Source organism: Mesoplodon bidens (genome assembly GCF_964165515.1).
Source record: "Mesoplodon bidens genome assembly, chromosome: 20".
NCBI lineage: Eukaryota > Metazoa > Chordata > Mammalia > Artiodactyla > Ziphiidae > Mesoplodon > Mesoplodon bidens.
The window spans coordinates 27,157,000-27,436,598 of record NC_138181.1 but is presented as its reverse complement, the minus strand read 5'-3'; the positions used below and the strand labels follow the sequence as shown (position 1 = coordinate 27,436,598).

Here is a 279,599-nt window from a genome sequence, read left to right as displayed (position 1 = left end):
CACGAAATGGTCTACATTAACAAACCTTACTGAGCAGCCTTATCTTCCATTACTTTCCACATATATATCCCGACCCACAATTTGCTGTCCCTAGAAACTTGAAGTCCTTTTCCTCTGTCTTGTTGATCTCGAGTGGCCTCAGCCTGCAGTGGCTTGAAGCAGGATCTCAGTTGCCAGCCAGAGACTGACGTCAGGCTGCGGCAGTGAAAGCACTGACTGGTGGCCGGTGACAAGGCCCCTGGCCCATCAGCTTTGTAGAAATGAATTCCCACAAAGCAACGGAAAGTAGTGAAACAAGTAAAGTGTTTATTAGGAGGAAAAAGAGTACTTGTGAATAGGCACGCACGGGCGAACTCAGAGAGAGAGTCGCACCCTCATAGTAGTTTGACTCACTTATATGGGGCATTTCTTCCGGGTTTCCTTTGGCCAGTCATCTTGCTTTGCCTGGTTCTGAGTCTGTATTTGGTTTAACTCAGGGTCCTCCCATGTGTGTGTGCATCTCTTAGCCAAGATGGATTCTAGCCAAGAGGCCTATGGGTAGGTTGACATCACTCCCTTTTTGACCTCCAAGGAGCCTTTCTGCACATGTATAGTCAGGAAGCTCTCCTTGACCTTGAGAATCAGAAATATGTGGTCTCTATCTTTTATCTGGGCAGGTCTCGCCTCTCCTATTATCCTCCTGCTATGATCTTCATCTTGGATTATCTGTCCACAGAGGACAAACTCCAGCTGCTCAGCCGGGGGGGCCCATCTATCTACGGCCTCATTGTCACTTCTCTTTCAACTTATTTTTCTTTTGTTAAGATGTTCTATAAGCCCAATTTCTAACCACCCTTTTGAGCTACTCATCACTGAGTTCTCCTGTGTGTATGTGAAAGAATCTTAAATTGGGCACACCCCCTGCCATGTCTGTTCCTTCAACTGAGTGCTGCACACCAAGGGCTCTATCTGTGAGAGAAATCCCGGTGCTTGGTGTCCTCATGACATGGAGTTTTGCATGCAGATCGATTTAAAATGTACCTCTTGTTTACATAATTTGCATGATTTAAAAACATAATGTTGCCAAACTTTGGAAATGTTAATGTTCAAACTGAAAATCTCCACTACCTATAACTTTCCCTCTGGATCAGTATGTGGTTTATAATCCCAGCCAGTGGTTTGATCTGTTCCAGTGTAATTTCCATGAGCTTTGCTTCAACTGGAGAATTAGTATTTGTGAATGTTTTGTACATAAGTGTCTGTTACAAATATTTTAGCAAACACTTTCTATTTCTCTGGCTTGTGCATATCTTGGCTGGCATTACAGAAAAATAGTGCAAACATTATTCCCTTACTGGGAAACTTTTTAATTTTTCTCTCGTTAATCTACCTTTTGTCAGTCTTATTCAGGGCGCAGCCAATGAACCTAAGGTGGGTAGAGGGAAAAAATAATTTTCTTCCTCTCCTACAATTGCAAAGTTTTTTTTAGAACTCTTAACCAGTTCTTCAGTTATGAAGTTTTCCTCTCTGTCCCTCTTTTGGAGCTTCTTAGTTTGTGAAATGTTTTTCATGAAGAGTCGAGGATTTTTACTCTTTTTTCTCCCCAGCAATTACCTTGCTTCTGTGAATTTTTTCAGATTTCAATTTACTGGACTGACACGTATTGTGGAACACCAGTTCTTGTGCCCGATGCAGAGTAAGGCCAAACAATCTGCAACATTGGAGTTTGGAGCAGAGGAAGGTTTACTGCAAGGTCAAGCAAGGAGAACAGGTGGCTCATGCTCAAAAAACCCGAACTCCCCAATGGTTTTCAGGAAAAAGTTTTTATAGGCAAAATTTAGGGTGAGGGCTGCAGGGTGTGCAACTTTCTTCTGATTGGTTGGTGGTGAGATAACAGGGAGGTGTTCCAAGACTCAGCCAGAAGTTACCATCCTCCACGTGGATGGGGGCCTTAGTTCCTACAGAAGAACTCAAAGATATTGTTATGTGTATCCCTTGAGGGGGAGCCAGGACCCTGCTTTAATTGCTGCACTATTGTTTCTTGATTGTTCCTCCTTTGTTTCTGCATTCCCTCATTTCCCCCATTAGTAACTGTTTGAATCAGCCTTTTGGAACCCAGGGAGGGTCTAGGAGGCTGAAGAAACCTTTTCCTACAAACAAGAAACAGGGGACATGGAAGGATTTGTACCCAGGAGGACCCCACAGGGTCCTGTTCTGTTTCATAAGTCTTGCACACCAGCTATTATGTGCTAAAACTGATGCTTTATTCTGAATCAAACTCTCAAGCACAAGGCTGCTGTGTACCTCCAAGTTCTCTTTAAGCACAACCTTGGACGTGCAGACCCTTGAAGTGGACAGAGATCTGCTGATGAGACCTAATGCCATTGAGCTCAGCAGCCCTACTGCACGCACAGATTTCCTGTGCTTGGCTGGAGGGCGGCGCAACCCAGGAAGGGTCAGGGCACAGCTTCAGGTGGCTGCTGCCTGAGTCCTGGGCTTCATTTGTGCTGTGATAAAGAGCATCCTTTCAATGTAACCTGGTGTCACATGTGATGAAAACTAACATCTACTCAGAGCTTACCCTGTGCTGGGCTCTGGTCCAGTTCCCAAGCATGTATCAATTAATGTAACTATCAAAGTCCCATTATTTGAGATAGGAACCATTATCACCCCTGGATTACAGGTGAGGAAACTAAGGAACACAGAGAGACTTGGTTGTTGGCCAGTAGCAGAGATAATATGAACCTAGGAAGTCCAGCTCCAGAGGCTCCCATACCGTACCATCTTCGTCAAGGTAATTAGTAAATATTTGTTGAATCAGCAAATACCTCTCCTTGTCCAGAAGTTTAGTGTTTTATTTTAAGAATAAAATTTGATAGTACTTTTCTTTATAGAATATTGGCCTTGGTGTCGTGCTAAGTGAGACAATTTAAATCCCTAAACAGATTAATTCCTCAGGTTATTTGTTTTAACTTTCAGGTTTTCAAAACATAACATTTCTTCATAGCAACATGGCCATCACTTCCTAATACTTTCTCAGTGATGTAGCCAAGCATTATTATACACATCAGAAAACCAGTTCATTAAATTGTTAACTGACCGATGTAAGCATAAGAGTTTTATCACATAAAACATGGCTGTGATATTTCTAATAAAGTCCGTCTAAAATCAACAAAGTTAGAAACAATGATTTACTGCATTTACTTTCACTTCCTTACTCTGAGCCAGACCATCGTGGTACATCACCTGGGGCTCATGTTTTGAGAATGGCATGCTACAGGTAATTAACAGAAAAGCCTGGTAGCATCTAACATCTGTCTGAAAGCCTGTTGATGGATGAACAATGGGTATAAAAGACCTAGCTTCTTGTGAAGAATTGGTTATCATGTTTGCAATTATGGGTCATTTTCAAAGGACCCTCAAACAAAAGGATCAATCATTCATCCATTGTGCATTCTTCATGAAGCTGGCTGGCCAGAAGTTTACATCCACTGTTTAACCCACAATGATATTTTTCCCCGTCCTTTTTATATTTTCTGTCATCCTCCCTATAGATTTTTTTTTTCTGTCACACAGCGCGGCATGTGAGATCTTAGTTCTCCAACCAGGGATCGAACCCTTACCCCCTTCAGTGGAAGCACGGAGTCTTTTTTTTTTTTTTTAAACATCTTTATTGGAGTATAATTGCTTTACAATGGTGTGTTAGTTGCTGCTGTATAGCAAAGTGAATCAGCTATACTTATACATATATCCCCATTTCCCCTCCCTCTTGCGTCTCCCTCCCACCCTCCCTATCCCACCCCTCTAGGTGGTCACAAAGCACCGAGTTGATCTCCCTGTGCTATGCAGCTGCTTCCCACTAGCTATCTGTTTTACATTTGGTAGTGTATATATGTCCATGCCACTCTCTCACTTGGTCACAGCTTACCCTTCCCCGTCCCCGTGTCCTCAAGTCCATTCTCTGCATCTGCGTCTTTATTCCTGTACTGCCCCTAGGCTCTTCATAACCACTTTTTTTTTTCTCTTAGATTCCATATATATGTGTTAGCATACGGTATTTGTTTTCCTCTTTCTGACTTACTTCACTCTGTATGACAGACTCTAGGTCCATCCACCTCACTACAAATAACTCAATTTCGTTTCCTTTTATGGCTGAGTAATATTCCATTGTATATATGTGCCACATCTTCTTTATCCATTCATCTGTTGATGGACATTTAGGTTGTTTCCATGTCCTGGCTATTGCAAATAGAGCTGCAATGAATATTGTGGTACCTGACTCTTTTTGAATGATGGTTTTCTCAGGGTATATGCCCAGTAGTGGGATTGCTGGGTCATATGGTAGTTCTATTTTTATTTTTTTAAGGAACCTCCATACTGTTCTCCATAGTGGCTGTATCAGTTTACATTCCCACCAACAGTTCAAGAGGGTTCCCTTTTCTCCACACCCTCTCCAGCATTTATTGTTTGTAGATTTTTTGATATGGCCATTCTGACCGGTGGAAGCATGGAGTCTTAACCCCTGGACAGCCCAGGGAGGTCCCCTCCCTGTAGGTATTTTTAGAGAATTATGATAATTATTTTAATTTGTAGCCAGCTTTTTAGAGCCAAATATACCCACTGAAGACTTTCGTAGAGGTACCAGGAAGATTCTATGATCATGAAGCACCCCAAATATTAATTACTACCCCAATAGTGTATTCATTTTCTATAACAAACTGTCACAAACTGGGTGGCTTAAAACAACAGAAATGTATTCTGTCATATTTCTGGAAACTAGAAGTCTGATATCAGATGCCCGCAGAGCCACGCTCCCTCTGAAACCTGTAGGGAAGGCTCTTCCTTACCTCTTCCTAACTTTGGGCGGTGGCCTTCAAAGCTTGACATGCCTTGGCTTACAGCTGCATCACTCCAACCTCTGCCTCTGTCATTACGTGGTGTTCTCCCTGTGTGTTTGCATTCAAATTTCTCTCTTCTTAAGGGTATTGGATTAGGGCCCACGCTCATGACCCTGTCTTATGTTGATTTTACCTGTAAAGATCCTATTTCCAAATAAGGTTACATACACACAGACTGGGAGTTAGGATTTCATCATATCTTTATGGGGAACACAATTCAGCCCATAACAGATAGGATACATGCAAACACACCTCAGAGACAGACTGCTTTCAAGGCTGGGATTTGCAAGAGGAGGAGCTTTTCTGTAGCCTTACTGACAGTACCTGCATACTTAAAGAAAATCATGTGCGTAGAGGGAAGTGGTTAGTAATGAAAGCATAGAAATGTCTAAAGTTAGAGAGCTGAAGACAGGTGGGTGAATCCCGCCCTGTTCATGTCGGGTTGCTCTTCCAAGGTGGAGGAGGGTGATTTGCTCCTATGGTTACGGCCCTCTGTATATGAAATATATATCATATATATGACTCACTCCCCTTGATTCTGTGCTTCCCTAACAATCTTCCAACTTAATTTGACCTCAACAGGAATTCCTCCCCTAGGGAAAGAGCAGAGGACAGCACTGCAGTTATTAGTTAACACATTTGAGTTGGGGCTTATGCATCAGTAGTTTTTTTTTTAAGTTTTTCTTTTTTTAAAAATTTATTTATTTTATTTATGGCTGTGTTGGGTCTTCGTTTCTGTGCGAGGGCTTTCTCTAGTTGTGGCAAGCGGGGGCCACTCTTCATCGCCGTGTGCGGGCCTCTCACTATCGCGGCCTCTCTTGTTGCGGAGCACAGGCTCCAGACGCGCAGGCTCAGTAATTGTGGCCCACGGGCCCAGTTGCTCCGCGGCATGTGGGATCTTCCCAGACCAGGGCTCGAACCCGTGTCCCCTGCATTGGCAGGCGGATTCTCAACCACTGGGCCACCGGGGAAGCCCTGCATCAGTATTTTTGAGTCATGTTAGTGGGGCTCCATCCTAAGAGGCTGGTCAGCTATGAAGGTCCTGGGCCTGTAAAATCAGGAACCCTGAGGCATGGCAGCAGACAAGGGCTGCTCCCAAGGAACCGGGTGAGTTGAACCAAGCTTCACTCAGCAATGACCTTTTTTGCTGCCTGTCCCTTCAAGTTAAATTACATATGTTCAGAATCAATCAGATGATTAGCAGCTTAAACCTGAAAGCTCCAGAAATGATCTGAATACATGTTTTTATTAACCTTCGCTCCTATCAGAGAGCTGGCCATGGTTCCTTTGGTCTTGTCAGATTGGGTAAGTCCCAGATCTTTTGGAATCAGGGTTATCGTTCCCAGGTTTATGGTCAAATTCCTCACCATCAGCCCAGAGTTCTGCGAATCTGGTGAAGCTCTAAGGGTGATGGAGAAATTGGAGAGTGTTCCTTTAAGGCACGGATCAAGGAGGGGAGCCAGGTGTCGGTTGTAGACGCAGCCCCAGGCTGCAGTCTGGGGCCCAATTAGCAGCAGTGCACTAAGCAGGTTTTTTGTTTAGCTTAGCAACCGCCTGCGCGGGCCCGGGGGCCCGTCGGGGTATCTGCGGCGGGCGGAGGCCCGGACTTCTATCCTCAGCTCGCGGTGGCGCTGGCAGCTGCAGAAGTCGCCTCCGTGGGCTCCCAGACCCCTGACCTCGGGGTCTCGCAGCCCTAGGGCAGAGAAGGGACTACTCCCCGCGTCGGGGAAGGTCCAGCCAAGCGGGGCCGAGCGCCCGGTGGGGATCCTCCGCGTGGAGAGAGCACCAGAGTCTCCCGGGGTGCGCGGCTTGAGGGGACCCCACGACCCCCGTCCCCACCCCGGGCCGCCTCGTCCCGATCGCTGCGGGCGGCGGTGGATGGAGCCCCGCAGTCCGGCTCCCCGCGGACTTGAGGTTCGGGCAGCAGCCAGGACAGCATTTCCAAGGCCAGGACATGAAGGTCGCTGTGTTGGACCTTGGGTCTCTCTTTGCCAAAATCTTCAAGACCTCGACGGCGCCCGCGGCCGTTCCCTCGCCGGTCGCCTCCTCCTCCTCCAGCCACTCGCGAGGCGCAGCCACCGCAGGGCCGGCGGGCATTGGGGCGGGCACCTGGCTTGGCACGGCCCCGACCTTGGCCCTCTTTCCAGCCCTGGCGCGCGACTCCCGCTCCGGTTCGCGGGGGGCGCCAGCCCTGCAGCAGCCGACACCCGCCCCGCTCCGTCCTCTGCTCGCCGCCTCCCACCCCCGGGTCTCGGTCGCGAGCCGCACGGCAGGAGCGGGAGGGACCCCCCTCTGGCTGCCCGGTAGCCCGAGAGCAGCCAAAGTCCGGTCCTCGTCCCCGCCCCTGCCCGCGGCCCCCTCCAGCGGCTTCTGCGGCGCAGCCGGCTCCCCAGCCCCCCTGGTGGCCGTGGCGCGGCCGCCCCCGGGCCCTGGCGGGGTCTGGGCGGCGCTGCCGTCCATCGGGGGCTCCGCGGGCAGCAGCAGTGTGACCGCGAGCGCACGGAACCCTCGACCGCCCGGCCCCGGGGAGCGAGAGCCCGGCGCTCGGGTGCCCCCCGGGCCTGGCCCCAAGACCCTGTTCTTCACCCTGCCCGACGTCGGCGAGGGGTGGGCCTCGGACAGCGACTCGGAGGACGGCCGAGAAGCGTGAGTAGCGGCTGGGGCCAGGCAGGTCCTTCTTGGGTTGGGACCCCTGCGCCTCCACCTGTCACACCCACCTTGCCAGGCGCCCGTTACAAAACTGCACTATTTGCAGTAACTTGCACTAAGTGCCCTGGGTACGTCCCTGCACTTTTCTTGGATCCTTATTCCTCGGCTTGCTTTTCTTTTCAAACACAGTCTGTGACAGGCTTTTGATCGACTTTCTCGGAGGTAATCCTCTGCTGTTCGCTAGCGGAGAGGGAGGGAAGAGGAAGCGGGACTTGAAGGACAGGAGGACACAATTCTGTTTCTTTTCTAGCCGAAGCTTTGACTCAGCTCATTTGATAGTCAGGTTTCCTTAAGGACTTTGAAAGGAGCCTTTCTCTAATGCAGGATACGGCGGACGTGCAGGGTACCCGATACCCACACTGGCCGCTATAATTTTAAGAAATGGTGAGACACACGGCGCCTCCCTCCTTTTCAAGGTTCAGCCCCAATTCTCATCCTAAGTGGGATTTTTTGTGTGTGAGACATCGAGTTGATTTACATATGTATAACATCATCTGACACAAATGGATTTGTATCATATAGCCTAGAGCTCCTGTGTTACTGCCCTGGGGCCCTGAGGTACTCCGGAAACGCTGACTGACTTTGTGGGAGCCATCTCAATGGGAATTAGGGGACACATCCCTCAACACACAGACACACACACACACACACACACACACTCACACACTACCCTTTCACCACCAGGAGCAGTGATGAAAACATTCCTCTTGTAAAATGTGGATTTTAGAACAAAGGCAAATTTTATTTTTTTAATGAGAAGATATAGCTCCTCTTAAGTGGGTATAAAAATGTTCAGCCTTCTTGAATTTCACAAAAGGATAGTGAAATGTTCAAAGGCAAACCAGAAAGTCCCGTTCACGGATGGAGATTTCTGTATTGTAATCTAGCAAAGGAAGAATGGTCAGGGCTGTTAGCAGAGAAGCTCTCTTCTCCCCCCAAAAATGGACAGGAAAACTTTTGCATTAAGACTGATTCTAACTCAATCAAAATTTAAATAACTATTTTCACAAAACTGCGTGACGTTCATCTCAGTGCTAAAGTAAGTTACAGAGTAAGTTGTTCCTTTTCATTTAAAATATTTTATTATGAAATAGATGAATCAACTGATTTTTTCCCCCTAAGGAAAATCAGTTGCATTCGGATAAGTGGCTAGAATACATATGTCTAAGGAATTAGGCCTTTGTTATTGGCTACTGGTCCTTAACATTTATGCCATTAATGTTTTATGAGCAAATAGATATACACACTGACCTTAAACTCTAGTCTTAGTGTTTTTTTCCAACAGGCACTGAAACATTCAGCATGGCCAGTGGAAAGCACTGGTGTTGGTTTCCGGTCTTGAACATCTTAAACCATGTTTGCATTGTCCAAAAATGCTTAATGGATACTTTTTGAATAACACTGTATTTGGCACTATTTACAGTATGCTAATCTACATTAGCAAAGACATCCAATTGTACTGAAAGGGCAGACATTGAATTTTACACAATTGCTTTGAGGAATAATAGGTACAGATATGTGTGTTCAAGGATCTGCCTAATTATGTGCCTTTGTTCTCTCCATGGGACATCCAACAGCCCTTCAAGTACATTAGTTTTTTTTTTTTACATATGCAAATAGTCATGTTCCCTTCCTTCCATACCTCATTTCTTTTTTTAATCATGAAGTTTACAAACGGATAAGGGAAAAGAAGAAAGAAAGGAATTTTTCCTTCAGTCTTACAGACCTTTTGCATCTTGAAGTATATTTTTTTCACTTCTGGGGTGGCTATTTACAACACTGAATAAACAAACATGCTTCAGCACTGGATTGAAATTTTACAACTACTACCTTATCTGTCAGTTTACAGTTAGCTGCTGCTAGTTATTAGCCTGCCTGATTAATAACAAAATCGTGTACTTGGTTTTCTCAAGCCCAGGGATGCAGAGAGTGGAAGATGGTTAAAGTAAGAATAAGGGAGGGGGCGGGGAAGCACAGCTAGAGAGAAAGTGGATACATGTAAAACAAGTAAAAGCAAATCTTGAGAAACATGAATCTAATTTGAAGACCACCACACTCATTTACAAAGAAAAGTCCTCATTCACAGTTTATATTTTTTGGAAGAAAACCCATGTGTTTTACCTTTGACCTGATTCTGTCCTTGGCCTTCGTTAAAACTAAAAATAGTGAAATTAACTTGAGTGGGGACATATGCAAACTTTCAGTTCAGAGCCTTTTCATTTTTCACTAAGGTGCTATGTAATAGCATGAGTTTTGATCTCTGATTCATGGATTAAATAAATGACTGGCCCACGGAAGAGGGGTTCACCCTTTTCAGTCCACAAGACATACTGGTGGCCACATTTGAACCAGAGGCAGAGATACTGAGTGGCCTTATTTACCTCACTCTCCTGCACCCCCAGATGTGTGATTCAGCACTTTCGTCCTCACCTTCACCTCCCTGTGTCTTTCACATATAACGTTGTCCCTCATTCACACTGGTTTCTGGTCTCCCCAGCCCTCTTTCCTACCTCGTTTTGCATTTCCGGTTTGAACTACACAGTTATCACCTTGTAAAAGGACTTTTCGTTTGTTCTGCAAATAGAAGAATTTCTAACAGTACATAAGGTAGATAGATGGAGAATTGCTGTGTATGAAGGTTGGTAGAGTTAAACTTCACGTGGTCAGGAAGTATTTCTATCTTTTAAAAATTATCGCTGATACCAGAGAGTCATTGCTCTTTTGAGTGATTTGAGTTTTCTTGTTAAAGTCACGTAAGTGTGGAAATATCATAGTTGGTGCCTGCAGGACTTGTTAACTTGACTGCCAGTAAAATGAATGCAGGGACTTCTCTGAGGCAGCCCAGAGTTGGAGTGATGCTTAAGAACCCAGGCAGGAATCCAATGAGTTGGATTCCAATCTCAAACCATTTGCTAGCTGCGTAATTCTGACTGCTTTGATAATGGAGAATGTTGGAAATGACAGTATGTCTGCTCAGGGCCAGCCTTCAACAGAGCTGACAGTTTCTGCCCTGGTTTCTTGGAACCTTGAGCTGCCACATAGGAATTCTGACCCCCCCACCACCACCACGGGAGCGACTGCTTGGGGGCAGTCTTGAGACTACACGGGAGAAGGGCCCAGCTGCGCCCAGCCTTCCAGCCATCCCCATGCCCCAAAGTGCTAGTATGAGGGTGAAGCCCTCTTGGACCCTCCAGCCCAGCCCAGTGGCCAGTTGAATAGCACTGAATAACCCAGGTCAGTGCCACATGGGGCAGAAGAATCACCCAGCCAAGTTCTCCTGGCATCTCTGAAATCTGTGGCTTGTGAGCATAACCACAGGACTGTTGTTTCACCCACTAAGTTTGGGGCGGTTTGTTAAGCAGTAATAGATAGCTGGGACATACACGCAGGCCACATCCTAGGTGAGTGACCTCGAGCATGTCATTATAAGGTGTCTGCCTTCAGTACTTTTTTTTTTTTTTTTGCGGTATGCGGGCCTCTCACTGTTGTGGCCTCCCCCGTTGCGGAGCACAGGCTCCGGATGCGCAGGCTCAGCGGCCATGGCTCACGGGCCCAGCCGCTCCGCGGCATATGGGATCCTCCCGGACCGGGGCACGAACCCGTATCCCCTGCATCGGCAGGCGGACTCTCAACCACTGCGCCACCAGGGAGGCCCCTGCCTTCAGTACTTTCATCAGTAAAATTGGATAATAGTATCTACTTACCATGGGTGTTAAAAAATTAAACAAAATTAAACAAATTAAACAACAATAAAAAAATTTTTAATTAAAAAATTAAATAAAAAATTTTTTAATTTTAAAAATTAAACAAATTAAACAAAAATAACGTATAAAGCAGCTAGCATATGTTTGGATCATAATATTATTCTTTACTTTTTTTTTCCTGTCATGTCTCCTTTCATATAAATAGTATTAGCAGATATGTGTTTATTTTAGGTACCATCAGTTTTCCTGATCCACACACAAACACACACACCCTACATGTATATACATATGTATGTATCATTAATTTCAGAATTTATAACCACTTACCACTTTAAAGCTAATGATTTGTAAACATGGTGAGGACCTTAGTATCCTTAGTTCAAGAAATGGATCATTGTTTTGCTGTTGGTAGCTGGTTTCTCAGATTCAAAATAAAATCTCAGATTCAAAATAAATAAACTGGATTTTTCACTATTAAATGTAATAGGCATGGTTTACCTCTGTAAATGCTGAGCTGGAGGAATAGGTGGGTTTCTTTGTACCTATTCAGATTTAGAAGGCCTTAGATCTCAAAGGAGAACGGATGGCCACCGCAGGCTGGACTGTGTTCCAGTGTCCCCTTTATTCACTGTAATTATTAAGAATTTCTTACTGGGAAAAGGCACGTGACAGGTGGTGTCTGCCCTTGGACATGTTACTTTGAAAATGTGTATTACTTCAGCCAACTCACCCGTATTTCTCTCAGTTTATGAAAATGGTGGCCTGGCCATTTTGCTATCTCACGGCATAGAATCTGGTGACTCTAGTCCTGGTATTATTGTATGACTTCAAGATTGAAACAAGCACATATTAATAAACCAAAACACTGTAATCTCCAGTTTGTAGAAAAGTTATTGGACTGTATGAGATAAAGCATCTATTTGAAGATGGGAGAGACAGGACGATAATCTTCGGTGCCTAAGTAGACCTAGAGTTCTTGTTAATCAGATTAGCATCTTGCATTTACCAGGCTGAGACTTGAATTTTTTTTAAGCCTCCCTCTACCTCCCTGCCCTCCCCCCACCACGCCCAACTAGGAATCCTTCGATGGGAGGAGGGGTGTCGGTGAAATTGTCTGTATTTCTCCGGTTCATTCAAATTCTATTTAAAAGGATTAAGGACAGAAAACACCTGTCTGGGCAGCCCCGGGGAACGGGTGGGAAGGCGTGGGAAGGCGTGGGAAGGCCAGACCGGTGCGCACTGGAGGCCCAGAGAGGGCAGTGGGGCCGGCGGGTGCCCGGAGGCCTAGGGGCCCGTGGTCAAAGCTCAGGACACTGGGTTATAAAATGTGGCCCCTGGCAGCGGGAAAGGGGCACGGCGTGCCTTTCCGGAGGTCGGGATCCGCGGAGAGCGGGACGCGGACCGAGGGCAGAGGGCGGCGGGTGGGAGTGGGGAGCGCCGCCAGGCTCCAGAAGAGGGGACGCCGCGGGGAACCGCCGACTGGCCCAGCCCGACCCCGGCGAGGGGCGCGGCGGCCAGCGGAGGAGGAGGAGGGAGGGGCGGGGGCGGGGGTGGGGGCCGGGAGGCGTCGTCGCGCCGCGCCGCGCCGGAATTTGGCGCTTTCGGCGCCGAGGGAGCCGGGGCGGGGGAAGCAGCGCCGGGCGAGCGGAGAACACCGCGCCCATGGACCGCGCAGCCCGGGCCGGGATCGCCCCTGGCCGCGCCGCTCGAGACTCGCGGTTCCCAGCGGTGCCGCGGCCGCACGTGCAGGGCTAGCGGGCGGGGGCGCAGGGCTGGGCGGCCGGGGAGCCCGGGCCCCGGGGGCGCGGGGACGCCGCCTGCAGGGGGCCGGCGCGCGGTGGCAACGCCGGGCGGCGCCCAGGCCTCGGGGCTCTGGGCCTGGCCCGCGGGACGCGAGCCCAGACCTGGGGCTGATGGTGATTGGGTGAGTCCTGATCTGGGAAGGGCAGGGAGGGAGGATGAGCTTGCCTTCGTGTCACCTTTTTGTGCCACGCGCGTGATTTTTTCCTGCTTGCAGAGTCAGAGTCCATCTGGTCTGTTTCCCAGCATCCATTCCTGAAATCTCGTGCTGACGCCATCAGGCCCTCCGGAGCCAAGATGCTCACTTGGTCTGACAAGCGTTCGTGGCGTCTGAGATGACTTCTCTTCAGTCCCAAGAGCCGGGAGCCTCGGTTGCTTCTAGAATGAACTTGTATAAGTCAGGGCTTACCATCCTGCGTTCCAACCCATTCAGAATGCAGTACTCATTTCAGACAATCTTTTTAAGCAGAAATATAAAATTTTAAAGCTGCCATCACTGTTTAATAATTGAATTTCATTTTTTGAAAAAATTTATTTATTTTTGGATGCATTGGGTCTTCATTGCTGCACAGGCTTTCTCTAGTTGCTTCGGGGCTGTGCAGTGTGCGAGCTTCTCATTGCGGTGGCTTCTCTTGTTATGGAGCGCAGGCTCTAGGCACGTGGGCTTCAGTAGTTGTGGCATGCGGGCTCAGTAGTTGTGGCGCACGGGCTTAGTTGTTCCGCGGCGTGTGGGCTATTCTCAGACCAGGGCTTGAACCCATGTCCCCTGTACTGGCAGGTGGATTCTTAACCACTGTGCCACCAGGGAAGTCCCTAATAATTGAATTTCTATAGGGCAAAGTGGCAGAGGTTTGTGAGCTATCAAGAGGCAACTTTTAAAAAGTAGAAGTAGATAATCTAGTAATTTCTTTGACAACTGGAATGGAGTGACTCGGGGAGATTGGGACTGAGCTTTAATTTAACTTTGATGCACCAACAAATTAGTACAATATAGTTTGGTGGTTGCACTTCAGTCTACCCTAAAACCCAGATCCTGTCCTGAAATGAACAGCCTTTAACCTACCGACTAGCAGCATTTTATCGTCTCTAAAATGTAAGCTGTATGGACAGGAACTAGTGTAAAACTGTTATGTCTACGTATTATGTAATAAAAGCTTATTAGACATCCCAGCACTTTCAAGTTTTAAGGTATTTATAAGACACATACTGTAAATTGTGTATACTTTCCTAGACTCTATAGATTACATGAGTTGATAGTTACAGGGAATTAAAGATGTTCAATATTATGCCTGAAATAACTCTACAATGCATGGTTAGAGGACAGAGAAACCACAAGATTCAACACAAAACGTAAAAAGAAAAAAGGCAAGTTCTATACATTCTGTTCTTCATTCACAATGTCAGTGATGTGGTTCCCGGAGAGACATGGAGATCAGAGGGCCTGGGTCCTGGAACGAGCTGCAGCCCTATCTGCTTTGTGACCTTAGAGAGTCATTGAGTTTACTGGGCTCAAATTCCTCTTCAGAATTCCTCTGAACTTTGTGGTCAAACGTATATGTTATTAAGCTGAGCTCTGACGTTTAAGACATTCCACAGAAGCATAGGGACTTCGAAGGAGAGGAGGCAGGGAAGAGCCGAGGAGAAAAGAGCTGGAGAAACGGTGTGGAGGCAGCTAGTGTTTTCAGGCATCTGTTTTATGGTAATCCGCCCCCTACCCAGCATCCCTGAGTCTTGAAGACCTCCTGTCCTCAGCTACACTTTGAAGTGCGTAGGAATGCTGATTTGCGCAAGGATATGATACAATGTCAAGAGAGGAATTTCTTCTTCCATTTTGTAAACAGCTTTCTTCTTAGTTTGAAAAGTCACCCCTTTTCCCCCCTTAGAAAAGGGCGAATTTTCTGAAGGAAGAAATTATTGTTCATTGAAAAAACAAACTGGCATGAGTCTGATGAGTGAATTTAGCTTTCAAGTTGCACAAAAGGCAGAGGAGAAGCTCAAAGAAAGAAAGGTGGATGTGAGTGGATTAGACACTCCATAAAAAGTCATTTTGGGAGATATCTGCTTCGCTAGGAGCTGTGGATCTTCTTTCTTCATAAAGGATGAAAAATTCTCCGGCAATATCTTGGATGTGGAGGATATTTTCATGTCCAGTCACAATGTCATCTTTTGTATTAAGCACGAACATTCTGAGTAATTAGAGGGCCAAAGCACGCTCTTTGTTTGAGGTACTAACTTAATCTTTGCCTAGTGATTCTTCCAATAAACGGAGAGCATCTCTAGGTGTCAGGCAGTATTTTAAGTGCTACAGATAGAAGATATTAATAAAGTATCAGGAACATCCCAATAAAAAGCTAAAGTCCCAAGAGAGATGTATATAATAGGAAATGCCAGGAGAGGTGAAAAAAAACCAAGAAAATGGTGTTTTCATCGTGTGACGTATGCCAGCAATAATAGCAGTGAAAGCAACCTGATTTACCTGGCTTGATTATGTAGACACTTTGCAGACTTCATCTCATTTAAGTCTCACAACAACTGGAGAAGTGACTTGCTCAAGCACACAGCCTGTCAGTGGCTGAGCAAGATCCTAATCCATGTTATTATTCTGTGGATATTACAGAAGAACAATACTTTGTCTAAGTCACCACTCTGAGGCTTAAAATTCTTCCTCAATAACAAGCAAATTAACTCATATACCAGTATATATTTTGTAACATTCAAAGCAGATCTATTTGATGTAATTTTTTGTTGATTGCCTCTTTTGTAAAAGCATTTTTATGTTTATCTAGAGTTATAGAGTCACATGGAAATGACTGAATAGGGCTGGAGGTAAAGCAGTTTATTAGCATAAAAGCTTGTCCTGTATTCTTTTCTCTGCTACCCTTTCTTTAACAGCTTTATTCTCAGGATTGCTTGGTGTACTTACAACTGTTGAGCAATAAAGAGAGGAAAAAAATCCTATAATTCTGTTATTCTCTCTTGTAAAGACATCTATATGATCGCTCACCTCTGTTTATAGTAATTAATTTGTCTTAAAAATTCTCTTTTTTGTGGAGTACTGTAGGTATACAGCTAAGGACAGAACTGATTCTCTGATTAATATTTTTTTAAACTCTATTTACATACAGAAATATAAATGATGAAAATTAGGTACCATTTAATTGAAAGCAAAAGCAAACGTTTTAAATGAGTGGTGTCCCTGTTAGAAATATTGAAAGTTGACTTTTTTTCCCCAAATGACTATCATATCTTAAGTTAATATAAAATATAAGTGATTTGTATGGGAAAATATTCTTTCTATAAAAGAACAGAAGTTGTTTACTGTTAAACGTTAGGAAGGTATTTGACTAGAGGGAAGTAAATGTTTTAAGAGGTTCAATGAAAGGACATTTTAATGATTAACACTAACTGGGCTGTACCAGCCAGGTTTAATGCCTTGTTTAAAATTGAGAGATTTCATCTGTTTTAGTTTTCCATTACTCTTAATATTTTAAAACTCTCTACAAATCAGGCTACAAGCCAAGCTAGAATGCCAAACTAAAGTGAGTTATTGTTTGTGTGTTTCAGTCATTTATTTCTTTATGTGTTTAGTGATTCAAACGGAGTTGATATATTTCGGAATTAATAAGGAATTATCGAGTTTTTTTCGTGCAAGGCTGGTTGGCTTTTGCAAGCTCCAGGGCACCTGGTCAAGGGATACGAGGTACCTGAACTCTAGCTCATGTTTCCATTGCCAAGTTTTGGAGTGAGGCTGTATCCACCTAGGTTTGGAGCCACTTTTACCAGTCTGGCTGAGTCACGAGAAGTTGTTTTTTCCCCCAGTTTACATAACAGTTCATGTAGATTAACAACAACCTTGATTCTAAGAAAAATAAAAATGGTAGGGAACTAAGCTCAGTGTCTTGAGGTGTGTGGGGTGTGTGTGTGTGCACACATGTGTGTTTAGGGGGACATGGTAGGAGGAGAGGGGCAACTTCCTACAAAAGGAAATTTTAAATGTCTTAATGAATACACTTATTACAGATACTTTTCATATTTTATTTTATTTTTTCAGAAGAGGACTGCCAGAAGGATCTGGAAAGCAGACTTTTGCTGTGAAAAGCAAAGATCCTTTACCTACACATTTTACAAGAAATGTACAGAAAGCCATTGATAAATATACCCGGTAAGAATTAGTCTGTTAAATGTGTCTGATTGCAGAATGAAAATGTGCCCATAGTGAATATGGGAAACAAAGTCACTGATGGGCCATGAATTTCCACAAGTAAAAGAAGCAGTTTTATTTTTAGCCAACTGAAATGTTGCACTGTATAAATCTTTTAAAGTCAGTGTACTGTGAAAATGAACCAATATATTTAAATAAAGAAAGAGGAGGTAGGCACAAGGTCAAGCCACTTCCCAGTATGACCTCTTCTCAGTAAATGTTATTTATGTTACATTTCTTCCTACAGTAAATCCGTGTCATCATTTTCATCAAGTGGAAGCCCCATGCCCACAGAAGCTCCCAACTCCTGGTCTGGGTCTGGGACACAGAGTTCAACCACAGGCTTATCAACCGAGAAGAGCTCCATTTACTCTTGGAGAGATGACGTATGTCCCACAAAATTTTGGATAATCCCATGGTTACAACTTATAATGATGACTTGCTTTCTTATTTAAAAAAAAATCTTTTTACCAATTTTAAAAGCATTACCTAGTCCACATATACATAAATATAAAAGCACTTACATGTCACATGAAAACTGAAAATACAGAAACTCTAAGGAAAAATAAAAATTGCCCATAATCGCATAATCTAGAGTCTTAGATGTTGTTAGTTTTGGTTTTTCCACCTCCCAACCCTCCCCCTCAGGTTGTTATATATGATTTCTTGTAGAATACCTATGGCTGGAGATTCAGGAGAGACTGACAATTACGAACTTGAGTAAGAGAAAAATTGGGGGAAAGTAAAAGCTGTAAAGAAGAAGAATCACCACGATTAGGGAATTTCCCCTGAATATTCTAGAATATTCTAAGCCAGATATTTTACTTCCAACGCTAGCTGGAAGATGTTAACCGTAGCCCTTTAGGGCGACTCCGCTGGGTGGGCCTTGAAGTCTGCAGCCCAGGCTCACGTTCAGATCTCTGCGATTGCGCGGTGGCCGACCTCTTATCCCCTCAAGAGTCCGTGAGAATTCGCGGACACAGGCTTTGGTGAGGCCCCTGTGGCTGTGGAAGAGTCCCCAGGGTAGCTCCTTGGATGTTCTAAGTCCTGCTCCTTTCTTGTTTGTGTTCTGGTTTTCACTGCCTTCTTTAAAGGCCGCTCTCGCCCGCACGGCGCGCGGGGGTCTGCTCCCAGGGATGGTTTTGTGGCAGCGATTGTGCAAGGGGCCAGAGGGAGAGGGCCGTGCTTGGGGGGGAAAGACTGAAGGGGAGCCAGCTGTGAGTCAGGCCCTTTCAGACAGGATGGGACTCTGTCACTTGAATGAACAGCCCGCACCCTCACGCCCGCGCCCTGCGGCCCTGGCTCTTTGGTCAAAAGTGTGCCGCCGGGAAGACGGCTGAGGACCATTGCTTTATGAAGCAATACGGTCCAAATTCTGGGATTCCTTTGGTACAAATTTTCAGGTAATTATCCATGGAGAGTCTTATGCCTTCCATGTATAGAATTTACTCCAGCCCCTAGACAGTAAATTTTTTTTTAAATTTTTTGCTTTATAACAAATTTAATCAGTTATACATATACATATGTTTCCATATCCCCTCCCTTTTGCGTCTCCCTCCCACCCTCCCTATCCCACCCCTCCAGGCGGTCACAAAGCACCGAGCTGATCTCCCTGTGCTATGCGGCTGCTTCCCACTAGCTATCTACCTTACGTTTGGTAGTGTATATATGTCCATGACGCTCTTTCACTTTGTCACAGCTTACCCTTCCCCCTCCCCATATCCTCAAGTCCATTCTCTAGTAGGTCTGTGTCTTTATTCCTAGACAGTAAATTTTGCTTTGAATCTAAAAACATTCATTTACTTTTTGATAGGGTAATATTTGCAAAAGCAACAAAATACAAAAGATCAAAAAATGAAAATAAGCCCTCTTCCACGCTCCAGCCACCCAGTCTCCTCGTAGGGGGCAAATATGCTTCTGAGTTTTCTCCTTATTTTCATTTTGAAAGGGGTAATTCAACTCCCCTGCAGTCTGGGAATCTAGTTTGTTATCAGTTGGGGGGAAGAAGTAACATGGAAAATATTGAATTTTCGCTGAGAAAATCTATGAAAAGTCTGTGAAAATCAACCTAAATTGACCATTTTGCATCAGGTATGTCAGGCCGAATACGCACTTGGTCGCTCTGAGTTGTGGGTTAGATTTCAGGTTCACCTGCCACCCCCCAACCCCCGGGGAGAACACTGAACAGGGCTCTCGCCCTGCGGCCCCCGGTGCAGTGTTGGCTCTTGCAATTGTAGTTATGTTCATTTTTTCCTCACTGGCTGTGGAGGCAATAGGTCTGTTACTTCTCCATCATGGAGAATATACGGAAAGGCTGGAGGGTTTTCTCACTGACCGTTCACTGTGGCCATAGCCCAAGAACCTCTTAAGGCCACACAAGAAAAATGAATGCACTGGCCCCGCCCTAATAACCACATCTCTTACGATACCTAAGGTGGGTTTCTTTTTCTGTTTCCTTGATTAAAAGAAAGTGCATGGCCCTTTCTATGAAATGATTTTCCTTTTCATTAGAAAAAAAATAGTTTGTAATTTGCAGATGTACTTAGGTGTCTCATGCCCAGCTACATGAGGGACACATGTCTGTGTACGTATATGTGTGCACGTGTAAGTGCTTAGATATATGGTGTGTGTGTCTGTCCTTATCAATGTCTGTGTCAATATGTATGTTCATACCTGAAACTACGTCTATGTACAATCTTGAATAGGTCTCATAACTCCAGTTATGAGAATTTCTAGTAGTAGAAATTATCTCCATTTAACAGTTAAGGAAACTGAGTCTCAAAGTGGGATGTAATTTTTCGAAGAGTAAAAATTGGAGCCCTGGTATGTCTGGGAGGGCTCCCTCCTATATACATTTGTAAGTATCATTGATTCTGAAGCCTGTATTTACAACTTCTGGCCTTGTAACTAAATGTGCATTTCTATTTTAGGAGTTTGACAAAGCCAGCGCACAGAAGGTACAGCAGTTATTCTGGGAGGTCGAGGAAATGTTATTTGAAGGGAAAGTAAGCCCTCAGACCCAGAATCTACAGGCTGAATGCAGTGAGTGGGCAAGAAGGTCCCTCCATCTGAGGTAAGGAGGCCGTTCCTAGTAATTCTCCAGAATGGGTTTGGGAACCGCTTACCCTTGACCTGTTCAATTAATTGGGTATATTTTGAGTAAAAAGCACTTGTCAAAATATGTATCTGGAACACACATCCTTTACTGAGAAATCACATCCTTTGCAATGGTGTCTGAGGAAATCTGGAGACATTCCAATACTCAAGTGCATTTTAATTTGTGAGAAGCAAATGTAGCTCATCCCCAGAAAGGCACTGCATGCATCACAGATGCGAGAATGGAAGGAGGGCAGGAGTTATCCTTTACCTTCACACTCACTAGTCTGTGGGCAACGTGTATCTGCCCTTGAGAGCAGTGCACAGGGCGGGGTTGGGCAGGGGAGGTGAACAGAGTGATGGTTTGCTGAGTGATTGGATAGATGAATCTGGCCATCTCACCAAGGTTCCTTATGTAGGAGAGATCATCTGTTTTTTTTATATCAAAGATGAAAGATGTAGATTGAGTAAAAAGGGAAGATCTTCTTCCTTCAGTTACTCATCCAGACCTACTTAGAGGGAAAAACATAATCCATGTCAGTTATCTGAAGTTCCTGTATATTATATCCGGGGAGAATAAATTAGAACACTCATACAAATGTTAATAGGTCTTCTGGTTACCTCAACTAAGTAACTTTTTAAAAATCTTGACTAAACAGGTTTTTATTTTTCCTCTCCAGTCCTTTGTAAGCCCCTGCCTTAGTGTGCACTAGTTATTAATGATGGATGCGGACTTTTCTAGGCATCATGATGCATTTGCCTAAAATCCAGGAGCTCAGATCTGTTTCCTTCAGTGTTGTCTTACATACTAAGATAAAAATGAAGGAGGAGAGGGTAGAAAAAAGAAAAGATGACAAGGACTGTAAGCCTAGGGTATATATTTACATGTTTTTCTGCATTATGTATATATCAGCTAACATTTATAGAGAGCTTCTGTGTGCCCAGCAGCACCCTACTTGTCTGAATCTGGTTACATTATCTATCAGCCACTCGTTAGTCCTACAAGGGCACTATTATTCTACTTTGCATACAACATCGAACTGATGAAATCAGTGGCTCGGGGAGCCTGGAAACTTTGCCTCAAGTCCCTTCATCAATGGCAAGAGCTGTCTGTCCTCTTCCCTCAAAGCCTGTGGTTTTCCTGTGATCCCGTTACACTGCTCGTGTACTAATATCTACCTTATCACTTCATACACGCTCCTTCAAAATACCATAGGGAAGTCCATCACCCACCTTTTAAAATTGCAAAACATCTTTCCCTTTCCAGTCAAAAATATTAGTTTCCCTTTTCTTCACTTGCAGAGTATTAGGAAGACAGCTCATCCTGCCCACTGATGACGGGGTCCAGCATTTCCAGGGCAGCAAACCTGCTTCTGCCGTCCACAGACCCGTCTCTGACGACTGTGAACCCAGCAGCAACACCAGAGAGTATGTTGCTAGAAGTTACTTTTGAAAAGTATTTTAAATTGCATTTTAGTTATACTTCTTCGTGTCTGTCTGAGTCATGAGCCTTGGCTCCAACAATTTGGAGGTTTAGATTTCAATGAAGGGCAGGTACAGAGCATTTCTTTTTACCCAAGATGCTTCTGATGTGCAGTTGATGATGGTATGTGTGTGTGTGTGTGTGTGTGTGTGTAATACAAATATCAAGGGAGTTAACTTTTAAACTGTTTCAAAGACTCTGAAAGGCAGCCTAGATGCAAGATCAAAAACTGCTTTATTGTGATGGATCCTAAGCCACAGGGCAGTAGCAGAATAAATAAAGCTCTATTCCATTTTCTTTTGCTCACTAACATTTTGGTAAATCCCTCTATGCCATTCACACATATTCGGGACTATGCCGTGATATCCCTTCATTACAGCAAAGAGGATACAAACTTGTAGAATAATTTATAAATTTATTTATTTATTTATTTTTGGCTGTGTTGAGTCTTCACTTCTGTGCGGGGCTTTCTCCAGTTGCGGTGAGCGGGGTCCACTCTTCATCGCGGTGCGCGGGCCTCTCACTGTCGTGGCCTCTCCCGTTGTGGAGCACAGGCTCCAGACGCGCAGGCTCAGTAGTTGTGACTCATGGGCCTAGCCGCTCCGTGGCATGTGGGATCTTCCCGGACCGGGACACGAACCCGTGTCCCCTGCACTGGCAGGCGGATTCTTAACCACTGTGCCACCAGGGAAGCCCCTAGAATAATTTAGACTTTTAAGAAGCCCTTAAAAATCTGAATGATGTCTGAGCCAAAATGTTGCTTTTAAGTGTATGACTTTTGTCAAATGTAATATTTAGTGATTTTTAAAATTTGGGACTCTGTGGCTTTATGGATAATTTAAAGACCCACCATGATCATGTAGACATTGTATTGTTGACGTTCTGCAAACCCTCACGGAGAATCTGATTTTCCCCATAGGCTGTGCATCTCCGGCTCTCAAATAGTCCCAGCCGCACTCTCAGCCCTCACCCTGCCAGGTCCTGTTGGCACAGGGGTTGCGGACCTCACGGCATGTTCATCCCTGGAAGAAGAGGTTTATGATGTGGATGGAAAGATTGAAGAGTATTTCGCTTTTGACAGAAAAGAAGAGTAAATAGAATTTTATTTGATATTGACTTAGTACAATAATATTTATTGGGCATGTATTTTGATTATATGCTTGCTCATTTAGTGTTTTGTGCATTTTTCACTTATCCAAAAGATTTTCCATCCTTTTGAGAGTAACATGCTCCCCAAAGCTTTTAGATTCCTGGCAGGATGTGGATATGCTAGAGTAGCGTTTCCCTTTCTTACTGACAACATGGCTCAGACAGAAAACAAGAATTGTGTTCAGCATGTTGTCGAAAGTGGAAAGGCAACTAGCGGCCTTTGTCCCCCGGGGCTCCAGGTGCACTATACCTGGCCACCCAGGGGGGCAAAGGGGAAAGTCCAGTGTTTACACCAAATGCTTATTTGGTTCTTAGACAAAAGCTATCAGTATTGCATAATAAACATTTGCCTCCTGATTGAAAGCTATTAAAAAATAGCAAAGTGCTGTTTAAAAAAGAATGTTGGGTTTATTTATATATGTACGATGTATATATATGCGTGCATGTTGGATAGATAGATAGGTGGCATTATTTGAACTTCAACCTTTGATACTTTAGTAATGAGAATGGGTTTTGTCCTTAGTGACGAGGACTGTCTTGAACAAAACCCAGCTCATCACCACAGGACGTGGCATAAGCATGGACTTCCTCCCGTATCCCCGCATGACTGTGTCAGAGACGCGGTGGCTGCAGAAGTGTTTGATCACGTCTGGACAACTGTGGTGGAAATACTGGAAAAGCTGATTAGAAAAAACTGGGAAGTTACATTCACAGGTACTTAATTTGTAGAAGTTGACCTAATGAAAAGAAAAAATAACTCCTGTTCCAAAGCTTTCTGCCCCACCAGTTTGGCCAAATCTAGGACCTGACTGGGGTGAGAAGGGAAGTTGGGCTTTCTGCCTTTATTCACAAGTGAGCTTTAATCACTTCAAAAAGGACATTCTCGTTTTTTGAGCTACAAAAATAAGGTAGAGGCATTCCTGAAAAAAACACAGAAATACACAAGAAAAGCTACAAGTCACTTTTTAAATTCTGGCTTAAAAAATTACCTAACCTCTAATAATGGGATATTGTTTTTTATTTATAGATGACATTATTTATAAAATAAAATGTAAACAAAGCTAATTTATTAATCACTTCATCTACCTGTATAAAATGTTCTCTGAACTACTTGAAACTGAGCAGAAACAAATTATGGAAATGTCAGTGGTGGACAGTAGTGACTAGTATTAACCAGTTTGTATAATAGGGAAATAATCATTAAATATTAATAATTAAATTTTACTTAATTGTTACTTTTTCCAATCAAAGGGATTAATTGGGATATTATAAAATACTAAGAATCCTTCTTGCCCCAGTGTATAATCCCAAGTTTTCTATGTACCACTGAAATGATAGTCATTTCATTAGATGCTCTTGGAAAAGTGTCAGCCCATTGCTCTGTGGGGTCTGTCCTCTCTATAGTAAGGTTCAGCAGCCACAGCAGACTCATGCTATCTCAAGAACAAATATTCTCTTTGAAAAGGGGATTTTAAGTACATGTATTTGATAGTATTTTTCTTAATAATATTGATTTTTCTTTGGCACAGAAGGAAAAAAACAGAAAGAAAAATCGAAAGTAGCTGAGAATAAATCTCCACCTATGGTCATTTCCTGTATTAATGCTGATGTGTCCAGTGTTCCTCCATCCAGAAGTTCTGAAACTCGAAGTGTATCCCTGGCTTCTCATCTTAACCCACCTCAGGTAGATGCTTTTCCACTCTCTCTCTCTTTCCTTCAGTCTTTATATCTCTGGCCTCAGTTTGTCAAGAGTGCCATTCTATTAAATTCTATTAAGATATTTGGGTCTGTTGGCCAATAAGACTAAAATTTAAAAATAATTATTTCATGGAGTTGAATAGAATTGCCAGATTCTTTGATAGAGTAGGGACACTGAGATTTGAGACTTTCCACCTGCTTTGAACTGTAGAGCTGTTTCCATATTTTTGAAGAAAAAACATGCTTTCCCCCAATAGTTCTAGCCAATTTGAAGGTTACAGATGTTCTCCTGTCCTCCCACCAAAGTGATAAAAGACTCAATCCATGAGTATACGTTGGGTTCATTCAACATTAATTGAGTTTGTATTAAGTGAACTGTATTAGGTGTTTTAAGGAGATGTAGAGAGGAACACAGCATATTCCCTGACCTAGTAAAGTGAAGAATATGATACAGGTCAGATGCAAAGTCTTCTGTGAGCGTTGTACAAAAAAGAGTTGTAGAAGCAGGGAGAAAATTATTTATTCTGCCTGGAGTGAAGCTTTATCTTTTTTGGTTGGAGGTAAAATTTGAACAGAAACATGAAGAAATGAGTAGGCTTTCCTGGATAGGAATTCTAAGTGGGTCAATTCAGACCCACATGGAGGAGTGAGGGAGGGGAACAGTGATTGGACTGAGGCTTAGAGGATGGGATACTGGGACAGGCAGAGTCACTGTGGCAAGACCAGGGCGTTTGGAATCAAGAGACCTATGAGGGGAATTATCTTGGACATGTTGTTTAACTTCTCTAAACTTCAGTTTCTTTTTCTATAGAACGAGGGTAATAATATGTTGTGCAACGGATTGTTGTGAGGATAAAGTCATATAAATATGTGAGAGCTCCTAACACAGGTATATACTGGGAACTCAATAAATTTTTCTTGAATTGTGTCCCCATTCAAAGATCTAGTGGAGGGGCTTCCCTGGTGGCACAGTGGTTAAGAATCCGCCTGCCAATGCAGGGGACACAGGTTCGAGCCCTGGTCCGGGAGGATCCCACACACCATGGAGCAACTAAGCCCGTGTGCCACAACTACTGAGCCTGTGCTCTAGAGCTCGTGAGCCACAACTACTGAGCCTGCGAGCCACAACTACTGAAGCCCATGCTCCTAGAGCCTGTGCTCCACAAAAAGAGAAGCCACCACAATGAGAAGCCCATGCACCACAACAAAGAATAGCCCCCCTTGCTGCAACTAGAGAAAGCCCATGCGCAGCAACGAATACCCAACTCAGGCAAACATAAAATAAATAAATAAAATAATTAAAAAGAAAAAAAATGATCTAGTGGAAGGTGAGGCTGGAAAGGATGAGCTTGCTTATGGGAGACCTTCAGGAGTGCTAAGGAGTTTGGACTGTATGTTTGCACAACCCGTCTGCTGCGGGGAAGCAGAAAAAAGACAGGATTCCTGGTCCGTACAAGTTAGTTGGAGGGAGTCAAGCCATACCAAATCATCCTCCTCCTCCTCCCCCTCCTCCCCCTCCCCCTCCCCTCCTCCCCCTCCCCCTCCTCCCCCTCCTCCTCCCCCCCCCCCCCACACAGAGGCAACCTAGAAGATACGTTTAGAGTGGATGAGAGTTTGAGCTCTGGATATAGACTACAACTCTGGAGTCCAGTGTCACAAGCTATTGACTCTGTGATCTTGAATCTGCCCCTTTCTTTCAAAGCCTGTTCCATTATCTACGGGATCTATGAAATAGGAAGCCATGCGAATTAAAGGAGATAAGACATTTAGTACCGTGTGTGGCATAGAGCAGACTAAGTGTTAGCTTTGATTATTATAATCAGATGCTAATTATAAATCATATTTTATTATATTATATATTGTAATTAGATGTCTTTTAGCTCATTAATGCTGTGGAGCTCAGAGGGAAAATAGCATACCCTCACAAAGTAGAGTAATACATGAACTAAATCCTAAATGACAGGCAAGATTTATTCAGCTGAAAAAGAAAAGGGAGGATGACAAGGCAGAGGCAACAATATGCACCCAGCATAGGAGCAATAGGGCCCGAGGTTCACGGAGCAGTGGATTAAAACAGAAATATCTAATCGGATTGTTTTACCCTCTAGTTTAAGGGCTTTACAATTAGTCTTTGTTTGTGCTGTTCAAAAGAAACTTTTGGAATTGCTGCCAGTTTAATGAACTTTTTGGTCTCTTTAAACTGCTCTGACAGGCTCAACAGTATTGTCCACTTTTCATATTAAAATGTGAAGTATGAATCGCATATAAAGGAACGGTTGATGACAACCTAGAAGAGAACATTTAACTATCAGGCAATATAAATACACTTGAGAAATACGGAGATTTTAAAATCTAAGGATTTATTTTAACAGATATTTTGTTGTGTTTACAGTTTTTTATGGTTTTTTAAAATGCTTTTTACGGTTATTTTGTTGTTTGCATTTGGATAAAAGTTAAAAGAAAGTGAATGGGCAACAAAGTTTAAAGTAAAAGTAAAATACTAGTAGAGTTTATTTTGAAATAAAGCATTTTAGTGATAATCACAATAGGTCTTAATTTATTCCTCTAACATTTACTTTTATATATTCAATATGAGGAAAATGTGATTAGGGGTGCCACATTTTTCTCGAACTGTAATTCTAGTTTCAGAAATCCTGTTTGCCTGAAGCTATATATTATTTTAAATCCTAGTTGGTCATATTATGGGATGGAATGTGAAATTAATAATTATTTAGCCCTTACTTCATGCTTTCACCAAGGTTGTCGAATTGAATTCTCCTATGAAGTAGGAATCATTATCCCCAGAGTAAAGACTAGGAAGTTAAAAATCTTTCCAAGATGACCAAGCAGGGGGCATTGAGAACTGGGATTCAAATGCAAGCCTTTCAGACTCTGGTCTCGGGTTTTCCCAGGCTCTGGAGCTGGTCCGGGAAGCTCACTGGGGTGAGCTGTGAAGGGCTGGGTCGGAGGAGAGGTGCCAGGCAAGCTGACCCGTGGGAGCTGGGACACCTTTTCTTTGCTTCTCCAGACTCTCTGTCTACCCTCTTCACCCTGGTGAAGGTGAATACACAGCTTTTGGGAGCTCAGAGCATGGAGGAGAATGAGGCCTGGCTTGTTTCCTCCTGGCCGTTCTACCGGGTCACAGTGGGTTGGTGGCATTTCTCCATCAGCTACCCTGTCCAGATTCCAGAAACCTCTCCCTCACTTCTTGCTGCTCTGAGCCTAGGTGTGGTAATGTGTCCCTACTGTTAACAAGCCTTGGGGAATTGGTCATTCCTTATTCATTTCTCTTCACATGTCTTTAAAAAGTATAGTCCCTTTATTAAATGCACCTCAAATTAGCCAGTTTGAGGCTGCCCTGTGTTTCCTGCGGGTTCCTGACAGGCATCCGTAATTGCAATGGCTCTGGATGCTTTTTAATTTTTATTGTTTTCACTTTCCTCAGATTCATCGCTTCTCCAATAATTTTTATAGTGACTTGAATGGTGTGATGACAATTCAAGCAAAACCACTTCAGCAGAGACCCACCTATTTTGCAGATAGAACACAGTACGTATAAAAAATAATCACCCAGCCTCTTCCCTGCGCTGGACACACTCGACCACTAAAGACCACAGAGGACGAGATGATAAGAATTGCATTTAATCCCATGCTCCAGGTGTGTCTGAGCACATACAACCAATGTGTAAGAGTGAAAACAGCCTGTTCTAATGACAACCACAAAACAATTCCTGTTAGGTTAGGGCCGATAAGGAAACGGGACTGTAGCTGTGAATTCTTAACCTTGTGGGCTACACGGTTTGATTACAAACAATGAGAGACTTAAAACAGTGAGATCCTTCCCCCCCGTCGATGATCCTTCACTGAAATTAAAATGGAACTGGAAATGCTGGTTTGTCCATTCATTCAACAAATAGGACTAAGTTCTATGTGCCAGGCTGTGTTCTAGACAAAGTCTAGTGATGAGCAAATGCGTAGAGCTTACATCTGAGTAATGAACTTGACTTCCCTCCCCCAGGAGTGAGCAAGAGGACAAATCACTGGGTGTAGGGGCCGGTGCCCTTTCCTCGGCCCAGCACTGTCTGGCACGGATCTTGGATGCTCGCGGACTACAGACTTCTGCAAAGAAAACACCGGCATACAGGAGGCTGCCTTCTCTTACCTCAGAATCACAGAGAATAAAAATCCCCAGTGTGTACAGCGATGAAGTTCTTAGGGGAACAAAACTGTAAGTCTTGTTTCTCTGGTGGTAAAACAAAGGTCACGGAGGACAGAGATGCTTGTCAATTAGGGTTTATGGTTTATTCTGGACAAAGCATCCCCTGTCAAATCTTATGTGGACAGTTTTCTAAGTAGCTCATTATTTGGATATTTAACAGGAATTTGTTCCAGTAGTATACTTAGCTAGATACTAGAATATGAAGTCAGGCCATGTACCTACAGCACAGGCAGCTAAGCGCAATGAAACTCTTGACGGAGAGGGTCTTAGATGGGTTTCAATGGCTGAGTCTGTAAAACTAATCATTAGCTAATGCTTTTATATATACATAATTAATACTTTCATTGTGAGGTATAGAAACTGATGTACATAAGATGCTGTTAAAATAAAAGGGACATATACCCATTAGTTTTTATTTATCTTGAAGGGCGAGTTTCATTCTGTGTAGGGAATTTCAGAAAAGCTTTTGACCTTAGGCATCAACATCAAATCATTGCCTTATTAGAAAGGAATTTCTCTTCCTTTATTGTAGAATTACGAAGGAGCTTTCCAGTTTTCTCACTCACTCAAGTATGAGGCAATACTTATGTTAACAACAGCCAGTGTTTGTTGACTGCTTTCATGTTCCCAGCACTAGCTAAATGGATCACAGTTATTATCTTCTTTGTGACCTACCACAAACCTTTGAGTTGGTACTCCCATTATCCCAAGTCTAAGATGAGGAAACAGAGGCTGAAAGAAGTTGAGTAAGTGGCCAAAGGTCATCCCACGAGGGAGAGGCAGAGCTGGGACTCCCCACAGGGCTGCCTGGCCTTGGAGACCAGCTCCTGGACCGCTGGGCCACCAGGCTTCCTGCAGCACGGGAGGCAGTTATTACAGGGACCGCATCTAGGTCCCCCTGAGGCGGGGGGGATGCGTAAGCAGCTGCCAGTGCTTAAGGAGTGGCTGGACTCTTTAGAGATGCATTCCACAGCACCCTTTACAGCTTGATAAGTCAGCGTTTCTTTCACTAGTTGGAAGTGCTCTTTCCAGCTTTATTTGAGTCTGCTCTGTTAATTCTTTCAAGATCTCACTCCCTCCTCCATGTCACTTTGGCCACCTGGGACCCTCTTCGTCATCCTCTGCCGTGTCAATAGCACATTACTGGCTCTCTCCTCTTCCTCCCAGCCCACCCGGGCTCCACTGTCAGGCTTTCATCAAAAACATTTTCTATTTTTTATTGAAATAAATTCAGACACCTCCAACTGTACATTCCCTTCCTGTCTTGTTCTGGCCTCTCCCCATTTGTAGATCCATGTCTTTCAACGTTTTTAAAATTATTGCCATGCTAAGAAGCCCTTTTAGAGTATCTTTCCTAATTCCTCCCCCACCTGTGAAAGCTTAATATAGTGTAGAGTTTTGTACGATTTTTTTTTTTTTTTGCGGTACGCGGGCCTCTCACTGCTGTGGCCTCTCCCGTTGTGGAGCACAGGCTCTGGACGCACAGGCTCAGCGACCATGGCTCACGGGCCCAGCCACTCCGTGGCATGTGGGATCTTCCCGGACCGGGGCACGAACCTGCGTCCCCTGCATCGGCAGGCGGACTCTCAACCACTGCGCCACCAGGGAAGCCCTGTACTATTTTTAATATCTTTTTTATACATAAAAAGTAAGATTTTTGCTGTCCCACCAAGAGCCAGCATTTGCCCTTTGGGGGCAACATCACATCTTTGATTATGGCACCTGCTTTCCGTTACTTCTCATCACTCACCTTGCTTCTGGTCAGCATTATCTCCTCTCTGACCCACAAACATACCAGCTATGCATAGTCTTACTTCTGTGATTTTATTCATGCTCTGTCTTTCCTTTTGATTAACATACCATTTTTTTCTAATTATCAAAGTACTACAAGTTCACTGTGGACCAGTAGGACAGTACCAAAAATATAAGTAGAAATCAAAGATCCCCTGTATGCTCAACACATAGAAATATAAAAATGACAACTGTTGGTAAATTTACTACTAGTTTTGTCTATGATTAAATTTCTTCTTTCCTTTCCATTATCGTTTTTCTAATGCTAACATTATCTTACTATTTTATAATGTAGCTCTTTTTCATATACTTTTCACTTAACATTATTCATATTTTCCATGTTATCAGACATTTTTGAAAGCATGATTTTAATGACTAAAATATAATTATGTGGGTATATAATAATTTACTGTGTTGCCCTACTACTGAAAATTTTCATTTCTTCTATATTTTCACTATTATATTGTACAGTGAACATTATCTTACATAAATTTTAGTAAGGATGTCTTTAAACTGTTTCCTGGTGGTGAGTCCTAGAAGTAAAGCTATGGGGTCAAAGGTTATGGATATTTTTAAGGCTCTTGAAATATTTTTCCAAAGTTCTTCTAAGAATGGTTCTACCACTTTATAGACCCACTAGCAATCCACAAGACTCTTTCCTTGCAGCCTGTAAACTTTAGTTAGTATGTATATTTTAAAACTTGATGAGTCAAAAATTGTCATATTTTAATTTTCATGAATTTATTATATATAAATAAATGAATTAGAATCTGTTTCTAGAATATCCATCTCTATTCTTGTGCACAAATTAGACAATTTAATTTTTCAGCGTCAATATGTGGTAGGGAAGGTCTTTATCATCATTACTCTTCCTTTGTTGAAATTACTCACCCATGTTGACAAATAAATTTTACAATCTGGTTGTCAAATTTTAAAAAAAGTATCACATTGGACCTCATAGCATTACATCTATTAAAAATGTAGGAATAATCGACATTTTCACAAAACTTAGTTTTCCCATCAGAGAACATATTTTGCCCTTTATGACCTTACATAGATTTTTGTGGTTTTCCTCGTCTAGGCCCTGCACATCGAGAATTAATTTTATCCTTCATTGATTGCTCTATTCCCTAAATTTCTACAGTGCTTGTATTCAGAACCAGACACCGTAGCACTATATCAACTGCATTGCATTGTAATCTAATTACTTGATTTGTTTTCAGTACTTTGTAATCTTCTTAAGGAGAGGAACTAGATCTTCAAAACCTTCCGTGTTCTGCGCAGGGGATGGCATAGCTGAGCACTCAGTGAATACAGGCTCACAGTCCTCACTAAACACAGAGGTGACTGGGGCTGGGACGCAGCCCCCCACCCATCTTCCAGAAACTCAGCTCATCCTACTTGGCGTGTCCTTTGGGAGGCAGGTTGTGATTAATAGCTTCGCGGTAAGGTCTGTCCGTCTCTGTACCTGGGTGCTCAGGTCATGTTGTTGTGTTTACAGGCAAACTGGCATGGACCGCACGGCCTCACCACCAGTTCAGACCTCAAGGAGCAGGTTGCCACCAATAGGCTCAGAGACTGGGGAGCAGAATATGGCAGTTCCCGGATCGCGTCCTGTTTCTGTAAGACAGATTTCTTAATATTTAAGTGCACCATTTACATTGTTTGTTGGAAAACAAACAAACATAATTTGGACACTTCCACATGAACACGGTAGCATAAAATGTCTCCATGATCTGTTTCTTGAAAGTAACTGGCTTAGTGAGAATTTATAGGAGGTGGGAGGATTAATTCAATAATTTGTGAAATAAAAACACGGCCCGAACTAAATCAGAAATTCCAGGTGTCAAGGCAATATCTGATGGTCAGGATGGTGTAGTGAAGAAAATAGCATGAAGGTTACGTCAGGGGACAGGCAGCTCTGTGCTTGAATCCTGCCACACAAACTCTTTATATGATTTGCTTCCAATTAACTTCCCTGAGCCTTGATTTTCTCACTTTTAAAAGGGCAATAATGATTCCTACCTCAAAGAATTGTTATAAGGATTTAAATGAATTTATAGATGTTACATAATGCCTGGCATAGATTAAGAACACAGTAACATACCCTGCCATTTTTCCTAGCTCTCATTTTTACAGTTAATCTTTGCCATGTTCACTGGAATGTAGGCGCAATGTCTTCTTCACGCAAGCTCAACTCAGCCAAGCAACCACAGAAAGTCTGGGGAAGGTATGCTGCTGGTAGAAAGCCTAACCAGATCTCCCCCAGATTTATAATGACTGCTCACTTCACTCCAATACAAGTAACTTGTGTCTATTTTATAAAACACAGAAGACCCCCAAGTGTGAGAACATAAAGCCTAGAGAGAGAAGAACCAGCGGAGGCAAGGCTTTCTCTCGCACTCCTGCCTCCTTGAAGATAACAGTAAAACTCATTCTCAGAAGGCAAGAGTTGCAGAGCTTTAATATTTAACTTTAGGATATTGTGGCTTAGAGTGGAATCCTAAAAGCAGTCAAATATCACATTAAAAAAAGTCAGATGCTTCACAAATGCAGAATAACATTTCTATCATAGTTTAATGTTAAGAACTTTATGCGGTTAAGGTTTTTAATCCATATTTACGTATTAAGGCCCTATCACTTTACCGGGTTAAAAACTACAGTTACATAATTAAATTAATAGGTGTGTTTAGTGGACCTTATACTTAGCAATATCTAAATAAAAGTTTTCAAATAAGCAAGAGAATGAATGATAAACGAGCGGCTGATTGAAGCATATATAGATTTTCTTTTGTCTTTTTAAGGATTGCATTTATTTTAAACAAGAGCATATCATCCTTCATTTAGTTCAGAGGAAGGCATCCACAAAACCATGTGCTGAGCACAGTACTTGTCCGTGTAGAAAGATCACCCCTTCAAGAAAGATCTCTGGCGGCGGAACAGTTTTCAAGCCCAGCACAACCCAGACATTTCGGGTCGGTTCTCTGTTAACCATAACTTTCATTTTTAAAAGTATTTGAAACAATAAAACAATAAAACTCATCCCTCATTTTATCTTTCTTCTAACAGTCAGATACGCCTCGAAAAGGTTCACTGACACTGAGGGAATTTGCTGGTCACACATGGACAGGTCAAGGTTTTTTGACAGGTCAGTGTTCTCCATATACAAATAAAATGATGTAATACGTGAAGTTTCAAGTTTTGGGAAGGGAAATTGGAGGACAGTTGAGAGGACAGTTTTGACTAAGAGTTTGTCATCTATGGCTATATCTCAGGAATCTCCATAAAGAGCAAAACTGCAAAGACAAGCACTTCTCTGCTGTTGGTTAAAAAACAAAAAGTAACTGAGTAAATCTGAAGATCGAAGTGGTTTTGGTCAACGATTCATGAATCAATTGGGCAGCATCTCATGTGGCAAACAGAGAGATATTCTGAGGAGTTGCAGGGCATGGAAGGCTTTTATAAAAGGAAGGCAGGATAAGGAAAGGAGATCATCAGCAAGGAAAAAAGGAAAGTTCATTGGAGGAAAGTAAAAGTTCAAGCGATGATAGCTTGTCTTTGGCTGAGCTGCCGGGTCTTCCATTGGCTGGGCTTGTTGCTGGGCAAGAAGGAAGTCTTCCTTCCTCCTGCTGGGGCAGGAATGTAGCTGCGCTTCCTGTTTGGGAGAGCAAGCTAGTCTCTTCCTGTTGGGGTCAGTCAGTTACTGATGTCTTCCTGGTGGGGTAATTAAAGGTGAGTGGTGGGCAGGGCATGAGAGCTCCCACTACTGGCCTTCCGACCCCAACTTCGGCTGAGGTTTCCTTTTATTAATTTGCACAATCTTAAAGGAGAAAATGCCCAAAGTTTCCTCATAATTTAGAGCCTCACCCTCATAAAAAAGAAAATGCTGTCTTGAGTCTTATGAGAAATCAATGTCTCTCTCTGCTGTAGAGTTTCCATGCTTTTCTTCTGAATGAAACTGTTTTTAGATTCTCTTTGAAGATCTCATTATAAAAATGCTTCACAAAATTAATACAAATCTTCTAGTTATTTTATGATGTAGAGTTTTACAGATAACTACTTATTCTCAGGTAGTATGCCATTTAAAGAATGAAGTTTCTAGACTGAATTCAGGCCTATGATGTTTTAATTTTCAAAACCGTTACCAACATTTTTGTTCAAGGAGGCAATGTAGCATCGTCATGAGGTGTGCCACTCTGGAATCAAATGCCTTGTTTCCATCCTGACTCGAGCACCTACTAGCTGAGCACTTTAGGAGAGCCTCAACTGCTCCGGGCCTCAGTTCTTTTATAACAGACTAGATGGAGAAAACAATTATTGGAAAAATGTATGGAAAGGACCTAGCTAGATGCCAAGCATACGCTGTTTGCTCAAAAAATATGAATCATGTGTATTATAGATAATCTCAAATGTAGAGGATAGTTTGTTGTTTTAAGGGAAATAATATAACTTTAAAATAAATCTAGTATAATTCAAGCACTGGGACAACTCAGGTTTATCACTGTTTATGTCAGCCCTTCTATAGTTCTATAGCATAGTGATGTCAAAATTTCTTTATTCTTTTGAGATTTTTCTCCTATGTTCATAGCTCTAAGCTGCTGTGTCTTTTTGTTGCCTTTTGCCTTGTGCATTCCCCAGGAGTATTCTCTGTCATTTTCAATGACAATAGTTCTTTCTCTAAAAGGCAGCCATGGTATGTGAGAGAACAGTGATGGTTGATAAATATGATTCTGCGGATGGCCAGTAGACAGTGGCTAAGGAGTTTCGGATATGTTGACTGCAGCGTGCTAAGTGGAGATGCCGAATAGTTTGTTGGGCGCACAGTAGTAGAAGTTAGGAGAGGAAACTGGGCTCTGAATTTGTTTAAAATCTGCACTCTTAATTTTTCACCAAATACTAAGTCACTGTATTCTCTTATCAATAACTTTGTGAGAACTATCATTATTGCTGGTTGGAGGCCTTTTTCATGTCTATAGAAGCAATTGAGGGTACATAAGAGAGATGTTCCTGTATTTCTAAAGATTTATTTTCTTCTTCTCTGACAAGCAGGCTTGCGGTCTCTTGCTTACCTTTGCTTCCAGGTCCAAAAGTGCAGGGGCTATTAACTTATCAACATTATTTCTGTAGCAGAAAAAAAAAAGAAAAGAAAAAAGAAAGGAGAAGCTGAGGGACCAACAGTAGGAAGGACTTCTTACGGTAGCTGACAGAGTTCTCTGGGGGAACTCATGGCCAGGACCAAGGCCAGTGGAGGGGAAGCACCCCTCTTTCTTCTCAGCACCCAGAATGGCAGTTTTTCCAGATGACTATTTCCTGATTTGTGTACAAGGGACATTGTTTTTTTTTTTCATTTTAAAAAATATCATCTGCATGGAACATATAACACGATCCTTTTGGGACCTGGGATTTGTAACATTTTAATGAGAATTTTGCTTGGTGTTTCAGGTTCACAATTTCCACCTAAATCTTTTCAGAGGACAACTTTGACTTTCAGAAAGAGATTCCAGGTGGCGTCTTGATGTGACTTCACCAGGACTACACACCTGCTGGAGCATTCAAAGCCTCAGTACACCATTTATCACTTGAAAAATAGAAGAAGTATTGTTATTTATCTGTCTGACAGTCTAAGATGTTAGACTACTTGAGAGAAGTGCAAACAAATAAACAACTTAATTTTGAACACTTTGTGCTGTAAAGAGAATACAAGTCAAACTCACCAACCTTCTTCATTATCGGAAGCATTCCAGTAAAGGTTCTTTTCTTTAGGCTTTGCTCAGAAGAATCTAATATGTGTTTATAATTCATCCTTTTATTAATTATACACAGACACACACTTGCTTATACTTTCATATATTAAGTAGTGTGTATTCACACACTACTTAATATATGCAAGTATATTATCTAGGAATATGCCATCTTATCTAGGAGTATGTAACTTTATGTCTTGACATTTTTTGTCTCATTCTATTATTAATTCCATCAAAGTCCTAGTCACTAATAGATATTACTCCCTCCTTTAGAGCATAGCAAAGTCATCATTGGTACAATATGACAGGTTGACTAATTAATGTTCAGATTGTTCTAGTCATTGTGCTGACTTTCTTATACCTTTTTTAAAAAGCACTTTAGTCATGAACCTCTTTGAGGAATGTCAGTGGCTGTCTTAAGCCAATTTTGTTGTACTAGTTTTCATGCTCAAATTCAGGCAGTCTATTTAAAATATAATAAAATAAAATATAAATGAATATAAATGTAGTTACAATATATTGCATATGTGCTCGTCCACTGGAGGGAAGGCTTTGCAGCAGCATCTTCCTTATTTCATTATAATCTGATCTCTGCTCAAATGTCACCTCTGCAAAAAAACCTTCCCCCCAGATCCCTCTGTTTAAACAGCATCTCTCCCCTCCCCCTGTCCTCTAGCCCTGCCTTATTTTCCTTCAGAGCATGTGTCCTGACCTGACATTAATACAGAAAGTGGAACAGAGAAACCACAGGAGCAATGATCAGTTGAAGGCAACCCTCTAGGGTCCTTTATCTTGTGCTGCTCTTTCCCCCTTACCTACCGTTGTTTTCCTTTATAGTGATCGAAACCCTTAGACTCAGTTTGATTATTCTCAGATCTCAAATGACCACAATTTCCTCTTTTCTATCAGATAATTATATTCTGTGAAGCTAACTTTCATTAATCCAAAATGAGACTTTATATATATATTTAACCATATAAATGTATGATAAATCATTTTCAGACATAATTCTGGTTGTAAGAAGAGAAGATTATTGCCAACTAATAGATGTCTGGAAATTAAAAAGTACGTTGGGGCTGGAATTCGTGTTGTCCTTTATCACAGAGTGGACAAAACAAAAATGAGCCGAGAACCTTGCCTCTGAGAGATAACTTCTCCTTTTCATCCTTTGCTCCATTTTCCATGGTAGTGGAACCAGTTAGGGAGCGGACATGAGGATGGTCACTGTATCTCTATCCCTTCTGCATGGCCGCAGGTCCGTAACTCCAGGTAATATCCCTAGCGCTTAGTTACCTTCACTAAGCAGACCAAATCACTTTGAGAATTTTCTAAACTATCCCCAAACATTAGCTATAGAAACTTTCAAGAGAAAATATCAGTTTGAATTTCATTGTTGGCAAACATGAGGGATTTCTAGACATGTGAGCAGCCTGGGGCCCCTGTTCCTAAGGGTCTCTCGTCAGGTGCGATCTGGTCCATAATTACTGCTAAGTGTGCCCTTTCTATCCACCCTCCTCTTTCAGAACCATTCAGGCTATTTTATATCAATTTCCAGGAACCATCCAACTCCTTCCCTAATCAGCCCAGACTTCTTAGAAGGGAACCTGACTGATATACATCTTAAACTAACATTAAGGTAGACTAGCCAAGACTGTTTTTTCATAGAAAACAACTGAATAGATTCCATGGTAGCTTTACTTTATCGGGCTTCAGAGTTTTGCAAATAAGAATCTATTATTATATATATTGACAAAAATACTTTAAAAAACAGAAGTACAGTGGTCTAGACTCATAAACATTTTCTATTGGAAAATAAAGTACTATTTTAGAGATAAAGTCTTGGCTCTACCACTCACTTAAAAAAAGAACAACCTGCTCATGCATATATTTTAACACCTGTATTAAAGATAATACAGATAATAATTTAGAGTTTATTAAATAACGCTTAAATCAAGGATGGCGCAGGGCAGTGTTTTCATAATCATCTACATTGATAAGTGAGTCTCATCTTAGAATTCCCCTAACAAAGTTTGAAAAAGGCAAATCAAATTACTCCTGAGATCAATTTTTAAACTAAGGTTAGTGACTATATTAATTAAAATGTCAGTTTATCCAAAACCAAAGAAGAAATGAAGGAATTTAAAAATAATATAAAAACATGTAAAATACCATAGAAAACTACTAGATTGTATGAATTTAATACTAAAGGAAGTATCCATAGAGTTGTTATTCTGAACTAGAATGGGATTTCTATACCAATTAAGAGATACATTTTTATATCATAAGTCATTTGCATATTATATTTTTATTGTCATTGTTTTCTTATGACTACAGATCATGGTTAGGATGTTTAATTCTTTAATTTTTAATAAAAAGTGTTGAGTTTTCAAAAATTCATTACATTTATAAAATCTTTAGATTCCCAATTTTCAATATAATTTGTGTAAATATCTCTCTATTCTGCTGTGTCTAATACACAGGTTACTCATTCACTTATTTCCAACTCCATAGCAAACTTTTCCCTGTGAATTCAAAATATATATCCATATATGTTTGTGAGGGTCTTACCTCATTTATGAGTACACCAATTTAATCTTCATTTCAGAAAATGGCATTCCTGTGCGGCAATCATACTTGACGTTTATCAAGCACCTCCTTTGTATAAGATTCTGTTCTAAGCGTTGGGCTGAACAAGACAAAGTTTTGCCCTAAGAGAACTTATATTCTAGTGGAGCGCACAGACTGTAAACAAATCAATAGAAACATCAGGTGAGATAACAATCAGTGCTATGAAGAAATATAAAATAAGGCCATGTGACAGCGGAAAGAGTTGCAACTTTAGATAGAACAGTCAGGGGAGGTTTTATTGCAGAGGTAGTCTTTGAGCCAAGACTCAAAGCAAATAAGAAAAGAAGCTACGTAGAAATGAAAAAAAGAATTCTAGACAGAAGAAAAAACACAGCCCCCAAACAGGAGCATACCTGGAGGTTTGAAGAGCAGCAAAGAAGCCAGTGGGACATGGGATGGAATTAGCAAGGGGGTAAATAATAAAGAATGAGATCAGCAAAGTAACAGGAGCTGAGGGTTTAAGATCCTTTTTGGCCTTGGAAGTTGTAAGAAATGGGGAGCCACTGGAGAGCTTTGAGGACCCAGTGATGTCATCTCACACGAGATGATGTTTCAGGTCAGATGATAGAGGTGCAGCTGGGGAGGAGTCAGGGGCTTCAGGTGTGTCCTCAAATTTGAGCCAATGGGATTTGCCATTGGATTGGATGAGGAGGGTAATAAAAAAAGAATCCACATTGACTCCAAAGCTCTGGCTTAACACTTGGAAAGATAGTGTTGGCCTTTACCGAAATCAGAAAAAATTCAAGAGGAGCAGATTTGGAAGCATGTTGAGACATGTTTGTTTGAGATGCCTTAAGTGGAGATGTTGAGGCGTTTGGATATCTGTCCCTGGGGTTTAGAGAGGAGGTATAGACTGTGTGTGTGTGTGTGGGGTGTGTGTGTGTGTGTGTGTGTGTGTGTGTGTGTGTGGGTGTGTGTGTGTGTGTGTGGGTGTGTGTGTGTGTACATGGTATTTAAGTACTGAAATGGATGAGATAACCAAGAGAGTGAGAATTTAGAAGCAGGGAAAAAAGAGTTTTGAGCCCCGGGCATTTTAACATCTGGAGGTATGGGATGTGAAGAGAAACTAGCAAAGCAGACAGAAAGAATGACTGGTAAGGGAGAAAAAAATCAAGATAATATGTTGTTATAAAGCAGAAACTAACACACCACTGTAAAGCAATTATACTCCAATAAGGATGTAAAAAAAAAAAGATAATATGGACTCATCAAAGTCAAATGGGGGCGGTGGGGTTCAAGGAAGTGATAAGGACTCAAGTATGTTGAATGCTGTTGATAAGTCGATTTAGATAAGGTCTGAGAAATGACTTAAAGATTTAGCTACATGGGAGATACTGGTGATCTTGACAAGATATGTGCTAGAAGAATGGACAACACAAAAGTCTGAAGAGGCTTCAGGAGAGAATAAGAGGAGGAATTGAAGACAGTAGGAATTTACACTGATCGTTTGATGTGTGTGAGTATATAGATAACATAGTTCTATATCCAGTGAGAATTTTTTTTTAATCTAAATTAGATATCTTTTTCATACTGGGAAGTGAGATAAAATTTAAGGAAATCAGTGTTAACATTTACAAAGCCCTTCTGTAGTTTATAACACATTCTGGCCCATGAGTTTAACTTTCAGAAGCACTTATTTCAAGCTGGGGAGAGTAGCAAACAAAGACCTTCCAAGTGGGAAGGGATTCGTCCTTTACTGTCAAATGAATCTTCAGGAGAGAAAGTAAGTTCACACGTTCCTACTCAGTTGGATTAGTTCCATGAAGCTGACAATGAATGTGGTTACAAAGGCAGGCAGACTTTTACCTTGGCACAGCACTGTTTCCTACACGGAGCATCCTTACCTTTTATGGTGGACCTTCTAAGATGCAGCCCTGTATGCTTTGCTACCAGGAGAGAAGGATGGTGCTGTGCATTTCTTGCAGGCCTGGCCATCTGACTGGTTTCCTCTGAAATGTAAATATTCCAAGGCAGTATGAGAAGGGTCCCATCTGGTAACAAGAAAACCACAGGAAAGATGAAAGGGAACAAAGGGATAAGGCTTTTATTTTGTTGACCCTTAAAAAAAATCTTCAGTGTCCTCTTCCTCATCCACAAATTGCCTTCAAAATACAACTAAACCGTGTACGCCTGGCAGTCAAGGTTTATTTCAGCTCGCTCCATGCCACCCATCAACATACTCTTGCTCTAGGCACTCTGAGCTACCTTGTGCTCCAAGCAGGGGCCCCTACACTGTGTCCTGAACCCCTCATACCCTTCCCTGAGCTGGAGCACTTCTTCTCTCACGCTGCCTGGAGCACTCACTCCCCGCCCCCCGCCCCACCCCATCCCTCCCTCTTTCTCGACTTCCTGAGGTCTGCAGTTGTACGTTATATCCTTGTTTTGTCCACAGGGATTAGCAGAGAGTCAGATATAGACAAATCTTGTACTTTTATAGCCTTAATTGGCCTTGTGGCTCAGCCTCAGTCCTTTAGAGAGAAGGAAATGAGACCCCAGAAGACATACTGAAAGATATTACACAGATATATTTTTTTAAAGTCTTAAAGTAATTCAACAATATGGAAGTGAATAACATAAAAACTGTAAGTTCTTCTTCATTCCCATGCAGTCGAGTTGATCATTATTTTTCTTTCCAGGTATTAGTCTAGCTGCAGAGAAAAAAATTATCCCAAAGAGGGCATTACATTATATACTTTGTTCTGCAACTTGTTTATTATTTTTTTCCACTTAATATTTCATGAACATCTTTCTGTGTCGGTACATATAGATGACTTGAAGAAATTCAGTTGGAGAGAAGTCTTAGGTATGTTTTCCTCTACATCAAAGAGGCTCTGCAGGTGGCTGCGAGTAAAACTAATCCAATTAAGCAAAATAAAAATGCAGGGTATTCTCAATATTCCATCTTCCTTGGCACTTTTCCTATAGCTTAGGGACGTGCTGCTGGGAGAGGGACCCTCCATCCCAGCTCCTTTGTGAAGAAGGATCAAGTGTAGACAAGGGAACCAGAGTCAGGATTGGGTACCTGGAGAAAAGAGAGAATTTGGTAGTCAGGGAAACCAGCCCCTGGGCGGAAGTGGAGCATCCTTCTCACTGTCCTTACCGTTTCCTTCTGCAGGCTCAGAGGTCTGTCGCCTTTCCCCTTTGAGAGCACTCCATAGCTACTGTCTCCTTATCGAAACCTCCCCTCCCAGCATCACTTACCCCCACTGCTTTCAGAGAACGAGACCTCCATCCTCTCCCGCCCGCCCTTGCCTTGTTCTCTTGGGGTGCTAGCTTTTCTTGTTCCCAAAAATATTTTGAAAAACATTTGGATCACAACAACCTTACTCAACTCCCCTGTGTCGCAATCAGCCATCCGAGGCAGACTTTTAACTGGTGCCCCTAAGGTCGCGTCCCTAAGGCTACTCTGGATCAGAGTAGGTAGCTGCCCGAATGACCCCGATGCGGATGCCAGGATGCAACCCACCTCCGGAGTGGACCACTGTCGGATGTGCAAGAAAATGAGCTTAGGTACCCAGCCGGAAAAAAACGAGCTCCAGAGGCTGAGTTTCAAACCAGACACTTCTTTATTTCCATTTTAAAACATCCTGCGCACTCTAGCCTGAGTCGTCCCGTTCCCAGCAGAGGGGGGCCTATAAGCCAAAGCTCAGCCCCCTCTGGCCCCGGGGCGCCTCTCCGTCACTAAGCTGCCTTCCATTTCACCTTCAGTGTCCTCCCCGCTCCACCCACGAACGTGCCACCATTTACATCAGCGCAGCCCACAGAGCAGCCCACTGAGCGCTCGTTTCCCGGACTTTCGTTTTCGGCTCGAAGCAAACAAAGAGGCCGGTTACGTCGGCTTGGGCCCCCGCGGTGCCTGGTCGAGGAGCCTCGGAGCCTCCAACCTTGTCCCGAGAAGCAGGGCTGCCCCCGCTTCAGGGCGGCCAGGCCTGTGCCCACCTCCGGCCCGACGGGGAAGTGAGCGGGGCCGCGACGCCCCCTTCTGCTCCCGGAGCCCCGCACCCTGCGAGGCGCCGCCCGACTTTCCGGAGGCCAGGAACTCCGCCCGGGGCTGGCGCCCTTGACCTCCCGGGGCTGCACCGCGCCCGCCGCCCCGGGCATCCCGCCCCACGGTCCCCGCAGCCTCAGTCCAGGTGCAGAGCGGCCCGCAGGCGCGATGCTGGCGCTGTGGCTGCTGAGCTTCGGGCAGAAGCTGCTGCTCTGGGGCGGGTTGTGCGCGGCCTCCCTGGCGGGCGCCATCCTCACCCTGAACCTCCTGCGGATGGTGGCGAGCTACGCGTGGACATGGCAGCAGATGCGTGCGGTCCCAACCTTGGAGGGCGCCTACCCCTTCCTGGGACACGCGCTGATGTTAAAGCCGGACGCAAGAGGTAAGGGCCCGCGCCCAGGCCGGCCATGTCCCCGTCCCAGGGATGCGGGCTCCCGACCTGCGCCGCGCCGCCGGCCTCCTTACAGCCTGGACACCAGGGCTGGAGGTGCTGACGCTGGGAGAGAGAAGGATTTGTCACCCGCTGGAGGATGGAGTCCCAGTTCTATCCAGTTTCCCTATGACACCTGGCAAAATTGCTAGTGCCCTCCGTTCCCAACGAACTTTTTCTTTGTGTACAGCGTAGGTTGCAGTGTCTCTAAGCTTTTGTCCTGCATTTTTGCTTCTTCTCTTCCCACCTCCTACCTGCTCCTGCCTCAGAGCACTGCAGTCTTTGCTTCTGTCTTGGCTGTTAAATCCTTAAAGGCAGAAACTTCCCTGGAACAAGGCAAATCCTTAGAACTTAGAAATCTCTCTCTCTCTCTCCCTCTCTCTCTCCCTCTCTCTCTCTCTCTCTCCCTCTGTCTCCCTCTCTCTCTCTCTGTCTCTCCCTCTCTCTCTCTCTCTCCCCCCTCCCTCTCTCTCTCTCTCTCTCTCTCTCTCTCTCTCCCCCCACCTCTCTCTCCCCCTCTCACATTTATTTATATGAAAACCACATTTGTAAAATCATCTTGGATGATACTAAAAGCAGAGCTAACCTCCCCTTCTATCCTAAGGCTTTATAGTATTAAAAAATAATTATGTAGACATATCAACCCTCCCATCCCCCCAAAAGAAACAATATACTTGAGGAGTCTCATCATATTCTTTTTGGGAATTTTTCTAAGAATTGAAATCTCTATTGAATAAGACCTGTTTCAAAACACACTGTGAGTTGATTGGAATATTTAACATAATTCTCTTTGGAATTACTTTCTGAGTGAAGAGAATGACAGTGTACTCTCTTTTATAAAGGGACTTTTTAATCCGTCATACAAGTACTGGATTTTGGCAACAGGTAACCTTTTGCTCAATTTCCAGCTTTGCAACCAAGTTGTTAGATTTGGGGAAGTTGTTTGAAACTCTCTAAGTTAGAGGGGTTTTGTTTGTTTGTTTACCATTTACTTGTAAATGTAACCGTATTACAGAGTAATTTTAAGGATGAAATTTAATGCATGTGGTTTCTAGATCACTGTCTAGAACTTGGTTAGACTAAGTTAGTTAAAGTTGTCAGTCAGCCATTTATTGAGCCCTGCTTTGTGCCCAGCATTGAGCTCAGCAAAATTGGGGATATCAGAATATTCTGAGAAATACTCCCTGTTCTCAGCACCTTTGTCTCTTATACAGGAGGCTGTGCCTTTCATTTTGTGGCTACTGTCCAAATTCTGCCCTCAGTAACTCCACCTGGAGTATTGCAGTTGCTTTCCCATGAGCCCTTTGAACTCTAATCTCTTGCTTTTGCATCTATGTCAGCACCCGTCTTCCTCAGCTGCTACCTGCTATTGGACCTGATATCTTCAAACCACAGATTCAGACTTCCCTGTCTCCTCTGTCAGATGAGACCAAGGCAGGCAGTATATTAGCACGAAGCCAGATATTTTGATACTGTTGACCTGACCCAGCTCTTTTCATGGCAATATTACCAACTGTCATGACCAGAAGACATTTTGAAGAAGTGTGGTAATATGGTTAAGGTGGTGCATTCTGGGGTCTGACTGCCTTGGGTACAAAGCCAGATTCCACCATTTAGCAGCTCGGTGATATATTGGGCAAGTTGCTTAACTGTGCACAACTTCCTCAATTGTTTAATGACAGTAATAACAGCGTCCCTCCCCATATAACTGTGGTGAGGCACAAAAGACATAATACACCTGAAACCCTGAGCACTAGATCTGACATATAATAACCTGCCATAGCAAGTAAATATGACATAATGAATGTTATTTTAAGATTATTATTATTAGGTTTGGTGTGCAAAACGTGCAAACACTTTAAAAACTCACGACTATTGATTTAATTTTATATGCAGTGGACATCCCCAGCCTTAGCCCTTCTCCAACTTTGAACAACTTGCCCTGAAGCTCAGGGGTGGGTGAAGCTTAAGGATGGAAGAGGACCAGGGATGGACTGAGCACGGGCACATTTTTTGACATGGAAAAAGAGCTGAAGAGCTTAATTGTTCTGTTTTTTATGCCATACCAGTTTTTCCCCTTGCCCAAATTCCCACGTAAAAAAAAAAAAAAAAACCCTGTCAAAATCTCAAGCATCATATTAGTAGCCTCACAATGAGTTTAGGATGAATCCCACTGTTGTCAATTAGGCATTCCCATTGCCCAGGAGAAGCCCTGGATACCCATATATATGCCTCCCAACTAGCCTTCCCCTCCACAAAATTGGAAAGGAAGAAGTAAAACTGTTACTATTTGCAGATAACATGATATTATAGAAAACCCTCAAGACTCCAGCAAAAAAAATTATTAGAATAAACTACTTCAGTAAAGTTGCAGCATACAAAAATCAATATATAAAAATCAGTTGTGTTTCTATACACTAATAATGAACTATCAGAAAGAGGAATTAAGAAAACAATCCCATTTACAGTTGCGTCAAAAAGAATAAAATACCTAGGAATAAATTTAACCAAGGAATTAAAACAGGTGTACACTGAAAACTATGAGACACTGCTGAAATAAATTGAATAAGACACAAATAAATGGAAAGATATTCCATGTTCATGGATTGGAAGAATTAATATTGTTAAAATTTCCATACTATCCAGAGCAATTCTCAGATTCAATGCAATCCTTATCAAGCTTTCAATGACATTTGCCACAGAAATAGAATAGTACCAAATTTTGTGTGGAATACAAATGACCTCAAATAGCTAAAGCACTTTTGAGAAAGAAGAACAAAACTGAAGGCATCACGCTTCCTGATTTCAAGATATATTACAAAGCCATAGTAATCAAAACAGTATGGTATCGGTGTAAATGCAGACATATATATCAATGGAACAGAATAGAAACCCAGAAATAAACAGATGGTGGTCAATTAATTTACCACAAAGGATCCAAGAATACATAATGGGGAAAGGACAGACTCTCAATAAATGGTGTTGGGAAAACTGGACAGACACTTGCAAAAGAATAAAACTGGACCACTATCTTACACCACGCATGATAATAACTCAAAATTGATTAAAGACTTAAGTGTAAGACCTGAAGCCGTATACCTCATAGAAGAAAACATAAGTGGTAAGCTCCTTGATTTTTTGGATTTGACACCAAAAGCAAAGGCAACAAAAGCAAAAATAAACAACTGAGACTACATCAAATTAAAAAGCTTCTGCACAGCAAATAAAACCATTAAGAAAATGAAAAGGAAACCTACAAAATGGGATATATGATTTGCAAATCATATATCTAATAAGGGGTTAATATCCAAAATATATAAGGAACTCATACAAGTCAATAGCAAAAAACCCTGAACAATCTCATTTAAAAATGGGCAGAGGGTCTGAATAGACATTTTCCCAAAGAAGGCATACAGATGACCAACAGATACGTGAAAATGTGCTCAACATCACTACTCGTCAGGGAAATGCAAATAAAAACCACAATGGGACTTCACCTCACACTTTTTAGAATGGCTATAATCAAAAAGACAAGAAGTAACAAATTTTGGCAAGAGAGAAGGGAACTCTTGAGCACTGCTGGTGAAAATGTAAATTGCTGCAGCCACTGTGGAAAACAGTATGGGGATTCCTCAAAACATTAAAACATTAAAAATTGAACTACCATATGATCCATCAGTTTCACTTCTGGGTATATATACCAAGAAAATGAAAACCTTAACTTGAAAACATATATGCACGCCATGTACACTGCAATATTATTTACAGTAGCGAAGACATGGAAGCAACCTAAGTGTCTGTCACTGGACGAATGGATAAAGAAAATGTGGTACACACACACACAGGAATATTATTCAGTCATAAAAAAGAAGGAAATAGTGCCATTTGTGAAAACATGGATGAACCTTGAGGGCATAATGCTCAATGAAATAAGTCAGACAAAGCAAGGCAAGTATTGTGTGATCTCACTTCTGTGTGGAATCTAAAACAACAACAACAGCAAATATCTCTCTGGGAGATATTAAGTGACTTGTCCAAAGTAAAACAAAAACAAGAACCCCAAGGAATCAAAAGACACAATAAGGAACTTATTACAAAATTTTTGTCTCTTTAAAAATTATAATTGGAGTATAGTTGATTTACAATGTTGTGTTAATTTCATGTGTACAGCAAAGTGAGTCAGTTACACATATACATATACCCACTCTTTTTTAGATTCTTTTCCCATATAGGCCATTGCAGAGCACTAAGTAGAGTTCCCTGTGCTGTATCCTTATTAGACAAAATTCTTGTCTTGATTGAATTTAAGATTAAATATTTTCTCCCAGATTTTTTTCAGCAGATGATTCAGTACTCTGAAGAACACCGACACCTGCCACTGCTGAAACTCTGGCTCGGGCCCGTACCTCTGGTGTTCCTTTATAACGCAGAAAATGTGGAGGTGAGTATGTGGCAGATGTGATCAATATTCCACTATCTGTCTGATGGTGTGGGAATCTCATTAGATGTGGTCATCCTCTGGATTCACCTGCCTCTCCCCTCTCCCCTCAAGAAATGACTCTGCTTGGTTCCTAGTTTGTGGCAGGATCCAGGAATCATCTTGGACATTTTCCTTCAACTCCATTTAGTCCTCAAGACTGAGTGACAATTATACATTCAAAACTCTAATTGCATTTCTTTGAGGCACAGGAATGAAAATGAATCACAGAGAAATAACAATTATGAAATCTTGCTTTAAAAAGTAGTTGTGTTCTAGCCAGGTGTTCTTATAGCTGAAATTGTTTTGATGTCTATATCTCTCATTTTTTTTTTCTCTTTTGAAGGTAATTTTAACTAGTTCAAAGCACATTGACAAATCCTATATGTACAAGTTCCTAGAACCGTGGCTTGGCCTAGGACTTCTTACAAGGTACCTCAGTGGAAATTTGTAAAGCTGTCTTGTAGAAACAGTTACTTCTATGGGTAACTTGTTATTTCAGGAACTGACACAAGGTATTCTTCCAATAGCAAGATTGAAGTATTGGGAATTATGGGAGAAGCTGGAAGGAAAGGTCCAGCTAACAATGGGCCTTTGATAGATAGGGTGTATGGTAATCTCCAGCCACTCTATTCAATAATGATAATCACTAGTGTTCCAAGAAAAATGAGGAGGTACTGATGTATGAATGGAGTAAAGCCAAGGATAGTTTGGAGAAGGGAAATATTGAAAATATAATGAAAAAGGCAGTCACCCTCAGAGAAGTGTATCGAACACAGTACCCTCACTTCTTGAGTTGGCACCCAGAAACAGGACTCCATCCTCTGAGAGAGGGCCTAGCAAGAGAAAGGCAGGACCCTGGTGGGGACTTTGGAGAATTCAAAGATAGTAGAGATTAAAGAAAATCATGGAGCAGTGGATCATCTGAGGACTAAGATGTTGATAGAGGGGAGAAAAATTCTAATTCTTAGAAACTCAGAGCTTAGAAATTTAGAAAAATTCTTAAATGTTTCCATTTTTAATGAATACTCTTCTAAACATTAGTAATATAGAACAGTATCCAAAATATTCACATTCTGTAACTATACATGAGTCTTTGTCATTCTGACCAAAGCATTTGAGAATCTGTAGATTAAGCTGTTTCAGGAGAACTTGATGATGACTGTATTTATACTTTATTTGTTTCAGGTGTTGCTTCTTTTTTCTTTGTAACCGTGTATTTTATTTCTAGTACTGGAAACAAGTGGCGCTCTAGGAGAAAAATGTTGACACCCACTTTCCATTTTACAATTCTGGAAGATTTCTTAGATGTCATGAATGAACAAGCAAACATATTGGTTAATAAGCTTGAAAAATATGTCAACCAAGAAGCATTTAACTGCTTTTCTTACATCACTCTTTGTGCCTTAGATATAATCTGTGGTAAGTCTCACTGATTTATTTTTAAAGTTAGGATGTAATGATAAAATGGCACAAATAGAAAATAACAGTCCATAGGGTGGGGCGGGGTGGGGGAGAAAGGACATTGGGTTCTTCTGGAAGGTCCTATTGCTAAATTAGCCACCTGAGAAGCAGCAGCCATTCATAGGACTTTGGACAAGTGGTCACTGAGCCAACAAGACCAGAAGGCCCGAGGGAAGGAGGGGCAGGAACTGGGAGTAGGAGAGGCAGAAGATACAAGAGAAGAGGGGAAAGAACAATTCTACAATATATATGAACAGAATAGGACATAACGTCTTTGTTCAAGTGTCTGCCACTGGAAAAGGTACCCAAGATATGTGCATGAATTGAATGGTTGCTTCTCACTATATTTTGCAGAAACAGCTATGGGGAAGAACATTGGTGCTCAAAGCAACGATGATTCCGAGTATGTTCAAGCAGTTTATAGGTAAATGAAGTCCTAATTATTTCTAAAATTGTTATTGGGAATTCCCTGACAGTCCAGTGGTTAGGACTCCGTGCTTTCACTGTCGAGGGCCCAGGTTCTATCCCTGGCCAGGGAACTAAGGTCCCTCAAGCTGTGTGGTGTGGCCCCAAAAAATAAAATAAAATTGTTATTGATCAGGGCTTTAAAAAATTCTTGCTAATAATTTCTGTCTGTACTGTAGCTTTTTCATAATTTCAAAGTGAAACATTATACTAAAAATTAACCTAATCATTTAAGCATATGTTTCAACAGTACAGGAATGGTTATGGCACATCCAGATTATGCAGTAATTTTAAATGACTATTTTATAATATATCGAGAGATTACATTATGATGCTAAGTGATAAAAGAAAGACATAAATTTTTTTGTAGTTTGATAACCACTAGGTATAAAAAAAGTATTCATAGAAAAAGCTAGGAGATACTATACCAAAATGTTAGCTGCAGTTATTATTATTTTGTGTGTGTGCTCTCTTTCTTATTGTGGTTTTGTTGTGATTCATTCTCCTTTCCTATATTTTCTGCACTGAGTATGTATTACTTTTTAATTGAAATAATCAACTTTACTTTTAAAATTGCTTGTGATTCTTCAGCTATTAAGGGGCAGGGCCAGGATTTGACTCAATGCATCCTGTCTTTAAGTCCACGGCTCATTTCACTTCATCTTAACAACTACTTGTTGAGCATCTATCATCTGCCATTCACTTGCACAAGGTACTGACTAGTTTTACATGGGCACATGAAACAGAACAGCAGGGGAGACAGGCATTGAAGCAAATGAATATAAACTTTTAAATTATAATAATTGCTTAGAAAGAAAAGATCAAGTTGATATGAGAGAGGAAAACAGGGATGTGTTTTACAGAAACAGGAAAGGTCAGGAAAGGTCTTCTCTGAGAAATTGGCATCTAAGCTGGTCATGAAGGAGGAGGTCGTGTAGAGGTCTTTCTGCTTCTCACTGGGAATAATGAGGGTGGTGCTCGCTATGTGACAGATGGGTATTTAATGAGCACTTTTCTGTGGAAGAGGGCAACCCGTTGTTTACTGGCGCTACGGAGGAGTGAGAAAGCAAATGAGTGGACATTATAAAGAGGAAGATTTCATATCAGCTTGTGCTACAAGAGCCACAGGCAGCCTGAGGTGGTCAAGAACTCTCCCTGGAGAAAAAGCAGCAGAGATCAGATGACCGTTTAGTAAGGATGTTTTATAACAGATTCTTCATTCCTCTAAAGAACCCATCAAATGCTTAAGCTTCACTGGATGTGTAATACCCCATGCCTTCATTGTTGAGTGTAAAGCCTGGATCTTAGTAGCCTCTAAGACGAATCATTATCATCCCTACATATTACCCTCATTGAGAGCGGGCATCAATTAGGTGCTCAAGAAATACACATTTTCAGTGTATCAGCTGATGTGTTTTTATCCTATTTATAGGATGAGTGATTCAATACATCAAAGAATGAAGATGCCCTGGCTCTGGCTTGACATTTTGTTCTTTATACTTAAAGATGGATGGGAACACAAAAGGAGCCTGAAAATTCTACATAATTTTACCAAAAATGTAAGCCCTTGTTTTTTTAAATTGTGATAAAATAAGCACAACATAAAATTTACCATTAACTGCACTCCCAGTGTTCTGAAACCATCACCACTCTCCATTTCTAGATCTTTTATATGTCCAAGATTTTTATGCTGTGTTAACATACCCTGGAGCCTGTGTCTCATAAAATAAAAATTGAATAATAATGTAAAGAAGGAGACAGTGTGATTACATTTTAATTATGTACTCACCAAATATTAATTAAACACTTGTTAGGTGCCAAACACTGTACCAAGTGTTAAAAACATAAATAAGTAAGATATGTATGTCCCCTAAAAGAGGTTAGTCTAGTAGAGGAGGTTGTCTATTAAAAAAATTACAAACTGTGATATGAAGTATAAATATTTATTAATAACCAGGGTGCTATATTGAATGAATAAAGAGGGGATCCATGTTATGAGAGTCTTATGGAAAATGTTTGGATTAGGCAGTAGCTTTCAAAGGCAAAGGGCATTTATAGCAGTATCTCAAGTTGGAAGGGATTAAAATTAAGTAGATGTCACTATTTTACTTCCAATTAAAAAATAACAAGGAGACAGTGGTATTGTTTCAGATATAAGATGTCGGTCTTGTGTTAAACATGTGCTTTTGACAAAGCAATATTTAATTGAAAATATACATCAAATTATGATGTAAATGTACTGATAAAAGTACCAATTTAAATATACCCTCTCTTTGCTGTCAGTTTCGGTTTAAACTATATTGGCATTGCTTCCTTACAGTGAGGTACAGCCTGTCACCAACAGATCATGTGGTTCCCAGTCAGGCAACGTCGGATGAATGAGGTGTTGGGTTGAGGTGGCCACAGTGGAGGACAGAGTTACCTCCATTACTGGGCAGTAGGCGAACGACCAAATGTTTCTTCAAATTACATGCATTACTATCAATATCAATAATTAATGGAGTCCACGTTGGATGGACAATATTATTTATTTAATAAATATTGAAAATTGCATACTGAGTGCCAGGCCTTAGGGGGTTCCCCCAAGAATGAAAGGAGATACGGTGTTTTGTCCTCAAAGCACTTAGGATCTATTCATTCAAATCACTTAGTAGCAGGTTTGGTCAACTGCCTGATAGGAGAAGAAAGCTGAAATGTATAGCCAAATTAAGTTTATGGGCTTTAATTCTTTTATTCATTCAGAAAAGATCTAAGGAACGTCCTTAAAATGCCAGGCAGTGTTCTAAGGGTTGGAATTATATCAATGAACAAAGGACAAATTTGCTGCCACATGGATGGTACATTCATGCATTATATTATATAGCAAGTATACTATAATGTCAGGTGGTAAGTGAAATGGAAAAAAAATAAAGTAAGGTTAGGAAGATAGTGAGTGCTAGGGACCAGGTTAGCAGTGATCTGGGAAGGTCTTTCTGATGGTGTGAGAAGGGGCCAAGACCTTAAAAGGAGGGAGGGAGTCAGCCACACTGGCATCTGAAGAAAGAGAAATCTAGGCAGCAGGAACAGCAAGCACATAGGGTGAACTGACTGATCTTTTCTCCAATGCAACTTGTAATGAGAGCAATCCATAATTAGTCTGTTATATAATGATTGCATTCTCTCCACCACCTAAACTTTTTCTCATTAGCTCATCCAAATCTCTAAGGCACCACTTAGGGGACTACTAACTCTATTCCGTGTTAGAAAGATGGCAGAAATAGCACTTGAATATACTGAATTTGTCTAACATTAAATTTGTTTTTAAAAGTCTTATCAAATAATGCCCTAAAATGTTAACAGGAAGCTTCACTATATTTTCCACAAGAGCCTAAGTTATTGTTGAGTTAGAACAGGAAAGGTTTCATGGGAAAAATCCATGAAAGAAGCTAGTATATTTTCATAAGAAAATATATTATGAGACTACATCAAATTCCAAACAAGAGCATATGATTGTTTAAATGACACAGGTCATCACTGAACGGGCCAATGAAATGAAGAGACGTGAAGAAGGCAGAAGTAATGACAAGGACTTTCCTCCAATCAATAATAAACGCAGGGGTTTTCTTGACTTGCTTTTAAATGTGACTGATGACCAAGGGAACAAGCTGAGTTACGAAGAGATTCGAGAAGAAGTTGACACCTTTATGTTTGAGGTATTTTATCTCATCACGTTATTTTCAGGTATCATTAAACAAAATGCAGTTCTTTTCTAGAATCTTTAGCATTATTTTTTAAAGTTTATTCAAGTTTTAAAGTAGCTTCATATAACTGAGGATGAGTCGCTACATTATAATTAGAAATTACAAAATGTAAGAACCTGATTAAGTACCAGACCAGCTTTCTTCTTCAGAAAAAGCCTTTGACTCGTGGTGAGTATAGCACTAGACACAGTGTTTTCTCAGGAAAACCTAAAACCCATTGGATTTTTCCAAGTAGAAAAGAAGTCAGAAATTGCTCTCATTCCCTATATTGCTTCATGCTTTTTAAAAATCTCTGAAACCCACAAGTCTGTCTTTTCACTACCTCCCTTTTGAAGTTCTAGCAAATGAGTGCTTAGCTCTTGCTTTGAGCTGCCCAAACTAGAGAAGATAGCAAGAGCCCTCCGACAGAGAATTTAACTAGTTTGTGATTCTAAAGGGATTTCTGACCTTCAAATAATGAAAAGAGGGCTTCCCTGGTGGCGCAGTGGTTGAGAGTCCGCCTGCCGATGCAGGGGACACGGGTTCGTGCCCCCGTCTGGGAAGATCCCACATGCCGCGGAGTGGCTGGGTCCGTGAGCCATGGCCGCTGAGCCTGCGCGTCTGGAGCCTGTGCTCCGCAACGGGAGAGGCCACAACAGTGAGAGGGCCGCGTACCGCAAAAAAAAAAAAAAAAAAAAAAAAAAAAAATAATAATAATAATAATAATAATGAAAAGAAAGATGCAGTTTTTACAAAAGGTAATTCTAGCATTATTAAATACTACAAAGAGTGAATCTCTCAGTGTGTGGATTGCCAAATAAAGATGAAGAAATGGTTTTAAAAAGCTCCCTGTGGTAATATGCTGGAAGTGGAGGAAAGTGGAGGGCATGGGTGGTTTTGGATGGCTCAGTACACGCCAGCCATGGATGGCGTGAGCAGCCCTGCTTGCAGGCACCTGGGTACAGCGTACCTCTGGGTACAGTGTACCTCTGGGTATACTGCCAGATTGCACATTCTCCCGGGGGCACAGTATAGGAAAGCAAGCTGTGTCAAGGGTCCCTAGACCTGAGTTCTCATTCTGGCTCCATGCTGCCTAGCCTTATGAGATGGTGCCAATCATCTCAGATCTCTGTCACAGCTTCCCTGTGTATAAAATAGAGAGATGGATTAGATCAGTGGTTTTAAACTTCTTTTTTAAGCAGACCGCTTCATTGAAAAGAAATTTTATGCAGAAAATGGACATCTAAATTATCTAAAAAGTGGAGCAGTGTTGGGGCTTCCCTGGTGGCAGAGTGGTTGAGAATCCACCTGTCAAGGCAGAGGACACGGGTTCGAGCCCTGGTCCGGGAAGATCCCACATGCCGCGGAGCAACTAAGCCCGTGCGCCACAACTACTGAGCCTACGCTCTAGAGCCCACAAGCCACAACTACTGAAGCCCGTAAGCCTAGAGCTGTGCCAGCAACAAGAGAAGCCACCGCAATGAGAAGCCTGTGCACCACAACGAAGAGTAGCCCGTTTGCTGCAACTAGAGAAAACCCGTGGGCAGCAACAAAGACCCAATGTAGCCAAAATAAATAAATAAATAAATTCATTTTTTTTTTAAAAAGTGGAGCAGCGTTAAGCTGGGGTCTCTGGGGCCAAATCCCACCTCTAACCTGCACTAGAGGTGGGACCTCGGGTAACTCATGGAGCCTTTCTGGGCTTTGGTATCCTCAGTTATAGCACGGGCCTCGCAGGATAATTTTAAGGATTAGATGAGTGATTTTTTAAAGCGCACGAAGAATCTTGCCTGGCACATGGGAAGGGTGTGGTGGATATTGGCTATTATCATTTGATGTTAAAGTGGAGAGACCGTCTCACATCTCCGCCCTGCATACACACGTACACACACATGCCCACATACATACACTCTCATGCACACATGCACACACACATCCTTCTCCTACCAAAAACCTCTCACTTTCATGAAAACAACCAGAATAATGATCTGTTTCTTCCAGCTCTAACACTGTTTGAAATTCTGCGTTTTTTCTTCTTTGCATCAAATAGGAGACACACCTCGTATGATTATAATACTGTGACCTCCTCCATAAAGAGGTTGCAGGTTATTACGACCACACCTTTCCTGCCCCACGTGCCGACCACTGGATACTAAGGTTTCTGCCCCTGCCCTGTCCCACCAGCCTGCTTCTATAAACTGTGTGCTTTGTGCTTTGCTTAGTCCTGCTTTCTTCGGGTAGCAGACACGTGGAAGTAGGAAGTTCAGCAGACGTCTCTTACACATTTGGATCAGGCTTCCACTTATAAATTCAAGAGAAGTTATTAAGAATTATTTAGCAGGAGCACTTCCTCCTGTGACTTTGCTAAACAACTGAGTGAAATGGGCCAGATCTGGTCCGGAGCTCAGGGTAGTTTCTGTGAAGGAACAGCAAGCCTGAGAAGAGGCAATGACACCAATATCAGAGACTTGGAAAATATATATTTTATAAAATTGCAGAATAAACCTCAAAAAATTCAAGTTAGAAGCTGTTTTATGAAGCAAGTGCTTTGGAGATTTCTGCCCAGAGAAAGAAAAGTTATAACCATCACTTGTGTTGCATAGGGAAAATGGAAAAGTGAGAAGTTCCACAGAGGAAACAATTTGTTTTCTGTTTAGTTCTCCTAAAAGTCTTATTCATAGAGTTATAATATTATTATTGATTTTCCAAACTTTTTTTTTCTGCAGAACTCATGTAAAAAAATTCTCAGTCTGTTTTTAATCTCTAAAATGTAAATATCTGTATCAAGTATTTCACAGAGTTTTTCTGAAGGATAATTGAATTAGTTTCTGCAAAGTACTTAGTATTTTGCCTAAAGCTCAGCAAGTATCACGGGAGGCTATTTATCAACTTCTTGACCTGCAGGATTTACTCAGAACCACACATAGACACCCTGGCGTCCAGGGTTGACAGGTAAAGCCTACGTTACAAATGCTAGGAGGTGGAGGAGTACAGATCTGGTAAACTGGCTCATGAAAGTCAGACTTTTTCCCCTTAAAACCAGTCTAGAGCTCCTAGTTCCCTTGGAAGGCCCCCTTATTAGCACAGCCTAGCCATTTCTCACCACGTATGCAACTCTGTGTAGTGCTGAAACATCTATCTGAGCATTAGCGTTCCCTTTGAAGGGACTGTTTCATTTGTCTGTTTCTCACCAAGGTGAAATGCTGTACCACGTTAATTCATTCTGTTTGGAGTCACGGTGCAGCTGTCAAATCCAGAGACAATTCAAAATAGAGCGCTCTCTTCTCATCTTTGCAATACTACTCTGCTAAGTTATGTTTTCCTTACACTTGTAGGGTCACGATACGACCGCAGCTGCAATAAACTTGTCCTTATATCTACTGGGTTCGTATCCAGAAGTCCAGCAGAAAGTGGACAATGAACTGGAGGAAGTGTTTGGTATGTTTTGTCCCTTCACTAGTTACACGGTGGGTACCATGTCCATGAAAGCAAGTATGTGCTTGCTCATGAAGGATAAACAGCAGGGCCCGTTCTAAACATACAGCAACAAGCAGGAAGGCTCCCCTATGGGATCCCTGCCAGTCCCCGTCTTCTTAGCAAAGCCTTATTAATCGCTTACAGAATACAGGCATTTGCTAATTGCATGGCATGTGACTGCACTGGGCTAGATGCTGGGGATGCACAGATAAATGTTACTGTCCTCAAGCACCTCACTGCTTAATAGATGAAGCAGACATATCTACACAAAGCATTGAGTCATGGGGTCAAGGAAAACTGTTTCCTACAGCATTGCATCTGGCCACGAATAAGAGAAAAGATGCATTAATCCGGTAGGACAAACTTTTCTATTACACAACCAGCAGTCCGCAGGTAAGCTGTCCTAGGCTGATGCCAGCAGTGATGTCACTGGAGTCCCAGCACCCCAAAAGCAAACTCTGTCCCATTAATCAGCCACTCTCCTCTCTTCCCCCAGCCCCTGGCAACTGCTACGTTACTGTCGGTCTCTATGGATTTACACCTGTTCTGAATACTTCCTATAAATGGAATCCCACAACATGTGACTGTTGGTGTCTGGTTTCTTTTACTGAACAGATCTCATTTTATTTTGATTATGGGTAATACCAGAAACTCTACTTTAGCTGTAGGTATTTAACATGTTTTGATGCATGTATTCTTCTTCAATGTCCCATCCCTCAAGCTCAAATAATCCTTTCCTTGTTATCTCATGTATTTACTTAAAACCAGGGAGATCGGATCGTCCTCCTACCTTAGATGACCTGAAGAAACTTAAGTATCTGGAATGTGTTGTTAAAGAGAGCCTTCGCCTTTTCCCTTCTGTTCCTTTCTTTGCCCGTCACCTTAATGAAGACTGTGAAGTTGGTAAGAGTTCTATGATTTGAATAGGAGGGAGAGTGGATTAGTTTAATGTCTGTCTTGCTCCATCCTCATGGCCTGTCGACTACTTCTTGACAGCAGGTTACAAAATCGTGAAAGGCTCCCAAGTAATCATCATGCCCTATGCACTGCACAGAGACCCAAGGTACTTCCCCAATCCTGAGGAGTTCAAGCCAGAACGGTTCTTTCCCGAGAATTCGAAAGGACGTCATTCATACGCATATGTGCCCTTCTCTGCTGGACCCCGAAACTGTATAGGTTTGTATCTGTCAGAACTTGTTTGACCTTTCAGGCCTGCAGAGTAGGGGGTTTCACACAAAAATTTCTTGAGATGTAGCAGCCCATAGGCAACTGTCTTAAAAAAAACTGGCTTCCTCTTCCCTCCACTTTACTATACATTATTGTTTTAAAATATGACTGTCATAAAGTGTATTAGTTTGCTAGGGCAGCCATAACAAGGTACCCACACACTGGGTGGCTTAAACCACAGGAATTTATTTTCTCCCAATTCTGAAGCTAGAAGTCCAAGATCGAGGTATCAGCAGGATTGGTAATAAATACCTGCTTAGCTTGTAAGTGATCTTCTTCCCCCTATGTCCCTACATGGTCTTTCCTCTGCGTGTGTCTGTGTCCTAATCTCTTCTTTTTATAGGGACCACCAGTCAGATTGGATTAGGGTCCACCCATCTGATTATTTTATTTTTGACCATTTTAATTTAATTACTTCTTTAAAGTTCCCATCTCCAAATAGTCATATTTTGAGATACTGAGGTTTAGGACTTCAACCTATGAATTTGGGGGGACACAATTTAGCCCATAACATAAAGCATAAATAGTTTCATGGTAGAGTTTGAAAATGTTGTAGCTTTTAGATTAAAATAGAACATACTTTATATGGTACAAAACTTATTCATAACAGTTAGTTATATTTAGCTTAATTTCTGTGTTTGTTGATTTTAAGAACTGCATTTTGAAAAACCAAAACACAAAATGCTTACCACAAGGCCAGATGAAGTGCTTAAGCAAAGTGAATGCACATCACCATGCATTATAAACACTTTCAGCTTCAGAATCTCTAGCATTTTATCATTTATGTAAATGCAGACATTCGTAAATTAAGGCCAGATTTAAATGGATGAATCTGACGCTTATTTAGTACCTCTCGAGTAAATTAAATTTAAGTTAAAGGCCCAAATAAGAAATCAGTCGAGAGTAGTGATTCTCATGCTTAAACGAGCCCAGGATTCATCTCAGGTTTTGCTAAAATACAAATACCTGGCCCAATTCAGCTGTTCAGATGCACTGGGTGGGAACAGGATGGGCACTCAAGAATCTTCATGTTTTACAAGCAACCCAAGTGATTCTGATTCTCCCAGGGCCCACTGCAAAAATATAAAATTGCTTGCTTCCTCTAACTGGACTTGTGATTTCTCACATTTGAGATATACCTATCATTAAAGTGTTGCTATTTACATTCATTTGAAGGTCAAAAGTTTGCCATGATGGAAGAAAAGACCATTCTTTCCTGCATCCTGAGGCATTTTTGGGTAGAATCCAACCAAAAAAGAGAAGAACTTGGTCTGGCAGGAGAACTGATTCTTCGTCCAAGTAATGGCATCTGGATCAAGTTGAAGAGGAGAAACACAAATGAATCCTAACTATACTATTGGGCTGCTCTCTTACCACAAAAAGGTCTTTCTTTAAAGGAAGCTTTGCATTTACAATTCGTAGATCATGAACTCAATATTCTTAATCCCTAAGCCTAATTTTTTTCTTGTCCCCACTTACCTTGGGGTCAAGTCTACCAAAGCGAGAGTTTTCATATCTCCATCACCATCATAGCTCTGACCCCTGGTCTTGATCCCAAAAGTAAACTGATGACTGTACCCAAATAAACACATAAAAGCTTCTCAACAGAGGGATCCACAGGCCAATCCAATTTCAATCAATGGACCCAAAGGATATAATTTAATTGAAGTTCCAGAATATTTTTAAGGCATTCTTGTAGACTCAGGAACATATACATTCATGTATATATATACATTTGTTTGAAAAGGGTGAGTAATTAAGTACTTAGACATAAGGAGCTTACGTTTCAAGAATTATATCAGTGGCATCAATTATGAGAAGAATAACCATTATGATACTTTTCAGATTTAATCATCTACAGCACATCATTTATAAGTTGACTCAGAGGTTCTGTTCCTATTTCCCTTTGGACGGTGTACTTATAGCCTTCCTTTCATTCCTCAGAGCATCACAATTACCTTTTTATATCATGTATTATTGGAAAAGATTCCTCTTGGTAATCTCGCATCCCTCACAGTGATTCAGGGAGTTGATTTATGGCTTTTGGAGCTTGAAGGACCTTAGAGTTTATCAAGTTATGCCATGGGCTCTCCCTATCCACGAATTCTGAATCCATGGATTCAACGAATGGCTGATCGAAAATATTTGAAAAAGAATTCCAGAAAGTTCCAAAAAGCAAAGCTATTTACATAGCATTTACATTGTATTAGGTATCATAAGTAATCTAGAGATGATTTAAAGTATACAGTTGGAGGTTCAAGAGGGTGGAGTAGGAGGACGTGCACTCACTCTCTCTTGTGAGGGCACCGGAATCACAACTAACTGCTGAACAGTCATCGACAGGAAGACACTGGAACTCACCAAAAAAGATACCCCACATCCAAAGACAAAGGAGAAGCCCCAGTGAGAGGGTAGGAGGGGCACAATCACAATAAAATCAAATCCCATAACCGCTGGGTGGGTGACTCAGAAACTGGAGAACAGTTATATCACAGAAGTCCACCCACTGGAGTGAAGGTTCTGAGACCCACGCCAGGCTTCCCAACCTGGGGGTACAGTAATGGAAGGAGAAATTCCCAGATAATCAGACTTTGAAGGCTAGTGGGATTTGATTGCAGGACTTCGACAGGAATGGGGGAAACAGAGACTCCACTCTTGGAGGGCACACACAAAGTAGTGTGCGCATCAGGACCCAGGGGAAGGAGCAGTGACCCCATAGGAGACTGAACCAGACCTATCTGCTAGTGTTAGAGGGTGTCCTGCAGAGGTGGGGGTGGTGGCTGTGGCTTACCGTAGGGACAAGGACACTGGCAGCAGAAGTTCTGGGAAGTGCTCCTTGGCATGAGCCCCCCAGAGTCCACCATTAGCCCCACCAAAGGGCCTGCAGGCTCCAGTGCTGGGTCACCTCAGGCCAAACAAGCAACAGGGAGAGAACTCAGCCCCACCCAACAGCAGACAAGCAGATTAAAGTTTTACTGAGCTCCGCCCACCAGAGCAGCACCCAGCTCTACCCACCACCAGTCCCTCCCACCAGGAAGCTTGCACAAGCCTCTTAGATAGCCTCAGCCACCAGAGGGCAGACAGCAGAAGCAAGAAGAACTACAATCCTGCAGGCTGTGGAATGAAAACCACATTCACAGAAAGACAGACAAAATGAAAAGGCAGAGGGCTATGTACCAGATGAAGGAACAAGATAAAGCCCCAGAAAAACAATTAAATGAAGTGGAGATAGGGAACCTTCCAGAAAAAGAATTCAGAATAATGATAGTCCAGGAAGCACAGAGAGTCCCAGGCAGGATTAACCCAAGGAGAAACATGATGAGACACATAGTGATCAAACTGATAAGAATTAAAGACAAAGAAAAATTATTAAAAGCAACAAGAGAAAAATGACAAATAAAATACAAGGGAACTCCCATAAGGTTAACAGCTGATTTCTCAGCAGAAACCTTACAAGCCAGAAGGGAGTGGCATGATATATTTAAAGTGACATACAATGGAGAAAAGACAGTCTCTTCAATAAGCGTTGCTGGGAAAACTGGACAGCTACATGTAAAAGAATGAAATTAGAATGCTCTGTAACACCATACACAAAAATAAATTCAAAATGGATTAAAGACCTAAATGTAAGACCGGACACTATAAAACTCCTAGAGGAGGGCTTCCCTGGTGGCGCAGTGGTTGAGAGTCCGCCTGCCGATGCAGCAGACACGGGTTCGTGCCCCGGTCTGGGAGGATCCCACATGCTGCGGAGCGGCTGGGCCCGTGAGCCATGGCTGTTGAGCCTGCGCGTCCGGAGCCTGTGCTCCGCAACGGGAGAGGCCACAACAGTGAGAGGCCCGCATACCGCAAAAAAAAAAAAAAAAAAAAAAAAAAAACTCCTAGAGGAAAACATAGGAAGAACACTCTCTGACATAAATCACAGCAAATCTTTTTTGACCCACCTCCTAGAGTAATAGAAATAAAAACAAAAATAAACAAGTAGGGAGCTTCCCTGGTGGCACAGTGGTTAAGAATCTGCCTGCCAATGCAGGGGACACAGGTTCGAGCCCTGGTCTGGGAAGACCCCACATGCTGCGGAGCAACTAAGCCCATGTGCCACAACTACCGAGCCCGCATGCCATAACTACTGAAGCCCGTGCACCTAGAGCCCATGCTCCTCAACAAGAGAAGCCACTGCAATGAGAAGCCCGTGCACCACAATGAAGAGTAAGCCCCGCTCGCCGCAACTAGAGAAAGCCCACGCACAGCAACACCCAACGCAGCCAAAAATAAATAAATTAAATAAATAAATTTATTAAAAACAAACAAGAAAACCAGATGGGACCTAATGAAACAAAAGCTTTTGCACAGCAAAGGAAACTATAAACAAGATGAAAAGACAATCCTCAGAATGGAAGAAAATACTTGCAAATGAATCAACGGACAATGGATTAATCTCCAGAATATATAGACACTTCATGCAGCTCAATATTAAAAAAACTAACAACCCGGGCTTCCCTGGTGGCGCAGTGGTTGAGAGTCCGCCTGCCAATGCAGGGGACACAGGTTCGTGCCCCGGTCCGGGAGGATCCCACATGCTGCGGGGCGGCTGGGCCCGTGAGCCATGGCTGCTGAGCCTGTGCGTCCGGAGCCTGTGCTCCGCAACGGGAGAGGCCACAACAGTGAGAGGCCCGTGTATCGCAAAAAACAAAAATAAAAACAACAACAACAAAAAACAAAAAAACAAACTTTCATTAAACCGTGAGCCACTTTCATTCACATCACATATAAACGGGCATTCAGTAAACGTCCAATGAATGAGTACATCTTTATTCTCAAGATGAAGCAATGGCAGCTCAAAGAAGTAGAGAGATTGGTTCAAGGTCACTGGCAAGGCCAGAGCCAGGACTAAGCTTGCACTCATATCCCAGGTTATGTCTTCTAGGTTGGTATCATGTTGTCTCATGTTATGAGGAAGATAAAATATGACAGGAGCATGTATAACAATTATTCGTTATTTTCACTGTTATCTAAAGCAGTGGTTTTTCAATGGGAGACACTCCCACCCAGGGGACATTTGGTAACATCTGGAGACATTTTTGGTTGCCACACCTGGGCAATGGGGTGCTAGTGGGTAGAAGCCAGGGATGTTGCTAAACATCCTACAATGCACAGGACAGCCCCTTACATCATAGAATTATCTGGCCCAAATATCAGTAATGGCAGGGTTGAAACCCTGATCTAAGGTCAGCATTGAAACTTTGTCATGAAAAGGGGATATTTCAGGGACAGCAAGAAAGAGGGTGCAGGACATGGGAGTCTGTGTGTTTTTCCAAAGCAAGTCTTGACAAGAAAGAAGGAACTCCAAGAGAAGGCTGACCGTGGCTGTGACTGAGAAGGGGTCACCAGTACACGTGTGTGGCTTTCCCTGTCCCAGACAGAGGAGTTTAGGTTACCAATGATCCCAGCTTCTGACTTGTTCTTGGGTCCAGTAATTCCCCATTTTCATGAAGGTTCAAAAGCATTTTATTTCACTGGGAAGAATAAAGCTTTTTTGAATAGTTTTAAATGAATGAATTAATTATTTTTTTGGCTGCGTTGGGTCTTTGTTGCTGCACGTGGGCTTCCTCTAGTTGCGGCGAGTGGGGGCTACTCTTCTTTGAGGTGCGCGGGCTTCTCACTGTGGTGGCTTCTCTTGTTGCGGAGCACAGGATCTAGGCATGTGGGCTTCAGTAGTTGTGGCTCGTGGGCTCTAGAGCGCAGGCTCAGTAGCTGTGGCACACGGGCTTAGTTGCTCTGCGGCATGTGGGATCTTCCTGGACCAGGGCTTGAACCCGTGCCCCCTGAATTGGCAGGAGGATTCTTAACCACTGTGCCACCAGGGAAGTCAATAAAAGCTTTAAGATAAAAGTAGTCAACATTAGAGTTCTAAACTGCAATGCATTAGTTGAAAATAATTTTTAGAATACTTGGTATCAGTGTGAAAAGATGGTCCATTTGATCTCAAAGAGTTTCTATGTAGTTAAGACTCTTATTCTACTTTTATTTGACTGGACAAAAATATTTTGGAATCCTTATATTATTTCAAAGGCTTTAGAGATTTCACTAACTAGCTATACCAAATTTAGGAAAATATTATTTGGTTTCCCACTGAAGTATATCTCTCATTAGAGTCTTTCTGTTTCTCTCAATAGAGTTGGAGGGTTATCATTATAATCTTTGTAATGAGGCTTTAGGATAGAGATGGGGTTTCATGGAGTAAACAATACAGGGATATAAGGACCTTACATAATCTCACATATCAGTTTTCCATGAAAAGCTTTCTTGGCATTAATTTTCTATTTTATGTTCGAGCTTCATAAAAAAACAGTGCATTATAGATACGTGCTTTTTGTGTAGCAGGAATGTACTTTCATTTTTATTTTGTTTATTTATTTTTGGCTGTGCTGCATTGGATCGTAGTTCCCCAACCAGGGATCAAACCCATGCCCCCTGCATTGGAAGCGCGGAGTCTTAACCGCTGGACCACCAGGGAATTCCCTGGAATGTACTTCTAAATGGGAAACTCAAGAAAGCAACTAAGGACTCTTTATGTCAAGATAGGCCAGAAAGCACTGGTAGCAGATCAAATAAAAGTATCTGAATAACTGCCTTCCAGATAGAATGTTACAATAGTTCCTTAGCATTTTGCATAAAGACGACTTCTAAGTTCAAATCCCCCTTAACTTTCTACCCCAGGGAACAAAAATGCTGGCTTCTCTCTTCTCAAAAAGTCTCCAACTAGTCTATATGGGGCTAAGCTTCAAATTTACCTTTTCCTTACTGTCTCCTTCAGTAAGTTCTATTTCCCCCATACATCCCTTCCTGTAAGAGCTTTGAAAGGACCTTCCAGTGTTCCTGATCTGGGGTCATCTTTCTACACAGGCATTTGGCCACCAGGCACTGGCTATTCCACACCTTCAGAAACCGTTCAGATAACAGCAACGTTGTTATGATAGACATAAAATGAGATTGTCTCTCTCTGTCTCCAAATATTGAAATAAGCCAAGTAAACTGGCAACACTTTCTAGATTTGGAAGATCACACTCATATCAGCAATACTGTCCCTGAACAAAACACAATATTTCCTCTGGTACCTATAACTTCAGCAAGATCTGAAATGGGGACTGACTTGTCGTTTTATTCTTCTCTTTGTCTTCAGAATATTTTTTTAAAATCATGACTCCATTTATAAACCTAAGATCTTGTTTTGCTTTTCTCTGGAAAACATGAAGTCTTCTCTGAACCGTAACATCTTTCTCTAAAATTTACTTAACTCAAACGTATTTTAAAAGGTTTTACATTTTTTATTTCTTTTAGGTTTTCAGGGGACCACATAGAGATCCTTAGAGCTAGTTAGTGTTTAATGTTCTAAGTGAGGACCTGAAGTTTGGAGAGAGAAAGCAGCTTGGTCAGGGAAGCACAGGTAGATAGTGTAGGTGCAAGAGTCTGGTTTCTGCTTAAGTTACATGACCAATAAACTAATGAAAGATCTGGGTAACAGAGGACATGCACCATCTTGATTTCCATAGAGCTTCTAGCCCCTCTTTAAGGTCCATGGGAAGGCTCTGGACAGAAACATAATCAAGTGAAACCCCACAAAGTATTTCACAAGCTTTCCTCTCTATGAACTGCAACAAGTCCTACCACTAGGAGGTGCCCTTATGGACAAAGGGAACTGACCTGCTGTTTTTGGATTGCTTGTCACTCAACACCTAGACAGTCACTTCTTAGCTCTCCATTGGTGTCTTAGTGCACTGAGATCTAAAGAAAGTTATGTGGACTTCCCTGGTGGCACAGTGTTTAAGAATCTGCCTGCCAGGGCTTCCCTGGTGGCGCAGTGGTTGAGAGTCCGCCTGCCGATGCAGGGGACGTGGGTTCGTGCCCCGGTCCAGGAAGATCCCACATGCCGCGGAGCAACTAAGCCCGTGTGCCACAACTACTGAGCCCACAGGCCGCAACTACTGAAGCCCACACACTCTAGGGCCCGCATGCGGCAACTACTGAGTCCATGTGCTACAGCTACTGAAGCCCACACGCCTAGAGCTCGTGGTCTGCAACAAGAGAAGCCACCACAATGAGAAGCACACGCACCACAACAAAGAGTAGCCCCCGCTCACCGTAACTAGAGAAGCCCATGTGAAGAACCAACGCACACAAAAATAAAAAATAAAAAAAAGAAAGCTATGAAAGTCACATATTTTTCCATTTTTCAAAAGAATTTCAAAGTCTAAAGGCATTCAGTATTTGCAAGTGGGATAAAAAAGAGCTGGGCTCATTAGAACGAATCCTACCTTCCTAGGCCTCTGAGGAGGTAACACTATATAAATGGCAACTGTGATTGCAGAAAAGCAGGGCATCTACAATCGGCTCCCTACTTTCTACCCACTCTGTAACCCCCGAACAGCTGAGTTTCACTTCTCTGCTATTCTGAGCATCAGCAAGTCCATCAAACTTCCCTTGTTTTCTTTTTAAATGGTGAGACTCAAGTTAGCCTGGAATTAATGATTAACAGTTGCTATTTGAAAGTGTGGTTAAGTGCAGCTTTGGCCAGCAGGCATCCTAACTGTGAGTTTGACCAACTGCTAAGGCACGTGGGCAAATTCAAGTTCTCTAAGCTTCTCTGTATGTCACTTGTTTGAATGCATAGTAAAATGAGAGAGAAAAAAATTAATGTATTGAAAAAACAAGCATCTCTACCAAGGTATGTGTTTGATATGCAAAGATTTTAAGGACTTTCACAGGCATGCTGTACAAAGAGACAATGTTACATCACACTGGGAACCAGTAAAAGTAAATATTAAAGTTAAGTGAACATTGCCTGCAAAATCTCATTTAGAGGACGATGAAAACCATTTTGGAAAAAGAAAGACATTCTTATTAAGAATTGCAGTGAACAAGGAGTTTCAGGTATGACTTCAAAAATTATTATTTAAGATTGCCCTCAAGCAATTATTCCTTGAAGTGCCTTTTTCTATTGTACCATGGGGTTTTAAAATTTTATTACAATAGACAATGATGGATTTTTTAAATGTGTCTGATTTAACATTTTGGAGGTTTTTAGTTAATAACCATAAGCAATGTGGGAGGAGATGCAGAACGGAAGAAGAGTAATAGTTTGTACTCAGTAGCAAGTATTTTACAAATTAAAACGATTTTCAAGAGCAATATGAACAGATCAGAAGCCGTGATTTGTCTCATAGCAGGTTTCCTAGAGCTATATCAGCTCAGGGCTTCGTGGGGATAAGTACATGTATGAGTGACCAAGACAACCTAGGAATAGATTTGTCACTTAAGTTTTAAATTAGAAAACTTGGTTAGTAAAAACTCATTTACAGCTTCTTTGATAGATTTGGAAAAGAAACTTCAAAGATGGAAAGAAAGGAAATGAATCGAAAGAGAAGAAAGAAATGGAAAAATTGGGACGGGGAGAGGGTCAGATGATGGCATTGAGAAATGTCTGATTAATAGTGAGCTGGGGCTTCCCTGGTGGCGCAGTGGTTGAGAGTCCGCCTGCCGATGCAGGGGACACAGGGTCGTGCCCCGGTCCGGGAAGATCCCACATGCCACGGAGCGGCTGGGCCCGTGAGCCATGGCCGCTGAGCCTGCGCGTCCGGAGCCTGTGCTCCGCAATGGGAGAGGCCACAGCAGTGAGAGGCCCGCGTACCGCAAAAAAAAAAAAGTGAGCTGGAGGTGGAGGAGAGGGAGGGAAGGGAGGAAAGTGAGAGGACCCTTCCCTTTTAGACCTTGGTCCTTCCCAACCATGAACGTGTTGACCACTGCACATACGACCATGCTGAGGAACGCTCTAGGGTTGGGGTAAGATAAAATTCAGTTTACGATAGGAGCTCTGTGAACACTACTGAATTAACTACTCCTCTCCTTCCATATTTCTTGTAAACTCTGATATCAGTAAATTAATTATAAATTCACATTTTGTATTCTAAACACATGTACATTTTTCTTTTTGTAGGATGACTTTATTATATCAAATGGTACATTTCATTTTATTTGCCTCAGTTTCTGGTGGTAAGTAGAGTTTTATCTTTAGTATGGACTGGGAATAGCTTGGTTCCCTGACTTGTGGATGAGAAAACAGAAGGGTATAAGCCCAGAGAGGAAAATCACACTACTGTCCCCATAGATGTGGGAGAATTCCATGCCATCTACTCCAGGGAAGGAAATAAAGTCTTTTTATTTATTTTCTGCTTAAGCCTTCAGGGTTTTTCAAAGCAGGGAAGGAAACTGAGGTAAAGGAATTGTTCATAATACTAAGAATCTATGTCTCTATCTATATCTATATCCATATCTATACTATGTTTATGTCTAAATCTATATCACACATTTAAATGATATTTAAGACCAATATTAAAAAGCAGAAATCTTGACTTGCCTCACTGATTAGTCAATTTTCCATAAAGCAGTCAGTTCAATGCAACACACACACACACACACACACACACACACAGAAGCAATTTTGGACTGAAAAATGTCCCCCAAAATGTCCAAAAATGCAAATATTCCTACATAGTTTATGTATTTCAATAATTTAATCACTGCTGTGAATTCTCCACTCTACATCATGTCCACTAAATTTGTTTATGAATTACTTAACCAATATTCAGAAGGACATATCAGTTCAAGTATTTTTAGCCCTTATATTTATTCTTAATTTAAAATGAAAGTTTAAGCATTCCTTTTAAAAAAACCTTACATATATTACATTTAATTTCTGCTACTGTTGCTAGTATTTAATGCACAGTAAACTTTTTTTCTGGCATATATGGAAAATGGTAAATCTAGGTAAAGAGATTTAAAATAAAACAAATTTCACTACAGTTCATAATTTCATTTTTCTTTGGGACAAGATTCTTATCCAGGTTATTATATTCCTTCATTGTCATCATTATGAAATAGCATTGTTATTTAATTGATAGGTCAGTAGTAACTCAATGGGCATATTTTGAACACTGGACCCAACAACTGCATCTCTACATATATACATTCTTTACAAATGCATATGGAACATTTACAAAAACTGACCACATAAAAGGCCCTAAAGCAAGTCTCAACAAATTTTAAAGGATTAAAACTCTACAGAGCATGTTATCCAATCACAATAGAATTGAGATAAAATGCAAGAAAAGACAACTGGAAAATCACAAATGTTTCAAAATTAAATAATACCCTTTTAAATAAATATCGGTCAAAGAAGAGATCACAGTGGGAATTAGAAAATGTATTGAATTGAATAATAATGAAAATATGGCTTATCAAAACTTTGGGACATAGCTAAATTGGTGCTGAAATCAAGTGTGTACACTTACATGCAAATATTAGAATAGGGAAACTGTAAAAATTAATGATGTAAGAATCCAGTTTAAGATGATGGAAAGAGAATAGCAAACTAAATGCAAAAAAACTAGAAAGAAGAAAAAAATAAAATAGCAGAAATTAATTAATTGAAAAACAAACATATATTAGGGAAGCTTAACTTAGTCACAGTCTCCAAAGCATTTTGTAAGGCCAGTGTGATCTTGATGCCAAAACATGACAAGGACATTGAGACAGGGATATTATGACATTTTGACAAATCATAGGCCTTTTTTCCTTGTGAATGTAGATGCAATTATCAGAAACAAAAAAAATTACCAAACGTCACCCAGCAGTATGTTAAAAGAAACCCAAAAGGGATGATTACATTGTGACAAGTTTGGGTTTATTCCAGGAATGAAAAATTAGTTTAGTGTTCAAAAATCAATGGATGAACCACTTCTGGTTATACACCCAAAAGAAATGAAAGCAGAGTCTCAAAAAGATATATTCGTAGCAGCATTATTCACAATAGCCAAACAGTGGAAGCAACCCAAGTATCCATCAACAAATGAATAAACAAAATGTGGTATGCACACATTAATAATGAAATATTATTCAGCCTTAAAAAGGAAGGAGGGCTTCCCTGGTGGCGCAGTGGTTGAGAGTCTGCCTGCCGATGCATGGGACACGGGTTCGTGCCCCGGTCCAGGAGGATCCCACATGCCGTGGAGCAGCTGGGCCCATGAGCCATGGCCACTGAGCCTGCACGTCCGGAGCCTGTGCTCCGCAACGGGAGAGGCCACAACGGTGAGAGGCCCGCGTACAGCAAAAAAAAAAAAAAAAAAAAAGAAAAAGGAAGGAAATTCTGACACATATCACAAAATGGATGAACTTTGAGGATATTATGCTAAATGAAATAAGCCAGTCACAAAACAACAAATACTGTATGATTCTACTTATGTAAGTTATATAGAGTAGTCAATTTCATAGAGAGAGAAAGTAGAATGGTGGTTGCCAGGGTTTGAGGGGAGGAGGGATGGGCAGTGTTTAATGGATACAGACTTTCAGTTGGGGAAGATGAAAAAGTTCTGGAGACATATATGTTACTACAATAAAAAATAATAATTTAAAATACATGCAGAAAAAATATATGATAAAATTCCACTTATGATAAAAATTCTTAGCAAACTGGAAGTAAAAGGGAACTTTCCTCTTCTGTTAAAGGATATCTTTAAAGAAACAAATAGACAAAAGTCTAAACCAAAAATCTTCACGAAAGCTAATAAGAGTGAAATACTGAAAGTTTTTCCTAGGAATTGATAATAAGACAAGAATACTCGCCATTACTTACATTAAACATTATACTGGCCTAGTCACTGCAATAAGAAAAGAAAAGAAGTAAAAGGTAAAGGACGAGAAAGAAACTCTCATTGTTCATGGATGATATGATTGTGTCCCTCAAAAAATCCAAAATAACCAACACATAAATTAGTTGAGCCAATAAATTATATGAGCAAGAATTCTGGAATACAATGTCAATATACAAAAACAGGCATTTTGTAGTTCACTAAAAACAGATTAGCCAGTTTTTACTGGCACTAAGAAGCTGTGTTTGGATTTTGAAAATCAATCTGCCTTGTAAATTTAAATGATCCAATTAGTAGGTGGTATATTTTAAGAAATACAGCACCTATATTAAACATGTAAAATCTGTTTAATTTACCAAATAAGTAATAAGCTTCTTAAAAGTAACATTTTAATATAGCATGCTTGCTTTGCACTAGGCAGCGGGATTTCCTTGGTCAATGGGACTATTTCGAGGTGCGAATAGACCCTCCATTAATGGAGGCTGCCATACAGCTTCCTTAGAAGCAACACAGAGCCTGGGGAGAGGAGGAAGATTCTGTTCACCCACAGGTCATTCTCAGGGAGCTGCCAATTTTGGAGAAAATCATGTTATATACAGAGGTTATAGGTGGGTAATATAGAAGGCATATGGGGTGGATTTTTGAGGAGAGCTGTGGCAGGGTCCTTGACTCTCTTCTCCCATGTATCCCTTGGCAGTTTAGTGAACTGGACTCTATCCTCAGAATAATGTTTTAAAGAAATAGTGAAAATACATAGGATTACCAAACAAATAAACTATATTTAAATATAGTTAGTTAAACTATAAAAAAAATTTATATAGAAATAGATGTGCTTCTTATTAATACTTTATGTAGTAAGATTTAGTGGTGGGTCTAAAACTGCGTAGTAATTAACATCAAACTAGGAATGAGTGATAATGGTATTTTGAGATATCTGCAACTATAGTGTTTTTAAATCTGTGATTTTTATTATGACAAAGGCACAGATACTGTGAACCCTAATACAGTTTTTTCTTACATTAATAATGGAAAGATATGCCATATTTTAGTTAGAAGCTAGGGAAAATAAAGATGAAATTTGCCCCCATTTAAGTCCATGGACTGTATAATCCTATAAGCCTTAGTGATAATCTCTACTGTTTTTTACCTATATACTTTCCCACATATTTATTGGTATGTTGGTTATTACTACAATAGAAATTAGTTATTTTTAATTTTATTTATTTTATTTTTGCTACAATAAATTTGAGTGATATTTTACTCTGTCCAAATATTTTATTTTTGTTATATATATTTATATATTTGTTTTTATATTAAGAAAACTAAGGGTTATATTGTAGTATTTGTCAATAAAAATATACCAAAATTAAAAACTACAACACTTTTATTCAGTGACTAAGTAATAATGACCTAAAACTCCACAATCTGGAATATTCAATATCTCTTTCTAGAAACAGAAGAAAATTTTAATTTTATGCAATTTAGCTTTGTTTGTATTTTTAACTTACTTATGGTTTCAGTGGAAGGGGATTCAATAATTTTTCCAAGAGTCTAAAGTTCCCGTTCCTGCCTATTTATTTATTTGTTTGGTTTTCATTTTTCTTCCAGTTTTATTAAGGTATAGTAGACATACAGCACTGTATAAGTTTAAGGTGTACAGCATGATGATTTGACTTACATACATTGTGAAATGATGACCACAATAAGTTTAGTGAACGTCCATCATCTCATAGAGATACATTAAAGAAACTGAAAAAAAATGTTTTCTTATGATGCAAACTCTTAGGATTTCCTCTCTTAACAACTTTCATATGTAATGTACAGCAGTGGTAATTATACTTATGTTGTACATTATGTCCCTAGTACTTATTTATCTTATAACTTGAAGTTTGTACCTTTTGACTTTCTTTATCCAATTCCCCTCTTCTCCAATGTTTGCCTCTGGTAACCACAAATCTGATCTCTTTCTAAATGAATTTGTTTGTTTGTTTTTGAAGTATAATTGACCCACAAGACCATATTAGTTCTTAAAAAACAAAACAAATGAACAAACATAACGAAACAGAAACAGTCATAGAAAAACAGAATAAACAGGTGGTTGCCGGAGGGGAGGGGGATGGGGGGAGGAGAGAAACAGGTGAGGGAGATTAAGAGATGCAAACTTCCAGTTGCAAAATAAATGAGTCACAGGTATGAAATGTACAGTGTGGGGAATATAGTCAATAACTATGTAATATCTTTGTATGGTGACAGATGGTAACTAGACTTGTCATGATGATTACTTTGAAATGTACAGAAATATCCAATCATTATGTTGTGCGACAGGAACTAACATAGTGTTGTAGGTCAATTAAACTGGTCCATTTAGGAAATAAAAACAAAAATAAACAAATGGGGCCTAATGAAACTTAAAAGATTTTGCAAGCAAAGGAAACCATAAACAAGACAAAAAGACAACCCTCAGAATGGGAGAAAATATTTGCAAATGAAGCAACTGACAAAGGATTAATCTCCAAAATTTACAGGCAGCTCATGCAGCTCAATATCAAAAAAACAAACAACCCAATCCAAAAATGGGCAGAAGACCTAAATAGACATTTCTCCAAAGAAGATATACAGAGTGCCAACAAACACATGAAAGGATGCTCAACATCACTAATCATTAGAGAAATGCAAATCAAAACTACAATGAGGTATCCCCTCACACCAGTCAGAATGGCCATCATCAAAAAATCTACAACAATAAACGCTGGAGAGCGTGTGGAGAAAAGGGAACCCTCTTGCACTGTTGGTGGGAATGTAAATTGATACAGCCACTATGGAGAACAGTATGGAGGTTCCTTAAAAAACTAAAAATAGAACTACCATACGACCCAGAAATCCCACTACTGGGCATATACCCTGAGAAAACCATAATTCAAAAAGAGTCATGTACCACAATGTTCACTGCAGCACTGTTTACAATAGCCAGGACATGGAAGTAACCTAAGTGTCCACTGACAGATGAATGGATAAAGAAGATGTGGCACATATATGCAATGGAATATTACTCAGCCGTAAAAAGAAATGAAATTGAGTTATTCGTAGTGAGGTGGGTGGACCTAGAGCCTGTCATACAGAGTGAAGTAAGTCAGAAAGAGAAAAACAAATAGCGTATGCTAACACATATATATGGAATCTAAAAAAAAAAAAGGTTATGAAGAACCTAGGGGCAGGACAGGAATAAAGACGCAGACCTACTAGAGAATGGACTTGAGGACACGGGGAGGGGGATGGGTAAGCTGGGACGAAATGAGAGAGTGGCATGGACATATATACACTACCAAAGGTAAAACCGATAGCTAGTGGGAAGCAGCCGCATAGCACAGGGAGATCAGCTCAGTGCTTTGTGACCACCTAGAAGGGTGGGATAGGGAGGGTGGGAGGGAGGGAGACGCAAGAGGGAGGAGATATGGGGATATATGTATATGTATAGCTGACTCACTTTGTTATAAAGCAGAAACTAACACACAAAAACAACAACAACAAGAACAAAACGCACACACAAAAAACAAACCAAAAAAACTGGTCCATTTAATATAGTGAGGTGATGTAGTACGTTATCACATCCAGGGCCATCAGATGATACCCGAAGATGATGAGTGTGGAGCCTTTGTTTCATATAAACATGGAGTTTAGACACGGAGCAGCGCTGGGGAAAGGGAAAAGCAGAGGTCATTCTAGACCTGTGAGCATTTTTGCCAGTGAAGATCTGAGAAACGAATCAATTGCTCACAAAGCACCGACGTCTCCAAGACAATCATTCAGAAGCACCATTCCATTGAGGCACACGTGCCATTTAGTGATTTTCTTTTCTATCTGGGGCTGCTTATCCAATAAACTAAAAGCTTTTATTGCCCTGATTTCCACGTTCAGGCATATTTCCTGTTAAGTAGCCCTACTTCACTTGCTTTTGTGAGATTATTACCTGATTGGGTATGTGCTCACTAAAATCCCAAATAACACGTGTCATGTATTATAACACAGAGTGTGTGACCAAGCTGTTCCAAGATGCCTACTTTAAAGGAGGAGACATTACTGTTGTTTTCACACCAAATGCCAAGCACTGCCAAAGAGTCTGCACCCACCATCCAAGGTGTTTGCTCTTCACTTTTATGGCTGAATCATCATCTGAAGATCCTACCAAGTGGTAAATGTTTGCTTTTCTACATAGAGGAAATAGATTTTATACAACAGACGGACAGACAGACAATTACCAACAATAAACTGCCGTCCACCATTTTATAAAATTTAATGTTAACAATGGGAAAATGTATTTTCCTTCCATTGAAATATTAAATATTACAGAAAAAAGGGTAGTGTTTAGGCAGGTCAGGAGGAACAGACACGCCCCTCAGTGTGGTTTCTTGTGGTGTCATTATTAACGATACTTCCTCTCTGATTTGTTTCTACTTTAATGCCAATTAATCATTTTGTTCTTTGGTTTTCAATTGATTATTTATATTTGCTATGATTTAAACTGGTACTTTTCCCTCAATTATTTTATTAGAAAAAAATGTATTATTTATAAAGGTAATTTGAAAGAATAGTACAATGATTTCCTATCGCCCCCAAGACTTTTTGCCATTTTTGTCTTCCCTATTATGTATGTGTAGATGTCGAACCATTTGAAATAATTTGAAACCATCATAACACTTCACCCCTAAATATTTCAACATACATTATCTTACACAAAAAACATTAAAAATTAATAAGAATCCCTTTATATCATCTCAATTGTCCCCCAAGTGTAATTTATAGCAATTAACCAGAATCTTATTAAGATTTGCAAATAGCATCTGGTGGTTTTGTCTCTATAGTCATATTCTTAAAAATTTTAGGACATTCCATCCACCAGTTTTGTTTCCATATTGAGCTTGAAAATTTAATGATAAAGCTTTACTGCAGAATGAAGTTATTAACATCTTTGTGCATTATTACTGCATTCATAGTATTTACATAGTGCCCTGAACTTATAAAATTTACTATTCTAGAAGCTACAACAGAGATTGGCAAACTTCTTCTTAACAGGCAGAGTAAATATTTCAGGCTTTGTGGGTCCAGAGGCAAAATCAAGGATATTATATAAATACTTACACAATGATTTAAAATGTAATCATTAAAAAGCATAGAAACCCTTCTTAGCTCATTAACTGTACAGAAACAGGCAGAGAGCTGCATTTCACCAACAGGCCACAGTTCACCCACTCCTGTTTCCAGTTAGGAAGGGGCATTACATGTGATCTCTTCAATGTCGGGATGTTGGAATGGAAAACAAACTCACAGTATTGCTAAGAATATATTTGTTTTGGCATGAGATAGAGAAGTTTGTTTCCTTCTCTTTGACCCTCTGTGTGCTGACTTTTAAGACCCATTATTTTAAAACATAGATTTTCACCCAGTACTGTTATTTTTTTTAAAAACAGGTTTACTTGCATCCTGAAAGACAGTGTTGCAGAAACACTGCCAATGGTCAATATGACGGGAGCAATTTCTGGATATTCTTCCAAGCAATGCTCAGACCAACTAAGTGGTAAGATGTCTTGCTAGAATTGATATATACTAGTTATTGTGATGTGTACGTGCAGTTACATCAGGTATGGTTTTGTGGCTATGAAATAAAACCCTGCTATATGGAAACGAGGTCTCCTAATGAAGTTCTTTCCTCATAGAGTAAAAACTAGCATACCTGCATGTCCCCCCTACCCCATTATAGTTCATTAAAATTTATCTCATAGGACGTATCTAACTACACCAGTTCATCATTCATTTATTTTCTTTCTCCTTCCCAGTTTAAAGTTTTATATGAAAGTCCTTATTAAATATATTAATTCAAATCAAAGGAAGCAACCATAAAGGTTAAGATGACCCTTGTCTTAATGGTGAGATATTCCAGATACTTGAATAGGTTAATTAGTGAATCAGTCCATCAGTGGAGTTAAGGAGACAAGAGACGCCAGTTCATAAAGCTGAAGCAGAAATATACAAGTCTAATATTGCTGCAGTGTAAAAAGGACACTGACATTCTCTTACTGTTTCCATGTGAGGGTAGGAGTTGAGCAGATTAAAATAAAACTAGAGGCCTTCTGAGGAAAAGTCAGGGAAAGAATTGAAAGAGCAACTCTGGAGGGACGGTTGCTAAGACAGAATTATCAGATGCCCCCAGAGACTGGAAGGTAACCATATTTTCTGATTTTATTTCCAGCTTGCAACAAAGATATTTATGTGGACCTACATATGAAGGGCCTGAACCATAACAGCTCCATTACCAAGAGTGCTCAGGAATGCCAAGAGAGGTGTACGAATGACATGCACTGTCACTTTTTTACATTTGCCACAGAGCACTTTCCAAGTGTAAAGTATCGGTGAGTGAGCTGTGGATTGAGCCCAAGGACCTTAGATTATCCGATAGAAAACAAAATGGGATCCTTTTTTTTTTCTCCTTCAATTGTAGGCGTTAAAAATTTATTTTTGACCACTACAAGACAATTCTATAATAAGTACTCCCAGTTTTCTTGATGGAAAATGCATTTAAAGTCCAACTTGGATGCATTTCATTTTGTAGTACAGAAGCTGTCTTTCAATGACGCTTTTAAAAAATGTTTAATATATCTCCTAGCTAATTTGAAGAGCGCTACATTTTTAAAGTGGCAATTTTGCAACAATTACAGTGGTCTGACAGTTCCATTCTCAGCCTAAAGGATGCTACAGTATGAATCTATAGAATCAAAATGAAAAAGCTACTCAGATGTCCTTCCAAATAACAGTTCCCCACCCGAGACAAAGTAACTGAAACCAATGTGAAGTATTTTAAAACTTGCCCCCTACTGGATTTAGAAATATTCCAGGTATAAACCTCCTGTGTAAAAATATAAAAGGATCTGATCTGTAATTGATTAATCTCTTTTCTCTTAAAAAATATTTTTAGGGAAAAATATCATTAACTTTTTTATTTAGAAATATTTGAGATGTTCTGGATTCGTATAGGAAACTACACTTATCTGAAATCCAACAATGAAAGGAAAGTTCAAATGACTGGTATTTGGATTTTAACATTCTGCTCTACACGTTCACAAAAAGGAGATGAGTGGATATAAAGCATCAAAGATTTGTTTGAAGAAAAGCAATGATAACACAGAATGAAACCCTCAAATTAATAATTAAGTTTTCATGGCTTTTCTTTAGCTCAGCTCAAACTACACCTTTTTACATATTTTACGTCTAAGATTCAATGCAGCATGAATAGCAAGCCAGGAAACTGTGAGTTGCTACGTATTATAAAAAAGTTAAAATGCTAAAATTGAGAAGAGCTTCAGAAGTCATCAATTCCTACACCTCTACTCTTCATGTCACCACCCATCTAAAGCTGTCATTTTACTGATGAAATAATAAAGTTGACAAAACTCACAGGACCACCAGCTCTTGGCAGAGTTGGGACTCAAAACCAGCTGTGCAGTCTCTCAAACCAATACCTTTCAGAGCAATTCTTTAGCTATCATGCCCAGGCCGTCTCTAAATGTGAGTTTCTTATTATCTTATGTTTTTCCTTATTTGCATTTGGAGGGATAAAATATTTGTCCATTTTGGTCTTTATTTAGTAACATCTGTCTGTTGAAGTACACCCGAACGGGGATGCCAACCAACATAACAAAGCTCAGTGAAGTGGTGTCTGGATTTTCACTGAAGCCCTGTGCGCTTTCTAATCTGGGTAACTATTATTTTCTTAATGAGGTAGTTTAGCCATTAAATAGTAGGTGCTGATTATGTGTATAATGGGCATAACTTAGGATACCAATTTGTGCTTACTGATGAAATGGACCCAATGATCTTTCATCTTCTTCATGAGAAACAATTCATTATGTTCTATATGATTAAAGCTTATATTTGAATTTAAGGCAATCACTTCAGTTATCCTAATTTTAAAAAATGTAAAAGATCTTGGGATAAACTAACTTTTAAAAATTACTAAGACCTTGTTTCTTTAGTGCAGTTTTAGGTTCGCAGCAAAATGGAGGGGAAGGGATATAGAGTTCCCATATACCCCCTGCCCAGACACACGCACAGCGTCCCCTATTACCAACGACCCTCGCCGGATGGTACATTGGTTACAACCGACGAACCTACACTGACACACGTATAGTCACCCAAAGTCCACAGTTTACATTACAATTCACTCTTGGAGTTGTACGTTGTATGGGTTCGAACAAATATGTAATGGCATGTTTCCATCATTATAGTATCATTCAGAGCATTTTTCACTGCCTTAAAGTTCCTGTGTTCTGCCTACTCATCCCTCCCTCATCCCCCAACAAACTTTTTATGTGGAATTTACAAATACCATGAGTGGGATTTTACCTTTACCGACGCTACTGGCGAACTGACTTTCTAAATGTGGTTTCTTCTGTTGTACAGCTTGTATTAGGGACATTTTCCCTAGAACAATGTTTGCGGACAGTAACATTGACAGTGTCATGGCTCCAGACGCTTTTGTCTGTCGCAGCATTTGTACTCACCATCCCAGTTGTTTGTTCTTTACCTTCTTTCCTCAAGAATGGCCAACAATACCTGAAAGGTAAGGAGTTAAGATTGTGTCACGTGGTATCTTTTCAAACAGCTGAGCAAAAGCCACCATTAAAAACTCTGAGCAACTATAAATTTTATCTAAATGTCTGTCAAGGATACATAAAAGTTGCAAAGAAGAATTCCTAGTTCCTCTTTCTTTCCATTCCCCACCTATTGACTGCAAATCTGGTGTTACCCAGGACTCTTGCTTTTCTTTATGTTAGGGAGGTCTCTGCCTTCAGAGAGTTGTTAGTTCTGAAAGGAATGAAGAAAATAAGGATGGTCATTAGGAGGCATCTTAGTTCGGTGCCTGGTTAAAATAACTGAACCTGGAGCAGAAACAACTGGAAATATCTGTGACTTGTCATATCCAAAGTGGAGAGGGGTGGAACAATGGCCTTCATCAACAGAAGCGTGGGTAATGGTGGAGGGAGATTTGAGAATTTAGACCCTGCTTCCCTACTGATGGGTGTTAACATTGGAAACCACAATAAAGCACAGGAAATTGCTATGATCATCAAAGGGATGTTTGCTGGGGTTGCTGCTCCTCATTTACAAAATTCACTAAAAAAAAGAAGAAATCTTAAGATAATTGGCTTAAAAATCTAGATTGTATGGATTATCTTAACCTGAATTCTCAGAGCCCTTGTTATTTGCTTGACATTGCTGTTCATTGTTGGGGAGAGTGTCCCCCAGAGCCATCCAGCCACAGTAAGCCCCTGAGTTCCTGTTTATCAAGCAAGACTGGTTTTTTATCAAGTGAGGATATAATTCCGAAAGTATAATGCTAGGTTTGTCACATGAGAATATATCTGTTACTTTCATTTTCTCAACATGGTTCTAAATGTGGGGATACCATTGGTCAACTCAGTAGATTAAAAACCCTGCACTACTTGGACCAGAGTGGAAGTAAAAGAGAAGTGATTAGATTGGGATATATTGTCAATGCAGAGCCACTAAGATTTGCTGACGGACTGAACACCAGCTGTGAAGTAAAGAGTCAATGATAGCTCCAAGATTTTTGGCCCAAGAAAATTGCGAGGATGGCAATGCCAATGAAGAGATGGGGGAAGATTTCTTACAGAGATGATTTCAAGAGGCAAGAGGTGCCTGGTAGCCATCCAGAGAGAAATACTGAATTGGTGGTTAGAAAGGGAAGTCTGGGATTTAACAAGGGAGGTTTATGCCCTAGATCTGTGTTAGGTGTCACCAGGATACAGCTGGCAATTAATGCCATTGAAACTGGTGAGATCACCAAAAAATTGAATGCAGTCAGAGAAAGAGAGGAGGTCAAAGATTGAGCCTTGAGGCATTATAAACTTCAGAACTCAGAAAGATGCCTTTGTAATGTGTTATTTTGTCTTAATCACTGCTCTTTTTCTTTTTTATCCCTTTTATAAAATTCCCAATCAATACCTATAAGAGGAGCAACACATTTAATCCTCATTACAAGGTGAGAGAGGAACATGGGTGCTACAAGCCAAGACTTGGCTTCTTAAATTTACGTTAATGAATATTAAATAAAACTAAATATCCATTTCCTCAGCTGTATTAGCCACATTTCAAGGACGCAGCATATGGCTGGCTAGTGGCTATTGTATTGGCTGGCATAGACGTGGAATATTTACATCATTGCAGAAAATTCTGTTGGACAGCACAGCTCCAGACTGTGATTTTGTGCTAATTAGGAAAAGCTACTTCCTCCCAGAAAGATGCTGCCTGGGTGTGGAATCTGTAGTGGATTTTGCTTATCCCTGTCTATGCCTACAGCAACTCTGGGTAGCAGATTTGTAGGTAGCATGAAAATTCTTGAATCGTTGAGATAGTCTAGGAGAGTTGAGAGAAAGGAAATAAAAGAGGAAGGTACTAGGAACAGTGATGTTGAAGCTTAGAAAATTTAGAGGCAGTTTGGTAAGTTTGTCTACAACCTATGGATCATGAAGTCTGAGTCAGTGATTTATGAATAGTACTTTCAAAATGGGAACAACTTCCCTATTAAATGCCAACAGCAGCTGACTTCTATATGTGCTGTGAAAATGTCTTCTTCTTTGATATGTTTTACATGATATCTCTATATTTCCCCTTTTTTACTGTTAGAAATCTGTGTCTACTTAAAACGTCTACAAGTGGGCTGCCAAGCGCACGCATTAGAAAGAACAAAGCTCTTTCTGGTTTTAGTCTACAAAACTGCCGGCACAGTGTCCCAGGTAAACGATGAAAGCTCTTCCTTCTGACTGAGAATCAACAAACGTGTGCTAGGGTTTCACCTCTCATGTCTGATACATGCTTTGCTGTCTAGTGTTCTGCCATTCTTCGTTCTACCGTGACACTGATTTCTTGGGAGAAGAACTGGACATTGTTGACGTGGACGGGCACGAAGCCTGCCAGAAAACATGCACCAACAGCATCCGCTGTCAATTTTTTACCTATTCTCCATCTCAAGAATCTTGCAACGGAGGGAAGTAAGACGTATGATGAGTTCCACAGATGCTCCTGCCCCATCTAGCTGAAGGGAGGAATTATGTTTATACCATTTTGTTTCCAACCTGCAGGGGTAAATGCTACTTAAAACTTTCTGCAAATGGATCTCCAACTAAAATACTTCATGGGAGAGGAAACATCTCTGGATATACGTTAAGGTTATGTAAAATGGATAATGGTGAGTTTAATGTCACTTGAAAAAATACATCCCCTGTATACTGATTTATGTCATGACTAAGAGAGTCAGTAGCAGCTACAGAGGGGAGAAAATTAGTAAAGTAATGAACTTAGATGCAATTTTCTGTTATTTTCACTGCTATCACTCAGGCTGACCTGTTTTAAAGGTAAATATTGGGCTTTGACTAAACTCTGTGTTGCCTTGCATTAACTGAATATGTGTTATAATTTGATACATTTATATAACCAGTATTTCCTGGTGAGACTCAGGCTCAGCCAAAATTTTTATGTCTGATTGTTGTTATCAAGGTCAATAATCTTTCTTAGTACCCTTTACAATAGAAATATCAACCAGCATCTTGGTTAATCAGATTAGTCATTTTCTTTCTATTGGCTATTACTTGATCTTTAATTCAAATATAGTCATCATATGTTTGGAAAATTATGTATCTGTGCAGGAAATACTCAAGTGGCTCCTTCTCCAGGGCCTTTAGATTTCCTGCAAGTGTTCTGCATATTTATGAATATTAGCAAAAGTTACAATACAACCTTATTAATTTGTAACAATGAGTATAGTAGGGCGGAAATAAAAAGATTGTCTATATTAAACAAGACCTATAATAACATAAAAATTATAATACACATCAGATCAGCAGTGCTTCCATTCCAGTGGCCAATTTCTGAGCATAGAAACAAAAGGTGGTTTGTAGGCAAACAACACTGTGTAAGGGATGAAACAGGAAAGAGCCTAATACACACATTCCTCTCTAAATTATTGTAATAACCTATTATGACTTTAATGTTCATTGACTTACATACACTACAGGTTTTTAGACTTTTATTGCTTACCGCCCAATATTATAATGCAGTATAAATTAAATTGCAACTGAGATTTAATGAGTGAAATGGAAGTGATAATTATGCTTTGTCGTAGATTTCAAAGTATGAAAATCTTCCGTGTCAGAAATATTGGCTCTACTGAGAGGTGAATAAATCCTTAACTTCTGAGAACTTGTTTTGTATAATAGAACATACAATATTACTGTATACTGTGTCCAATACTAGCGTCCTAGCTGGGAAACTCTGCCTTTCTAGGGCTTAGAGGGGCTCTGATGGGAATCTGGATGGCTCTAGCTTCTTTAAAAAGACAGTAAATTGAGTTGTATCTCATACATTCTCTGTTTTTCTTACAATAAACTTACCTAAGAAGGAGTATTTACAATCATTCTGTTGTCTTGGTTCTACCAAGCAATAGAAAGGATGCAGCAAATTTTGCTGTTAGTGATGTTGACATAGTTTAAAAAATGGGAACCAGCACTTATACCTTTAATTGAAGAATTCATTCTCTACCCTCCTTCCTGCTCTTTTCTAATGAATCTAGGGACTCTGGTCTCTAGAGGTTACAGAATAAATCAGGTGTAGATTGATAGCTAAAGCAGAAAATATAAGATAAAGGAAAATAAAATCTTATGTCTTTTTAGTGCATCTTCTGAAATAAGTGAAACTAGATAAGTAGGTTTTGCTGCATTATATTAGATGAAATAATACCCTAATATGAGAGGGAATATCTAACTGAGATGTTTATCATATCTTGTACTGTCATTTGTCTACACTGTAACTTAACTTTGTGAAGATACAGAGCAATTGCCATTCAAAGAAACATCTCTTAACACAAAATGTAAGGCTAAAAACAAATATTTAAAGCATTTTTTTGAACTGAGAAACCAAATAGAACGAACACCAAGACCTATAACTCATCTTAATAAGGTCTTTATTTAGTTGTTCTTAATATATTTTAGTTACTGATCTATTCGTTTTCTAAGACAAGAAAGAAAACAGAAGGGTGAGTTTGAATCAAAGTCCTTGGAAACATCAAAGGTGGAGCAGAAAACCCCAGTCTGTCAACAAGACCAAAGGGCAGATGCAGCTCACAAACAGAAGAGCAGCCAGGTTTGGGTGTGGGTAGGGCAGGAGGGCAGAAAGGGCAGCTGGAATGGAAGGGGATGGGGAGGAACTGGACAAAGGCCACAAACGGAGTGGAAGGTGCTGAACTTTTCTTTGTAACAGTAGTTCTTGCACGTTAGTGAGGCTGATTAAAACTCAGATGACTGGGGTCCACTGTCAGAGTTTCTGATTCACTAGGTCTGAGGTGGCGCTCACGAATTTGCATTTCTAACAAATTCTCAGGTGATGCCATTGGTCGGGGGCCACACCTGACAACCACTGCTTTAAGAGAACCATTGAGGTTAGCATTTGATGGAGGGTAAGACTGCCTTGCTGCCCCAGATGAGGCATTACTTGGGGGCATGCGATTACAAGGTGACTCATCATTCAGTTTTTACGTGTATGTTGTGCTTTGCCAACTTGATTCTAGACTGTCTTCAAGTCAAGGTCATGGTAAATTATTGAATCCAGGGAAGGTTTTTTTTCCCTGTGTGCCTGAAGGAACATAACCACTGTTGGAAAATGAAGATGTTAGGAACCAACTCACTGCAAGTCCTTCTGTTGTAGCGTGTACAACGAAAATCAAGCCCAGAATTGTTGGAGGAACCAAGTCTGTTCTTGGAGAGTGGCCGTGGCAGATAACTCTGCACGTCACGTCACCCACCCAGAGACACCTGTGTGGAGGCTCCATCATCGGAAACCAGTGGATATTAACAGCTGCTCATTGTTTCAGAGAGTCAGTACCACTGCTGTTTTTACTCGTTCACCATACTCACACATATATTAAATCTATCCCTAGTATTTTAGTACAATTTTAAAGATGTAAATTATCCTATTTGCTAAATTAAGTTTCTGTCTTTAGTGATTAAAAGCAAAAAGGAAGAGCCACTCATGATCTACCAGCATCAGAACAGGTGCAGGAATGTGGCCGTTTGACTTCATAATATTCCACTTTTCCAGTTAAATGTATACACATCCCCAGGGGAGTTCTGGTTATTTCCTATTAAGAGCGTATCATCTTCTGTGCACTGTCTGGGCATTGGGTCCAGAACTAAACTCGAAGACAGTTTCCTGCTCCCTGAATCTAATTTCCCATTTATTCCCCCTCTGCTTCTCCCTCTCCCTCCTCCCCCCCATCTTCTCCTCCTCCCTTGTCCTCCTCCTCCCTTGTCCTCCTCCTCCCCCTTCCTTCTTCTTCTTCTCCTTCTCCTTCTCCTCTTCCTCTTCTTCCTCTGCTTCTTTCTCTCTCTCTCCTCTCTCATTCTCCCTCCATCTCTCTCTTTCTCTCCCACTGTGCTTCTAGACCCATAAGGAAGAGTTTATTGTACATCATCAAATTGGATTCCCTACTTAAGTCAATTTTAATACTGGTAAACTTAACAGCTCCATCGGGAGAGCATTCAGAGTATATGTAACCCAGGGAATTTTAGCTGGCCAAACTTCCTCTTTGCACCTCAGTATCTTCTGGGTTGTTTCCAGACACAGTTTTGTGTTTTTGTTAGTAGGTTTATTTTATCAGTATGCAACTTACTCATATTATTACTCAAAGATTCATTTGAGGTCAATAGTCTCTTTTACCCTTTACGTATGGGAAAATGGAATACCAGAAAGTCCAAGAGAATTTCTCAGGGTCACAGCCAACGACCCCAGCAATGAAACTAAAACCCAGAACTTTTTTTCTTTTGTGTGTGTGTGTGTGTGTGTGTGTGTGTGTTGAAAGGCAGAAAAAGTATTCATTGATTTTTGTGTGTTTAATATAAGGCAAATGATAGCCCAGGACATTCCATATAGGAGGACTATGTGACTGAAAAATCTTAGCATAAAATCACTTCTTTCCACTTAAAAGCCCACTGTTGGCAGAAAATATTACCTAGTTAGTAACAGTCAGTTAAATAGCACTGTACCTCAAATGCTTGGGAATTATTCGGTAAAGGAATTTTCTTTTCCTCGATTGCTTACTCCTTAGGGTAGAGTCACCTAAAGCTTTGCGTGTCTATAGTGGCATTTTAAACCAAGCAGAAATAAAAGAGGATACATCTTTCTTTGGGGTTCAAGAAATAATAATTCATGATCAATATGAAATGGCAGAAAGTGGATATGATATTGCCTTGTTGAAACTGGAAATGACAATGAATTACACAGGTATGGAGAATTTTAAACAGAAAGTTGTCTACAGTGATTACATGGAGACGACGTTTCACACTCCCAGATTCAAGGCCAGACCCTGGCAATCTCTCCATGTGTTATTATCATGAAAGGGGGAGGGGGATGACAAGCTAGTCTTAAGACTGATGTGCTTTCCTGACGACTGCATCTTATTTTGGGGTGTGGGTGAAATGGTAAGTTGTCCCAGGCTTCTTCAGATGCACAGAATGACATAACTTTATAATATACTGGAATATTAAAGATGATTTTTGTCTGCTTTTTAAGGAAGAAAGGATTGTGGGTCAGAATAATGAAGCAATTTCTACAGGGTCACAGACCTCGCGGGAGTGACGGAGTTAGTGGAGAGGGCTGTGGCTTGTCTCCCTCGTTTCCTCATCCTGGGATGTGTGACAGATAACGCTGAACACGAGGGACGAAAATGTATGACAAGGAGGCAAAAAAATGAATATAATAAATAGGGGACACACTACATAATAGAACGAAGGAAGTTTTTCCTGGGAAAGAAGATATATTTTGTTTCTGATAATTAAACTGTGATTTTTAAAATTTAGATTCTCAACGACCCATCTGCCTACCTTCCAAAGGAGATAGAAATGTGACGTATACTGAGTGCTGGGTGACTGGATGGGGGTACCAAAAATTAAGAGGTAAGAAATGATGTTTCTCTCTGTGCTCCAGCTCAAGATACAGAACACAATTTAGTCATAAGCTTTTCTGCTACATCAATTCATACAGCTAAAATGAGAGTAAAATAAAAACATTATTCAATTGCAGAAAGCACATTAATAAAGATGGAAAGACAAAAATCACTCAAGTGAAGATGACACCTCGTCTGCTTGACTGGAAATTTTAAATATGATAATCTCTTTAAAGACATTATTTTTAATGCAGTTTAATTCGAAACCTAGCACTTTTCAGTAAATGTCTTAGCCTGTTATCTGATTATTTTCTCTGGGAAGTAATTCCAGTTAGAGCCGTAATTAATTTTGGACTTAATTAACATTAACAAAACGGTACTCACAAGAGTGAGAGTAACATCTTCTCTGTACTCTGTAATTATAAAAGGTCTATGAAGTAAACCTAATATTTTTGTCCTTCTAGATTTTTACATAGGTATGGTTTTGATTTTAAATACATATACTTATATTTAAATTTCTCTATATATTATATATATGTGGTTGTTCCATTAACAAACTAAAAATTTTTTTCAGACAAAATACTAAATACTCTCCAGAAAGCCCAGGTACCCTTGGTGACAAATGAAGAATGCCAGGCAGGATACAGAGGGCATAAAATAACTAATAAGATGGTCTGTGCAGGCTACAAAGAAGGAGGGAAGGATGCCTGCAAGGTAACAGTGTTCTCAGCCAATTGAATATACTCACATTAGAATGTTTAATGCATTTTTAAAGCAGTCTTCTGCCAATGAGCGGGGAACACAGTGGATTTGTTTTCCTTACCCTGAAATCTGATAGACTGAGGGAAAAACCAGAAATCCGGTTCTTTGAAGTTTATTAAAGGGCCAAGACAGAATTTTAGGTGAAATCACTCTGATGAAAACGTATTTAAGATGAGAAGTGTCTGAACTGATCTGCATGCCTTTTCTTTTCTCCCTTTGTCATAGGGAGATTCGGGGGGCCCCCTGTGTTGTAAGCACAACGAGGTCTGGCATTTGGTAGGCATCACGAGCTGGGGCGAGGGCTGTGGCCAAAGGGAGCGGCCGGGTGTTTACACCAACGTGGTCGAGTACGTGGACTGGATTCTGGAGAAAACGCAAGCAGCTTGAAAGAGTCCCCAGATGCCATTTGACTCCCTGAAGGGTAAGCCAGATTATTTCCTGGAAGAGGGTTTGGATTTCACCGAAGAAGACACTGCACCATCATTTTCCTCCATAGGCTACAATTCTGAGACCGTAACAGACTGAAGGGGCGTGGTATTGGTAAGAACACACCAGAACTGTCATTCTCAGAACTCCCAGTCCCGCCATCATCAGAGGGTGATCAGCATCCAGTCTCTTGCTTGTTGGTTACACCTTTCCTGAGCCAAACGAATACTATAAGATTAAGATGTTTGAAGATGAAAACATACCCAGATAGACCAGAAAAGAATCAAGTAGTGGCACCAAAGGATCGGGTAGGACTGCTCAAAGGAACCACTGTAAAAAGATTTGTTAAATGAAAAATGGGAACTGGAGACAACAGAAACAAGGGCAGCCACCATCACATCGCGAGACTCTGGGCCCTGCGCACATGCACACAGCTCTTTTGTAAAGAAAGAACTTGACTGAATTTGATGGCAGGTTTTCAGAATAATCAAGAATTCTTGTCATGTCATTTTTTAATATTTTTTAAATGAGTTTGGGTAGAGACAAGCTATGAGTGAGTGTGAACATGGGTTCCAGAATTTCTGTATGGGAAAGGATTAAAAGCAGCAATTCACCTGGAAGTGGGACCTTAGGGGACGAATCTTAAAGGTGTCCTTGCCTAGAAAACAATTTGTGCGTGGATTTCATATTTATTTGCATAGTTTTGGGTAGGGGAGGGCTGATGAAGATGAGGGGGTAAGCTAAAGACCTCCTAAGATAAGCTGCCTCTGTGAGTGTGGGTTTACAAATCTACGTTTATAGATGATAAATGTACTGACAGAAATCAAAATAAAATACATCCATACTACGGGGAAAACGATTTGGGAATAAATGGATGGTTACAGTAACGTCTTCGGCATCTTGAAAGTGGCTCCCTGTATTCTCAGTACTGGGGTGTTCCCTGTACATATTTACCTGGTTATATAGTGCAAATATTCACCTGGTTATTGTTGCTGATATAGTTTAATAATCTAGAATTTTCGCTGTCTCCACCAGTTTTCAATCCGTGTCAACAACTTATGTCAATATTCAATCTAATATGTGCAGTATTTCTTGAACAGACTGAGCTGGTGGGATACCGTAGTGAGCCAATAAATAGATCCCTACCTTCTTGAAGCTTCTGGTCTAGCTAGCAGGAGCCACAAAAATAAAGTAATTACACATGTATAAAATACATCATATAATTTTAAATGGAAATGAGAGGGAGGCACAGGGTTCTATGAGAAGTTAAGGAAGAAGAGAGTTTAGGGAAGGTTCAAAGACTGGGATAAAAAGGAATTTGTCTGAGGAAGAAACAATAAAAACAAAAGCAAGCAAACAAACAAAACCCCCAAAATCAAAAAATTGGAATGGCATTAAGGCCTTAGCTACTGTCCTACCTCACCAAAGACTCAGGGAAACTTTGATCCATTCTGATGAAGAGGCATGTCCCCAACTGGTCCTGTTCAGACCCACTTCTCCCTTTACCTTGTGGGTCCTGCCTTGTCCTCTAACATTCCTTTCGTATGGGCTTTTCCCACATCCTCCATCAACCTGAGTCAGAATGGGCCTTTCCCTGTCCTTGTGCGGGAGAATTTTCTACATTCTGGTTAATGTCTTTAAAATTCACATTTAGAGAATTTACCTACTGCCCTGAGGCTCCAGCAGCAGTGAATGGTGGTCCTGTGCTGAGGCAATGGTTTCCTTTCTTAGCCTGCCTCTCCATGAGACGTTCTGAGGCCGCCAGGTACCCTGAGGAAGGCTTCTCTGGGGGCCTCTCCCTACATCCAACCCATTTCCCTCACGGGGTATGTACACGGTGCTCATTCATCAGAGCGGGGCAAGCTTCTATCTTTCCTTCTCTCCTTCCCAAAGCCATCGACAAACTGAAACTAACTCTTCTGAGCAATTTTTCAGTTAGGAATGTGCCCGTGTGTGTGTGTGTCTGTCTGTCTGTCTGCCTGTCTGTCTGTCTGTCGGGGGCTGGGGGGAGAAGAGTTGGGGAGAGAGACGGAGAGAATGAAAAGGAATATTTCCAGTAACCACAATACTTAACACGCACTCAGCCTCACGGCCTCTCCTGATGATCCCTCATCTTCAGATATAGTTTTAATTTCCTAGGGTTTCAGTAACAAGTTGCCACTAACTGAATGCTTTACAACAACAGAAATTCTTTCTTTCTCAGCTCTGAAGGCTAGAAGCCTGAAATCCAGGTGCCCCTCTGAGGCCCTCAGGGGAGGCTGCTTCCTGGCCTCTTCCTTCCTTGGCTCCTGACAGCACCACTCCCATCTCTGCCTCTGTCTTTACGTGACCTTGTCTCCCGTGTCCCTCCGCCTCTTCTCATAAGGGCACCAGTCATATTGGATTAAGTGCTCACCCAACTGTGTAAAAGTATGTGCTGCATGAAGTATAGAAACTATTGTCATTATCCATTTAGTTCAGACTTTCCGAGAAGAGACTATATTCAAAATACCCCCTGCAGCAACTGGCACAAAACAGATAGTCAATAAACACTTGTCTCTCTTTTGCCCTTGACCATCAGACAATTTTATTATAAACATAGTGGTATGTTGTGGGATTCCCAGGTGGAGACTGTGATTGTACACATGTGTACTTGTTTTACTTGCTCTTTCTAAAGAGGTGTCAACATTTATCTTTTATCTACTGAGGCAGCTTCCCCACTGCACCCAATACCCCCGGGGAACGTGTGCACACTTTGTAACTCCAAGAAACTTTCAAAGGACACTGTGCTGTACCCAGGCAGAAATTTCCATATCCTGTGAGGATCTGTGTTAATGCTCGGACATCGTGAAATGAACAGTCAAGTGGCACTCATGACCTTGGTTGGGGAGGTACCTTAAAAAAGAATACAGGGGGACCTTCAAGATGGCGGAGGAGTAAGACGCGGAGATCACTGTGGAATCTGAATGAGAACCAAACCTACTCTTGGTTGTAGGTTTTTCCCTTTCATCACTTTAAATATGTCCTGCCACTCCCTTCTGGCTTGCAGAGTTTCTGCCGAAGCAAGGATCTCATTCAGATTCCACGGAGAAATTAAAACCTTTACAGACAAGCAAAAGCTAAGAGAATTCAGCACCATCAAACCAGCTTTACAACAAATGCTAAAGGAACTTCTCTAGGCAGGAAACACAGAGAAGGAAAAGACCTACAAAAAAAACCCCCAAACAATTAAGAAAATGGTAATAAGAACATACATATCGATAACTACCTTAAATGTAAATGGATTAAATGCTCCAACCAAAAGACACAGACTGGCTGAATGGAGACAAAAACAAGACCCACATATATGCTGTCTACAAGAGACTCACTTCAGAACTAGGGACACATACAGACTGAAAGTGAGGGGATGGAAAAAGATATTCCATGCAAATGGAAATCAAAAGAAAGCTGGAGTAGCAATTCTCATATCAGACAAAATCAACTTTAAAATAAAGACTATTACAAGAGACAAAGAAGGACACTACATAATGATCAAGGGATCAATCCAAGAAGAAGATATAACAATTGTAAATATATATGCACCCAACATAGGAGCACCTCAATACATAAGGCAAGTGCTAACAGCCATAAATCGGGAAATCGACAATAACACAATCATAGTAGGGGACTTTAACACCCCACTTTCACCAATGGACAGATCATCCAAAATGAAAATAAATAAGGAAACACAAGCTTTAAATGATACATTAAACAAGATGGACTTAATTGATATTTATGGGACATTCCATCCAAAAACAACAGAATACATTTTCTTCTCAAGTGCTCATGGAACATTCTCCAGGATAGATCATATCTTGGGTCACAAATCAAGCCTTGGTAATTTTTTTTTTTTTTTTTTTTTTTCTGTATGTGGGCCTCTCACTGCTGTGGCCTCTCCCGTTGCGGAGCACAGGCTCCGGACGCACAGGCTCAGCGGCCATGGCTCACGGGCCCAGCCGCTCCGCGGCATGTGGGATCTTCCTGGACCGGGGCACGAACCTGTGTCCCCTGCATCGGCAGGCGGACTCTCAACCACTATGCCACCAGGGAAGCCCACCTTGGTAAATTTAAGAAACTTGAAATCATATCAAATATCTTTTCCGACCACAACACTATGAGACTAGATATCAATTACAGGGAAAAAAACTGTAAAAAGTACATACACATGGAGGCTAAACAATACACTACTGAATAACCAAGAGATCACTGAAGAAGTCAAAGAGGAAATCAAAATAAAAAAAGTGAAAAGCTTGTTATGTGGATATCCTAGGCTTAAAATTCAGTGGGCCCAGCAATTAGTATTGTTAATAAATATAGTAACACCATTTTGACTAACAAGAATAAGAAAAGAATGCAAATAAGAATATTACAATATGGGACTTCCTTGGTGGCGCAGTGGTTAAGAATCTGCCTGTCAATGCAGGGGACACGGGTTCCAGCCCTGGTCCGGGAAGATCCCACATGCCGCAGAGCAACTAAGCCCGTGTGCCACAACTACTGAGCCCGCATGCCACAACTACTGAAGCCCGCGTGCCTAGAGCCTGTGCTCCGCAACAAGAGAAACCACCACGAGAAGCCTGCGCACTGCAACAAAGAGTAGCCCCCGCTTGCAGCAACTAGAGAAAGCCCGCGCACAGCAACAAAGACCCAATGCAGCCAAAAATAACTAAATAAATAATTTTTAAAAAATTACAATATGTCCCTCTCGTGGAGTGCCTGCTGTGTGTTTTACTCCTTGTATCACCATGCAAGATAAGGTATTATTATTACCATTATAACATAATATCATGTTGTTGCTTTTACAAGGGGAAAAAAAAAGAAAGAAAAGACAAAAAGTTTTGCAAATATTTTCTGCTCAATTCTCCACTTTCCCTCTAGATGGCACTTTGATACCTCCTTTTGCCACATTTTAAACCATAGCATCTGGACAGAATGCATTTAATTTATAAGTAAACAAATTCTATGTATATATAGTAGCTGGAAACATTAGGTCAAATCAACTGCTTCAATTCAAATTCGCTTGACTTTTCAAATATAATTGTTGTAAATATCGAGTCCCTAGACAGTAGTTTGTCCTTTAAACCACGTGCTCCAGCCCCCACCGCCACAGCCCCACCCCCACCCCAACCCCGCTTTAGGGACTTCACTTCCCCTTAGTGACTAACTACAGGAATCCTCATCAGTGGGTGACACTGGGTCCTGGGTACCAAGGTGTGCTCCCAAAGACCTCTAGGACTGCAGAGGGAGTGCTCACCTGTCTTCCACCAAGCCATCCCCCTTGTCACTTGTCACCTTGCTGAGTCACAAGGCTCAGGATTTCTTGCGATCTCTCTGTGGCTTCCCTTCAGCTGTTGCAGCGCTTTCTACCACCCCGCAACCGTCTGGTCATTTCCAGTCCCTTCCCCACCCTTGCTTTGCTCCACATGTGAACGGAATCCCCTCCCTTAATTACTCAGAGTATTGTAAAGATCACGTTGCAATATTTAAAACCAACAAGCAAAAACCTTTGAGTTCTGAGGGCTTGGTGATAGGAAAAAAAAAAAAAAGAAAAATACACCTCACCTCCACACACACACACGCGCGCGCGCACACACACACACACACACACATTCCACGTTTGGAAGTGGATAGAGATACAACCACTCCAAGACTCCGTGAGTCAAGTTCCTCCTCAAGGTTTCCCTTCCAGCTGTGTGTTTCCCTGGCCCCCCAGCTTGCAGAGACCAGCTGGCTTGGGGCTGAAGCTTATACTATTTCTTGACTTTGACAAAGAAACCCTCTTAGGGACAGAATGTCCATCAGTATTTGGGTTTGTCCACTATGTGTGGACAGAGAAAAGGCCTGGGCTACAAACCTGCCCTGACTTGTGGATAGTGTCTAGTAAGTCGGCCAGCTGGCTAGTGACTTCAAAAAAATTTTAAAAACTGGTGGGAAGAAAATCTAGGGAAGAGCGATGTAGGTGCAAGTCGTGGAAAGGGCACAATGTGAAATCGTCAGAGCTTCCACGTGTGCCCACCAGAGGGCGCAGCAGTTAGTCTGTGAACGGAAGACTAATTCTAGACTCTAGAGTCTAGAATTGAGAAATTTCTTGAAGCCTTAAATGTCATTCCCCTCGCAGTCCTACCTTAGCGTGTCTTCAATTTGTAGCCCTCGAGCTTTCAAAAATTACTGGAGTCTAATGTTAGTTCGAGCACCCTATAAAAAATTGTTATTCCTACTAACCAGAGATACTTAAGTATTGTCAAGGGCAAGTTGTGCAGAGCCCATGAAAAGTGACAGGTACTACCTACCCGTCTTTATCTGCCTCCCACGAAGCTCTTTAGAAACTTCTACCCACAAGCTGTGCCTGGACATCGCAGGGATGGGCTCGAAACGCCTCCCCAGTTCGGCCACTACACCATTAAAGTAGAATCACCATCTGTGGAAGAAAAAAGATAGGTCCCTTCGTAAAGTGAGTCCAGATGGTGGCCCTCTGCTAAGAGGTGCCTGTTGGGCAGATATTTGAGTGCCACATACTTCGGGGGGAAATGAGGCCTTAGGAAGTCATATTTTATTCCAACATAGCCATTAAACTGTTTATCTAAGGAAGAGAGTATAGTCTCAGAGTACACAGCAAACTTTTACATAAAAGTATTATTTCAGAGTGAATTTCAGCTCAAGATCTGCCTTCTAAAGTTACCCCAGGCAACAGTAGCCACAAAGCAGAGGACTCAAAGATGCAAATGCCAAAAATATTCGACTCTTAGCGACAAACTAACAAAATAAACTGTGTTGCCAACTAGCCAGTTCAGCCAAGAATAATCATTACAGTGGATTTTGAGGCCTATAACTGTCATATTTTATTCCTGAGTGTAAGAGATTGGGAAAGAAACTTTTAAAACGCAGTTGTTAATTATATGAATGGGACATGTTAAATGATGTTTCATTGGGAGAACTTATTAAAATGATATTATAGTTCAGATATTTTAATTTTTTTCTTTCAAAAACAATGAGTGAATCTAAAATATAACTAATTAATGAATTTTAAAATAATGCCAACTTTTTTTAAACATCTTTATTGAAGTATAATTGCTTTACAATGTTGTGTTAGTTTCTGCTGTATAACAAAGTGACTCAGCCATATGCGTATCCATGTCCCCATATCCCCTCCCTCTTGCACCTCCCTCCCACCCTCCCTAACCCACCCCTCTAGGTGGTCACAAAGCACTGAGCTGATCTCCCTGCGCTATGCAGCAGCTTCCCACTAGCTATCTATTTTACATTTGGTAGTGTATATATGTCCATGCCACTCTCTCATTTCGTCCCAGCTTACTCTTCCCCGTCCCCGTCTCCTCAAGTCTCTAGAGAAAGCCCACACGCAGCAACGAAGACCCAATGCAGCCAAAAATAAAAAATAAATGAATAAATAAATAAATATTTTTAAAATGAGATGAATATGGAATTGATAAGCTGGGACAGGAGCTCCAGCACCACCCGTGTCCCTGGAACAGAGACTGAGAAACCCCTGGGGCACTTTGGAAATAAGTTTCAAACCAAGAATAATCAATACTTGTAAGAAAAACAAATCCAGAAAGCTTCCAGGGTCAGCTGATGGTCCCTCCACTGCACCCAAGGCTCCAGCACTGCAGTGAGATGTCCTGCCATTATATATATAATGTATAAATACATATAATGGAATATTATTTAGCCATAAAAAAGAAAATCCTATAATTTGTGGAAACTTGGATGAACCTTGAAAGTATTACCGTAAGTGAAATAAGTCAAAGAAGCACAATTACTGAATGATCTCAATTACATGTGTAATCAAAAAGCCAAACTGACAGACACAGAGAGCAGAATGGTGGTTGCCAGCAAGTGGGGGAAATGAGGAGTTTTTGGTCAAAGGATACAAACTTCCAGTTACAAGATGAGTAAGTTCTGGGGACCTAATTCACAGCATGGCGATTATTGTTAAGAACACTGTATTGTATCCTTGAAAGTTGCTAAGAGAGTAGTTAGGGAAAACATCAACGCTCATACATCAACTACATTTTACAGATGCAGAATATGAGGCTCAAGAGATTAAGTGATTTCCCCATAATCACAAAGCTAATTAGTGATAAATCTGAGTTTAAACAATGGGTCTAAACTTCAGTTTGGAGCTCATTTTATTATACATGCTGCCATCGTGATCGCCAGTTATGGTAAGATTTTCAAAATCCTAAAGACCACACACTTAACATTAGAACAAAGAGAACTTTGTTCTTTCTTTTGGAGCGTCTCCTCTAAGCTCCAGAATCATCACCTTTTTATGGGAGAGCATTTCTAGCTGTTACTCTGTGCAGACGTTGCTCACGTTTGCTGTTCCTTCTATGTTACAGTAAATACTTAATAAAAACACTTGCTTCAGTGTCTTTGTTTAGCTGAAGAAATAATGTCTTAATACTAACTCTTCAAAGATATTGGATAATGTTTGCTGAAGACAAAAACTATATGTTACCTACAATGAAGCATAATAACAAAAGGAACACCTGTGAACTCCTCTCGTCCCCCAAATACCTTCAGTCAACCTGTGTGAATTTTCTTCATTTTATTACTTCCTCTTCCCCCAAGACAATGCTTAGCATTACCTCTTTAAAAAACTTTTTTTAACATTTAGTCACAAAATGGAAAAAATTATATTTAATTTTGTTTTTAAGTTACATAAAATATTTTTCCTAGACTGTATGCAGTTTTCAGAAAATTGCCATTTCATTCAATATTATATTTCCAAGATTTTTTCAAGTTATTTCATGTAACAGGAGCTAACTGATTTTCTGCCAAATCATGTTCTACCAGGCAAAATACATTTATTCATTTTTTTATCAGTGGATATCAGGTTATTGACAATTTCTATTGTGAACAATGATATCATGACACTTTTATGCTAGTCTACTAGGCAAGTATTCAAATTTATGAGATACTGCCATATTGGTTGTTATAATAATTTATTATATAAGTTGCTATAACAATTTGAATAATCAGATCTTTATTTTTCCAAACTAATGTTTATAAAATTGTGCTTCATTGAGATCTCAAGATGTATTTCCTGAAAAGTTAGTGAGGGTAAATATTTTGTAGTTATTTGTAATTTGGCTTCCTTCTCTTTGAAATAACTCTTCATGTCTTTTGCCTGTTATTCTACTTGTTTGGGGGTTTTTCTTTTTGATAGGTAGCAGTCTTAAATATGATTCTTTTCTCAGTTATATGTATTGCACGTACCTTCTCCCAGCTTATGAGTTGTCCTTTTTTATTTTATTTAATTTTTTGGCCATATTGTGCAGCTTGCAGGATCTCAGTTCCCCAACCAGGGACCGAACCTGTGCCACTCGCTTTCATGGCAGTGAAAGCGAGTCCTAACCACTGGACTGCCAGGGAATTCCCAATGGGTTGTCCTTTTAATGTTCTTTATAAAGTCTTCTGATGTACTTTAAGAATTTGATATAATTATAGTTATCAGTCTTTTATTATTAGTAGTTTTAGGTCTTATTGAAAGCCCTTCCTCACTATTAAGTTTATAAAATGATTTTCCTAATTTTCTTCTAAAAGATCTGAAGTATTTTTGTATTGCATTTAAGTCTTTCATCCATCAGGAACTTATTTTGGGATATGGTATGTAGAAGGGGGTCAATCTTCCCCACATGGGTAACCAACTGTCCCAGGGCTATTTTGAAAACTTGATCCTTTTTTCAGTTATCTGCAATGCCACCACTGCTTTCTTATTTCGGTTTTTCATATATGTGTTAGTCTAGTTCTCAGATCTTTATTGTGTTCCTCTTCTCAGTTTGATTTTAGTGTCAGCACCACATTTTCTTAATTGACCATTGCTTTGCAATATGTCTTCCTCTGTGATAGAAAATGATTTCTCAAATTCTCTTTCTTCAGCATCTTGTCTATTCTTATGTGTTTGCTGCTCCATGTTAATTTTAGAACCGTATTGTCAAGTTTCTCAAAAAAAAAAAAAAAAAGAAGAGAAAGAAAAAACAGAAACTATAGGGGTTTGACTGGAATTGGGTTGAATCTAGATTAATTTGGAGAGTGAATATTATTGAGTATACTGCTTGGAGCTTTATGATATTGAGTTTTCCTACCCAGGAACATAGAATTTCTTCGTTGCTTTTGTCTTTATTATTGTCTTTCAGCACAGTTTTTTAGTGTTCTCCATACTATTTTTAAACATTTCTCGCCAGATGTATTTCTGAGCATCTGGCTTTTGTGGAAGATTTTACTTGTAAAGCCATCTGGGCCTGTAATTTCTCTGTGCAAAAATTTTGATTACAGATTCAATCATTTTAATGCAAAAATATTTGGTTTAATTTAATACTTGAAAAGCCTGAGTGGTTGCAATGTTTTTCTTTAGAGAGGAAATGCGTTTTCTTTTGCCAAGAGCCAGGGAGCACTTCTGACTTAGAACCACTTGAGCTTCATGGAGGCAGGGGTGGGAGGGGAGGGTAGTCCTGGGGTACCACTCACCTTTCTGGTCCTAATTGCTGTACCTTAGAGGGACTTTGCTTTTATGTGAATAAAACTTAGTACTTACAGCTCTGAAAGATGTTTAATGCAGGACGCAGGTGTTTTCCAGTGAAAGGGCCCCTCAGAATATCTAGTCTGACATTCTGCCAAAAGCAAACATCTCAAGGTTGACTCTCAGGAGGCCACTTAGCATCATTCATGGCTCCCAATTGCTACAAAAAATAATTTAGGAATGTTGATCCTGATGGAAGGTGGCTGAAGGGCCTTCTTTTCTACGTAGAGGGTATGCTTATTTGAGGTAGGCATTGATGAAGGCATCCCTTGACACTGCGGCTACCCTCTCTGGTTTTCCACACATCTACGAATTGGGGAGTGGTGAAATGAGGCTATTTCAACCCGACCGCGATGCTTGTGGGAGTGCTTAATGCATTTAGGCACCATATAAAGTCACGTGATTCCTAGTTTTTCTTATCAATGTACTCACTTTTGCTGAAAGAATAACCTTGTAAATGGTTACTGAACTCCAGTGAGGTCTGCATGTCACAGCCTTGACCTTGGAATGAGCAGCGATGCTATTATTTGTCATTAGGCTCCAATCTTTCCTCTGCTCTCCTTCGTTTATGTGGACCTGCACTTGAGCATTGCTCTCCAACATTTTTTCTGAGAGTTCCTGTCACCCACCAATAAGGCATGAACAACTATGCCTTATTCATCTCTATGTCAACCACTTAGGCTGGCAAATGTTTGGTGTACTGAACTCTTCAAAGAGTGGGGGAGTGAAGAGTACAACTTGTCCCCTTTCTACATAGTCTTGGTTATACATACTGTTTAAAATCAGATGTAACATGATCCTACCTACTCATTTGTAACTTGGTTTATATATAACCTTTTATTGAGTACAACAAATAAGCCGAAGCACAAATATCTTTGGGAGCATCACCCACAGGAATATACAAACTTGGTAAGTAGATGAGTTGCAGCTCATTCTAAATGTGAGAAACCTATTGGAAATTACTCATCAGCCTCATCTGAGAGGCGAGCTCCACCTACACAACGCAGCCTAATTAGCAGTCATGCTTGTGTTCTCTCTGATTTTACACTACATGCATATACAGTCTGGATTCTATCTTATCTAATTCGTGAAATAGTTTTCACCATTTCTTCTTTCAAATAACAAACATATAGTGATTTTACTAAGTGTACACTATGCTGGATATTAGGAATACAATAAAATGAAAGAGACCAGGTACTTAACCCTACGGGATCTCAGAGTCTCCAGGAAGAGACAGATAGACAGTTGTAGGAGCATAAAAAGTACTTTGAAAGAGGTACATACACAATACCCAGGACAATCACTGAGAGTAATGAATTCTGCCTGACAGTCAAGAAAGGCTCAACAGAAGAAATTATATTTGAGTCAGATGGCAAAAAACTACGCAGAAATTTTCTGGGATGAGCACAAGAGGAACATCTCGGGTGGAGGGACAATTATGATGTGGTGGCTGTGAGGACAGTGGACTGGGAAGAGAAAAGCACGAACTCACATTCTGGCCCATTGCTCCTTGCGCTTTCATTGAAAACCATTTTCCTCTGAGAGAATAACTTCTTCTTTGCAAATTAGGCATAATTACCTATCACACAAGGCTGTTGTAGGCTTGATTGAGCTAAATTTAAAAGTGCTTAGCATAGTACACTGGCTCATAAAAATCAGTCAAAAAGTGGTAGCTTTAACTCGCAAAGACAAAGTCATGACAAATCATTGTCAAGAAATGAATTGCAGGTCAATCATTGTTTTTAATATTTTCCAATGAAGTCCAAAGTGTTCAGAGACCCATCTCTCATTGCTAATTTACCACTGCTTTTTAATCTGATTCTAAAAAGATTCTAAAAAGGAGGAGACAAGAGAGTTTTTTCTTCCCCCACACTTAAATTTATCTTAGTTTTGATTCACTGTGATATCAAGCAATGGTGATTTTTTTTTTTTTTTTTTTTTTTTTTTTTGCGGTACGCGGGCCTCTCACTGTTGTGGCCTCTCCTGTTGTGGAGCACAGGCTCCGGATGCGCAGGCTCAGCGGCCATGGCTCACGGGCCCAGCCGCTCTGCGGCATGTGGATCTTCCCGGACCAGGGCATGAACTTGTGTCCCCTGCATCGGCAGGCGGACTCCCAACCACTGCGCCACCAGGGAAGCCTAAGCAATGGTGATTTTAATACTCTGCAGCATTCAGGTTAAAACAGACTGGAACATAAATGGTTGACACTTGATAGCACTTGATGTTCTGACAATAACTGCTGGCTGCTTTGTATTTCAAACGTCTTTGAACTTCCAGCTCACTTCTCCTCATTCTTAGGAAGGAAAGGGTTATTAGCAGGTCTGTAAACAATTTCTCCCTATTAATGAACACCAGAAGCAAACCTGGCCATGAGCAGAACCCTGTGCAAAGGTGAACTGTTAAATCGGGGTCTCTCAGGGTTGCCATACACGGATTACTCATCCAGTAATGCTTTTAGCAAGATATGCCGTGGCTGTCTAGAATAGATCACATACTGTCAATAAACTTGCAATGTGTGGGCTGCAGCTGTGCTGAAGAATAAACACTGGAACCAGAAAAAGCTACATGATATGGAAGATAAATAAGCTGAGAGACCCCTAAACGCAGCTTTGTGTTACCTATTCCCCACAGATTTCTCTCTCAGACACCAAACCTCATCCTGGCAGAAATGGGGACTCGGGAAGCTCTATGTCATGGGTTTGGGCCCTCCTGGGTACCAATGATGCACATACTATTACTTTTATTATATATTTTACTAATCATCAATAACAGTCTGTGCTGGGTACGAAATGTATTTTGTGTGAGTCTGATTGACAGGTAAGGGCTTCGTGTTCATTTGATTTAAAAATCATAGAGAAATTCAACCTGAAATTGTCTTCACACAAAGGAATGACTCTAACCACACCTCAGACTGAAAAAAATGTAACATTAGGTTAATATACTCTTACTGTTGTTTGGACCCAGAAGTTCTGGAGCTGCGTCTCTGCTCTGCTGTTACCTGCTTCTTCTGTAGTGTTATTAAGCGTATAAGAAGTTCTACTGGAACAAATACTTTACATTTACCAGTAAAAATAGCTGCTCAGGCTCAACTTTTCTGATAACAGTAATGATCTCATCAGTTATTTTAATAGTTTAAACAGTGCCTTGGAGAGTAAGAAGATCTGCCATTAAGAGAAGAAAAGGCACAGCTGAGTTGTCTCAATGAGTTGAGATGCTCATTAGCTAATCTTCTCCAAAGTCTCTAATGATGTCCTGTTTAATGGCCACTAGAAATACAGAAGCATTTTAGTAGAGGATTCTCAGTCTAAAACCTTTTTAGCTGTAACATCAATTACTTTGTACATAATAATAGTAACACACATAAGAGCAGCCAACTTTTACTGAGAGCTTACTATATGCCAGATACACATGGGAAGAGAGAATCCCGGAAAAGACATACTACATTAGTTCATTTGGCTAGCCACTGGATGTCTAACTCAAGTTATATGTACATTTATTAAGTTGGGTCAATTGACATAATTGGCCAACTGTTCAAAATTGTGCAGATGGCAAGTACAGGCAGGTCCCAGAAGATCATGATTTATGAGAAGATACATATCACATCCTGCCTCGATAGAGAAGAAAACTGCTTTCTCCCAAGCAGCATAAGTCTTCATCCTGGGGTAGTAAAGGAGAAGGTTTTGTTGTTGCTCTTATCATTTTTATCCTTCATCTTCCTCACTTGGATTTCAAACAATCCAAAATGAACAATGAATATTCACTGACTGAGGGTAATGCTCTAGAGTTGGGTGGGATGGAAAACAGAGAGTTCCAGAGTCCTTCAGTAAAATCCCCAACAACCCCAGCAGGTGATTCGGATCATCTAATTCTCGTCAAATTCTAAGCAGGACAGAGGTGGTCTGAGGATTCAACCGCTAGTGGAACCTGGGAGCACGGGTGTGGACAGCCAGGAAGAAAGCCTGCGCTCCAATCCCAGCTCTGCTGGTGTGACTTCACCCAACTTATCAAATCTTTCAATGTTTCACTTTCCTCATCTCTAAGAGCAGAGACACGTAACTACCACATTGGGTTGTTGTAAAAACTGAATCCAAATGAGATGATATACATAATGTGCCGGGACACACCAACCGTCCACTACGTGGCAGCTGTTATTATTTTTATGGTTATTGTTAGCAACAGGAGGACCACTTGGGCCAGTTCATCGCAGTGACATTAGGCCTAAGACTTCAGTACCCTTCCTGCCGACTCTGACTTGAACCCCGCCCCAAATCTCTATTCATCTGCCTTAAGCTCCCGTAGCCGACCCTGCTTCCTTTATACCTGTCCTACCAGTACCATATCTCCTCCCTCCCCCATGGGCTGTATTTCTGCCAAGGAGTAAACAGTCAAAATGATGCCAGTGCTCGCTTGGTTTTTTAGTATGAGCTGACATAGTAAGTTTCTTCTCTATTGCTACCTTCCTTAACAGCTGGACATCCTTAGATCTCAGAAACAGCCTCCACCAGGGCTAAGCTTGCCTTTTGTACAATTAGTTACTTGGGGGCTATACTTGCTACAGTTGGGGGCATGAATTGGATTAGGTTGTGCTTCCCAGGCTCCTTGCTTAGCTTCGGTCTCCTCCCTGTCTGCTTAGATCCTGGCATGCGACACATGTGAACATTTTATATATAAGGACACGCAAAGGAAAAAAATCACGGCAACTTCAGCAAAGAAACTTACAATTTACTTTTCAACATAATCTTATCATTTACTCCAAAAATACTTGAGTAACTGACACAAAACCTATTATTATTTTACTACTATTTCTGTATAGGTAGAATTCTATTAATAAATACCAGCACAGCATCCCATGCAAACCTGTGCTTTATCCTACCTTATACTGCTGTGTTAGTGTGGATACATGGAGTGCAGTTAAGTCAAAAATAGAGGTGTATCTCAAAATCTTTATCCATTTCTCTCAGTGTATAGGAAAAGTATAGCAAAAACTGCATTTTAATACCACTATAACGTGTCATTAATAATATTCAGCATTATTTTAGCAGAAGGAGTTCTGGGTTTTTTTCTGAGATAAAAAATGTGCTTCTAAGTAGAAATCATCATGTTTCCCCCCCAACCAACTCATCCTCTAGATTCTTCGTTTCTCAATAGGTTTTATTTTTGTCCTAGTCATGTAAGCTTATAGCCTTGGAGGCATTCGAATATTGTTTTAGCAGAAGATACAAATATACAACTGGCTGTGTCTTTTAGATAGCATTGTATTGAAACTAGCCAAACATGATAGCTCATATAAACATCTTCTTTGTGTGTTATTCCTCATAAAAAACTTTTTAAAATATTTATTTATTTATTTTGGTTGTGCTAGATCTTAGTTGCGGCTCGAGGGCTCCTTAGTTGTGGCGTGCAAACTCTTAACTGTGGCATGCATGTGGGATCTAGTTCCCTGACCAGGGATCAAACCCCGGCCCCCTGCATTGGGAGTGCGGAGTCTTATCCACTGCGCCACCAGGGGAGTCCCTAAAAACTTCTTTTGAGACAATTTTCAGAGCAATTTTAGGTTCACTGCAAAACTGAGGAGAAGATGCAGTGATTTCCTGTGTACCCACCTGCCCCCACATATGCACCGCCTCCCCCATTGTCAACATCCCCCCACCAAAGTGGTACCTGTGTTTTAATGGATGAACCTGCACTGATGCATCATAATCACCCAGAGTCCACAGTTTACGTTAGGGTTCACTCTTGGTGTTGTACGTTCTTTAGGTTTGGACAAGTGTATAATGACGTGTATCCACCATTGTGGTATCATACAGGGTGTTTTCACTGTCCTAAAAATCCTCTGTGCTCCGCCTATTCATCCCTCCCTCCACCTCCTACCCTCCGCAACCACTGAACTGTTTACTGACTCCACAGTTTTGCCTTTTCCAGAATGTCACATTGTTGGAATCGTACAGTACATCGCCAGTTCAGATTGGCTTTCTTTACTTAGTAACATGCCTTTTAGTTTCCTGCACGTCTTTTCATGGTTTCGTAGCTCATTTCTTTTTGGTGCTGAATAATATTCCATTGTCTGCATGTACTACAGTTTATCCATTCTTCTCCTGAAGGACTTCTTGGTTGCACAAAGGCTTTATGGACTGTATTTAGTGTTAGACAAATGATATTCCATAATCAAAGCAGTATCCCCACTTCTCCATACACTGTAACAATTAGTTTTCCTTTTATTGAGGCTTAGATTTACTCTAATAATGTCAATATGTTGTATTGGGACAGACACAGGCGTGAATTAGGCAATGTTTTACTGTACAAACTCCATGAGAGTAGTGTGTGGTTTTTTTACACTTCTGAAATATCCTACATAAAACCACTCATGCTTGTAAAAGGCCTCTATGAAAATGGAATTCCCCCCACCCCGAGTGGGTATAATTTTGACCACTGCAGGATGAGGGAACTTTCTGAAGCAATTGTTGACATGGAAATAAACAAAAAGGCTTTGTGCACCGGTGACCAAAAAGAAAAATCCAAACAACTTTAGGAAGAGACGCGATGGCTTCCCAGTTGCAGGCACAATGAATACACATTCTACCAACTATTGGCATGTTTTGTTTTTCTGTAACAAAAAGCTTCTTTATATAATATAGGTAATTAGTCATACTCAGTTGGGGGTTCAGCTCAGCTTCTGTCTCAGTAAACAGAACCAGGGAGGGATTAGCTCTGGTGCAGGATGCCTGCCAAGTGCTAATCCCTACTGGACAGATGAAAATAAAACATTATTAAAAAGTCTTGTTCTGGCCTTAAACACTTCCCTACGTTTTCGCTGTACTGACGCAGCTAACACACGTGGTTCCTCAAACTGCGTCATCCTAGGGGGCGCTGTTCTCCTGGGACAAACTTGTTTCCCACAGTGTATTTGTATGTGGGAAACCTTTCGGTTGCTAAGTGTGTTTAGTCATTCCAGAATGGTCTTTTCATAAAGAAAACCTGAATATGTAATCACCTGGCTTAAGACACTTTAACTGGTCCTCAGTGCTTTTAGGATAAAGATCCCAGTCCCTCCTGTGGCCTCTGGAGCCTATCATCTGGCCTCTGATGATCCCTTCAGCCTCCTCTCATATCACGTGCCCCGGTCCCTTGCCTTCTGTTCTCAGCATCCACCACCTTCTGTCACCTCTCTCCACAGCCCTTTACCATCTCTCCCAGGAACCTGTTCTTCTTTCTAGTTGTAGCTCAACTGTTTCTTCCCCAGGAAGCCTGTTCTGACTATTCAGAGTACATGATAATCCCTGGTGTATGCTTTCTTTGGGATGTACCACTTCTCTGCACCTCTTTTCATCACATTTCGTATGTACATGTGTCACACAGAGATATATGTCACACATAGATATCTGGCATAGAAGGCAGTGACTAGGGTGGAGTCTGACTTTTTTCCTAGATATTTCTCTGAAAACTGCAAGGGCTATTGGTGAGAGCAGATTTGCGGTGGTGCCCGTTGGCCTCTGCTCTACAGAGAGTTTGTAACTCCTTGGAAAGAAGAGAATCATCCTCCCTTTCAGTAGCTAGAAATTTAGAGTAGTTGAAATATGTGGGAATGAACCTCTGAGGGCCGAAAATGCGACATATTTGGGAACAATTCTTAAACTGTTTACCTACATAGAATATAGTTTTGTGAACTCACTGCACTGATGCTGTAAAAACTAGACGTTGTGGTCTGTCTGTCTCTAAATAAGTGTTGTTTTCTCCCCTTCAATATTGCTGTAAACAGTGGCACCCATGTAGTATATGTTTGATTTTTTTAATGTTTCATATAAAAACTACAAACTACCTTCCTGCAAATAAGCTTACCTTCCTATCCAGACATTTTTGTTGTATACGTGTTCTACCAATTAAATACTTTTGCAGGTTTAATCCTGTATTATTTCTTCTATTTTGTTTTGAGTAAAAGGGGGAAAAATTAAAAAGCTGGAATTCCCCTCCAAAAATGTGATGTTAAAAAGACATATATAGGTTACGCACACCTGTATGGTTAATATTTGTCTCATGTCCCAAACTCCAAGCTTCACAAAGCAGGAGACTATGTGGATTTTGCTCTTCATGGCGTTTCCAGGGCAAGCCTAGTTCCTGGGATGTAGCTGGCGCCCCACTCACACATTTCACTGAGGACAGGGAAGGATTAGAAATTAATCAGCCTTTTCTATAAAGAGAGCATGGTCATTCCAGTCAGCACCTCCCAGGTCAGGTTCTAGCGCGCTAGTTCTACAACTTTCTGCAGCTGTGCCCTGCTGTTGGCTACTCACTCTTGGTACCCTCATTTCTCCTGCCAATTTTGCTTGCATCTGTCTCACTTCTATTTATTATCTTGCCTGGTAACCTGCAAATCATTGACCCCTCATGCAGCCAGGCTCTAGTCCAGGTCACCTTCTGTATGTGCTGAGCTTGACACTTCATATTTCATATCGTTACCAGGAAGCGCTGATGAAGCCATGCACAAACCCAGGTGATGGCAGAGGCGAGGTCGATTGTCCTATGAAGGCCTCCGGCACCTCAGCTCTTTCAAGGCAGGGAGCGCTATGCTTTCAGGTTTTTGCCTCGGGCAGTGATTCACGTCTTTCAGGGCATTACCTGTACCAACTATTCTGACACTCTTTCTTTACACACTTGCATTAATTAAAAAGGACTCTTAGGGCTTCCCTGGTGGCGCAGTGGTTGAGAGTCCGCCTGCCGATGCAGGGGACACGGGTTCGTGCCCCGATCCGGGAGGATCCCACGTGCCGCGGAGTGGCTGGGCCCGTGAGCCATGGCCGCTGAGCCTGCGCGTCCGGAGCCTGTGCTCCGCAACGGGAGAGGCCACAACAGTGAGAGGCCCGCGTACCGCAAAAAAAAAAAAAAAAAAAAAAGGACTCAGGTTTGTCGAGAAAAAGAAATCCATAAACTTCAGAGGTATTTGGATTGCTCAGAGATGTAAACTGCTTCCTCAAAGCTTTGACAGGCAAAAACACGATAGTATTTACATGTAGACAGATTCTTTGGGAAGGTCAAGGGTACATAATTTCAAACTAAGTGTTCTAAGATGTTAACTGCCTTCTTTTTTTTTTTAACCCTTGGTATCGTAGGGTTCACCAGTGAGGCCCCAAACAGTATCTGTTTATAGAGATGTATTGATAGTCCTGGTTTACTAAAGTGCAACTCAAATACAGTCTGAACTTGACCTAAATTCTAAGTGAATTCTGTACCCTCTGCATAACAATCCATTGGCCTTTGGGAGTGAGGGGAATGGGCAGTCCTAAGTCACTTCTTGATTGTTATGAAAGTCACTCACAGCCAAGTCAACAAGCTGGTCAAGTTGCCATCATTACGACTACATCAGAAGAAAGCTAGGAAAAGACTTCGTTGTTTTTGAGATTCAACCCAATCAAAATCTGAACCTTAAAATTTAAGTAATAATTCAAAATAAATGTTCCTGAAGTAAAAACAAGACCAAAATCTATGAAGTTGAACCACATTAAGTTGCCAATATTCAAGAATAATTTACCTTTACCAATGGCCATTTCATCTTACCGAATACTCATTTAAAGAGCCTACTAGGATCTGGGCAAAAAAGGACCCATAATTCTCAACCTTAAAACATATGCCAGTAAAATTACTAATGTTTATAGATCAAGAAAAACATATTTCTGTGCCTCTAAAAAACAAACACAAAAACAAAGCCATTTACAACGGAAAGAAATCTTGATTCACATCAGATTTCTCCGTGGCATAAACAAAGCAAAAGAACACTGAAATAACATTTTCAAGAAACTCAAGGAAAGAAAGTATGACTCAATTACTTTCTATCCAGCGAAGTTTTTTTTTTTTTTTTTTTCCAACTTCCAAGGCTTTGGAAAATAGTTTAAAACATACATATGCATCTGGAATATTGCAACCATAATTTTTTTCTGAGGAATCAACTACAAGACAAGCTTCATCAGAACATGTGGTTATAGGCAGAACTTTGAACAAAGTACTGAGCATTAAGTATCTTTACATGTAAATCTAAGATTAAAACAGGATTAGGATAAAGATGGAAGAATAGTGTGCAGATGTTAAACGCTCCAAGAAAGTGAAAACGATTCCACTTTAAAATGAGAGAAGGAGGGAGAAAACAGACTAAACCCATTGCTGCATGGAGAACAGATAATAGAAGCTAGTGAACCAAACAGTAAACTCCTAAGTCAGGAAAAAGGAAACTAAGGGGTTTATAAGAGATATTAATGTGAAAGTTACCACCAGGAAAAAAAAAAGCAAACCTTTCTAGAATCCCATAGAAATACAAAACCCAAGTATAATTTTATTTTTTTAAAAATATGAGCAAAGGAGTGGTTGCCAGAGGTTATGGATGAGGTGAGAATTTACATATAAAGGGTTAGCAGAGGGAGTGTTTGGGGCGGATGGAACTGTTATGCATCTTGACTGTGGTGGGTGTTATACAAATCAATGCATGTTACGGAACTGTCCACCAAGAGAAACTGTCTATGTTACTGTTTGATTGATTCATTTTTTATTTAAAAAGTATTATTTAAAAATATAACAAAAGCATGTTTGTCAACTTACTGGATAAATAAATGAATAGCCACCTTTCCCACTATCCCCCCAAAACGAGCCAAGAAAATAGACGGGGGACTTCCCCGGTGGCGCAGTGGTTAAGAATCCGCCGGCTAATGCAGGGGACGCGGGTTCGTGCCCCGGTCCGGGAAGATCCCACATGCCGTGGAGCGGCTGGGCCCGTGAGCCATGCCGCTGAGCCTGAGCGTCCGGAGCCTGTGCTGCGCAACGGGAGAGGCCACAACAGTGAGAGGCCTGCGTACCACAATAAATAAATAAATAAATTAGTAAATTAAAATAAAAAGTAAACAATAAAGGGAGCACACCTTTCACGTCACAGTGCCTGAATGAAGATAATTAAGGCATAGATGAACACGCACCGTAGGTCCCACAAGGCAGTGAACCTGCACCTGTCTATGTGAATATTTTGTCCAAACCCTGCTAGTAAAAATGTCTCCCATCTATTTAGCATTCTTTGGCTTAACAATTCTCCGTGAACTATTCCATGTTTATGAGATTAAAGTTCTGCCTGTTGACTGTATTCTGTGAATTACACTTCAGTCAGTGGCAGTGAGAAGAAACAAAGCACTTCCATTTATACTAGTGATCATTTGCCTTGGAAAATAACATGTCTAGTTCTTCCAAGTGAAGTGAACATTTTAATCTTGCGCTTGAGATGTTTTATTACTTTCACACACGCCCTGCATTGCCTCACTGCCCCAGAAGGATTTAATCCCCCAAATATTCTTGTACTGTTTAAATTTTATGCAGACTTGCAGTGGTGAATAATATTAGATATGGCAAATAAACAGATTCCTTTTGGTGTTTCAACTTCCCATACAGTTGAAGGTAGAGGATCCAGTCTCATCTTTTACTTGTATGGTCTCTTAATAGTGTCTATTGTACAGTAAATAAAGTGTCACAGATTACTTTTATCGCAAAGGAAGTCACATGACTAGACCACAATTCAAGGAGGTGGTATGGCATGAAAGGGTAGTATTTCCATATGCCTGAGGGTAGAACTGGAAATATTTGGTAGATGACACTAATATGCTCTTGTATCTACTGAGCTTGAACTTTGGGACCAGACTCTATTACAGGTGCTAAGGATACAGGGGTGAATACAATAGACAAAGTATCTGTCTTCAGGAAGATTCCATTCTCACTGGGGAGAGACAGTAAGTAGCATTTTAGCCAAGAAGGATACACAGTTCCAGAATAAACTGTAACCCTAGAACACTGTCTTCTATCAGAAATCTCCTTGGACAAAACCACGTCCCACCAGGAAACGATTTAATCTTCCCTCTAGAACTGACAGGAAAATTGAACAGTAAAGCTAAAATTGAAGTGACTTTGTGATGATTTTATAGTCCAACTTGGTGGCAGAACTGATTGAAAGAAAAACACAGAGCAGTTCTTTTTTTGGATTTAGAATTCTTATACAGGGAACATACAGTGGCTGAAATACTCCCCCACTGCTTAGAACATGAAGTTTGTGGTATGAATCAGCACTTACGAGTCAGTCACACTGTGCAGGCTTCTGATCTGAGTTCTCTGAGAAGGTAATAGATCCACAGCACTACAGATATATGTGGGAGTTTCACTTGAGCACATCTCATTTGATTCAGAGGTAAAACAGCAAAAACCGTGATATCCTTATTCACTTGCATTACCTTCAACCCTAATCAATCAACGTGTGTAGGATTCTGTAATAACACAAGCATGCCAAGTTCAATTCCCATGTGCTCTCCTAATATTTTCATTTATATTCGAGTCCAAGCATCATCATTCTGCATTGCTAGATTTCATTACAAGATACGTGGGAGGGAGTTTTTGAAAAAAGATACTGCATGTGTTGTAAATGAAAAGATATAACTCTTATCAAGTCTATTCTCTTTTACCGTTAACAATCGAATGACCTGGGCTTTATACTAAACTATACAAGCTAACAACTTACATTCCCTTTCAGATAAGCAGACACATAACAGCTTGGTGCCAACTACCACTGTTTCTGTTAAAGAACAGAGTGAAACCATAATAAATAGAAGGCTTCTTGTATTAGAGTTAAACTGGACTCAGAGAAAGAGTTGCGGATTATCGCCTCCTCCTCTATTTTCTGAAAGTTTTTTTCAATGACTTGTTAATTTTTCTTTAGATATTTGATTTAAAAAAAAACTCACTTATGAAGCCACCTGGAACATTGCCTGCCACTGATGGAAAGGAAATCTTTCCATTTTTTCAAGTTGCATTTTCAAAGGAAGATTATGGACTCCTTATTCCCAAGTGGCCAGTTTGTGTGGCTCCTTCACAGCTGGCATGGTTCCATAGACTTCCTCTGCCACCTCAACCTGTGGAAACTCCAAATTCCTCTAGTCTTCGTTTGAAAAATATATATTTGTTGCACGTGTTTACCATTTTTGTTTTCATTTCCTTATAATTTATTTTACTACTTCTTAAATTTTATTAATACCCCCCCAAGTATATAAGTATCCCCTAGACGGCCGTAGGAGGTGCCTTATAAGCTGCTGTGACCTCACAGCACAGTTCCACGTACACAGGGCATCTCAAATGATGACGATGAAGTTGAGGATGATGGTGACTCTAACTAGCGCAACCCACATTACTAGTTTATGGTATAAATGTGGATGAGGTTCTTATTTTTTCTGGTCACCAACTTTTTTTTTTTTTTTGCAGTACGCGGGCCTCTCACTGTTGTGGCCTCTCCCATTGCGGAGCACAGGCTCCAGACACGCAGGCTCAGCGGCCATGGCTCACGGGCCCAGCATGTGGGATCTTCCCGGACCGGGGCACGAACCCGCGTCCCCTGCATCAGCAGGCGGACTCTCAACCACTGCACCACCAGGGAAGCCCTGGTCACCAACTTTAATTCCCAAATGGCTTATATAAAAAAGCACACTTTCTTCCTCTCTGAGGCCATGCTCCTAATCCCACAAATTAAAGCCCTGGCTGGGAGTGTCATTAGGGCTAAAGGGTCAGCTCTGAATTCCAACGCCACAGAGCGAGAACAAGAAGGAAGCCTGATTTATCTAATTGCACAGTAGTTGTGGTAGTTTTACTTGTTCAAGAGCAGTACCATATGGTCCAGTGAGCACATCTCCACTTGCCTGGTGGTCCTTGATGACTTGGCCCCCATCCACACTACAGTTATGCCCTGTGCTGGGCTTCGCAGCGAGGGCTCCCAGGCTCAGCCTTTGTTCCTGATCTGTCACATGTGTTTATTACAGGGTCTCGGAGCGCTTCCGGTGGGAACATGGGCTGTGCTGGAACTGGGTCTCCACGGGATCCTAACCCTTTCCGCCAAGTCCAGCACTCTCTTCCCACTGTGTGCCTCCCCTTTTTGATTTTACTGAGCCTGATGTTCTTTTCTCTCAGCAGGTCTTGGTGAGTGCCTCTCTGACGCCTATGGATTTTTCACTTTCACTCTCACTTTTTAAATTGCAGGACTTTATGTAAAACTATAAGTATGATTACTGTTTACTAACTATTCCTATCATCCTTGTGTTGTAAATTAATGCATGAATTTCATTGGGATTGATGAAAGACAAACATTTAACATCTTTAGTGTAGTTTACGAGAATTCTGGCCCCAGCCTATCTCTAAGCTTGATTTTCACCCTTTCTCCTTGCTATAGATAGGAAAGTCAAGCTGCACTTCATTCAGCTTCGTGAGCACTCCACAGTTTCCCTGAACTCCCAGCCTTTGCTCACCATCTTTCCTCTGCCCAGAATGTTCTCATCCATCCTCATCTTCACCTGGCAAAGTCTTGTCCCTTCTCTAAGACTTAGTGTCACATTAATCAGTGTGACTTAAATGTCACATTATCAAAAGCCTCTCACCTCCCCCAACCTCCCCACTCAGCCACTGCAACCATATTAAGTCACCCCCTTACACGCTCAGAGCATGTAACTTGATCAATGTCATGTGCCCGGCATTAAACACAGTCTCTGGAACATGTTAGGTGCTCAAGTAAGCATTTCTGTCACATAATATCAATATGGTTCCTTAGGCTAAAAGTGGAAAACATATTTATTACACAATTTCGATTATATAGGACAAATAATCTTTGATCCCAAATGCCTTTGTCAGTCAAAAACCATCACGGGCATCTTGTGCTCCGCAACAAGAGAGGCCGCGATAGTGAGAGGCCCGCGCAATGCGATGAAGAGTGGCCCCTGCTCGCCACAACTAGAGAAAGCCCTCGCGCAGAAACGAAGACCCAACACAGCAAAAATAAATAAATTAATTAATAAACTCCTACCCCCAACATCTTCCAAAACAACAAAAAAGCATATATATATATATATATATATAAAATACAGGGCAGGCCAAATAAAACACATGGATGGGGGAAATCTGGTGCTCAGGCCTGCAGTTTGTGACCTTGTCCTTAAAGGTAGCTATTTACGGAAGAGGGAGGTGGCCCAGAACAGGGGAGGACGGGATACTCGACACAGCAGGCCTAGGAGCCCAGGGAGAAAGCAGCTAACAGCTCACTGCCATGCCTGGTGTGCCCCGGGGGACCCTGTGTGAGAAACAGGGAGGCAAGACACGTTGGCATGGGGCCCTTTGGGGAAGGGAGTGCAGGGGACCCTTGAGGGGGTGTGCAAGCGTTTTCAGAGAGTCTAGCACACCCCCGGCAGAAATGCTACTACCAGGATAGCATTGCCTCCACGACAATGCACGGGAAAAGAAAAGCAGTTTAAGACAACGCCCAGTCGCCCGCTGACCTGTTTCTCCTCTGGCATTCTGGTTTTCATTCACTGTGGCGAGCACGCACCCACACCCCAAACACTGGGTGTCCTAGACGCATCGTCCTCACCCCCTCCAATCAGGACCCACGTCCACCACCCCTGGCTCCTGAAGAATCCTCGAATCCAGCTCCTTCCCTCCAGCCTTACCACCACTGCTCCGGTTCAGGCTCCCTTTTCTCCCCCCCGGATTACGGCAGTGATCCCTTCTCCAGCCTCTCTGTCTCCAATCTTTCCACCTTGACTCCTTGCAATCTGTTCCAGAATATTCTTACAGGCAACTCCAACTGGAAAGATCTTTCCAAAAGGAAATCTGAACCACAGTATATGCCTGCTTATAACCTTTCAGTGACCCAAAGAATAAAGCCCAAGGTTCTCAGCAGAGCATATAAAACCCCCAGGGCTGGGACCCACTTGCCCCTGTAGCCTTCTCGGTCTCCTTTGCCACACACTTGACGTTCTGGAAACACTGAGCTGGGTAAAGCTCTCCTGCTCACCCCACGCTCGTTCACGCCTGTGTGTTTCTGCTCCAGTTGTTCTCTGCTTGGAATTCCCTTCCCACGTTCCTCCAGCCTTACTCATCCTTCAAAACGTCATCTTTATGGAAAAGTGAGTACCCCGTCTCTCAGCTCCCCTAAGCCTCTGCACGCCTCTCTATCTTATAGTGATTTAAGATCTTTCTTCTGTTTAAAATACAGGCATTTACTATGTGTTTCCCTCTAAACGTTAGATACGTCCTATAAATTTTGGTATCTTGCATTTTTTTTTCATTTTCTAATTTCCCTTGTGATTACTTCTTTGATCCACTGGTTTTTTTAGGAGTATGTTGTTTAATTTCCACGTGTTTGTGAATTTCCCAAATTTCCTTCTGTTACTGATTTCTAATTTCGTTCCATCATGGTTATAAAACATACTTTGTATGACTTTAGTCTTTTTAAATCTACTGAGCCCTGTATTACAGCCTAACACAGGAGCTATTCTGGAATGTTTCTACTACACTTAAGAAGGATGCACATCCTGTTTTACTGGGTGGCGTGTTCTCTAGATCTCTAGGTCTAGTTGGTTTATAGTGTTGTTCAAGCCTCCTCTTGCCTTGTTGATATTCGGTATAGTTGTTCTTTCCATACTGAAAGTGGGTATGTATTAAAGTCACTAACTATTATTGTTGAATTGTCTATTTTCCCTTCAATTCTGTCAGTTTTTGCTTCATGTATCTTGTGGCACCATTATTAGGTGCATATGTGTTTATAATAGTTATGTCTTCTGGATGGATCCTGACCCTTTATAGTTATAAAATGTCCTTCTTTGGGACTTCTCTGGTGGTCCAGTGGTTAAGACTCCGCATTTCCATCGCAGGGAGCGTGGGTTCGATCCCTGGTCGGGGAACTAAGATCCCACATGCTGCACGGTGCAGCCAAATTAAAAAAAAATTTTTTTAAATAAAATGTCCTTCGATCAAGTCAGAGAATAAAAGAATATAGTTTGAAAGAAGGAATGAACATAGTATACTCACTTGCCATTGTCCTCATTATTTGGAAACAGAACATTTGATTAAACAAATAATAAAGTGTCAGTTCATCTTTAACAAACTACGGTTCCATTTAAATATGACGTCAGTCTAAAGAAACAAATGAATGTCTAATGTGCTTCTGCTTATGACATTTTTATGTTATGTGATTCTTTTTTTTTTTTTTTATGTTATGTGATTCTTGATCACTTCAAGAACACTGCAGTCTGTAGACTTTGTTTAATGGCCCCGAAATGTGTGGTTGGCTATTCTAATTTTAAAAGCCAAAAACTACTGGAGCAAGAACAGGAGTTCTTTCTACGAGGGTGTCTTCATAGGAGGAATTCAGGGTTTTTTTTTGTTTTTTTTTTTTAACTGTTAGTGAATTGAGATAAATATTTCTATATGAAAAAAATGGAGTTAGTGGGAAACAAGGTAGATGGGAAACGACTTCATTGAAGTAAAAAAAAAAAAGTTTGTGAAAAATGATCGAATCCCTATTTGGCAGGTCTTGAAGGGCTGGACACCGGCCATGCTTCTGACCAGTTCTTCTGAAGGGCTGCGGCTGGCCCTGCCCGTCCCTGCTCCTCTCTTCAGCTCTCCCCCCACAAAGTGCTCTCTCCTCTCAGCCAATGCCTTAGTCAGCGTCCTCCAGAGAAACAGAACCAATACGTGCCTGGCATACACTGGGTGATCAATAAACATGCAAATGAATGACACACATTTCTTTTATGCATCTATTCCCCACGTGGGTGTTTTGTATCGTTCACTTCATTCTAGCTTTATTTTTTTCCAATTTTTATTTCCCTCAGTCAAACTTCTCACACTTTACCAAGATATTATCTATACAGAAAACTGTCCTTATGACTATTATGTAATGATTCAACACTGCACATGTATAAACATTGCTAAAAACCACAGTCTCCTTAAGAGCTGTTTCCTATAGCTGATTTGATCTATAAGACTCAAGACTACGCTTTCACTTACTTAAACGGAGTGGTTATCCCAGACAGATGGTCTTTACCAATAACAGGAACCAAGTTATTATAAACAACATCTAATTGCAAAAACAATTTTTGCTCTTCCACTACATTTTCTTTTACATCTTTTAGTTATCCATTTTTCATAACTATAGTGGAAAATCATATGGTTCAAGTACCTTATTTTACGTGCCCAAGTTATTTAAGGTGAGAAAGAAGATATTTTTTGATTCCCATTTTGAGTATGTACTAGTTATTGGAAACACAGCTGTACAATAGGTACAAGGTGTACTTTAGGAAAGTACAAGATGAAGCTGGAACATCTAGTACCAGAAGATGAAGAAGTGCTCAAACATGATGGGACATATCAAAAAAAAAAAAACCAAACCAAACCAAAAGAAACAGAGAAGACAACTTTGATGGGCTCCTATTTGCCAGACTGGGGGCAAGTGGGGCATTAAAATAAATAACAGCAGTAACAAACTCTATCCATTGAACTAAACAGGAAAACATGAGTTCATCCAAATATAAATAAATGAATATTTTGAAAATTTGGTGAGGAATGGGTATTTATATAATCTCAAAGTACTTCTTCACAGAAATACTAATTATAAAGAGTAATTCATCAAGTGTTCAAACGGACATCATTAGTCTTGGGACAAAGTGAAATCCTGTGACACCTAATAGGACGAAACGAAATAGGATTATCATGTCCAGGATAATCCTGCCAGAAAGCATGACCTGAACCTAGTCAGGAAGAGACCACGGAAACCCCCCAAATGAGGGACACAACAAAATAACTGAAATCTTCAAAAGTGCTTAAGTTAATGAAGTCAAGGAAAGACTGGAGTATTATCCCAAACTTAAAGACTGACGAGACATGAAGCATAATTCTGAACTGGATCATCTGGCTAAAAAAGAGAGGAATAGATGAGAGTAATGTTTCAGAGTCAACTTCCCACTTGTCATGGTCCTATTCCTAACAGGAGAATATCCTTGTTTGTAGGAAATACAGACTGAAGTACTCAGGGGCATTAGGTCAGCAATTTCCTCCCAAATTATTCATGAAAAAATTTTCTTGTACTGTATTCACAACCACAGTTTAGTTATCCATTCGCCTACTTAAAGGCATCTTTGTTGCTTACAAGTTTTGGCAACTGTGAATAAAACTGCCCAGTTGTCACACAAGAACTGTACGTGTGCTTTTAGCAGTAAACTTAAAGCCAGCAGTGATACACATCATAATTAAGGCAGCAGTGATACACATCACAAGTAATCATACTCTGTGATAACTTCCCTAGACAATTTTTTCCATCCTGAACATTGGGGGCAAAAATAGTTTGAAAACAAAAAATAGCTTTCCACTAGAATTCTTTAAATTTCTTACCCAATTCAGCAGTATGATCTGAAAGTTATCAAATGTTTTCCATATGATTTGTCCCTTCCCCAGAAGCAACCAACCCTAGAACAAAATTACTATCATCATTTTTCCTCAGCAAAAATATTTCCATTCTTTATACCTTCTCTTGCTGACAACACATATCCTACTTGCTTTGCACACTGAAATGCTTCCCTTATCATTTTTAGTAGCTTTAATTACATGTTATAATTTTTAACCCTTAAAAGCCTTAACCAAACCAAGAAACAAGTAATTGAACTGTTATACCAGCATTTACTTATTGGCAAACTTAAGCACATATTCCATAACCTCTAAAACCTTACATTTTTCTCATAGCATAATTTCTCTTTAATGTGGTTGGTACAAGATGCGTATTTAATAAACCCAAACATCTTTTGAAGTTCTACTAATAAACCCAAGACCAAAGTCTAAGGCAAAGTGGGCTGTGTTTGTATTTTAAGGACATGATAAGAGTTAACTTCAAGCTTTCTCTTAGGCATATTTTTGTCCTCTTCGGGTCAGAATTTTGAAAACAGTATTTTATCAAGCTAGCTCTCTTTAACTGCATATGCAAAAAGAACCAGTTTTGGAATTTCAAAAGAGTTTAATCTTAACCATTTTTTCCAGAGTCTAAAGACTACTGTCGTCATATATTGTTAAAAAAAAAAATCTTTCATTTTCTTTAGTCATAATCTCACAGCTAAAATTTTTCTAATGAAGTTAACCTGAATTTCCCGTTTTACAAAAAACAACAAAGACACCAATCACACAAATGGAATATACACTCACCCACCAGAAGACAGAACTGCCACAAATCTCAGGAAGAGGAAGAGGAAGACCCATACGGAGTCCCAAACAAATACCTCCCAGACACAAACGGTCCTCGACATCAGACACACATCAGAACCAACTGGCACAATGCCCAAAGGTGCTTCGTGCTCAGAAGAGAAGTTAGCCTGGGTACACACCGGTGGACTTACTCGCTCTTGGAGCTCATCAGCTTGTCCAGACGCATGTCTCCGTTCCATCAAGGAAAAGCGTACATTGGCAGCCAGCGCCCAGCAGGGGAGAAACAGGGAGGATCCCCCGAAACAAATGTTTTTGGCAGCTGCTAGGAACGTCCCCCCAAATCCCCTTCTCAGGGCCAGCGAGCCACGGGTAGCCGGCTCCTTGCAGCCGTCGTGGCGTGTTGTCATGGCCTCTGCGGCTCTGCTGGGGCTGGGGGTTGGGAATCCCGGGAGCCAGATGTCGCGAGAGTTCAGCCCCACGGTGGGTGCCAAACACTGTGACCGCAAGTGGGGTCTGGCTGCCCACTGCGCAAAAGCAATAGAGAGACAAGGCTGATGGGAAGGTTAAGTCCGCTTTATCTCAGAGGCCAGCAACCCGGGGCGGGGAGGAGGGCAAACTCGCGTCCAAAGGCCAGCTCCCCCTACTGGCAATCAGCGGGCAAGAGTTTATCTAGACGGAGGGAGGGGCTACGTGCAGGAACAGCAGAGCCGGCTCTCACAGTCATCTTGAAACTGGTCCTTGGTGGTCTGACCAGCGCCATCTTGTCTTAAGTATAGTTTTTAGCCTTCAGTTCCAGTTCAGTCCCAGGGTCGGTTTGTTCTCATTTCTCTGAGGCTAGCTCTCGGAATTGTGGCAGCTTACGTCATGGCTACAGCCTGGTCATCATGGAGTTAACTCCTTCTGCCTGGTGGGCGTTTCAGTATCTCCAAAACAGCTCAAAGAATAAAGCTCCTGGGCTTCCGTGGTGGCGCAGTGGTTGAGGGTTCGCCTGCCGATGCAGCGAACGCGGGTTTGTGCCCCGGTCCGACAGGATCCCACATGCCGCGAAGCGGCTGGGCCCCTGAGCCATGGCCGCTGAGCCTGCGCGTTCGGAGCCTGTGCTCCACAACGCGAGAGGCCACAACAGTGAGAGGCCCGCGTACGGCAAAAAAAAAAGAATAGAGTTTCTTGAGGAGGAACTAAAGGTCCTTGACTTTGCTTCATGTCTAAACTATTATTATTTTGTCTTGTTGGACTGTTTTCCTTTGTTTCTGCATTTTGTCACTGAAATCTGATTAAACTTATTCTTTGGCTAAAGTTTTTTGTTTTGTTTTGTTTGTTTTTTGTTTTTTTGCGGTACGCAGGCCTCTCACTGTTGTGGCCTCTCCCGTTGCGGAGCACAGGCTCCAGACGCACAGGCTCAGCAGCCATGGCTCACGGGCCCAGCCGCTCCGCGGCATGTGGGATCTTCCTGGACCGGGGCACGAACCGGTGTCCCCTGCATCAGCAGGCGGACTCTCAACCACTGCGCCACCAGGGAAGCCCTTTGGCTAAAGTTTTTCCATGGACGAAAGGTAGGCTGAGGACCTGGGGAGGGGGGCGAGGGCTGAAGGACCGACCATCGGGTCCTGCTCTGTTTCAACATCAATTTGAATATCTCCTAATGTACTTGAATACAGTGACAAAGTGGAGAGCAAACACGTGCACACACACACATACACGCACACACACAAAAATCCCCATGGCCCATAGTCATCAAGAATTTTCCTACAGCTTAAAGCAACAGACATTTGTCAAGAATTCAGTCAGCTTGGTCTTCCTCATTGTAGTATTGAATACAAGCCAATACAAGCCCTGAGTTCTGCTCTAGCAAGGCTAAGACCTCATCTTAAACCCCTACTTAGAGATTTCAGTCCATTTGATCCAAATAGGAATCATGTTTCTCCAGGGGGGGCTCCACCAGCTTGTATTGGGCCCCGGGCCTACATTCCAAGAGTAATTTTATGGTAATATTTACCAAGCACTTCTGAAAAATTTCATTAACTCAGAAACTTAACAACTCATTAAGTCAGAACCTTAACAACTCAGGAAGTACGTTTGTGTAAATAAGAGGTTTTACCACACACAGAGATATGAAACAGCAGTGTGTGCATGTGTGTGTGTGTGTGCGCGTGTGTGTGTGTTCTGGGGAAGGACACTCATTAAATGGGGCTCACCACATGCAAATGCTATAACAGATTACAATGCTTTCACATTGACACAGGCAGAGTTCCCTAAGTAAACCATTTCCCTTCCCACCTCTTTGGCTGTGTTAATGTTCCAAGCCAGGGGTGCATCAGCCTTGTCCCCATTATACATGTTGACAGCGGATAAGTGGTTTCACTCTGTGTTCATATCTCCTTTTGTGAAGGAATCAGAGCATCTGAAACCCACGAGGGGAGAAGTTGTGTTTGCAATTACATCTAATTGCAAATTACTTACAAATAATCCCCGTGCCCCATCATGGTTACTGCCGAGGTCCTCCAGATACACAGGACTGAATCAGAATTGCGCTGCTTGAATTTCAAGTTAACATATAGGAAACTCGTAAGTCACGAGGAGACGGTTCTGATTTTGATCTACTCTCTGTTACTCCAAGCATATAACTATTATTTCAGCATTAACATATACTAGAGCTTTTTAGGAGTGGGGAGAAAAGAGCGCTAAAGCATCACAGTTCAGTTTTTATTAAATATGTTACTTCATAGCATGCAACCCTGGACCACCCTGAAATATTTGTTTCTCGGTCAAAGGCCATGACTACTCATAAGCAAGCTTTGTTCACTTTTATGTGCAAAGGGTAGAGATTAAATTAATATATGTTAATGAAACCCACAAGATAAATTGAGCTGAGTGAATCAAAGAATGAATGGATGTATGAATAAAAGAATGAATGAATAAACCAGACAAGGGGCAGAGAGAGAAGGGGCACCTGAGCTTCGGGAGCACCAGTACTTGGGCCAAGATTAAATGGAGAGTATTATTTTTATTTTGTTAAATGAAGCAGGTGGGAGAATGAGAGGGCACAGGATAGGAGGTTGTGAACTTGACCCTGAACATTCTCATCTTATTCTTCCTGAAGAGGAGGGACTTGATCGTGTTCATTCTTCACCAAGTGGCAAACATAATGCTTCTGGCATTCACTGACTGGAGTAGATACTCAGAAATAACTTTTGGCTAATGAACAGCAAAAGTGGCATCTTGAGACTTCATTGCACCCACATCCTATAGAATCTCCAGGGTTCAAGGCACTGAGTTGGTGGAAAACAACAAGGATTCAAATGACCAAAGCTCTTCTGCGTTAGTCAATCAGTCCAATGATCTAAACTAGTGGTTCAGGAAACTTCTTTGAATTATAGCGCATCCCGTAAAGGCATGTTTAAAAATGTAAGAGATATGTTTTAAAAATAATAAACTATTAAAATGCATATTTGAAAATTGGGATGGGAGTGAGGGAGGAAACAGTAACAACCATAATAAATCATCTATTGAGCATCTATTTTGTGCCAAAGCTGCTGGCATGAGGGGCTTTGCCCTTCTGCTGTTGGATTCACTTCCGGAGATGCTGTTCAGAAAGGTGGTCTGTGGGAAGAAGATTTGAGGCCAGAGTACGGGCTTTGACCTTTAGCCTTAACACTGACCTCTGGAAAGTTACCTTGTCTGTGTCTTGGTTTCCTGAAATGAGGATAATAAGGAGGGTCACAGGATGGGTTCAGAGAGTTACTAAGTGCAGAAGGCTTGGAATGTGAGAAGTTCTCTCTCAGACTGTTTGTATGGATTCCACACCATACCTGTGGGGTATTAGCCACCCCTCCTTCTCAGCTGAGGAAACTAAGTTAAGTAAAAGTTAAGGAGTTGGTTCAACATCATATAGCACCAGTGACAGGGCATGATTTTGAACTCAGGTCTGTGGCTCAAAGCCACTGATGCCTTGAAAATGTGGGTGTTTGAGAGTGTGCCCCGAGGGTCCTTGGTTTAAAAAGTAGCCCTCCTTTAAAAAGCAGAGTGAGAAGGACTGAAGTTTGAGCTATGAAATTAACTGATCCTGAAGGTTGCACAGCTACCCAGGCAAGGGTGTGGACGACTGTCCAATCCAGTCATGGAACATCCCACCTGAGAGAAGAGGGCTTCTGCCAGGTGCAGCAGGAGGTCTTGGTAAGGAGGATGGGCTCCCAAGGTTGAAGGGGGCATTCCCACGTGCCAGCTTTGTCATCATGGACAAATGTCTCAGCTTTTCTTATATAAAAGGGGGATGGATGATAATAGATACTCCCCATACCAGAGTTGTAAGGCTTATTATATCGCTACGCTCATAGAAGAAAGCCTGGTGCATAGACTCAGCACGGTTTGTTGTTGTTATTATTCTGGTAAAGAACAAACCTAGTCTTGTCGTTCAGTGTGAGGGGGTCTCCTGAAGCATGGATCATTCAAAACCACAGCACAGGCATTATATGGGAGAACCATGACCTGGGGGTCTTTTTAAATTTTGTGAAGTTCCCCCTTAGAAGTAAAAATGCAGCATTTTTATTTTTAAAATAAAAGCTCAGAATTTATTATGAATAAAAACTATCTCAGTTTTTAAGTGCTTTTGGTTGGAAAACCTTTTTGCATTTTGAACATTCAATTTAATTAAAGGAATTCACGTTTTTAATAAGATTTACAAATAAAGCTTTATTTTGTCTGTCCTAACTTAAAACATCTATTTGAAAGTATGCTTATTTTTGAAAGAAGGGGAAAATACTCATTTAAGGTAAAAATTTAAATCACAAGAACATCATTTTAAAATGTCTGTTTGTAATCCTAATTTGCAGGTGGGTTAACGTTTCAAACTTGGCAAAGAAATGGAGCCGTGCTTCTAAGTCTTGACAGACATGAGGGGGTTGACATGTCCTCCGGGTAGATAATTCGTTCCTTTTCTTATATTCTCCCCTCATCCTAAAACTGTTAGGTAATTTCCATAAGCATCAAAATGAATGGAAGCAATAGTTATGAGACATTTTAAGAATTTCGTTTTACCCTTGAAGATAATTGGATAATGGCTCTGGTTTAGAATCACTGAGTTCATACTTCTCATCTCTTCCTTGTAGACCCTGCACAAGGTCTTAGCTCTGTCCAAGTTATATTCGGTCCCATGACATTTTCAAATGTTATGCATTTTCTTTCTCCTCTATGTCCAGCCTCCTCTGAAAATGGAGGCCCTTCTATGGTCACGCTTTCCAACAGCACAGTGACAAGTGCATTAATTTCCTAAGTGTTCACAGAAGCAGAGGTTTTTCTTGCGGAAAAAAAATTACTGTCATTCTTTTCAAGTGTCTCATTCTGTTTGCAGTAGAGGCAGTAAACCGCTGGTGAGGAAATTAAATCCTGACAAACAACTGTCTCTCATCTGGTGCACTAACTGAAATTGAACCTCATGCCTTAGATGAAGAGCAATCAGAAAGTTCACAGAATGAATGCGAGTCTGCAAAAGAGAAAGAACAGCCCACACTGACCTTCAAAAAGTTGCTGACCAGACTCAGGAGGGTGGTGAAAGTAGGGAATGACAGATAAAGGGGAACCCATGAACTGAAAAAAGGCCGGGGGCGCTGGGTAGGGGGTTAGGATATTTTTCCAGATCTGATAGCTTATAAACCTAAATGTTACATTTATATGGAGTCCCTGAAAACTGAATGGAAATCAAGGCTAATTCTATGAAGATGAGTGGTTCTCATCTAGACTTTTTCATAGAAATAAATTCACAGGAAGAGAAAAAAGAGCAGGATTATCCAGAATTCCCTAGATCAGGGCTTTCTTGTACCAAGATGCTGACCCTCCAGCTCTCTGGACAATTGGGAGGAGCCCGGGGCATCATAATACACAGCTGGGACTCCTGGTTTAGAGCAGCTTAGTCCCTCACGCCACTGAGCCATAAAAACATCATCTTCTACATGTGCCATGACATGGAAGAGGCAGGGGAAAAGCACTGTCATAGGAATATCACAGCAGAGCATTAGATTGATTGTTAAGGAAATGTAAGAATGCCCGTAGAAGTTCTACCATTTTTGTTGTCTTAGGTCTAGAATTTTGTTATATGCAATACTTTGAAAATAAGTAATCCACATATCTAAAAATCTGTCCTGAAGAGGAACAAAAATGAATATACAAAGACATTAATGTTGGATAAAAAAAGACATTAGTGTTGGGATTGCTGTGAAAAAATCATAAACGTCTTAAAAGTAGCAAAATAGATAGGTTATAAATCCATACTATGAAACATTATGCATCTCTTTAGAAAGGCATTTTCTAAAAAGGATCATTTACACTGCAAAGTGGGAAAAGCAGGGGGCAAAACTGGATACAAAGTACCAAGTTTGTAAATCAATCTTAGGCAGCACACTCAGAAAATAAAATCAGACTATACACACAAAATGATAATGGATTTGTTTCTGCAAGATAGGATTTGTTTCTGAGAGATAGGAATCTAGTAGTAGATTCCTATGTGCTTTTTTCAAAAACTTTTTACTTTTTTAAACCAAAAAATATAAATAAATAAATAAGATTCATAGAATGGCAGATTTTAAATGTTGGATTGATTGCATTCCAGAAATATTAAGAAAATGTGTCTGGAGTGATCATTGCATTTCTACTCTATGTGCCTATGAACTACACGATTGGGATAGAGATGTTTTTAATGTTTTTTTTAAATTAAAAGATATAAAACATTTCAAAATACTCTTTTTATGCAGGCGAAAGACAAAATGAAGAGATCAACAGCCCCGTCCAATGTCGTCTGGTGATGATTTGAACAGAAATAAACTGTGCATAACCAGAGTGTCCCCATGACAAGACCTAGAAAGGGCACTGTGTTGAAATTCTGTGCTTGTTAGGATGGCCCACTAGTAGAGGAGAGCTGGTTCTGCATCATCTCCCAAAGCAGAAATGCTAAAAGGCAGCAGAGGAGGGAAGCAGGTGTTTTCCCTAGTCTTGGAGTTTATTAATCAAGTGCAATAAGCACGTTTCAATCTCCTATAATGCTTATATTTAAATGTTTTAAAACATTAAAATTTTTGAACTATTCTGCTTAGTAAGAAATCATCCCAGAATCTTTAGAGGAAACCAAGAAAACAGACACCAGGGAGTATCTTTAGAGCCTGGCAGCGTCTGGCAGGAGGCAAAAGTTCAGTGACTATTAGATGGCAGCGTGGATGAACACACCCAGAAACCCTCGGTTTACATACAGATAGGTTCCATGAGAGGAACTCTCTTTCAGCAACGTTCTTCAAGGAAGAGAATTGAAAGAGTCAAAGCTTCTAATCCCTGCTGATAACCTGGCTACTAATTTGTTTTAATTATCAATAAATAACATTAGGCAAAATTCTATAACAGGTCATTTTGGCAACTCAAAGCACTGATTTCCTACAGCTTAATCTAGTATTTTCATCAGAAAGAGTAAACAACAGCTTTTCAATTCATATCACTCATTAACAATGAGGGTGTCCTGGGTGTACCTTTCCTTCTTCCATCACCATGTTTTTAGAGTTAATCCCCCACTTCCTAGGTACGTGAGAACTTAGGCAGCCAGTTTTTTGCTATCGCAAATTAAAAGCAATCCAAAAAGCTTAACGTAGCTTCTGGAAAGGCACTGGATGTCTCTCAGCACCTGGAAAGCATCTCTCTCACTTTGCAGCAGATTAGTATGACAGCTCCACACACTCTATGATAAAAACGAATGTGGGGCTTCCCTGGTGGCGCAGTGGTTGAGAGTCCGCCTGCCCATGCAGGGGACACAGGTTCGTGCCCCGGTCCGGGAGGATCCCACATGCCATGGAGCGGCTGGGCCCGTGAGCTATGGCTGCTGAGCCTGTGCGTCCAGAGCCTGTGCTCCTCAACAGGACAGGCCACAACAGTGAGAGGCCCGAGTACCAAAAAAACCCCCCAAAACCGAATGTGACCAGCACAATTACCTGAAGTAAATTTACTCTACCTGCCACACATACACACACACAAATCTAAATTTTAGAGATAGGATTGAACAAAATAAGTCCGAAATCAAAATTTAAAAGTTCAAATGTTTTTAACTAGCATTTTTTTTCTAATGGATATTTAGCCTGTAAATCTCTTTCCTTTTAAACTAAACCAGTTTCCAAGGGTAGCAGGTAAAGAATGTGACAAATAACAAGTGGCCTTCAAATAGAAATATACTACCAAAAAATATATAAAAGACGGAATCCAGGTGAAAAGGACATTTAGCAGTGTCCAGAAATGCTGAAAAAGCGGTGGAATTTTCTAAGGCATCTGAATTTTGCAAGGGAATTTAAAATGAGTAACAAGCAAACAGTCAAAATGAAGTCTAGTTGGGGAAAGTGACAGACCCTGACTTCTACCTATCAAGATTTAAGGAAGTAAAGGGTCTTTAGGGAAAAAAAATGGACAAGCATATGCTAGTTCTATGTGGCTGCTTGGATTCTTCTGTAACAAAAGTGTTCAATTCATATAGTGTGTGTTATGTTAAAGTAATCATTTTCATTTGAGACCTCGGGTCAGTTGTTTATTCATTTCCAATTAGCCCAAGATGATGCCTTTTCTTAAAAAAAATAAAATGCATATAGTCTTCAGTTTAAAATATGGTCTGTATAATATTTTAGGTCAAAGTATTGTAAAAAAAAAAACAACAAAGAGTGCCAATGGTGGCCAGCAGACTTCCAAGATGGTGCACAAGAACTCCACCCTGGGGAGTACATGGTATAATTCCCGACTTGAGTGTGGACATGAATACAGTGGGAATTCCCATGATTAGGGTACTCATCAGTTGACTTTTAATTAATCAAATGGCAGATTATCCTGGGTGGGCCTGACCCAATTAGAAGAGGGATTGGGCCCCTCCTGAGGTCCATTGGCTTTGAAGATGTAAGCTACTATGTTATCAGAGGGTCACAGAGCTAGAACCTGAGTCAGACGCTGCCAATAAAGTGGGCACTGTCAGTGAGAAAGCAGGAAACTCGGCTGTACAGCAAGAAAGAAAATGGGGACCTCAGTTCGATGACCCCAAGGAACTGGATTCTGCCCATACCATGTGAACCTAGATGAGGGCTCCAGGCCTCATAAGAGATCCCAGCCCAGCTGAAAACTTGGTTTCAGCCTAGCAAGATCTGAGCGGAGAACGTGGCCATGCCATGCTGGGCTTCTGACCTGCAGAACTGGGGCTAACAAACGGGAGTTATTTTAAGCCACCATATTTCTGGTAATTTGTGGCGCAATAGGAAACTAACATACTAATGTTCTCGACACTGGGAATCAGTGGTTAAGAGCGTATTCCAGACTTCCAGTTTAAGGTGGCGGAGCATTCTATTTCTTCTCTTGAAAATCCAAAACAGGGAAAGGGGGAAAAAGTTAAAAAGCAGCCCCATTTTCAATGCAAGTAAAGAGGTATTAACTATAAACCACACTATAGTGTATGAAGATGGATGGTGCGGGGAGTGATAAATCATGCCTTAGCAGAGGAGGAATCAGACCTCACAGCCTGGAGAGCTTGTGCAGCCTACAATGATTTCTCACTGGAAAGTCGGTGACAACGGGGTGAGTACCAGGGGTGCTGGCTGTTTCAATTGTACACAGACCCGTCTTTCAGCTCCGTCCTGAGCAGACTCGGTGACAAGAGGCAAAGAGGAGGGAGAAGGAATGTTCCCAGAAATGATAGCTGGGGGACTATGTGCATGATAAAACCGCCAGTCCTCCTATCCAGCCAACTTTAAAATAAGAGCAACAGTATTTCTCAAGCTGGAAGTGCAAAGTCTCTCCTCTGGAGAAATAGATTCTTCAAGTAAAAGACCTATAGGGCTTCCCTGGTGGCGCAGTGGTTGAGAGTCCGCCTGCCGATGCAGGGGACACGGGTTCGTGCCCCGGTCTGGGAAGATCCCACATGCCGCAGAGCGGCTAGGCCCGTGAGCCATGGCTGCTGAGCCTGCGCATCCGGAGCCTGTGCTCTGCAAGGGGAGAGGCCACAACAGTGAGAGGCCCGCCTACCGCAAAAAAAAAAAAAAAAAAAAAAAAGACCTATAGATATCAGCAATGGTCATCTACTAGTTTTGACCACGTCCTAAGAGGCACTTTATAAATCCATGAGAGGCCACGCTTGTTGCCCGTCTTTTCTTCGACCTTCTTAACCTTGAGGCCTTTATACTAGCTCTTCTGCCAGGAATGCTGGTGCACCAGGTGGCCCCGTGGCCTCATTCTCCCTTATCAACTTCAGGTGTTTATTCAAATGCCAGCTTGCCATTGAGGTCTTCAGCTTTCACCTCCCATCCCCCACCCACCCCATCACTTTCCTTCCCCAATAGCAATTTTTCTCCTCAGCACTCATCACTCCATACTCTGCTATGAAATATCTTATTGATTCACCATCTCCCCCTGCCACCTACCCTCCCCCCATGTAAAATCCAAGGAGACAGAGAAATTTTGTCCATACAGAACAATACTCAGTAAGTGACCAAAAAGATTTTTTTGAATAAATAAAATAGTCACAAATTCTAAAAAATAAGTAAAAGAAAAATTAAGGCAATTAAGAAAATGAGAACGTTGCAACGTAAATGGAAATAAACATCACATATTACTTAGCTCTGTGGTGAATGTTTACATCATCAAAACAATGAAAACACTATGTGTGAACTAAACCAAAAAGGAAGGTGTAACTAAGGCGAGGATAACAAGAGCAATGGAGGTTTACAGGTTACATGATCTGCAATTCCTAAAATTAGTGACTCAAGAAGTGACAATACATACACTTAAAAATTTGAAAGGAAAAATGAGAAAACAGCTTAAAGGGTTGTATGTGGTTATAGCAGAGTGCCTGAGTTTGCTGGTTTGGGTTATAGGTATTTTAGCTCTCTTTGATGTTTAAACTCTGTATATATATCATTTAATAAAATAACGAAGGCATTTTACCTAAAGGGAAACTGTGTCTTTGCAAAGTTCTAAGAACGCTTGATTCTGTGTAATTCGTATCACAGTGGCTGGCACATGGTCTGTACTGAACAAATATTTGTGGGATGGAGAGATGATTTTGACTATAAATACACATGGGAGATGGCTTCTGAGTTTCACGTTAAATCCTATAGAAGTATGATGTGTTCTTTGACAACAGAAAGATAAAATACTTCATAAAATGCTTTGTTTTTGATACAAATCATAGGATAAAACCATAGATGCGTTGCAATTATGGCCAAGAAATAGCAATAAAATAAAAAATGCATAAGAAAAGTTTTCTTGACGTTTTAGTTAGAAAATACTTATTACATAAAAGAGTGCTATTTTGGGCTTCCCTGGTGGCGCAGTGGTTGAGGGTCCGCCTCCCGATGCGCGGGGCGCGGGTTCGTGCCCCGGTCCGGGGGGATCCCGCATGCCGCGGAGCGGCTGGGCCCGTGGGCCATGGCCGCTGAGCCTGCGCTCCGCATTGGGAGAGGCCACAGCAGTGAGAGGCCCGCGTACCGGAAAAAAAAGAGTGCTGTTTGCCTCTACACCTATAGTTTTGAGCAGTAGCACGTAGCTATATATTGCCACCTAGTGGCAACATCTGTAAGCACAGCCTGGTTTTGGCAACTGCGAAGAAACTCTTCGTATTTAAGTCAAAAAAAGCTATATCCATCCGTCCATCCAACCCTTCTTTCTCAATTCATTAACTGAATCCTGAACAGGAGTATAAATACGGAGGAAGAACAGGCAGTAAAGCTAAAGTATTTTATTAATAATTTATTGTCAGTAAGAAAGACTGGCTAATGGTAGTTTTCAGTAAAAACCTTTACAAGACCATTGCATCACAAATATACAGACACTATAAAAACTGTGTCATGGTGGTTTTGGTTCTAAACAGTCTGCAGAAGGTCCCCATTACACTTTCCAATAATGAAAAATCTTTGTAATTCTAAAATACAGCAACCCATTTAAGACATGTCCATGTATGGGATCTGTCCTCATTCTATGTACAGATAGAAATGAATGACTAAACTGAAATGGATTAACGAAACGTCATACTTCAGTTGAAAAGGACACAGAGTGAAACCCTGGTTATATTAAAACATCAGGGTGCTAGGTGATGACACTAACACCACCAAAATTCGGTCAAAAACAAATGCACAAAGTATCTTGAAATTCTAGTTAAAACTATGAAAAAATCAAATCTGTACATAAAATTTACAAAAAAAAGACAGGAAAATTAAAATAATCAAATCTATATAAATACATGAATCATGCTAACAAGATAGTAGGACTGATTTTCGTTTTATTATTTTAACACAGACAAATGTAAATACAAAAAGATGCTCAGAAATGGCACAGCCGACGTAAACCTCACCCAAAGACAGAAGGTTAGGACGCTGGAAATGGCTAACAGGTCACAAGGCGCGGGATTCAGTGCAGCATGCCCGTTTCAGCTCACCGAAAAAAGCGCTTAAGCACTGCTGCAAAGAACAATGCAGGAGATCACTGACAGAATCTCTAGGTTCATTACGGTTCAGGCACTTTGCGGGGAGTCTGAGTGTCAGACCTCCGTATGCTGTTGAGAATCGAGCGGAGGGATGGTCACCTCTTCGAAGTGGCCGTCATCTCCACTCTCGTAGTCACTCATCATGACCTCAGACTCGGCTTCACAGCACGCGGACACGTCAGAGCAGGAAGCTGTGGAGGCGTACACGGACACGGGCATGTTCTCTACAGTGGAGGCTTCAAAGCTCCTTTGATACCCTGGAGGGTAAGGGGCGTAGGGTGCTCTGCGAGCACTGTTCTCACCAGGGCCTGCTTTCTGAGGTTCAGACATATCGGCAGGATAGAAATTGGGCAGATATTGATTCAAGTTGAACCTCTGCCGGCTTCTCGATGAAGAGCCCAGGCTCCCTGCAGCGGGCATGTCTCTGGGAGGGTGTATGGATTCAAACTGGTCACTGAATTCTGGAGGTAAGGGTGGCAGCTCGTCAGGCACGGGGAAGTCCTCTGGCGGGGGTGGAAAGTCACTCTCGATGTCGTAGCCTCCAGGGTAATAGTCTGTATCGATGGCGTTCGGATCTGCTGAGTACAGGGGCGTCTGCTCATCAATCACCTCATAATTGGGGAACTCTTGTATATCTGGCAGAGGAACACTAGGCATCCAATCTGATGTATCCCAGTGATACCCTTGGTAGAAAAGAAAACAGATTTCAACGTGTTTTCCTCCCAAGAGTGTGTACCACGGAAAAAGGGCTCAGTGTATGCAACACACACAGGTGCAAAGGCATTCCCACGCACAGAGGATCAACATTCTGGAAACGCTTGGTCTCTGCTTTGAAGATATCCTCCCATCCCGAACCACTTTTGAGAACCTCTATGAATTAGGTTCTGCTCCTAAAATGTGGACTTACAGTTTTATGTAAGCACCTAACACTCAAGTGTTAGGTGCTTACATAAAGAAATGGAAGTTTTAACAGAAGCAGCATGCTGGCATCCAGATACATGCACTTTTCTTCAAATGATTCCAATCATCCTTTCAGCGTTCCTCTTGTAATTTAGAACCCACTGCTCTTTAGAAAGAAGAGTATTAGTTCAGTCTTAGGACATTGGTAAAGAAATTTTGTCCTTTCAGAAAGAAGTCTCTATTTAGTAAAATATTAAATGTCACTTGATCTGCACAACTTGTCGTTGAAAAAAAAAACTAATTAATGTGAGCCTTTAAATAAAAGCAATCTTCAGCATGCTAAAATTAAAAAAAAATTTCCTTTATAATAACATTTTAAGTTTAATATTAAAAATTGTACTGTTTTTCATTAGCCCTAAGAAAAACAATGAACTATATTAATACAGTGACATATCAAAGCATGCCTCCAAATCAAAAATGCAATTAAACATTGAAAAATGTAACACAATTTTTGATAAACTACCATTTTTACTTATTTATTTTATTATTATTTTCTTTTTTTGCGGTATGCGGGCCTCTCACTGTTGTGGCCTCCCCCGTTGCGGAGCACAGGCTCCGGACGCGCAGGCTCAGCGGCCATGGCTCACGGGCCCAGCTGCTCTGCGGCATGTGGGATCCTCCCGGACCGGGGCACGAACCCGTGTCCCCTGCATCGGCAGGCGGACTCTCAACCACTGCGCCACCAGGGAAGCCCTACAATTTTTGTTACTTTAAAAAGGACTAAGGATCATTTTCAACTATATATTATAAAAGTATAATTATTTTTAAAAACCCTCCCCCCACCCCGGGATTTTTGAAATCCTTTGGCAGACGGGCGAAGGTGAGGCAGTCGCGTTTAGAATGCAGGGCACAAACAACTATGCACTAGTTACTGCGCAAACACATGAAGCAAGTCAGCACTGGGTCGAACCTCCGCCAATTTGTTTTAGTGAATTATCAGTGAACAACTGGCATGCATAAGTCACCTCTTGATTTGCTGAGGTCAGGAGCAGCAAAAGGCTCTTTTGGTTGCAGAGTAGAGAGAAAAGAAAACATTTGTAATTAAAAGAGAAGGACGGCTGAAAAGGCAATAAAGATAAGTACATAACACAATATAAACTGTTTATAAAGGCCCAGTCAGCCATGTACCATGCCTCTAAGCCATTATCTATGAAAATTCCAAATGGTGAGAAGTTTGTGTAGCACAAATAAAATGGGACGTGGGAGTGAAGGGAAAAGATGAGTGATGATGAAGTAGGGACTGTGCCTGGAAACTCAGGAGTTTACTTTCTTTCCCTGGTTTCTGGCAAGCTAATCCTGAAAACACAAAATTTTGTTAGGAGTAACTGAAAGTCTATAGGCTCTAATAAAATGTAAACTGGTAAGGAATTTAAATGATACCCTCATGTTACTGAGAAATATTATGAAAGGCTCGGTCACATCAGGTCCCTTAGGTGATAACCCAAATACAGCAGCCACAGTGACACAAGAGACACATACTTTCCAGCACAGCAAGGCCTTCACATGGCCATTAAATTCAGAGAAACCATGAATGCACTTAGACACTTATGAACAGCCAAGAGAAAATCTCTCCAAACCTTGCCCAGTTTGAATACGATTTTATACCTACGTTGTCCACCTTTCCTTAGAGACACCATTTAGCTGCCTGTAACCCTGAGGCCCACCCATCCACTTGCTCTTTCAGGGTCCTCGTTTTGCACGTGCAACTCCAGCATGGGGCAGAGAGAGTCAGTGTGAATCACATGACCCTGGGCAGGTTGCTTACCCTGGCTAAGCTTCAGGCTCGTATCTTTGAAACTAAATCCCTTAGTTATTTGGAGGATTAAATCAGATAATGTAGGTCAAGCACTAACCGCTGGCGATCATCACGATTCTTATTATTGTGGAAGTAAGAATCATGGTGATTAGTGACTTTCTAAACAAGGCCAAGGCCTTCTGTGCATTCAATGATGTTCTTGAAAATCCTTGTGATAAAATAATTTGGAACAAAGAAGATTTGACGGTTCTCTTCTAGGAATTTAAATCAAAAACTGAAAAAACTGTGGTGATTCTAAAACATGAATAAGCCAGTATTTAGCTAACATGTATCTATAGAATTATTCTAAAAGGCCTGCTAAAAATGTGGTAGTTTCTTTTTAAAAAGAGGATTAACAATTTTTGTTACTAAGCAGGCACTCAATAATTCTTAAATTTAAACTAGCTTTCAATTTTAAACTCAATTAATATTTAATATGCCAAAAATATTTTTCAATGAAAGAGACTGCAATGAAAGAACCATTCAAATTTTGCTTCTTTAAATTCTGTCAATATTTAAAATATTAGAATTTCATCACGGGAAAACTAAGATTCAGTAGACAAAATATAGATCACCTTCTGACTCACCAAGCAAAGACGTGGTACTTCTTAGGAAAATAAGTGTAAGGCTCATCAGTAACTGTAATTAGTAAAGACGGAAACCTCACCCCTGCCCCATCCCAACAAACTTGGCTTGAAACCATCCTTCTCTCACCTACATCTTGGTGACACATATGTCCTAGCAAAAAGGATCCCCTAAGCTTTATGTACTCCTGGTGGTCTATGCCAGTAGTTCTCAAAGTGCGATCCTTAGACCAGTAACACCAGAATTAACTGGGGGCTGGTTGGAAATGCAAATTCTCAGGGCCCCATCCAGACCTCCTCAATCAGAAACCTTGGTACTGGGGCCTAACAATTAGGGTGTTCACAAGCTCTACGGTGATCTGACTTATAGTTTGAAAATGCCTGTGCAGTTTGCATGTGATTATTTGAATTTCAGTGTATAATAAAGGGCTAATTTAAGATAATTTAAGGCAGGTATTTCCTATAATTTTGACCAGATAAAGCTTCCTATTCAATGATTTTCACTCAACCAAATATAAAAATATACCTTCTTATCATGTTCTATAATTTTCCTTGACCATACCTCAGGGAAAAATCCAAAAAGGAAGAGTCAGTTACAGTTAATTATAAAAGCTGTGTGTTACTTAGTTTTACTCCTATTCATATGAAGATAATTTTTTATATTAAATTTTTTTTTAGGTAGAATTACTTCTAACTTCTTAATATTGTGCCATGTAAAGGCAGCTGTCAAGACCCTACAGGTGACTTCTGGCATCTGTGTAAATTCACTGTGAACGGCAAAAAGTAACAAAGACTACAGACACACATATATAACAATATTTTGCAAGGTATCTGGATTATTCATGTACACACCTGCACAAAGTAAAAGTATTCAACCTCCTCAGAACCATAACATAAGGACTTTGTACAACACTACATTAGGCAAAAGCACACAACTCCAGGGACAGTCACTGTGAACACAAACACAGAGCACACGCACGACTATACCTTCTTTAGTCACCGTGTCAACTACAGCATTGACAAGGTGTATTACAGTCACTATGGAAGCTTGTGAAAAGGTACAAAAGCAGTAAATTAGGAAAATCTTCAGTTAGTCAGGAGACAGTGCATTAAACAGCATTTCTTTATATAATTTCTACCTCATAGTTTTAAAAATGTGACTACTTTAACATAGCTATATAATTATGTATGACCCTTGCACTCTGTTCCTGATATGTCTCAGAGATTTTTCTAATCAAGCTATATATTTGTTATTATTAATCAAAGGGAACAGAGTAACCATATGATACTGTAATTTGGGAAAAAAATTTTTAACCATAAATTTGTGTCACAATTACAATTATGAATCAAGTCATGACAAAACAATCCTTATTTCAACATCCCATGGGCAAAAGATTTCATATTCAAAGAGTCAAATACTTGCTAAGCCAATTTTCTGGGTCCATTTAAAAAACTCATATTCTTCCCAGGAAAAAAAATTAAGAGCTATATAATAAGGTAAAATATGCAACATAAAAATAAAAATGGCTTCGTCTCTGTTCTATGTACTCCCACCCCAATTTTCTTGTCTTTTTGCAGATGAGTTAACAGCTGGTGAGCTAACATACAGCAGAGAAATGCAGACTGTCTGCCTGGCTGTTTCCTGTGTAAATTCCCTTTCATCTGTTTTCCCTTTCAATTGTTTTAAAGCATCTATGCCGAAATAAATAAGTATGCATGTAATAGGCAGAAGGATGGCCCTCAAAGATGTACACATCCTAATCCTGGGAACCTGTGAATATGTTACTATCCTTGGCAAAAGGGACTTTGCTAATATGATTAAGTTAAAGATCCTGAGATGAAGGGATTTTCCGCTATTATCTGTGCAGGCCCAATGTAATCACAAGGGTTCTTAAATGGGGAGCAACTTTCCCAGATGTGGCTGGAGGGAGCTGTGACTAGAGCAGAACGCCAGGAGGTGCACTGTTGCTGTCTTTGAGGGATGGAAGAGTAAGCCATGAGCCAGGGAACGGGGGCAGCCTCTAGAAGCTGGAAAAGGTGCAGGAAAGGGATTCTCCCCTGGAGTCTCCAGAAAGGAGACAAGCCTACTGACATCTTAAATTTAGCCTATAGACATAAGCATCAGATTTCTAAACTACAGAACTGTCACAAATTTATCTTGTCTTAAGCCACTATGTAATCTATTACAACAGCCTTAGAAAACTAAAAATGTAATTTAAATACACTCTTAATACAGACTTTATGATAATGATTAAAATTATGATAAAGATTAAAATACAGACACTCCTGGAAAATGTATTTTTTCTCACATTATATTATCTGGCAATTAATTTTCATAACTAATTTGACCATAGCTTATTAAAGCTATTTAAGAGAATTAAGAATGATGTTTCAGTGAAAAATACTAGGAAAAGAAAGAAAATGCTGACAAAATTCTGAGGTTTACAAAGAGCATTTAAGGACAAAGATATAAATTGTTACATAAATCAGCAACTCTAATGTTTTAGAATTAAACCTAATGAAAGAAAGAATTCTACTTTGTTGCTGGTTTAATAAGCAGAGTTCTGTCCATATACTTCATCACTAGATAATAAACGCAGGTGTACCTTGATATCATACATAACATGCTTAAGGTGATTCAGGAATGAATGGAACGTACTTGTGGCCATCCTTAGTTTAGAAAGGTCTCTTCAGTTATTATGGGCTATTTACTCTGGATTCACAAACAATTCAGTTTACACATGGCATTTTTACACAAAAAAATTACTAATTCTGACGTTCAAAAATTTCCACTAAAGACTCACTTTTTTGTATTTCTGAACATTGACAGTTTTCTCTACTGGTATGTGCTAATATGGTAAAGCTGGTTATCAATGCGATTTACCCTCAGATAAACAAAACTGGCATCAATGATCCCACCGTCCAACCTTCTTCATTAGAAATATAATCAAACTTACTAGCAGTCTCTTAAACTGTGCTCTCAGTCAGTATGCTCTGATCCAAATGGGAGCTGAGGCCGCAGGGGAGTTGGGGGAAGAGACAAATAAAACCTTGTAATACCGCAGGTGCCGCTGAGGTTGCATGTTTCAGACTATGGCTTCTCCTCTTAGGGCTGTGAGGGTGTAAGTGTGTGTGCGTGGGGTATGCTCAAGGAAGCTGTTACAAGGGTTTTTAAAAAATCCACATAACTTCTATAATATTCACTGTTGTGGAAAAAGGTCAAAGTGAAATTAACCAATCAGACAGACATTACCTTTCAATTAATTACATTTTCTTCCTTATTACGGACCAGTTGTTACAGTTCCAATACCTAAGCACTAAGAACATTTTAAACATTCTCCCTAGTTGGAAGTTCATGCAAGGCTGTCCAAGGTATTGTCTAACTGCGGTCCGAAGTGAAATGTGAAGACCATATGAAACCAAACTGGGGGCATCGGGCGCGTCTACCTGACTGCGCTGCATCAGGTGAGCAGGGCTGTGGACAGCAAGCGGGGGACCAGGGCATTTCAGATGTGTGTTTACTCACCATTGTCGTCACACGGCTCTGACTGGAAGGAGCTCAGGGACTGCACTTCACACAGGCTCTCCCGGGCACTGTACGGCTGAGAAGGCTTCTCCTCCAGTGGCTTTTTGGAGAGACAAGGATCAAGATCCACTACTTTAGCTAGAAGGAGGAGATGACAGACAAACCAGTTACACTCCATGAAGGCAGAGACTTTGTTTTCTTCCCTGCTGTACCCTGACGCAAAGCAAGTGTGACCCACAGACTGCCTGGGATTTGTTTAGTGAAAGAACATCAAAAGAAAAAACCAGAAACATCTGAAGAACAAAACCCAAAACCTACAAATAGAGCTTGCAGACTCACACAGAATAGAAATTCACAATAAACCTGCCTGTGGACACCATTTGACAACCTGGGGAATTAAAATTTTATTTGAAAATGGTACCTATAGCTTTTTTCAAAGCATCAAATATATGTCAGGCCACTTAAATACCGTCACTTTCTCTGGCCACGTTAGGAAAAAAATCCTATTACGCAAATGCCCTCCCAATTTTTTTTTTGAGAACCCACATCAATTACAAAGATAAAATGATCTTTCCAGATTAACTGGAACATGACTAGATTCAATTCCTAAATTAAAATAACATCGCAGCCACAGGGCTGGGGCATCAGGAAAAGCTTTCCAGTCATCCCAGAGCTCTACAGAATCTGAGCACATTCACCACTAACAAAGACTCTGCAGTTTGATCTGAACCACCAGAAGCTCTGGCAGAACTTGTAATCTCACTGTCCATTGCTCAGCGACATTTTATCAAGATTTAGAAAGTTGTTCTTACTATCATAGTCGAAGTCCCAGTTCGGCTTCTGGATTGAGTCACTGTCAGAAGGAGAGTTTGAAGGAGGCGGCGGAGGCAGGTTTGGGGCCACGCTGCAGACGGCCACGGCCTTCCGGTGTCCGTGCACAGACTCGGGGTTAAAGGTGCTGAATTCGGGGTGCTCGGGTATAGCCGATCCTTCGAAGGAGTTTCGGTCAAGGTTGTTTCTAGAGTCGCTTGGAATGCTTGGAGTGTAGGAGATAGGGCGGACAGGCACCTGGGGTGGTACGTCGGAGTACATGTTCTTATTTAGCTTTGAGTCAAAATACGGTCTTTGCAAGAAAGCCGCGCTGGGTCCCAAGTGTTTGTCCTCAGGTTTGGGCTCGTGTTTCTTCTTTCGACTAATCATCTTGCGGCAGAAGATAAACACCAGCACCAGTAGAAAGATGCCCGTTATGAAAACCACGATGCCGATCCCCTCAGCCAGGCCGATGTCCCAGGGGGTCGACACGTATTGGTTCGGGGTGACGTCCTCACAGTGTCTTCCTCTGTACTCGCGGCTGCAGTTACAGTGGTAGGAGCCGTGTGTGTTCTCGCAAAGGGCCCCATTTCGGCAGGGGTTGCCAGCACATTCGTCAATGTCACTCTGACACCTGCCAAGACAGCCCAGATTGAGGAGAGGTCTTTGCAACATGAGCCAGAACGTGCCAGGCCTATGAGTCTTAGAGACTAACGGCTAATTCCTCCTGAATAAGATCCACCCAAAACAGGACCAAATGTATGACACCCAAAAATACACTACTGACAACAATAACTACACAAAAAACCTTTCGTGGAGTAATGAATCATTGGATTCCATACTCTGTACATTTTGGAGATAAACATTATGCCAAGTCAATCTTTAACTGCCAGTTTTCTAAGGACTCAACAGATTACTAAATCAAACTCATAGGCTAAACCTCAGTTTGTCTTGATTTCTGATCCAGAAATTTAGAATGTGCATGATAAATGTATTTCAAGAGACTAGGTTAAACTTCTCAGAAAATGTTCCTGTTTGGAAAAATGACAGTTCCATAAAGCATGTAAAAAGGCTAGAAAACTCTGTCTTCCGTTTTTATATGCTTCTCCCTGTTGAAAATCTCCCTCAGACCCTCGCGTTTATGGACTCGTCCACATGCGATCCCCTCACCCCCGCCGCCCAGCCTCCTGCCTTCCCAAATGGGCATATTTTGCACCTGTGCAGATCCACCGGCCACTTGGAACCCTTCCTCCTCTAACAAAATGTATCTGCTTAACATCCCCTATACTCACCTAGCATTACAATTTTGATTACTGAGACATTTTTGTTAAATATATTGAGTACTGTCTAGAATTAAAGTAGACTCACAAATGAAAACCATGTGACTGATGGCAAAGTTCAAGACCACAACCACTACCAGAGCAAAACCTTATGTGAATCTCTGCAGGCAGGTCGTGCTTCAAGCCTTCTAACAAGACTGATATGATGGTGAAGGCTTTTCTAGATGTACAGCACTAGGCACTTACAAGTAACAAGCACTGAGTAAGACTTCACCAATCTGGTTTAAAAAACTAAGGTGAAATGGCATCTGGAACTAAAAGCCACTTCTTTTAAGGTCGACAACAGGCACCTTAGTGCCTCATTTTCTTCACCTGGAAAATAATGATCACCTCTCAGGATTATGGAAGGCTCACAGAAGATACTGAGAGAATGGAAAAAGATTTTAGATGCTACATAAATGATGAAAAAATGTCATCACTCTCATAGATAGGTAACAACTCCATGGGTGTCTGCTTTAAGAAACACAATCTTACTCATTCCTCAAACAGTTACTTCCTGCAAGCACCCATACATTCTTTGTTCATCAATAATGTTTTTAAAGTATAGAAGCATTATATATTTAAAGCATATAATATTTCAAGCATTATAATATTATATTTATTTGGCTCAGTATTTTTTTATTTTAAAGAATGAAAAGATAAATTATACAAGGAGCCATCATGAGCTCTGAATTCAAATCCTGAAGCAACACAGTCCAAATTAATGAAGTTTTGTTGCATCTGCTGATCACTGTGAAACTATAGAGAGGTGCAAATACAAATCTTGAAAGAAGCCAGTTACCTTTCTCCCCTAAAACCTGAGTCACACTGACAGACAGCACCATCCAAACTGTCAAAACATGTTCCACCATTTTTACAGGGCTCATCTTTGCAGTAGGGACTAAGCTGGCACCTAAAGAACAGGGAAAAAATAAACATAAACCTAATACTTCTACTGTAAACAAATACAGCAAAACGGTAACAAGTGAATGTGTTTTGCACACATGATGACATTAGAAACGCTAATGTTAAAATTAACTATGAAAGCTAAGAAAACTCTACATACCTCTGACCACTATATAATCCTCTACATTGACAAAGGAAGTCTCCATTGTCCACAAGGCAGGTGCCCCCATACAGGCAGGGGTTGGAGGAACACGGATTGACGCCCACCTCACAATAGGTCCCTATGTACAAGGCACTACATTTGCAGTAATAACCTATATCAGCAAAAGGGAACAAAAAGTCCTATCATTCAGCAGCTCAAAAAATAAGTCTCAGTATATTCGTTTTTACTTTTAAGTTTAGGTGAAGATTTAGCTCTCCAAGACCTGTAAAACCTAGTAAAATTCCCATTCCCTCTGGGTAAAAAATTGTCTACTGCTGGTATCACCAAAACACAAAGAACTGAAGAGAGAACTCATAACCAGCTCTAGTTCACCGTAATTTACGAGGGGTCCAAGGCCTTCTGGAAAACCACTTCTACTCCCACCTAGAGCGAGCAAGGCTAGCAGTCCCCTTGCTGGGCCACTGGATAAAAGGAGGCCTCAAGAAGAACTACGTGGAACCAATTCTAACCCCCAGGTCAGTGTCCGTGTGGCCGGAGAGGAGTTCAGGGTCAGCTGTGGTTTCCTTTGGCTACTGGTGCAGAATGAGACATGTTTGGAAACACGAAGCAGCGTGGCCGCAGCTCAGCGGGAGAGAAACTGTCCCCTCCAGCCACTGCAGGGATGCATTCAAAATCTCGCTCCGCTAGAGCATCATGCATGCTACTCAGATCCCATGCTGGCCGCAGGATCTGACAAAACTGATTGAATAAAAAGAGGAAGAGCAGAAATACGGGGCGGGGGAACTTCCCCTCATGCGCATATGCGTGTAACATTTAAAGAAGGCTCACTTGTGAAGCTTACCTCCAGTGGGTGAGGGGTGGCAGGCGCCTCCGTTCTGGCACGGGCTGCTCGAGCAGTCTTCCGTAGCTGTTAACAAGCACCCAGGAGACACGTCCACCGATTCTTCAATGTGTGCGTAGCTCCTTGGTTTGTTATTTAGAGGGAGTTCCTGCCCATTCAGATAAATGGAGTCCATACAACCCCTGAAACCACTGCCAATCTGGGGGCTTCTTCCATGCCGTGAGCCCTGCTGACGGATGTGGCCACCAAAAAACACATGGCTGTCCAGGTTGAGGGTTTTCAGCGTCCCCGGGGCTGTGCCTGATGCGGTGTGGACTTGGTCTAGAACCAACCTGGCGTAGTTTCCATTCACTTCAAGAGACACCCCGTGCCACAGCCCATCGTTGACCTGGATGCTCTGGACAGAGACGATGCCTGGGCCGCTTCCACAGTCAAATTTGTACTGCAGCCTTCCGTTGTGGATCTACAACAGAAACAATCACTGTTCACGTTACTCTCATGGAGTCTTCATGCACAGTCTCAGACCATGTTTGGTGACTGAAGGAAGAAAGTAAGCCCTTGCATTTAACTACTACAGAACACACGCTCTCATTCACTGTACAGATAATAAAAATGGACCTTTCAAGGATATCAAATTTCAACTGCGTATCCTAAAGGTTTCGTGTGACTAATAATTAACTGTACCGAACAACAACCAAAAACAGCATCAGGTTTTTATCAGAAGTCAAAAATGAATCATGCTAAAAAAAAAAAAAAAAGTAGGCAAGCTAATTATCACTTCAAGCATATGTACGACCTTTCTATAAACTCCCTATAATATCACTAAGGTGTAATATCACTTAGAGTTTGAATGTAACAGTCACAGGTACCTAAAAATGTTTGTAAAAAACAGAAGTAAATGTCTATGTCACCGCAGAGCAAAAAGAGCTTTTCATTCTACAAAACTTATGTCTAAGTATCAATGAACCATTTAAATGAATAACTTAACCATTTCATTTTGTTTATTTTATTCTTTTAAAAAATGGACAATCTGAACATAAAATGGGGTTTATATTTTTAAAGTCTCCCACAATCTGAGGTACAAATATGCAAAAACACTCACCTCCAAGATGCTGTAGTCAGTCCCGCGAGCATACATGACAACCGCATGGGTGGAGTATGTTCGCAGCCTCATGGTCAGTTTCATCTCTAACTTGTTTTCATTTTCCATTAGACGGTATTTCACAAAGCTGTTTCCAGTAAATGTTACGGATGAACTCCCTGTGAATCACAAAGAGGAAAAAATAAATCAGAATCAAGTTTAAATATTTTTATAAGTGTGTCCCCACAGTCCCGCCCTGACTAATTAAAGTTTTGGATCTATGATTATAACATTATAAAATGCAATTCAATGGGAAATGTCTACTTGTTTAATAAACAGCACAGCATAACTGGATCTCCATTCGGAGAGAATAAGTTAGACTACTGTATCACAGAGAAATGAATTCTAAGATAATAGAAGACCTAAATATGAAATATCCATTATAAAATTATTAGAAAGCAGTTTAGGAAAATACATAGCCTGAAGGTGGTTTGGGAAACCTTCTCAAGCAAGACATAAAACAATTCCCATTCTACAAAAATGATGAAAATAATATCAATCCAGAGATGAAAATTGTTTTGTAAAATTATGCAGAAGTGACAAAATAAAAATTAAACAAATCAAAAGATCAATAACATACAGACAGCGTTATGCAGATGTTACTGATCAAAATACACAGAGCTTCAGAGCTCCAGACATTGAAGATAAGAAACAGACAAATAATCCAGATAATCAAGCAAATAACAGGAACGGGCTCGTCACAGAAGAGGAAGTGCTAATAGGCAATGAACAAATGAAAAGACTGCTTTCACAAGTAGCCAGAGAAATGGCAATTAAAATAATTAGATATCATTTCATGCTTATTAGATGGGGGGATTTGTTTTTTAATTGAAAACCTTCAATACTAGCAAAAGCATGGGGAATGAGACCTTCACACGTGACTGGAAGAAATAGGCACTGGCACAACTTTCGGGAAACTAACATAACGGTATATCTAAAAATTAAAAGTGCAGTTCACCTTTGACACAGGTAAGTCCCAGTTTTACAATCTGCTGTACAGAAACGAAAGCACCAATATGTAAGGATACACGTTTAAGGATTCTTCTTGTAACACAGGAGAACATAAACTGAATCTCTACACGTAAGCACCATGTTGAAAAAATGATGGTACAGCCACGCTACAAAATGCTGTACAACTATTAACAAGCATTAGGACTTGGCAAGAGGCTCATAAAGAGGAAAAGAGGACTGTGTTAGATGTAATCACTCCTTAGTTTCTTTAAAAAAAAAGAAGATGTGAAAGGAAAAGGACAATAAATCTGTACATATGGGACTGAATGTTTATATGAGCTCTGATGAGAGAGGAGGAGCATCAAGCTATTACCACAGGAGGAGTTCAAGAGGAAGGAAAAGCTACTACTTTATTTGCCTCTATGTCTGACTTGTGATAATAAACATACTTTACAATACTTTTCAACTCCAACAAAGAAGAAGATAAGAAACTCTGAAAGTTACTTTTTTAAATACAAGTACTCTTAATTATTGAACCTCTCACCTGGGCACTGGCCAAACTTGCCACCTGGACAGACGCAGCTGTATGTCTCCCCTCTGGGATCAGTGACACATTCAGATCCTTCAGGGCACAGACTGTCTTCACATCCATGATGGACAAGCGGGCATTTCCCCCCTTTGTTTAAAAAAAAAAAGGGGGGGGCAGGGGGGAAAGCTAATTAATAGGAATTTCAAGGGAACGATCTTTAACGTATAGCCTTCAAAGGTCGTACATGAAATGACCTGCACTGCCTACTTCCACATGCGTATGTGTGTTACCTGTGCAGAGACACACAGCTGTCCTACGGTGGCGCGGGGTCACAAAGCTCAGTCTGGCCGTGCTATGCGTTGACATCGCACTTTCATCCACAGACACCTTTTCGTCACAGAATCTCCAGGGGCAATCCAGCCCTGCACAGAGCTTCTGGAACACATCCAATATCCTCACACCACTGATCTCCTCAATATCCGCCACAGAAGAATTAATCTTGTGCAGAAGTTGTTTAGTTGAGACCTGGGCGCTACCTGATTTCTCTACAAAGAGCAAGATGTCCAGATGCGGATGAGGTTCGGAGGGCTGCAAGCTAACGATCTGAATGTCGCTCCTCCTCACGCCCAGGATGTTCCGCAAAGCTCGCTGGAAGTTGCGCCAATAGTCACCAACGAACTCTTCCGGGGTGAGGTTGGCAAAGCGGACGGCCATGGTCTGGTTCAACATCTCCTGCGTCACTTGTCTGATGTGCACCGTGACATCAGCCGTGGTGGTAAATTTCCCGTCCGTTACACTGATGTTGAGGAGGTACTGCCCTATGTCCAGCTTCTTGTGGGCTATCAGCTTGCCCCCCGTGCTGGAGACAGAGAAGAGGCTGCCCATTTGGGGATCGAGGCTGTAGGTTAACGTGTCATACACGTCTTGGTCTGTCGCGTGGATCTTCCCAATGACACCACCTGAGTACTCCTCTCCAAAAGCAGTAATGAAAATCTCTAGTGGCAAAATTGCAGGAGGATAGATGCTCTCTTCAATGACTCTGATGTCAATGTATGTCAAAGATGACAACTGAGGCTTTCCGTTATCTGCCACCTACGAGAAAAGGGAAAAAAAAAATCACCTTCGTCTATGTCGTCGTTTACAACTTCTTAATAAAGATATATTTACATTGTTCAAGTTCTAAAATATTACCAATTGTTAGATATTAGTTCTCCACATGAGAAGTATTATCAAGGGACAGGATAACTACTTCTTTCTAGCCCTTTCACTAATTTACGTTGAAACTTAGCTCTACCAACGTCTATGACAAAGTAACCAAATGAATAAATAAGCCCCCACGAAGTGCCATGGGATAAAAACGAAGGTCTGACCAAAAAACCAGAAAAAGACTATAATTCTAATTCGGTTTTGTCTTCTCATGCAACATAAGCTGTTTACACAGGACAAGATAGCCACCAAAGCAGCTCTTCTCCCTGAGTCCACAACAAAGCCATAAAGAAAGACTTCAATACCTTAATGTGCAGTAAGTAATGATCTTTCACTTTCCTATTTATGGCAGCTGCCGTCAGGAGGGCTCCCTGCTGGTTGACTTCAAATGCCCCCTCCTTGTTTCCACTGACAATGCTGAAGAAGAAGGGAGGGCCATTGTGGGAGGAGTCCCTGTCCGTCACTGCCAGCTGCAGCACGCTGAACCCCACGGGCTTATTTTCCTGCAAGAGTAAGAGAACCACACAACTTTCAGCAAAACCCCGTCTCATATGCAAGTGTTCTATAATATGAAATTTACAGAAAAGAGAGACACTGCCGCTCCATTTGGAAGGAGGAGAGAGGAGGGGCGGTGGTGATGGGGAGGAGGGGGCTGGAGGGGAGGGGGCATGTGAGAAGAAAGGCGTGGGGGCACTGAGGGAGGGGTGAGGAAGGGGAGGCGTTTGGAGGAGGAGTGGCGGGGAGGAGGGAGGGTAAGGGGCAAGGAGGAAACGCAAGGTTAGAAGGTAAGGTTAACAGCCAAGCTAGCGAGACGATCTTAACAATGCTCCTCGTCTAGTGGGTGGAGGCCCTACAATGTCACTGTTCCCATTTTCCTCAAAAGTAGCCTTTGGAAAAGAAAGATACTTCAAACGAACCACTGAGGCCAACAGAAGAGCTTATGTCAACGGGGGTGCGTTCAGTGAGGCTTGGGCCCAGGATCACCTGGATGATCAGGCTGTAGTTTCCCCTGGAGAAGATGGGAGCGTTGTCGTTGACATCAGACACGTCTATGTTCACCGTGGTCGTGGTGACTCTGGGTGGACTGCCGTTGTCCGAGGCCTGCACGGTGAGCGTGTAGCCCGAAATCTTTCCGGGGAAAAGAGAAAGAGAATCATGTCCACTTCCACAAGGCCCAAGCGCAGGGTTCAGCCTGAAGCGTACTTCTGATTACTGGAGGGGCGGATCCGAGGGCCTGCCGTTCCCCGTGTCCTGCAGGCGGGCAATTCCCTAGCTTACAAACAACTGATCTGCAAAATGGAACGTATCTGCTCAACAGAAAAAGTTACTAACAGGGATGAGAATCTCCAACGCTTCTCAGAAACGCACTTGTTCCGTTAAACTGTTCTAACTTTGAAAACCTGAAGATCTATTAACAGAAATTAAGACAGAAAAGTAATACAAATGATGAGGGAAAACATCACATATGTCGAAGGCTGCTGCTTTACTAGTGGCGGGGAAGGCAACTTTCCCTCCGGCCCCAGTGTGACTCTGAGCCAGAAGCAGACAGACAGCAAGCCGCGTCCCGCCCTCAAGGGCTCACTCATTCTCAGCACTCCGCTCCCCCTCCCCAACCATGTCACTCTTGGATTGTAGTCAACTGTCTAAATCTCCCAAGATCCTCTCTTTGGGACTTCCTACAAAAGAAGGTGAATTAAGTGAGGTGGCCTCTCTTCCAGGACAGTTTCTTTAAAGCTCTCTCTTCCAGAATGAGCAGTGAAGAGGCCAGGAAGCTGGCTAACCCCCAGAGGACGTGCTGCAGAATGTCAGTCCTGAAAGACGCTCCAACAAAAAGAGGGCGACGTAGCTTGGGAGACTCTCTTTTGCTATCTCATAATGGACATGAGTATACTAAAGGATCTGAGAAGTGTTTCAGTCAAAAATACTAAGTTCTGTTCTGCCCAGCAGTACAGCAATCCTAAGCGTAACAGTCACGCTTCCTAAACTCTTGGAAAGTCGCCGCTCAAAAATAACAGCTCAGAAAAGGAATTAAAGAATGGACTTTGGGGCTTCCCTGGTGGCGCAGTGGTTGAGAGTCCACCTGCCAATGCAGGGGACACGGGTTCGTGCCCTGGTCTGGGAAGATCCCACGTGCCGCGGAGCGGCTGGGCCCGTGAGCCATGGCCGCTGAGCCTGCGCGTCCGGAGCCTGTGCTCCGCAACGGGAGAGGCCACAACAGTGAGAGGCCCGCGTACCGCAAAAAAAAAAAAAAGAATGGACTTTGATGAAATATCTCAGCACTATCTCCCCAAATTCCTCTAATCTTGGATTTACCCACGACTCTTCTGAAATTATAGTCTTTATTATCATCGATGCCCTTCCAATTCCCCAAACCAAGGCTCTTTCACTTCTCCTTCACTTCATTACCTCTGAGGCAGCTCCCCTCCTGTCTGTGAGAGCAGGTGACTAAGTGGGTGGATGGATGGATGGATGGATGGATGGATGGATGGATGAATGGATGGATGGATAAAGGGAGGGCGGGCTTGCCTCTCTCCTTATTCACTCACTTTTATCTCAATACCTCAGATCACTTCCATAATCATCTTCAGAGGCATGTGCCATATCTGTATTTCCAGCTTTCAAGTCTCTTAAGTTTGACTAAAATCTCTAAATACTGGCTGAATAATTTTACTTGAATACGCCACTTTCCTCTACAAATCAGCATATTGAAAACCACATTCAAGCACCTCTCCCAGTGCTGAGTTTACGCCCTGTGACCTCCTACTCGTCTTCAATGGCACTACCCAGTCACAGCAAGACTGAAACGCATCGAGTCATCTGCCACCTCTGCGGAGGGCCATAGCTGAGCTCTGTGGACCCTAATCCTTCCTCTCCAAAGTTTCCGCATTTGTCTTGTCATTCACTCGTCGTTGCTACTTTCCCGGTTTGGGCTCTTGTTGTTTCATAACTGATTAACTGTCACTGTCCCTCCCACCTCTGGGTAGCACTTAGACCTGCTGTAGGACTGGTCTTCAGCAACCACCTCCTGTGCTCTTACACCTGGGCTCACAGCATTGGTAACCACCTAATGCCTGCAGTGCCAGCCTGAACCTACCATCCTGGTTTTGTCTGTGGCCTGTCATCTGTTCCTAAAACTCTTCATCTATCTCTCCTCCCTCACCTCTTTGTACGATCACTCTACTCCAACACAACTGAACAGAATCACCTAAAGACACCCCACGTCTCTTCCTTCCTCCATCCTTGTTCCCCCGGTTCCTCACAGGGAATTCCCTCCTCTCAACACTAGGGTTTCCTGAATCTCTGCTATTATTTAAAACCCAGCTTCTAGCTCCATGAAGCGTCTCAAAACACTGGTGCCACCAGTAACTTGGTCCTGAATACAAACTCTTATTATCCAAACTTCACATTACTATGAAACACATCACATATTCTGGAGATCTTCATACTACAACTGCTTTTCAAGTATTTATATCTTGCTTGTCACTTACTGAGAACAAGGCTGGTTCTACCCTTTTAACACTTCCCAAAATGTCAGCAGAGGTGAATACAAGGCACTTCCATCTACTGATCTGATAATCTGTAAACAACGTACGTCAGATTTTTCCACTTACTGTTTCCCGGTCTAGAAGTTTGGTCACTTTCACTTCTCCCCTGGCAGGGTCGATTGCAAATGGACTTCCCTGATTGCCGTCTATAATTGAATAGTGGATGTGGCTGTTTGAAGGTCCATCGGCATCATCTGCCATAACCTAGAAAATATCACACTCTGGTTTAGGAGACAGATGAGGGAGGCACAGAAGTCTACTAAACAAATTTCTGATATCAACAGCTAGTTGTGTTAAGGCAATCATTTAAATAGAGTCAGTAACTAAACAGGCTAGCAAAAGACATTTCCCTATCTTCAAATTATCAATATTTTCAAGTAAGGCCACTACAAAAACTGGATCAATCTCACTAAAAATTCTTGCAAAGACCCAGAAGAAGACTGTAGGGGAAAAGATACACACCGTAATGACAGACTGTTCAAGAACAGCATCTTCACTGATCACTGCCGTGTAGGTGTCTTGGCTGAACACTGGGGTATTGTCATTGATGTCTGTTACATTGATGTTCACAGTTGCAACATCACTCAATGAAGGTGTGCCCCCATCAGTGGCTTCTACAGTCAGGTAATACTCATGAGAGCTTTCATAGTCCAGATTCTCAATGATAAATATGGCCCCTGAACGGAAAATCAAAATTACTTCCAGTGCTTTAAAATGCCACCACATTCTCCTCCTATGACTAAAATTTTCAGTTCAATAGTTTACTTACCATTTACGTATGGTTTCTAATTTCTTAATTCAACAATTAAAACATGAATTTGCCCATCCTTGGAACCTTATTTATTTCTCTTAATTACTTTCCTGATACTCTTCGTGATATTGCTTTCCTAGTCAATACTCCTTACGTCCCCCTGCTATAAAAATGATAACATTTCTTATCTGTTTTTAATGATAGTTTACTACAGACTTTAATGAAATAGAAAACACAAAAATTCTGTTCTTTGGCTTTTCGTTTCCTTTTTCTTCTCATACTTTTTCTTTTACAGAAATGTACATCCTTTTTAAAAAATCTCCAGAATAACTATTTATATCCTGTCATTTTTTTAAAATCCCTTTTTGATTTAATAATTCCTTTAATGTCTTTCCTTTTAATTTCCTTATAGTCTATCCTACATAAAGAGCCCTAAAAATAACAATTTCATGATATGTGCTAAAAATACATTTTAAAACAGCATCATCACACACCTACCCTTCATCTGAAAGCCACATACAATTAAATACAGTTGGAATGGAGCAATTTTTTACAGAGCAATTTACTTACAGCTATTTTAGATGACAGATTAACAAGACTACAGAAAGTATTTATGCAGCCAGAGTCAACAGCGCCGATGACTTCTGACCCTGTTGGCAGTCACTCACTAAGTGACTCAGTCCAAGTACTTCGACGGTTGTCTATAACTAGTGTAATGAAGAGAGCAATTTAATGAATTATCAGATGTCCCCTACTGAAACTAAGATCAAGGAGGTCGAAACTGCTGTTTCACCTGGGAAGCTACTTCACGTGAGATCCACGTGGGCCATAAAAAGGAGCCATTCTGCAAAATCTTCTACCATCTTCAATTCTTTACCTTTACTGATTTATGACATCTTATATCTTTACTAAATTACTAGAGTATGATGCTTTAATTTTCTATTTAAAGTTAATTTGCTTATAGTTATAGTGGATAAGACAGAAATGTATTTTATTATGTAGAACTATAGTTTAAAGTCTTTTAAACCACTCTGAATCCCACTAATGATAACAACACAAAGAAAACTTGAGTCTTCTCTTTTAGAGTATCTATTGACAATGTATGACCTGTTTTTTTTTTTTTTTTTTTTTTTTTTGCGTTACGCGGGCCTCTCACTGTTGTGGCCTCTCCCGTTGCGGAGCACAGGCTCCAGACGCGCAGGCCCAGCGGCCATGGCTCACGAGCCCAGCCGCTCCGCATCATGTGGGATCTTCCCAGACTGGGGCACGTCCCCTGCTTCGGCAGGCGGACTCTCAACCACTGTGCCACCAGGGAAGCCCATATGACCTGTTTTTGTACCAGGTAAAGTGCTGGGCAATCTAGCCTTTTTTGGCAGAATAAAGGGCTGGCTCCCTCCTGTTTGCATGGTAGGTTACCTGTTTTAGAATCTATGCTGAATTTCCCATGTTCGTTTCCACTTATTATCGAGTAGGTGATTTCTGCATTTGCTTCAATGTCCCTACTTGCTGCATACACTTGAAGAACTTCTGTTCCAATGAGAACATCCTCAGACACTGTGGCACCATATTCACGGTATTCAAACACGGGTGGGTTGTCATTTATATCCAAAACAGATACAACAACAGTGCCGGTAGCTGTCAACCTTCTTGGCAAACCATGATCTACAGCTTTCAAAGTTAGAGTGTATACTGCCTGTAGTTCTCTATCCAAAGGCTTTTCTAACTGAATGATTCCAGATAATTCATTAATGGAGAACTGTCCATCAGCAGAGTTAATCAGTGAGTAGGATATCTTCCGATTCAGTCCTGTCAAGACATGACATCACGTCAGAATGTTTTATTTCAAGAAACATAAACAATTTTTTAAAAATCCAGCATATGAAAAAGGGAAAATGCCAATATACATTATTTAAAAATTTTTATGACTGTGACCTTAAAAATGTAAACTTTAAAATGAGCAATTTGCTGAGTTAAAACAAATATAATTTCATAGTCATCTGGCTTTTTTCAGACTATGTTATATAGGAACTTACGCTCTAACAGCCAGCAGATCTTTAAAAATAAAGCCTATTTGTTATTTAGCTTCAGTAACAAAGATTTGTAAAGTAACATTTTTGGTATTCTCCTGATTCTTCAGTGTTAGAATGACTGAAGAAGTTATTTTTACTCTCTGCTATCAAAATGCTATGAATATATATCTTAGAGTCTTTTCTCTATAAAAAATTGGAAAGGTCTGTAAAACTGTAACAATATATCGTTTGCTTCTGTTATGTTCCTAAGATACTAAATCTCTTTGTCACTAATGCTTTATTCACAAAAAATAACACTTCACTAATTAATTCAATAGGACATAAAGATCAGTTTATCTCATCACTAAGCAGAATTTTAGGGGTACCACAGATACTTTACAACAGTAAGTTCACTGGGCACAATTTTGAGACTTCAAATATTCATTAAAAATGAGTTCATTATTCTGAAATTTCATTCCATTTTTAATGCTAACACGATTTTTAACGGTAGCATGACAATGGTGAGTTATTCAACATGCATGAGGTAGGGGCCATCAAAGGGGCTGAATGTGGAACAGTGCTCTAAAATAGGCTCCTCCTCAGGTCACAGTGCATAGTTTGAAGGCAAAAGCATCATTTGGGCGATACCTGCATCCACATCCGTGGCCTGTACCCTTGTCAGGAGCGTGCCAGGCTCTGTGTTTTCAAACACGGTGATGGTGTAAGGGTCAGCAGAGAATTCGGGGGCGTTATCATTCACATCCTCTAACGTGAGCACAACATCAGCTTGACAGAATCTTCCCCCTCCATCCGTGGCCTTGACCAGAAGATTGTATGTTGCCTGGTCCTCGCGATCAAGGGGGGCTAATGTTTTCAGTTCACCTAAAAACAAAAATAAATGGGCTCACTTGAAATTTAAGATGTGACTGCAAGAGCACATCTTTCTTCCTCTTTTCTCTTACATTTATAAAATCTGAATAACAGCCTTCCTTTGGAGAATAATTTTATTAGTGACAGAGTCAGCAGCTGCGGGAGCCCTCAGAGCTGGAGGTTTTCAAACCCTGCCAGGTGCTAGCTCTAAGCCATAAAGATCTCCAGGTCAGGACCTCTCGCATTATATACAATGCCAAAAAGCAAAATAGCTGCCAATTTACCAAATTGAAAATATTTTTAAATTGACTCAAAAATTAGATTCACATGTTTATAATTAATGTGGGGGGAGCTTAATAGAAAACTGTTACTTGACCCCCAATTTTAACAAAATACAAATTGAAAGAGAAAATCCTAGAGGTTTAAAGTAAAATACCACTCATCATTTTAATGAATACACTAAATTATAAATTTATGGTCACAAGTTCAAGAAAACAAACTATATGTAAAATGGATAAAGCAGAAAGTTTGAGATATACTTTAACTTCTGAGTTTTTTTTTTTTTAAAGGTGATATAAAAAACATAAATTTTAAATCCTCGGTACAAGTAGGTGATTGTTGCTGTTAATTTTTTTATCTCACTCCAAATTTTACACATTGAATTGCTGTTTGCATTTCTAAAAGTTGCCATTTTTGTAGCAGGAGAGTAAATTTTACAAGAACAAACTGTCATTTCAAATTTTCCGTGTGATCCAAAACCACCCACGTGTGACTCTGCTGGAACACAATTAGTTTTGCCCCAAACTCTACCTTTACCTGTGTCTGGATTTAGTTTGAATTTTTCTGCACCTGGACCAAATAATGTGTAAGTAATTTCGGCATTGGAACGGATATCTGCATCTGTAGCAGAGACCTGCATGATCAGTTTCCCAGGAAAGGCATCTTCTGGAATCGTGTCGGAATATAAAGTCTACAAAGATTTTAAACAATACTGTTAACATAAAACATTAAAAGGTAATATGACTGCCAAGGGAGTAACAGAAAAGAAATCATTTAACTTTGGTCACAGAACACATGGGAAATGACTAAAACTAAAGTCCAAGGAGCTTTCAAAACTATTTTTCTTACAAAACATTTAAAACAGAGAGGATTCATACAACAGTTAACAACCCCATACGCTGAAAGAGTCTGACCTGACATTTAACCTACAGAATTCTGAATACTTTGTCTTTGATTTGGTTTCATATTTAATTTAATTTAAATTCTTATGAGAAAATACACATAACACTCCATTTTTACCTAAAAATTAGAGAGAATACAAGCCCGATACATTACGTCTAATTTCCAATACAGGAATTTATTGTTTGCAATCACTCTTAAAACACCACCAAGTAACTGCATCTGGGAGAGAAGTGAGCCTCATGTCACGGGAGAAAACAAAGGTTATCCAAGGCCACCGGGGAGGGGGGCAAGTGATGCTCAGGCCAGGGCTCTCTTCTGCCCTGCTCCACCCCGTCTCTCTTCAAATCTGACCTGATTCTCAAACACAGCGAACGGTTGTTTCCAGTTCCAACTATTTAGAAATCCATGCCGTAAACCAAAACATAAGACAAACAGATAAGACGTTGTTAAATTTATTTTCTTAATATGAGCTCAATTTTAGATGAACTATGACACATGAAACAGGATATTCTGCAATACTGATGATTTCGAATGATCTAGTGTCCTAATTTTATTAATACCAAAGGTGATAGGAAAAGTGTTGAAAAACAGCAAAACACACACATTTAGTTTCTGTAAGATACATACACACGCACGCACACACATAGTCCTCCTTCCATAAACCACTGTCACCCAAACCATGGATTGGAATGAATGAACTCATCCCTCAGAAGTCCCGCTCTCCCCCCAGCTGAATTATTCGTATCCACTTCCCCGAAAACAGCTCTGCCCCTCTGCCCGCCCAGCTACACACATCCCATGCCCACTGCGGGGCTCTCCACCTCCCCGCCCCTCTTCCAAGTCACCTGCTCCCCCACCCAGCCCTCCCTTCACCTACCACACTCTTCTTCCTTCTTTTTACTCCCAACTTTCATCACTGGCCAAATCTATCTCCTTGTTAACACACACCCTTTAATCTCCTGAAAGCAGGCGTCCACCCGCGTCACCGCACTGAGACCGCCGTCTCCACGCCAGTCACAGAACCCAACGGTCTGTTTCGCTCAGTCCAGTCACATCTCTGCTCGCCATCCCACCTCCTGAAAGTTCTCCCCTCCTTTTGCTCTCAACTACACTGTGCTGGTACCTGCGCTCTCCTCCTTCCGCCTTCTTTCTCTCTAGGGGGATACCTGTCTCTACTCCTTCCCTCCTTGCTACTGCCCTCTCAAACGAATGCAGTTATCAGTTATCCACAGAAGCTGCCAAGTTCACATACCCATCTTCCATCTCGCTAACTCTAAACGACTATAAAAACACATTCAACTGAACGTCCCGTGATCTTAAACTGAACAAATCTGAAACGGAATTCAGCATGCTTCCTCTAAAACCATTCCCGCTCCAGGCTCATCTTTGGTCTTTCTCCCAATCACTCCTGTAGGAAACCTAAAGTCAATCTTGACTTAACTAACATGCTTGTTGCGACGTCACGGCCAGGCAGGACCAAGTGCCGTCAGTTTTCCCATCACAGCATCTTTCGTCCTTCCGTTCCCTGTGCCTCAGTCCACTCCCTGTTAGCCCCACTTTCACACTTCCTGAGCTAAATGGAAACAATGCTAACAGGCTCAGCTTCTCTCAGGAACTCCTGGAGTACGTCATCTCCACCTTTCACATAAGGAAGGATTCGTGGAGTCCCAGCTCCCTGGAACGCCCGCCATAGCCCCTCTCACCCAGTTTACCCTCCGGCTCCAATGCCCTTCCATTTCTACTCTTGGTGATCTCATCATCACCTCCCAAAGGCTGAGCTTTTCCTCATCCTCCAGTTACGGGGACAACTCCCGCCCTCACCGAGCAACCTCAGGTGGTGCAGCTCTTCCCTGGTGCACATTTTGTCCTCATGTTAAACGGTGGGCTCCACGTGGGCAGAAGCCACACGCTTCACCTCTGGGCTCCTCTAGCGTGTACAAGGGCAAGGGCCCCAAATATGGTCTCTTTGTGCAGAACAGAGCCACCTCACCCCCAAATGAAGGGAATCCTTTCATGAAAACGTAACAGAGCAATGCTTACACACAACTGTAATCCTGTCCGTAATTCACAGTATTTTGAACTAGGTTTTTAAGCTATTTAGCATCCCCCAAAAGTAGTTCTGAAGCTAATCCAACTCTTGCCCCATTTAACCCTCACCTCGACTTAAACATTAAGAGATTACGACATGAAACACACTTGAATTACTCTATAGCACCACGTGACAGTCCTTCTGAAAGGTTTAAGAAAGAAATCTGAATTCATAATATATAGACCTAAAGAGTATCCTACCTTTTCACAAATGGGACTGTTGTCATTTGCATCAAGGACTTTGACTTCAACTATAGCTTTTGATGAGAAGGTCCCGTCAGTTGCTGTGGTAGTCAGAAGATAATTGTCCCTTTTTTCCCTATCTAGAGGTTTCTTCACATAGACCTTCCATTCATTCTGTATATTTTCAATAGCAAACTGCCCCAAAGGATCCCCTCCTATTAAATCAGTGGAAGGAGATGACAAATTTGTTGAAATAAAAAAAGGAATAACAGGAGAAATAAATTGTACAAAAGATATATAATATTATGATCCAAAAGAATTAAGTTTTAAAGAAAGTAATTAAACTTAAATTTATTTTATTAGCTTTCCCATTCACTAACCCCCCCACCCAAAACCCTCAAAAAAACCCAAAAAACAAAGAAAGCAGCACTAAAATGTGTATTTAAACACAGCATTAAGCCAAATAAAATTTCAAGACTATCAGTAACACTTTAGCCTATACTGAAACTATAGATTTTTAAAATATCTTTTTTATACACTATGTATAAAGATCAACAGAATGAATCATAAAAATCAAAATCAGCCTAAGGAAACAACTACTGGCTTTGCTCAGGCAAAGAACTTGAAACATAGCTTAATAGATGTTATTTCTGCTTATTTTAGATATACTAAAATCGTCCCTTTAACCCTCAATTTCCGTAAAATACGTATCTCAGAATTTATACTTCTAATACAACTTAATTTTAAATTAAACCATTCACTTTAAACATGTTACCTGTTATGTAATATGTAACTTGTCTGTTGATCTCTTCAGAATCAGCATCCGTGGTACTTAGGATGGCAATTACGCCCCCTGCTGGATCATCTTCACTCACAGTCCCTTTATAAATCTCTGCCGTGAACCGTGGGGGACTATCGTTGACATCGGTGACAGTAACATCCACAATGGCTGTGGAGGAGAGCTGAACCTTTTCACCATGATCTGATGCAACCACCTTAATCTGATAGCTGTCTCTCTCTTCGTGGTCAAGTTCCTTTAGGGTTGTAATCCATCCTGTTTCCATGTTAATGGTGAAAGATTCGATGACTTCTACACTTTGTGACTGATCTAGACTATACATAACTTGGCCGTTGGTTCCTGAATCTAGATCAGACGCCCTGATCTGGATGACTCTGCTTCCCGCTGGCAGGTTTTCAACAGTAAATGCCTCATATGGACTAGACTCCAAGACAGGGCTGTTATCATTTGCATCTTTCACTTGGATACTAACATCTACAGAAGCCACCACCTCATAGTCATCATGAGTGCACCTGGCAAGTACAGAAAACTGGTACCACTTAGTTGTCTCATGGTCCAGACCCTTCTCCAGTTTCAGTCTCCCACTCTGTCTGTCGATCACAAAGAACTCATCTCTATTGCTCTCAGGAGTATTCCCTTTGACTAGGCTGTAAAGGACAGTCTCGCTATGCTCTGCTCGAATGAGATCTATTTCTGTTCCAATAGGCACGTCTTCCGAAACTGTATAGGTGTAAAATGGTTCTGAAAATCTTGGAAGCCGCATTTCTGGTGGAAGTACTTTAACATAGACGGGGACAACAGATTCTTTGGGTGGAGACCCATTATCCACAGCTCTGACAAAGAAAGTGAAGACCTCATTTTCTAAGCCAATTAAGCTTTCTTTTGTAGTTATTATGCCAGACAGTCTGTTAATTTCCAAATTCTCTTTAACGCTTTCAGAATCTGCTTCAATGGCATAGGTGACATCGGCATTGGAGCCCTCATCAGCGTCACTGGCAAGGACTTTGATGACCGATGTCCCTTTGGGAGCATTGGATCCAATATTCACCTCAAACTTGGTTGCTCGAAACTGTGGTGCATTATCATTGTCATCTGTAAGGATGACGTTAATGGTACAGAAAGCAACTTTTCCGCCAGTGTCCTTGGCCATGAAACGAACTGGGATTACTTTTTCCACTGGGGTTTCTCGATCAAGTTTTTCTAAAGTAAAGATCTGTCCTCTCTCATTTGTGTAAAACCTGTCTTTGGCAAAGTCATTTACAATGTGGTAGGTAACGTGACCGTAAATACCCGAATCCCCATCAGTTGCTTTAACCTCAGTCACCAGGGTGTGCAAGGGAGCATTTTCAGCGAGCTCCACTTCATATTCATTCTGAAGAAACACGGGACTGTGCAAATTGCCTCCAATCACACTCACATGAACCTGAGCTGAACTCCTAAAAACTCCATCAGACACAGAAACCTGAAGGGTGTACGATGGCTTCAGGGCATGCCGGCGCAGGTTTGAGAGCGTGATGATCCCCGTCCTGCTGTCAATGACAAAATTCTTATGATCATTGCCAGACAGAATGGAATATTCCAACTTGTCTATATCTGAACTGTCCGCATCATAGGCTTTTACACAGGTCACAAAATGCCCATGGGCAGCATGCTCGCTAATTCTGGCTTCATAAATCTGTTGGTCAAATAGTGGTGGGTGATCGTTGAGGTCGGTGACGTCTACTGTGACCACCACCTCGCTGCTCAGAGGAGGCATGCCGCCATCAACAGCCCTTACAAAAATCTTGTGCTGCTGGAACTGCTCATAATCCAAAGTCCTAACCAGTGAAATGAGGCCAGTGCTGCTGTCTATGTGAAAATGATCATGACTCTTGCTATGATTCCCAAACATATGGTATGAAATCCCTCTGTTTGGTTCTGAGTCAGAATCTGTTGCTCTGACTTGAACCACGGATGTTCCAATTACAGATGCCTCGGACAGGGTGGTGGCATAGGACTGCTGGGCAAACACGGGAGGGTTGTCATTGATGTCTTCCACGATTACGTCCACAAAGACCTCGCCGTGCGCACCGGTCAAAGAGTCCGTCGCCCGGATGCTCAGTTTGTATGCTGGGTGGGACTCAAAGTCCAGAGGCGCTATGACATTGATAACTCCGGTGTTGAAGTTAATAGTAAACTGGCTGAAAGGATCGCCGTCTGTGATGCTGTAGAACACTTTCAAGCCCTCTGGACTGTTGGCTTGTACGTGGACAACGGGGCTGTGCATCTGGACATTCTCTGGAATCTCAGCGCTGTAGAAAGGCTTTTCAAACACAGGCATGGCTTTGTTCATAACGGTGATGGGAACTATGACTTCAGCCGAAAAAGCTGGGTTTCCTCCATCTTTTGCAACCACTGTGACCAGATATTCTTTATTTAAGGTGTCAGGTTCAAATTGTTTTTTCAGTGAAATTTCCCCAGAGGCTCCAATCTGGAAGTGCTCGTGGTGTTCCTTGAGGTAGTAGTGCACGTCCCCGTTCCTGCCGCCGTCTCTGTCGATGGCCGTCACGTAGCGAATAACGTGGCCCACGGCGGTATCCACTTTAACAACGGCGTAGTAAGGCAGGTTGACAAACACCGGTGCGTTATCATTCTGGTCTTCGACGATGACCTTTACAATGACACGGGCCACCGCTGAAGGCTTGCGTTCTTGTGTCACTTCCACTACCACATCAAAGGTCTCCTGCTGTTCACGATCAAACGGTATGCCAGTGGTGGACAGGACTCCGGACGTGCGGCTGATTTTGAATCTGCGATCTGGGTTGAGGATGTGGTAGAACAGGGGCTCGTTGATTGGATTCCCGATAGCAGTTACGACAGCTAATCTTCTGGCTTCAGTAGAATTCTCTTTCACTACCGCAGAGTAGAAATCTTGGGTAAACTTCAGCTGACTTTCTTTGCTTTCTTTCACGTTAATTTTCACAGAGGTTAAGCTTGCAAATCTGCCATCAGAAGCCCTGACAGTTAACTCATAGCGGCTCCTCAAATGAGTTGTGTTTTGTACAGTTATAGTACCAGTCTTGTGGTCCATTAAGAACTTCTCCCCGATGTTGCCTTCGGTGATGGAGTACATTAACTGTGAGAAAGCGCTTGAATCAGCATCTGTTGCATTTACTGTAATGATCTTGACTCCTTTGTATGTTGGCAACAAAAGAGATGCTTCATACGATGATGTGGAGAACACAGGAGGGCAGTCATTAATGTCAATAACGTGGATAGTCACGTTGGCTGCATATTCAGCAAATAAACATGGTGTTCCCATGTCATGAACTTGTACAGTGAAGTGAAAACTACTTGTTTGTTCATAGTCCAAACTTAGTACTGTATGAATAGCACCAGTGCTGGAATCAACAGTAAAATATTTGTGTATAGCTGGTTCAACAATGTGATAAACAAGCAAAGCATTTGATTCTTTATCAGCATCAGTGGCTCGAATCACTAATGGGACATTCCTGTCTGTTAGGACCACACTGTGAATTGAAGCTGATTCGCTAATGAGCCCCGTATATTCTGCCTGCGTAAAAACGGGCAAGTTGTCATTTTCATCCTGCAGATGCACTAGAACAGTTGTATTCGTAGACAAGCCAGCCATGTTAGTTCCTTGTATTGTCAATGTATAAATGGGCAAAGTTTCAAAATCCAAAGCTTTCTGAGTGATGATACTTCCAGAATGTGGATTAATACCAAAGGCATCAGCTATATTTCCATCTTTTATTTCATACACCACTGATGACTGACTATGGGCTGTAACCATTCCAACGAAACTCCCAATGCCGATAGTTTCACTAATTTCAACAGAATACTCTTTTGATGTAAACTTGGGAGAGGCGTTGTCAGCAATGGTGACAAAGATACACACAGAAGTGATTTCACTCATTGGTGGGTTGCCTTTATCTATAGCTTTTACCATTAAGTCATATTCCACTTGGTTACTTCGATCTAATTCTTTGGCAGTTTTTATAGAGCCCAAGATGGGATCAATTGTAAAAGAATTTCCAATGTTTCCTGGGAGGAGAGAAAAAAGCAGGTTAGAGAAAAATACAAGGACCTATCAACATTCGAATGGAACTTGTTTTATTCAGTTTGTCTCATTTTTTCAATTTGTTTCATTTTTATCTACTCGAAGGGCAAACTTTTCTGAGTTTTGTCTATAAATTATGAAAAGAAACAGAAGCAATATCACTCTGTACCTAAAGCCCAAAGTCACTCTCTCTGGTTGAATCAGGAACGTGTTGTGGAAGGATGTGGTTATCCTTCCATAAAGGAGTTTAGTTAATCATCTCCAAGAGTCCCTCAAAACCCCTTTGGAATGTATTTATTTATCACTTGCAAACTCTCAAGAATCTTACCCGCTATGAAAAGGGAAGACTTCAATTAAATGTAACAAACTTAAATAGAGTTGGCCCTTATTCTATGCATTCGGGGAAGTGATGAATAAGCCTGTGTGTACTCTGCCCCACGTTATAGGCTTTCAAGATTTCAGTAATATCCCCTGAATTTTTTCAGGTCAATTTAATTTCTAGGTGAGTGGTTCTCAACTGGAGGTGCTTTCACCCAGAGGGACATTCAACCATGTCTGGACCCCTTTTTGGTGACCACTCCTTGTGGGGAGAGGGTGCTCCTAACCTCTAGTGAGTAGAGGCCAGGGATGCTGCTAAACATACTACAGCGCACAGGACAGCCCCACAGCAAAGAACTTTCTGGTGCAAAATGTCAATATTGCTGAGGCTGAAAACTCTTAAGATGGCTTTACTTGCTTTTCTTTAGACCTTTCCCAGCTACGTTATGTACATGTATTTAGCTGCAAATGCAACTCCACAATATTCCCTAGTTTTGTGCCACTTGAGCTCTTCCTGAGGAAACCAGGAGTTTACTACAGTTCTGCAGTTTACTCTCTTTCTGGGTAGATCAAGGCAGTGTAAGGGTTCTCAGATTCAATCCAACCACAAACCCTTCATCCCTTTTCTGTTTTATAAACAAAGAGTCCAGAATCATTTATTCTAGTCATAGAACTGAACTGATCTAGTCTGAGGAGCTGCCCCAGAACTTGCTGAGGCAGAAGATCATGAAGCTCCCCATGCCTGAGTCTTTAAAAGCTTACTTGACATATTTTAGGGAAAAACAACTTCGAACAAGAAGAAAGAATGCCTACTGATAATTCCTTTAGTCTTGAAAATGTAGCATTTGTTAGGAGTTAAAAGAGAATTCTTTCTTTCATCAGAGTGAATTTATACTGGAAAAACATATAGCTTGTTTCTGTCATAGTAATAAAAATGATGTATTCAGTGATTAAAAAGAATCCCTTTTATAAAATATACTTTTCTTTAAATCTTGGAAAAATTGAACTATTACACTTTACCCAAAATAAAGTTCACTTGCCACTTAACTGCCGTCTCAAATTCTGTGTTCCTCGAGGTCTGCAGTCGAGCACGGCCCTTCACAGACCAGAATTACTTGCTGTGACTTGCAAACCAGGGGCTCAGCCAAGCACTCCTTCCTCCACATCATTACTAGTAAATGCTTCCTCTACAGCTTTCATTTCCTTCCTTTAATACATTTTCCAAAAATCCATGATAGTTCTTTCTGAGGCCAGACCCAGTCTGGTTTTCATTAAGTCTGCCTGGCTCTGCGTCCAGGCCCCAAGGCCGTGCCTCAACCTGCAACAGGACAGAGGTCCAGAATGTCTCCAGGCCACGAAGCTCTGAGCCGAACCCTGGCCCACGAACAGGGTCATGCTGCCTCTGCCAGGCCTCGCAGACACTAATTTCCGGCCTGTCTGTGCTTATGAGCGCCAGTGACCCCAGTTCTCCCCCACTGTGTTTTAGCTGGCTATTGGGATTCCAAGGTCCTTTCTCAGCTACCTTTGCATCATCCCCACTTCCAAAGCTGTGACTGGTTGACTGCTTGGGGGGCTGTGAAAACCTCTGGACAACTGTCTTCATCCCCACTCTTTACTATCCTGTGTCTGTACTAATAAAGCAGCTGACCTACCATATTTTATATTCAGTCATCTATATGCATGTCTCTTTTACTTTGTACAATGAAAATCTTAAAGCTTCAAATACACAAGGCGTCACATGGAGGAATAAATGGATTTTATCTGCAATGAGCAGGCTCCTCAATCACGTGAGCACATCCTCATCTCGGAACCACTGGGTTTGGTGGGTCCCCTCCCGGCACAGTCTTCCGCCAGCTATTCTCACTGCCTCTCCATGCACACGTTCATTCATTCAGGTTGTGCCCAAATGCCTCCTTCTTAGAGAATGTGGTGGTGAGGCCTTCCTTGACCTCCCCATTCAGCATGGCTGTTTCTGTCCCATTACCCTGTTTTTTCTTTACAGCACATACTGTCACTTTGTTCTTATCTGTTCTCCCACTAGGATGTAAGCTCCACTTAAGCATGGCTTGTTTGATTCATTATTCTATCATCTCTGCCTAGAAAAATGCCTGACACATAGGAGACACTCAGCAAATGTTTGTTGAATGAAACAACTTGTACACATGTATGGAAAGAAAACAAATTAAATACCAAACAGGTTGATCAGCAGTTTGAAAAAAATTAATATTCATTAAAGTACTATATTTATATTTCTACTTGGTTTTGTTTTCCTGCATTTATGCTATAATTCAATCACTACCAACAACCATTTGTTAGCTGCGGCACTTCATTTAAAAGTATTAGCAAAAGGAACATGTCATAACTAATTGGAAATCTCTGATAAAAAATTTTTATTAGCAATGTGACATTCACAACATTCTTTATTACTTGCAGTATCTCGACTTTGATAAAGACAGCTCTGAGCTTGTCAACAATAACAAGAAGGTTAAACAGGAACACAGCTAGTTAATCAGGATATGGATCCTACCTGTAGCAATACATATACTACGGCAGAAACCATCAGATTTGCAGATGGAAAGCAACATCATATTTATGTGGCAACACTGAGGGTTGCTGAGTGGCTTGAATGTGTCCTTGTCTGATCTAGTAATAGCCACATTCACCAAATATTGAAATATACAGATGGCATTTGTGAACAAACTAATAGGGCAGTGACAGAAGTCTGTCCTAGGTTGGGGCCTTAGTCATTCACTGTAGGAGAGATACTGGTTATTTCTAAATAGTTTTAAATTGTTCTTTCCATATGAACAAGGCAGTTTTCTGGACAAACATGCAAATGTGTGCTCGTCAGCTATGACTGTATTACACGTGTACACCCCAAAGGGCACGTCAGAAAGCTGTGCACAGGACCTGCCTCTTCCCACGGTGGACATGCCATGGACGCTGACTGCCCCACAGAATGGCAACCTCTGTAAAGCTTCAACTGCAATTACATTTTACCTAAGTTTGGGGAAGAAAACCAATTCGAATCAATAAGTATATTTACTGAGTGTCTTCTATTTCCAGAGGTTATAACAGTTTTGAAATAACAATCATCTACTTTAAAAAAAAAAAAAAAACCACTATAGCCCAGAGTATGGCACCGATGTGTCTCTAAACACCTAACTCAATTATTACTGAAAATATTCTTTAATTACTTCCTTCTTTCCCTAAAGACTCCTCATCAGACCAAACCTTTTGCTCAATAAACTGCTGCTAATTAATCATGCAGTTATAGCCTGAATTTGTAACTACTCTTTTGAACTTTATTAAATGCAATCTGATACAAGTCAGAAGCAAGTGAATATGAATACACTGTTGAATGAAGGCTGTGTGACCATTTTATAGTTCCTACTATTCAACAGATTTACACACATACAATTCTACTGCATTTTAATGGTAGTTGTTTCCTATAAAGTAACTTGTATAGCATGATTTTTACATTACCAAATCTATCCAATTATCTTCTTTGAAGTCCAAAGTTTATATCAGAATAGGCCCTTGGTATTATCTATTCTGTGAGTGGAGATACAGTTCCATTCTTGGAATACCGAATTACTAATCCCATCAGTCATGATAAGCATTTAAGGAATGTGCATGCCTTCAATCAGGCACCAACAATCATATTTTAAACGCCCAATTGCTGAAAACTATGTGAAAGCTAAGGGAAAGTTTAACATTTTCTCCTACACAAACCCAGTAAGTTTGTCTCAGGGGGGAAAACTATTTTACTGAAGTGCTCAGGCACGTACAAATGGAATGCGCTTTTTTAATGGTTAAATTTCTGAACCAGTGGAAAAATCATTTTTATTCAAGGCACTAACTACACTATAACACATTTTAACACCACAACCTCGGGCAGTATATGAGGTCTTATTTGTGAGGGACGGCTGAAGCTTGGTCATTTTCAGGGAAATAAATGAAACTTCAAATATATTAAGATGAAAATAGTTTAACTACATAAAACACATCGATAAAGCAAAGAAGTACTCTCCATTTGCTCAGCTTTGGATTATATGATCTTCAGTTAATTGTACCTCTATCAATTCTAATGCCTAGAAAAGATACATAATTTCTAAATATGCAGAGGTATGGACTTACAAAAAAAAGTTAAGTGGATGGTCTCAATATTCTAAAATCATTATAGAGAAAGAATGAAAGAGTATAACCTTTGTACTAACAATGGCACTGAGAGAGATGGAGAAATGGAAGCTGCCTTCTCGATATTTAATCACTTACTCATAGTATTTGGCACGAGTCGGGCAAGTTCCAAAGCTAGATGATGTCTGACTGAATAGATCACATGCTCTAAAGCAGATCCCTGTTTCAATCAGGGGCAGAATTCTTTTGCAAGCACATACATTTGTGGACCGATGGTAAGCCCTACTTATCAAGCACAAGTACAAATGCTCCTAGCAGGGCACCTGGCATATAAAATGAGTCCGTGGAATAAAGAAATGAATGAGTGAATAGCAGCATCAAACAGAACAGAACAACTTTGCCACCACCGTTTCCTGGTGATACTCCTTCTTGGAATCACCAGCAAGGCTCTGGACCTCTTGCCCTATCACACCCAGAGCTGTCCAGGCCCACAGTTCCAGCTAGTCTCCCTGCTTTGCTGTCTCTTGCCCAACTCCAGCAAGCCCCTTAGCCTTTTCAACATTTCTTCAAGCCCTTGTCCCAACCCTGGGACCTACTGCACCAACCCAATTCCATGAACGAAATGCAACTGTGAAAGATGCATGGGGGTGAAAGTGGCAGAAAAGCAAAGCCTGGAAGGGGTAGGAGAGGCATGGACACTCTTTGTGAGATGTGACCCAATTAGAACTGGATGAGTTGGCACTCTGTCATGGAGTTTCCTGCTCTGCCCAAGAGAAGATATGCTCTGACTAAAAGAAAAATGTTAAATCACTAGGCCAACCTTATCCTAAGAGTACTTCATAGTGTACGGAGGAAAACGACTGTGTGGTTAAAACCATTTTGGAAATCTTGAATTGGTCAAATAAAGTTTTCTTTACTGCAGGACTTCTCAGAGCCTTGAATTATGCTAATATTATGAATCTCCAAGAACATTACCCAAACACAGTTAGGACTCTCTAGCTTTGCTTTCCAATGAATTAAAAGTTAAATTTTTTTTTCTTTCTCCTAACATGTAAAATGGTAGCTATCAATTTAAGCAGTTTTGATACACAGAAATGTTTCAACATCTAGAACTAACTTTAGAAAAGAAAAGACATACTTTCTAACAAGTGCAAAGTTATAAACCTATAAAAAAAAAAGCAGTTATTAAAAAAAAGCAGTTATAAAAGCAGTGCTCCAAAACTACCTGATTCGATAGAGTACAGCACTTCAGCATTTTTCCCTTTGTCCTTGTCCAGAGCCGTAACCTGCAATACAACTGAGCCGACAGCTGCTGATTCATAAACCCGCCCTTTGTAGGAGGAGCTCGTGAACCAGGGGGCGTGGTCATTGGTGTCGCTGACATTAACAACAATCCTTGCGAAGTTGCGCTTTACAGGGACATCTTGATCTCGTACCTAAAAGAATCAGCATATTATTGATCCTGTTAAAGCTTTCCTTAAAATTGATTAAAGATCACTCTCCATCACATGGAACCCTGCAGGAACCAAACAATGGCAGAAGAACAAGCAGAAAGCCCTACCATGACTGTGAGAACATGCTGCTGAATGGCTTCATGATCAAGTTTTTCTGCTGTATAGAGAGAGCCGGTTGCAGGATCAAGGCGAAATTTCTTGAGACTCAATGGATCGATACTGCTCTGCAGAGTGTAGATTAGTTTGTTTTTTTCATCCTTATCCACAGCACTGATTTGCAAAATTTCTGTTTCTGGCACTGTGTCTTCAGGAATAACAACTTCATACTTTGATGTAGAAAACTGAGGACGATGGTCATTTGTGTCTATTACTTTGATGAATACCTGTGATGACAAAATTACTCACATAACAATAATATTCCTAATCATGATGTTTTCGTATTTAAAGAATCAGGGAAAAAAATCAAATGCACACTGAAAAAAAAAAAACCCTAGTTTTTGAGCAAAATGAAATTCAAACACGAGAAATAAAAGCAACCAAAATCCAGAATAAAAAACATCTTTCAAATTTTTCATTGACATATTACCTATATAAATATGAGTAAGATAATGAAAACGTTTCTAAATTCTTGAGACTAATTTTTGAGAGAAAAATGTAACGCACACACAAATGTAACACACATTTCTTTCTGAAATGCAGGCTTAATTTCTCTTAGGTCTCCACAGAAATTTCTAGATTGCTCATGTAAAGATAAAGAATTTACTTTACCAGGATTCATAGAAGACTGATTTCCTATATCAGATTTGCACCTGTAACTACCAAGCTACTGAGGTGAGTGTGCTACTTAATGATCACAGTATCTGAAGCTCTTGTTCTAATCTTTGAGATTCCAAATCCCTACTGATATTATGAATAAAAAGGAAAATTAGAAATGTGCTTTAAAATCCTTATATTTTTGTGATCACAAAACTACACATAGATAGTAAATACATTTATTTCTTAAAAGCAATTTAAATACACTCGAGAGAGAATTCTCTTAAGTAGGTCATAAAATAAATATTAAATAAAAACCTTAAAGGAAAAAAAAAGGTGTTTAAAAACTCAGTCCCAAGCTAAATTAAAAGAAGAAATTTACCTTGACAGTAAGAAGATTAATTTTCAGATTGAAAAGACACATGTAGATAAGGCATAGCGGAAATCACTACGATTGTAAAAGATGGTCACAGTTATAAACAAGAAACATGAGCTTCACTAGCTCACATGGAACAAACCTCACTAGTCCGAATGGCACAGGAGGCCAAAGTCCTAGTACTGCATGGGGGAGGGCAGGGTGTTAACCACACGGGGGCAAGAACACGGACTAGAGGCCTTTCCATGAAGACAATACCACCGTTCTCCTAGAACACTGAGACCTCAGCGGTGGAGCTGTATATGAACACTAAATGCATCCACCAAACCACAGAAAGGGTTTATGTGAAAGTTATGTAAACATTTAAAACTACAGATGCCTCACTTTGAAAGGTCAATGATGATCCAGAAGCAAAGGCTATAAAGATAATTTCTAAAATTAAATCACTACATATTCATTTCCACTACACAATTTTTTTTTAAATTTTTGGCTGCATTGGGTCTCCATTGCAGTGCACAGGCTTCTCATTGCAGCGGTCTCCCCTGCTGCAGAGCATGGGCTCTAGGCGTGTGGGCTTCAGTAGCTGTGGTACGTGGGCTTAGCAGCTGTGGTGCACAGGCTCAGTTGCTCCACAGCGTGTGGGATCTTCCCAGACCAGGGCTCGAACACACATCCCCTGCGTTGGCAGGCGGACTCCCAACCACTGCACCACCAGGAAAGTCCCTCCACTACACATTTAAGATTTATTTTCTCATGGAAGGAGTGCTGGGCAAACACAGTTTAATCCTGCTCCAAGATCAACTGATTCCACCTAAATATGAACAGCTGAAGTAAGAACAACCCTCTTTGATAAAGCAGTTCAACTGACACATATCTCCCGGGCACGTTCATGCTCGGCACTTGCTGTATTTAAGGAGGAAAGGAAAGGAAATATGGAGCCCCCCTGCCCCCTGAAGCTTTCAACCTCACTGGGCAATGCCTTGCACACACAGGTTTCCTATGTTATCAAGGAAGTTTTCAGAAGTCCAGAGATGGTGTAGGCCATTCAGGAAGCTTTCGAGGAGGAGACAAGCTCTGCTCGCACAGGTTTTAGGTTGGCAGATGAACGTATACTGGGGTAGGAGGAAAAGCTCAGTCAAAGATGTGAAGGCGAGGGTGGAATGGAACATCCTGTCTCTTAGACACCTCAGAGGAGGACCCTGAACCAGGGGTGACAAAGAAAAGGAAGAGGGAGAAGGTGGGGTCTGAGAGCAGAGCCTGGCTCCCGAGCAGAGGCTGAGAACTGTGTGGCCTGTGTGCTCTGAACCATGTGATGGGAGCAAATCACCTTCCGTCCTCCTCCCAGTCAGGAAGACCGTGCTGGTGGCAGGCAGCGCAGGAGGAATCGCAGACACAGAGAATGGAGACGGGAAGGTGACTCAGTGCCAAGCAGGGGGACAGGAGCCCAAACCAGTGCTGATGTGCAACAGGGAACACACAGGGAGTGTTCACTGGGGACAGGCCTGAGGGCTTGAGGGGCCAGCACCCAAGTGTCGTCTCACTTTGTCCTATGAGGGCAAAGTCGCTGTGCCCATTTTCCAGAGGAGAAATGGAAGCAGAGGGTCACAGCCACCTGCCCATGCATAGGAGTAAGAGGCACAGCCCCGATTCAAACCAAAATGGCCTGCTCCAGAGTACGCAATGCTGATGTTCCAGAGAAATTGAAAGAAAACAGGAAAGCAAAGCTGTTTCAAAGAAAGGGAAAAAATGTGAACTGGATTTGGTAAGTTACCTTGAGATAACAGATGAAGCAAAGTGATGTGACTTAATACTGGTCAACATCCTCAGCGGAAACAGCAGGACAGAAAAGCAAGGAAAGCTGCTTCAACAGAGCAGTGGCAGTTTACATCACGATCCTCCTCTGCAAGGATGCACTCTGGCTTAACGGAAGACACTCTCCAAACCTCAGATCGGACACCTGCTGCTACTGACCTTGATGCGGCAAAACCTGTTCTGTTGGTTCCTGAGTTTCACCTACAAACAGGCATCTACCTGCTGTGTTCCAGGGCCTTGTCAGCTGGGTTCTGATCTCTGTGTCCCTCTTCAGCTGGTATTTGCTGCTCTCCTCCCACTCAGATTCCTATCTCCCTGTTCTCAGCCCCAGACTGGGAATCAAAACCTAATTACTGGTCGTTGTTCCCTAACGGCCCACACCTGGACAGGTCAGCCTGGGATCTGGACCGCTCTCTGATGCTCTACCTCTCCCTGCCAGCAATTCACTAGGATATAATCAAGACCCTCTGAAAATGACTCAAAATAAGTTACAGAAGTATACCTGAAGCACTGAAATTGAAGAAATTCTGTGTCCCTGAGAGAATATATTTACTGGGTTTTATGGGAATTTTAGTCACCGTATTTCATACTAAGCTCTTAACTATACTAGTGAAAACTACAATTATTGTGAGTTATGTAGTAAGTGATAAATGCTACAGGTAGATATATCATCTTTAATAATGAGAAGGCTTGGCACAGACAGTCATTTCTACTGGTTATTAAGTTTCTTTTGCTAGACTTCTGGTCAGTCAATTACTTGAACTGATCTACATACAGTTACACTCTTTAACCTTTCAGAATTACCCTGTTAAATTTATTACAATTCTTGATGCTTTTCTTCTCATTTTCATGCTCTAAAGTCTAGATTCTACAATGAGAACGGTTACTGACAAGATTGAAATTTTAATACTGTGCTGGCACTTTTACATGACAACCTCAAAATAACCCCAAAGCATGATTCATATTATCAATTTTAAATACATTAAAAATCACAAGCATTTGGACAAAGAAATAAGGTCATTTCACAACTGACTTTAAATTATCTATTCATTTATTATTTGAAAAGACATCACAGACTAATTTTTATTCTTCAATGCAACTAAATAATTTAGCAGATGACCTGTGTTAAGATTTAAAATAGTAAAATCTAAAGATAGGAAATTGGAATTCAGAAGCGTTTTATCCTCTAACATTTAATTTCTTCCTTTTACTTTCACACACAGCACCTTAAACACAAGGCTTTAGCTTTTCATTGTAATGTAAACTCCAAGAAGGCAGGATTTTGTTTCCTACTACTCAGCTTCTAGAACAATACCTGGCACACAGCAAGTATTTAACAAGTTCTCAACAGCCCCCACTGTAAATCAAAGAGAAACTGATAAGAAAGAACAGAACTTAAATGTAATTTTTTTTTTTTTTTTTTTTGCGGTATGAGGGCCTCTCACTGTTGTGGCCTCTCCCGTTGCGGAGCACAGGCTCCGGACGCGCAGGCTCAGCGGCCATGGCTCACGGGCCCAGCCGCTCCGCGGCATGTGGGATCTTCCCAGACCGGGGTACGAACCCATGTCCCCTGCATCGGCAGGTGGACTCTCAACCACTGCGCCACTAGGGAAGCCCCTTAAATGTAATTTATAGGGTTCTGACATTTCAATTTGAAATGCCAGTAATCGGACCATGTCTTAATCATCAGATAGGAATAAAGATGTTTAAAGGAATAAAACAGTTTTATCAGTTATTTTACACAGCCTAAGGTAGTCAAGGGGGAAAAAAAAACAAAAAAGTGTTTTAAAAGATAATTAATCACTTTAACCAGTTTTAATGCAAATGACTTGGACAAGTCATCCTTGACAGTGATATACTTTATACCAGTACAATTCAAAATGAGTGTAAAAATAAAATATTTTGATGGCATAACATGTTTTTTTTTAAAGTCTTCTTTCAAAGTTTTCAAAACTGGTTAATTACATTCAAAACCTAAACCAGGATTTGCAGTGATATTTCATTCCCTAAATAAAAATCCTTGCTGTGTACATGTGCATAAACTATATCAAAATAGTAACTTCTGATTTGAGAACCTCAGAGGGCAGAATCAATTGTTCATATTGCCTGTGGACCCTTAGATCAGAACACTGTATCGTCAGCATTTTGCCTACCTGAGTCAGTATAGTGGTGGTTCCATCTGTAGCCTCGACTGTGAGATTGTAGTTTGATTTCTGTTCTGCATCAAGAGGTTTGGCAATGATGATGGTTCCAGTGCCCTTGTCCACATCAAAGTGACTATCATAGTTGCCACCTAGTTTAAGTTAGGACAAACATTAAAGTAAAAACAGGTCACGGGATGAAAATCTGTCATTTATTTTGTGACTTTCTAATTTTTAATGGCAGTTTAAAAAAAAAGGAAGAAAAAAAGAAAAATTTCTGATATATTGGTCAAAGTGATTCCAAAGAGCTTTCATTTTGAAAGACCAGAAAAGAAGGACCAACTGGAAAGACAATGCTGGCTTACTAAAAAAAAAAAAGCTGAGCCATAACTGCCGAGGAAGCTACTAAATGAGAGGAAACAAGAAAGCAACTCTGAAAACTACAACAACAAAAACATTTCTAATACTACCAATGAATTACTTTCAGTTTGTTTTTTCAAGGGTTCCGAATACCTCTTTAACTTATATTTCAGTAGCTACATTTCACATCATTTAGTAACCAAAAAGTTGGCCATTTAAAAATTTACTAAAAAAAAAAATGTTGTGACAATTTGAGCATATTGCTCTAATGAAATAACTATTAAAAACAAATGTTAACTCTGAAAAAAAAAAACTGTGGTAGTTATCATCGGTTAGTCCGGACTCTTACTATTTGAGAATTTTCACTATTTGAAAATTTTTCCCGTTGCTGTCGTACACAAAGCTTAACGAAGCAAAGGTTTCTGTGCTACTAACGTTATCCAAATGCATTCCCCATCATATTCCAGATAAACTCTCTTCAAAGCCACTGAACTTGAGATACTTATATCAATGAAATGGAATGGAATGAAAATAAAGTCTAAACGTCATGATGAAGTTCTATTACTAAATCCAAAAAGCAAAACAGCACACACACAAAACAGTCTTCAGTTAAATCTAAAAATAAGGATCTAGGGATGTATGGAAAGTCAGAATGTTTGCAATTGGAACAGGCGACCATGGGCCCACTATGAAAAGAAAAAGCAATGAAAGATGGTCACTGGAAAGAAAAAAGTTTGAAAAATGGATGCTTTTCTTTAGATCTCATAATCTGAGGCAAATTATGTGATCTCAGCAGATACCTTCTGCTGTACAGTTCAGGTCACAAGTCATCTGAAAGATGTAAAACACTTCTCTAGCAAATGGGTCTCCTGGCACAGCCAAAAAGAAGCAAGCATGGAAGGCAAGCACAGAACAAGGAGAGCAATCAATCAAAGTGGTTCCAAAGGCAGTCAGTTTACACGTGAGGTTAGATGCTGCGCAGCCGCAGTCTGCCCATCTGGAAATGCGATAGGAGTTAATGGACAGCAAGCAAACTATTCTGACTGCACTTAACTATGAAAAGAATCTTTTTTGTTCATTTAAAACTAAACTGTAATGGTTTCATAGGTGTTGATAACATAAACAATTTCATACAAAGACCAAAGTAGGGAAAACAGCCCAGCTGTCTAGAAAGTTCAAGGGGTAGAGCCTGAACCCCTGAGCCCTGTGGTCCCTGCGGCTTCAACCCGCTGAGACGGCAATTGGGGCAGGAGGGCTCCGGGGTGAAGAGGGAAAAGGGATATTGGGTTCCAACCAAAGATAACCTGAACACATACTTTTGATTTTAAATATCCTTGTAATTAAAATACTGTGAAGAAGTAAGAATTAAAAAACTAAGACGCCAAAGTCTAATGTGCAAGTGTTTTAAGTATGTTGTATTACATTCTATGTCTAGCTAAATTCAATGACAGAAAAAAAAGAATTGGCTTAGGCATATAATTTTTTTTTTTTTTTTTTTTTTCAGTATGTGGGCCTCTCACTGCCGTGGCCTCTCCCATTGCGGAGCACAGGCTCCGGACGCGCAGGCTCAGCGGCCATGGCTCACGGGCCCAGCCGCTCCGCAGCATGTGGGATCTTCCCAGACCGGGGCATGAACCCGCGTCCCCTGCATCGGCAGGCGGACTCTCAACCACTGCGCCACCAGGGAAGCCCTAGGCATATAATTTTTATCAGGGTGATTTAATCTAGTGAAGCCTGCTTCCTACTGAAAATGAGGTAAATCAAACTTAAAAAGCCACAGTTGACACTATCCTTTATAACTTATAAATTAAAAATTTTAAGCATATGCCCTATAAAATACTGACATGTGACAATCACATAGGCATAGTTATTTTAAACATTCAAATCATAATCACTAAAAATAGTTACATGCTATATGTTATGTATCAAGAGGAAAAATTAGGAAGCTGTGCTTTTGGACCAAACATTCAGATTTCTCTGTATCTCTTTGGCGCACTTTTAAAAACCTTATTTTTATATTAATAAGGTACATACAGAGTATGTATGTTTAATATACATTGGATATAGTAAAAAATTTTGCAAGCAAAATACTGCAGTTTAAAACAAATTCTCCACTTATAGGTCTTACTCCCAATTTTAAATTCTGAGATGTGCCCCAAAATCAGAAAAACAGAGGGGGGTTCCCCTTAGTGTGATCTATACAAGGATGATGCAAACTGTCATGAAGCTTACCAATGATGTCAAACCAAAGAGGTATGCCTGGAGGCTCAACAGATATTACTCCAATCATGTGAGCAACTGGATCGCTTTCCATTACAGTAAAGGTAAAAAATGATTCTTCAAATGAAATTGGCTCCGGGGACGGTTTGGGTTTGGAGATCCATTCAATATGCAGTCGAGTGGTTGATGACTTTTGGGGGCGACCATTATCAACTGCCTTAATCTATAAAATATGGGCAGAGGGGATAAAAACAGCAAGTGAAAAGTTGCATCCCATAACTGAAGCATTGATTGGTTTGGTCTGAAACCGAACCAATTTCAAACATTTAATATCTGTGCTGTATATTCCATGTGTTTAATGCCTGATAAAAAGAGCAACCTTTTTATGCCATATTCAACATAGATAACCAGAATGACAACTAAAAAAGGGACAAGCAAACCCATACTTCCCATTGTTAGGTACAGCACTGAGGCCATTTTACTGAATAGAGAGAAAGGTATGAGAGAAGAGACATAAGACTAGATTAACAGTCAAATTATGTAAGAAATTCAAAGACTAGAAATTCACTCACTGAAAGAATATCATATTCTCCAGCTCCAGAAAACTTCTTGGATAAAACCACTCCAGTTTTTGGCTCAATAAAAAATTTGCCATGTTCATTTCCCTCTTCGATGCTATAGGAGATTTCTGCATTGGGACCTTCATCTTTGTCTGTAGCTATAACACGATATAAAGGCTCACGCTTGGTGTTTCTTTCTCGTTCTGGTTTTTCCCGCTCTGGGAGTCTGATTTTGTAGAACTTCTGCAGGAACTGAGGCTTGTTGTCATTTTCATCAAGGATCTTCACAATTACTCTTGCAATGGTTGACTTGGGGGGACTACCATTGTCTGTCACTGTAACCTGTTTTTTTTTTTTAAGATAACATCAAGAAATGTTTTTAAAATAGACTGTACAAAAAGTGAATGTCTCCTTCCTAATGACAATCACCTTTTCTATAAACCTCTGCAATTCACACAGCACTATGGACACATACTGATTCCTCACTCCGACCACAGCCCTGTGAGGGGGCAGGGCAACCTCTCCGTTTTCACAAAGGGACTGGGGGCGGGGGTGGGGGGAGGCCGGGGGCTAGGAAAGCACCGGCTCTGAGCCCTCGCTCTCTCCTTACCCGTCACCCCTCTTCCTCACACGCCGTAACTGTAAGTGTTAAGCTCTCAAAAACTCAGTATTTTTAAGCGAAGGAAGAGATACATGAAGATTTTGCTTTTAAATATTTAGAGTCCTCTTGTACATGCTTAAAAATAAAATCTTCACATACTGCATTTAAAAACTGTCATTTTTAAGCTTTGTCAATAAAATAAGTTAAATCATCCTATTAAAATACATGCTAAGTAGCAGGCCTTTTAATACTAGCAATCATCATTTTATTTTGCCTGGCTCTCTCTTTTCTACAGAAGTTTTCCATGTTTGGTAGGGTGAACATAAACATTTAAATTTAAGACCAACTTATTAAATGAGATTTTTCAGTAAAAGAAATGTAAAGTAACTTTTATTCTAAGTAGATTATTCATGTATTCATTTTAGGAATGAAGATCTGAGATTCTTGAGGGTTACGCTGGTGAATGCTTCTGAATGCATAAGAAACCATTTCACCCTCAGATCCATTTTCAGTTCAGTGTGCACATTAAAAGGGATGACCGTAGTTACTCCCCTCACCACGTCATCCCAAGTGAATTAATGAAATGCTAAAAACATTAAAGTAGACTGAAGTTTTCTGTGGAACTATGTTCTTTTCGAAGCTTGGCAGGTGCAAATTCTGTTGTTTATAAAAGTGGGAATGAATGTATCTTCATGGTACTTGTCAAGAGTACTTAAGTAAAGTAGCTGCTTTAATTAAAGCACATGATTTGCCTTCCCAAACTCTCAAAATGAAACAAAATTATAATTACTATTTTAATTTTATCCTCTCAAAACATTTCCTTTTGATCAGTTTGCATGTGATCTTTAGGAAAAAAGAAAAATTAAAGAGAAATACAACCAAGTACTATGCTTTGTAGCATTCATCAAATTGTTCCTAAGTTTGGGTTCCATAACTAGCAGCCCAGTGACACAGCTTTTAACATGTTACTAAAAAAAACTCTCTTCTTTAAGACAGTCAAATCAATGCCAACATTGGCCCTCAAATAAATTACCACAAACGGACTACAGAAAAACATACACGATATGTAAACTAATCTTATTTCCCATCAGTATCTTAATATCATCTTCCAAGTCCTAAGTATCTTATACCTGCTCCCATCCAGGCTTTGATATTCATTGAGAAGAGAGGGCTCCGGAGTGAAGCAGACAATTAACAGGTGTGTAGTGCGGTTCTAATCAGGGTGAGGGGACCGTAGTGGGATGCCACTGTTCGTAACCTGCTGCTCTGGATATTTTGGCATCTGTTTATCTTCTGGGGATTGACAGGGGTGTAAAGTAGACCTGAACTATATTCACAATATTTTCTTTATTTTCTTTTTTATTAATGACCATAAGGTGATATAACAAAATAGCAGCAGCTCTGAATTACTAGATAATATGAGTAAGATTGCTCTTTCCCATATTTATGATTACAATATTTTTAAAATTATTAAAAATAAAGAAATGCTTACTTCTAATATGTGTTCATCTTGCTGCTCGCGGTCTAGTTTCCTTGATGTAGTTGTGATGAGACCTATAAAATGATAACAGTTCATGAATCCTCACAAAATAAAGGTAATTACAAAATACTGTAATTGAAACCACACACTGAGTGTAGAAGTTTAAGCAAATGCCTAACTTATTCTGAGGAGGAAAAAATTATTAATCCAGGTACGGTTAATTATTTTATTTACAAACAACATAGTTTATACCTTCTCATTTTAATGATTCTTAAAAACATTAGATAAATGACAGAAGTATTAAGAAAGTGGAAAAACTCAAATCAGTTACATTTTAAAAATTTGTTTAGTAGTTTCAACATACATTTTGTCAGAAAAGATTTTTTAAAAGTGGGATGAAGTTATCCAAGATTTCAACCTCATCCGCATCTGCTGTGACTGCTGCAGAGATGATTAAGAATTTTCAGAAAAAACTTCTGTAACTGTATTAAAAAGGATCACTGGAAAATATAATGTTGACTATGATTTATTACCTTTAGGTCGTCTACCCTTAAAAATAAAAAACTGTTATAAAAAGTATTGTGATTTTCCAGGTAATGCTGCTCAAATAACAATCATTTAATTCCCCCAAAAAAGAAGAAATGATCCTCAAGAAACCCCATATTCTTTATTTCTTTGATTTTTCTATCAAACTAGAATAGCTATAGCTATTTTTCTATCAAACTAGAATAGCTATAGTTTAAATCTCTCTCTAGAGCTTCAACAACCGCTAAACTGCCAACATATGTTGGAACCTAGAAGGCCATTAAAACTGATGAAATATATTCTTGTACTTCACAGAAATTAAAAACAAAATTCCCTCAACCTCTGCAACCCGTGTTGATAATGGACAGGTGCAAACTGAGTGGTTCTGAGGCCTTTATGTGGCAAATCACCGCTAGGACTAATCCTTCTCCTGCCCGGCTTTCTGTGGTTTTCCACAGAGAAATACCTCAAATAACTCATATTTAAGAACAGATTTTATCATTCTAATTGATTCTCTATTAGCCTAAATAATTTCATAAAACTACCAATTAAAGGCTATTCAAAATGTTTCCCTAAATTTGGACATGAAAGACTTATGTTTTCATTTAATTCAAAGTTTTTCTTTTCTTAAATAGTCACCAAGAGTTTACATCAACATCATCTTCCCCACAATTCACTGAAGCAACACTCTCTTTGTAATAGGGACAACAGAAGACTATATCGTAAGCTAGAATCTGGGGTTTTTCCGAAACCATACTTATAGATTAAAAGAGCTTCAAGGAAAATGCTTCACAACACTTAATGGTGTGAAAATGTGGCTTACTGTGGCACAAGCTTGATTTTCATTAGTCGAAAACCTTTTAAAGTTAATCCCTTTTTTTTTCTGTCAAAAGTTTACCACCATTTCTGATTGTCGTTTTAAGCAGTTCAAGAATGACAGGAAATTGCTGTGATTAGTCCCATCTAATTATCCTCATGTACCCATCAAAAACTTGCTGTTAATGGTAACAGCACAAAAGGCCACAGCTTGGCATGTTCACAGCAAGATAGGGTTCTGTTCTGTAGAACATAATAATTCACGGCAGGGATACCTGTTAGCAAATAAGTATCTGTAGCAAATAAATACCGTTAGCAAATGCAATTCCTCACTTTACAGTTTCCTTATAGCACACCAGACTGCTAAAAAGGATGGACTTACATCTGTATTATCAATTCAATATAAAGCCAAAAAGCAAACCTGACCATCTCCTAGGTTTGGAGTTATTTGCATGCTCTCTATACTTAAAATTAATTCTCTCTTAACTCAAATGGAATATTAATTCCATTCAAATGCAATGAATCCTAATGTTCCTTTTTATCCATTTTGTTTGTGTGCGCCCAGCTACTCCTACCCACTCCTCCACCTCTCAGCTTAAACATCACTTCTGAGGGCTCCCATGACAGGCCTAGACTGGGGTTCTGCTGCTGGGCCTCCCAAGCTCTTTCATTTGCTCTATCATAACATCACCCCACGGCACTCCTTTAAGTCTTTTTTTGTATCCTTCAAAGTCCATGAGACTCTGCCTTACCTGTATATCTTGGTTATATTGTTATATCTCTGTTACCCTAAAGAAACACTTAAATGTGTGAACGTATGAATTTCTTAAAACCATAAAAGAATAGAATTTTAAATATGCATTGGAGGAGGAGAGGCACGTGAACTACACTGAACTTGGAAATGATACAAATTTATAGCTTATATAGGAGCTAACAGAAAACCATTTAACATATATTTACAGGTAAGATGTGTCAAACATTGTGACAGATGGTCCAGAGGATGGTGACGTCCAACAGACATTTACAGGCACAGGTGTGAAGTGCAGGCAAGTCACCAGAGGCAGAGACAGCCTTAGTTACACCCCAAATACAGAAGAGAGTATGAAGAATGGTGAATGGTGGACCTACCAAAAAAAAAGGGTGGGCCAATCTTATTAAAGTAGGGGCCATGAGTGTTCAGAAAGCCATGAGGAAGCCTAAGAAGCAAAGGCTGGAAGAGAAGCAGGTGTCCCAGAGGGCACAGGCAGAGAAATTTAAGGAGGAAGTCTCTCCTCCAAGTACTTCAGAGAAGCTTGGAAGAGAAGATCAAGTGAGAGCCAGGGAGGCAGGAAGCAGAGCAGGAAAGGAATTTCTTTTACGAGGAGGAGACCATTCCACAGGCTAACAGGGTGTATGTAATGAGTGACTACACCCACGAGGGAAGATAAAGATCCAGATGTGAACTAACCAGTACAGTAGCCACGAGCCTCATGTGGCTACTGCAATTTAAATTACAGGTAAGAGCTCATGAACATGAAAGATATTTCAGACTGAAAAAAAAAAAAGACCTTTCTTCCTAGATTCGCACACTTGTACCAAAAGGAATCCTGTCACAAGTGTCAGTTTTCTGGCCCCTAACACCATCACCAGGGAGGGGCAGTGCATGGATGTCCTATGGGGATAGCGTGAGGTGGTATAGCCCCTAAGAGAAGGGGAAAACAAGCGCTTCCTGTGGAATGTCCATACAAAATGAACCCCAACGAGAAAACAAAATGTCCTAATGAAGCAGGCACATACTAGGAAAACCGTGGATGCGCTCTGGAGGTACAGTCAACTACACCGGGAGGGGAACACAGGGGAAATGCTACCCAAGTACCGCACGCTCCAGCCACACCAACCTAGCTTTAGAATTCATGATGCATTTCACAGCCACTCTCACCTGTAATTTCTGCACATCTCCATCCTGCTACTCCTTCCACCGTGCCTGTCTGACAAACACCTATTTTCAGAAATGAATCCAAAGGGTACCTTTTCTATATACATGTTATTAACCCTGTAGGTAATGAATATCTAATTAGTGTATCCACTTCTTTCATTTTAAACACTGGTGCTCATCTGTAATGTTTATTACTAAGTTCCAGAAGGAGCTATACTTAATTGAAACAGCACATACTTCAGAAATGGAGAGAAACCTTTAAGATGATCAAACTCAGCTACCTGAGCCAAAGAGAAATTAACTTGTTCCAATTCACCAGTAAGTCACTATCCGAGCCAGGATTCGAATTTAGTTTTCCTGAGGCCCAGATGAGAGGACTGGGGGATTCTTCCCCACTCCCCATCACACCACACTGCATAATTTACTGCATTATGGTATTTCAACTCTCCAAAAACTCTCAACTGTGACTCACATGAAGTTTAAGAAAAAAGAAAGCTGGCAATAGTTAATCATTAGTCATTTAATAGGTCCAAAAAAGCAAGTTAGAGAATAAAATAGAGTGGGTGAAGGCAGAAAAAAGCATATGCAAGTGCTGCCTCTTGTAACAACTTTGTTTTATCTTTCTTTTCTCCTGAGCTCCGTTAAATTAAAAATAGAAATGAAGACAAAAAACTTCCTTGCTCTAAAAAAACAATCCTTTCTGTAGACCAAAACCATTATAAATGTAAGTGGACTGAGTGAGCAAATACGGCTTCTTCTCACCAATTCACAATTACAAGTTTGCCCCATACATGTATGTAGAACTAAGAAACCAAACTTTCCTGTTTTTATGAACATCATTAAAAAACTATTTACAGCTTTTCAATGCCACTACAGCACTTAGAGAAGACTCCATTTAAGACAAAATGTTAGATTAACTATAATGCTTTAATGTAAGATTTTAATAGTCAGCATTTCTTATAAATCAGTACCAAAAACCACCTCCTAACGTCCCAAGGTTCAAGAGACCAAATGGACTTCACGAAGTAGGCGGCACGTAAAGGTTAACTTACGGGATGAGTAGGTGAAGATAACGAAATAGTCCACATTTGGCAAAACTGTATTTACGTATTCATTCAACTATTTGGTGTTATCCACTCAGAATGCAGAGATGATTAAGACAGACTATTGTTGTCAAGAAACAAGGTCCAGAAGGCAAAGACTACTTTCGAGAAACAGTAAGATAGACGAGAATGTAGGGTACATCTAGAAAAAAGCACAGGTCCTTGCTGAGGGCTCTGGATTCCAAGCAAGGTTGAACTTGCTTGGATGATGTCTGGTCATCTCTGTTGTTCCAAGAGACAACCAACCCACCAGCCAATAGGGGAGTGGGGCCACCCAGGACCAGCCAACCTCAAGCCAACCAGCCAAGTGAGACCAGCACTACATGAAAAAGCAGCCAAGCCCGGGCAAGACCAGAACGGCCCAGCAGAATCTTCAACTAAATTATGGTGGTTGCTTTAAGCCGCTGAGTTTTAGGATGGTTTGCTCTAAAGCAAAAGTCAACTGATGCATCGAATGAGCTCATCTCTAATTGTTATTTGGCTTACTAAATGCTCAGGTATTGTGCTATGAGATTTAAATGTATTATCTCATTCAATCCATATGTATATATATGGTAATATCTGTACCATAATAAATTAATATTTTTACAGGCTCAGAGATTAAGTTGCTTACTCAATGTCATCGAGCAAAGGGGTGAGATGGGAGTTCAGTAAACACAGAGCACTGGAATCTGAAAGCCACATTAAGAACGAGAGAAGCCAAGGAGGGACGGAAGGCTTTGGTTCTGGAAGAAAGGGTTTGAAACATCAGCACTATGAATGAAACTAGATGGCAGCTGGAGAAGAGAAAAAAAAAAAGGATTTCTGAGTAGGATTAAGGTCCAACTGCACTGAGAGAGAAAATAACTTGCAATCTGCAGTTTTTGAAGAACCAAAACTGTGAAAGAAAAGGTCCTGGCTCTAAAAAGAAAAAGGCTGCGCGGTCATGTGTTCACCTTGCTTGGCAGGAAATTTACTCTGAATCATTTTCCAACTATTCTACTTGAAAATAAGCAGAGGAAGGGGAAAGATCAAGGAAGAAAACAAAAGTTTGCTCACCTAATTAACATTTCCCATTACTCTGATTATTTTCGTCTAACCCCTGCAACTACTTCGGCCTTCTTATCCTTTTGCTTATTTTATAGTAATGCATGAACTACAGCATCATATGTGCCAGAGAAGCCCCATCCCACAGAACTTTCTGCGATGATGGACAAGTTCTACAATTTGCACTGTCTGATATGGTAGCCCCCAGCATACGTGGCCACCGAGCACTGGAAATGTAGCTAGTGTGTCTGAAAGGCTGAACTTTTAAATTAATTTAAATAATTTAAATTGTCACAAATCATCTCTACTCCTTTGGAGAGTCTCCAATTTCAAATTATATATGTCAAAACCCCAAACTTTAACAACTACAATAGTCAGAATCTTTTTCTGTGGTTAAACTTTGAAGCAGTATTTCAATAGCAAATATATTTGTTACCAAAATCCAAATTTTGTAAGCATCTAACAAAGAAAAAAGCAAAAATTTCCAAGATTTGGGCATGCTGATACTGCTCCGATGAAGCCCCCTTCCTCCTGCTCCCTCCCTCTTACTAGTCTCCCCACTGGGCTCAGCTGGTGATGAGGAAGCCTGGTTTGCTGTTATCAGTTTACAGATTCATCTGAACACCTAATAATCAAGTGTCTCTGTGTTTAACAATGACTTTTCGAGAATCATTATTTTACCAATGTATATTTTTGCTTTTGGTGAACTCTTGCTAAAACCAAAAATTAATGAAATGTATGTTTATAAGCAATAATGATGTCATAAAGTTCGCTAGCTCAAAATCACCCACTTGTTCAGTCTGTACTATGCTATTCAACTTATTTTATAGAATGTCTTCCCCAAATATGTCCTTCTGAGACACATATATAAAAGCCAAGACAAGGCCCTTGTCCTCAAAAGCATACAATTTCCTTAAGGAAACAGGCCTTGTACCTCTCTATCTTTTTCACAATGTTTTATTAATCACAGCCCTATTCTGACTTAGCCTTGACCGTAAGCATGCACTTCAGGTGTATTATTTTCAACTGTTTTCCCCACTGATTTTTCTGAAACACTTGAATCTATTCTATTCTTCACTAAGTTTAAGAACTTTCATGGTGGCACAGTTGGTGGTAAAGGAAGTATTTAAAGTCTTAGGTGTCTTCAGTGTGGACAGTGTAATTTCTTCAGTAGTTGTTACTACCGTGATCTGGAAATTCCATTTCCATCTTTCTACGTTCAAGCCTTACTTTAGCAGGGCTTGCCCCGAGGACATTCAGAGTGCTTTAGTAATCAGCAACACCAAAGACCATTACAATAAAACACCTGTAACACCCCAGTGAGGACACTGTGAAACGTATTGCTCAAGCAACTTTTAGACAAGTACTATAAAACCCCCAAAGACTATACATACATATATATATGATATGTAATATGAGTACACACCTTCATAAAAGGTTAAACCCCAAATTATTACCTGTAGTTACTCCTGGGAACAGGTGGGCCAAAGAAGAAAGGTAAAGAGGAGGGTACCTTCACTTTTTATGTCATACACTTCTATATTAACAAGTATATTATTTAAAGAAATTTAAACATTAAAATATTTTAAAGGTCAGCGTGAAAGGATACAGAAATGTTTACTGGTTGGACACTAATCTCAAGCTGGAAAGTCTCAAATGATTTTTTAAAAACTCTGAAACATCTGGCCATGTATATAAAGAAAATAAAACTTCTTAGAAATATTACAGTGGCATATCTTTTATAATTTTTTCTAAAATGTTTTTGAAACTAAATTTAGAATGTATGGTACATTTCATGAAAAGTGTCCTCTTACTGTAAAAACTAAGTTTGCTAGAGCCAGAAGGTCTTTTAAAATCTTCTAGCCCAAATCCTGAACTTTAAAAAACAAGGGGGACTTCCTTGGTGGCACAGTGGTTAAGAATCCACCTGCCAATGCAGGGGACGCAGGTTCAATTGGTCTGGGAAGATCCCACATGCCACGAAGCAACTAAGCCCGTGCACCACAACTACTGAGCCTGCGCTCTAGAGCCCACGAGCCACAACTACTGAGCCCACGTGCCACAACTACTGAAGCCCGCATGCCTAGAGCCTGTGTTCCGCAACAAGAGAAGCCCGCACACCGCAACAAAGAGTAGCCCCCTCTCGCCACAACTAGAGAAAGCCCGCGTGCAGCAACGAAGACCCAGCGCGGCCATACATACATACATACGTAAATAAATAAATATTAAAAAAAACCAAGGAAATATGGTCCAGGAATGTTAACTTAATTCCTGAAGGTCAGAGTCAGCAGCACAACTGGAACTAGAGTTGAATTCTTACCAAAGAAAGTGTTCAGAAGTCTCTGTGGCTGCAGCCATTTACAACCAGAAGTGAGCACCAGAATCACGAGGAATGATGGCTAAACCCACGTTCCCACCCCCACAGCAGAGCCACTGCATCAGGACCTCCGTCCGTGAGGACCCAGCTCACACAATTTCAGAGGTTTCCAGGTGATGTGGCAATCCATCCCACGCCAACCACCTTGGGCCAAGGGCTTACAAAAATAGAAAAAACAAAAAAATCCATGCCCAATTAATCAATTAAATTTTAATTTAACTTAAACTACTAAATATTTTAATAATTTCCTAAACACAGAATTGCTTTTAGTCACTGTAATTATCACCACTGGCCACATTCTGGAACAAAGTATATTATCCATTTCTCAAAAACACCACTTGAGATACAGAAAAACGTTAACAAGGCTAGGGATTTAGGAGAGAGAAACAGTACTTAAGAACCATAATTAACGTTGCAGAAATGCTACTTCAAAGAAATGGCCATGAGAGTCCACGTGAAGATTCCAACTGCTCTGAAGTTACTTATTAAGCCTAAAACATCTCCCAGAATTTTCCTGACAAATCTGCAACTACTGACCCAAATCATTAAATCCTCCTAGAATGTAAGTGAAATGTAGCCTTTCCAACGTAAAAGAAAATGATCTAAATGGCAGTTTCCATTTAACAGCATATTTCCCTTCTTTTTAGAAATGCCTTTTGTAGTATGTTGAATGGTGGCCTCTCCCCAAAAGATACGTCCAAACTGAAACCTGTTACTAGGACCTTATTTGGAAAAATAGCCTCTCAAGATGAGATCACCCTAAATTTATGATGGGCCCTAAAATCAATAAGTATCCTTTTAAGAGAAAAACACAGAGAGAGGTTTGAAATACCCAGAAGTAGGGAAGGTGGAGGCAGAGACTGGAGCAATGCTGCCACAAGCCAAGAAGTGCCAGGAGGCACCAGAAGGATTCTTCGTTAGAGACTCTAAAGGGATTGTGGCCCTGCTGACACTTTGATTTTGAAGGTATGGCCTCTAGAACAGTGAGAGAATAAATTTCTTTTCTTTTTTTTTTTAAGCCACCCAATGGGTGGAAATTTGTTACAGTAGCCTTAGAAAATTAATACACCTTTTTATCTGAATAGCAAACAAAAGTACTGAAAAAAATACCAAAAAGAGAATTAGGTAAGAATGGCAAAAAATTCCATAATCTAAAGATAACCACTCATCTTATTTTCTATGTTTTATTACTGTCTTCATTTGAAATGTCTTATGACTTTATATAGGGTATCATTCTATATACAAGACAAATTAAAAGGCAGAGGATTAAAAAAATGTCTGCCCAAAGATAATTTGGGGTAGGAAAGTGCCAAATGCTCCAGATAATCCAAGTTAATTATATGCTTTTCTTCAAAAGGAAGGAGAAACAGGCTGTCTCAGCTCTGGGAGGACCTCCTGAACATCTCTGGCTGAGAACCACAAATGAACTAAATCTTATTTTTATATAATACATAAAATATGCCATAAATTGTACCTCAGTTGTATTTTTAAATATATTATCTCTCATATGCTTTCTTCTTCCATAATAGAATGAAGAAAAAATATTTTTTAGTAATCTGATGAACAGTAAGTATAAATACTAGTTTAATGCTTATAAAATACAAAGTCACAATTAGTCACAAGTTGTTTCAACTAATGACCAAGATAGAAAAGACCCTTCTATTCTGAATAAACCTAAACAATTTCTCTCTGTTCTTTTAAGAGTTTATTCAACAAGCAACATGGGCCTCAGGGTACAATAACAATAATTTAAAAAATAGTTTTCAAGAAATAATTTACTCAATAAAATATTCTCTTTATTCAGAATAATTTCCCTGTGTCCACCCTACACTGGCCAAAACAATCCTTTCTATTTTAGCCATGATGACCTCTCATTCCTCTTACATACAAGCTTAAAACAAAAAACAAACCAAAAAAAAGCAAAATGCTTACTATCAAAAATTAACATAAGCTATATAAAATAAATATAGAAGCTATAAGAGGTCAGAAGTTAAAAATGTTTTAGGGGCCTCCCTGGTGGCGCAGTGGTTGAGAGTCCGCCTGCCGATGCAGGGGATACGGGTTCGTGCCCCGGTCTGGGAGGATCCCATATGCCGCGGAGCGGCTGGGCCCGTGAGCCATGGCCGCTGGGCCTGCGCATCCGGAGCCTGTGCTCCGCAACGGGAGAGGCCACAACAGTGAGAGGCCCGCATACCGCAAAAAGAAAAAAAAAAAAAAAAAAAATGTTTTAGAAATTTATGGGATATGTATTCTAAACTTCAGACTCTTGAATAATTTTTTTTTTAATTTCCATGATGCACTATTGAAATACGGCCTGCTTTGAGTCGGTGAAGCTATCACAGAACTACAGAGACTCATCAAATGTATGGAAAATAAAGGAGGCAATATATTACTAATTATTAGTAATAACTGTTAATTATTCTAATTTTTAAAATAAAGTATTAAAGCAAGCAAAAGACAGTGAGACAGGAAAGCAGGAGACATTAACTGTAGAATTCCATGTAGCACATGACAAATACTTTTTCATGGGACATTCTATTCTACAGATCTGTACCCAACCAGCTTTAATAAAGTGAAAATGTTCTCAGAACAAGCCTGTTTACTGTAATTTACAAAGAGCGCAGCTGAAGTCCTGAGGTCTGGACAGTGGGTAGATAGAGGATACCACAGGAGGAGGAGGGACAGAAACTAGACCAAGGACATTGTTTTCCTGTTCAAACTTCTAAGACTCCTCTTCCAACAGGTGAAACGGAAATCATATGAATTTCCCTAATTTTAAAAATCAGTCAACTGGAGAATACATATTAAGCAGTAATCACATACTCCGTATCATGCTTGGTTCTATCCTGACCCTCCAGGACCTGAGCCAGGACTGAATGTCCACAGAACAGGCAAGACGAGCGCTGCAGTGAAAAGGCAGAGCAGACCTGGAAAGACAGGCAGGGAGGTGGGCCCTGCTACCCACTGGCTCGCATCTAAAAATACAGATTGCCTTGTAGGTCAAGAGCGAACTTCCAGTTTTTCCTATGGTTATCACTCAACAGCCATCCCTTTGGAGCTTTAGACCATGAGGTCAGCAATCCTCTGCAGTCCTGCGCTGTCTTTATTTAGGTGGTGTTCCAAGACTGCATTTAACTACAAGCCTGTCTGGAGTTCTCTGGGCAGCTGCCGCCATTTGAACAGCTATTGTTCGTCACTGCAGTCCTGGTGCCGGCAGGATTAGGCTTGGAGCCAAAAATGGAATTCTATTCATACACTGTCAAGGCTGGACGGGTGCTCAGAACTCATTTAGTTCAAACTTTCAGAGTCCCATGGAAAACCCTAAAAGAATGAATCAAATGACCAGTCTAAAGTCACACAAGCAGTGGCTGAGTAAGAATCTGCACCCTGAAATCTTCAGACTTCTCTTCTGGTTTTAATTCTATCTTAACTAGCTGTTTCTCATTGAAAATGGATGGCGTTGAAACATAAGATTAACATAAGATCAAAAGCCAAATGCAATTTACCAGGAGTTGCCTTCAACATTCCTATAAATGTCAGATATAGCAGAGATAGGGAGGGGAAGAAACCCAACCCATTTTATAAAGTTAACATCATGTTGACAAAAAAGGCTAATCTCACTTAGGCACTTAAATGCAAAATCTTAAAATACTGGTACTTAAAATAATTTTAGCAAATGATATTCAGCAACATTAAAAAAAAAACAGAATACCCCTTGAAAGAATTTAACCTAAGGATTCAAGGTTAACAGATTTTCGGAGAAAAAGCATATCATCTATTTTAACGTGTGCAGAAAAAGCAGTGCATAAAACTTGACTTCTTTTAGACTTTAAGGATAACATACTTCACGGTAAAATAAAAAATAAGCAGGAGGAACAGGTAGAAAGATCTATAGAGTCTTCCTTAATATTTGCATATATTTGGGAAAAGACTACAAATGAGTAAACTTTTTTTTTTTTTAATGAATTCCTGCCATTGTAAAGTGACTGGCCCTTCATTTCCTTCCTGTGCAGCTATCAAATGTTACCGGAAACCCTTGGAAGTTGTTTGCAGCTATAGCTATTTCCTATTGCACTTTGTTCAGCCTCCGTTCCAGCCACAATAAAATGCCATTTACTTTGATTGAGAAAAAAGTAGTTGTAATGTGATAGTGGACTAGAAGATGGATGGTTACCCAGTATACCTATTAGCTATTACAGCATTTTATGACTTTCCCATGCTTTAGGGATTACTACATATATATGTATATGTATGTATGTATATATTTTATATATATATACATGTATATCACTCTATCTGCAATTAAAGAACATTTCTTATGCTGAACATAAAATATTCCTACATTACTCTATCCTACATGTAAACAAATGAATGAAAAACAGACCACTGTATACAGTTATCCTTTACAAAGCATACAAAGCTGTAACCTTACTTCATTTGAGCATGAACATCTCAAGCCAGAATCAGGGATGAAAAAAAATGGAGAAAATGGTAACGATTTGATAAATATGCATATAACCAACCAACTCTGAAATATTTTTAACAGGATATAACAGCACAAAGAAGTGTGAAAATCTCAAAACTTGGAACTATTTTATCTTCTAATGAGAAATAGTTATTTCTCAAAGTAGAAGAGATCTGAATAATAGTCTATCATCAACTTGCTAAATCTTTTCTGATATTTCAACCTTGGTAACTAATGTTCTACTACTATTCTTTAAAGAATAATTTTAATAACCTGGAGAAGCAAAACACAGCTCTCATCTTTTTTAAGTATTCACTGCTTAGAGCAATGGGAAATAAATTTAATTTTTACTTCAGGAATATTAAATAGTCTACCCCCTCATAAATAAATCAACAATTCAACCAGCCCAACTAGTAAATATATCACTATATCAGGAGTGAGAAAACTACTGCCAACCTGATTTTGTATGGCTTACAAGCTAAGAACGGCTTTTATATTCTTAAATGACCAGAAAAAAAACAAAAGAATATATTGTGACACAAGAAAAGTATATGAAATTCAAATTACAATGTCCATAAATAAAGTTTTATTGGCACACAGCCATACTCATTCATTTCCATGTTGTCTAGGGCTGCTTTCGCTCTACAGTGACAGAGCTGAGTGGCTGTGACAAAGGCTGTATGGCCTGCAAAGGCTAAAATATTTCATACCTGGCCCTACACAGAAAACGTTTAACGATCCTTGCAGTACACGGTTAATAAGACTAAGTTTAAACACTTAGTGTTACTTAGAAGCTTCGTGCTTTTTGGTCTGAAAATATCACTAGAAGTAAGATTAGCCTAAAAAGCAACCATCATATAATTCAGAAATTCCTTAACACAAAAAACAGAGAAGGTAAGAAAAACCGGATCCCAGACCACATTTACATCACAAACCCAAAAGCAAATCAAGTGAATGTGGGATCCTGCACCCAGAAGTAGCAGTTATGAAACCCGCATCCTTCTGGCTCTGACCTCAGGTGGCCTTCACCTCTCTCTGAAGTCATATAATTACCTGAAAAATGGGGAAGACAGCAGACTCTTGGCATTTGTAATCTCTACTCGTCTCACAGGATTTCTTGTAAAGATTAAGTATGTGAGGTTGCTTTAACACATAAAGTGCAATGTGCATAATAAGCTACACGTGTCACTGCCCTTCTGGCTCCGAGAGAAAGTTTTATTCCGACCTGATCTAAAAGTGAGGTCAAGAGTGGAAGAGTGGTAAAAGAAAGACCAGAAAAGAGCGCAGAAGAGTAGCAAAAGAGGGAAAGCCAAGGTTTGCTGGTTCCTCTTTGGTTGTCTCCTTCAAGCTCAACTCTCAAAGGTGACAGGCATGAGACAGCCTTTGGAAATCAGCCCAAAGAGAGAGAACCAGTGTGGCTTACAAGATTCCAACAGTGCAACATGCTCCAGATCCGATAATAAGAAGAGATTTAGAGTAAAGATCAGCCTCCAAAATATATGAAATTTTAACTCTACAGAATTGATAAAGGAAAAGCTAAGAAAACAGTAAGCTGAAACAGCCTCAATAAAGTTTTTAAACCTTTTAAAATTTCAAGTAGATGGAAACAGATTCAATAGATGTCAAAAGAGCCTAAACCCTTTGAAGATGCTCACACAGACACACGGAAATCCCATCCACAAACAAACTCATATATTCAAAAAGGATGCCTCTACTTAATACACATTTCTGATGAATTTATTTTTATCCATAAAAATTTCTCAGTGTATTTGTTCCCACACAGGAAGATCTACCTCAATGAATGAGAAGATAAAAAAAAAATATTTACTAGACAGTATAAAATCAGTGGATCGGTGAAATGGGTGGTGAAAGGTACATGGGTATGTACCTATATTCTTACAATAATGTGGTAATTTTTCTAAGGCACAGCCTCCAATACTAATAATACTGTTAAGGGAAAAACCCAAGATGTTTATCACTGTATACAGTATGCTACTACCCATGTAAAAAGACAAGAAAAAAATAATGTATTCTTGCTTGTATATGAGTAAAAGAAATGACAAATAGTAGTTTCCTCAAAGTGTTTTAAAATGTAGGTTTTATTATTATTCAAGAATGGTGAGGCCACCAGATCAGGAGACCACTGTCACTGAAAAGATAGTTTCTTATTCACAACACCCGAGAGAAGAGGGCGTGCCACGCACACCGCACAGGGCCACACGAGCCTGCACTGGGGTCGGTCAGGAGGCGGAAGGAGCAAGGAGAAAGCATGCACCAGAGCCTTTCCTGTGGTTTCCACAGAAAGGACAAGCTGACGCAGCACAAGCAGGTTTAAAATTGGCTGGTATGAATTATTTCAATGGGCTCTGGTACTCACTACGTGCATGAATCTCAAAGTAAATATGCTGAGTGTAAGAATCTTTACCAAAAAAAAAAAAAATAGTATACACTCTGTGAGTCTAATTGTAGAAAATTTTAGGGAGCGCAAACTATTACACAGTGACCGAAAGCAGATGAGTGGCTGCCTGGGGGTGGGAGCAGAGAGCAGTAGCGGGGAGGGGATGCAGAGAGGCATGGCGTAACTTTGGGAGCAACGGGTAGGTTCACTGCTTGACTGCGGTGATGGTTTTAGTGTTGGATAGCTACGTGAAAACTCATTAAATTGCAGGCTTTAACTATGTGCAATTAATTATATGTCAATTACACTTCAATAAAACTTTTAAAATAAAGAGCAATACTTGCTTCGTGTCCAAAACTTGGAAAATACCAACACAGAGATAAGGGAATAAAACTGTGGTCTTTTCTAAAGCACGTACAAGCCCCAAGTGAACACTTGAAAATTATATGCCAGTTTTAAGTTACATATCAGGCCTCAAAAGTTCAAATTGATAACAATGACTAAAAAGACACTTTGCTGAGGTTGCTCCACTTTGCTGAGGTTACTCGTGGAGAATGAAGCCTGTGAGTGCACACTGGTCCCCATTGTTTGGGGCCCTCCTTCTTCTCTGTCCTTGACACTCTGCAAAGGAAGCTGCGATGTATGTGTCTGCAGGAGCTGGGCAGTCAGGGCTCAGACAGCCCAACACTCTAGGCTCTTGTCTCTCTCCCACCTCGAGCAACCGCATAATTTTTGTTAAAAGAAGCAAATTTATACTTCAAATTGATACTGAACATAATCAAACAAAAGATGTTATAAGAATTTCTGGGTCAACAAAAGTGTGTGTGTCAGGAAAGGAAAATGAATCAAGTCTCTTTTGCTTGTACCCTCTGTAAAAGGAAACACCCTGCCACCCACCACCCCTTAGAAACAACACAGGAGGAACCATCTGAGATGCAGACAGAAAGGCAGTTCCAGGCACAAAAACTTTGACTAGAACACAAAATACATTTTAAAATGTTCATCCAAACTTGTCATTGAGAATCCCCCATTCAGATTATCAAACCCAGTCCTAGCAAGGTTTTCTGTTCTGTTTTTTAAATTATGCATCATACTATGACAAAAGGAGAGAAAGGTCGGGAGGGATGTTTCCTCCTCTCCAAAAGGACTTAGTGAGGTCATCTGATTTAAGTTTATACAAAACATTCCACAGGATTGTATGCAGACTCTCCAAAATAGGTCATTATTTATAAAAAATAGCATAAATATTATCCTTTAACCCTTCTTCTGGTATTTACGCTTTTCCACCAAGCATAGCCATTCTCTCACACACTCATCTAACTCGATCTCTTGGCCTCACAACTCCTTCAAACTGTCCCAACCTGAAGAACATCCCCTACCTCTTGTCCATCCATCCACTTTACTACTTTCAGAATCAGCACACTAACTTTTCCAAGGGGCCTCATCCTCCTAACTACACCACCACATGAGTCATCATCAGTTCCGCAGTTCCTCTAGAGGCACTGATTAGCACCTAGGCACACATCTCACACCCACCTGTCTCTCTTTGCTATTTCACTTATGTAGACTACATACTCTCAAAGCATCTCTTAACATGCTGGATACACAGCAGAAGCTCAATAAACGCTTGATGTGTAAACAAACAATTTGAGTAGCAATGAATTCAGGCTTTCTCCAGTCTGCTGGATGCTGTGATAATCACCAGGGTCCTAAATTTCTCTTTACCACTAAGGGGCAAGCAGACGCATTTTACCTTGTCAAATTTGTTCATCCAAAGGAGAGGCACAGATTTATCCATCTACTAAGACCTTGGTTACCTCATGTAGAGTTAACAGAGCAAAGGTAACTAACACCTGCAAGCGGGAGAGGCCGTGGCATCTTCCCTGGAAGTGACGCTGAGCACTCTGCACGCATGCATGCACTCGCCTTAACAGGCCTGCAAAAATGTTCAGCGCTGATCACAAAATGTGAGGACCTGGAAGCCAGTTTTCTCCAAGATCCCAGAGGTAAAGCCTCACTACTGTCCACATCTCTTGATTTCCAGCCCAGTGATTTTCTCGCTCTGCCATTAATAATCAAGTCACATGGTTTAGGGCCCGCAGGTGGTCTGATGGGTCAGCACATCACAGGAACTTTCTTCCACCAGACTGTCTTTCACCAGCTTTCATAGTCTGGCCCCCAATAATACTGAGGCTGTATTTTCTATATTCTTTTATAATGCCCATGCTAAAATATGATTAGTTCTCAGTCTTTAGAGACTTTAGGTGACTTGTGGAATGTTTGTTTGTCTTTGTTTTTTTGCAGTACGCGGGCCTCTCACTGTTGTGGCCTCCCCCGTTGCGGAGCACAGGTTCCGGACGCGCAGGCTCAGTGGCCATGGCTCACGGGCCCAGCTGCTCCGCGGCATGTGGGATCCTCCCGGACCGGGGCACCAACCCGCGTCCCCTGCATCGGCAGGCGGACTCTCAACCACTGCGCCACCAGGGAAGCCCTGACTTGTGGAATGATCAAATTTCTCTATTAAACACACTTTATTACAATACTTCACAACAAATATTCCTGAGTGCTAACTATGGTTATTTTCCACTACTATCTGCCTTCAACTCATAAAAAAATAAAACCTCTCTGTAGTCTCATGGCTTTTCCCCTGCTATCCTATCAGCAGGATGCATATGCTACCCACCCAGGAGTCTGGGAGCTAGCTATGGACTCCTGAAAGGGATTTCTACTCCCTGAAGATAAGGAAGAGCTTAGAAGTCTCGGCAGACATCTCTTTTTAAGAGTTGTCAGAATAGGGATTCCCTGGTGGCGCAGTGGTTGGGGGTCCGCCTGCCGATGCAGGGGACACGGACTCGTGCCCCGGTCCGGGAAGATCCCACATGCTGCGGAGCGGCTGGGCCCGTGAGCCATGGCCGCTGAGCCTGCACATCCGGAGCCTGTGCTCCGCAACGGGAGAGGCCACAACAGTGAGAGGCCCGTGTACCGCAAAAAAAAAAAAAAAAAAAAAAAGAGTTGTCAGAATAAAGAGACGTAAAGGGAGTAGCAATGCCACATTAATCCCATTTCTACAAGACATAACACAACAGCAGTGTCATCATTTCAGAGGCCTGAGATGACCAAGGTTTCAAGGCTCCCCACAGTAGCTCTAACTTATATAATTATAATGGCATAATTATCTCAAAGCAAAAGTAAATCCTAATACAGTCAAAATAAATCTTGTTGACTTGTAGCAATCAAGAAAGACAGTCTATATGATAGGTTGGAATATGGTGATAAGAGGTTTAAAAACTAACGTTTTAATGTACTTTTTAAGACACAAAATATTACATACGCACATGTTCCCTTATCAGGTTATCTTTCTACAGGCATTTTGGTACACAGATATTGAACTCAAGCTTCCTTCCACCTCAAGAACTGCTTCCTTTTAAGTTCAACAAAGGAAATTATGAAATAAGAATTGTACCCCCCCCCCCAAAAAAACAAACAAACTGGCAAGGAAGCTGAGAATGCCTCCTTAACTTTGGTTTTTGTATATTATTTCTTTGACATATCAAAAAGACAACCCAGTAACTGAACAGGCCAGCTCCCTCAGAACAAGACATAATGAGCAAAGACATGATAGAGGCATGTAAGTAATAAATCTACCACTTTAGAATCCATAACTAGATCCTATGAAAAAGTACTGAATCACCGAAAATCTGGGTTCAAAGGCCAGTGATCTATTTCATGAGAAGTTTTATGTTCCTACAAATAAATTGTCCTCTCAGTGTCATGCGGTGGTTCTTGTTTTAACTCTGATCAAGAAATCAGAGTGCAACCCTCCACTTGTAAAGTTTTCATGTATAAATGATAGCTAACTTTTCACTACACAAATGATAGCTATGTTGAACCTGTGTGTGTGTGTGTGTGTGTGTGTGAAATAGTAAAAAAGAGAACCAAGACTTCAGAAAAAAGCTGATGAACTATCAAATGTAAAAGAATAAATACTTGAAGTTTATAAGGATTTTGGAAGAGGATTTTGGAGTCAAGGAGCTACCTACTTAGAAAAAGGGTGTCAGACATTCAGAGGAGAAAACAGTTAGAAGGAAAACTTGAGGTATGAGTTCAAGAAAGTAACTGCTCCCAAACTGAAAATTATTTAATCCTGATCCTCTACTGCCTAAAGAGACATAGCACTGCTCTAAGGAAAAATTAAAACAACATTAAAAAAAAAAAAAAAAACTACCGTGAATTGTGAAATAAACTCTTGATATTTTTCATAAAAAGTAGAGTTTGGAAAATTTAGCAGCAGTAGAATTTGCGGTTAAGTTTAAAATGTATCACTAATTTAGGAACTATTAATGAAACTACAATATTTGCTTTTTAACCTGAAAGTGAAACTCTACTAATGAGCAAAATAGTTTTATAAAAGCAAATTCAAAGGAAAAAAAAATTGGGGATAAAATTTTCATTAGGGAATAAAGGCTTGTCTTCAGTAACTCAAAAGGGAAACGATTTATCAAAAACTAAATAAAAGTGGCAAATTAAAAAATTTAATTCTTAAATTTCCCCATATCAAGAGCATATAAGCATGAATATTTCATACATAATAATATTAACACATACCTGTCTTAGGATTTATTGAAAAAAATCCTTGTGGATTTCCGCTTGTAATTTTGTATGCCAGCTTGTCATCAGAGCTAGAATCTGGATCAAATGCCTCAATCTGGATCACAGACACATCTTTGGGAGAGTTTTCCATTATTTCCGGATAATAAACAGGCTCTGAAGTCTGCGGTGCATTGTCATTCACATCCTCCACCTCTATATAGACCTCCACAAAGGAGGAAAGGGGCACGACGCCCTGATCAGATGCGTAGACCGTCAGCCAGTAATGGGAGGTGGACTCGCGGTCCAGTCGACCTGAAGTCTCTATAACACCTAGAGGAGGAAGAAGAGAAGCATGAAGTAGCCTGTCAACCATCACCGCCAACTGTCACTCTGAGAAAGCCTCAGCCTAAATGAGAACTCTTATGCCTTAAGCCTTACGGGAAGGCTTCTGTGTCGCTTACAGCGGTGCGATCTTAAGCAAATTGTCTAACCTCTCTGTGCCTCGGTTTCCTTTCCTATAAAATGGAGTAATACGAGTAGTGTGTTCCTAGGTTGATAAAATGAACTAACACATATAATGATTAGAATATAGCACTTGGCACATAATATTGGTTATAAAAATATTTGTCATTATTAGTATCAGGTGCCAGGCACTGTGTGGGGGCACTTTACAACTATTATCTTATATAAGTCTCAAAACAACCCAAAGACATGAAAGGGCAAATATGCTCTCTTGTGTCCTGAAATCCGTCAGTTTCTTTTAATCACCTTAAGCAAATGGCAAGACAACCAGGATGCTAAAAATATAAATTCTCCTACCACATTATAAGCTCCACAGGACAGAGACCACATCCTTCTAAATGCCAGTTCACCCAGCACATTACCCAAAGCCCAATAATTATTTATTAAATGAACAAAAATGAATGGATATATTAACTGGAGTTGATACAGAAAAGTCCTCAAATGGGATCCAAACTAGGACACATTTCTCATTAAGTCAACTAGTAAGAGATGGAATTATAAAATTACAAAGAAAGTTAGAATGTCTGTAATGTTTTGGCCCAGCCACTGAAATCACGTGAAGTCTTACTTAATCTCAAGATTAACCTATCCTCAGGATGATTAACAGTGGAAATATCCATTTCTCTTGGGCAAATCCCACCTTTTTATTCAATGGTGTAAACTTGTCCTTTGGTTTTCTCAAAATACATCACTGGATTTTTTTCTTGTGCAATAATCCTCCTGAATTAACGCTATTTTTAGGGTTCAACATGATCCAGGTTGAACTTTGGAAATCCTACAACTTTAGAATCACTGAAGTTTCCCATTTAACGCAAAATACTATGGGAAAAATAACAAATATCAATTTAATCTGTGCTCAAAAATGAAACAGTATTTATCTCAACTAAATATATACATCTGTATTTCTTATTTCTTGATCATTATGTAAATTTAAATATTTGCTTATTTGAGGTTAATATCAAAAACAAGCCTCATTTATTTTGAATGTTAGATAATTATATCTAACACTCCCCAAAAGGTTTACTACTTACAAACAGCAAACCTAAATATTAAAATGTGAAATAGATTATCATAAAATGAATGTGTATTGCTATTCAGAAGCATTATAACTACTGCTTCACTATTTCTTAGCAAACCCTCAAAATGGATCTCCTCCTAGAAATATGGAACAAAGCCTCAGAATTCTTAAATAAAAAAGGAGCTAGCTGGTCTCTCTATGCAGCAGACAACTCAAACACGTTTTCCTTTTTCTCTGGTCCGAACATAAGTCTATGCATACTCAATCTGTTCACCAAATTAGTAAAATTATATTTGTTTTTAGCCTGAAAGAAGAGTGCCCTTAGTAACCAAGTGAAAATAATCTTTTCCTGTTTTTCTTTGTCTCACTCCCATCAACCGATACAAAGGACGCCAGGGAATAGTTCTGAGAGGATTACATATTAATAAATGAATGTACATATGCTTCTCTTGTTTCTGTCACGTCATTAAAATATTAACATAACTCATTTGGTAGGTGAAGTATTATTAGAAAATTTAAAGACAGGTACATGGTACTTGTATTCACCTCTTCTGAGCTCTAATCCTCCGACAGTGCATGCTGCTATCCACTTTTAAAAACTGTGTGCCTCTCAATGTCATTTGTAGGCATTTAATAACAACAATAATTAGGAAAAATTCTGTCAGTCTTTATGATACGTCAGGCACTATAACTGTCTTACACGCATTATTTTATTCATTCCTTATATCCAACCTGCCCATATATGTGGTGTTATTATCCCCATTTCATGAATGAAAAACTCAGATTAAGAGTGATGAGGAACTTTCCCAGGGTCATAGTAAATGGCAGAGCTGGAGCTCAAACGCTAGGAATCTCTGATTCAGTGCCACCAAAATTCCATCTGTCTTACTGTTAGTATGACGAAAGTTCAGTCAACAAAATTTAACATGAAAACTCTGAAAAGACAAGTCAAACCTCATACTTTGTCCATTTTTTTGCATGTCAGTATTCAGAAGGAGTTTATTACATGAACGTTCACATACAATAGCTTCTTTTAGTGTCAGGATGGAAGGAAAGAAAGAGGTAGAAAATGCAAATACATAATGAGAATGAAATCACAGACAGAAACAGTTATTTATTTTCCATCAAGTTCCACTTGGCGTCTGGTCTGTGTCCTGACTGTAGTGTACAATTATGGGATGGATGCTTCTGCTGGGAAGAGCCCCTCTCCCCCCAATCAACCTAGCAACTGAGGGGGCAGTCACACCTTTCTGTGCATGACCTCTGAGCCACAGTCAGGAGGGAAAGTTTCCAAGTCCCAGGTAATCTCCAGATATTACTAACAGTTCAAAGTGAGACTCCAAAGTAGCTCTACTCAAATATGGAAGAAACTAGAATTGTATTAATTAGTAATTAAATATGCATAAGTGATGTTCATATTTCATGAATTCTTAAACTGTATATTTATATATATATTTCATATAGTGATTGCTAAGATGTTCATGTTTTGATGTACTTTAATTATTACATTCTTATAAAAAGAAAGAACAAAATTACTACAGCTTATAGATAACTAAGAAATAAAGTGAATTTTTAACTGCCAAAGGGAAAGGAGGACATACTGAATAACTTCTTCTAACCAAAATGCTCAAATAGTAATACAAGTAAATTTACTGTATTTATATATAATCATTTAATAATACAAGGACTTACTGTATGTCAAGGACTTCACTAGGTGCTTTACATGCATTAAATCATTTAAAGGACACAGGAATCACACGATTTTCATCGTGGCTTCACAAATGAGGAGACAGAAGCTTAGATAAAGTAAGCAAACGGCCCGAGCCTCAGAGTGATGAAGAAGCACAGCCATGGTCAGTCAACAGTTAAGTGGTGGAATGGAGATTTGAATCAGACAGTCTGACTCCAGAACTCAGGCGCTTCACCATCAGGCTACACTGTCATCATTAGCCACAGAATCATCGTCACACACTCCACAGCAGCAAAGATGCTGGAGACCAAGGAGCGGGGTGGGGGGCTGCCACGATGAGAGGCTACAAGCAGTTTTCCACTACTGAGATAAGGGTCTTCCCCACACTTAAAGGACAATAAAGAAGAGAAGATTCCAGGGCTCTGCTTCACAGTGGTTCAGGGGCTAGTGCCTAAGCACTACTTTAACTGCAGATTCTAATTCTAAGCACTGTTCTAAAAACATAAAGTAGGTGGGAAAAGACCATACTTATGCAAAGGGATTTTGTGTTCTGCCTTTTAATCTGTCTGTTCAGTCACAAGATACATCCCTGCGAGACCCCCAGGCAGAAACTTTTTTTTTTTTTTTGCGGTACGCGGGCCTCTCACTGTTGTGGCCTCTCCTGTTGCGGAGCACAGGCTCCGGACGCGCAGGCTCAGCGGCCATGGCTCACGGGCCCAGCCACTCCCTGGCATGTGGGATCTTCCCGGACCGGGGCACGAACCCGTGTCCCCTGCATCAGCAGGCGGACTCTCAACCACTGAGCCACGAGGGAAGCCCTCTGCTCCTATTTTTTATTTCCTCTTTGACTTTCTGGGAGAGCAACAACAGCATGCAAGCAACTAATCCGTAAGCCCAGGCTGTGAGGGAGAAACAAGTGATAGCCCAGGGCTGCCACAGCTCCCTTCAGCCAGACGAAAAGAGTCTCAATCAATGCTGTACGAGAAAAAGCCAGTGAGATGGCTAAAGCAGAAATGACACCTTTCTTGTCAAGAGGTTATAGCGCACAAGCAGCAGACAAGGTAAGGATGCTGCTATGTGATTCTACACTGTACGTTTTGAACACAGAAGACAAGTTTAGACAAACCTGTTATATATGCACCACCCAGCAATGTTATAAGAGATCACTTCTTGGCTTTAATGAAACATGACGGAAGCAAAAAATGCCTAGCGGGCTTCCCTGGTGGCTCAGTGGTTGAGAGTCCGCCTGCCGACGCAGGGGACACGGGTTCGTGCCCTGGTCCGGGAGGATCCCACGTGCCGCGGAGCGGCTGGGCCGGTGGGCCGTGGCCGTTGGGCCTGCGCGTCCGGAGCCTGTGCTCCACGGCGGGGGAGGCCACGGCAGTAGAGAGGCCCGCGTATCGCAAAGAAAAAAAAAAAAAAAAAAAAAAAATGCCTAGCTTTCCAATCTCAGGAATACAATGAAGACATTTTCAGGAAAAGTTGTTAATAGAGCTGAAAAATTTGAAAGGAGCTAGAAATCTGGAGCTATTAAATAAAAATATTTATCATTCCAAACATACTCTCTAGGATTTCGAAACTACCACCAGATGTCACTATGGAAACTGATTTTAAATGTGCATACAGTGGAAAAACTGGACTGAAAGAAAAAAAATAATGCAATGTAATTGTTAAAAGAGCTTGACCAATGTGGCTGAAAATACAGCTCACAGCAAAATTTCTTTCTAGAAGGATTCATTACTGTCCATATATTTAATTAAACAGGTACTGATGGTGTCTTCCTATACACCCTGATTATTCAAAGGTTGTAGGATACAGTATTAGTTGCTCAAGTAGACGGTCCAAAAGTAAATAAAGGTTTCCAAGAATAACTAATTTCTACTACCTATCCCTGCTCGCTAATGGCGTGTTAACTTGAACACTGGCCTTGGACAGGAACAGCCAGCAGTCCCTCCAACTGCCACTGGTGGGGCAAGATGCTTTCAACAGAGTAACCTTTACGGCAGAAATAGTTATATGTAGCCACTATACTGCCAAAAATAATTTAACTGACTCAAATTTCCATGGTCACAGAACACCTTTCTTCCTGGAATTTTCCTGTTTTCTTTGTTTAACAGGTCTTGGCCCCCTATCAAGTCCTGGTACCAAAGCTTTCAACAAAACCTTGCTCTTTCAGATTCTTCAGCTACTCTAACTCAAAATACTTACAATCAGCAACAATCTGGCAACATAAATTTGCAAACCCTACCCTCCCTTCTGATATACCATGTCACATACACTTTTTACTTTTCTGGAACCAAGCTTAAGGCAGCAACTGTATGAAAAGCTTCTTAGTCAATCATAAGAAAAACTTAAATTTAAAATATAATTTTTGATATTTTCTCTGAAGGCAACAGGGACTGACTGTTCTTTTCTCCATTTCCATAGTCTCATTATAAACAGAAGAACCCTTTTGAAACTAAGTGTTTTCCCAAATATAAAAACAACACTCGCTTAAAAAGAAAAGAGAGATCTTCTATACAACAGAGATACAATATCTATGTTTCTGCAATTAATCTGTAAATAGTTACTCAATTTTTTTCTGCTAATTATGGAAAAATCAGAAGTCCCATAATTGTCATATTAAATAGTAATCTGCTACAAGACATTCTTCCTTAAAATTAAGTTTAAAAAGTAAACTATAAGCTCCCTCCTAAAAACTAAACCCTTTAAGGGCATGGATTTGTTGTCTGTTTGGTTCAGGGCCTGGTAAATGGGTGCTTATTAAGCATGTGTTAAAAAACAAAGTAAGTACAAGAAACAGTCCCAGCCAAGAGGAGCCTAAGGAAACATGAAAACTAAAGGTTACATGGGATCCTGGACCAGAAAAAGCACATTAGGTAAAAACCAAAGAAACTGAGTAAACTATGGGCTTTAGTTAACAAGAACATATCAATATTGGTTCATTAATTATAACAAATAGACAATAAGAGGGGAAACTGGGTGTGGGACAGGGGACTATATGGGAACTCTGTAGTATGTGCTCAGTTTTTCTGTAAATCTACCTAATTGTTTTCAAAGGATGACCATCAGAGTTCATAATATATGATTTGTTTCCTTCTTTTTATTCTTTCTTTTCTTTTTTTTTTGCGGTACGCGGGCCTCTCACTGCTGTGGCCTCTCCCATTGCGGAGCATAGGCTCCGGACACACAGGCTCAGCGGACATGGCTCACGGGCCCAGCCGCTCTGCGGCATGTGGGATCTTCCCAGACCGGGGCACGAACCCAAGTCCCCTGCATCGGCAAGCGGACTCTCAACCACTACGCCACCAGGGAAGCCCGATTTGTTTCCTTCTTTAAGTGATAAAACTTTTTTGTGTTTCTTTTTATCTCATTTTCATTAAATACAAGATTTAGACTGATAATGCTGTTAATATAATACCTTGAGAGATCCTAGTGTGCCCATAAAAAAAACTTTGTATGTTGGGCTAAAGATTTAAACAGCAATCCAACTATATATCTGTTTACAGATATATATATAAATGTGAGAAAGATTTTTTATTACTTTGTTTTGCCTTGATAACATTAATGTGCAAAGTGATAAAATGAGTTTCTTGATATAAAACGTTAGATTTCTGAAAGTTAAACACTCTTTAAAATGACTGCACCAATTTGACATGCAATAGTATCTAATAAATCAAAACCCTTGAGTTCTTTTAGAAACATAAGTACAGTAGATCATAATGTAAATATATAATATATATATTCAATGTTCCTGCCTGCTTCTGCATTAGTTGGCAAAACTGTATAGTTACTGCTGACTAAAATACAGGAACAAATGAGATAAGAGTCTGTTAACTTGAAGGCACTTCAGATACTAAAATGGCTATACAGTTCACTTAGGGAATGACACAAAAAATGCTTTCAGTAGTCAAATAAAAATTTTACACTTCCTTTCACTTCAAGTATACAAGATATTATCATTTATTTTACTGGTATTGGTAATCATAAAACATAAGGAAAATATACAGAGAGTCATGTTTAATAGTTTATTTTGCAGAGAAAAATTCTCTGCAAAAAAATATTCTAATACTTTTAAAAAGAGAATGATACATACATAATTAAATTTTTAAATGCTTGAGACCACACAAATAAGGTTAAAAATCCCATGTTTTTGATAATTTTTAAAAAGGTCAAAATAAAATAAGTCAACTAAGAAGCATCCCCCATGGGCCAAGCAAACCACCAGGCGGCACACTAGCATACTGCACAGTTCAACACGTACCTGTCTGCCCTCTCACGACTAAACACAGAGTAAGTCATGCTGTAAAACTATCCCTCCAGGTTAAAGACATGGCACTGATGTTACCATCATCCATTCTTTCAAAAGCAACAACTTGCCATGAGTGTTATTTTGTGAGAAGCCATTTGTGATTGGGAACACGGCAAACTCAAGTGAAATGGTAATGATGATGGTGACAATATTATAAAACAACAGATACATATATAGAGCTCATGATACACCAGCTGCTATTTTAAATATGTCTCAAATCTTTTAATCTTTACAGAAACCCTAAGAAATGGGTGATATGATTCATCCCTATTTCAGATGAGGAAACAATGCCAACAACCTGCCCAAAGTCACACAGCTAGTTCATTACTGGTGGAACTGGGATTCAATCCCAAAGAGACTGGCTCCAGAGAGTCATGCTGTAACACTTCTGAGTCTCCTGGCTGTGTCCTCTGATTGGAGAGAAGCATGAGAGCAACTGAACACAGCCTGCAGTTTCCAGAGAAAGTCCTGGCTTCAAAAGAATGTAAAAATGGAGTGACCAGATGGGAAAAATTGGTTTTGTTGTTTTCCCAACATTTGAGGATCTGGGTAAAGGATCTGATGATGCAAAAACCTTGCTGTTCTGTGCCATTAAAACATTAAGCACATTCCACAGCATCAGGATAAAAGGGGGACTTGGTTAATTTATAATGGTACATATGACACAGCTTTAAAAAATGATATGTTTATTAATTACAAGGAACAATGTCAACAATATACAAATTGAGCAAAAATATAAATCTTTATAAAAACTGTACAGAGTACAGCTTTGGTTTTCTTTAGTTCTGTTTCAAATTAAGAAGCACACAAACACACCATTACATGCCTGGGGGGGAAAGAAAGGTCTAGAATAAACAAAGGGATGGAGGAACAATAAAGACAATCAACCAACCTTAGTGAACTAAAATATTTTTTAACTGTAGATTTCTATAACCATGAATTTTGTCACATTTAAAATGCATACAGTAAAAAGCCAAATGAAATTTAAGTACCAATAGTCTTTTAAAAGTTTTGCTAGTATAACCTTCTTGCATCATTTTCCCTTTATATCTTAGATACACTTTCATCTGTCTCATTTAATCTGAGTCAATGGATAACAATGGATAGTCTGACAGCTTCAACAATTTAATATTTAAAATTATTTATATATGAAACTACTTACAGTGCCAGACCAAAGTACACCTTTATGAAATAAATTACAATGAGAGCTTAAAAAAAAAAGAATAAAGAAACTACCTACAAAGTTTTAGGTCTAGGAAATTCTATAATTATATTGTATAGAGTTAGGTCATAAGTTAATAATTAAAGGGAAAGCTTCTTATGTAGTAACTGTCAATCTGTTTTTTCATTATTTAGATTGTCTATTTAAATCACTTTAATTAAAATGTGTATCTATCAACTCTTTCAATTAAAATTGTTGCAATGACTTTAAAATCAACTGAGGAAGCTTTTTGACTTGCAAACTTACTAAAACATATTAATTAAGTTCATAATCAGATTTTAAGCATCATGTTTCAAATCCAGGGATTTCTTTAGCTTTGCAAAGAGTCATTCCCACGTCAAGCTCTGCTAAACCATGTTTTTATGCTTTGTGGAGAACGATTCCAAGTTCAGATTTCTAGGTCAGAATCATTAATACTGTTAATGAGGGCTTTCATGGATAAGCTCTCTTAAAAAGGATCATCCTTGGGTATCAAAAGTATCATCTGAACACATATTAACTGGATAAAACTATGTACACCAGACAGCCTGTGGAGGCATTAAAATCCAAAGGATACATTTCACATACCAATGGCAATGCTTCTAGCAGTTTGTTTCATATTTTAAAAGCTATTCAAATTCAATGTAGATTACTTTTCCCACCTTATATTTACTGGATGCAACTCAGCATATGCTTTATGTATGCCATTTTTTTGAATCCTCACAATTATTTTGTAAGCTCTATGGTCTCTCCTCAATTTCCATATGCGGATGTAGAGGTTTAGAGTTGAGAAGTCACTGGTCTAAGGTCATTTATTCATCATCATCATAGGAACAGATTAATCAATGAATTAACTAATAAATTCCCTTACCACGTAGCCATCTAAGCACTTACATTTACTAACCTGTGTAAGCCTCAAAAGTTACGTAAGTTGCCTTAAGTTACCCAACTAGTTGCAGAGAAGCAAGAATCCAAACCTGGCTGACTAGTCCACAGGCAAAACTCATAACCACCAGGGTGTTCTCTTCTGCTTTTCCTGTTTTTATGGGGTGGCAGAGTTGTGATTCAACAGACACATCTAACTCAAGCCCTGGCTCTTTCCTTATAAGCCTGGGTAGGTGATCTTCATAAATCTATCACTATTGATGGGGAAAAAAAAAATCAACACATCAACAAAAGTTTACCAGCACTTGCCCAAGGTGGGAGGGATGACATAAACTCAAGTATAAACCCAACTAAATGTGGGCCAAACAGATCTCTATATAAAGTTCAAGAATCCCATGTGACTAAGTTTAGGATAAAAAAAAAGGAAAAAAGGATATAAAAAAGAAGCCACACTGTTCTATATTCAGGAAGCTAGTATATTTATCCTATTATCTTGTTATGTAAAAATGCAGACTAAGTTTATATTAAATGAAGCATAACAGTTATAAGGCATTATAGAATACTAAATATCACTGTGAGAATATCATAACCGAGTTGTGAACGTGCTTCCCGTTACTAACTTTAAAATACTGAGTGGTAGATCCAGAGTTCTAAGTCTTAAAAATCAGTTGTAAAAGTTTTGTGTCAGATAAAAACTGATGTTTTAAGGAAAACCCCCCTTTGGAAAAGAAATCTTGGTAACTTTAATCTAGTCTCCAATACTTAAATAAAGATAATAAATACAGATTTTAAAAAACTGTACCCTACAGTATCTGCTTCATCAAAAAGGATTTAATGTTGTTTACAGTGGCCTGGATCTTGCTAGAAATTAATCTGAAACCTGGTATTATTGATTTATACACTCTTTCATTCACTCAACAAACACATGGTTCCCACTATTTGCCAGGCCTGGTATGAAGTGCTAAAGAAACCAAGAAAAGTAAAACAACATATTACAGGAAAGACAGTTAAATAAAATAGTAATTTATTCCCTCGAACTGCTTTTTGAGAAGGGCAACATAGTATTTTAATGACTAGTTACGTGAATACTTATTTTCCATTATTTTATCTCTTGCACAGAAGTCAAAGAAATCCTTTTATAGGTTATGAGTCCCTGACTGAATTTTAGGATGCAACATGTAATTATGCGATTTTTAAAAATATTATAACATTAATTCTATTTTGTGAGAAAAGATAGAGGGAAGATGTGTATATACACTAAAAATGGTGGATTATAGGGATAAGTGAATTTTTTCTTCTTTGTGTTCACATTTTCTAATTTTTCTACAAGAAGTACATATGTGTTGCATAAAAATATTTCTTTAAAACCACATGTATAAAGGATTAATCCAAAGTATATCAACAGAACTTGAGAAATTTCAGAAATGTAAAAACAACCTTTAAAAGTTGAGTGCCTTCTAGGTTTCCATAAGCCAAGTAACAACTGCCTGAAACACTTGTATTGCAAAGTGTGTTCCAGCACAGAGAAGACAAGGCACTATTCAAGGATTCAAATGTCAGTTGAAACAAACTATGCCTCAAGCCAAACTCCTTAAAGCACTCCCTTGCTAAAGAAGGAATGGAATGAGATTCCTCTGCTACAGTCAAGTATTACACTGGTCACTGTATAAACACAGCTCCTTCCGAAAGAGACAGTTGTCTCCAGAGTCCTAGAAGGCACCAGGCTGGGAAAAGAGCAAGTTTTCCTTTTTCTAAGGTCTGTTCAAGCTTCCGTAAAACAGATTCTAAACATAGAAAAGTGCAACTATTTATTTTTCTTAAAACCTAAGACCCACATGCAATTCAGCTATGCAGGTTTGTTTTACATGAACTGAACACCAGTTGAAGCAAATAAAAATCCCTGTATAAATTCCCCCCTTTCCTTCTACTCCCAAGCAGCATTTTTCTTTACTTTTGATCAAATGAATGAAGCAAACCTGTTTCTCCATTAAATTCTATTTTAACCATAAAGCAGTTTTTAACTTTAAAAAATTCATATTAGTTTACAAATTGGTATAATTTAGAGGCAATATTCAGCTACTTTTGTTTTGTTTTTGTTTTCTTTTTTTTGTGGTATGCGGGCCTCTCACTGTTGTGGCCTCTCCCGTTGCGGAGCACAGGCTCCGGACGCGCAGGCCCAGCGGCCATGGCTCACGGGCCCAGCCGCCCCGGCATGTGGGATCTTCCCGGACCGGGGCACAAACCCGTGTCCCCTGCATGGACAGGCGGACTCTCAACCACTGCGCCACCAGGGAAGCCCTCAGCTACTTTTAATATCCAATATTCTGCCAAAGCCCAGTCTCTAAAAGAACTCAGTAACTCAGGTGAAGCTAACCTAGTTATGACCTGACTCACTGACACTCATAACTTAGGATAAACTTTGCGTAAACCATGCTTTATGCTAACAAATACTTCAAATTAAATCAAACACCTATAAATAGTGATCTAAATGCACTGCAAGACTTAATTAAACCTTACGAAAATCTTTATTAGGACAAAACATCAACTTGTAAGTACATATAATTCCCTAGCTTCACCTGTTTTCTAAATTCAGATTTTTTTTTTAATGAAGAAAGGTATGAGGGACAGACTTGAATGTACCAGAAGATTCCTAATTTGATATATTTTTAAAAATCACAAAGACAGGGCACACCTGTCTTTACCAGTGGTTTCTAAAACTGGAGGGGAACAACCAAGACTCAACAAATCTAGAATATGCAGTATACGCTCACAAAGGGAACAACTGTGACCAAGATCTCTCAGCGGTAACTGTGAGGCATAGAGGAATTATATAATCTGCACTATGCTAAGCAAACAGGAAGCAAACGTCATGAAGTACTCCGAACACAGAGTGAACGTTAATTCATCATCTTAGAGATGGTGGAGACATAATTCTTACTTGAGACAATAAGAGGCTATATAAGAGTAGATTGGTGGGTCTCAAATAGCTGTCATGTGTCTACATTTAAAAAACTAAAGCAGAGAACTAAATTTGAGAAAAATTAACTGTACAGAATAAATAACCACAGTAGTTCTTATATTAGCCTTATTCTTAATTCCCTCTGAGGTCAAAGTTGTTCTTTAAAAGAGTAATAAACACTTCATTAAAAAGTGAAATATTTTCTTCTCTAATTCTCCTAACCATTAATAAGATGAAGTGATAACAGAAGACATAGACTATGAAAATAAATACAGAGACATCATGAAGCCAGATATTAGAAAAGTGTATATAATCAAAATTAATCATTAGAAGAAATATATTCAAAAGTGCGTAACAGTTAATTACAGCATACCAGTTGTAATTAACTAGTAAAACAGTTACTGAAATGTCTGAGATGATATAAAAATATAAATAAATAAAAATAAAACCTTCTTAATTAAAGGTATAACTGACCGAAAGTACAAAACACTAAAAATGTATCTTCCTTAATAGTTAAGTAAATGGCAATTTAATAAAACGGAAGTACTTCACATTTCGTTTTGGAAATTATCTGTACTTTCCAAAATACTTTTTTCCATAAAGCTAAATACAAAGGAAAAAAAAAAAGCATGAGACTTAAACATTACTGGCATTTCTAAAGAAGCTCAAATATTTCTAGCTCATGACAGGCTATTAGATAGATAAGGTCAAAGGAAAGAGGCCAGATGTTCTCTTATCAACTCTTACTGTTGTTTTAAAAATGATTTTTAAGAAACGATTCAATCCTAAACTCCTGGATAGATCTGCCTCTTCATCCAACCATTTATGAAAGTGATGGTGAAGCAATCATATTTTTTCTAGTTATTTTACTTTTTGGTTGGTTTGCTGTAACAGGCTATTTGTTAAAATCCGGGAAAAAAAGTCATCTAAATGATCACTTTATAATCTGCTAACTTCTCAACCGTAACTTAAAGATCCAGTAAGCTAATCCATTTACTGCTAAATCTACCCATTGATGGAAATAATACATACATATTTCCCATATGATCTCAGTACCAAATCAGGAAAACAAAACAATTATGTTTGTAAATTTAGTCTCAATTTAACCAAATATTGAACGAATTTTAAAGATGTTCACTTTACTAGCATATTTTGAAATAATGCTGGCATAACCATGGCTTTAATTATTGTCTTTAAAAGAGAAATTTAACCCAACAGACTAAACTAATCTGTTCAAAAGAAATTTGCAAGCGGTCAGAAGTAATAAGAGGAAAAGACTGAGATACCTTTAGCAGAACTGATATTTTCTAATAGGGAAAACTAATTCAAAAATTCAAAGAAGAGAATACATAAAATCTGAAATACATGAAATCTGAAAATGACTGGACTTGTATTTGTGATTACTGATACCACCATAAAACACTTAACATGCTTCTATAATGCACTGTCATTTCTGCAATGTTTCTCTCCTTATCCACCACTTCCCCCCCGCCCCGCCCCTCAACCCCCAGCCCTCTGGAAGAAAACATAATGGGGATCCACTCTCCCAAATACCTTTACCAAGACACAGGGAGGCAGCTGACCTCCTCCATAAACAGCATTTTATGAGGTTCCAAACTCAACAGAAGTAAAGCATGAGACTTAGTTATTTTAAATGATGAAACCAAAGAAATAGATAAAATTAAGAATTAAAAGAGTGATAAAAATCATCTAGTCCAGCCTCTAACTTTACAGATGAGGAAACCAAGGTCTAGACAGTAAAGACTTGTCATTAGGCCGCAGAGCTGGAGTCAAAGCCATAAAAGGAACCCCCCCCATCCCCTGAAACCCCAACCTACCTTCAAGTGCAGTACCTGGAAGGAAAGTGAAGAGGCTGCCTTAAACCAAATTCCAGTAGGAGTGAAATATGGTTTCTGATTTGTGGGAGAGATGACTGATACCAGGAACAGCAAGAGTCGGTGATACAACCTCAGAGTTAACCACTTGCCATAAATTGTAAGAAAGCTTAAAAAGTATTCCTGGCCCTACCTTACCTTGCTCTTCATGACTTTGACTTGGCCTTTGGGAATCACACATCCCAATCACTGATGAAGAATATTACTCATTTCAGAATTACAGAGGGAAACAGGATTTCCAGACAATGTAGGTTCTATTCTCCGAATCTGTCACTTTTAAGTACTAGTCTTCAAGCAATAGAATCCATCATTCTTACAGTGTTTTTGTTAACTGTCCCAACTCTACATTTTAATAAATGTGTAACTTCTGGTGATTTATTATTGTCAATGCCTCAGTTTCCTTACGTACAAAATGGGGAGGACAGATGTGTCGTAAGGATTAAGTGATTAGTATTAAAAATAAAGGTAATTACTACTACTAAGTCTATCTTGATGCTTGAGAAGCTAAAGCAAAGCCAAGATCTAGAAAGATTCTTAAAGAGGTATGACACCTTAATCCTTAACCTTGTACTTTACAAGGATGTTACTACTACTCCAAAGAGAAAACCAGCTCACGGAAACCACATTATGATGAAGTAGTGTTTGAAGCAGAATTATTAGAATCACTTAAAGACCAGGTGACTGACTAAACTAGCCTGAGTGCTCTGAATGGAATGCTGCGGAGCAAAAGAAACGTAGACACTTTCCACTGTAGCCACACTTTCCATAGAGGCACATAAATAAGCTGTTTTGACTAACAGTATAAAAAATATGTTAAATGTGAACCGCATGCATCCAGACTGCTGAAGTGGTCACTAAGGTCTGTTATAAACTCTTGCCCCAAACCCCAACAAAGTACAGAGCTATAAAGTCTCATTTCAAATATGACATGATAATCAAAACTAGGGAAAAATCAAATTAGAAATCTCTGGAGCAAAGACAGAAAACATTATGTCCATCTCTGCCCCAGATATTATCTCCTTCTCCATTTATGTGCATCAAATTTTGATCAAGTTTCATCAAATTTCCAAAAGTCATTACAGATTTACAAGTTAAAGCTAACCAAGTTCAATCGAAGTCATTCCTAGAATATACCATGATTACTAAAAAAATTTAAAGATAAAACTGTATACCTGTATTACAGTTAATCCCTTTGTCTCCAAAGGTACAAAATTATCAGTATCATATGGAAATAAGGAACATTAGAGATTTCCTTATCTTAGACCTGGGTACAGGAAAATGAAGCATATACCTCCCAAGATCCCTTTCAAAATATCATTAATTTACCTTCTAAACTGCTAAAAATTGTAACTGTCTCTAATTCAAGACTTTTTATGATGTACAAGTACGAAGAAAAACTTTTTTGAAATAAAAAACTTGCTTCTCGGAGAAAACAACTTACTTTTAATGATTTTTTAAAAGCAGTTAAAACAGTAACCTTATTTCAAGGGTTTATATCTAGAAGAAAGTCTATTACCAAAGAGGAAAATTGGGGTGGCAAACCATCAAAACAGAAAGAAGCATTTTCCTTCTTTTTCTCCTTGTCACCAGTGATGACCTGCTATCACAGAGGTCCCCAAGGAGCCGGGCATAAAGCTTGGACTGGGATAAAAATTCACAGTGGGACTTTTGGGAGAGCAGGGCAGTCAGCAGCACGGAAAAAGGCGCACCTGCACGCAACTGGGAGGGCAGGCAAGCTAGACCTCTCCTTGGGTAAGACAGGGCTACACCCTTCCCTGGGTCTGGCCTGCACCCCTACCAGTCACTTCTGGTCACTGACCACAAGCCTCCAGGTGACCTGGCCCCTGCTCTCTGCCCCCTTCATCGCAGACGTCCAGCCGCAAAGCCTGTTTGTATTTCGGGGCTGCTATTCCCTGTGACCAAAAGCTGCCTTCAAATGGCTGGCTCTCCTTTCCTGTCATTCAAGTCCCCGCTCACATCTTCTCCTCAGAAGTCCTCCCCTGCCCACTCCACCTAAAGAAGACCATCTACACCCTGCAGAAGACCACCGACGCACTGCACTGCTTATTTTCTCTACAGCACTGCTAAGCAGAAAGTATGTTTATCTTCTTCTCGACTTATCAACCGTCTTCTCTCTTCAGAAAGAGAGCTCCAGGAAGACCACAGTGCTGTGTATCTCATACAATGCAGAATCCAGAGCACCAGGAATGGGTTCTGGTAGGTAGGGGGCTGTCAATAAATAGTAATTGGCGAATCAAAGAAGGAAGGAAGGAAGGAACTCTCCATGGAGGCCTTTTTTCATCTTCTGAGTCCTGCCTCAGAGAAATTCTCCCAGAGATTCATCTTCGAAGGACACGGATGATTTCTCCAAAGTCCTCATCCTTCAGGGACCCACGCAGGATTTGAGAGCGCTGAAGTGCTTTCTACCTCCTTCCCCCTCCCCACATTCTCATTTCTCCACAACCTCCTCAAAGGGTTCTTTCTAGGATGGTCCAAGCAACTGGTTCTTCTCCTTAACGTCAAAGATCCATCGAGGATCAGCAGGGCTTACTGTTCGATTTTCGTTCCCTTTACTCATCTTTTGGACTTACCCTTTTAGGGATCAGAGATCCCTCTGAAAATATGAAAATGTTTCAATTCCCACAGGGACTTCCAAAACCTTCACAGAAAATTAAAAAAATAACATCACAAGATATTGCATATAAAATTTAATAAGACTGAGTTTTCCAGTTGTTTTCAAGGGTTACAGCACAGTAAGATTACTACTTCATTAACTCCACTGAGCCAACACATATTATATACTTATGTGACTTATGCAACTAACTGAATATGCAAATTAACAGTTTACATGGAACTTTAATAGATGCTTACCTACTTAAGAAAATAAGTTAGAACTTGTAACGTTTACCATATTTAAGAATGTATTAATCTGTAAGAAATTCTTTATTCCACAGGAGCCTCATCTACCCACTTAATTAGGTCATTATGAATTATGTGTATCTGGCGATAATAAACTTTTCAAAGACTTTTAAGATTACACATTTTTTTTTAAAAAGCTAGACTGAGCCTTCCTTGCAGATGTTCTATATCCGGTCCCAGACTGAGGACCCACCACTGCACAGCACAGTTAGTGCTTCTGTGCTTGACACCATGAAATGAGTGCTTTAGGAAGGCCAGGCCTGTGGCTGTGAGAGGGAGAAAAAGTGCTTTTGTAAATCTCCTGTTGGCTCCCATACAGGACTCAGGAGCTACTTCGAACTGTGCTTCCCACCTAGAAGAATGTGCTTGCCCTCCACACCAGAACATTCTGAGGCACAGAAAGTGGAAATGACGCTTGGCCCACTTTCAACAGAATGAAATCACTAAGAAACTTCTGTAGGAAACTTTAAATAATTACCAAGCGTTTTCCAAAGCAATCAACATTCTTTCACAAGTGAATGACCATATGTTAATCATTAACTTGGGTGGGGGAGGGGTAACTGGAAAAAAAAATCACGGGTCCCTTCACCCCACTAGTATTAATGGCAGCAGAGTGAAACACTTTCAGACAAATAATGTGTACACAGTAATAAAGCTAAACAAAAACTTAACAAATTAAAAAGGGTAACCTTTGGATAGAGTACCATATTTAATAAAAGAGGCGTGGTTTTCATTTACTATTCTGAGTTCGGTTTTGACTAAACTGAAAACGTCAATCTCTTAGTATTTTTGGCAACTTCTTTTATGTCCAAAGTCAAGTCATGAATTTCAGGAATTCAGCGGGCAAGCCCCATTTGTGCGTGAAACACTGTATCTGAGAGGATGAAAGTCAACCAGTGCCCTAATCCCTTGGGCAAGAAAGGTAAGTATAGAGCCGGAGTCTCAAAGCCAGAAATGATGGAGAAATCACCAAGAAGCGCATTCCTGTCTTATCTGGCTTGACTCTGATTCACCTCACCTTACTTTCATCACAGGAAGGGCAGTCCAAGGGCATTACTCTCAGATCAAACACAGCAATCCAAACAGGCAGAGGCAGACACATGAACTCTTCTCACAGGGAAAGGAAGAACAAGCCTGACATTTCATGAATGAATAGGCTGTAATGAAGCATTTCATTCTGTGTCCTTAAATAAATTTCAAAAAGCTGCTAGAATATGGGACTGCAAGAGAGAGCGTTATCCGCTGCAAGAGAGGGAATTAACCACGAAGACAAACATCCGTATTTTTTAGTAAGAACATGAGATACATGAAGGCCTACAATTTCCTATTTCAAAGGAAAAATCTTCATTCAAAGATTTTCTTAAAATCACAGCAGATTTTGCAACCAGCAAAGAGAGGCCTGGGATTGCTTTAGTGCCTTCAGCTATTCCTTAGGTAAGGATTACGCAGTCAACATTTTTTTTTCATTCCGGTTAACTTTTCATTTGAACACAACTCAGGGGTTCCTTTCTTTAACTTTTTGAGGCATTTAGCTAGCAACTTTCAAGCCAGTAACGTTAGCCTGTATAAGGCTTTCTATACACCAGATTCTGCGATTGTAACAGAAATCTGCTTTTCATAAAGCCAACACACATTTGGTTACTTAAAAAGCAGTGAAGACTTCTTTGTTAACTTTTACCACAGACTATTTTATTTCCTTTAAATTAGGTAAGAAGCATTATTCTCTCTAATAAAAAAAAGAAAACACTGGCAGACCCTGAATTCTCTGGTCCATTTGGTACGTTTCTTGATAACTTATCCAAGTTGAGCTTCTGTATTTGTAAATAAGAGTCCATTTCGAAGCACCCAGATTGTGGGAATCTGCTCTAAGGAAATCTACTTCCCCTAGTGAAACAGCCAAATTTTAATGTTAAAAAAAGCTACTATTCTAAATTCTTTGACACTCTGACTCACTTATGACAACCCCTGAAGCTAGAATTCAAATGTGTACGGGAAGTAAGCGTTGGGAAATAAAGTCCCGAAGAGCTGTAATCAACCAACTATTCCATTAAAACAGACAACTACTGTCTGGTTTAGAAAAATAATGGAATTTTTACTTCCAGATGATTAAAGATGCATCCATTCAGTACTGTCGCCTTTAGAATGAGTCCCCCACGGTGCATATGGCAGAAAGTTTGTGTACCTTAATTATTTGTGAATTTTCTTCTCCACCTGAATTCTAAAGAAGCCATGTAGAGATTTTCTTTCTTGCATGCCTCCTCCCATCTTTATCATTTTATTGGTAAATTAGACTTTAAAATGCACTTTTTCAGTTAATGCAATTATAAGTATGCAATAGGAAGCTAACAAAAATTAAAATATTTGTGGATTTCCAAATGAGTGTTCTTTTTCCCAAGGGCTCAATAAAATCACCTCAGCACATTTAAATCAATATTAATCTCTTAACATCTGGGTCTAATCTGTTTAAATGCAGCACGGCACTCTGTCTCAATTACAAATCTAATTTTAATATTTAATTCCTAGACCTACTGCCTAAGTCATTATCTTAAAACTTTGTTTTTTTTTAAAAAAAACTGTTCTTCACGCAATTCTCTTTGAATAGAAACCTATGTCTTTTATCAGCTTCACAGTCTCTTCCAGGTACTTAATTTGAGTTCATAGCTGTGAAGGAATTGCTTATTGCCTGATAACAGATCTTGGATAATCTGTTCTCAAATCATCCCATGAATAAGATAATTCGTTTTAATTCAATCACTATGCTCCTCAGTATATATAAACTATGGATGTGGGACTATGGATGTGGAATAGGGAATTAACTTACAAGGACCACTTAGGGAAGGAAGAGAGAAGAATTTGTATTCTTGGTTTTAACAGTAATATCATACTTTATTTGAAAAGCCTCACAGCAGCTAACCTTAGAAATTCATATTAAACATATGCTTTTTATAGAGTAAACAGTATTTAACCAAGTGAAATAAAAAGTAAACTCCCATTTTAGAGTTATTTTTTTCCCACAGAACCTTTAGCACATAAGAGCTATCATACATAAAAAAAAAAACAACAAAGAAGCATTAAGATGCCATTGGGGACAAAGATTAAAAAAGCTAAGTTAAATCATAGAGTACAGTCTCAAAAAGTTGGTTTACAAAAACTAGAATTTTCAAACACATAACCAGAAGTACAGCCACAAAATTAACAATCACCATTTCAATTATGATAGTTCCCTGACTGAAGTTTTTTCACTAACAATATTGGTACCTTTTTGGGTTTTGTTTTTAAATCCAGATAGCAGCAGCAAGAATGCAGAGAGATGAACTTTCTTAAACTGCTGATGAGGCTTTTATTTACTGGTAAAAATGCGGCAATTTGTTTTGTAGCAAAAAACTTTAAAAATTTTTATTTCCTCTGACCTAGCAATTCTACTTCCTGGAATTTATGCTAGGGCAACAGAGAAACAGTACATGTACAAGAAAATAATTTAAGTGTTCAAAAACTAGGTATTGTTATACATATTACAATTAATCTCTGTGATGGCATACTATACTACCAAGAATCATGTTCTCTAAGAATAAATTTAAAAATCACAAAAGGTCCTGGATGTGTATATTGAAAGGAAGTCAACAAAGCAATATGCAGTGTTAAGTTCACTTTTTAAAAAATCCAGCACTTGGAGCTGTATGGGTGTGTGTGTGTGTGTGTGTGTGTGTGTTGTGTGTACACAAGTTAGGAAAAAATTTCAGTGGTGCTCTAGGCAGTAGAACTTTAAGAACTTTGTTTTTTTTTTCTTCTTCTTCATAATAGTCTATATTTTCCCAGAGCTCTACAATGGTTATATACTGTTTTTTTAAATTGAAAAATAAAGTTCATTTTACAAGTACAAGTGGTTCCCTGCCAACTTTGCCCAAATGCTATGGAGAGTCAACTCTTCAAAGAAAAGAATCAATATTATGTAATCATTTTCAAACTCCCCTTTCAAGACCTTAAAAGGGGACTTCTAAGGCTAACAGAAGCCCCAAGCAGGAAATAAATTTGCAACTGAACAGATGCGCTCCCGGAGATGGGTGAGATGCGCCTTCAATGGCTTTGGCAACAATTTCCTTTTATTATTCCTTCGCTTCCAAGTGCTTTTCAACCCAAGAAGCCTGAAAAAGTTAATAGGTCCTTAATAAGGACTCTGCTCCCTGAACTGATTCCTGTTCATAAGGTAATCTGGGACCCCATGTGGCCCTTTCACACCGGCTTTAGCAAATTCCCTGCAGTGAGGTGGCCCCAGGGCAACTCTGTTTTCCGAAGACCAGGCTGTGACCTAATCAATAGGGCTCAGAGCAAGACAATCCCCACATTCTACAGTCCTGAAGGGGGGGCGGGAGGAGAGTTCAAGCTTTATTGAGGAATGCTATTTACCTGTCACCGTGATGGTTCACCCGGCAGGGGTTAAAAAAAAAATCTCCAGCTGCTTTAGCAGACTCCCGGCCAGCAGCCAGCACAAAATAAACATATTTACTTAAGCTTCATTCACAAGTTTTGATGTAAAACTGTTAAAGCCCAAAAGTAGGTACATCTGTGAGATACCAGGGCAGCAGTGGCAGCTTGCATGGTATAGCAGGTTTTAACCGCCTGTCCATTCAAATGCCATGAAGAGTGTCATTAATAGAACATGACAGGACAAAAATCATCCCAGTGTGCACATCCCAAAATTGACACAGAAAAATCCCAAAATATGAAAATATGAACTTTTTAACTCTGAAAAGAATGAAAACTGAAGCAACACAAGAGCAAGTTTACAGAAGGACTACTTTTTTTTTTTTTTTTTTTTTTTTTTTTTTTTTTTTTGGTACGCGGGCCTCTCACTGTTGTGGCCTCTCCCGTTGCAGAGCACAGGCTCTGGATGCGCAGGCTCAGCGGCCATGGCTCACGGGCCCAGCTGCTCCGCGGCATGTGGGATCTTCCCGGACCGGGGCACGAACCCGTGTCCCCTGCATCGGCAGGCGGACTCTCAACCACTGCGCCACCAGGGAAGCCCGAAGGACTACTTTTTATCATTGCTCTTAATCCCAAAGAGAAGTATGAAAAATATAGGTTTGGGGTTACAACGGTTAACAATCTCCCAAGCCCATAGGAACTTGTCTGTTAATTACTACACATTTTCCTTCATTTGGAAATGGAAGACCTGGTCTAATCACATCTTTCGGAAAATCACTAGGTAAAAACTGTCTTAAGACATCATATACATTTACATAAAGAAGATTTAGCCCTCGAAGGTCAAATCAAATTAGAATTATGCTACCAACCCCAAATACGTACCCAAAAGGCAACGTGAATGGGACTAGTTTAATAAGAGATGTTTATCCTGAAAAAAAAAAAGACACTTGATTCACTCAGAATTTTACAAAAGCTATCACTAGACAATTTTTAATTGAAAACAAAGCTCTAATTTGAAATTAACTGTTAGGTTGCTTTCCTACATCCACTAACACAAAGCAAGAGACAGCCCACGTCAAATGACTGCAAAATGAGTCTCCATCCAGCTCTGACACTAGCTTAACATCACAAGAATTGCTTCACTGTAATATTTTTACACACCAGGATCTAAGCCAGCAGCACCTTTGACAAAGAAATTTTCTGCAACAGCACCATAGTGAGTTTTTAACATGCTCACTGAATACCATCCCAGGAAGGTATCTGCTCCTAACAATATTAAACTCATCACGCTGAACTACTTAAGTCTTCCCACCACCCCTTCCCAGCAAGGGTGCACCAACCAATCATGGAGGAACAGACATGGGGCCATCACCTCACTGGGTGACTGAGCCTTGCTTTGAATTGACAAGTATTCCTCAGAGTACTTGAGCTCCACACAATTCTCTCAACCTGCGCTATGCTGGAAGTGGGGCTAGTCCACACAGAGATGTGCTGTAAGTGCAAAATACACATCAATTCAAGACTTCATGTGAACCAAAAACATAAAAGGTCTCATTAACACTCTTTTATGTTGATTACATGCTGAAATGTATGTTAAATAAAATATATTGTCAAAATTAATTTCACTTATTTAATGTGTCTGTGTGTGCGTGTGTCATTTAAAATATTTAAAATTATATACATGGGGCTTCCCTGGTGGCGCAGTGGTTGAGAGTCCGCCTGCCGATGCAAGGGACACGGGTTCGTGCCCCGGTCCAGGAAGATCCCACATGCCGCGGAGAGGCTGGGCCCATGAGCCATGGCCGCTGGGCCTGCGTGTCCGGAGCCTGTGCTCCGCAACGGGAGAGGCCACAACAGTGAGAGGCCCGCGTACCGCAAAAAAAAAAAAAAAAAAATTATATACATGGACGGTCCTACTGAGTAATGCTGCCTTAACCTGTAAACTAACTCTTCTTTGAAGATTTGAAGAATAAAAAGTAAAAGTAAACAGTGGCAGAATTTATACAATTCTGCAAATATAAGTTGTGAATATAGGCTCACTTTTTTCATATGGGCACTTGCATCGGAATAAAATGCTTAAACAGTAAGGTACTTCTAATAAATGGTTTTATAGTCTACTCTGGGACACAAATTGTCTTGTTGTGCTTTGTTTTGGTTACACAGATTGTACTGATTAGGTGTCTATCATAATGCAGATTCACCTCTAATCCCAAAATAGAGAATTTAAGACTGCTATTCTCTTAGATAAAATGATCTTCCATGTACTCTATTCAAGATTCATTATCTATTAAAATATCAAATTTTAGGTCAGCATCTCTAGACTAGGTTTCTAATGAAACCTAAATTAAACTTCTGTTATAGAATCTTAATTTCATCCTATGAAACAATTTTATTAGAAACAAGAACATTCATTTTGATATTTAATGATCACTGTACAGCAATAAACAATGAACAAACATTTATGCTTTACTGAGGTCACTTATTCTTTTCTTCTCTAAGGAGGATTATTTTTCATTGCTTGTTTTTCTAATCTCTGAGGAAAATAATACTAACCAGGGTTTAATTGTATCTTCTTTAAAAAAAAAAAAAGAAAAAGATAGCCACAAGCTTCCTTTTCCACAGATATGTCAATGTGTTCAAAGACATTAACTCCCCAAATTTCCATTAACTCCCCCAAATTACAGAAACATCACAAGGCTTAGTCAGTCAGTACATTTATGAGTTTGTTTCAAATTCTGAGATTTGAAATGTCATAGGGCATTTTCCTATTTATTCTGTTGCATATTTGTCACGTAACTAATACAAGCTAACTTTAATACAATACTAAGTGGCATTAAAATACATCTGTAAATTATTTTTAATATGTTTCCCTTTAAGCCGAAACATGAGCAGAGGTATAAGGAATGTGTACGAAGCCAAGAGATAGCAAAGCACCCTCCTATGTTCCCTCCCTCTTTCAATGTCCCCTAAATTGTCCCTGTACTTCCCATTCCATTTCCCCCAAGTCTTCCTCTAAGAAAAAGCAATAAATGAAATAATTTGTGACAAATTAATTAGCAAGAAAAGTGGTGTAATAAACAACATCCAGAAACCAAAGGCTGTTGTGAAGACCTCCTGGCTACCTTTACCAGACACTCAGTATCTCTGCCTTTGGCATTAAAATGCTGTTCAAAATTTGGGATCCTCAAATTCCCTGGGGACAAGCCACTTCAGAAATATTTGTGATAAAAACTGAGAAGGAGTAAAGACTACAGTTTTGGTGTCTTTACTCTTCATGCATACTCCTGGTATCTTTGATCAAGTTCTAGCTTACACAGAAATATATTTTAAATAACTTGAAGAAGTATTTTAAAACCACGAAATGTTCTAACAGCATTAAAAACCTTATGTATAGCTGAATATGTAAGGTAGAAATTTTTCAAGAAACTATAGATATTTTTTACAGACAATTTTCCAATGCCTTTAAATTCTTATGTACATTTACTATTCAAAAGGAATTTCCTCGAAGGGAAAAAACCAGCTAAAGTAACTGTGGTAGCCTGAAAAATGAACGCAATACTTTGCAACGCCTCCGGAGAGGTGGAGTCTATTTTTCTACCCACTGAGTCACCCTGCTCAGCCAGGAATGTGGGAGAAGTGACAACATATAAGTTCTGAGTACAGGCCTCAAGAAGTCTTGCTGCTTCTGTTCTCTAGCTCTTGGAACCCTGAGACTACTATGTGAACAAATTCAAGCTGGTCTGCTGGATGATGACACATGTAGGGCTGTAGCCCCGGCCCGCAACCAAAATCTAGCCAACTCCCAACAGCTGAGCCATCATGCTGACAGCAAATGACCCAACACATGAGCAAGCCCAGCTGAAACTAGCAAAGGAAAAACCCAGCTGAATCCAGCCCCAACTACCAACCCACAGAATTGTAACCTAAATAAACTTAGGTGGTTGTTTGAAGCCACTAAGTTTAAGGTGGTTTATTTCCCAACAAAAGGCTAAATAACATGGTTCTCTGTGACTTGCTTCACGGTATTTCACATTGGCCCAAAGATAATGGAAGTTTCAATTTGGCTTTGGATTTCTCTGCATTTACTCCACTAAATCTTCTCATCGTTCTCATTAAACCTAACTTAAACTAGACATCATCTCTCCATTTCTCGTAATTCTCAACTGGTTCTCAGGCACCAAAACGTGCCTCCCCCAAACAGATCTCTACCCAAATACACAGAGAATAACTTCCACAAAGGTTTTCTGCCCTTCCTTTCATCACCCTAAAGAGTTAGGTATAAATTAGAAAAACGAAGTGAACTGAATTAGCTACTGCTAACGGTCTATTCATATGTATGAAAGGTTTAGAATTAGATGCCCTAAGTAAGCAAGAAAAGTAGACAAAGAGCAAATAAGAATTTTTTTAAAAATTTAGATGCAGTCACTTAGATGAGGAAAATATTTTTAGTTTTTACATATATTACTCTCCTTAACATAGTCTGCTCATTGAATTTCTCCTTAATTCTACTAAGGCTTTAAAAGAAGGGTTTGCTATAAGTAAATAGCACCCCATTAACAGAAATAACCAAGAGATTTACAATAAACAACAAATGGCTTTTTAAAAGAGTACATCTATATGTGCTCAATTTATTGCAGAAAACTAACAGTTTCAAAAAATACTCTAGGACTCTAGAAACAATTACTTCTTTTAAGCTTTAGGAAATTCATCAATAATGATACTAGCAAATAAAAACAGGCTCTACTAATCTGAAAGTCTTTCAAGAATTAAATGTTTGCAAAATAACATACAATATAAATGGATGTTCATCTTTTAGTACTTAAAACAGAGGAAATATGTTTCCCAGAGAATGACACAGGCTATTCTATAGCCCAAGAAAACAACAATCCCTAAGGCAGGTATACTCACCTAGAAAGCCACAGAATTTAGGATTTCTAATTCTAGGTGTTGGTAACCCAATCTGACAAATGAAGTTGCTTCTCAAGCCGGCAAAGTATAAACAAAAGGAATCAGCAGTGCCACTGAAGTTTTGTTGTGGCTGTTACTCTAATTCTTTTGTTTTGAGCTATTTCAGAAGTATGGGGAAAAGGGCATTTTAAATGGAAGATCAGTTTTAACTGCATTAAAAGAATAGGTGGACCTATAGCACATATGACACCTTTCTACCCCTTTATAATTTTCTCTATATATTCCCAGTAGAACAAACTTAAAAGGTCTTTCCCAATGATGGTTACTTAGATATGTGTTTCCTTTTATTATGTGGTAACAATCTATTTCAAGTTCAAACTGTACCGACCCACCAAGTGTTTGCTGTGTGCCTATTACGTTCCAGGCATAGTCCTAGGCACTAGCAATACAGGCAGGAACAACACAGAGGTCCCTGCCCTCATACAGCTCCTACTGTGAGACGTAAAATGACAAAAGCGGATTTTTTTTAATGTTAAAATAGTTCTTAATATACACTATGCAAAGCATTATTTGAAAAATCATGGGCCTTAAATTATAAACCTTTATATTCTGTAGATGTGATACTCAGTTTGACTTCTTTCTAAAACCAACAACACTGAGCTAATTAAAAACAAACATGGATATTATTCATGTTCATGCTTTCCTAATCAGCTTTCATCTTCTACATGAAGTCATCACGCTGTTAAGGAAAAAAAATACTTTAAAAAATTGTTTTAGATCTATCCTTTAAAAGTAACGGGTTTCCATTCTGATGCCTCAACCAGTGAACTAACTTGGTTTTTACATGGCAAACTCGTCTCTTTTTCATTTAAAAATGTACACACCTTCAGCTGAGGAACAAATCAAAAGAAGAACAGCGTCATGTGACAAACATTTATTGGCTTTATCAAAAGATGACCATCACTGAACAAGTATTTACTGACTACCAGCTGTGTGCCAAGAACTGCAACAAGATAAAGATATTGAGACAGCTTGATGTCAACCAGCTTTAAGACTAAACAGGCAAGTAAAACAGTTAAGTTAGTGATGACAAGCTAAAAGCAGGGAGCTCCCTGGTGGTCTAGTGATTAGGACTCGGTGCTTTCACTGCCCTGCCGTGGCAGGTTCAGTCGCTGGTCCGGGAAACTATGAGGGGTGTGGCCAAGATTTAAAAAACAAACAAACAAACACTAAAAATAAATGGATCTTAGAGAATCTTTTAACTAAGAATTTATGGTTGAACTGTTTTAAAACACTTTAAAAGTTAATTCAAATGTAAAGTCCCTTTCCAAAAAGCTGTTTTAAACTAACAAAATGTCTTCAACTTGTGATAAAGAAAACATATTACTTCATGAAAGAGTACAAAATCACTGTTTACAAAAACTGACATAACATACTGACTGGAAGTGATATGAATATCGATACCTGTAAATCACAGATCAGAAAATGTTGCCACATACAGATTAATTTCATCTTTCACTATAAAGTTATTTAATGCTCCTTTTATAATAAACAGTAGCCTTAAAAATAAGCATTATTCATCCATTTTTTTTGTACTGAATAAGGGACTATTTACAGAACTAAAACAGTATATTAAATCCCAAATGCTCTGATTTTTAAGACCATTTAAATAAAAATCCAGTCTGTCAAGAAAGTTAAGTTCAATATTAGAAGTCTGCGTTATCTCACATTATTTTACCTTAATAAAGGCATACTAGTAGTTTGAGCTATGGAGGATTTCCACGGTAAGCTGGCAATACTAAAGATCAAATCCTGGTCCAGACAGCTGCTTACCTTAAAAACGGATATATTTTTTATTATTTTATTATAATCGTTTGTCCTGTACACCTTAATGGGGAGACAGGGTTATCTGAAGATACAGGTTTGCAAAGAACTATAGGTTATTACTTCACTTGGAAATAGCCTTGGATGACAGATTCTCTTGAATCTGTACATTTTACCCACATGTACAAATATATAGAAAAGTGACTTCTATTTGTCCATTGTAAAGGTTTACCTACTTCATTTATAAAGTAGAAATAAAACCCACTGTATAAGCACATATTAGACTAAGTGCCACATAATGTATGTAGAAATACTTGCAGGCTGTGGAGCACTATAAAAATGCCTGTCATTAACAACTGTCACAATCGTTATCACTGTTCTCCTCACCCCCTGGTCCTCCCTTATGAGAGCTTGGGAGGACTGGCCACCCTGAAACCTCCAGAACAGAGGGACTTAAAAGCAGGGGTCCAAGGACACTGAGGGTCCATGAACAGAGTTAGCATTTCATGAGCCCCTGGTATTGTAACCAAACTGCTGAATCTCTGAAGAGAGAATATACAGCTTTCAACAGATTCTCAAAAGTTTCTGTGGTTCTGAAAACATGAAGAACCACTGTTTTGAAGATCTGGATACAGGTATCCGAGAGGGCAGCAGAAGAAAGGCCTGACACCCCTTTCATGACCACCATTATTATATGTTGCAACCTGTGGAACAAAGGCTATGCAGTGCTATGTCAGCCACTGTGCTTAGGAGCGGGCAGAAAAACAAGCAGGACTGTGCTCTGTCCTTGAGTTCTGGGAGACACACATGAAAAAGACCAATAAACCAAAAGATTCTGAGTCAGACATGTACAGAAAGGGGAACAAAGAGAAGCAGACTAACGACCTGGTCTCAGGAAAGGCTTCTCAGGAGAGGCCACACTGGCTCATTAGGCCAACCTAACAAATATTTACAGAGTGCCTATTACATGAACCCAGTAGTAAAAGATTTAGAATCTACCCACACAAGGAGCTGACAATTGAGAAAAGGACTGTAAATAAACAATTACACTAGAGTGATACTTAAAGTGAAAAAAAAATACATACAAGAAAAGAATTAGCTCCATATGAAGGAGAAAGCTTGTCAAGAAAGATTTATTAAAGCAGAGTTAGAGAAAATAAGAGCCGGTCAAGTGGTCAGTGTGTTACCGAAAGGCAGGGAGATAGGAAATAATGGGGCCCAGAGGCATGAGAGGGTGACAGGGAAGGGACTGGCCCCATCTGGCTAAGGCACCTGGATGAACAGGAGCTGATGAGGGCAGCACAGGCAAAGAACATTGGAAAAGGGAGGCAAGTTTACTAGGGCATCACAGGCTATGCTGAAGAGCTTGGACTTCATGTAATAGGGACAGTAAAAGCTTTAAGGAGGAGCCCGTGGAGATGGAACGCCCCTGCTCAAGAACCATCTCTCTATTACCAGAACACCCTCAGTGTGTCACACCTTAAACCACATCAATTCCTATGACATTACTTAATTTAAAAATATATATGTATGGGGACTTCCCTGGTGGTGCAGTGGTTAGGACTCCGCCTTAACTTCAGGGGACGCAGATTCGATCCCTGGTCGGGGAACTAAGATCCCACAAGCTGCAGGGCAACTAAGCCCGCGCACTGCAATGAAGAGCCCATACAGCCAAGTAAATAAATATTAAAATATATACGTATACAAATATTTCAAAATTCAATGAACACAGTATATTACCATCTAATTCTACTCAAGAATTACTGTGATGATCTAATGAGACAATAAAATAAAGAGCTTAAAATAGGGCGAGTACACAGTAAGCATTCAATAAATGTTAACTCTAATTATATACTGATGGTGATAAATATGAAGAAAGTAAGATAAGCATGCAATATGGCTAAACCAGCACAAATTAGAAAGAAGTCTTAAGAAACTACAGAAATAGCTGGGTAACTTTTAACAAAAAAAAAAAAAAAGGAAAAAAGAAAAAAAAAGAAAAGGAAAAATCAACTGGGCTAAAATTAACAAAACCATATTTGGTAGACTTTCTCCAGCATAAAATAAATAGACACCTCTAAAGATTCTCTTTCAACAGGTCAGTTTATTCAGCTACTTGGAGGCCTAGCAATGAAATAGGTTCAGTACGATAGCATATATTCTGAGGGGAGAAAGCGTACTTCAATTGCCAAGGCAACTTAGTTGATAAGACTGGCCCTTGAAGTATATATGTGAATAGTTTCCTCGACTTTTATCACTGCCGTTAAACTGGATCACTGCCAATTCAACACGTTCAGCCGTGTGCCCTTGAACAGCAATCTTTCCAAGTCCATTTATTCCCAGTAATGAACGAAGACATGAAAGACCATGCTTTGTGGCACTGTGTCCTGTATGGCGAGAATGCACTATTTACAGCAACATGGTTTGGTTTTTTAAAAACTAAGTGACGTGAAGGTAGCTGCAAAGTAAAGGAGTACACAAAATACAAACTAACAGATAATAATACTTGACAGACCCAGGCTTATGAACTAAAACAATCCAGAGTCAAAACAACAGGAACTAAATGGCTAAGAAAAAAATCCAGCATGGACAAACAACTAAAGTGTAAAATCTACTCAATTTTCATAATTGGGCAAGGCAGGCAATACAGAAAGAACAGACTAGAGGTTGACGGGGTATTAAATCTCTGTACACATATGCCTCTCATCAAGGTGTGAACACTCAACTCTTCAGCACTCTCAGAACATAAAGATGGTTCCCTGCCGAGAGGGCTGAGAACAGTTCCCTAAGGCTTTCATGCCACACACCACATGGTGGTGAGGACAACGGCTGAGGCTGAGGTATCGAGGACAACCAACGATGCAAGACAACAACTATGAGGAGCTCCAGGCAAAGAAGAAGCGCAGGTTAAGCCAGCTTCAGCTACCGTGTGCATTAAATTGGTTTTAAAGGTTAGCCAGGACCCTAACAACCACCTAAAACAAGGCTTCCATGAAAAGAGGCTTCAACTAACATCCAGTACAGTTCACACAGGCAGCATTTTTATTCATGAGAAGGTCATACTTCCACAACTGAAAACACAGGGGAGACACCTGTCCATCTCCACTAGACATGGAAGCTCACGATGTTATTCAACATGACTCACCTGCTACTAATCAGTTCAGTGCAATAATCTTAAATTGTTTAAATGCTACCACTCTGCAACGCCAAAATCCTGTTCTACTAAATGTGCCAAAGAGCAATACATCATTCTGAAGAAAAAATGAAGGAGGAAGATTCTTTTTTTTTTTGCAGTACGCGGGCCTCTCACTGTTGTGGCCTCTCCCACTGTGGAGCACAGGCTCCGGACGCGCAGGCTCAGCGGCCATGGCTCACGGGCCCAGCCGCTCCACGGCATGTGGGATCCTCCCGGACCGGGGCACGAACCCGCGTCGGCAGGTGGACTCTCAACCAGTGCGCCACCAGGGAAGCCCAGGAAGATTTCTTAGAGTCAATACTCCTTCAAGATCAAGCCTCAAATTTAGGATTGAAGGGTCCAGCCCAGGCCAGCCCACCCCTGTTCAGCCCAGAATCCCACTCAACTTTAAACGGGCTCCCCTGGAGCATCTCAAGACCACTCAGTCTTGAGTACGAGGCCGTCCCGTGCAGTGTCTGCATGCACACGCTCCCTGGCTCTGCCACTTAGTACTCAAGCAGTTTTAGGCAACTTATTTAACCTGTGAACATTTCCTCATCGGTAACATAGGGACAACAGTAACTATCTGGTACTTGTGAGGATTAAATACACTAACACATACAGAGCGCTCAGAACAGCACTGGCTGTGACACTCAGTAAGTCTCTGTGGTTTGTTATTACAACGACGCCCCTCATCATTACTGTCATCATCGCGGAAAGCATGCAGCCAGAGAGCATACTTCAAGTTGTTTCCACCGCATGCATCCCCCCCAGGCTCTGGCCCTCACACATCACTTAGGATTGTATCCGGGCACTGCACGCCTTCACCACATGCTGCTAAACAACGTAACCCCACCTGGAATCACAGCGTTTTATATCCCGACCCCTCTTCCAGCCATACTCACTCGGCACTTTAAGCAGCAACTCGTTAAATATCATACAAACAACTAAAGAAAAGCTGATCCTCTGTTTCCTCTTAAAACAAAATGGAATTTCCTTAGGATTTCTAATAAGATCCTATTTTCACCTTAAAATCCTCCTGCTTCAAAGGAGGGTCCCTTCCTCAGGGGGATTATTACCACGCCCTCCCTGCCCTGACTCAGATTCACAGGTTCTTTACTTCCAGACACAGCAACAGCACACCGTCATAATTTCTGCCAAAGCCCGATTTTTCAATCTCACTGTTGGCTAGGAAATCAGTTTTTCTCTGCAACTTTCTGAGGAGGAGGACAAAAAGAAAGAACAGGACAGCAGCTGTGGCCACTTAAGGGAGGAGATGGCAACACAAAAGCTCTTCCATCAGCAAATTTCTACACTCCCTGACGGGCCTCCCACCAGTATCTATTTAGGTTCCTGCCGCCCGGAATTCTAGACCCACAGCTCCCGGTCCCACCACACGAGGCCACACTTCTAGCGGCCGCCCCGCTCTCAGCCACTCTTACAGACGTTTTGATCATGATGCTTGAGCCCATTAAGAGCCTTCCTCTACATTCTACTTTCTGTCATGAGAGAAGTGGCCCTAGGAAAAAACATAAGTCCCTGGCTGTATGCAGAATATCCTACTTTAAGTTGGGAAAAGGTTTTTTAAACTTAAGTGAAGAACTAAAATAACAATTAAATACTCAGAGTTCTGCCAAACCAGACAGAATCCCCAGAAACATTTTCCCTCTCACTGAAGTCAGCAATAAGGTTAGTCTGGACTGGAATTCCCTTCTGTTCCCATTACACAGACTCGCTCCTCCTGCATCCCGTAAGGCAGGCCAGGAGCCAGTCTCCAAACGGGTGATCCAGGAATTGTGCAATAACGCTCCCCCTGTAATGAGAATGTAGCCAGGTTCTCTCAAGAAAAATGTAGTCCTTATTCTCCCTCCTGTATTTCATGAACAGTGATTTATCTTGTTGCAACAGCTGTACTTCCATATTAATTCATTCCAAGTCTTTTCATCAAAATGTAAATTTCAATCCTGAAAGCAGGATTGGGAGTCTAAGAGTCACACAGCACTAATAAGTTCAGAAATTTGCTTTTGTCTTAGCGAAATACTTGGTCTCCCCGAATATATAGAGTCACAAGGGGAAAACACTCCTGCTTGGCTGCACTACACCAACAGCCAAACTGAACCACAGCACTCCACGCAGAAGGGAGAACATACCTAAGAGGCATCCCAGTACAATACAGACATGGGTGCAACAGAGCTCAACTAATAAACACTGCTTCAATACGAGGTCCTATTGACAACTGAAAAGAAACTTTTGGCCAAGCATTTTGCTAGTTTTAAAAATTATCCTTAGTTTTAAAAATTAGCAAAAACCCGCAACGTTTTACTTGGTGCTCAAGTAATAATTAACTTGGATGGGTCCTCATCAGCCAAGAACACTAAACTGAATTTATTCCACAGATCTCCAGGAGGAAGCCCCAAGATTCTCCTCTGCTCAACTCTGAAGCTTACAAGACAACCAGGAACGTACTGGAAGTGAGAATGGGGTGAACGCTGAGAAGTATAAAGTCAGGAAAATAAAAACCTAAATGTGAAATTACACATGCTTCCAAGATGCGTACTCCACTAACATTTCTGTTAAACCTGCTTTACAACCCTCACTGTAGATTTTAAGGAGACAAAAAGGGGAGAATCTTAATTAGAGCCCTGGAGATTGGCGCTCTAACAAGACTGACTTTCCAAATAGTGTTTCACCTAACACTTGACCTTTCCAAACCTCAAATGGACAAGCAATCGTGTGGGCTTGGATTTGTCACAACAGTTAACTAACGGCCAGCAGCCTCTCCAGGAAGAGCATATGACACAGTGAGAGATTATCTGATGAGTCAAATGACTGTCACCCCCATACTGCAAGTACGTGTTGCCTCCCTGCAAAGCCAATTAGCAAAAGATGCACAAAATTCAGTTGTTCATCCAACTACATATTTTAGGTAGTCCATAGAATTTCCATTTCCAAAGAAAACAACTTGTCAGGGATGTTTCAAATTTAAGTAGGCTTTTCTTTTTTTTTTTTTTAAGAAAAATGAGGATCTTAAAAATAATAAGAACTAAATTCAGATAGCTGAATATATCCTCTGTTCTATGAGAAGCATACAAATGATATGTGTATGTGACAATGTTGAAATAGGTAAAACACCACAGAAACTCGGTTAAATTATTCAACCAACACTACAGAGTTTAAAGTTAAGTCAAAGGCAGGAAGCAAAGAGGCCATGAGGTGGGCAGGTTCGTGGGCTCCACACCCACAGCAGGCCCACAGACATCAACCCCATATGAAACGTATCCCTAGAGGAGAAAGGAGGCTCAGCAGAAACGGGCAAGGAGCAGAGACTGAAGTTCCTGAAAGGTGCTAATGAACCCAAACTGGGCCAGGCCAACTCCAATTCACACCGGAGTTTTACTGCTGTGTCCTATGGGGTGCCCAATGGTGTCCCTGAACTGCCCCTACGTTTCTTCATCTGACAGGCACCTCTCCACACTTCCCACCTGCCCTCAAAATCAGTGAGACAAACCCCAAATGAAAAATTAGCACATCTAATTTTAGTATTTCTGCTGCACAAACATACTGACTTTTCATGCAAGAATTCTATACTACGACACCAAGTGTCTTGCCAGGGGTCTCTGGAAAATAACTTGGGCTGATAATTCTACTGCCAAAAAGAAAATATCTTGCAATGTATAAATATTATTACATCACCTTTATTCAATTTCAAAAAGCACACAAACATAAATCTGCTGCGTGCTATGTATTTTCCTCTGTAAAGCAAGGACTGCACAATAGATGACCCAGAAATTTCCAATTTTTCTCTCACCTTTAAATCCCAATCTTTATACCAATGCACAACAGTTCCTACTCCACTGCCCATAATCCCAACTCATCCCTTGGCCTCTCACTAAGTTACCACTGGAAAAGTCTGGCACTGCCGTTCAGCTTGAAAACTACTATAAATTATGTATTTCAGAATAAATACTGCCTTGTTCAGTTGGTTGGTCACCCCACCTCCCTTGACAGTAAGAATATCCCAGTCTCTTAAATTTATACACGAAAAATATTAGTTTCTAAATAGGTCTTTAAAAAGCAACAATAAAAATACTCTTCTCACTTGAAAGAAAAAAAATCCAAAAGGCTGTGCTCATATAACTTAAGACATCAAGGAAATGTAAATTAAGATTTTGTTTCTATTTTCTGTCTGAACTTTAACTTCCAACAGTTCTCTTCACAGGCTTTCAAAGCCCACCTTGGAAAAGAAAAAAATAGGAAAAATTGTCCTTATGAAATTCACAAAAACACTTCATAGTTTCAGCTTCAGTTACTAAATCCTGGGTATTTTTCTATGTTGCCATTGTACCTGAAAACTAATTCATATCAGAGAGTATGAAAAGAAAAAAGATCCATTCTACTCTTCAGATGGGTGATTACTAACTGCTGCTGGTGATGCTATTTTCTCTTGAATTGAACCATTACAGGTATTTCAGATGAGTAGCATATAATCTGCAGATCTGTACCACATGCTAGTGGTATATAATTCACCAGAAAAAGAACCCCCTGAATAAACAAAAACACATTAAAAATTGTACAGTCTCTAAAATCACTTATTTCTAGGACAATCATTATTTTTCATGTGCTATACACCATTTAGATATGGGAGTGGGTACTGACTGAAGAACTTATTTGTGGTTATTACTGAATAAAAACTTAAAGGTTTAATGTAATTAGAAAAATACCCCTTTTAGAATGCACATATTCATAAAGGAAACATCAATGAGATTAATAAACAAACTGAACCCCACCTATGGCTGATTACTGCTGTGATTACCCAGTTTCCTTCTATTTCCACTAGCATTCTCAGAAAGCAGAACATTCAAAGCGAAAATAATCATTAATTTACTCATTCAGTCTTTAACCATTTAATGAGCAGCTTCTACACGCCAGGCGCTTTTTGCTAGGTGCTGAGGACAGAAAATACATGAGCTAAAAGGCCATCCTTAAAGGTGGTTCTGGGCTGAACTGTGTCCCCCAAGATTCATGTGAAGTTCTAAATTCCCAGTACCTCAAAACATGACTGTACTTGGAGACAGGGCCTTAAAAGAGAAAAAGCAGTTAAAATGAGGTCATTAGAGAGTGGTCCCCCATGACTGGTATCCTTACAAGAAGAGATGAGGACACAAACATACAGAGGGAAGATCATGTGATGTCACAGGGGGAAGATGGCCAACTACAAGCCAAGGGGAGAGGACTCAGAAGAAACCTACTCTGCCTTGATCTTTGACTTCTAGCCTCCAGAATTGTGAGAAAATAAATTTCTCTTGTTTAAGCCACCCAGCCTGTGGCAGACCTTTGTTACGGCTGCCCCAGCAAACTAATACCACAGTTCACGCCCCATCAAGGGAGACTGATATATAACTATAAAATCTGTGAAAAGCAGCTAAATTTGAGATATGTACAAAATGCAAAACAAAAAATACACACTCTAGCATAAATTGGCTATCCTGGATGTTCTGGTTTTAGGACCTTATTCTAGGGGAAAGAATATCACAACAGAGCATTGTTACCATTTCCAAGAGACATTAAATAGACTCTAACATGTGTTATTTCACTTTATGCTCACATAAATCTTACAGTAATTTTGAGTGTCCCCATCTTAAAGATGGAGAAAGTCAGTTTTAAAAAAGGTACTCAGCTTGTCCAGACCACCAAATTAACAACTGAAAGAGCCACAATTCAAAGCCAGGTCCCCTCAGTTTGACATTCTACAGCCTACATCTGCCTTTCAAACAAAACCCCAAGAAGGTACTAAGTCAAGCAGATCACAGCATGAAGTTTTAGAACAGGGTCTTCTCTCTGTGCACTGCCTAATTTGCAGGTGTGCACAAATGTCTGAATAGCATGCTAGGTAGTGGAGTAGTTTTCTAAGTCTGCAGCCTTACTAGCTGGAAAAACTCTGGAAGGGCCTCTCAAAGTTACAGCAAAACCATAAGGATGCTTCTGATAATATACAGAACAAACCTGTATATTATCAGTGGTAATGATTTCAATTTTTCTGATTTTTTTCCTACTCATTTTATGCCAACTCATTCAGGTTCCTCTAGTTCCATCGTCATGGCTTACTATACAAAGACATGTGCAACAGGACAAAAAGCATGGACATGCACTACGCCCTACCAGAGGCCAACGGGGAATTGTGAAGGAGCCAGCACAAGGCTATTTACTTTAGAAAAAAATGAAAGGGAAGAGCAAACCACAGTAATAAAAACACACCTACCTGTTTCTTCATCTATTTTGAAAACACCAACACCAGAACCATCTCGAATGGAATAGTGGATCTCCCCATCTCTTCCTGTGTCCTCATCATGAGCTGATACCTTCATCACTGATGAGCCAACAGGGACATTTTCTTTCACTACACCCTTTTCCACAAAGCTAGGAAACACTGGTGGGTGTAAGTTCTCATTCACATCGATGACCTCAACTTCAATGTAGCAAGTGGAAGACAGAGAAATGGGCTTCCCTTTGTCTTTGGCCCTCACAGTGAGATTATATACTTGCTTCTTCTCAAAGTCCAACTGCTGTACGATTCTAACTGCTCCACTGAGCTTATCCACATCAAAGTTTCCTTCTCCGTGGTCCATAAGACTGTATCTCACTTGACTAGACTGACTTAAATCAGGATCATAGGCCTCTAACCACATGATTATGGTTCCTTCTGGAAGGTCCTCTCGAACTTTCACACGGTAATTAGGGGGAATAAACTTGGGTGGGTTGTCATTAACATCCTCTAATGATACCTTCAGAAGCACCGTGGAAAGCAGCTGGGGTTCTTCTCTGGCTTGATCCCTGGCTTCAATCTTTATGTAATGCACGTGCTGTTCTTCACGATCCAAGGGGTTCGCGATTTTAACCACTCCAGTCGTGCTGTCAATTGAAAATTTATCTGTGTCTGTAAGAATAGAGTATGTCACATGTCCATTTGGCCCCAGATCTTTATCTGTGGCTTCAACCTGGATGATTTCACTATTTATCTCTTTGTCTTCACTCACTTCAACGAAATAGTTCTCCTGTAAAAACTCAGGTGGATTATCATTGGCATCCAGAACTCTGATCTCCAGAAGATTCCAAGCAGCCTTCTGTGGCAGACCAAGGTCAGACACTGTAACATTCAGGGTGTATCTGTCTGTTGTTTCACGGTCAAGTGGAGATAAAATTTTGAGCATTCCTGTCTCCATGTCAATGATGAAGCAACTATCCTCGTTTCCTCCGGAAAGAGCATAGACCAGTTTTCCGTTGAAGCCAGTGTCAAGGTCAGTAGCATTCATGAAAATTAGGCTGGAACCCACAGGATGATTTTCCTTCACCTCAATACCAGCTGGAAGAGTACTTCTAAACTGTGGTGTGTGAGCATTGACAGAGTGAGAATCAAAGAAAACATCCTCAACCTCTCCCTGACTGTGTAACTTATTGGCCTGCAGGAGTTTCTCTGCCAGCATCCTGGCCACGCCAGTCTCCTCACACTGCAGGTTTACTGGCTTGCGATGGGCAGCCACAGTCATGTTGATATATAAAGGGGCGGCAAAATTCTCTCCATCTGTAGCTGTAATTCTCAGGCTGTGAAATGACACCTTTGCCCCTAAACCACTCATGAGCGACTGCTTTAGCGACAATACCCCGGAGCTGGGATTTAAGCTGAACAAACCCAGTTCGTTCCCAGCCTCAGCCTGATACCGCACCAACTGCAGCTCATCCGCGTCAATGGCAGAGACAGTGGTTATCTGCTCCCCCACACCTAGGTCCCTGGGAATGGTTCCTTCACAGTTTATCTTCTCAAACAGGGGTGTGTTGTCATTCAAGTTATTGAGAGTGACGGTAGCAAGGATTTCGACCTCCCGGCGGTACGGCAAGCCCCAGTCTGACGCCCGAATCCTCAGAGTGTAAACCCGCGGCATCAGCTCGTAGTCCAAGTTCTCTGAAGTACTCACAGCACCGGTGAAGTGGTTAATCACAAAGGGCACATGATTCAGGTTTGCAATGCTGTAAGTCACGTACCCGTTCTCACCCTCATCAGGGTCTACGGCACTCACACTCATCACCGTAGTACCAATGGGCACGTTCTCGTCAAAAGATGCTTTGTAGGTTGTCTGGGTAAATTCAGGGGGATGGCTATTTGCACTCAAGACTTTAACCAAGACTTTGGTGGAGGCTTTTCTGTCACTTGTTGTTACTTCAAGTTCAAAATGGGAGGCTTGCTGTCTTTTAATTGGTTCTAAAATGGAAATGAGACCAGTGTTGTGATTTAAACTGAATTTAGCTTTTCCAGGTGTACTTTTAAAAACATACTTCAAATGAGAATAGCTAGGTGTGGCTTTCACCATGACCACGGGTGTGTTTGGAGGAGCAAATTCACTTATTTCTGCTCTGTAAACCTCCTTTTCAAATTTGACTGGCCCAGCTTTGAACTGTGGTGAAGTCACCTGAATTACTTTTACAGAAGAGAACTGGGGAGGACTTCCTTTATCTTTCGCCTGTAGTGTCAGGTTGTAGCCGAAAGGATGACTATCCCAATCAATGTCACCAACTGCTTTGAGTTTATACTCTTTGCTCCCTGGAGAGGTCCTCACTGTTCTAAACTGCTGAAGGAGGTCTCCTGCCACAATGCTTAAAGAAGCGACTTCCCCATTGGCACCCCGATCGCAGTCATCCACGGTTATGATGGCATACGTTGGGTCCTTTTCCAATTCCGATGGTGACAGCGTCACTGCCGTTATCACAGGAGCACACTCATTGGCCTGCTCTACGTGAACTGTGAGCTTAGCCATGCTGCTGATACCACTGCTCCCGTACAATTTCATGCCACGGTCCACAGCAAGAATTTCCATCTCATAGAACTTGGTCTCTGTGTAGTCAAGTCTACCAGTTAAAACTATGGTGCCACTGGTGGGGTGGATAGCAAACATGTCTGTTCGGTCTTTAAAACTGTAGTAAAATTCTCCATTGGTGCCTATGTCTGCATCCGTGGCACTGACTCTTGCAATACTGGTCCTCAGGGCTGTGTTTTCAGGTAAAGAAACACTGTACGAGGTGGGTGAGAATAATGGCCTCAAGTCATTTGTATCCAGCACTTGTACCCTGACCTTTGTTCGTGCTTCAGCATTAGTATTTTTTTCAACTGCTTTGACTATCAACGTATAATGGTCTTTCACTTCTCTATTAAGAATAGCTGTATTTCCTCCTTTGGTCCTTATTCTCAGAAAGCAAAAGTCTCCAAGAATGTACTCCTCAGCTTTGAATAGGTTTTCATTGTCTCCTGAGACAATTTTGTACCTTAACTCCCACAATGGATTTGTAATGTAAATACCCATCTTTACGGGATGCCCAACATAGGTCTTTGCTGCAGAATTTTCATGCACTGTGACATTGTACTGGAAATGTGTGAACTGTATAGGAGTCTGTTCAAGTGCTTGGCTTCCATCACTGTCTCCAAAATGCTGGAGGAGGAGCAAAAGCAGAAGCGAGACCAAATGCCTCCCCATCGCTTAACTCCCAGGAACCTGCGACAGAAGAAAATAAGAATCATTGCTTCAGGGAAATAAAACAAACAAAAAGTGTACTTTTTTTAAGGTTTTAGACCTCACTTTTTTTTTTTTTTTTTTTTTTTTGCGGTACACAGGCTTCTCACTGCTGTGGCCTCTCCTGTTGTAGAGCACAGGCTCTGGATGCGCAGGCTCAGCGGCCATGGCTCATGGGCCCAGCCGCTCCGCGGCATGTGGGATCCTCCCCGACCGGGGCACGAACCCGTGTCCCCTGCATCGGCAGGCGGACTCTCAACCACTGTACCACCAGGGAAGCCCAGACCTCACTATTTTAATAAAGCATTTTCCATCTATACAGAATATGAATAAATGCAATGGTTTTCCAATATAAGTATCAATACTGCTAATATTTCTAGAATTACTAAGTTTAAGAACAATTTTCTTTATTTTACTGACTCAAAGAATCCTAATGAGCATCAGATGAAGGTCTGCCAGCTGCAACAACTACATTGTATTCCTGCACTTCAATCTTCAAGGCAAGTATAAGCCACTGCTAAAAAGGGAGTGAACATTGTTTCCATTTACTTGTATATAATAAATTAAGTGCTCAAAAGCTCACAAACTTGATGCTACTACAGTATCCTGAGCATGGGACGCTTCGGACAGCTAACAACCAAAAAAACTCTCAACAGTGGTTTTATATAATCTCCCATAATGACAGCTTGTAATCTCATCTAGAAATTTATCCTGAAATGATATTATTTCTTTATAAGAATGATTAAGTTCACTCCCTACATAATGTAAGGGTTTACTGTCTCATTTAGCACTGTATTGACTATTTAAAGGTATTAAAATAAATATATCACCAAGTTTAATACTGAACTCATTTCTGAACCAACAAACTGAGCCCAAAACAGTCAGTTTACAAAAGGAAAAGCAAGAGCTTGATGTCAAACAGAACTTGCCTTCCCTAAACCAGGGACACAAATTTGGGCAACATTACTATTGTATCACCACTGCTGCCAACAGCCAGTGCACAGAGGGTCCGCTGTCTTCGGGGCACTGAACAACCTGTCACCCGAACACAAGACACACATGCACAAAGCTAAATCATCTAAGCGAACATGCGTAGAGGGGCCCAATCAACGCAGCAAGGTGGCAGGCACTGCAGGGAGGTCCAAGGGTGAAGTGGGAGGAAAGAGGACACTTGAGAAAGGGGAACCCTGAACCAGCGGGAAGGCAGGCAGTTCACTGGGCTGAGGCCTGGCAGAGGAGGACAATCACTTTCAGACCAACTGTTCCCCTAAATGCCAACGTCATTCACCTTGTAAATCAACGGAGCTTCACAAACATCCGGGCATGGTCAGAAGAGGACAGCGCTGCAGCCCTGGCAAAGGACCTCTCAAATGAATACTCGGGAAATGGGACTGCTCCCCAAGGTAAGAGAAACAGCAGACCGAAGGGCTGGCCGAACAGCCAGGGGAAATTAGCATGGCAACTTTAATTTACAGTATCTTAACTCAGCGACTGCCAACTTTGCCCCATTAATCGTTTCATTAAGGAAAAAAGGAAAAAACCTGATATGCTGAAGGCAATTAGAAGCTTAATTGATACTGAATCCTGTTCAAGTCGGGCACCCTAACTTGTGCTTTAGCAACCATGACTTCTCAGCAGATAAAGTCAGGAAATCAGACAGAATTTTTGGCCTCTAGAACAACAATTAAGATTTAAACAAAATAAGAAGACAATCTTTTCCCAAAGCTATCTCTTAATTTGGTCAACAGTTCTAATACTCAGGGAAATTTGAGGATTATGTAACAATCCGATAATTTTATCAAAACAAGTGAAAACTCTGATTCACGACTGAATTCAACCTACAGGTATTAAGAACCTGCTAGCAGACAGACTGTGCTAGGTACATGGAGTTAAAGACTATTTTAAAAGGCAAAGATCCCGGTACTGAGGCATTTACAAACCAGGGATAAAACGTAAAGAAAATGTCTTAAAGAAGCATTAAAAAGGTGATGTTGCACAAGCACTTTCTGTTTTAAGAAACATAATGTTACTAGCTTGCAGTTTACAACAAAGTATTAAACCAGGATTCTATTGCAAGCAATTAAAATATTTTTGCTTAATTCTACATATAGAATATTATGCAGTAATTAAAAAATAAGAGAGCACTCTATACACTGACATGTAAAGATGTCCAGATACATTAAGTGGAAAAACTAAACTGATCCCATTTATGTTTGCAAAAAGGGAGGGGAGATAAATTATATGCACAGTTCATGAATGTGCTTACAAATGAACCAAAAAAGTCTGGACAGATAAGAAGTAAACTGTTAATGGTGGTAACTTCTGAAGGACAGGCAGCTGGGAGAATGTTCACATTTTCACTTTTCTCTACTATTTGAATTTTTAGTATATATATATGTTATCTTTATCATTAATTCACTTCTTTGGTCATTTGATTCATTCATCACCCATTTAATGAGAGCCTACCACATGTCAGGAACAGTTCTACATAATGGGAATACAAAAGTGAACCAAACTACTAACAAATCCTCGTGGAAGATACATTTCCTGGTGAGAGACAAGGAAACAAAGAGTCTATCAGATGCTGATGATTAGTGCTAAGGAGAAAAATAAAGCAGAAAGAAATGGAGACCACAGTCAGAAACATGGAGGGAAAGGGAGGTCCCGAAAAAGGACAAGAGGTTCTCAACGTCAAAACTCCTGACATTTGGGGCAGATGAGTCTTGGCCGGGGGAGGGGGTGTGTAAGCCGGAGAGCTGTCCTAAGGCATCATTTAGTAGCATTCCTGGTCTCCACCCAACTAAAGGCCTGCAGACTCTCTTCCCCCCAACCCCAACTAAAAATGTCTCCAGACAGTACAAATGGCCCCTGAAGCTCGGTCATCTCCAGTAGAGAAGTACTAGTTAGAGGAGCCACAAGGAGAAAGACCGTGGTGGCCTGGCACAGTGGGTGAGGGGACAGTAATAAAGGAGATCCTTTGTTAGATAAGCTTTTCATTCTAAAGTTCTTCTAGAGTTTCAGAAAAATGACAGTTTCCCCTACTGTTAACATCTCACCTTACTATGGTACATTTCTCACAACTAATGAAATAATATAGATGCACTGTAATTCACGAAGTCCCAATGCCCTTTTCCCGTCCCAGGATACCAGCCAAGACAAGCACATTACATTCAGTCATCGTATTCTCTTAGGCTCCTCTGGACTGTAACAGTTTCTCTGACTTGTCTTGTTTTCAATAACCCTGACAGTTTTGAGAAGTACTGGTCAGGTATTTTGCAGAACGCCCCTCCACTGGAATTTGTCTGATGTTTTTCCGCATGATTAGACTGGGGCTATGCGTTGAGGGGAGGAAGAGCACGGGGTAAAGTGCCATTTTCATCACATCACATCGATGCTGATGCTGACCTGTTCACTGGGTTGAAGCAGCGCTTGTCGGGCTTCTCCACAGCGGGGCACCTGCTGCCCCCTTCCCCTACTGTGCCCTTTGGAAGGAAGTTGCTACGTGCAGTCCACACTTAGGGGTGGAGAGTTATGTTACATAAATCGTTTAGAGTTCTTCTGTAAGGGAGATTTGTCTATTCTCTCCTAATGTCTTTATCATTGGTTTTGATCAGTATGGCCTCATGGATGATGGGTGAAGGATGTCGGATGTTACTACAAATAAAACGAGAACAGGGGAGTGACATGCTCGAACCTAAAGTGAAAGGGCTGCTCTGGTACCAGGGTGGACAAGAGAAGGGAGGGCGGCCAGGGCAAAAGCTGGAGGGAGACCAGTTAGAAGGTACTGCAACAGCACGGGTGAGAGACTGTGGTGGCTCAGCCTCAATGGTCCTGGTGGGGGTGGGGAGAAGGGTGACATTGTGGATCTACTCCAGGACCAGCTGATGAACTGGAGGGCAGAGGCGGAAGGAGAGAAAGAGAGAAGCAACAAAGAAGATTCCAGAGGTCACGTGCTGAGCAAGAACTGAGCTGTCAGGTTCCAAGAGAGGGAAGCCTGCACTGAGGGAGGAACGGATTTTAGGGAGTGCGATCGAGGGTTCAGCTTCAGACATGTTAAGGTAAAAATGCCAAGTGATGACTGCAAGTGAGCAGCTAGAAGTGTGGGAAAGGTTCACCCTGGAGTGAGAAACTTGAGTTGTCAGAATATGGAAGACGCTACATTTAAAACCACACAACTAGGGGCTTCCCTGGTGGCGCAGTGGTTGAGAGTCCTCCTGCCGATGCAGGGGACACGGGTTCGTGCCCTGATCCGGGAAGATCCCACATGCTGCGGAGCGGCTGGGCCCGTGAGCCCTGGCCGCTGAGCCTGCACGTCCGGAGCCTGTGCTCCGCAACGGGAGAGGCCACAACAGTGAGAGGGCCGCGTACCACAAAAAAAAAAAAAAAAAAGTCACAAAACTAAGTGATCCCCCACGGAGAGAGCAGAGAGACAAGAAACAAAAACCAAGGACAGAGCCGTGCTGCTCCCCAAGATCTAGAAGACGGAAGACAAGAGGAACCAGCAAGGGAGACAGAGCAGCCACTGGGGCAGAAGCAAGAAACAGTGGTGTGACAACGACAATGGTAAGCCAACCAATCCTTCTGAACATTTGAAGCCTAACATGAGACCCTGAAAATGACCCATTAGTACTGGCTGGTGCCCTGGGCACGGCCTTCACCCCAGGGCGCAAGGAGAAGGCTCAACACGCCAAACCATTGCAGCTGTTCCCTCCCCACGGCATCTCTACGATCCCTCAACAGCACCTGCAGCCTCTTCCACCACCCACGTCCCTCTCACAGCTGGATTCCCAAACACCTGGCTCACCCTTCACAACTCACCCACCACGCACGGTTCTTCTCACGGGACACATCACAGCTGGAATAAACTTTTTCGACCACATTCATACCTGAGACCTCTTAAAACCCTGAATTTACTCTGCAAACTTGGCTAACAGAATGCCGTTGTAATTAAATTATTAAATGCAAGTCTTTTGATCAGGAAAAAAATCCACTTTCTAGGAGATCCTGTTAACCTTACAGTAATTTACCCGAGAACTGTGAACTCACGTTTCACCTTAAAATGCCAGAAAAATTATGGCTGTTACTCTATGCAAAACAAACAGTAAAGGAGGGGAAAAACACACACACACAAAAAAAATCCTAAAAAGATACTAATACCATTTCATCTAAAAAAGTACATTATTACCTAGTGCTCACACTTATGAAAATTAAACTCCAAAAACCATTTTAGCCAAAGGCTACACTTTGATATTTAGAAGGTGATCACACTACCTGAACTTACAGTAATCCAGGATTTCTTCTGTGCATTTTCCAAAGTGAAAACAAAGAATGTTTACTTAGTTCAGCCTTTAGGGAAAAGGGCCTCAGGTCCAAAGCTTAAATATCTTTAGTACAGATTTCTGAAACTCCATAAATAAGAGAGAAAGATCATTTTTCTGGTAGAAGTCAGATATTAATATGCTCATGTTTCTTCATTTACGAGACTTTCATGTAAAGTGTTCCAATCTGTGACCGCACAGGCTTCACACAACAGAACACAGCCCCGTGCTGAGAACACAGCTGCATAAGTTCAAACATTTAGATCTAAAGCTGAAGGTTCGGATGTTTCAAATGCTTGAGACAGGACGTTAGGTGGGACACCGCATTACACAATGCATACATTCTATTAAATGTATGTTTATTATTTAGAGTTGCAACTCTTACACACGCCATTAGTCATTCCAGCTCTCTACCCAAGAGGGAAACAGTATCAGACTCTCCATTCCATATATGATAATAAAAATACACAAAAATATTCAAGCATTTTGTGTCTCCCCTCATCATACTCCCATTTTGTATCCACATCAAATGAGGGCGTCACTAGAATTGAACTTATTACTGAAATTTAGAGCTTAAAGTTCGGTTTGAATAGCATCACATTTTAAAAGTACTTTCTAGAGATGTCTAAATCGTGAGGGAGATGACTGTTTTCAAAGAGAATTATCACAAAGTTGTTAAAAGACAATATGAAATGTAAATGGCTCCTGCTTTTTAGAAATGTTGTATATTAAATAAACGTTTAAAATCACTTAACAGGAGTCAAAAGAGAGTACTGTGTCTGTCTTAGAAAGCCTGCTTGTTACTCAGCTATAACCAATTCACAGCTTCCAGGTGACATTTACAACAGAAAAAAGCCCTGCATTTTTCTAATAAATTATAATAGCCATAGACAGTACTTTTAAAAGCTTTCATACTTAACACTGAAAAATTAATGGGTAGATCTTGTTTATTTCTGGGTACATACTAAATCTCTTTAAGCCATCTTAATACATTTTTTCAGTAAAAATGGGGGTGGGTGGCACTATGAACCCAGAATTGAACAGCAGGCTCAGGCTTGGTATATATCATTTAACTACTTCTGCTAACTCTGTATGTTGTTAGCTTTGATTGGAGCTGCAGTAAGTCTGATTACTCCAGCAATGACTTAATTTAAATACTGCCTTCGAATGATCAACAACTGATTCCAATTTAACTGAGAACAGTCTTCAAACTATTCATACTGACAGTACACACTGCAAATCCCTCTCCTCGGCACATAATTCTTTTCCAGAACCTAAAAGCTTCGGCATTTACATGATTTAATCAATTCGAAATAATTTTTTGGAAGTTTTCTTGCCCTTAAGTTAAACAGACTTCCTAATTTTTAAATAGCCTCCGTATAAACTCTAGTATGTAATTTACCTACTCAACGAACCTATAAAACTTGCCTGTGGGTAGTTTGAAGAGGACTGTTTCTAGTTGTTGCTTTATTGTGACATAAAAGACAAGACCAACGAACAAGGGCTGTGTGTACATCTCTGGCCAGACCAGGCATCCCTGTGCTAGTCTCTCTTTCAGCTCCAAAACATGACCGCTCTCCGTTATTACTCATCCCGCCAACCACCTTCTCCTCACCCACACTCCAGGGCAAACTTTGCCCACAGAGAAGCTCAATAAACAGACTGTTTACCCTCTTGTGATATAAGAGCATTTCACCTAACATTTTTCTCTGCAAACAGAAATCATGTAAATGATGTTCTGGCAGTCATTAACACTGGCCACTCTTCCACTCCCAAGTAGGACAGTTTTCATTATGGATCAAATTATGATGCTCCCTTTTGTATTTAGGTACAAACCTCGGCCTTTCACTAAATACGGGATCAGGAGAGAGAACGTTCCATGTATAGTAAGTACGTGGAAGTCGTGGTAGAGACTCCCCCCACTTCCTCTCCTTAAAATGTTCTCTTCCCCTCCTCTCTCTTCCTCCCACATCTCCGAGGAGATGCGACCCACCCAAGCTACAAATAAAGACACCCTTGATGCCATAAAACTCTGCCTCTCCTGCAGCTCTTCCTTAAATTGTCCCTCACACTCAAGTGCCCCGTCGCTGCCGCCGCTGCAGCTGCCTTCAGCAGTCCACAAATACACACAGGTTCCTTCCCACTGAAAATAACCTTCATTCAAACCTACACTTCCTTCAGGCTAACAGCCTATTTCTCTCTTTCTTATGTTTGCAAAGAGTTTGAAAAAAGTAGTTTCCCAGTGCTACCTTGACTTGCTTAGAACTCCCTCCACTAAAGACACTGTTTCTACCCTCAACTGTCCCACGCGACCTCAGATCCACCCAGGCAACAGAAGCAGCTTCTTCTGGTGTCAAAGGCTAATGTCAAAATTAATGCCCTTTTCTCAGTACTCATCCTCCCTGACAATCTCCCATTTGACACTACTCACCCTCCTCCCCTGTATGTGTCCTTCATACTGTCACAAACTGCCTAAAACAAAGAGGTGATCCATACAGAATGTGTAAAGGATGGACAACACTAGACTTTCCTGATTCTCTCCAATACCCTTTTATATGCTACACCAATTCTTTCACCTTCTAGTTTGTCACTACAACTTTCAACTCTTTGCACACACACACATATTGTTACCCTTAAAGACATCATCCCCTCTGCCCTTATCATAAAGGATCACCGCAGAAGCCTGCATTCCACCCTAACCTCCATCAAGTGCCATGGAACACCCCTCCGAGATACCTTCACACTTAAGTTATACAGTGTCTTCACCCACTTCCCACTGCAAAATAATAGCTATTCCACTGAAAATACAGAGTAATTTCCTACGTCCTTGAAGAGTTTCGCCACTTCCCAAATCACCAAGTTTGCAATCTAAGAAATCATAGCAGCTGGAAGTCATAAAACCTGTGATCTAGCCCAGGCTTTGTCACTAATCATCTGTGTGACTTCAAGGAAGTTAATTAATCCTTGGATTCCATTTCTTTATTTGAAAAACTAGAGACTGGACTAAAATCTTTACAGCTTCCTACCCCCCACAGATACACATTCTTTCCCCACCTCCTTTTTCTCTCTCTTTGTACACACACACACACACACACACTCCAGAAATGCAGGATTTCTATGACTTTTTATCTTAACTGTCAAACCTCCGTATCTTAAGTCATCTAGACTTGACATTTTTTTATTTCTCAATTTCTCAAAACTGTTCCTCTTCCATTTCTGCTGCTGCCACTTGGTTCATATCTGTATTTGTTCAGGCACAGCATGTGAACCGCCTTTTGGTATTCCTGCTTTCTTGCCCCCATACTATTTAGCCTACATACTGCAATGAAATTAGTCTCATTAAAACTTCTTTCTAATGTCACTCCATAGTTTGCAATATTCAGTGTTTCCCCTTATCCTTCGGATTAAGTACATCTTTCTTATCTTGTATTAAAGATCTGACGATCTGACCTCTACCTACTTTCCCAATTTAATCTCCCATACTCTGTTTCAAACCAAAAAGGTGTCCTTCCCACAGTCTTGAAACCACCAAGCTGTCCTGAGCCCATGACACCACCTAGTGGCGGAGGCTCTAAACTTGCAGCATAGCTGCCTTTCTTTTCGAAAAGACGCAAACGTGGCAATTTTATTTTTTCCTGCCCTTTACTCATCACACACAGTTTCGTTATTTCCACCTTTCTCTTCAACATTTCTTTCTTTCCTGTCTTCTTAACCTCCATAAAAGTTATCTTCTCTATCTTTATAAGCCAAGGTGAGCCCAGGTCACAGATTTTGTTTTCCCTACACAAAGAAAAAAAGGCAAGCCATAAGCCACGTGAAAGAAGGATTAAAGAAACACTGATGATAAACCAACCAACCCTTTTCCGAAAGATAACATGGTGTGCTCAGGTCTTTTTTCTCACCATTCATCAAACCACAAATCAAGTCACAACCAAGGGTTTCTACAACTTGCTTTACATGTATTTCCTCTCCGTCAATCACTGCCTCCTGATTCACTCTTCCCTCAGACCTCACCCTATCCTAATATCCACCTAGCTCACTGAGGTGCTATGATGAACTACCCTGACCCAGATGGATCTCTCTTACCACACTGGAGATAACTGTATTTTTTTTTTTTTTTTTGCGGTACACGGGCCCCTCACTGCTGTGGCCTCTCCCGTTGCGGAGCACAGGCTCCAGACGCGCAGGCTCAGCGGCCATGGCTCACGGGCCCAGCCGCTCCGCGGCATGTGGGATCTTCTCGGACCGGGGCACGAACCCGTGTCCCCTGCATCGGCAGGAGGACTCTCAACCACTGTGCCACCAGGGAAGCCCGGAGATAACTGTTTATTTGTCCTTCTCCCCTGCTGGACTGTAAGCTCCTTGAGAGCAGGAACCCTGCTTTGTTCACCACTGTTTATTGCATCTGGCCCAGTGTTTGGCACAGAGGAGATCCACAGTTGTTGGGTGCATGAATGGACAGATGGATGAGGATTAGCAATGGAGAATGGAAGGCAAGACTGAAGGGTGGGAGGGGGCGGGGGATAAGGAGGGATAACATGGGAAAACAATACATCCATCCTTGTAAACTTAACAGAAAATCCAAGTGCAACCACTAGGCCAGTAACAACACTGCCGATGGGTGCCCTGCAGAAGGCTCTAATTTCCAGCAGCTCAAAAAGAGGTCATCAACCACCTCAAAATGCTTCCAAAGTGGCTACAGGCGATGCCAGATCAGTGTCCCTACTGCAGAGCTTACTATGAAGTATTATGCTTGAATATTCTATGAAGAATTAAATAATTACCGATTTTCCTAAGTGGTCTATAAAAGACATTTAATTATAGATTTATCTCCCCATATATAATAAACCTTTGGAATTAAACAAGAATTTTGGCAATATATTTAAATCTGGGACTTAAGGAAAAGAAAGATCATTAAAAAAAAACTTTATTATGTGAAATATACAGATTCCTCATCTGATTGAATACAGTTTTTAAATAAAAAGTTCCTCCCAGACCTGAGGAGAGAAAAAAATGCAACTTTCTGATCTTGGTTAAATGAATTACCTGCATCGCTCATTTCAAAAACTCCTTACCAGTGCCTAAGGACAAACTAACACTTGCAAATTAAACAATTACGTGAGATAATAAGACACAGTTTGGCTTCATCAACTATATAATTTGGTCAAAAGAAAGCTTACCTATTGCAGTTTCCCACTCATAAAGATTAAACAGACACCTGGCCTTATGGCTTCCTGCTATTAAATCAGGTCCTTTAGGCCACAAATTAGGCCACGGAGACAACATTTAATGCAACAATAATGCATTAAATTTGATTTAGTTTACGGATTCTATGTAAAATCAGCAAAACTTGGGTGGAAAACAGGTGGCAGTAGACTTGTTAAGGGAGTTAAAATAATCTGTAACATCCCTTTCACTTCTAGCATTGAAAGAAATGAATACTTCGGAGGCAACTCGAGAGCTAAGTCTAAAGACATACACTATGAAGGCATGGGATCAGGGGGAGGAAAACAGTAGTAGTTTGCATATAATTTTTAGATTCCTCTTTTAGCACCTGACCATACATGGATTTAAATGGTCTACTAACATGGTGCAAACCCACTAGGTGTACTTCTAGTGACTAATTAAAAGACACAAATGAATAGATATGCAGGTGGCCTGAAAGATTTTATGAAGTCCTCTAAGAATTTCACTTTCTTTCTGAGTGACAAAGAATTTAGTTCATTTAAGATATTCATTTTTCAAGTAATGGGTACACAAATGTACACTTTATTCATCAAACCCTACTATGAACGTGTTAAATGCCATGTTTGACATAACTGAGTTATATTCATCATTGTTTTTAAAAATTATGTAATGTTTTAAGCACTTTAACACCCATCTTAAAGCTTAAGTATATAGTAAAGAAAGGGGGATAATAATTCCACTTGTGGAACCAGAGAGCTGTCCTAAAACACAAAGCCAAACATCAGAATTAACCTATATACCTGGAGAAACACACTTTATGAGTAACTGCAGTAACTCGATGTGTTGGATAACCACGACGCTAAGAGTAATATGAAAAAAAATCACCATCACCTAGTTTTAACACGTACAGCTCTCTTAAACTACTGAAACCTATCTCTGAATGTATGACGCTTCAAGAATCTGGTTTTGTGAAAGATATATAAATAACTGAAGATCATTTGCCTTTTAAATCTTTTCCGATTTCAGTCACTAAATAGGAGTTGCTTAACAAAAGCTATTTAATGAAATCATAGTTCAGACACATGAAGAAAAAAACCCTCTAACTGCACAGAAAATATTTATGAGTTTACTTTCCTAACGCATACAATTGCGTCCTTGTTTTCAAAGCCCCGCAATTCACATCAGTGGGAACAAAAAAATTCTTAGAGACAACAGAAAGTTAGCTTCCTAGAGGAAAGCTTAGAGAAAGAAAAAGCACTGAAGAACCAGAATCTCTTTTTTAAAAAAAAAAAAATCTTACAAGTTTCTTTAAAAAAAGATCTTACAAGTTTCTCTTCCAAAAAAGAAACAAACGGATAGCACAGTTGCAAATGTTTAGCCCCGATTTATATCAGTCTCACCTGTGCTTAACTACATTCAACCAGTTACAACTCAAACCTCAGGGCAGCACTCCTTCAGGGCACAAAACATCTAAGAGAACTCGATGACTCCATTTCAAAGATCCCATCCCTTAGCAGTTGGCCTCTCCTTTCATCGCAACTACGCTGTGAATATCTCACAAATCGCAAGAAATTAGCCGCGGAGCGAGATCAGATAAGTCTTTAACAGGCACGCGTGTTACCGGAGAGAAGAAAGTGGAACGCGCGTGTGAAGTTTCCGAGCTCCGGGTGAGGCGGAAGTTCTCGCCCAGAGGCCGCCGGGAACCCCGCTCCGCGGCTGCCGCTTTGATTTCCAGCAATGGCTCCGGGGCCAGAGCCAGTGCAGCCAGGGCCGCCGCCCGCTCGCAGCAGCAGTCGGGTCGGTAATTACCATTCGGGTCACGTCGCGCCTTATCCGCTCCCGCCCATCCGCCTCCCCCCACCCACCCGAATCCAGGGCCTGCCCTAAACTTTCCAAGTGGGCAGGCGCCTCGGCACCACCACCGTCCGGCGGGTCTCTTTCTTTCCATCCCGTCCCCAGAGCGCCGGGGGGCGCTCGGTCCTGGGCTGGACAGTGAGGGGCAAGCTCCCAACGAGCCGGAAGCCCACCACCCGGCAGCAGCAAGTTGCTCGTCCCGCGGGCACTTACGGCTTCGGCCCGGCCGCGCAATGGCACCGAACGCGCCGCTGCGCCCCTCGCCCACCGCCCTCAAACCCCAACTGGTTTCCTTCAAACTTACAGCAAAGTTAGCCCGAAGCGGCGGCGGCTGCAGCGCTCTCGGGGGCGCGCACCTCGCCGCCTCAGCGCGCCCCCGAGCGGGGTCCGGGTCGGCCCGGGGCCTCACAGGCTCCGCAGGGCCGCATGCTATCTGCGGCCCGCCCTCGCTTTCCTCGCGCCCCGCTCTGAGGCAGCGCCCCGCCACCCTCGAGCCCCACTCCAAGGCCGGCCGGTGCAGCCCCGGCGTCTCACGCACCCGGCGCCTCACGCACCCGGCGCGGGATATATCCCTCCGCTCGCAGCCACGCCCGCTCGCGCCGGCGCTCTTTTCTCCCGCGCAGAAACTCGACCCGACTTTCCCTGGCAGCCGGAATCCCAGTCCGCGGGGTCTGGGCTACGACGCCCAGCCAAGGGTCAGGGATCTCCCAGCAGCTACAGCAGCCAACTCCTTTCCAGGAGACCAGCGAGTGCCCAGGATGACCTAGCGACACCGCGAGGAACAGACTGGGGCTCGCTCTAGTGACGAGGTTAGTTATGGCCAGCACACAGATTTGTGCAGGTAATTAACAGGGAGTGCTTCCTACTAGGAAAGGGGGAACATTAACTTAGCTAAAAAAAAAAACTAAGGACTAAAGAAAAAGCTTCCCACGCCTCCTCCTTTAGATTCACGGGAACCTTCAGGGAATTCCTAAATCTGAATTTGAATGCCTTGGCTGTAGGTCTGCAATTGCTTGGTGGAATAAAATCTTTCAAAAGGTCTCAAAAGGAATGCAGTTAGATCGGAACCTACTTCCTTTTTCAATCTACACCACACTAAAATCCCGGGAAAGTGAAAACGCTTCCTTCGCGACCTCTTTGCGCAGAGCTGGTTAGACCCCGGAACCTCCCCAGCCGTGGTTACGAACCCCAACGCGGCCCTCCGCCGGCGGACACCCCCGACTCCCAGGTCTGCGGGACAAAAGGCAGCGGTGCCGTCTCGTGCGCTTTCCCACGCGGTAAGTACACCCCGCAGGCTGTGAACGCAGTCTAACGTGAAACTACAAGTTCCGCAGGGAGAAGGGAAAACCCCAGGCGTCCAGACGGCCCACTCGGGGAACTCCCCACACACACACCCGAGCGCGCAGTCCGGGCATCGCGGGGCTGTGAGCCGGTCCTCAGCGCGGGCAGAGCTCCAGGCGCCGGCTCAGCGCAGCCCGGAGTGCTCCCGGGCGCTGGGAAACAGCCCGGAGAAGAGGGCGGCCTTGACCTCGGAAAGTTTGTGCAGCTCGAATACGTTAACGCTGTGAGGACAAAGAGAGATGATTTCCCTGGAACCGGCGGAGGGTGCTGCTGGAAGAACTACGAGGCAAATGGGGGTGAGGGAGTCTAGGGTTAAGGAGAGAATTTCCCTATTTCAAAGTTAATGCAGTCTCCTCTTACGCCATCTCAAAGAAGGTGATGGGGGGGGGAATGTGTCTAGAAGGTCATGGCTGGGAAGGAAAAATAATGCCTGCAGAATGAGTGTGCTGATTCGTAGCACTAAGAGTATGTGGTGTATTCCCTGCGCGTTATTTAGAATACACAGAAATTCACACACCCAGCAAACATCATCATCCAAACGCTTGGCCACGGCAAAGCGCTCTTGGAGTTACAGGTCAGTTTCATACATGGAACACCTCGAAAGTAGGTTACCTGGTCTCCAAACTCAACTAGTTTGTGCCCCTTGCCGAATTCTAACTCTAAACAAAACACAATCACACATGAACGCCAACAGTTTGTTGGGGCGGGATGCGGGGGGCGGGGGAGGAGACGAAGAGTAAAAGGTAAAAAGACACCATCCCATAACGTAAAATCACAAGATTTTTAAAATGACACAAAAGAATTCCTGGAGAAAATTACCATTCACTAATAACTAATAACGCTTACTTGGACTAAAACATCTGTTTGGGAATCCCGGTTTGCCAGGTCCACTGAAAACCTAATTGCCTGAAAGAAGTTGCACTTCGTCGCCAGAGGAACAGCCGAGAGCCAGAGATGGAGATTTCAGAGTCCGGTGCTGCCACGTTTTTACTGATCCTTTAGCCCCAACGGAACGAAACAGAGGTGCCTTTTTGCTACCAGCTAATTACCCTTTACATGAACAAGAAATGTAGTACAAGCTCCACGTTTGTCCTCTTAATAGTCGATCCTCCCTAACCCAGTACCCAACGGGTCTAGAAAATGAGGGGGATGGGTTCCCGAAAACAAAAAAAAGCTTTCCGCCAGCACTGCCTCTGCATCCAGTCCACCCAAGCTGGTATTTGTATATTAGATATAGAATGGGCCGGAATGGGTGGTAAGTGAAGGCTAGGGTGACGGCGACGGACCTCACGTCCACGTCCCAAGAGCGCCCGGCAGGTCCAAGTTCGCGGTCCGTGCGGAACCCCGCAGGGAGCGCGCGCTTTGCCGGGTGCCCGGACTAGAGGGCGCTGCGCCACTGCAGATGACGCGGCACCCAATGCGCCCTCCCTGGGCACCATTTCTATAATAAGTTACATTTGAAATAATGCACAAACAGCATAGCTTTTCAAGTTCTTTTGAACAGTGCTTTGTAAGTATTTTATGAATGCCAAAACCTATGCATACTGATCTTTCATTCCCGAGTCAAGCACAGCCAGGGCGGGTGTGCAGCTCGCCGAGCGGAAAGCCGGTAGGATGCACACGCTTCCCTGTACTAGTCAAACACCCCACGCAATTTCATTAACGTTTAAACTTAAATACGGAAAGACTTGCACTCAAGAAAGAACTCACCCGTCCAGCCGAGTCCTCGGTGTTCTGCTTTAAAGTCCCGGCAGGTCCGTAATCGCCACGCGATTTGGATATTGGTTACAAGCCGTGTATGTAGTACCAACTTTGCTTCCCTCCGATCTTCAGCATGTCGCCAACGAGAGTGCGATCCGCCCGCGCCGCCCAGGTGGCCGCATCTCCGGAGGCTTCCGTCCTGGGGGAAACTTGAGCAGCAAAAGGAGGCGGAATGAGAGTGCGCGAGGGCTAGAGAGAGGGCCGGAGAGAAACCAAGTTTGTCAGGACTTGTCCGGGCAGCGAGCCGCCGAGTTTAGGAGTTGCGGCCGGGAGCTGCGGCGGATCACTGACTCTTTCCCCACTCCCTCCCGCCTGGAGGAGGTGGGGGAGGGGAGGTGACGTCAGCGCCCCGCCTTGCCCCCAGCCCCGCCGCCTGGACGGGATTCTCCCGCGGGGTCCGCCTCCTGGACAGTAGCGGCCGCGAGCTCGGAAGCTCGGCCGGCTCTCCTGCCGCAGCGGTCTCTGCGGCCGCTGCGGTCCCGACAGTGAAGCGTCTGCCCCTCTCCACCCCGCCGCGTCTCCCGGGCTCCGCCGAGCGCTGGCGTTCCTCGCACTCGGCGCCGGGGCGGCCCCGCGGCGCGCACCCCTCCGGCTGGCTTTCTCGCAAGCCCTCTCCGGCCGCGTTTCCCACGCCTCGAACTGCAGGTGATGCTCTTCCTCTTCTGCAGCTGAAATTCGTCGCGACGTGTCGCCTGCCGGGTTGTTGCAGGGCGGAAGCACGAACAGTCTCTGCGGACTAGCCTGGACGACTTGTACTTTGTAGCCCTCCAACTTTAGGATGTGATCTATTTTAAATACTTCTCGTGCTCTAGCGCTGTTTGCGGTCTTTGTGTTGAAAATCACGGAGCCATATTTTAATGTTCAAATCCTCTCCAAAAGCGCCTACGTTTTTAGACCGTACTCTGAAGCATACAAGGATCCAAGGGGTGGAGGGAGAGGTGGAGGAGGAGCCAGTTTCTAATGTTTCTTCAAGTCATCCATAGTGATGGGGGCCAGTACACAAATCAATCGTCTATTCGTGCTATAGACTAAGACAGATGCAAACGCTGTTGAAGTTGAATTTGTAAGTGAATACCTCCTTTCTACGTAAGCGTCCAGACTCCAGGAAAAAATCTGCTCTGGAATATATATATATTTTTAACGCCGCTAAAGTACCAAAATAAAATCTCCTCAACAGCGTGAAATTCCCAGGGAGCCATTTCTGTGAGTTGACACTGTCCCCAGAAGGTTAGCATTAAAATTCCCTGGAAAAGGGCAGGGGGCTGGGAGCAGGTTCTGTTAATACCTTTGCAGCCGTTGATGTAAATCTAGTGGTCAGTTTAGCTGGTTGTTATCCTTGGAAGGCAAAGAGCAAAACCCCTAGGACACAGGAAACATGGCAAGGAGTTAAACAGTTAAGAGAAAAGAAGATTGTGTTGGAGCATTGGATGTGCTTAGCCTTAAGGAAGTCATATAACTTCTCTAAATTTCAGTTTCCTCATCTGTCTCACCTTGTAAAAATGTGTGTGTATTTCCATTCAAAAATATTTATTTGCCAGGGAGGCAGTGCTCAAGCAGGCAACACTTTTCCCCAGCATCATATACAGTGTCGAGTAAGCACATAGGAGTTCATCAATAGTCGTTGTCTTACCCTCCCTGGTTCTTTGCAGTGTCTGTTTTCTCATCTATACAATTAGGAAGAGTTACAAGGAGGTTATCCCAAATAATTTTGTTATGGAAAGGAGAGGAGGGCACCCAGAAGGTGCCAGATTCCTGAGGAGGGAGGAGGAAATAAAAGGACAGACTGACTTGAAAGGCCAGCCTGTTAGTGCAGAGGACAGACCTCTCATGCTTCACTGTTTCATCTACACAGGCTCGCTCCTTTTATGTCAATAGTTGAAATTAGAAATTGACTGCAGATTGTAAGTTTTTCATAAATAATACACATAAGTTCCCCCAGATGCTGCCGTGCAAGTCAGTTTGGTTTGCTATACTCATCATTAGCGTTATCATAGGTAAGTCAAATTATTTCCAATAGAAAAAGAAAAAAATACAAACGAGAGGAACTTATATATAATAATTGATGGTATTAATAGAAATAGCTACTTTTTTAAAAAAAAAACAAAGTGAAAGGGCCAGAAAATTTTTAATAAAACCTCTAGACCTGCACCGTCCAATACCATAGGTAGCCACTAGCCACAAGTGGCTAAGTAAATTAAAAGCCAGTTCCTTGGTCTCACTAGCTACATTTGAAGTACTCAGTATCCACTTGTGACTAGTGGCTGCTATATTGTTCAGGACCAATGAAGAACATTTTTTTCATGACAGAGTTCTGTAGGACAATGCTGTTACAGACTTTGCTATTGTTTTTGGAAGGCTACATCAAGCATTATATTACAATTTCCATGCATCCAACACCGTGAGTCAATTCCAAAGTTAAAAACAAAAAAACCCCCAGAATCACAGAAGGATTCACTCATTTCACAAATATTTTTCAAGTACCAACAACAATATGCTACGTGAAACTATAAAGGACTCAAAATTTAATGAGTTAGGTGTGTTTGGTGATTAAGAAATATTAACATGGCTTAACATGGCCTTTTCGTTGTTTTCAATCATTGCTGAGTATGAAAATCAGGGGGAATCACTGAATTTAAAGCAGAAGAGAATTCTAAGACATTTTTAAGAATAGTCCTAGGACGAAATAATTCTAAGTAGGCTGACTGACTTCTGTCATCCCACCCTCTCTGTTCCTTTTAACTGCTTTCTCATCTCCTCCACCCCCTTTCCCCCTACACTTCCTGAAGATGAGGCACTGTTCAGCTGTCTCCACTTCTCCATACTTTGGAATTATTTTATCCTTTGCATTTAAATACAGCTCTCCTTTGGGATTGCTTGTACTCACCAAGGGAGCCATTAGAACAGACAACTAGTCAGTCTGGTAAGAATCAGTAGTGGTTAACTATGGGTATGAATATGTTCATTTCCCTGGTCCCTTCCAAGTGCATTGTAACAAGGGATTTCTTAAAGCTAAACCTTAATCATAAAATTTTATTCTAATGGTGAAATTCCAGATGCCAGTGCCAACCGGGAAAATACTTGGAGGCATTACGCGGAATGGCTAACTACTAAAAAAATAAATGAATAAAAAATAAAGTTTGCCTTCATTTCTGGGATACATACATAGTGGAAAAGGCTGGCTTGGACCTTCTGTCCCTACAAATAGAAGATCAACATCCCCATGTGGTTTGGAAACAGATTCTGCTGGATAAGTATCATGCTTGTGATGCTTTCCCAGCTCGGGGATTGAAGGATTCCACATCTACCTTTCTGAGCAGTAAGCGATGGATCATGCAGAAACTGTTGAATTTTTTTGGAAAAAAGGGTCTTTGCAGATGTAATTAAATTAAGAATCTCAAAATAAGATCATCCTGGATTATTCAGGTAGGCCCTAAATCCAACGACAAGCATACTTGTGAGAGTCATTCAGGTGAGAGACCCTCAGAGCTAAAAGGCTATAAGAAGGCAAAGGTAGAGATTGGAGTCATGCAGCCATAAGCCAAGGAATGCCTGTGCCACCAGAAATCAGAAGATACACAGAAGGATTCTTACTGAGGGCTTTCAGAAGGAGCACAGCTCTGCCAACACTTTGATTTGGGACTCCTGGCTTCCAGAACTGTGAGACAAAACATTCTTGTGGTTTCAAGCCACCCAGTGTGTGGTAATTTGTTACAGCAGCCCTAAGAAACTGATACAGTACATAAGAAGAGATACTTTCATTAGTTATTAGACAAACAAAAGTTAAAACCCCAATGTAATACCCGATACACAAACCATATTGGCAAAAATTAACATGTCCGATCATATGAGATGTGGTAAAGATATGGTTCAACAAGAACTCATACCATACTGGTAAGGCTGTAAATTGGTGCAACTACTTTGGAAAACAGGTATTACCTTGTGAAGATGAATCTATACGTATCCAGCAATTCTATAACTAGGTTTCACACACCCAAGAGGGACCTTGGGTATAAGAAAATTCACACCCACTTTGTTCATTGAAAACAAAACCTAGAAAACACACAAATGTCCAGCAAGAAGGGAATGAATAAATAAATTGCACCATCTTCACACTATAAATTTACACAGGACCAGTGAACGTACCATTGTTACATGTAACAACACGAATGATCCCACGCAGTGCAGCATGTGGGATCTTAGTTCCCCTACCAAGGATGGAACCTGTGCCCGCTGCAGTGGAAGTGTGGAGTCCTAAGCACTGGACCACTAGGGTATTCCTCTGAGTGATTTTTAGAAATATAGTTTGGAGTAAGAAATAGAAATTGCTGAAAGTTTGCTCAAAGTCCAGCAAAACTAAACAGTATGTTACTTATGGAAATATATATAAGATGTAGCATATTCATTTTTTAAAAAGGGATAGTGGTTACTTGGAGAGAGGAGGCTGGTGATGGGATAGGGAGATGTATGCCAGTACAAGAATATTTTGGTCCTGAGGTGGGGAATGGGTCCTTAGTTGGTTGTATTTGTTCGTGTTTATTAATTAAAAATATGTTACAAAAGTTCTTTTTTAATATATTACTATTAAAAGTATTTAATATCAAAACAAAACTAAAAGTAAAGAAGAATGCTATAATAATTAGGGCTACGCAGAGATCATCCATAACCTCAAGCTGTCAACGTGTCTGTTGAATATCCTTTTGACAGGTATCTGAAGAGATGGAGGGTAGCAAGAATGGATATAACCTCACACACAGAAATAGAAAGAAATAAAATAACCCTCTGCATATATGTTGAAGTGAGAATAGCTGTTATAGCAGGCAAAAGAGAAACGGGCCATAGATGAGAGGAAGGGAGATAAGACTGCTCGGATGAAAGTCTAATGCATCACCAAAGCTTTCCCAGATACTTAAAGCCCTGAGAGTCATGCTTTGAGTAAGGATGACTTAGTGAGATGAGCATGGCAAGGCAGCCAGTTGCTCTTAGAGAAAAAAGAAAATCGAAGTTTCAGAGTGTACACCAGGATACCTCCCAGGGCCTCATTGCTAGTGTGCATATGGATGTAACCTTGCAACCTGAGCTTGTGTCAGCCATTCTAAATGAGTGTGTGTGAAGGTGGGCAGAGTTCAATCTTGTACATGTATGCTTAGGTCTTCACTGCAAAACCCCAGGGCCTAATAAGGTTTGCACATTCACTTCTTGGCTGTGGGGAATTATCCTATTTGAAGCGTGCCATCTGTTTCCAGTTGGGACCCTAACTGATACAAGCAGGCCTATTAATTATCTCTCTCAAACCAGCTGTTGGCAATCCTAAGCGTGGTTTCCTGGCAGCTATTACCCTACACTATTTGCCTATATTCCCCATAAACAAAGGTGTCAGTATAGAGCAGTGATTCTCAAAGTGCCATCTCAGACCAGCAGCTCCAGCCTTACCTGGGAACTTGTTAGAAATGCAAAGATCACCCACCCAAGGCCTACTGAGTCCAAAACTCTGGAGGTGGGCGGAGTAACCTGTTTCAAGAAGCCCTTCAGGTGATTCTGTATGTGTTAAAGCATGAGAACCATTAGCAAAAGGAACTCACAATACAGCATCTTGAAGATCATATTTTATGTTCAAAATAAAAATGTTAGCTCCTTAAGGTATATAACATGATGCTTTGATATATATATATGTAGTAAAATGATTACTACGATCAAGCTAATTAACATCTCCATGTCTTCACAGAGTAATTATCTTTTTTTGTGTCTGATGAGAGCACCTCCCAGGATCTAGGTTCTTAGCAAATTTCCAGTACACAATACAGTATTATTCACTGTAGACATCATGCTGTACATAAGTTCTCTAGAACTTATTCATCCTACATAACTGAAACTTTGACCTTTATCTCCTTTGACAAATATCTCCCCATTTCCCCCACCTTCCCACTCCTGATAGCCATCATTCTATTCTCTGCTTCCATAATTTTGACTTTTCTAGACTCCACACACAAGTGAGATCATGCAGTGTTTTACTTTCTGTGCTAGGCTTATTTTGCTTACCATAATGTCCTCCAGGTTCATCCATTTGTTACAAATGGCAGGCTCTCTTTCTTGCTAAAGGCTGAGTAATATTCCATTATATGTACCACAATTTCTTTATCTGCTGAATTTGTTTTCATACCCTGGCTATGGTGAATAATGCTGTAATGAACATGGCTAAGGTACTGATTTCATTTCCCTTGAATATATACCCAGAAGAAGGATGACTGGATCCTATGGTCATTCTATTTTTAATTTTTTGAGGAACCTCCATACTGTTTTTCATAATGACTGTACCAATTTACATTCCCACCAACAGTGCACACGGTTTCCCTTTTCTCCACACCCTCTCCAGCATTTGTTATCTTTTGTCTTTTTGGTAATAGTGCTCCTAACAAGTGTGAGGTGATATTTCATTGCAGTTTTGATTTGCATTTCCCTGATGATTAGTGGTGCTGAGCATATTTTCATCTGTTGGCCATCTGTATGTCTTCTTTGGGAAAAAATGTCTGTTCAAGTCCTCTGTCCATTTTTTTCATCAGATTGTTATTATTATTTTGCTACTGAGTTTTATGAGTTCCTTATATGCCTTAGGTATTAACCCCTTATCAGATATATGGCTTGCAAATATTTTCTCCCATTCTGTAGGTTGCCTTTTCATTTTGTTGATTATTTCCTTTGATGAGCAGAAGCTTTTTAGTTTGATATAGTCCTTGTTTATTTTCACTTTTGTTGCCTGTGCTTTTGGTGTCACAGCCGAAAAAATCATTGCCCTGATCAATGTCAAGGAACTTTTCCCTGTGTTTTCTTCTAGGAGTTAGTTTTACCTGTTTTAGTAAGAACTTATGTTTAAGACTTTACTCCATTTTGAGTTGATTTTTGTATATAGTGTAAGGTAAGGGCTCAATTTCTTTCTTTGTATGTGTTTATCTAGTTTTCACAGCACCATTTATTGGAGAGACTCTCTTTTGTCTATTGTGTATGCCTGGTGCTCTTGTTGAAAATTAGTTGACCCTATATGCTTGGGTTTATTTCTGGGCTCTCTATTATCTTCTGTTGGCCTATGTGTCTGTTTTTATGGTAGTGCCATACTGTTTCGACTACTATAGCTTTGTAATAAAACACAGCCTGAAGGGAGGAAGGAAGGGGTTATTAGAACCCAGGAAGAAAGAGTCAGGTTTGGCCACCTTGAGAAAGCAGTGACATGTCAGTGAAGAACACAGCCAGTCCAAGGTAAATGCACAGGAAGGGAAACAGGAGAATAAATGTCCTGACCTCAGTAGGCTCCCTCCCTCTGTCTTCCACCTGAGCACCCCATGGGAACAAGAGAGCAAGGGAGGCCTTGATGCCATCCCCACAACTCCATCTCTGGGGCACAGAGCAGAGTGTAAAAGGGTAGAGGGGCAAGTGAAAGGTATTAGGCATCTTCCAATCCATGTCTTTTATTTAGCAGCCCTAACTGCAAATGCGAGTTGAGGGGGAGGTACCAGAGACAGGTAACACACATTTCAAGTTCTTGTCTCATTTTCTGAAATCTTGTTTAGGACATAGCACAATCTGAGTTAAGATGACTGAGACTTATGGAATTCTCCCACACTGTAGAGTGGAAGAACTTAGGAGGGAAGCTTAAAAAGTAGGGGGGAAATTTTTCCTCTAGATGAATTTAATGTGGGGCCAGTCTCAGGGGGTCATTATACCATTACGTTAAGTAACTCAAGGCTATATCAACAATGCCCTAAACAGATTACTTTATTGGAGATTAATGAACTGAGTGATCCTATTGAAGAAATTTTTGCTTGCGATCATCATCTAACTCTACAGGCCATACCCTTTCTAAATTTGGTAGTGAGAGAAAAAAACAAAAAAGGAAGGAACAATTTCAGCATGTGATAATTACTCTAGTCGCAGTAACAGGGCAAAGGTAGACCAGGGCCTAGTAGCTTGAGTCCAAGAAAGAATCTGGTAGTCTACTGGGGAAATAGGGTTTACTATGTTAATTTTGTGGATTGGTTACCAAACCTATATCTGTGACAGTGGGCAGAGAAATGCTAGTTATCTTCCAGCAGGATTTACTGTTTGAGGGGGTCCTTGAGAGGATCTCAGCTACTCCTACTACTTTCAGTGCTTTGTTGAGACCTGATAAGCCAACGTTGCAAGTGGATGACGTAACCGTGTTTGGGAGAATGTTAGAGCTCAAGGAACGGTTCTGTAAAATAGTCTACATCTCAGATACGGATGAAAAATGATCCTATGAAAAACTACAGCTTTGTCATGACCTCGTAAATTATTTATAGCATTATATTCCAAGACTGCTACCACTACCACCTGGTCAGCTCCCAGGAATTAAGGTCTTCTTAGGCTTCAATATTTAATGCTTATTGCACAGAATATAGCACCTATCAAAAACTCATTGCTTAATCTTTAGTTTAATCAAAATTACTATTTGTTCACTTTTAACATTTCTTGATTTTTTTTTTTTGGAAAGCCTCCTTTAATGACTCTCTGAGGTAAAGTGCATTTTGATTAAATAATCAGCCATTAAATGCATTTACATGTGCTTCATTTGGCACTGACTCCCTGGTTTCATATTTGCTTGGATATGAAATGAAAGGTTCTGGAAATGAGTTGAATACTTTGGCTACAGAAGCCTAAATAACTGGTTTCCCTCTGTTTTTTGGGTTTTCCTTTTTTGAACTTGTACTTGGTCATTTCTGGTCTGTTTATATTCACTCTGAAGAGGCAACAAAGAGATAGGCCTCTAAATTTTGTCTGAAATATAGGATAGATAGCTAAACATCCATTTCCCTAGAAATGTGCTAGTTCTGAGATGTCCTGTTGAAGTAAAATTATACATAATTTGCCTTTGGACTGTGTATATGTATTTTGAACCGGTTTAGCAATGGGAATATATTCTGGATTCCCTTTAAGTCCAGATACTTCCAGTTGAATAGTTATTTATGAATAGTGGTTTTATTTTAGTTCGTGTTTTAAATACAGTAAGTGATTCTGTTAAGAGGGGTAACTTTTCAGTAGATTTTACCAATTCATGTCAACCCATTTCTGAAAATCTTCAGGATGCACTAAATTCTTTCTTTTTTAAGTTTAATGTTCTTCTGAAATGGACAAAAAGTTAGCTTTTGAATTCTACTATATAGGCAACTTCTATTTGGTATTGCATTTTATTTTAAATCTTGATTCTGTAAAGGTTAAGCAGCTTCACATCTAGCTCTGAGAAGGTTTCAAAAAGGAGCAAAAGGCTTATTATGGGGCATATACCCTGAGAAAACCATCATTCAAAAAGAGTCATGTACCACAATGTTCATTGCAGCTCTATTTACAATAGCCAGGACATGGAAGCAACCTAAGTGTCCATCAACAGATGAATGGATAAAGAAGATGTGCCACATATATACAATGGAATATTACTCAGCCATAAGAAGAAACAAAATTGAGCTATTTGTAATGAGGTGGATAGACCTAGAGTCTGCCATACAGAGTGAAGTAAGTCAGAAAGAGAAGAACAAATACCGTATGCTAACACATATATATGGAATTTAAGAAAAAAAAAAGTCATGAAGAACCTAGGGGTAAGACAGGAATAAAGACACAGACCTACTAGAGAATGGACTTGAGGATAGGGGGAGGGGGAAGGGTAAGCTGGGACAAAGTGAGAGAGTGGCATGGACATATATACAGTACCAAACGTAAGGTAGATAGCTAGTGGGAAGCAGCTGCATAGCACAGGGAGATCAGCTCTGTGCTTTGTGACCACCTAGAGGGGTGGGATAGGGAGGGTGGGAGGGAGGGAGATGCAAGAGGGAAGGGATATGGGAACAGTTGTATACGTATAACTGATTCACTTTGTTATAAAGCAGAAACTAAAAAAAAAAATCAGAGTGTTTAGACCACTGAGTATCACCTTTACTTTGCTGCCCCACACAGGCTGCATACCTAGGACGCAGTGACTCTGATCCTGACGTTTCTTGAGAAGGAAGAAAGCAGGCACGGCCTCCAGGACAGCGGCCACAAATACTTGCTGTGTTCATGAAGCAGCTTTTTCCCAGCTAATCATGCCACTCTGACCACTATCTTGGCATGCGGCACTAATTCATTTTTGGATAAGATTACATAGTCGAATGTAGAAAGCTAATTTGAAATACCCACTTTAAAATGTGGTGAATGTTTCCATGCATTCTATGAAATTACCTGCCAGTTGACTGTACTTTAGGCGCAGATCTGCCCCTTTGCACGTGCAGAGACTTCTTTCTCAATGCATCTACCCAGTATTCACGTGTAGAAAGTTTATGGAAAGATTGTTTTGCTGAAGCATACAAGTAATACAATGAAAAGCTCATGGGGTTTGCAGCCAGCCAGACCTAGATTAGGCTGCTATTTTTGATGAGGGACAAATTTCTTAAGAGCTCAGAGCCTGAGTTTTCTTATCTAAAACTGTACATAATAATATTTCCCCAATAGGTTATTGAAATAGTATGTATAAGAATCTAACAAAGTCTGAAACTTAGCAAGTCCTACAGTATAGGTTTCAACTTTCTCCCCTTTAAAAAATATACTTATCTATTAACTGAGGTAAAACATATTCAAATTCTATTTATTTGAGCAATAATCTAAAAGTCTGCTTTATATCTTTAAAAGGTATATATTAGAAAATTGTTATATAGGAAATTCGATCTCCTAGCATAATACAACTCTTCAAGCCGAACTCTAATAAGCTTTCTTCCAAAGATTTGGGTCTTTAAACTATCTTTAGCCCCATTATCAGTGTTTCAGATCGGGCCATTTGGATGCAAATTAGCCAGAAAATGAACTCGATAGAAGTATTTATTTAGAGACCAATGTTGTAGTACTCTGATCCAAAGAACTTCCTCACAAAATGGGATCACACAAAGGTCAGTGATAATAAAACAAAAACATAAATCAAAGTAGAACCTTCCTGTAAATTAACAGCAATATATTCAGTTATTACATCAGTCAGGATTATTTATAAATATGTCAATAAATAGTGTAGCATCTCGTGGTTTCTCTTCATGTTCCTCAGTTTATACAATTTGCAGTACTTTATAATGTACCTCCGTAGTGTAAAAGAAGCCCATTGTTTAAGAAATATCCAGTTACCTAGCCTAAGAAGCACCTGTGTCCTCCCTTTACTTATCCTAGGATGTTTATTGCTGTAAACCTGTTATTCTTCTGTGCTGGTGGATCTCAAACTTGATCAGGTGTCGGAACCGCTAAGAGCTGGACCCTACCCTCAGAATGTTGGATTCAGTAGATCTGGGTTGAGGCCTGAGAATCTGCATGTCTAACAAGTCCCCAGGTGATGTGATGCTGCTCTTGCTTTGGCTGGAAGAGCAGGAAAGGAAATGCATAATGCTCAGAGACAATGCAGACCCCCCACTGTTTTTCTCTCTGCTCACTCATGCTCCAGTCTTAGAATAGAGCTGTAGCCAAACCACAGTCCCACTGAGAGAAAAATGGTTTTTTGTGCTGTAAGCCTTTGAGATTTGGGGGTTGTTTGTTATCCCAGCAAAAGCTGACTAATGCATATCCGTTCACTGTGACATTATTTAAATAGTAACGATCTAAATATTCGGAAATGATCTAAATATTTGGAAATGATCTAAATATTCATTAAAAAGATTGAATGAATAAATCGTGGCATCTTCAGATAGTGGGATAAAATATCGCAGTTAAATTGAGTGAACAAATGCCATCTATGTCAATAAATAAATCTTTTTTTTTTTTTTTTTCTTTTTGCGGTATGCGGGCCTCTCACTGTTGTGGCCTCTCCCGTTGCGGAGCACAGGCTCCGGACGCGCAGGCCCAGAGGCCATGGCTCACGGGCCCAGCCGCTCCGCGGCATATGGGATCCTCCCAGACCGGGGCACGAACCCGTATCCCCTGCATCGGCAGGCGGACTCTCAACCACTGCGCCACCAGGGAGGCCCAATAAATAAATCTTATAAACAATGATGAGGGTAAAAATACTCACTGCAGCAGGCTACCTGCAGTCTAATGCAATTTACATAAATTTTAGAAAATGCCAAATACTCTCTTGTATTACTTATGGACATATACATAGTGAAATTGTTAAAATATGAATGAAATAATAAATTCTAGATTCAGAAGAGTGGTTACCTGTCAGAGGAGAGTGAAAAGAATGAGTATGGTGAGGAATGAAGAACCTGTATCTGTAAAGTTCTGTTTCTTCATGGAGTGAGGAATAGATGTCAAGATTGGACAAAGCCAGATGATGGGGACATGGATGTACTAGTCTGTATACTTTCCTTTATGCTCGGAGTAGACCACAACACAATAAAGCATATCTTTTAAAGGAAGGAGCTTCCATTAGTAATGGGTTTTTGACAACCCTGGGGTCCAGCAGCTTAAGGTGTGTGGCCGATGAGTGAAGCTGGCATTTTGAGATTCTCACAGGTTAAAAGAACAAAACAATAGAAATAAGTGGCTCAAAATATTTGTGGTTCAGTCTTATATTTTAAACATGGACACAGATATCAAGCCGTGTAGTGTCAGTAAGCATGCATACCAGGTATTTCCTTTTTCCTGAATGCTGATTCACTTACTTGGCTGGAAAATTCGATTTGATTTGAATTCAGTAAAAATGCTTGGATAGGCTTTCAGAGGTTACACACAAAGCCCAATTTCCTCTCATTTTTTTGGTTTTGTTTTGTTTACTGGAGACAAGAAAAGAGGATAATTGGGGTGGGTGTGATTGTTTCAAAACTTTACCCACTTCCTTCCTTTCCCTCAGGAGGAAGGCAAAAATATAGTGTTGCTTTAAAACCTCTACAGCACATCGGAATAATCTGGAGAGCTTCTGAAAAGCACAATTTTCCAGGCCTTGCCTCACATCCTAGTAAATCTGGATTTTCCAAATATGAAGCAGATAATCTATTTATTTATTCATTCATTCATTTATTTAAAATCTTTCCACAGTTCCTGTTATCTTCATGAGACCACAGCCCCCCAAAGCCCCACCAGCTGAGAGTTTCTCTTGTAAATTTGCTGCTCACTGTGGGATATTGTCCATTATGTCTATCTTATAAAGCAGTCAGCAAGTGCTAAAAACACAGCAAACCAATAAATAAATTAGGACCATTGTATATAAATTGATTTATAAAATTAGGTGGGTCCCTTAAAAGGAGAGCAGCCCAATTATAGTGTTACCCTACTAAGCCCTGGATGTTGAGCTTCATTTAGAAGTTTGCATATATAGACGGTTATCTTGTAGCTATGCTAAGCGTATTTGTGTTCCCTGGGTGTGTGAGCCTTCTATTAAAAATATTGTTAGCTCTTCTATTCAAGGTGTAGGGTATGCAAACACAAAGGTTGGGAGGACGCTGACTTTGAAACTGGTGTCTTTCAAACTGAAATTGTGGTAGTGATGACCTTTTGTAGGTTTTCTTTTAAAGAATATCTGTGTGTTCTTGAAAATTAATGTTTATTAAAATATTAATATATTTTTATGATTAAAACTTAAATGCTAACTTTTTATTGGGGTGTGTGTGTGTGTGTGTGTGTGTGTGTGTGTGTGTTGTAACCCAGGGAAGCAAGAATGAAGATAAAAGGGAAAAGAAGCAGAAAAGGAAAAAAGCAAATACAAGACAGTGTATCACCAGTTGCTGCCGTTCTACTGGGAAATACAGCCGGTTGCCTGGTCGTGAGGGGTTTCTTCTGAGAGGCTACACGGAGCCATTGCCTCTTGAAACCATGTCAGCGAGAAGGAAGGGTAAAGAATCCGCCAGCCCCTTCCCTTCCTCTGTCTCTCATTGGTCAGAGTCGGCCTCGCTTGCTGGCTCTCTCACTGAGGCCCATCAGGCAGCCTGGGTAACAGGCCCTGCGTGTGGAGCACACTGGTGAGCAGGGCAAGCTCTGGTAGCTCTGTCTGCAGCCCACAGCCTGGAGGCTCACTAGCTGGGCAGCTGCCCTTTAGGGATGACCTAAGAAGTCCAGGTGGGAGGGTGGACACGTGCAGTCTGAGGCGTGAGATGCGGTGCCCTGGGCTCGTGCCAGCGGTGGCTCAGAGGACAGGGAGCACCTGTGCAGGAAGCCCAGTGCGGGAGGGTGCTGCAGCCGCTGGCCTCCACCCTGAGGTGATGACGAAGCGTGGCGAGCCTTTCTTCACTGGAGTCTCTCTCTGTGGCTGTGCTTGGTGCCAGTCTGGCGTTCTTGCAGGGTCTTCAATAGCACTAAGCCAAAAACTGTAGCCAAGCAAATCCTGGGAGGCACATAACTGGGGCCGCTGCACCAAGTCTGCAGTACAGGCAGCAGAGAACATGGTCTGAGGCCTCTTGTTGTGCCAGAAAGTAAGGCGGCTGCCAAGCTTGGGTTGTGTCAAAAGGACACACGTGCCAATTGGAGAGCACCTATCGCTCAAAACCACGACAATTTCAGGGGCAAAAAGAATAATGAGTGCGATGGGTAGCCACACGAGGACTCTATAGAATAAAACTTCGTGGATAAATAGTGGTGGTCCGAAAGTGAATTGTGGCTGCCAGAGGCAGGGGTGGTGGCTGGGGAATTTGGGCGAAGGGGTCAAAGGACAAACTTCCAGTTATAAGACAAATAAGGCCCAGGGATGCCACGTCCAGCGTGGCAACTATAGTTAACATGGCTATATGGTACATGTAAGAGCTACTTAGAGAGTAGATCCTAAAAGGTCTCGTCACAAGGAAAAAAAATCTTTTTTGTAACTCTATGAGGAAATGCATGTTAGCTAAACTGATTGTGGTGATTATTTCATAATATGTGTAGGTCAAGTCAGTATGTCGTACATTTTAAAGGTATACAGTGTTGTATGTCAATTATATCTCAATGAACTGAAAATAAATAAATAAAATGCAGAAGGAAGGATAGAATTTGAGAATTTGCTTTTTGCAAACTTTAATAAAATAGTGGGTCTAGGCAGTGATAAACAGAGGCTCTTAAAACCATTAGATAAAAAGTTAAGGGGAAGGGCTTCCCTGGTGGCGCAGTGGTTGAGAGTCCGCCTGCCGATGCAGGGGACACGGGTTCGTGCCCTGGTCTGGGAAGATCCCACATGCCGCGGAGCGGCTGGGCCCATGAGCCATGGCCGCTGAGCCTGCGCGTCTGGAGCCTGTGCTCCGCAACGGGAGAGGCCACAACAGTGAGAGGCCCGCATACCGTAAAAAAAAAAAAAAAAAAAAAAAGTTAAGGGGAAAACTTTATAAGGGATGGAGTGGCCTGATGATGCCAGAACCCATTGAACAATATTATCACTAAAAGTGGAACAGGCAACCAGACACTAAGTACCTACTGTGAAGTGCTCATGCCTCGAAAATTGAACCTGAATCTAATTCAGGTTGATCTACGAGTTCACAGGAAATATGAAGGACAGAAGAACATAGAAATTGATACCTTGAGGATGCAATCTGCCAAATGCAGAATAAGGAAATCTCAAAAGACAAACCCGTTTTTCAACAAAGGGCATAGAAAAACTGAGAGTGAGGCACAAAAACAGTGAATGTTTAAAGAGGGCTTGGAAAACATGTCAGCGAAATACAGTTTTAGGATCTTGTTTGGATTGTGATTCAAACAAGCCAACTTTGAAATGCATTTTACAGAAAATCTGGTAAAACAACATAAACTGGGTGTTAGATGATATTACAGATTTGTTGCAAATTTTGTCAAGTGTGATAATGTCATTGTGATTATGTTTTTTCTTTTAAAGTCCTTATCTGTTAGATATACTGAAGTATTTATGGGTGAAACCATATGATGACTGGGATTTGCTTTTAAAAATCCAGAAGAGGGTAAAAAAGTGGGGATGATTAGATGAGAAAGCAGGGACAAAATGTTGCCAGCTTGTTGAAGTTGGGTGGGAATACGTGGCTTTCATTGTACTGTTATCACTACCTTTGTGTATGTTTGAAAATCTATAGTAAAAGGTTAGAAAATGAAAATACATGACCAAGTTCTTTGTAAACAAACACACAACCTCCCATGGGTTCTGATGAATCAGCCAGCTTTGGGAATCATTTAGGTAGAGAGGACCTTGGAACGAAGGACGGGTAAGTGGAGAGAGGCTGGAACAACCCCTCCCCCCAACACTACCCTTCCCCCATCTCAACCCCCACTGTTCCCAGTTGCTTTCCCACCCCCAGCGGCTGGACTCTCAGCATTGGTTAGTGGATTATGCTCAAGGGTTCACAATTTCGATGATGAACAGACAGTGCAGAAGAACTCAGGATGCAGGAACACCTGCTTGATGTTATAGCTGGTAGTTCTATTAAAATTCCTTCTCTGATCTCAGAAAAAGATTAATGGGTATTAATATTTAGCTTCTATTTCCATGAAAAAGCCTGTGGAAAAGCATTTTGCAAAGCACCTATGGTAACTAATCCAGAAAATAAATCAAATTAGTCACTGTTGAGGGCTTGCATTACAAACCAAAATAAGATACGTTTTTTGATGAGTGGCTAGCTTGAGGGTAGAACTTCATGGTTTTATGACACAGCATTTACTATTAATTATTTCCCAGTTAGTTTAGCTCATAAGATGCTATGGAAATAGCACTGAGCTGGATATCCTGAGACCAGGTTTTGATTTTGGATCTTTCAATGGCAAGCCGTGTGACTTTCTTCGAGTTACTCCCTCTGAGGTTCAATTTTTTCATTTCTAAACAGAAAAAGGAATAGGTGTCTGAGGTCCTTCCAGCTGTAAAATTCTATTTGTCTCTGAATTTAAAAAATGTTCTCATTCCTTTGCCTGCACAATTTCATTTATTCCTAATAACAGCCTTATGACATAGGAAGTTTTATTATTCACACATTGACAGATGCAGAAACTGAGAACAGACACTAAATAATCTGATGAAGTCAATTTTCAATAGTTGTTGAACAGTGAAAGTTTAGGTGTGACCCAATTTTCATTCTCATAGAAATATCCAGTCATTGAGTTTTCCTACGTGTGCTGGTATTTACTATTAGTAGTTGAGGCTCAGTGGATTTAGACATTTGCAATCATTGGAAACTCTGAAATATTAGAGAAGTTTGATATGTCTAACAATTATAAAAATTTTGCATCTCAATACAAACTATCATTTTTAAAATACAATGGTATTTCTGTAAAATAGGTTCCTTTCCAACTGGATTTGTGTGTGTATATGTGTGAAAGTAAGTTTCCTAAAATTTCAAGAGAATTAACTGAATCAATAGTATATATTATGTCTAAGATGTCTTGTAAAATAAACAAAAGGTCTCTAAATTTTAAAAGACAAAATTTATTCATCTACTAAGTATTTAGTGAGCATTTGCTATGGACCTCTTTGTTTTGAATGAATTTGAATCTTTAGTGTGGTTCAAAAACTACCTGGATGGGATTAGGGTCAGTTCCTGTCTAGGTTCCCTGGAATAGAGCCTGTTATCTACCTGATTTCCAGGGTCATTGCCCTGTTAGACCACACCAACGGTATTTTGGCCCTGTAATCAACACCTTGGCATCCATGAGAAAGTTCAAAACACCACTACTTATGCTACATAACGGAACCTTGCACATAATCGAGGTACTCAGTGAGTAAATATTGAATTAAAGCTAACGTGAAGACATGTTCCTTTAGGAAAAAAGTAGCCAAGGTTAAGGCCATTTGAGCAGGTGAGATTTCAAGTGGCAATAAATCAGGTTACTATTCTAAGGGCAATAGATATTTGGTTCTTTGTGGATTTGTTTGTGCAAAACTAGACCTGCATTGTTCTAAAGATTTGATATCCACAGTGACAATGAGAGTAAAGATACCTGTTTTTTCACTTTATACTTTTCAAAGCGCTTTGATTATGTTATCTCATTTATTTATTTATTTATTTATTTTTGCGGTACACGGGCCTCTCACTGTTGTGGCCTCTCCCGTTGCGGAGCACAGGCTCCGGACGCACAGGCTCAGCGGCCATGGCTCACGGGCCCAGCCGCTCCGCGGCATGTGGGATCTTCCCGGACCGGGGCACGAACCCGTGTCCCCTGCATCGGCAGGCGGACTCTCAACCACTGCGCCACCAGGGAAGCCCTCATTTAATTTTTAATATAAATTCTTGATGACACTTTCATGTAAACACTGGCTTAAATTTTACGTGGAAAACGGACAAACCCAGTCTTGTGAGGGGATAGTGTCCTCCTGCTAAAAATAATGTAATGAAAGAAGTAGAAGTGTACTTTGGAGGCAACACTCTTGGCTAAAAAGCCCCGACATCATTGGAGAAAATTTTCATGTTAATGCTACCTCTTTAGGTCTGAATGTTCTGGTGAAATGAAGGGGAAATATGAGGATGGGTAAATTAAAAGTAATGCTGCCCTGTTTTAAATTGTATGACCATGAAAATTATGTCTTTACAAAACTTTTTTTCTAATTTATAGTGCATTTTAATAAACATAATTCAGTTGTTTAATTCCCAGTAGCACTGAACAGAAAGCAACACTGTAGGTGGCTGATTAATATTTTATGTTTATCTTTAGTAACTAACCATGTGAATATGTTAAGATGTTCTGAAAGCAACAACATATTCAAAACAAACTTCCTTTGCTATGTAATTTCCTTGAGATATTTCGTTTTTAAAAGTGTTTATATTAAAGCTTTTCAAATGTTGTACAGCTTAGCCAAATAGTATTTGTACCATACATTTAATAAAATTTAAATAAAAGTTTAAGGGTAGAAAATTTTTGGCTTAACAACAGTTTAAGGAAAGTTTCTTTCCTATTATCACCTGCTATATATAAATCTTTATACCTTCATGTACTTTGGAATAAACAATTTAAGTTCAGGTTGTTTCCTTTTAAACTTCTCAGAGTTTGTCCAGATTTTCCTTTATGTTATCAGTAAGTGTGTTATTATCTCTGTCTTGTACCATCATGTACCACTAATTTATATTTTCCAACCCTTCACAAAGAGCTTAGTGTATCAAATCTTCATTTTTCAGGTGCTACATAGTATTTAGTAAAAGGCATGATCTTTCTTAAAGGAAATAATTTCAGTTAATATCATCATTGAGATGATTCAGGTAAACTTATCGACAAGAGAGACCATATTTTATAAATATTCATAAAACATTCCAAATATTTAACAACTGATAAGGCTAGGACACTGGCCAATCAGAACAGACAGGAGCCATAAAGTTGAACAAGGTCCTGCAGGCCCCTTTGGGGCCAGATATTAACCCTTTAGCTGTTGGATACTGAGAAGGGAGGAAGGAGGGGACAAACCAAGAGAGAGGCAGAGGAGGGATGAGGAAGCTCCTGGGGGCTCATGACAGTGACTATATATAAATACTAGGGTGTCTCAACATTGGCACTACTGGCGTTTGGGGACCAATAATTCTTTGTCATTAGGACCTGTCCTTTGCATTGTAGGATACTCAGGTGTATCTCTAGCTTCTACTCACTGGGTTCCATTATCACTGCCCCCTTAGTTATGACAACTAGAAATGTCTCCAGATATTGTCAAATGTCCCCTGGGAGGCTGAGAACCACTGTTCTATATCATCTGGTACTGAAATATTTCAATATCCTAACAGCCGTTACATTCATGCCCCCGCTCACAGTGTCTTAAACTGTTACCCGCCTTAGAGAGTTTAATAAAGATTTGATGAATGAGTGGATGACTTATGCAGTCAGTCAATACACTGGGAATAACCTTTCAGAAAAGGTTGATGCATACGTCATCTACTGTATTTGAGTGTAGGTACATCTTGATTTACGGCTAAACAGGTGTTTAGTGAGTCCCTTCACCATGTTGACCACAGTATTTGACACTGTGGAGGCTGCTGGGGCATGAGGTCTAGGGTTCATTGCCTGCACCTCTTCTCACTTCATGTACACACTCTTTTTGGATCATTTCTTCCACTCTCAAGGTTTTCACTTATACACAGATATATCCTACATTTGCATCTCTATCCCTCTTTCTACACTTAAGCTGCATTTCTACTGGCCATGCATATATTATACCTTAAATAGGAAATGTAGAAAACTGAACTAGCTTTTGCCTCCCCTCTCTGCATCAAGACAAACTCTTTGTCCTATTTTACCTAAATTAATTAGATCATTATCACCTCATTCATGGTGGTAATCTAGATAACTCTCTTGCAATTCCTACATGTAATCAACAATCATGTCCAGTTTCAACCTAACCACCAAATAGTTTGGATTTCATTCTCTTCTCTTTGTCTTCACTCCACTGGACTAATTCTAGTCTCCTGACTGGTCTTCCAGACTCTGGTGTGTTCTCTCAAATCCAAACTTCACACTGCTTCCTGCACCATCTGGCTAAATGGCAACTCAATGCCATGCTAACGTGCTTCTCTTTTCTAAAGGATAAAATCTAAGCTCTTTAGCACAGCTTTCTAGGTTCTCCCTAACCTGGCCTCTACTGAGTCTTAGAATCTCCAACGTAGCATTTTCTGCTCCAGCAATTCAGAACAGCTGTCAGTTACCTGTTACCCTATGATCAACTTGTCCCTTCGACCTGGAATACCACCCTCTTGACCCTTTGTTACCTAACCAACTCCTCATCCTTTAGTTCAGGTGACACCTCTTCTAGGAAGTCTTCCCTGAGTTGTTTACCCTGGGTTCAGTAGCTCTGTCGTTTACGGTACTCTGGGCCCTCCTTAACTGCAGCATTGTCACCCTGGGCTGAAATGGTCTATTTAACTCTTGTGTGGTTCACCACTAGGACTGAGACTATGTCTTATTCATCCTTATATCCTCAGTTCCTTGCATAGGTGCTTAATAAATTCTTTCACTATGATCTCAATTATGGGAAAAAAAAAACCCAAAACCTAGATGTACAGATATTGTGGAAAAAAAAAAGACCAGAAGGATAGCCACGTAACATAGATTCTGTACTTTTGACATTTTATTGGTACTTTCTCTCACCTTGGCCACAAGAAGTATCGGTGTAAAGCTTATCCACATTACTACATGAGATAAGGAAAATAAAGTTGCCTTGCAAATTTTGGGGAAGGCTGGAAAGGAATGGGGTGAGGGGGAGACAGGGAAGAAGAGGCAACAGCAATAACAAAAAGATAAACTTTGCTAACTGTATCCCATTAAACCAGTGCTCTCCAAGCCTATAAGCCTGCTTCTACAGGGGAAAATGGAAAAGCAGACTAGAAGTCCAATGACAATAGTTCTGCTTACGTCCTTTGTTCATTGTGAACAATGCCCAGCCCTCCTTCCTCACCACCCAGACACCCTAAAAAAGCTTTTTGAAAACAATTATGTTTTACGATTTTTTTTTCTGCAGCTTTCAGGACTCAAGCTCAACCGAGAACATAAGGCTAGCAGATGAGCATAGTTTTAAAGAAGTTATAATATTTGGGTTGAAATTCCCTACTCTGTTAATTATGGCCCTGAAGACTTCTTGTCATAATAGCAAAGTTTCACAACCCCTTGACATTAGCATATTGATACTCAGGCCCTAGTGCAGCTGCCCGTGCATGAGGCCAACAGATGGGCATAGTGTTTAAAAAAAAAAGCTGCGTTGCTAAGGTTCAAATTCTCTAATCCCGTCACCAAGGCTCTGAAAATTCGCTGCTTGAAAAGGAGGCTGGCTGCTTCCTCATCTGAAGAACCTGCTAGTCCTTTGGTACCCTTCCTGTCCCAGCCCAGTCCACACTTGGAGTTGCAGAGAGAAGGGTGTTAAGAAACCATGGCTAACTCAGCTAAAGTGTCATGAAAGATATTCCTGTGGTTGACTTATAATCATGATTCTAACCCTCACCTGGCGCTATTCTGGAAGAACACTTAGGAATAGGGATAAAGACAGCAAGGCGGAAAAACAAAAAATAATCATATTTTCATATTTTTTCTAGAACATGGCATTACATTCGCAAAAAATTTTTGCATATCAGTGAGGATCTATTTATAGTTGGTCAACAAACAAGCACTACAGACCCTTTTATTTACAACAGTCAATAAAAAAACTTCCCTTGCAATCCATGTGCAAATTTACTAAACTTAATGAATATCATAAAATATGGGCTGAAGAATATATGAATGGAATGTCTGCAACCTAAAGGAAGCTGAATTTAATCACCAGAGAAGCCACATCTTACGTTCAGTAACGTGGTATGTTGGAAAGAATATGCCTTTTTCAGACAGTCAGGCCTAAGCTCAGAGCTCATTTCCTGTACTTACCATCTATGCGACTTTAAGTAAATCACTCTACCTCTCAACTCCCAGTTTATTAACATGTAAAACTGAAGATATAGTAACCATCGACAGTTAGATCTCACTGAGGTTAGAAATTTGAGTTTAAGGTATTGTTGCTCATTAACTGGTACTTCTTCCTAGTGCAGATTCAATCCGTTCATCAAAGGTTTACCCTCTGTCTTTCAAAGGCCCTACTCTCTGCCCTTAGGCCTTGCCAGGCCTCTTGTTCCACATCTTCTTTTTTGTGGGACGGAATCAGAAGCGGCAGTCATCTTCTGGTTCTGGATCATCCCTGATTCTGTAGGTTGGGGTATGCTCTTCTTCACTACATGGGTGTTTTTAGATGTGTATCATTTATTTTTATTTTCTGCTTTGAAGGAAGTAACATACAAATACCTATAACTTGAATTCACCTATTTACATGTAAATCAATTTCCTTCTCCAACACACTGATACTAAATTTTTATAGGGATGAAAAATTTTTATAGATGATGAAAGTCTGGAGCTATTAGAAACCAAAGGTATTCTTGGGATTAGTACCAGAATATTGATTGAATATTGCATGGATGTTAATTGGGTCTCTAAAATGTATTGACAAAAGAACTTCCTCATGACACATATACTAATGTTGGACAATCTGCCACGCAGTTCCAACATTTGTGGGTGGCTAAATGCCGTTTGATTTAGTTAATGAGGAATTTAGTACAGTGAAGGGGGGAAAAAGACATCTAGGTAAATCCTTTGTTCTTATGAACTGATTCTAGAAGAACAAGCTGCAGCAAGCCCTGCCTGTCCTTTCCAAGCCTGGGTTTATACTCCACCAGGGCAGAGAGAATCACTTCCTATTAGTCACCCACACAGCAGGGCTGTGGAATTGGCTCATGGGACTTTGTTGAAGGAAACGTGTTCAGAAGCCCTTATTTCTGTTGACCCTTGTGGACTGATTACCGCAAATCTGCCCTCTGGACACAGCTGCCCTCTCCCTGAGGAAGTAATGGAACTGATTGATGCCTCTTCTGCCCATTTCATCCCTAGAGAACTGACGACCAAAGAAGACTCTCTATATTATACAAAGCCTTAATTTAATCCTGGTTTTATACCTCAGCACCTGTTCACTCCTGTCCAGGTCTAATGTTTGAACACCTTGGAAGATTACAAACTTGTCTGTGGGCCCCTAGCCTTTACTATGATTTTTTTTTTTTTTTGGCTGTGCTGAACAGCATGCAGGATCTTAGTTCCCTGATCAGGGATGGAACCCTTGCCCCCTGCAGTGGAAGCACAGGGTCTTAACCACTGGACCTCCAGGGAAGTTCCTTACTATGATTTTTTATTCACCCATTACCCCCTCACTATTACCACTCCATCACCCCTTAAGCTCAGCGTGTCAGTTCTCTGCTGCTATTAAATTGTTGTTCCTAGAAACACTCTGAACTCAGCAATGTATAATTTAACTTGAATTTTAAAGTCAAAGGGAATCAGAGGTACTCAAGTATCATTCATGAAGCCTGATTATGAAATGGAAGGTTCGCCCATATGCTGGTATGGAAAAGTTATTTTGTATTTGGGTGTTGGGAAAGAGTGGGTGGGAAAATGGGATCCCCTGACTAATGAAATGACTGAATATAGATTAAGTAACATTGGACTATGTGCTTTGATGAATGGAGTTATTTTGGGAGGATAGTGGAATTGAGTTTAGAATTTAGGCATGATTTTCTCGGAAAATTCAGAATGAATGGTGAGTGAATGGAATGTGATATGCCCAGCTCTGTCCTGTCAAAAAGACCACAAGTGGGCTTCCCTGGTGGCGCAGTGGTTGAGAGTCCGCCTGCCGATGCAGGGGACACGGGTTCGTGCCCCTATCCCGGAAGATCCCACATGCCGCGGAGCGGCTGGGCCCGCGAGCCATGGCCGCGGAGCCTGTGTGTCCGGAGCCTGTGCTCCGCAACGGAAGAGGCCACAGCAGTGAGAGGCCCGCGTACAGCAAAAAAAAAAAAAAAAAAAAAAAAAAAAAAAAAAAAAAAAAAAGACCACAAGTTATGTAAATTCCTTCTTCCTCAAATTTACATCTGTTTTCTTTCTCCCCATCTTTCATTCTTCTCTACAACTTCCTTTATCTGCTTTGGCCACACACTCATTCAGAACTAAAAACAACACCAGCCCTGAAATAGAGAAAAGTTTGTTTTGATTCTGACACAGTGACCTCTATATGTGCTACATTTATTCAATCATATATTGTGTGTTATGAAAGTTTTCCTCTGAGATCTCCACATGAAATCGATTGTAAACATATCAAGTATTCTGTTTAAGTGCCTTCCCCTTGGGTATGCCCATGCCATACAGGACCTCATCAGTTTCAGCAAGTGCCAAAGATATATAAAGATTTGTTCTCCTAATTGTCCTTTCATGGGTTGAGGCCATGACAGCAGCAGCAACAATATTAACCAAATAATCACTATCATTGGCTGAATGCTTCCCAGGTGCCAGGCACTGTTCTAAGCACTGTTTATGAATGAACCCAGGTAATCTGCGTGACATTTACTCGGCATGACAATCCTACTGGGAAGGTAATAATTGTTTACTCATAAGGGATGTGCACGAGGCCTGTGTTAATCTTAAACTTGCCTAAGAAGGTGCCAGATTATGTGCTGTGCCTTTGGTGGAATCCAAGAACAGTTCCCTGGCAACCAAGTGCCAATGTCAGTCCCTTTAGGGATCCCTACCAACGTGTGACCCAGGGGTCCAAGGCTAACATAGATTTGCAAGAAAGTTAGTTGAATCCTATTCATGGGCACTGAACACATTTTTTTCTCTTATTAAGAACAATGGATTAAAGTAACTAAATCAGAGAAGTTAAATCAAATCCAAAAGTCTCATAAAATAAATACCAAACATGACCTCCTGAAGGCCAAATATATCATAATTAGTACTAAATGAATGCCTGCAGCCTATTTCTGAAGTGTGCTTTGTTTTAGTATCCACTGTAATTGGATCCAATTCAGCATTTCACTTGACTTTTTTTTAAGGGAATTGATGTGCTGAGGTCTTGTTCTAATGACTACTTTCACTTAGCTTTTTGCCATGAAAACCAAGCCATTGAACAAAGTATTTAGTAAAGAGCGTGAACTGCAGATTTTATCCTATACTGGCCTGAGTCCACGACCTTACACACTCATACACTGCACTGCTGCTGTCCAAATCACGAGTTTTAAGCTTGGAAAATCTGGTCTCCACTTGCACAGTTTTGCTCAGTAGGAGGATTCCGCTTTGGTTAGTGACGGTTTAAGTAACTGCCTCAGAGGAGTGAGTAGTTGCGGGTGGAATTCAGAATTATGGGTTGAAGCGAGCAGGAATTTGTTCAAGACTTGAAAGCTTTGAAGCTGAAGATTTGGTTTTCTCTCATCATGGCAGAAGAATGAAATTCTCCTTAGCAAAAACATATATTGAGGAAGAACATAATTTAGGTTGATTTTTACCACCAGCCTCACCTTCTACCTATACGAAATTCCTTTGAAGTCTGCAAAGTAAGAGAGTGGAGGAACACTGGCCAATCGTGAGTCATTACTTAATTATTCATGAGGTGTATGGTGTATATCAAAGAAAGGGATTAAAAATGTTTGATGTGTGCTGCCTGAGAGAGGAATGTTATCCCGGGGTATATGCACCGTCAGGTAGAGAATTTAAAGCATGTAGCAGTCAGATGT

At 40.7% G+C, this 279,599-nt stretch overlaps 4 protein-coding genes and 2 long non-coding RNA genes across 14 annotated transcripts; 3 read left to right on the top strand and 3 right to left on the bottom strand.

Annotated features, from left to right (window-relative positions):
• Positions 1 to 6,831: 6,831 nt before the first annotated feature.
• FAM149A (family with sequence similarity 149 member A) lies at positions 6,832 to 37,546 on the top strand (the record flags this gene model as incomplete). 3 transcript variants are annotated; one of them, XM_081220849.1, is made up of 15 exons in its annotated part: positions 6,832 to 7,523; positions 17,142 to 17,252; positions 17,539 to 17,677; positions 20,222 to 20,364; positions 21,690 to 21,815; positions 22,790 to 22,960; positions 23,543 to 23,733; positions 24,549 to 24,703; positions 28,163 to 28,266; positions 28,736 to 28,945; positions 32,229 to 32,349; positions 32,897 to 32,957; positions 33,575 to 33,702; positions 33,797 to 33,875; positions 36,170 to 37,546. In XM_081220849.1, 15 exons carry the CDS (start codon positions 6,832 to 6,834, stop codon positions 36,241 to 36,243), a joined length of 2,505 nt encoding a protein of 834 aa, XP_081076975.1. In that variant the 3' UTR covers positions 36,244 to 37,546. The 3 variants fall into 3 exon arrangements, with proteins under 3 accessions (XP_081076975.1, XP_081076976.1, XP_081076974.1); XM_081220850.1 differs by lacking the exon at positions 32,897 to 32,957 and having other exon boundaries at positions 33,532 to 33,702; XM_081220848.1 differs by lacking the exon at positions 32,897 to 32,957 and having other exon boundaries at positions 33,511 to 33,702.
• Positions 33,883 to 41,047, bottom strand: LOC308608154. The gene is made up of 3 exons (XR_014014097.1): positions 40,944 to 41,047; positions 39,040 to 39,157; positions 33,883 to 35,848 (listed from the first exon to the last, which is right to left on the bottom strand). It is a non-coding gene; the product is annotated as an uncharacterized lncRNA (long non-coding RNA).
• A 15-nt stretch (positions 41,048 to 41,062) lies between these two features.
• LOC308608155 lies at positions 41,063 to 94,672 on the bottom strand. Its single transcript, XR_014014098.1, has 3 exons — positions 94,553 to 94,672; positions 79,603 to 79,654; positions 41,063 to 42,121 (listed from the first exon to the last, which is right to left on the bottom strand). It is a non-coding gene; the product is annotated as an uncharacterized lncRNA (long non-coding RNA).
• Positions 43,215 to 59,959, top strand: CYP4V2 (cytochrome P450 family 4 subfamily V member 2). 2 transcript variants are annotated; one of them, XM_081220859.1, is made up of 11 exons: positions 43,215 to 43,469; positions 47,846 to 47,958; positions 48,341 to 48,426; positions 49,226 to 49,416; positions 49,813 to 49,882; positions 51,356 to 51,482; positions 53,430 to 53,615; positions 56,978 to 57,080; positions 57,888 to 58,022; positions 58,119 to 58,295; positions 59,523 to 59,959. In XM_081220859.1, the coding sequence occupies exons 1-11, from the start codon at positions 43,256 to 43,258 to the stop codon at positions 59,693 to 59,695; spliced, it is 1,575 nt and encodes a 524-aa protein (XP_081076985.1). In that variant the 5' UTR covers positions 43,215 to 43,255; the 3' UTR covers positions 59,696 to 59,959. The 2 variants fall into 2 exon arrangements, with proteins under 2 accessions (XP_081076985.1, XP_081076984.1); XM_081220858.1 differs by having other exon boundaries at positions 43,220 to 43,469; positions 58,116 to 58,295.
• On the top strand, positions 67,018 to 89,120 carry LOC308608148 (coagulation factor XI). 3 transcript variants are annotated; one of them, XM_081220856.1, is made up of 17 exons: positions 67,018 to 67,277; positions 68,341 to 68,396; positions 75,077 to 75,239; positions 76,516 to 76,622; positions 77,295 to 77,454; positions 78,688 to 78,797; positions 79,502 to 79,661; positions 81,075 to 81,104; positions 81,749 to 81,858; positions 81,951 to 82,113; positions 82,204 to 82,310; positions 84,821 to 84,989; positions 86,220 to 86,395; positions 86,971 to 87,066; positions 87,631 to 87,770; positions 88,044 to 88,239; positions 88,315 to 89,120. In XM_081220856.1, exons 2-16 carry the CDS (start codon positions 68,342 to 68,344, stop codon positions 88,203 to 88,205), a joined length of 1,908 nt encoding a protein of 635 aa, XP_081076982.1. In that variant the 5' UTR covers positions 67,018 to 67,277; position 68,341; the 3' UTR covers positions 88,206 to 88,239; positions 88,315 to 89,120. The 3 variants fall into 3 exon arrangements, with proteins under 3 accessions (XP_081076982.1, XP_081076981.1, XP_081076983.1); XM_081220855.1 differs by having other exon boundaries at positions 88,044 to 89,120; XM_081220857.1 differs by lacking the exon at positions 81,075 to 81,104 and having other exon boundaries at positions 88,044 to 89,120.
• A 35,876-nt stretch (positions 94,673 to 130,548) lies between the features above and the next one.
• On the bottom strand, positions 130,549 to 253,957 carry FAT1 (FAT atypical cadherin 1). Of its 4 annotated transcripts, none has more exons than XM_081220834.1 (28): positions 253,642 to 253,957; positions 234,934 to 238,213; positions 196,960 to 197,274; positions 177,742 to 177,803; positions 175,661 to 175,990; positions 175,101 to 175,311; positions 172,521 to 172,660; positions 167,534 to 167,809; positions 167,198 to 167,408; positions 157,431 to 161,498; positions 156,674 to 156,870; positions 154,019 to 154,172; positions 152,981 to 153,214; positions 151,740 to 152,129; positions 150,035 to 150,249; positions 149,639 to 149,776; positions 147,012 to 147,155; positions 146,333 to 146,530; positions 145,112 to 145,913; positions 144,837 to 144,968; positions 143,303 to 143,460; positions 142,201 to 142,663; positions 141,357 to 141,510; positions 141,093 to 141,203; positions 138,974 to 139,605; positions 138,162 to 138,299; positions 133,222 to 133,257; positions 130,549 to 131,979 (listed from the first exon to the last, which is right to left on the bottom strand). In XM_081220834.1, exons 2-28 carry the CDS (start codon positions 238,193 to 238,195, stop codon positions 131,351 to 131,353), a joined length of 13,800 nt encoding a protein of 4,599 aa, XP_081076960.1. In that variant the 5' UTR covers positions 238,196 to 238,213; positions 253,642 to 253,957; the 3' UTR covers positions 130,549 to 131,350. The 4 variants fall into 4 exon arrangements, with proteins under 4 accessions (XP_081076960.1, XP_081076961.1, XP_081076962.1 ...); XM_081220835.1 differs by lacking the exon at positions 253,642 to 253,957 and adding an exon at positions 250,895 to 251,069; XM_081220837.1 differs by lacking the exon at positions 130,549 to 131,979 and adding an exon at positions 137,593 to 137,645.
• Positions 253,958 to 279,599: the final 25,642 nt, after the last annotated feature.

Bases quoted from the DNA above. Each gene is read 5' to 3' on its own strand.
- CYP4V2 (XM_081220858.1), top strand. From the start codon at position 43,256: ATGCTGGCGCTGTGGCTGCTGAGCTTCGGGCAGAAGCTGCTGCTCTGG. The intron at 51,483-53,429 runs GTAAGCCCTTGT...TAAATGACACAG, and splicing joins TACATAATTTTACCAAAAAT to GTCATCACTGAACGGGCCAA. The intron at 57,081-57,887 runs GTATGTTTTGTC...ACTTAAAACCAG, and splicing joins TGAACTGGAGGAAGTGTTTG to GGAGATCGGATCGTCCTCCT.
- LOC308608148 (XM_081220856.1), top strand. From the start codon at position 68,342: ATGACTTTATTATATCAAATGGTACATTTCATTTTATTTGCCTCAGTT. The intron at 75,240-76,515 runs GTAAATGTTTGC...TTTTAAAAACAG, and splicing joins TCTGAAGATCCTACCAAGTG to GTTTACTTGCATCCTGAAAG. The intron at 82,114-82,203 runs GTAAGACGTATG...TCCAACCTGCAG, and splicing joins GAATCTTGCAACGGAGGGAA to GGGTAAATGCTACTTAAAAC.
- FAT1 (XM_081220834.1), bottom strand. From the start codon at position 238,195: ATGGGGAGGCATTTGGTCTCGCTTCTGCTTTTGCTCCTCCTCCAGCAT. The intron at 175,312-175,660 runs GTGAGTGAATTT...CATATTTTATAG, and splicing joins GAGAATATGATATTCTTTCA to ATTAAGGCAGTTGATAATGG. The intron at 150,250-151,739 runs GTAACCTACCAT...TTTTCCGTTCAG, and splicing joins CAGCATAGATTCTAAAACAG to GGGCCATATTTATCATTGAG.